Consider the following 223,972-nt stretch of genomic DNA (forward strand, 5'->3'; position numbering starts at 1 on the left):
AAAAATGTCTGGCTTCTCTACTGTTCTCAGTGAAGTGAGCATCTACTTAGCACCACAAAATTGCAGCTGACTATGCCAAGCAATTACTTTTCCTGTACTGTAATGTCAAATTTAAAATTTATGTAATATTAATTATTTGATTTAATTAGTATTAATATAATTTTAATAGCAAAATTATAAGAATAATTACATTCTTTGGGATGAGATTTCAGATTAATTCCTGAATCCCAGATGTTTTGTTTTGAGATGGTGCTATCTGGCTTTGGCCTCAGTTTTAACCCAATATTGATCTTAGCATTTGCCCCAGTGTGCATTCCAGGCAACGTAAAAGGCCACTGGCACACACTGCTCAGCACCAGCCTGTCCATTCGCCCATCTTCCTGCAGAGTGCTTTGTGGCTGTCTTCTTTTCCTAACAATTAAACCACCATTTATTTAACCCAACCCCTAATGATAGACTTTGAGGGTATTTTCAGTTTTTTGTTACAAACAGTGTTGCAAAGACTATCCTTGTATATGTACAACTATAATGGCAGAATGAATTCCTAAAAATAGAATTACTCAATGAGTACACACATTTAAAATTTTATAGATTATCCAATTTATTGCACCTCACTTAGCACCTTCTGGTTTTATCTGTCTCTCTTTTTTAGATGTAGTTCTCCAGTTTTAGTGGTTGGGCTCAGTCTGGGGGAAAGAGAATCAATCAAGGTGATTTCATTGTGCCTCCATCGCCAAGGCACTCTCTCCCTTCCTCCCCACCATGGTCCTGGTCCCCCAGCTACCTGGTCAGACCCCTATGAGGGTCCCACCACACCTGTTCAACTTTTGCCATCAAAGCTTGCCCGCTCAGTGTCATAGGTTTCCTGGGTCCCTGTTTTCCTAACTGGATAAGCAGAATCCAGCTTCGGTGTGATTGGTTGACACTGCATTATAATTAAGGGTTTCAAAGCCTAACCTCAAAGAAGTCAATGAGGCTGGGACTTTTAGGAACTCTTCCTGGCGGGTGAGACAGAGATTTTGAGCAGAGGGATTCCCAAAACCCTCTGTGTCAAAGCTGCCTGGGACACTATGACCCTCCTTTCTTCTACCCCTTTCCTTATTTCAGGCGTTGGGAAAAGGTCTGATGCTCTGGAATTTCTCCGTGGCTCCCACCTGACCCTCCACTGGGCAAGGAGCAGGGTCCCTCCTGCTGCTTAGGGCATCTTTTCCAATTTAGAAAGTTCCTTTGTTCTCTTAATCTTCATTTTAATGTCTGTATAGGACCATGGTCCGTCCCTAGGCCATGATTTTTACTTGATTTGTGGGAGGGGCTTGGGACAAGCAAGCATGGGGAAGCCAAGATTTCCATCTCAACCACAGAGAAAGACACTCAAATGAACGAGTCCTGTCAAGTTCTTTACTCCCGAATCTCTGAAACAGCCCCACACCCACACCAGTCTTCCTCTCATCAGACGAGCAACGTTAGGCTGGTCTTTACAGGAGGATGGCCACTGATTGGTTGCACCTGCCATAGGGTGGCCTGGCATGAAGGCCTGTGCCTAAAGCCCAGAGGGAAATCGGCTAAACCAATCAGATTGGCTTCTGTGGGATTCGGGCTGGAGAATGAAAAGATTGGTTGGTAGCAATAGAAGAAAGGAGCAGACAGAGATGGACAGGCAGAGGCGGGGTGGGGCAAGGATGGCTGCCCCTTCTCCTGGCTCCAGATGGCTGAGATAACTAGGATTCTCATAACTGGAGGAGCACGCTCCCTGGTGCACCTCGTGGGTGTGGCTCGGAACTTTCTCTCCTGGCCTGTTCTCTTCCACCTCCCGCTTCTCCCAAGTACCCTGCTGAGGAGATTCTACACCCACAGGGTGTAAGACTGACTTGATCTATGGCCTTTACCTTTAAATTCCCTTTTAGAGAAAAGAGGAGTTTGAGACGGTCGTGTCTGACGCCTGGGCCCCATCCAGGAACAGTCTATGTGCCGAGGTAAACCCACTTCCTGAGTGTGGCATCTCCCCGCTCCCAGGAGCACACCCAGTGCTCAGTCAGCACCCGGCATCCATCGCTAGTTCTTTTATGTGAGGTAGAGTGGTGGCTATTAGTAGTAGTAGTATTACCTTTTTTTTTTTTAAACTACATACTTTCTGAAAGATTTTTGAAAAATTTAGTTACACCCTTACAATTTTTACGTTGATATCTAGAATTTTTCATCATAGCTTGAAGAGCTGCAAAGGATGTAATTTCTGGCATATTGCAAATACTGACATTTAAAGATAAAACTGTTCTTTTAAATATAACTAATAGCATCTAACAAACAGAGCATTTTTAAAAAATATAGAAGAGCTCTACTTTCACAACTGGAAAATTTACATTGTTCCTTTTTCCCTTCGAACATGTATGTTATATGTTCCCACAGAGTTTCATCCTAACGTAATATATTTTTAAACGTGAAAGTCTTTTATTGTTCGCACTATCATACTTCTCTGCAACTAAAATATACATGTGAATTGAAATGTTACTTTAAAAAATTTTTATAAGTTAAAAAATTATTTGGGATCAAGATATCATGATTATTATTAACATCAAACATAGAGATACTTGAATTTTGACAATTATTAAATGTAAAGTTATATTTTAGAGAGCAGCAGTTTAGAATAAATGTGATTTATCACTAGAATGAGAAAGATTAACAGCAGAGAGACAGAGAGAGTGAGAGTATTAGGACTTAACATCAATGATTAGTGTCAAGTGCGTTATTTACAGAAGAATCTACAATATACTGGTAGAGTGTGGACATTGAAATCTATGGTAGGAATTTAAAACGATAGAGAAGCTGGCAGTTATGACAAAGAGGCTTGTACCCAAGTAAAAGATGAGTATGGTTTTATGGTATTTGGTAACCTTTTGACAAAATTTAATAAAAACAATAAAACTTTTCTAAGAAAGAATAGGAGAAAATCTTCATGAGCTTGGGGTAGGCAAGGATTTTATATGACACCCAAAGCACAATCTAGAGAAGAAAATATTGATAAATCATACTTCATCAAAATAAAAAACTTCTCTTTGAAAGACCCTGTTAAAAGAGTTAAAATATAATTCATTGGGCTGGAAATTCCCTGGTGGTCCAGTGGTTAGGATGCCATGCTTTCACTGCCAATGGCCCGGGTTCGATCCCTGGTCGAGAAACTAAGACCCACAGCCGTGCGGCGCAGCCAAACTAAAAAAAAGGCGGGTGATCCACTGGTGAGGAGAAAATACTGGCAAACCCAGATATATGAAGGACTATCAAGATGCAGCAATAAGAAAACAGAGAACAACATAAATGGGCAAAATGTTTGAAGAGACCCTTCACCAGGGAAGATTTATGAATGCCAAATAAACATGTGGAAAGATGCCATTTGCCATTAGAAAAACATGAATTAAAACCACAATGAGGTACCATAGCACACTATTAAAATGTCTAAAACTCAAAACGCTGATCATATGAAGTGTGGTGAAGATGTGGAATAAGTGGAACTCTCCTACATGCTGGTAGAATGTCAAATGGAACAACCACTTTGGAAAATAGTTCGCAGCTTCTTAAATAAACGTACATTTACTATATAATCCAGTCATTCCACTCATAAGTATTTGCACAAGAGAAAAGAAAGTATACGCCCACACAAGAACTAAGACACAAATGTTCACAGCACTTTTATTTGTAAGGGCCCCAAACGGGACACAGTCTAAATATCCATGACCAGGTGAGTGGTAAACAAATTGTGGTGTATTCCTACAATGGATATACTCAGCAATAAGAAGGAGCAAAATGGTGATGCATGGAGCAACATGAATGAGTATCAAAATAATTATGCCAGGGCTTCCCTGGTGGCTCAGTGGTTGAGAATCTGCTTGCCAATGCAGGGGACACAGGTTCGAGCCCTGGTTTGGGAGGATCCCACATGCCGCGGAGCAACTAGGCCCGTGAGCCACAGCTACTGAGCCTGCACCTCTGGAGCCTGTGCTCTGCAACAAGAGAGGCCGCGATAGTGAGAGGCCCGCGCACCGTGATGAAGAGTGGCCCCCGCTCGCCGCAACTAGAGAAAGCCCTCGCACAGAAACGAAGACCCAACACAGCCATAAATAAATGAATTAATCAAAAAAATAATAATAATTATGCCAAGTGAAAGGAGCCAGACAAAAAGAAAGAATATCTACTGTATTGTTCCATTTATATACAATTCTAGAAAATGAAAACATCTATAATGGCAGAAGGCAGATCAGTGATTGCCTAGGGATGGGGTATGGTGACGGGGAGGTGGAGCGAGGGATGCTAAAGGGGTGATAAGTTCACTTATCTTGATGGTGGTTGTGGTTTCATGAGTATGTACATGTGTCACAAAGCTTATATTGTATACTTTAAATACCTGAGGCTAACTGCATGTCAATGCTACCTCAATAAAGTTTAAAAGTGTGAATAAATGCCTAAGAAAATCTAAAATATTAGCTTAGCTCTTACAATGTTTCCTTTACTTGAAGGTGTACTATTCAGCTGTCTGAAGTGCACAGGGAAATCCCTTCCTACCCCGATTTGAAAGGTTCTCGATTTTGCCCACACGGAGGGCTGGGTGAAAAAGAACACTCTCAAAGCTCTTCCTCCAGCTGAGAGTGGGGAAGAGGCAGAGAGGATGAACTTCCAAAGCAGTGTGCTTCACTGCAATCTTGAACATTCTAAGACAGATACAGTTAGATAAGGCTGCAGTCGTGACATGCACAGGTCACATGGGAGAAATAGGGTCCTGACACCTTTACTGTCTCACTGTTGCTTTGCTTTCTTGGAACTCTCCCTCTGGAGTTTGGTGATCTCTGACAGAAGTTGGGGGATGGAAAAGGTGAGGTTATTACACAACAATTGTCATCCTTCCTGCTCTCCCGTTCTATACTACATCTGAATTCTCTGCATCTCAACAGGAGTCAAAGCACCCCACTTGAATGCCACATTGTCTGTAACAGGAATATGTGTAAGAAAGCGACAGATGTGAAGCCCTACCCTAGGTTCATGATAACTTGTCACAGGAGGTGTTGCAGACACATATTTTTTTCTTCCATTTTTATTGAGATATGACTGACATACAGCACATATAAATTTAAGGTGTACAGCATAATGACTGAATTATATCACGAAATAATTATCACAATAAGTTTAGTGACCATCCATCATCTCATATGGATACAACATTAAAGAAATAGAAAAAATTTTTTTCTTGCAATGAGAACTCAGGATTTACTCTTAACTTTCCTATATAACATGCAGCCGTATTAATTATACTGATCATGTTGTACATCACATCCCTAGTACTGACTTATCTTATAACTGGAAGCTTGTACCTTTTGACCACCTCATCAAGTACCTCTTCCTCCCTGCCCCCCACCTCTGGTAGCCACAAATCTGATCTCTCTTCCTGAGTTTGTTTGCTTTTGAAGCATAATTGACCTTCAACATCATGTTGAATCAACATAGTGATTCGATCTTTCTACACATTACAAAACGATCACCCTGATAAGTCTAGTTCCCATCTGTCACCATACAAAGATATTATTACATAGTTATTGACTATATATTCCCCACACTGTACACTTCATACCCGTGACATTTATTTTGTAATTGGAAGTTTGTACCTCTTAGTCTCCCTCACCTATTTCTCTCCTCTGCTCTCCCCTCCCCTCTGGCAAACACCTTTTTGTTCTCTCTCTGACTCTGTTTCTGTGTGGCATAATACCCTCTAGGTCCATCCATGTTGTTGCAAATGGCAAGATTTCATTATTTTTTCATGGCTGAATAATATTCCGTTATATATATATGTTGGACAGATGTATTTTTAATTATCCTTCCTCCTCCCCCCCTTTTCTGGCAGTGGGAAGGCTTTTACACCCCAGGACCTCCATAGTAATATTGCTAATTTTGAGAGATATACCTTTTATTTGTAAAGTGAGAAAAGGACAAATCTGAAAGGGGAGGTGGGACAGCAGAACCCAGCCCTGACCTCGAGTCAGAAGGCGCTGTCTCAGATGGATTGAGGAAAGGCTTGGTTTCCTTAAGTCTATCATGCTGTGAACCTCTTGTACTCACGCGCCCTGGTCTGAAGGCTCCTGACACTAAGGGATTGTCAGTAATCGGGGCCCTTGCACTCTTTCTTTAATCAATAGAGATTGGTAAGGGGCCAGATGAGAATTCCATACAAGGCTTTATTGGGGCTGAAGCTGCAGCACGAGGCAGCAAAAACAGGTAACAGGTGCCCTTGCTCACTCTGGGAGAGGAGCTGCTTGGGTCCTTAATGGGGGTAACAACAGGGGTGGTTCTGTGGGCTGGGCAGGAAGCATAGCTTAGGTGGTCCGCCCGCCCTCTTGGTGGTGCTGCGTGCAGGGATCATGCACAGGGTACCCTGCTTTTGCTCTTGGCACCTCAGAAATTGCACTTAGTGTGTGGTCTTTTTGTATCTTGTTCATAATTGCCCCAGCTGCTGCCTGAGTGCAGTTACTTTTAGTCCCTTATAGTTTCTTTGTATTCCATTGCTCGAAGAGATGTTTGTCCAGGTGCAAGCACTCCGGTAAAGTGTGGCAGGTCCCAGCCCATCCATGACGATCCTGGACTTTTGACTTCTAGACCCACCATTTACCAGCTGTGATATGTGAGGTGGGAGCAGTGACACTTACCTTGCAGGACTGTTGTGAAAAGTAAAATGATTCTAGAACAGGGCCTTGTACAAAGCCCGGCAGTACAAATACATTGCCCTTGGGAAAGCTCCTTCACTCGTGTGTGTGTGTGTGTGTGTGTGTGTGTGTGTGTGTGTGTGTGTGTGTGTGTGTGAGACACAGCTTTATCCAGGACCTACTGCCTCCTGGTGGGGGCCCAGAGCTCTGAAGCCACAGCCTGGGCTCAAATACAACCCCTGGCTCACCGCCTATGTTTTTTCTTCTTGTGCAAAATGAAGCTAATAATAGAACCTACTCTGGGTTTGCTGTGAGGGCTGAAGCATGGAAAGTGCTTACAACAGTATCAGACACTTAGCAAGCACCCAAAATTGTTACCGTTGTTACTGAGCTAAGCATGGGGGTTAGGTTTGTCTCTGCAATCTGAGTCACTGGGAAGTCAAAGTAAATATATGTGGACTGAAAAAAATGCACAACCTAAAAGTTGAGAATTATGGTTTATTTGGCGAAATTTCCGGAAACTTCACCTGGAAGTCCGCCTCTCAGATAGCTCTGAGGGACTGCTCCAAAGAAGTAAGAGGGGAGCCAGGATATATAGTTTTGCAACAAAAACCACAGTCGGAACATCAAAGATTACCATTAATTAAAGAAAACCAGACATCTCAAGTTAATGAATTTTGTGCTTTTCTATGTATGAGAAGATGCAAGAGTCTGGGCTCATTGAAATCATTCCTTTGATATGCACCTTAACTATCTGGGCCAGAATTCCGTTTTTCTCCATCCTGAATTCCCTCAAGGTGCACAGTCTGGGGCAGCTGCAGTGGATGCTTGATGCCCACAACATCCTTTGTTTACTGATATGGCAGGCGAATATGGAAATATGGAAAATATGGGCTTGAGCTTCATAAAAATTGTTTTGTTGACAAAATTCCAAAATACGCCCTAGCTTCCTTTGGGGAACAAATGATACCAGTCCAGTAAATTACCCATGAAACAGCTCTGAAAGACACCACTTGTGAAAGAAAACAAAGTCTCCCATATAAGGGCCTTTCCATCTCCATTTATCTGAACCTGAGAATTTCCCTCCTTCCCTCCATCCCTTCTGTACGATCAGGACACCCAAGATGGCTGTTCTCTTGCTCTCCCTACATCTCCTGCTCTACCAGCGCCTACTTCACCTACACCCTACTCACATGACTGACCTTCCTACATACTTGCCCCTGGGCCCAGCTAATGGCTGTTCTAATCTTTAGATCAGAACGTCTCCACCTGATAGCTTATCAAAGGGGCAGTGAGGGGGCATGCTCCTCTGCTGGTTTCCCAGGTAACCAATGAGCCCACCTGAAGTCAATTCCCCTTCAACTAGTAATCTCCCACTGCCTGGGGAAAATAGCCTGCCGCCAGGTCCTGCCTGCTGTCTGCCACACACCGTGGGGTGTTGCTCCAGGACCTTGCTTCAGACATGTAAGTTCCCCCAACCATTAAACCACCAACGTCTCTGTTGCTGACTCTGAGCTCTTTCTTTGGTCTTGAAGCTGGGCAAGTACAGCTTGGGTTTGTAGGCCTGCGGGGTGCAGCCCATCTTCCTGCATTGCCTCCTTTCTGCCTCTTACTTGCTGGAATTCAGAATTGATCAGGCTCTTAAAGATCATCAAGTCCAGTGTTTGTTTGTTTTTTAATTAATTTATTGGCTGCGTTGGGTCTTTGTTGCTGCACATAGGCTTTTTCTAGTTGAGGCGAGCGGGGGCTTCTCATTGCAGTGGCTTCTTTTTGCGGAGCATGGGCTCCAGGCGCGCGGGCTTCAGTAGTTGTGGCTCACAGGCTCCAGAGCGCAGGCTCAGTAGCTGTGGTGCACAGGCTTAGTTGCTCCACTGCATGTGGGATCTTCCCGGACCAGGGCTCGAATCCGTGTCCCCTGCATTGTCAGGCGGATTCTTAACCACTGTGCCACCAGGGAAGCCAGGTCCAGTGATTTTTTTTTTTTTTTTTTTTTTTTTGCGGTACGCGGGCCTCTCACTGTTGTGGCCTCTCCCGTTGCAGAGCACAGGCTCCGGACGCTCAGGCTCAGCGGCCATGGCTCACGGGCCCAGCCGCTCTGCGGCATGTGGGATCTTCCCGGACCGGGGCACGAACCCGTGTCCCCTGCATCGGCAGGCGGACTCTCAACCACTGCGCCACCAGAGAAGCCCCCAGTGTTTTAATGGAAGAAAAAACTAATAGGTTGTAATAGGGCCCATGCCAAGCTGTGTGGTTTATGAGACGTGAAGTAAAGAACAAGAAGGAGGAGCGGCCAGTATGATCCGCCCTCCTGTCACCTCTCCTTGTTATTTTTTCCACCTGAGCAGAATCCCTGAAATTATCAATAACTCATTTTCTGGTGGAACCTAATGGAACTTGTGACACAATGAGAAATAGACGTTTGGTCTCTGCCCCCACTTCCTGGCACACAGATCCCCAAACCCTTGAGCTCTCTGAAGGACATGTCTTTTGTATGGTAATGGTGGCTAGGGGCTGGGGGCTCTTGGGTAGCCTCTGGATGGGGGCTGGTTGCCAGGGGAACCAACCAGGTGATTAGAGGGTTGGCACTTCAGCCCCAACCTCCAACCTCCTGGGAGGGTAGAGGGACCGGAGATTGAGTTAATCACTAAGGGCTAATGATATAATCGGTTGTGCCTGTAGTGAAGCCTCCATAAACAACTCTAACTGAAGGGCTTTGAGGAGCCAAGCTTCTGGGTTGGTGAACACGGGGAGGTGCTGGGAGGATGGCGTGCCTGGAGAGGTCATGGCAGCTCTATGCCCTTTTTCCCCATACCCTGGCCCATTCATCTCTTCCATTGGCTGTTTCTGAGTTGTATCCTTTTATAACAAAGTGGTAACCTAGTATAGAAACTGTGTTCCTGAGTTCTGTGAGCCATTCTAGCAAATTATCAACCTCAAGGAGGGCATCATGGGAACCCCTCATTTTCCTTTTTTATTGAACTATAGTTGATTTACAATATTGTGTTAGTTTCAGGTGTGCAGCAAAGTGATTCAGTTTTATTTATATATATATTATATAATATTTTATATCTATATATAATCTTTTTCAGATTATTTTCCATTATAGGTTATTACAAGGTATTGAATATAGTTCCTTGTGCTATACAGGAAATCCTTGCTGTTTAGCTATTTTATAGATAGTGTATCTGTCAATCCCAAACTCCTAATCTACCCCTGCCCCCCCTTCCCCTTTGGTAACCAGTTTGTTTTTTATGTCTGTGAGTCTGTTTCTGTTTTGTAAATAAGTTCATTGTATTATTTTTTAGATTCCACATATAAGTGTTATCATATAATATTTATCTTTCTCTGATTACTTCACTTATTAGGATGATAATCTTTACGTCCATCCATGATGCTGCAAATGGCAATATTTCATTCTTTTTTACGGCTCAATGATATTCCATTATGTATGTGCGTGTGTACACACACACACACACACACACACACCACATCTTAAACCAATCATTTGTTGATGGACATTAAGGTTGTTTCCATGTCTTGGTTATTGTAAATAGTGCTGTTATGAACATTGGGGTGCATGTAGCTTTTCAAGTAAGAGTTTTAATTTTTTCCAGATATATGCCCAGGAGTGGGATTGCTGAATCTTATGGTAACTCTATTTGTAGTTTCTTTTTAAGGAAACTCCATACTGTTTTCCATAGTGGCTGCACTGATTTCTACTAACAGTGTAGGAGGGTTCCCATATCTCTACATCTTTTCCAGCATTTATCATTTGTAGACTTTTTGATGATGGCCATTCTGACCGGTGTGAGTCGATACCTCATGGCAGTTTTTATTTGTGTTTCTCTAATAATTAGCGATATTGAGCATCTTTTCATGTGCCTCTTGGCCATCTGTATGTCTTCTTTGGAGAAATGTCTATTTAGGTCTTCTGCCCATTATTTGATTAAGGAACCGTGATTTATAGCCTTTCACTGGTCAGAAGCAGAGGTGACAACTCAGACTTGCAATTGGAGTCTAAAGAGGAGGGAGGAGAGGGGTACTCGGTGGGACTGAGCCCTTAACCTGTGGGGTCTACCCTGTTCCAAGCAGTTAGTATCAGCAGTGAGTTCAACTGTTGGTGTCTGCTGAGAATTGGAGAATTGCTTGGTGTGGAGAAACCCACATATTTGGGGTCAGAAGTGAGTACTGAGTGTAGAGAAGAAACAGGTTTTTCCATTGAGGCTGGATAAATAATTAAATTAATATGGGGATACTTTTTAGGAGCTAAAAGTCTTCATACCTGAGCCGAGTAATTCTCCTTCTACATATCTTTTCTAAGAAAATAATCAGAGAGTAGAAGGAGGATAAATATACAATGTATTCTGCAGAAACAGCCTTAATGTCCAACAATAAAATTAAATACTTCAAATTATAAAAGTTTCCCTTGTCATGGGAAAATGTCCGTGATATGTTAAGGATATAAAACAAAAATACAGTTTTGATCTGTTCTATACTAAAAACATTTATAGCAAGATGTAAAGAAAGCATTATAGTTTTCTGTATTTCAAAAATGAAGACTTTGGAAACTTCAAGAAGAGAACAGGACTATTTGATAACTAGTCCAGGAAGGTTAAGAAAAACTTTCCTCCAAAAGGTTAACGGATGTTCATGATTCCAAGTTTTTCCAAGAATGGGCTCCCCACTACTTAACCTGGGATGTGCTTGCTTTGAAACTACAAAAATAAGTGCTTTCACATTTTTGTGATGACTCTGGACCTACCTTCAGAGCTTTTGCTGCTTGTTCTTTTGTTTTAAATGCCACAAAGGCAAACCCCTTTGGATCGCCAGTAGACTTATAATGTGGTGTGCTTATATAAACATTGCCACGTTTCCCAAATACTGTCTCAATCCAGCTGTGATCAACATTTTTGGGTATTAACTTCTATGATAAATTAGAAAGTTATTAACCCTTACATATATAATACTATCGCCTTACTCAGAAGGTCAATACGTTTTTAACTTGAATATTAATGTTTTTAAAATGAAGACTTTGGGAGGGATGTAAGAGGGAAGAAAAGGAAGAAGGCCAATAACGCTTATCAGGCAACCAGAATGTGCCAGGTCTGTTAGGTTCGTCACTTTATCCCATCATCACAAAATGTATAAGTATCCCCCTCCTTTATTTTAGCTCTATTTTTTAATGGATGAGAACACAGGATCTCCAGAAGTGCTGAAAGAATTCCCAGGTCTCAGGGCTTGTCGGTGGAGGAGCAGGATTTGGCCCAGCCTGTCCTGCTCCCGAACTCATGTGTTTTTTCCCACCACATCTCGCTGCCCAAATGCTCAAGGAGCTTTGGCTCCATTCCTACTGCCATTTGGAGTTTGATTAAAAACAAAATGCGGTCCACGTCATCACAAGTGCTTTCAATACACATTTATTGCAAAACCACAGCACAGTAACTATAATGTCAACATAACCGTATTTCCAAACTGAGCAGGAAATCACCATTCTCATGTGCACTCTCCCAAGAAGCGGGGGCTGACACGGAGGCTCCGTACTGTGAATAATGACTAGAAGCCCCATTCTGAACTAGGAGTTCTAAACCATTAAACATTTAATTACCACTTTGGCAAAGCAATGCACATTACCATTTCTAAAATGTAACAGCACAGAGATTTTAAATGCATCTTTATTTTTCAGAATCTTCAGTATTCACAATGTGTAAAATGAAGCAGAGTTTTAAATAAAAAGCTATGCCAAAACACATTTCCTTAAAAAGACCCGATGGAAAGGAAGGAAAACCGCATATGAATAATATTTATCAGTGCTTACAGTTGACATTAACTGTAGTTTGAAAAGAATAAAAATACTCAAGACTTCAACATTTCCTTACAAAAGTATACTTGGCCATAAAATAAAAATCTATAAAACCCCAAATATTACAAAAGTAAAATGCAAAAAAAAATCTTTTTATTAAAATGTAATATAATATTTACATGGTAAGAATTATTTAAAAATGCACAGAACACTCAGAAGTTGTGATGAGCGTCGGAGGGGAATTTATCACACACACTCATGTTTTGACAGTTGCATAGACCCACCAGGTCACAGAGCTGGGCCAGCAGATATGCACATCCCCTGGCATCAAGGCTCAGTGTGGGCAGATTTTAAGCCCCCTCCCTGCACCTGTCTGTTTTTGCACCATGTCTCCTGCTGGGAGAAGAATGTCTGCCCAGGTACATGGGGTGTCGCAGGAGGAGGAGCACCTGCTGTCAGTGAGCCTGTATGTCACCTGGATCTTAGTGTTGCTATTTAAAAGCCAGGTTCTGGAGCTGGGAGGAATCTCAAGAGATCATCTGGTCTATTCTTAGTCCTCTGGGACGGTCCTGGACCGTTCCCTTATTTACAGCCCCAGAGGCAGGGAAGCTGCTGCAGCCTGCTGGAGTACTCTTTCACTCTGGCAGTCAGAACTTCTTGTGCTCAACTGCAGCAGTTTCAGCTAAAAAGCATCCCCAGAGCGGACCGGATCCCAACAGGCAGGGACTCTGTTCTTCTGCAGACTGAAAAGGAGTGAGGGGCTTCAGTGTAGCCGGGGACTGGGAGGAGGGGACAGGGAGGGCATGAATTGCAATGAGACTCACCGCCAAGGGGAGGCCCAAGGCTGAGGGAAGGGCCGTCTCCGGGAAACCCAGGGAATGCGAGAGCCTGTATGGCACACTAGGACCCCAGTGTGGATCACGGCGGCCATGGGACTATTGCAGGCTCCCGCGTCAGCAGCTGCCTCTGCTCTGCTTCTGCAGCCATCCTGCCTCTACTTCCTTCCACCTGATCCCCCGGCCTCTGCTTGCTTTCCGGCTCTGTCATGTGGTGCAGAGCCATGAAAGCCAGAGAACTATAAATGGAGTAAAATCAGACCAACACACTGTGGCTTGAGATCAGAGGGAGAACAAGAAAGCTCTTGGGCTTTCAGATAGTGATTTTGGTTGCAAGAACTTTCCGGTTTGCTTCTAGGAGTGTGACTGAGAGGGTGAAGGCAGATGGAAAAGTCTGAATGGAGTAAGACATGGTGACTTGACTTGGCTCTAGAATCCACTTGGACTGCCCAAGATTTCTTTGCATCCAAGAATTGGTATGAAAAGAAATGACTCGGGCAGAGTGTATGAAATGCAATAGGGTACTGAAGGCGTAAGAGGCGGCGGATGTCTAGATTCCCACTGCTTTCGTGGAGCAGAACGGGAACCTCCGCTCCGCCAGACAGGGCTTCCGCGAGGGCGGTTCCCAGATGGCTGGCTCCCCTTCTAGTGTCTCCACCCGCACTGGGGTGTGAGGTCCCCATCTCCAAGCTCTATGACAGTTCCTCTGCCCTGCTTTGTTGTCTCCCCATTTTTGGACCACCTCTCTCCTGCCTCCATTCTTTAAAAGCAAGAACTTCTAAGTGCAGAGCGGGGGTGGCTCTGGAACAGACGACAGGGTAGGTTGTAGAATCTCCATCCCTCGAGAGCTGAAAAAGCAGTTGGCCAGACACAGCACAGGCGGGATGTGCTCGGAGGCGGGAGGCTGGGCCAGATGACTCTGAGAACAAGCCAGTTTTGGGGTTCTGTTTTCCAGAATCTGCTTCCACCACAACTCCCTGCCTCCAAACCTCCTTCTCCACTTTCACTCAGCAGACATATCAACAGACGCCTGTAGCCTGGCTTCTCTCTCGCTGACTCCTTCAGTGGGGTCTCCATGCTTACATGGCCCCAGCTCCCACTTGCTAGAAGGCTTTTCCCTCTGCCTAATCCCATGTCTGGACACTAGCAGATCTAAACTCTTTGGAAGCTTGTTAGCTTTCCCTAAAACTTTTCCACTTCTTTTCAAGCCATCAAAACAGATTTCTCTGCCTGACACTTCAAAAGCCGTCCAGACGCATTTTTTACTCTATGAAGGTTACATGTAACTATAAAAACGGATTAGGGACAAGCATGGATTTCTAACGGCCCAAGAAAGCAGGGTTTAGAGCGTATTTTTCCAGAGTACGATCCCATAGACAGTCATAGAAATAAGCTACAAAGCTTCCAACAGCTTTTGGGGGTGTTGCTAGGTTTGAATTACAGTTGTTATGAATGGACTCATCAGAATATGAATCTCTCTGAGGGCCAGGATGCTGTCTTCTTTGTTTCTGCATCTTCAGAGCCTAGCCCTGTGCTCAGCATGCAGCCGGAGCCCGAAATATACTGGTTGAATTATGAGATCCAGCTTCCTCCATCCCAGCTCTCCTCTCTTTTTAAAAAAATATGATCTGCCTCTCTCAGCATTTAATAGTGGTTAGGATGAAATCCCTGCCTGGCTTTATTTTAGAATGTTCTATTATATTCGAATTGTATTATAAAGTACTCAGAAGCAAAAAGATCACAGTCTGCTATAAGATAAAAGAAGCAATTTTGTAAGAAAAAATTTAAAGTTTAAAAAAACATGAAATAAATTTCAGGACCTAGATAACAAAGAATTTACTGGTAAAGGAATACTGATAAAAGAGTGAATAGGTAAGGGAATCAGTAGCTGGTTCATTAGAGTAGCCTTTCGCCCAATTAGATGGAAGGACAATTATAGGCAACAGAATGCAGCATGGAGTTGCCAGTGCCTGGGGATCTATATTAACCTTGAGTAAAAAAGACAACAAACGTGAAGGGGCTTCTGTGTTCTGAGGTAAGAGGGTGAAATGTCAGGGCTAAGCTCTCAATCAATGTCTTTTTCCCTGAAAAGGACAAGGGTAACTGCGTTTCTATGGGACACGGAATGAGGATTCTGGGGCGCAGACTAAAAGGACAGTGGGGTCATGGAGGGGGACAGCTCCACTGGAGACATTTACGTCATTTACTGATTTTCTCCTCAATAAGTTATTGATCAGGAAGAGCAGTGTAATGTGAATTAGTGAGTTCAGGGAAGGACTGAGAGAAAAGGACCACCCCAGCACAGCCCTCCATTTTAGCAGGATTCCAGCGGGCAGCCCCGTTCTGCCTATAGCAGGAGGGGTGGGATCAGGCACCTGCCCTGACTTCTTCCAGGCCCGCTCCTCCGAGTTACAGACCTTCCTTGACCTTATATGCATGTAAGTCAAGGAAGCGATTTTGTTTGGGACTTGTAGGTGCAATCTAGTAGGACGGGGGCAGAATTTTCCTAATACTTAATTTTCATAAGCCTCCAAAAGATTTATTTCCGGTGAAGAGGGAAGTAAATTTGGAGGTGGGGACACTGGCAGTAAATAAACCCATCTGCAGAACTAAAACCTGCCCTTTTGAGCATCTTTAGGTTTCTGCAAAGGCTCCCATAGAGTCTCCTGCCCCCCTTCTCTCTCTGATGGTCTGATGTCCCAAGTTCTATCACTAGAAACCCTTTCTGTTGGTGTTTAGTCTTTGTTCTCTGTTAAAATTCAAATTCCTTTCAGAAAGGAAATGCACAAGGCCTTATGTGTATCTTGGTGTGTTTGTAATTAAGTCTTGTCTTCAGAGGAAGCTGGAGGTGCCAACAATCTTCCCAACTTCCTAAAGGAATAGTAACCCACTCCCCAGCCAAGAAGGCTTGGGATTCCTCATGTGAAAATTGATTCAGTGCTCCCAGACAGATACAGGTTCTGCCTATGGTGGAAATTCCAATGGAACAGAATACCTTCCCTTGAAATCAGTTATGGTTAATGATGGTACAAGAAAAAAAAATTGGGTTCCTGCTATGCATAATTATTTGGGAAACTCTCATTATTCCTTTTTCTAGCTAGTTCAGGAGAGTATTTGTTTTTTTTTTTTTAATCTGTCTAAAATGTCCTGAAGGGTAGAAACAGCTTTTGTTTTTCTGATTCTCCTTCACAGGCACACACTGCACACATGTAATTACTCTGTATATAGAATGAATAAAAGTGTGAATGAAGGAATAGTGGATATGTTGGTGGCCTGAGAGTTTCCATAACTGCCTGGCACCTATAATGCATGACTAATGGGGCCTTCCTTGTAGAAGCTCCTTGCTTGTTTGAAAGATAATGTGTAACTGGAAGGACCAGTGGAAAGGTATTGCACTTGTGTTGTTTTCTACTTTCTGTCTGGTGTGTGACCAAATAAGTGTATATTAGATGCTATAAAACTCTTCAGCAAAAAGGAACATCCACTTGACCCTTCTATTTTAGAGGAAGTCAGGGTCCAGAGAGAACAGGTGACTTTTCCAAAGCCCCAAGGTGCTCAGCAGCTGCCCTGGAGAGAGAAACTGAAACCCAGGCCTCCTGACTCTCAGGCTGGACTTTTGGTTCATTTCTCTGACAGCTTTTGTGCCCATGTTATAATTTCAGTGAAGCCTTGTTTCCTAACACCTGGGTACAGATCAGACATGACCTACTAAACCTCTGTTCTCACTCTATAAAAGATATATGCACAGCTCTACTGGCAGAATCTGGCCATTAGAGACAACACTGTCGCAGAGCAACTTACAATTCTTCGGTGCTGTAACTCTAGAAATAGCAGTTCGGTGGTGTAACTCTAGAAATATCAGTTCAAGGATCAGCTTTACCATCTGATCCAACAGTTTGATTTCTACAGGTGTCAAGTCGCTGCTGACTCACGATGAATCAAACCAAACCAAAGGATGGGTTTCTGGTTTGTCCTGACTCCAGTGAGCAAATGCAGTACTCTGACCTGGCTCCCAGGATGCTATCTCAACAGCAGATGACAGATTTTCTCGTATCACATTTGATAAATTTAATAAATGCTGCATTTCATATATAAGGTCCTTTGGGGAAATAAACAGTACCTATAGCTTATCTTCTAGCACAGGCAATGAAGAAGCCATTTCTTCTTGTTGCTGAATGTGTGCGTGGTGGAAGAGTCTGTGTGTTCACGTGTAGGGACTCACAGGAGGAGGGCTACTGCACAAACAGGTGCATGTACATCAGTCATTTCCTAATATTTAAATAGAATGGACCTGAATTTCTGAACTGGAAGAGACCTTAGGGAACATCTTTGTTCACTCCTTCATTTTAGAATTGTGGGTAAATGAGGAATGAAGGGACTTGGTCAGGGTCAAACAGCTGAAGGCACCAGGCCTGGCCACGAGCTGGGCCCTGGGGCTCCTGGGCTAGGGCTCTTTTTCTGTCCTCTCTAGTCTAGTTCATGAAGAAATTGGCCAGCTCTCTTCAATAATATGGGCAACTCAGACAATGTGGGTTTCACACAGCTTGCTTCCAAGCACAGTCAGAAATAAATAGGAAGATACAACCAGAAAGGGGAAAGCCTGATGGGAAAGATGGCAGGAAAGAAAGAAGTGACCAAACAAATGTAAGTTCTTGTCCTACTACAGTTCATCAATTTTACTGGTAGCTTGAAAGTTAGAACAGCTAAGGAAGGTGACCAGGAAAATAGTTAAGGATTACCAGAGTCTTCATTAGCTATTATTTTTTTTAAAAAAATGGGATGGCATAGGGCTCCCCTGGTGGCGCAGTGGCTGAGAGTCTGCCTGCCGATGCAGGGGACGCGAGTTCGTGCCCCGGTCCGGGAAGATCCCACATGCCGCGGAGCGGCTAGGCCCGTGAGCCATGGCCGCTGAGCCTGCGCGTCTGGAGCCTGTGCTCCGCAACGGGAGAGGCCACAACAGTGAGAGGTCCGTGTACCGCAAAAAAAAAAAAAAAAAAAAAAAGGGATGGCATAAGCTGTCTTTCTCGACTTTCTGCTTTCTACAGTATGGCATGCCTCTGCTGAGATGGACAGCCAAGAAAACCCTGTCAGGAAAATCCGTTTGGATTTTGGGGGTAGATCATTCATTTTCTTCTCTCACGGGGCATGGGCCTTAGTTGGCAGCATTAAAAACTGTCTATATTTCCAATAAGAAAACCAATATTGCATATTGAAGTTCACCTTTAAACTTCAGAATATGATAGAGCTTGATGGTACATAACCAGGTCTGTAAAATGTCTCCATTAACCACTGCTACGTTTGATACAGATTTGTCTTGGAGAAAAATAAGGAGCTCAGAAACTCCTGCCCAAGTGTTCATGCCAACATGGTCTTAAGAAATAGTTCCTGAGATCACTTGATTTTAAATCCTCTCTGTTTTTATACTTGATGTAGGTAAATGCATAGAAAATTTTCTGAAAGGATGCATAGGGATTATCTCTGAAAAGGAGAATGGATCAACCAGCATATGTTTGGAGGTAGACTTCACTTTATATTTCTGTACTGGTATTTTATAATGGGTATACACTCACGTGTTTTAATTTTCAAAATTTTGAAAGAAATTTTACTTAAATTACTTCTGGTTAACACACTGATCACTTATGGAATGAATGCTGGTGTAGGAGTCGAGTGATCTGCTAAACTGAGCTGTCATTTAACCTGAAATCTTCTCTATTTACTTATTTGTAAAATGGGGTGTTGGATTAAATCCTCATCTCTGATTCTACAATTCTTTCAGGTAAATGGGAAGAAAGCCAATCTGAACTAGAGGAAGTCTAAATTAAATTGTAGTTTAAAAAAGCATCATTTTCTATCATTAAGGTAAATCAAAAGTGCCTCCAAGTCATTCTTGCCATTTTGATCAAGACTGCAGAAGCCTCGCTTGTAAACTGGAAGAGCCTGGTGGAACCCCCAGAGTGCTGTGCTGTAGGGCTGATCTTCTGGCATCCCTTCTGGAGCCCCAAGCCTCGCAATGTACCAAACGTAGCATGTTTAGAGCTAAAATGGTTTGATGTGTTTTTAGCATTTTTCCAAGGTTGCTGAAATGAATTTCATGTTTTATTTCATTTTTTAGCTGTTTTTAAAAAATTAATTCTCCCCTGTTGAATGAACAGAACAGCTAGGGTGGGGCAGCTTTTTGCTCTCTTTTTGAGTGTTGGCTGAGATGGAAGGCTATTGTCTGAGGCCTACCAGGTTCCGAGACACGAGAAAGACTACACAAGGCAAGTTAGTCCACATTCTAAAAGTACAACAAATAGGGACTTCCCCGGTGGTCCACTGGTTAAGATTCCGCACTTCCAACGTGCAGGGGGCGCGGGTTTGATCCCTGGTCGGGGAACTAAGATCCCGCATGCCGCCTGGCCAATAAATAAATAAATAAATAAACAAACAAAGAAACAAAAGGCATTAAAAAAAATAAAAGTACAAGAAATAATAACACAAGAAACTTGTTAGAGACTTTTGTAATTCCCTTCCCATTTCAGGGGAATATTCTAACTTATACGACTTGGCTGTGAGAATAACTGTTAAATCTTTCTGGAGTGCCTGGATTTGTTTATGTTCTGCTCATGCTAGCATCCTATTCATGAGAGGGCAGCCTGGGTGTATGGCTTTACTACTAGGCAGGAAGGAGACTGTGTTTTCGGCCCTGGAGCTTAGGGAGGGGTTGAGGGTAAAGAAGCCTATGCCAGGAAGTCAGCTCAAGGAAGCGGAGACCAGGATGGAACAGAGGGCAGATTCATGCAAGTGTTCAGAAAGCTGAGGTACAGGGCAGTGAGGACAAGCGAAGAACCTCAGGAAACTTCAGGTGAAACAAGGGGCTGATGTTTCAGTCCTGACCAAGAGCAAACTAAAATTATTTATAAAAAGAGAAGTGGTTCAGGGGAGAGATTTAGGGCATGTCATTGCCTGTACTCTCTGCCCACAGCCTCTATCATTCCCATCCCCTGGACAGAGGTGACACCCTCAAGAGTCTCTTAAGGGCCTTGGTATTAGTTCCTAGAGGTCATCTCCTAAGTTTGAGGTTCCAACTGAACCGGGAAGACACCTGAAAGGACATGAGTGCTCAGGATGGCCAAGATGTCTGCTTACTGAGCAGACACTCACCACTATTGAGCACAGACTACCCAATGGATGCTGTTAAAAGAGCACCTAAAACTTTCCCTGTCAAGTTTTGTCCTTCCGGGAAGGTCCAACACTCTCCCCCGTCAGTATTGTTTTTATTTCCCAACAGATTAGCAAACTGTTGACAGTATGGAAATAAGCTTTATCTCGCTCTTTTCTATATGATTATAATCATACAAGTTAAAGTGGAATTCTATTTTTCCTACATTTATGAAATAGGTCTGATGAAATTTCCTCATAGTTTTCTATATATTTCTTTTTTAATAGGACACTTTCTTCATGTCACAGCTTTTGCACTTGCTTGATAATATGGTATAATCACAGTAATTCCTGTACTTATTGTTTCTGGGACAAATGTGGAATTAATGTGATTTTTAACATTAAGTTAAAACATCTACTACGCACTTGATCTTGAGTTTAAAGTGAAGCTTGTACTTATGCAAACAGCAAGATGAATGCCTAGATTTTAGTAAAAATAGTTAAAAAAAAAAAAAGAGTAGATGAGAATTTAATCTCAATTTAAAATCTCTTCACTTGAATCCCTCATTAGAAAGGCAAGCTGTAAACATTCTCAATAATTAAACATGAACGTATGATCTATGATAAAACATGGCCCTTAGGCCATATATGCTTAAATATACAAAATGGTGCTTGACTCCCTCTTGTTATTTTATGAGCTCTACCCTCCAGTGAAATGCATTTGTGTATGTAATTATCTGTTCTATATCTCCACCAGGGACCATATTAAGAAATGCTTCTTCCCATAACTGTGAAATATTCACTGATAAGCCACAGGGAACTTACACTATAACATGTCCTTACCAATTAATAATGCTGTTGACTTGGTTTATGAGGACTGAATTATTCATCAGAAACTTTTCAGATCGCGTCACTCACTGCAAGCTAAGACTTAGAGATGTTAGAGCACCAACGGGATAGCGATGAAGAAAAAAAGACAGATTTTACTTAGAAATCAAGCAATCACCTAATTTTAACAGTATCTTACTCTTAAGCCCCATCGTTTTTGAACATGAAAGAGTATTCACAAACACCCCAAAATGTCCAAATTAAGCTGCAATTCTCTGAGGTAGAGAAAAAAAGACTGCTTTGGGAGTCAGAAGATGTGGGTTTTTAGTTAATTTTACTTTTGTCATTAACTAGGATTGTGACCTTTGGCAAGATCCTTTACCTCTCTGGGGCTGTTCCTATAAATTCTAAAATGAGTGCTTGGACTAGTAGAGGGTTAAGATTTTTTTCAATTATAAAATTCATTAGGACTCTTTAATGTTTGTTTATAGAGTGCAAAGATTATGGCTGGTCTTTTGATGCATGTGAGAAATACAAAAGTAAAAAAAAAATTTATGACATATACAGGTAGGTAAATAATGTGTAATCCTCCCCCTCCCCCTAGAAGATTTTGGTTCTCTTTCTATCAGGTTTGGTACATGAAATCTTGATCATTTAAAACAGCTGCAGCTTGTGATTAGAACAATTATCTGCTGGAGGGGTTAAGCGGATGTAAGTGAGACAAATGGACACCTCTCATCTCAACTCATCTCATCTCACATATGCTAAAAACACTGGTTGGTGCCTGGTACAACACAAGAATTTAAAATCACTACCCATTTGGTCTGTCTTTGAACTAATCAGTCATTTAGGTAATATTTTTTAATGTTATTTTCACTATGTGTTAAAAGTAGAATTAACCATAATTAAAATGCTCTGTATGAGAAGTCTTATAGCAAAATTTTATATAGGAGTGTCCTCAAACACAACAGTTCTGACTAAAACCAAATGCATCATAATTCTTCCCTCACCTTTCTAGACTCATTCTAAACAGGAAGGGGTGGTGGTTATTTTAGCACCTGGGTCATGGACTATTGATACCTGGACTGGCTGGCTTTCAATTATCCTTAAGAATTCTGCTTTGCTTTCCTTTTATTTTTATTTGAGAAGAACGACAGAGTTAACAGGAACTAAGCCTAGCTTTCACAGGTTTTCTTCTTCTCTTTAGCAAGTTCCTCAGTTCTTTCAGTTCTGGCTGCTAAGTTATTAGCAGGGTGGTTCTAAAGGGGGATGGTCTAAAGGTGACTGAAGACAGATGTTAAATTTGAGGGTTTTCTTACTTTCCAGGTTGCACAATTTCGGATCTTAGAAGGCCAGACGGTAATAGCATCCTCCTCTAGGACCGAGGTTAGTAAAAGCATAGCCTTCAACTTACCAAGGGGGAAAGGAGGGGTATCTGGGACTGTGTGTGATGGTGTGTGCGAATGTGGTGGAGATGAGTCAATTAAGTGCTGACCAGGTCCCCTTAACCATACTTCACCACCTTGGCTAATAGAAGGAGCTGCCTTACACTCTGCTGTCCAGAAGAAGACAAATAAAATATATATTTAGCTGACAATGAAGATACAATTTCAAGTGAGTAAGAAAGGAGAGAGGGGGTTGGAGGAAGCTGAGAACAATGAAGATAAAACATCATTCTTCACTTTTTGAGAAAGTGTTTGATTTTCCAGCATGAGGGGAATTATGTAAATCTGAATAGTGGTACTATCATAACCCCACCAGAGCATACTTTATGTCATAGTGAAATACACGTCTGAGAGCTGTCCAGTGGGTATTATTTTTGAAAAAGCTGTCAGAAGGAAGGCAGGTATCGGCAAGATACTGCCCTCTCAAATATACACTCTATATAGAACTGAATATTTTATAACCTGAATTGCGATACAAGAAAGTAATTCAGAAATCACTCAACAGATCTGAAAGTTTCAATGCTATAAATTGTTATTTTCAAACAAGGGTCATTTAATAAAATGCAACCTTGGTAAGCAACAGCTGGTGCTGGATTTTCCATCCCATGCCACCACATATATATCTGCCCGAAGACACAGGATGTTCTATGGGATCTGTCATTTCACTTTTAACAAAGTGCTAAATCGGAACAAAATTACATTTTTCATACAGCATTTAATGCGACTGTATTAAACATTTAGTCACATTTAATATAATCATTTAAGAGCCTAGCAGATGAAATTGTATTTCACAGAAACAAGGATAAGTTAAGATCGAGACACAAAGTATGTGCTCTGCGGTCACTGGAAAGCACTTCATCACCATAATTAAGGTGGCCAAAGGTTTCCGAGCTAATTAGAAATAAGGAGTCATATAAGAAATGGCTTTATTAGAAAAAAATGTAGTGTACAGGTGGCTAATATCTATCATTGATACACCTCTTGGCTATTTTATAATTAAAATCTGATATAGGGTTTAAACTTCTTTAGAAGTTAGTGGCATTTCTTCCTTTTCTGATATGTGGCTTAGGGAAGGAGTTATCTTCATGTAATAGACACCCTTCATTTCTTTTCATAGTTACAATTAATCAGTAGTTTAGCACTGGCACAAAACATAGAGGGAATTACCTAGGTAGTGCTTTCTGTGTAAGACATCACACTTCTAACCCCAGACTCAGGCACACGTATGCCATTGATACAGTTTTTAAATACACTATTATCACTCAAGTTCCACATTATTATTACCTAGCAGTAATTAAATTAATGTGATCATCTGTAACCTAACAAAACCTCTGAATGAAGTTTCTCTCTTCTCCTTTTTTTTTTTTCCTGTTAGATGTGCAATTCCAAGCAAATGTGCAGTATGCAGTATTGATTTCCAGTCTCTTTTTAAACACTCCTTCAAGTCTGTGCTATTAAACTGAGACAACCACATCAAGATAGAGTCTGTCATAGGATTCCCTGAAGCACAGAATAAGGAGGAGACTGAGCAAACACGACCCGGGAAGGCACCAGTTGAACCAAGACAACTCTGTAAGACAAAAACATGCAGTTGTAAGCATTCATGTGTCACCAGCAGAACACCACCTGTATGCTGGGAGCAACCTGCTTTGCATTCAAAAGCACTTATAATAAATGTGCCCTGGGAGGCCTGAAAACCGGCTTTCAATAAACAGTGACAAATGTGGAGTCTAAGTGATGCATGTAATATGTTACAGGGCTTTCCTGTGGAATATTTTTAATCAGTATTGTTAATGACTTTTCATCAATTTAACCCAACTTGACTTTGGTGGCCAAAAAAAAAAAAATCTATTACTTCAAAGAAAGAAAAATCAATCAATCACCTTTAAATGTTAGTTTGTTTTTAAAGTGCCCCCTATCACCATCACTCTTGTCCTTGTTTAGAAATATCTGATGGATTAGAAAGACAAACAACCAAATCACCTGAATTTTGAGATAACACTTTTAAATTTTTTGGGAAAGAAAGAAATATCTAATTCTCAGCAAAAAATCAAGTAGTAATCACTGTAAAACAGAGTAGAAAATACATACATATACATATATATATATATAAAATAAGTAAAATGTAAAAAATGAATCCTAAATTCTACTCTCAGAGAAACTACTGTGAATACTTTGGTTTCTTTCTAGTCTTTTTTTCCTACTAACATAACGGTTATGTATGATGCCAATTACCAGAAGATTTACAGGAATCATCTAAACAGGCAATTCAAATAATGTTGTTTTTTAATTTAATGGAATTGAGAACTTGCTTCTTCAAAAATGCTCATTCACGAATTCAGGACTCTCCAACAGGCCAATCCTGGGCCTCTTGCTACCCAAACACACATGCTTGCCCTGCCGACTGTGCTGTCTCTAGCTGCTTCCTCTGGCTCCGGGGGCCTTGGAGCCAGGCATCTGTTCAGCTTCCTTCTATCCCAACCCCCTCTGTCAGACGTGAGGCTTCCAGGCAGAAGTAAGCAGCTTCTTGGCATAAAGGGGCTGGCGGGGGGGGGGGGGGGGGGGCGGGGTGGCGGATAACGTCTCTAGTTTAATATCCATTTAGCAATTTCAATGAAAAAATAAAAACACAACAAAAAATGAAGGAAACAGGTTCCCTGGTACATTTTTACCTTTGGGCACTGCTATAAGTTTATATTTTCCCTCTGTGCTTCTACAGAATGCTAATACTGCCTTAATCTTCAAAAATCATCCTAAAGATTTCTATGATGCTGCTTTAGATTAATCCATAATTCATATGGCTAAAAGAGCAATTTATGCTCAGGAATGGAAATCAGAAAACCAACCAGTAAGAAAAGGTGCTGAAGTACGTTTTTTTCCTATAATATGTTCGCAAAAGCAGCCTCCCTAACCTCTCAATTTCTACATGTTCAAAGTCAGACATGCTATTCTATAGCACAGAACAAAGAAGTATATTTCAATGGTATTTTCATGCAAAGCTGTTTTCTGTCCTTTACTTGGACTGACTAGAATCTAAACACTCAGAAATGCTGTGATCTCTGGGATGTTGTCTTTATTCTAATATTCCCTGAAATGACACACCAAGCATTTTCTGCTTTTATATTAACCATAAAGCCTCTGGATTTCTGATGATAATTTTAACAAGCAAAAAGAAGCAGTGAAAAAATACGAAAAGAAAAAGTAGTAAAATAGAGATAACAGCGTACTGTTTATACTAAAACTGAGCGTCTTTTACTGTAAGGTCGCATTTTAAGCAATATAAGAAAGTATGGCACTTGAAGTCTACAACAAAGGTGTTTCCTAAACTTTAGAGACCATTTCACAGGGAGCTAGAGCAACACACATGCAGCAACAATCAACTTGTCCTAGCTCTCCTTAAACCTAGAAATCAGTCAAATATTGCCAAAGCAGACCTTTATTTCATCAGAATTGTAAAACGATTCCTTCTACCTGGGTTCAGATGAAATCTCTAAAAATAACTCAAAATTGCTCTTTAGTGTCATGGTTTGTTGGTTGGTTGTTTTTCACTATTGTGCCTCTCTCTGAGAAGTCAAATCCACCCTTCACTAAGTTCACCTGGCTTAACCAGCTACCAGTGTTCTTTGAAATTTTTGCCTTTTTAGAGGGAAAAAGGTCAGGGATGGAAATCTCTGCATGTCCCCACTGAAAACCATTCACATAAACCACACCTAAGGGGCTCTAATGTGCAGGAAATGGCTTGCTTAAAAGTTCAGTCTGGGGGCTTCCCTGGTGGCGCAGTGGTTGAGAGTCTGCCTGCCGATGCAGGGGACACGGGTTCGTGCCCCGGTCTGGGAAGATCCCACATGCCGCGGAGCGGCTGGGCCCGTGAGCCATGGCCGCTGAGCCTGCGCGGCCGGAGCCTGTGCTCCGCAACGGGAGAAGCCGCAACAGTGAGAGGCCCGCGTACCGCACAAAAAAAAAAAAAAAGTTCAGTCTGTCTTGGCAGAGCAAAGTTGGCTGTGGTCCTTTGGAGCCCAGTGCCATGACGTAATTAAACCAACAGAGTCCTTACCCATCGAAATTTTCTTTTGTATCTTTTAAAGTGAGCACAGCTTTCCAACATTCGTTCCCTTTGCCTTTCACTAGAGGAACTATAAATCCATACCGCAAGCCCCCGTGACTTGCCTCTACATTTCTGCTGGCTCTCTGCCATCTCCTGTGCTGCAGCCTGAGGACTCTGCCAATTTCCAGTGAGGTGGGTGCTATAGTTTACTCAGAGCTCTGCACCAAATGGTGAGGCTCTGCTGGGGCTGAACTAATTAGGATGAAGTACCATTCTACTTTTCACCTCATCTCTCCCTGCAGTGATGTCACACTTTTGGCTTCAAGTACTTGTCTGGTTCCAGACACTATCTTCCAGAACCAACCTTCTAGTTTCTTTGGTGATTCAACCAAAATTATGGTAATTTAACAAAATTGTCTCCATTCTCTCTCAAGAGAAGCCAGCTGACACCACAATTTCACAGTGTGATGCCCTGCTCCCTTCCCTCCAGGTTAATTATCCGATAGCTCTGACCAGCACATTGCATTATTTTACTTCTTAGATAGAAAATTACTTCTCACTAGTCCACATCTGTTGAACCTGTTCTCCTGGTAACCACTAGACAATACCTCCCTCCTCAGCACACAATGCAGCCTCAAATTCCTGGTTGGCTACTTCAAAATGAAAGGACTGAGGTAAAACCTTTAATGTTTTTAGCCAAAGCTTGCTGCAAACCTTCTAGAAAAACAAGAACAACCAAAAATAACAGCCAATACAAACTACAAAACAAGCTACAAACTGTAAAACAGAACATTAGAATACATTTCAGAGCATATAAAGCATACAACAGCATTTCCAAATTGATTTTGTATGTGAAGTTATTAGAATAAAACATCACTGTGCTGTCTGAAATACTCGCTGAGATTCACAAAGCAAACATTATAGGAAGCAACTCCGTTTTGTAAATATGCTTATATTAAGGAGCAAGTAACTTTTTTTCAAAGTGCCCTTAAAAAACCCAAGTCAGAAAAACTCCAAGAAATCTTTGACATGGTCCAGGTTCCCAAAGCAGAGTCAACACAGGACATGGGAAACTCTGTGACCCAGGGCTCTAAATAGGCCAGTGGCGTTGGTATAGAAGCCTGTATGACATTCGCCATCAATGATGGCAATGGCCATAATCAACAAGCAACTCACCAGTGGAGCCTATCTTGCCAGGCAAGGCACTCTAATGTGGTCATTTTCGGGTTAGTCTGTACAGCCCTGAAAAGCCATATCTGATGTAGTCATCTACCAGATAGCACATGGTGGGAAACCAAAAACTCTGGTCAGGAAGTTTAGTACTTCCTTGAGAAGTGACCTAAAAAACCGCTATCTGGGGCTTCCCTGGTGGCGCAGTGGTTGAGAGTCCACCTGCCAATGCAGAGGACACGGGTTCGTGCCCTGGTCCGGGAGGATCTCACATGCCGCGGAGCGGCTAGGCCCGTGAGACACGGCCACTGAGCCTGCGCATCCGGAGCCTGTGCTCCGGCAATGGGAGAGGGCACAACAGTGAGAGGCCCGCGTACCGCGCAAAAAAAAAAAAAAAAAAAAAAAGCCTATTTTTATGATGATTAAAAATCAAGCCCTCCAATCATGTCACTAATAGTTGAATTCTGACACATAACTAACTTCTGGGTGAGTTTTTCAAGTTTAAAATGACTGAATTATGACATTCAAACACTGGCTCTAATGGAAGGGAATTCATTATATAAAATGTTTAGCAGACTGGGCTGCGGAACTAAAAATTTAGGAAATAATTTTATACAGTTTCCAGATTTGTAATTTAGGTATCATCATACCTCAGCTATAAGGCATGTGGACTTTTGCTGTGGGACTTTTGGGGCGAGATCAACTAATTATAAGTGAAAGAATCTCAACAGAGTTTTCATAGTTCTAGGAACTTTTTAGCCTTAGAGAGTTGTGGGGTGTGTTTGTGTGTATTCATTATACGCACTGACAAATAAGCACATAAAAGCATCTCTTTAAAATAGAAGCCTAGATGTTTAAATTCCTATCATCCCCAGCTAATTATCCAGAAGGAAACAAAACATTTGTTGAGTGCCAGCTGTGCCCTGGTCTAAGCTCTTTTACATTCATCTTCTCATTAACTCTAAAATGTCAAAACACACTGAGGTTCTTTTTGTCCTGAAAACCATCCTGTTCGATTAAGATTAATTTTTATTTAAAGTTTTATTTTTCACAATACTCACGGAGTTTAGGCAGAAACCTTTAACATCTACATAGATATGTATAAGAACATAAGATCAGAAACCAACCGAGAAGGGGGAAGCTTTCTCCCCCCAGCTAGATAAATCCTTGATTGTATCAGTGAGATAGAAATTAGCAGAAATGGTGCTGTTTCTTCCACTGCCTGTGCCAAAGAACCAAAAATGTCTGCTTGTATCTGGTCACTATAAATCTGCAAAATGAGGAGTGAGCACTGGCTGATGTACAGACACCAGTCTCTGTTGAACAAACTAGAAGCTGCACACTCAAGACCCAGGAGAGTGATAGAGACACTGCTTGCTGGGCACAATGGTAGGAGTGCACTGGGCTCCTCCACAGTCAGACAGCACAGGGGTAGTTCCTGCTTTAAACTGACCAATAAATACATGTTTGTTATATTCTATAGACCACGTGCAAGAGGTCTATTAGGGGATAACATGATCTGGCATCTACTGTTGTTGTTTTTAAATGCTGGGAAGACAAAACAATTTCCATCCAACAGGAGAAACCATGCTCAGACGGGCTGCAAGGACCATTCAGCCCACCTGTGTCCATGAGGTGGAAAACCGTTTCTACAACTCTAAGGGCAACAGCCATCTCTGATACTTTACCAGGCAAAAAAAGAGAGGTACTGAGCCGCCTAGTTTCAACTATGACACAGCTGAAGTGGGTTAAAGCTGATAATGTAATAACTGTTAGGTGATTCTGTTTAGAAAACTAATGGAAGGCAAAGACCCTATACCTGGTGATGGCATTTTCCCTAATGGAAACACGTTTCCAGGAGGACAGTGAAGAGTGGTCTGACTTTATTAATATCACTTGCCTTCGAAAATGTCACTCTCTTTCATAGGATAAACCAAACGTATATCAGGTTTAGCAAAGTTGAAACCTTCTTTACCTGTATTACTGATGGACAGAAATGATCTAGTTTGTTGTTAATTATATTACGAAATTAATATATCATTTGGACGCTCTTTGCTGTTAGGTGAAAGTGCTATGTCAAAAGCTGTCCAAAACCCAGGGAGATTCTGTTTCATCAGCTTTGAATATTTCAAAAATTTTTTTTCCAGTCAAGGAGGTTATCATGGCTACTATTGCAATTATAAGCCTGTCAGAATTCCTAGAAACAATTAGGTCTCTTGGAGTGTCACATTTTAGAGCATTTCTTACATTTAAGTCTTATAAATTAGATTCTTCCATGTACAAATTATCCAAATTTACTGTATCTGATGAGTAGTTAAGAAAACAGCAACCAGAAAAAAAAAGTAGTAATATTCAATTATTTAAGACAAGGAAATAAAATGGGATATAAACCTAGTAGAAATTAATTAAAGATTTATATTTAAGACTCACGAGTATAAAATTTAAAAAGTCTAGATGTATAAAATAAGTATAAATCCTTATTTTAACATGCAAAAAAGAAGTCTAGATAATTGTGCCCCAATTTTCTAAAATAGTGAGACAGAATTTGGACCACGGAAAAGAGAATATCAGAGAAAACCAAACAACTGCAAAACAGAGCCACTACAAACCCGCAGACCTCAACACCAGTGGGGCCTGCCTTCAATATGCCCAGCGAGCTTGCCAGCTGTCCCTGCAGCGTCTCCGCCCACCCCCTCAAAAGCTATTTTAAAGTTTCATTCTCTCCTTAAGCCCCTTCTCCACTACCTTCCCACCAACTCTTCAGAGATGAACTGGCTTCTAAGCCGAAAGTTGGTGCCATCAAGAAGGAGCTCCGTCAACAATGTGCTCAGCACAGGCCTCTGCTTCTATGCCACACACACTGCCTTATCTCCACCTCCTTTCGTCCAAGGCTAACTCCTCCACTTGGGTTCAGGAACCCAACCCTTCTTCCTCTGTAAGGACGACCCCCTTCTTTAAAGGTGTACCCCTGGGTTCTAACTGCAACCTTCTGTTCACTCTATACCTGCACTGACCAATTTGGTAGCCACATGTAGCAATTTAAATGTAAACAAATGAATCAAAATGAAATAAAATGAAAAATCCAGTTCCCTAGCTGCCTTAGCTTCATGGGCTAGTGGCTACTGTGCTGGACAGCATAGATAAAGAGCACCTCTGTTATCATAAAATGTTCCATTGGACAGAGCTGTCCTATACAGGCGATCCACTCTTTGGGTGATCTCTCATTCATCTGCAAAGCTTTAAACTACATATATACGGCTGACCTTAATTTCTACCTAATGTTAAGACAATAGAGTTGAAGTATTTCTTTTAAAAGCAAGACATCAGTGGTTCTCAATGAGAACCAGCATATTAGAATCAGCTGGTTGGCTTTTAAAAGGAGAAATGCTGCCACACCCCACCCCAAGTTAATTAAATCAGAAACTTTGGGGGGGGGCGGGCAGTGAGGATGCATTCCATCAGGCTGGATGCCTTTCAAGAAAAGCAACAGAAGATATTTTCTTTTCTTCGCATGTGAAAGCTCAAAGTAATTTGCCTTAGTGGGAATTCTCCATATAAATTCCCTATACATCAGTGCCACAAACCTCTCTCCTAACACATTTAGATAGTAAATAAAAAGTCAAATTTCTTACCTGTGTGATAAAATGTGAGAAAAAACAAAAGTACTCCCATGAACATATTACTTAAAAAAGTGACAACTCCACAAGTAATTCCTTCTGGAACTGGGTAGACAGTTTCCACAAAAAGCTCAAAAAATATAGGTATACTGCTATTCAGGAACACTCCCAGGAGAATACAGGAGGCATACAATGTCACTAAAATAAAAACACAAACATTTTAGTTTCAGAAGAGCAGCAGTGAGTCACATCAGATGGATATGCTGGGTGTTGTCTTTCATGAGTATCAACTCTGGAATTGCATCTCTTCTCAGTGGTAGTTGAAGAACTTCCACAAAGCGTCACACATCTGTCAGCTCCTCACACAGGTTTTGTGGAGTAGATAGGAAAAGGTTCTCTTGCTGGATGAGTACCAGTTTATTTGCTTTATCTTTCTGGTGGATTACTCCAAACCACAGCAACAATTTTTACCACTATAATTGAAAGGTTTCTTTCCCCTGAGTCACACTCCTGGCATACTGAGGGACAAGTAAAATATAGCAAATTAACACAAAATCTAGACTCATTCTTTAATTTTAAAGAGAAGTTAAAAATCTAAGAAAAAAATGTAAGAAACATTAAGTGTAACTAAAAATTACATATCTTAAGACTGGTTAATAACAGCCCTCAAGCATAAAATAAAAATTATCTGCTATGTAATTCCTGGAGAAACACTTAAAATAGAAATAGTCCTCAATTTTAGAATGAGTTTCATGTCAAGAGTTTTTTTTAAAAAAAATACATGACTTTTTTGGAACAGAGAAAATAATTTCACCTAGAAGTGTATCATTAATAGTGGCTAGGATCCCAGATTAGCCAATAAATAGCCTATTAACCCAATCTATAGTGAAATCTTTGAATAAGCACACTATTCTTATCCTTAGAAGAATGTTTAGAGAAATGCACCCCACTCCAAATAATTTTATTAATGCTGTTTGTATACAAACCTTCAATAATTTTAATGTGAAGGTGAAAACAGAATCAATGAGGAAAAAATGATATCCTATTTAGAAACCTAAAATATCTCCCCTTAGACTAGTAAGTATATCATGCCCACTGATGATAATGTGTAGCAATTATTCTAACCTTAAAGTTACCAGGAAAATATTTTTAATAAAAATATTTGTTAAGTAAAAAAATTTCTGTGCAGGAACTGCAGAAAGTGAGGGAATTACCCTAAATCTGTTATGTATTATTCATAGAACATATCAAATTACCAGAATTTACCACACCCGATTGCAATCATTAACAATCCCTAACATTGTTGAAGAGGTAAAAACGAAAACTGTATCTACTGTTTTCTAACAGCATTTCTCTAATTAATCTCAACTCACACTTCCCCCTCCAATTACACTAGCCTTTCAGGATTACAAAATATTTAACACATCCTAGTACCACAAATAGCTGGTGATTACTTTGAGTTTCTTTGATTAGAAGACACATGGAAATAGAGAACAAAAGGATGATGGTGAATAAAGAACGCATTGCTGGCTAAAGCAGTGACCAGGCTATTCATAGGATTAAATGAGAAGCATCTGATGGATATAAACACATGTAAAACATGAAGCACTTTTCAAGAGTTTCTTAAAAACAAAACAAAACCCCACACCTCATGCTCACTGTATATTTGCTGGACATAGATCACGCAAATCAATCAACACTTCTTATACATGACTCATAAGTGGTACATTAGGAAATCTAGGGATGGAATATCACTGGTAGCTTTATAGAGTATTCTATCTACAAAACACTTTATACTAATTTATGGTCAGTCACGGTAACCAGAGCAGAGACCACTACTGACTCCAAAACAGATGAGCCTAGAAGTTTAAGATGAAAAAACACTGAATATAGCACAGAGAACTATATTCAGTATCTTATGATAAACCATAATGGAACAGAAGATTAAAAACAAGAATATATATATATGTAACTGAATCACTTTGCTGTACAGCAGAAATTAACAATGTAAATCAACTATACTCCAATTAAAATTATTATTAATAAAAGTTATTAATTAATTTTAAGAAGAACTTATTAGTCATTATACACCCAGCGTTCATCCCAAAACACACTAGGTTTTTAAAGCTAATAAAATAAAGAGAAACACTTTAAAACAAACGCTATATAAGCGAAAAAGGCACAGAAAAGTGTGCTAAGAGATACAAACACACACACACACACACGCACATATACACCTGTTTGTAAATGTATAGAGTTCTCTGGGAAAACTCAAGAAACTGACATTCAAGGCTGCCTCTAGAGAGGGAAATTGGGGGCCATGGGACGGTAGACATTTTTCATTGTATACCCTTTTCCTACTTTTTGAATTTAGTTTTTACTATGTGCATATCTTGCCTACTTAACAAAATAAAAAAAGAGAAATGTCATTGTAAACTAATGAATTGGCAGCTAATCCAACTCTACTTCATGCAGGTTTGTTAGCTCCCTGACTCAGAAATGGTTATCCCTGGGCGAGCTGCCCCACACACCAGATATCTACACCCAGAAGCCATATAACCCAGCCTTGGTCCAGGATCCTTGACAGAAATATTCCCACCTTATTTATTAGAATTCCTATTATATGTAGGATAAGTGGGCTGAGACTGCTGATATAACTTCAGAGGCCAGAAATTACAAAACCAAGCATTTTCATTCAATTCTCTCATTCTCAGTGTTTGCTTCTTGTATTATTATAAAAATGATGACCACAAGGTTGTTTTACACTGGCTGGATATATATGCTGAAATCACTTGTTACTGTAGAAACTAAAGAATCAAACTAATTTACACGTAGGGGACTGGTTCAAGATGGTGGAGTAGAAGGACGTGCTCTCACTCCCTCTTGGGAGAACACCAGAATCACAACTAACTGCTGAACAGTCATCGACAGGAAGACACTGGAACTCACCAAAAAAGATACCCCACATCCAAAGACAAAGGAGAAGCCACAATGAGATGGTAGGAGGGGTGCAATCACAGTAAAATCAAATCCCATAACTGGTGGGTGGGTGACTCACAGACTGGAGAACACTTATACCACAGAAGTCCATCCACTGGAGTGAAGGTTCTGAGCCCTACGTCAGGCTTCTGAACCTGGGGGTCCGGCAACGGGAGGAGGAATTCCTGGAGAATCAGACTTTGAAGGCTAGCGGGATTTGACTGCAGGACTTTGACAGGACTGGGGAAAACAGAGACTCCATTCCTGGAGGGCACACACAAAGTAGTGTGTGCATGGGGACCCAGGGGAAGGAGCAGTGACCCCAGGGGAGACTGAACCAGACCTACCTGCTAGTGTTGGAGGGTCTCCTGTAGAGGTGGGGGGGGGTGGCTCTGTCTTGCTGTGAGGACAAGGACACTGGCAGCAGAAGTTCTGGGAAGTACTCCTTGGCGTGAGCCCTCCCAGAGTCCTCCATTGGCCCCATCAAAGAGCCCAGGGAGGCTCCAGTGTTGGGTTGCCTCAGGCCAAACAACCAAGAGGGAGGGAACCCAGCCCCACCCATCAGCAGTCAAGTGGATTAAAGTTTTACTGAGCTCTGCCCACCAGAGCAACACCCAGCTCTACCCACCACCAGTCCCTCCCATCAGTAAACTTGCACAAGCCTCTTAGATAGCCTCACCACCAGAAGGCAGACAGCAGAAGCAAGAACTACAATCCTGCAGCCTGTGGAACAAAACCCACATTCACAGAAAGACAGACAAGATGAAAAGGCAGAGGGCTATGTACCAGATGAAGGAACAAGAGAAAAACAACTAAATGAAGCGGAGGTAGGAAACCTTCCAGAAAAAGAATTCAGAATAATGATAGTGAACATGATCTAACACCTCGGGAAAAGAATGGAGGCAAAGATCGAGAAGATGTAAGAAATGTTTAACAAAGACCTAAAAGAATTAAAGAACAAACAAACAGGTGAACAATACAATAACTGAAATGAAAATTACACTAGAAGGATTAAACAGAATAACTGAGACAGAAGAACGGATAAGTGACCTGGAAGACAGCATGGTGGAATTCACTGCTGTGGAGCAGAATAAAGAAAAAGGAATGAAAAGAAATGAAGACAGCCTAAGAGACCTCTGGGACAACATTAAATGCAACAACATTCGCATTTAGGGGTCCCAGAAGGAGAAGAGAGAGAGAAAGGACCCGAGAAAATATTTGAAGAGATTATAGTCAAAATTTCCCTAACATGGGAAAGGAAATAGCCACCCAAATCCAGCAAGTGCAGAGAGTCCCATACAGGACAAACCCAAGGAGAAACACGCCAAGACACATAGTAATCAAATTGGCAAAAATTAAAGACAAAGATCAATTATTGAAAACAACAAGGGAAAAATGACAAATAACATACAAGGGAACTCCCATAAGGTTAACAGCTGATTTCTCAGCAGAAACTCTACAAGCCAGAAGGGGGTGGCATGATATACTTAAAGTGATGAAAGGGAAGAACCTACAACCAAGATTACTCTACCCAGCAAGGATCTCATTCAGATTCGATGGAGAAATCAAAAGCTTTACAGACAAGCAAAAGCTAAGAGACTTCAGCACCACCAAACCAGCTCTACAACAAATGCTAAAGGAACTTCTCTAAGTGGGAAACACAAGAGAAGAAAAGGACCTACTAAAACAAACCCAAAACAATTAAGAAAATGGTAATAGGAACATACATATTGACAATTACCTTAAACGTGAATGGGATTAAATGCTCCAACCAAAAGACACAGGCTTGCTGAATGGATACAAAAACAAGACCCATATATATGCTGCCTACAAGAGACCCACTTCAGACCTAGGGACACATACAGACTGAAAGTGAGGAGATCAAAAAAGATATTCCATGCAAATGGAAATCAAAAGAAAGCTGGAGTAGCAATACTCATATCAGAAAAAATAGACTTTAAAATAAAGAATGTTACAAGAGACAAGGAAGAAACTCCATAATGATCAAGGGATCAATCCAAGAAGAAGATATAACTATTATAAATATATATGCACCCAACATAGGAGCACCTCAATACATAAGGCAACTGCTAACAGCTATAAAAGAGGAAATCAACAATAACACAATAATAGTGGGGAACTTTAACACCTCACTTACACCAATGGACAGATCATCCAAACAGAAAATTAATAAGGAAACACAAACTTTAAATGACACAATAGAACACATAGATTTAATTGATATTTATAGGACATTCCATCCAAAAACAGCAGATTACACTTTCTTCTCAAGTGCACACGGAACATTCTCCAAGATAGATCACATCTTGGGTCACAAATCAAGCCTCAGTAAATTTAAGAAAATTGAAAGCATATCAAGCATCTTTTCTGACCACGACGCTATAATATTAGAAATGAATTACAGGGAAAAAAACATAAAAAACACAAACACATGGAGGCTAAACAATACGTTACTAAATAGCCAAGAGATCACTGGAGAAATCAAAGAGGAAATCAAAGAATACCTAGAGACAAATGACAATGAAAACACGACGATCCAAAATCTATGGGATGCAGCAAAACCAGTTCTAAGAGGGAAGTTTATAGCTATACTCAAGAAACAACAAGAAAAATCTTAAATAAACAATCTAACCTTACACCAAAAGGAACTAGAGAAAGAAGAGCAAACAAAACCCATAGTTAGCAGAAGAAAAGAAATCATAAAGATCAGAGCAGAAATAAATGAAACAGAAACAAAGAAAACAATAGCAAAGATCAATAAAACTAAAAACTGGTTCTTTGAATAGATAAACAAAATTGATAAACCATGAGCCAGACTTATCAAGAAAAAGAGGGAGAGGACTCAAATCAATAAAATTAGAAATGAAAAAGGAGGAGTTACAACAGACACCACAGAAATACAAAGCATCCTAAGAGACTACTACAAACAACTCTATGCCAATAAAATGGACAACCTGGAAGAAATGGACAAATTCTTTTTTTTTTTTTCTTTGTGGTATGCGGGACTCTCACTGTTGTGGCCTCTCCCGTTGCGGAGCACAGGCTCCGGACGCGCAGGCTCAGCAGCCATGGCTCACGGGCCTAGCCGCTCCACGGCATGTGGGATCTTCTCAACCCGGGGCACGAACCCATGTCCCTTGCACCAGCAGGCAGACTCTCAACCACTGCACCACCAGGGAAGCCCTGGACAAATTCTTAGAAAGGTATAACCTTACAATACTGAACAAGGAAGAAAGAGAAACTATGAACAGACCAATCACAAGTAATGAAATTGCAACTGTGATTAAAAATCTTCCATCAAACAAAAGTCCAGGACAAGATGGCTTCACAGGTGAATTCTATCAAACATTTAGACAGGAGCTAACACCCATCCTTCTCAAACTCTTCCAAAAAAATTGCAGAGGAAGGAACACTCCCAAACTCATTCTATCAGGCCACCATCACCCTGATAACAAAACCAGACAAAGATACTACAAAAAAAGAAAATGACACACCAATATCACTGATGAATATAGATGCAAAAATCCTCAACAAAATACTAGCAAACAGAATCCAAAAACACATTAAAAGGATCACACATCATGATCAAGTGGGATTTATCCCAGGGATGCAAAGATTCTTCAATATATACAAATCAATCAATGTGATACACCATATTAACAGATTGAAGAATAAAAACCATATGATCATCTCAACAGATGCAGAAAAAGCTTTTGACAAAATTCAACACCCTTTTATGATAAAAACTCTCCAGAAAGTGGGCATAGAGGGAACCTACCTCAACATAATGAAGGCCATATATGACAAACCCACAGCAAACATCATTCTCAATGGCGAAAAACTGAAAGCATTTCCTCTAAGATCAGGAACAAGACAAGGATGTCCACTCTCACCATTATTGTTCAACATAGTTTTGGAAGTCCTAGCCATGGCAATCAGAGAAGAAAAAGAAATAAAAGGGATACAAATTGGAAAAGAAGAAGTAAAACTGTCACTGTTTGCAGATGACATGATACTATACATAGAGAATCCTAAAGATGCCACCAGGAAACTACTAGAGCTAATCAATGAATTTGGTAAAGTTGCAGGATACAAAATTAATGCACAGAAGTCTCTTGCATTCCTATACACTAATGATGAAAACTCTGAAAGAGAGATTAAGGAAACACTCCCATTTACCATAACAACAAAAAGAATAAAATACCTAGGAATAAACCTACCTAGGGAGACAAAAGACCTGTATACAGAAAACTCTAAGATACTGATGAAAGAAATCAAAGATGATACCAACAGATGGAGAGATATACCATGTTCTTGGATTGGAAGAATCAATATTGTGAAAATGACTCTACTACCCAAAGCAATCTACAGATTCAATGCAATCCCTATCAAATTACCAATGGCATTTTTTACAGAACTAGAACAACAAATCTTAAAATTTGAATGGAGACACAAAAGACCCCAAATAGCCAAAACAGTCTTGAGGGAAAAAGCAGAGCTGGAGGAATCAGACTCCCTGACTTCAGACTATACTACAAAGCTTCAGTAATCAAGAAAATATGGTACTGGCAGAAAAACAGAAATATAGATCAATGGAACAAGATAGAAAGCCCAGAGATAAACCCACACACCTATGGTCAACTAATCTATGACAAGGGAGGCAAGGATATACAATGGAGGAAAGAGAGTCTCTTCAATAAGTGGTGCTGGGAAAACTGGACAGCTACATGTAAAAGAATGAAATTCTTGGGCTTCCCTGGTGGTGCAGTGGGACGCGGGTTCGTGCCCTGGTCTGGGAAGATCCCACAGGCCGTGGAGCGGCTGGGCCTGTGAGCCATGGCCACTGAGCCTGCACGTCCGGAGCCTGTGCTCCGCAGCAGGAGAGGTCACAACAGTGCGAGGCCCGCATACCGCAAAAAAAAAAAAAAAAAGACACATGCACCCCAATGTTCACTGCAGCACTATTTACAATAGCCAGGTCATGGAAGCAACCTAAATGCCCATTGACAGACGAATGGATAAAGAAGGTGTGGTACATATATACAATGGAATATTACTGAGCCATAAAAAGGAACGAAACTGGGTCATTTGTAGAGTCGTGGATGGATCTACAAACTGTCACACAGAGTGAAGTAAGCTGGAAAAAGAAAAACAAATATCATATATTAACGCATATATGTGGAACCTAGAAAAATGGTAGAGATGAACCAGTTTGCAGGGCAGAAATTGAGACACAGATGTAGAGAACAAACATACGGACACCAAGGGGGGAAAGCAGTGGGGGTGGGGTGGGGGTGGTGGTGTGATGAATTGAGAGATTGGGATTGACATGTATACACTGAAGTGTATAAAATGGATGACTAATAAGGACCTGCTGTATAAAAAAAATAAATTAAAAAAAATTTACACAGGAAAGGGTTAAATTAAGATCTTCATAATCAGAATGGGGGAAAGGTAGCTGTGTCAGGATTGATTTAATATTTTCCCCAGTGTTCTGGGACATGCATAAAGTAAAACCTGATTATTATGTGTCTGAATTTGACTTCTATTTGAATTTTCAGTTAAGAGTCTGATACAGTATCTTTACACACTGGTTTGGCAGATCCAGTGGGTGAATGTCATCTATTAAAAGTCAGGCAGACAAGATAATTTCCTGCTCATCAGAGAAGTTCAATACATGATCATTAAATATTTCCATGACTTTCCATAGTACTGGTACTAAAATTAAAATAAACTGCCTTTCAATAAAAGTCAAGGTAAGGGCTTCCCTGGTGGTGCAGTGGTTGAGAGTCCGCCTGCCGATGCAGGGGACACGGGTTCGTGCCCCGGTCCGGGAAGATCCCACATGCCGCGGAGCGGCTGGGCCCGTGAGCCATGGCCGCTGAGCCTGCGCGTCCGGAGCCTGTGCTCCGCAATGGGAGAGGCCACAACAGTGAGAGGCCCGCCTACCGCCAAAAAAAAAAAAAAAAAAAGTCAAGGTAAATTAGCAGAACAAACACAATGCTGACACAGATTTTTTTTTCAAAGAAGTTGATAAAATTTCATAGGCTCATAATTTCAATTGCAAAAAACAAAGTCCTCTGTAGCACAAAATACAGTAACAAAGGCTGTATTTCAAGAATATGACTTGGATCATAACCTTGAAAGAACTCTTCTCTCCACCCCTGCTTCCAGTGACAAACCAAATTACTAAACTTTAGGGAAGTAAAACTATGTATGAATACATTTTTATTAATCAAATTATTCAAACCTTAGGTGATCAGTAGTTATAAAACAAATCACAAAATTTCAGTGAAGATGTATTGCCACTCAGCACTGACTTAAATTTATATAATTTTTTAAACAATTTTTAAAACTGCTTTTAAAAATATTATCATACTTGACTATCCTATCAACTCTTTGAGGCAGGTAAAGTAAGATGAAGTGCCTGAAATTCTGAAAGTCAAAATGACTTATATAGAAACAATGTAAATTACCAGTGCTAATAACAATAGTATAATTAAGGCCTACAGAATCTAGCGTGCTTTCCACCAAGCCACTGTATCAGATTGAAAAAAAATTCTTCTTTTATAATATTTCTTTTATTCAATGGTATTGACACAAAAGGAATGCTTCTCAAATCTGTATTCCACACAGAAGCTGGAAGTGACTGCTCATAAGACAGATGACAGAATAAAAAACAGAGCACCAAAAGGTTACAGACAAAAAAGATGAAATTTAGTCATGATAAATGTAAAATGGGTCCAAAAATTATTGCTTAGGTATATAATAAGGAAAATTTAGCTTAAGCCTTTCTTCAAAACCATTAAAAAAAAAAAGCATTTATCAAGTGCCTCTTATATGAAAGCAGCTACGCTGGAACAGTAAATAGGACACTCTATCCTCAAATCATTCCTAATCTAAAACCTCAAATCATTCCTAATCTAAAGGAATATGATGGACACCTATGGGCTCAGCAGCCATTTATATGCACAGTGTAAAGATAATTATACTTTATTCTCTTTAAAAGAAACCAAAAAAAGCTATGAGAAGCCACGGCCTCCTAGCATTAGGTGCCAAGTGCAGCAGGGAAAGTGTGCCAAATTCTAGTAATACTGTTTAAGGAGGAGCCTGACAAGCTATGGTAGGTTTAGAAGACTGACTATGCTTGTTTGTGGTGTGGAATCTATGTCTGATGAGGAAAGGTTATGAGAATTGGGGGATGTTTAGATTAGTGGCTAAGTCCAGGTATGACTGACATATTCAAATGTTCTGAGGTCTGTCAACAGAAGAGGGAGGTGGCCGACTTGCTCTGTGGGAGTTGTGTTGCTCCAAAAAGTAATAGCTTGATAGGAGGAAGAATTTCCCAGGACCCAGAGCTGATTAACAAGGGAGGTTTTCATTCAAGTTGTGGTCATATGAACATACATCTGGATTGTAATGGAAGAGACTCATTTATTGAGTAAGTTATATCAGATGATGACTAAGGTTCATTTAAGTAGATCAATAACAAATTTAGATACATGTAAGTAAAGAGCTTAACTAGGATATTAAAAACAAAAACCTAAAAGGTGCTTCTTAGTGGGTAAGAATAATAGCAATTTTTTTTACAGTTTTATTAAGAAGCATTATAAATATGAAATAAGGATTATAAAATAACAATACATTTTTATCATAAATTATTTTAATGATTAGAATCAAGAAATTTCCCTAAATAGTAGGTTTATAACATTAATACACTTTATTAGATAAATTTTTATTATTGTGCACACTGACTGAATTTTTATTTCATGATAAAAGTTAAGAAAGTTAACTGGGGATTATTAGATTAGACATTTATTAAAAATATTTATAAAAACTAAATTAAACTTGATATTGCAAGTGAAAATACTCCTTTTGGAAATAAAGACATACACGTAAAGGCAAACAGTAAACATTCAAAAGTTTGCCAACTACAGAGTTTTTCATATGTTTTGGGCATGTTGAATATATAGAATACATATGTATGTATATACACATACACTGATATACATTTCTATATCATTGAGCTGTGCCTTTCTTCTCAGCCTCACATTTTCTTCCTAAAAATGATTACTGTGGCCTTCATGGTCCATCACTAATTAAAATACGCAGTACGGGAGTTCGCTGATGGTCCAGTGTGAAGAGTCTGCCTTCCCATGCAGCGGACGCGGGTTCGATCCCTGATCGGGGAACTGGGATCCCACATGCTGCAGGTAAACTAATCCCGCGTGCCGGAACTAGTGAGCTCGTGTGCCTCAACTAGAGAAGAGAAAACCCGCATGCCACAACTGGAGAAAAGTCTGCGCACCTCAATAAAAGATCCCGCGTGCCACCACTAAGACCTGACGCAGCCATAACAATAAATAAATAAATAAATAAAATAAAGTAAAATAAAATATGCAGTAATGAAACTGGGGTTCCAAAAGAGAAGGGGGCATATTTTGCTGCAATATTCATTAATGGTGATGGTTTTCTTTCCACGTGTTATTACCTTGTGGGTATCCCTTATTTAGTCCCTTTGGTGGCAAAGTTTAGTCCTATAAAGACTGACAGTTATGTTTAGAGTCCCTTATGACTGGAAGGCACAGTTATTATCTTGCAGAAATGAAGCACAACTAATAATTCTTTGAAACAGTGGGCCCAGAGTAGAGATTGGTTGGGAAATCAGATATCCTAAGTAGTATAGGTTTATCAGTAACCTTGAAGCTCCCAAAGAATGACATATGGTTCTGCAGAAGGCAATGTACTATTAACTCATGGAACACTGACTGATCACCTGGTCAAACCCTCTACCTTCAAGAAACACAAATTCTACTTGAAGACTTATTTCTCTTCTTGAAAATCTCCATGGATAAACATTACATGATCTCAGTAAGAAGCGTTTATCTGAGCATTTCACAAATCCATCCTCGTCTTTTAATCCATGTTCTATTTCTGCCTCTTAATCAGTCATGAACACGAGTAATTCACTTTTAGTTCATAAAACTGAAAATAATAATTCACTCCTTAGCCTTCTTTCTTTAAAGTTTAAAATCCCTAATTTCCTTAATAATGTGCATTTCTTTAATCATGCTCATCCTTTTCTGAATTTTCTCATTTCTCCCCATTTTTGGGCAAGTGTATGTTTTTATTTCTTTGCATGCTATTAAAATGGGACATAATTATCTTAACAAAGGCAAAATGCATGAAAATATATTAAGAGGATTACTCTCTAGCCTATACATGTCACATGCCTTTCAATACAACCAAATATATTTCCTTTCTTCAATTATCACTTAAAGCCAGCTTGTAGTCGGCTATCACCCTCAAGGAGCTTCTATCTAGCTAATCACCTCCCCTTATTCTCCCCACCCATTATCTGTTTCCGACATCACCATCATGGCATCTTAGTAACTTGCATTCGATGAAGAACCTCCCCCAAAGCATCTTCTGTTAAACAGTCAAATTACACTGTTTCAGCAAACTCAACACCAAAGTGCTAACATTTTTCAAAATGTCATTTTCAAAGTATTCATCTATTCAGTGAAAAAATGACATGTGAATTGTGGCTAGCACGGCTAGACATCTAGTTCTCAGATAAGGTGAAAAATGTATTTTCATAATTTTGTTTACAGCATAAGCTTCAAGATTTTGAGACTCATATTACCTAGTCATGAGTTTACTTACTGCTCTATTATAGCTAATTCAATTAATGAAGATATAATACAATATTAAATATTGAGTTTCCCTAAAGAAATAATAAAAGCATACCACTGAGAGCCTCCAAGAGGATGTATGTAAGCAAGTACATATACCAAAATAGTACACCTTTAGACAGAATGGAATGATCCAGCTTTTCTTCTATAGAGATGGCAACAGTAATATCAAGATCAGTGGACTACAGAAAGATTGCATTAGAAGGTTCTAGCAGTAGTAGCACTTATAACACAAGGGTTGAACAAAATTAATAGCTTTTAATTTATTATGTCAACAGTTATAATTAATGTGTATATTTTCAAACACTTTTCATGTAAATTCTTCTGATTTATAAAAAGTAATAATAGAAACACTAAGTTTGCTAGAAACTGGAAAAAGACATTTTCCTGATTAAAAAAAGAATGACTCTGGTAAAAAAAGAAACATGAATTTGCCATTACTGACTTTAAATATCAGCCTAAAGGTCTAGATGTGTCTATAATTAGATTTTGTAGTAAGTTCCCTTTCATGAAACCTTTTTTACTTAAAAGGAATTAGGTCAGATTTTTACAAAGGCAGTAAGAGTATCTATGACAGATTTATTCAAATTCCCCATTGTTCCATTAAAATATGCCCTTTTGCCTTCTTACAGCTAGTGCTGAATAACAGAGTGGCTAAGCTTCCTGACTATTATTGGCAATAAGTCATATCTATTGAGATTCAAAATAGAGACAAAATATACTTCATTCATTCATTCATTATTCAGGGCTTATGCTAGGTACTGGTGTGGGAGTTGGGGGTCAGAATTTAAAAGGCAAAAGTGCATGCTCCAAATTTTCAGACTGGTAGGGAGATAAGACATATACTCAAGTAACTATTAAGTGGTATCAGGAAAGAGAAAAAGAATACTATGATAATTCAGAGAAGGTATGTGAACAAATTTAGTCCTTAACCCAGTGTATTTGTAAGTTAAAAATGCATCTTTGTAGAGCAGAAACTAATAGAACAATATAAAGCAATTATACTCCAATAAAGGTATTACAAAAACGTGCCTTTCAGGAGTTTCTAAGTGACATTAATAAACAGACTTACATTCGAAAACAGTAGAATTTATAAATTCAATGGTTAAGATGTCTACCTCAAACTCAACCTCCCAATTCTAGCCTTGATTTAATTTAGAATTCTGCTTTCCTTTCTGTCCAACATAATTATTTTTAAGGACAGAATGGGAAAACAGTCTTGACTGGGGTCAATTACATCAATTTTCTTTAAAGATTTAAAAAGACACATAGTTTTCACAATAAATGCTGGAGAGGGTGTGGAGAAAAGGGAACCCTCTTGCACTGTTGGTGGGAATGTAAATTGATACAGCCACTATGGAGAACAGTATGGAGGTTCCTAAAAAACCAAAAATAGAACTACCATACGACCCAGCAATCCCACTACTGGGCATATACCCTGAGAAAACCATAATTCAAAAGGAGTCATGGACCACAACGTTCATTGCAGCTCTATTTACAATAGACAGGACATGGAAGCAACCTAAGTGTTCATCGACAGGTGCATGGATAAAGAAGATGTGGCACATATGTACAATGGAATATTACTCAGCCATAAAAAGAAATGAAATTGAGTTATTTGTAGTGAGGTGGATGGACCTAGATAGAGTCTGTCATACAGAGTGAAGTAAGTCAGAAAGAGAAAAACAAATACCATATGCTAACACATATATATGGAATCTAAAAAAAAAAAAAAGGTTCTGAAGAACCTAGGGGCAGGACAGGAATAAAGACGCAGATGTAGAGAATGGACTTGAGGACACGGGAAGCGGGAAGGGTAAGCTGGGACGAAGTGAGAGAGTGGCATGGACTTATATATACTACCAAACGTAAAATAGATAGCTAGTGGGAAGCAGCCGCATAGCACAGGTATATCAGCTCAGTGCTTTGTGACCACCTACAAGGGTGGGAGGGAGACACAAGAGGGAGGAGATATGAGGATATGTGTATATGTATAGCTGATTCACTTTGTTATAAAGCAGAAAGTAACACACCATTGTAAAGCAATTATATTCCAATAAAGATGTTAAAAAATAAAATAAAAAGATGCATAGTTTTCAAATATATATATGTTTTCTGATTATAAAAGTAAAACAAATTCAGTGTTACAAATCCAGACAAAAAAGGAGGTAAGGGGCTTCCCTGGTGGCGCAGTGGTTGAGAGTCCGCCTGCCGATGCAGGGGATGCGGGTTTGTGCCCCGGTCCGGGAAGATCCCACATGCTGCGGAGCAGCTGGGCCCGTGAGCCATGGCCGCTGAGCCTGTGCATCCGGAGCCTGTGCTCCGCAACGGGAGAGGCCGCAACAGTGAGAGGCCCGCGTACCGCCACAAAAAAAAAAAAAAAAGGAGGTAAAAAACTAAATCTCCTCCATCCAGAGATAAAACTGTTAATTTTATCAGGTTAAATAGAAAATACATGAAATTTAATGAACGTATTATCTTATAATGAATATTCTGCACTTAATTCAAGGGAACAAATCTGTTCATCATGTACTCACGACTATATTCTTGTGAAATCTAACATATGCATACATGTCATACAGTATCACAAAAAAAATTTGAGTGTAATGCTATGAACAAACAGAGTTGTAAACTAAAACTGTTCCACTAGAATGTTGTACAGCTGCTAAAGTTGAAACTATACCAGAATAATAAAAAATTCTGGCTCAGGACACTCAACAAAATTGCTCAAAACCCTAATGAAGGAATGTTAGTATATTAAAAGTGCAAAGTATCCAAAGAAAGATTACTCTGGACAACTGGGATTTATAGGCAAAGCAATAAACACTGAAAAGAGGGAATCCCAGCAGGACGGTACAGAGCAGAGGTTTCCAAACCTTCCTTCTCAGCACCCTTTGTATCTCAGTAATTTTTTAGCGGTGCCTTGAGGCCAAAGGAAATAGCTAACAATTCTGTTAATTACATGGTTAGGTCCAAACAATTTAATAAATATATATATGTCCTAGCAATTTAGTGGCCATTAAAAAATACTCATATATTGAAAGAAATAGATTTTTACTTCATTCTTAAACAACCACAATTACTTACTAATGGGATGTGTACATCTGACAGGCACTACACAAATTCTCAAATCTTGTAATCAGAATGGCACTGCCACTCTCATTTCCTGTTCCACACTTATTACTGTGCGGAATGATGTCCCCTCCTTCCCGCAAAAGATATTCATGTGTGAATTCCTGGAAACTGTGAATATGTTTCCATACACGGCAAAAAGGATTAAGGCTGCAGATGGAATTAAGGTTGCTAATCAGCTGATTTTAAGATTGGGAGACTATCCTGGATTACCTGGGAAGACCCCACGTAATCACAAGGATCCTTAAAAGTAGAAGAAGGAGGCAGAATATGAAGTTCAGAGGAAGATGTTACCTTGGAAGGAAGGAACAATGCAATATGAGATGCAATATGAGAAGGACTTGACCTGCTGTTGCCAGCTTTACAGATGGATGAAGGGAGCCACGAGCCACGGAACGTGGACAGCCTCTAGAAGTTAGAGAAGGCAAGGAAACAAATTCTTCCCTAGTGTCTGCCCACATTTTGATTTTAGCCTCGGGAGACTCGAGTTGGACTTCTAACTTACAGAAATATACGATAATAAATTGGTGGTTTTTTAAGCCACTATGTTTGTGGTAGCTTATTAACAGCAGCCATAGAAAGACTAATATAGACCCCCAAATGATACTAATAACAATTAAAAACAACTGCAGCTATAAATGTTTCAGGTCAATTAGATGAGCTAATAATAAGTAAACTGCCTATATTATACTCCTTGGCTAGCCTCACCAAGAAAAAAAGAGAGCAGACTCAAATAAATAAAATGAGAAATGAAAGAGATGATACAACTGATACCACAGAAACACAAAGGACAAGAGACTACTATGATATAATTATATGCCAACAAAATAGACAACCTAGAAGAAATGTATAAATTTCTAGAAATATACAACCTACAAAGCCTGAATTGCAATGAAATAGAAAACTTGTACAGATCAGTTACTAGGAGGAGATTGGATCAGTAATCAAAAACCTCTCAACAAAGAAAGGTCCATGACCAAAAGCCTCCACTGGTGAATTCTACCAAACTTTCAGAGGTGAACTAATACCAATCCTTTTCAAACTCTTCCAGAAAACAGAAGAGGGGGAAACTTCCAAATACATTTTACAAGGCCAGCATTATCCTGATACCAAAACCAGATAAGGATGCCACAAAAAAAGAAAATTACAGGCCAATATCCCTGATGAATACAGATGCAAAAATCCTTAACAAAATAGCAAACCAAATTCAACAATACATTAAAAGGATCATATACCACGATCAAGTGAGATTTATTCCAGGGACTCAAGGCTGGTTCAACATCTGCAAATCAGTCAATGTGATACACCACATTAACAAAATGAAGGAATAAAAATCATGTGATCATCCCAATAGACAGAAAAAAAGCATTTGACAAAATTCAACATCCATTTATGATAAAAATGCTCAACACAGCAGGTAAAAAGGGAATGTATCTCAACGTAATAAAGGCCATACATGACAAGATTACAGTTAACATTATACTCAATGGTAAAAAGCTGAAAGCTTTTCCTCTAAGATCAGGAACAAGACAAGGATAATCACTCTCCCCACTTTTATTCAACGTGATATTCGGAAGTCCTAGTCACAGCAATTGGGCAAGAAAAAAAAAGGTATCTAAACTGGGAAGAAGCAAAACTGACACTATGCAGATGACATATTATATACAGAAAATCCTAAAGACTCCATCAAAAACTGTTGGGGGCTTCCCTGGTGGAGCAGTGGTTGAGAATCTGCCTGCTAATGCAGGGGACACAGGTTCGAGCCCTGGTCTGGGAGGATCCCACATGCCGCGGAGCAACTAGGCCCGTGAGCCACAACTACTGAGCCTGCGCGTCTGGAGCCTGTGCTCCGCAATAAGAGAGGCCGCGATAGTCAGAGGCCCGCGCACTGCAATGAAGAGTGGCCTCCGCTTGCCACAACTAGAGAAAGCCCTCGCACAGAAACGAAGACCCAACACAGCAAAAATAAATAAATTAATTAATAAAACAAAGGACTAGTCTTTAAAAAAAAAAGTTTAAAGGCCATTTGTTATCCTTTAAAAAGAAAAACTTGGAACTAATAAATTCAGTAAAATTGTAGGCTACAAAATCAACAGAAAAAGCTTGCATTTCTCTACACTAGTAATGAACTATCTGAAAGAGAAATGAAGAAAAAATCCCATTTACAATTATATCAAAATAATAAAATACCTAGGAATAAAATTAACCAAGGAGGTGAAAGATCTGTATATTGAAAACTTAAAGACATTAATTAAAGAAACTGAAGAAGACAAAAATAAATGGAAAGATATTCTGTGCTCATAGATTGGAAGAATTACTATTGTTAAAATGTCCATACTACCCAAAGCAATCCCTATCAAAATTCCAATGGCATTTTTCACAGAAATAGAACAAACAATCCCCAAATTTGTGTGGAACCACAAAAGACCCTGGATAGCTAAAGCAACCTTGAGAAAGAAGAACAAAGCTGGAGGCATCACATGCCCTGATTTCAAACAATATTACAAAGCTATAGTAATTAATATAGTATAGTATTGGCATAAAAACTGAGACATAGATCAATGGAACAGAACAGAGAGCCCAGAAATAAACCTACACACTTATGGTCAATTAATTTACAACAAAAAAGCCAGGACTATGCAATGGGGAAAGGACAGACTCTTCAATAAATGATATTAGGAAAACTGGACAACCACATGCAAAAGAATGAACTTGGACCACTATCTTACACCATATGCAAAAATTAACACAAAATTGATCAGAGACTTGAATGTAAGACCTGAAACCATAAAACTCCTAGAATAAAATATAGGCAGTAAGTTCCTTGACATAGGTCTTGGCAATAATTTTTTGAATCTGACACCAAAAGCGAAAGAACAAAAGTGAAAATGAACAACTGGGACTACATCAAACTAAAGAGCTTCTGCACAGCAAAGGAAACCATCAACAAATGAAAACGCAACCTACTGAATGGGAGAAAATTGCAAACCATATATCTGATAAGGGGTTAATATCCAAAATATACAAAGAACTCATACAATTCAGTACCAAAAAGCAAACAATGCAATTAAAAAATGGGCAGAAGATCTGAATACTCATTTTTCCAAAGAAGACATACAGATGGCCAACAGACACATAAAAGAAGTTCAATATCATTAATCATCAGGGAAACACAAATCAAAATCACAACGAGATATTACCTCACACCTGTCAGAATGGCTATTATCAATAAGACAAGAAATAACAAGTGTTGGCATGGATGTGGAGAAAAGGGAACCCCTCCTACACTGTTGGTGGGAATGTAAATTGATACAGCCACTATGGAAAACAGTACGAAGGTTCCTCAAAAGACTAAAAATAGAGCTACCATATGATCCAGCAATTCCATTTCTTATCTGAAGGAATTGAAATCACTATCTCAAAAAGATATCTACACACCCCCCTTGTTCACTGCAGCATTATTTACAATAGCAAAGATATGGAAACAACCTAAGTGTCCATCAATGGATGAATGGATAAAGAAATTGTGGAATATATATGCAATAGAATATTACTCAGCCATAAAGAATGAAATCTTGCTATTTGTGACATGTTTAGATCTTGAGGATATTATGCTAAGTGAAGTAAGTCAGACAGAGAAAGACAAATATTGTATGATCTCTCTTATATATGGAATCAAAAACAAACACACAAAAAAACCCAACAAACCAAGCTCACAGAAACAGAGAACAGACTGGTGGTTGCAAGAAGTGGGTGGGGCGGTAGGAGAAATGGTGAACTGTTTGGTTTTTGTTTTTAGCTTAAATAAACTGAATAAAATTTTTTTAAAAAGGCTAAATAGAAAATAAACCTATAGGTGCTCATTCAAAGAATTTTACTGGTGTGTACTTGAAACATCATAGCTTTTTGCCTCTGTTCATGTTCATTTTCCTTCCTGTTTAACAATCATGTAATGGCTATAAACCAGATAAAAAATACTTGTATTATGCTCTGATATGATTTTTAAAAGAATATAAGCTTTTCCATGCTATATAAGCTTAGGCTAAAGATTATACATTTCCATATGCAAAATCCAATGGAAATGTTTTTAGTTATTTCTTGAGCTCTTTTTAGATGGGATGATGGTCTGATGGCTAGACAAGGGAGACCTTTTTGTATATTTAACAATTACTTATGGAGAAAGTCCTACTGTCAGTGTGTATATACTTCTATAAACTGAAACTATTTATTCAAAGTTCAAAACAGTCTGTGTTCACCTGTGGTTAAAGGCAGGTGTGTGATGCTGTTCAAACAGGTCAGGGTGAACCACGTGGATGACAGTGTAGCCCCAGAAAACAGGAGGAGAAGAATTAGTTTCAGCATACCCCTGATAAAATCTGCAAACCTGAAAAGAAACAATGTTCTATTAATGCTAGCTGGATTTTTAAAATACCATTTACATCAATGACACGTTTTCATTAAACAATAATTTCCTGAAAAAATTTCAATGCTTTTAAATGCAAGTTTTTTGATTTTTTTAAACCAATACATTTTATGTGTTTGTGTGTGTGTGATAAATGTTGCTTCGTGATAAATGCGCTCTTTTTTCTCTTACAAAACACATAAAATGTGATCTCTGTTCTGGATCTGTAAGTTACAGGACGGATTCTGAGTTTTAAATTGCCACTTTACTTTCTTTATATATTTTTCTATAATTTCCAAACATCCTATAACGAGCACATATTGTCCTAGTTTTAGAAAACAGGCTAACTTGTTGATGTAAACTTGCAAAGATGGCTCTCCCAAAATTCAAACTCGCCTAGAGAACCAAGACAAATGGTTACACCAGAGCCTTTGGGGTCCTATACAATCTGGTCTCTGCCTCCACTTTCCCTTTGTCTTATTATTCTCCAGCTGCACAGCCCTGTTTCTGTTTCTCCTATATGCTAAGGTTGTTTCCCACTGCAACGGTAGCTTCTGCACCTGTCCTGGAATGCTGGTACCCCCAGATCCTCATATGACTTACTCCTGCTTATTGTTCAGGTCATTTGGGTCTCAGTTCAGGCAGGCTCTCCATGCTTGTGGAGGAAGCCCTCCCCATCCCAACTCCACACTCTATTTTCTCTATAGCATTTAACTCTATTGGAATTTCTCGTTTTTGCATTTATTGTTTGTCTTCCCTATCAGACTATAAGCTTTGTAAGAGCAAAAACCTAGCTCTAGAATAGTGAATTTATTCTACAAAATTTGTGTATAATGTTTCACAGCATTTTAAGTTCTCAAAAATCCTGCTTTGTCTTGAATTAACATGAAACTCCTGGTTGAGATGCTTATCGTTTAGTAATGACCAAAAAGTTTTCCATTTGCCAACTGTTTTTCCTCATCTACTGATGAACCGTTGATTATATAAGCACAATCCTCTTGCTGTGCCTGTACACAGCTTACTCTGTCCTTCAGAATTGTTCCTATTGTAGAAAAACTGATCCCATCCCAAATACAACATATACCATGTTTTCTCTGTTTTTTAAATTGATTTTAATTTCTACTGTAATTATATGACTTGCAATACTATCTTTCATTTTGCACTTATTTAATGTGATGTGGCTAATCATGTTTGTGAAGTGTTATCTAGACTAAAACGACTTCCTATGAGAGCTGATGCCACCTTTTGGTGGGAAAAATGGATGCACCTTTGCCTAGTGACTTTGGTTAGCTCTCTGTTATGAAAGTTCACAAACAGAAAATTCTTATGTACTCTGAAAAAGGTTCCACAGCTTGATGGAAATGCCCCTCAAGAAAATCCAAATGCTTTGTTATAATTCCATGCTCACCACTTTTCTGATTTATATTTTGCTATGCTGCATGAACTTACTTGTCAGATGGGCAGATGGCCAGGTATGAGAGAATAAAACAGTTTTCTGGTACAATCAGAATTGAGTGAAGTTGAACAGTGAGTAAGTTTTCCAGGGCCTGATCACACAAGAATAAACTGACTACTCTGGTCTACCAATTTTAGATACCTAGTCCTTTCAAATGGGCTTATACCATCAAAGTGTACAGTTAGGACAAAAGTATTACATTTAGTAGTAACCTTTAGTAATATAATCACCAAAAAAACCACCCAAAGCACTCATATCTATAAGGAGATTCTGTTCTAGGGATCCCAAAAAGGCTGTTTTGAATATAATCTAAAAATTGATTTTAGGCTTAGGAGATACCTACAATTGATTTTGGATCCCAGAGTAAGGGCAGTACTTTTTAGAACTGCCATTTCAACAATTTAAAAACAGAAACGTCCTCATTCTAACTTTTCCATATAGTTAAAATTAAGGGTTTGTAGAACAAAATGAAGAGAAAGGAGCATTTGAGATGTCATTTCTGATACATAATGTGTCCCTCTTTGACCTATGTGGTGCTCAGAAAAGGATTTGGTAAATGATGACTTGCTATCATTGGCTTGGAGATTTAATTAGAAAAATTAGATATGGTTCTTATCAAATGTGATAGGTCAATGTATTCTAGTATCAGTGTAGTGATTTCCTACAAATAGCTATGCTCCTATTCTTTAGCTTTTCGATTTTATCCTCATATTTTTCTAACTTATAAAAACCTCAGATAAAGTGATTTAGAAATTACAGTGACAATTTACTCTTTCATTAGCCCAGAAACACTAGGCAAACTGTAAGGTTTAGATATAATATTATCCTGTGTCAACTGTGTTTAAATATTTAGATAGCAAGGTGCTTCACATATCTTATTTGATCTCCCCAAACATGTAATTAGATTCTCCCAATTCCTGCTAAAGTTGACTGTCCAATTTTGTTTTTGATTAAACAGGGTAAAATGATTTGGAAAGTGAAAGAATATTATCTCACTGGAAACACCAAGAGTAGTTTTATAGGCAGTTACCTACATGAGTGACATTTTCATTCTTTTCTTTTTTCAGAATAAATGAGGCTTTTTCCTTCTTCTGTCTCATTCTAAAAATGTATTGTCATAATGGTTAAGATCAGAGAGAGTTTGATGAAACTCTAAGTCTTTATGGACATTTTTCGTCAAAGTGTGGTAACTATAGAGTCATACCTGCCAAAAGTGACCAGAAATAAATATCTGCTAATCAGGATACTGACTTTTCATGGAAAGTTCTAGAGATGCTCTTATGAATGATTCCTTTCAATTCTCTTCTAATCTCAAAAACTATCAATTTGCCTTTATTATTGTATACTCTTCCCCATTTGTAGATGTTGCTCTCTAATAATATGGAGAAAGTCAGCTTAATTATACTGGAAATACATCTCTAGTCTCCAAAAACATTTTAGGATGGACTACTCCTGTGAAGGTTTCTTGTAGCAGCAAATTCTATCTACTGCATGTGAATTTTCTTACAGCCTGAACAAGTGCCCTTATCTGACTTTTGCCTGTTTTACTTTTCCTTCAATTTTAATGTTTATCTAGGGGAGTGGAGTCTCCCTTTGGGCTTTTTTTGGTTCTGCCCACTAACATGTTTAAAGTAAAATATTCTCACCTTGCCATAGCTATTCCAACAACACAGCCTCCAACTATGGACCAAAATCCAATCCAGCCAGCATCTACCTGTTAAGAAAGTGGAAGACATATTTAATACAAGATTATCATATTGAAGTTTAGAAGGCATGGAAAACAATCCTCTATAATCAGTATGTTAATAGCTAAATGGCAGCAAATCTAGGAAACACTATTTAAGAAAATGAATCAGATGAAAGGATTCATGTGTGACTAATTAATACAAACTTACCTAAATAAATACATCATTGATTAACTTTTTATTGGAATATTTAAATCAACAAAATACTCAGTGTCACAAACAGATATTTTTCAAATGTGTTCTACATGCCAGGCATTGTACCAGGAACTCTTAAGAAAACAGGCAAAGGAGAAAAGATGGTCACTGACCTAAAAAGCTTAAATACAGCCAAGATACAGGAAACTACTAGGCAATAATTAAGTGCTAAAATGTCTGGCACAAGTAAAAATGTATTAAGAGAAACACAGAAGAGTATGGGAAAGAGAGGGTTGGGGGGCGGGGAGAGAGAGAATATGGGTGCAGCACCTGGTGAAACTAGACAGAGAAAGAATTTGAGCTGGATTTCAAATGGATAGCTCGCTCCACTCTTGAAGAAAACATTTCCAGCCCTGCCATTTACTAGCTTTGTGACTTTGGGCAAATTATGTCGTCTTACCTATAAAATGGACTAAATGAGAGAATCTGCATATAGAACTTCGATCATCAGTCGACATACAGGAAGTGCTCAATAAAGGTTAGAGCTGTTATGCTTACTTGATGATGTTTCTCTATCATCTAATGTCTTGTCTCTTTCCTACCTGCATGGACAAACTTATTCAGAGCAATCTACAAATGCTGCCCATATTTCCTAATCACTCATGTATCTCTCTTTTTTTTATTATTCAAACAGAAAGTCACAAAAATTATAATCATCCTCATCAGTTCACTCAGTCCCATGTAATTAATTTTTTTTTCATCTTGATCTTTTGTTAGCACTTTTATGAATTCATCAGTTTTCCATTAGAGTTCTGAAAATGCTTATTCATTCAGTTCAGCAGTATAGTCAGTGACCAGAAACCTGTACTTGTCAGAGTCTTTTTCTTTAACTCTTACTATGACTTGGCTTCTATCTCAACTACACCCCAAGTCTCAGTTTCCTCATTAGTAGAATGGGGATAGTAAGGATTTTTCTGAGAATTAAATAAGTTAATAAATGCAAAGTGCTGAAGACCTGTTAGCTGTCACTGACATTCCGTGTGTCCCTAACAATATCGGTGCATTCTGTCTCCTCTTTCCCCTTCCCCCAGCCATCACACTTGCTTACTATCTTATTTCTTACTTCTGGACTCCTGTAATAGCAATATTTTTGCCCACTATTGCCAGAATAATTATCCCAATCATTCCACTCCCCTGGTCAGAAACAGTTACTGGCTTTCCTTGCAGTTATAGGGCAAAGTCCTAACTTGACCTGGCACTTGAGAGCTGCCCAAACTAAATTCTACCTTTTATTATTTTTCTACTCATATTTTTCATTACAGCTGTGATAGAGCTTGTCAGCTGTCCACCAAGATATGTTATATCTTATTCTACCAGGGTACTTAGTTAGATTACATGTCCTAGCCCCTACTCAGCTACATGTGACCACATGACTAAGTTCTCATTAATGGAAGGGGAAAAAGTGAGGTGTGCCACCTCTAGGCTAGAACCTGGAAGACAGCTATATACCCCCTCCATGCTTTCTTTCCCTTTCTGCCAGCTGGAATCTGGATGGTAATCCCACTGCACCCATGCATATAATGACAAGGTCCTAGGAGACAGAAGACCTGCAAAGTGGAAGCAACCTAGGTCTTAAATCAGTGTGAGGAAAAGAGTAGTCCCAACTGTGAACAACTGTCCTAGATTATTATGCAAACTGTCCTAGATTGCTATATGAATGAGAAACGAATTTCTTCTTAAGTCTCAGAATTTGGGGATTCTTAGTCTACTCTAAGTAATACAACAACTTTATACAAATCTTCTTGCTCTACCAGTGTCTGGTTGCAGAAGCAAAGATAAATGCTCTCTGGAGAAAGATAACACCAGAAACTTAAATTATCTCTACATTTTTTTCATACTACTGGCATGAAGGGCAAGAGAATTCTCTGTTCTTCAGAATGCCCCTCTCCTTGCATTTAGCATCCATTAATACTATGGATTAAGGTCCATTAATACTATGAGACCCCCACAAACATTCTCATCTAACCCCTAGGTCAGTGGGGTCCTGCATTAGGTGAAAAACCACTGTGTATCTGACTGTACTAGCCCTGGTCCTTTCAGGCCATTTTGTGCTTTTCTCCTTCCCCTGTTCATGACATTTGCTTTAGTTAATAACATTCTACCCAACAATTAATTAAATTTTTTCTTTGCTTGAATTTAATTAATTAATTGGGGGGAGCAGCACCTTCATTTGTCCACCAACACAGAAGCTCTGCTTTTAATTTTTAATTCCATTTTATTTAATACCTGGTATGATTCACGGTCTCTGTATCTCTCAGAGTTTGTACAAAGAGACATACTTGGAAGGGCTTCTCAGGGTTTATAACATGAATCATAAGATGTGTAAAATCAGCATCATCTAAATGGGTGCTACACTTTCCTTCTTGAAACTGAGCATGCTTGGAATACCTGCCATCCAGAAAAATAGGTTAGGAAACTAAAAGAAGGCTTTCTTCTTATAGTAAAGGTACACTAGGTAATTTGGATTAATATTCTGGTTGAAAAAGCAGAAAATCTGGGGTGGAAAATCTATCTGAAGGCGGCAGAGAACCAAGAAGGTAATCCAGAATTCTGGAACCATGATATAGGATGAGAAGGAAGCCCAGAGGAGCAAGCCTGATATGGGGGGACACTTTTCCTCAGGGGTATGTCTGCTGATTTCAGAAAAGGTAGCTAAGGGGCTAAAAAGTTACTGACAGCCTCATGGATCTAGGAAGAAAAAAATACGAGTTCGAGGCCTGCTCTAAGGTGGTTGGCCTTGTAGAAAACCCCAGACTTTAGCTGGGAACTCTGAGAGTTATACCTAAGAGCAGTGTAAATTAGAAATGGAACTGTGGAAGGAAGGGAGGGAGGGAGGGAGGGAGGAAGGAAGGAAGGAAGGGAGGGAGGGAGGAAGGGAGGGAGGAAGGAAGGAAGAAATGGAACTGTATTGTGAGGGACTAAAACCCAGCTTTAAATGATCTCAATTCTTGAAACTAGATTAAGTATCCCTAGACTCCTAAGAAAAAACATAAGTTCTTTCTGGAGGAAAAGAACATCATTTGAAGCTTAAATTATCTCTACAACTTTTAATATACTATGTTGAGCACTCAGTCAAAAATAACTGAACACATAAGGAAATAAGAAAACATGAATGAATATCACAAATATAAAGAGACACACAGGGATCCAGATAAAGGGGTTAGGAGATACAGACTTTAAATAACTATTTTTAATAGTTCAAAAAAATAAAATACAAGATCAAGCATTTCCACAGAAATTTGGAAGCTATGAAAAAGCATCAAATAAAAATTTTATAACTTAAGAATATAATAATTGAAATTAATAACTCACAGATGAGTTTAACAGCATATTAGATAGAGCTGAAAACTGAAATAGTGAGTTGGAAGAGAGGCTAGGTAAAATATCCAGTTTGAAGCAGAGAAAGGCAGAAGGATAGAAAATTCAGAACAGAGAGTAAGAGACATAGGACAGACAGTGTGAAAATATAACATATACGGTTAGAGTTACTGAAGGAGAGAGAAATAGAGAAAACGGAGCATGAGCTTCAAAGGGATATTGGCTAAGAATTTTCTGAAACTGGTGAGAGACATCAAGCCACAGATTCAAGAAGTCCTACAAACCTCAAGCAGAATAAATGTATTTTTTTTCCATTTTGAATTACTTTTTATTTATTTTTATTTTTCAAACTGAAGTATAGCTGATTTACAGTATTATATGAGTTTCAGGTATACAGCATAGTGATTCAGTATTTTTACAGATTATATTCCACTAAAAGTTATTACAAAATAATGGCTCTAATTCCCTGTGCTATAAAATATATCCTTGTTGCTTATCTATTTTATACATAGTAGTTTGCATTTCTTAGTCCCATACCCCTAATTTGGCCTCTCTCCACTTCCCTCTTCCTTTTGGTAACCACTAGTTTGTTTTCTATATCTGTGAGTCTGTTTCTGTTTTGTATATACATTCATTTGTATTATTTTTTAGATTCCACATATAAGTGGTATCATACAGTATTTGTCTTTGTCTGACTTATTTCACTAAGCATAATATTCTCTAGGTCTATCCATGTTGCTGCAAATGGCAGAATTTCATTTTCTTTTATGGCTGAGTAATATCCCATTGTGTGTATATATATATATATCACATCTTCTTTATCCATTCAGCATAAAATTTTAAAAACTTGCCACCTAGTTAAGCTGCTGAAACCAAAGACAAAGAGACAAAGAGAAAATCTTAAATGCAGCAAGCTTTTAAATTTGAGAGCTGACTTCTTGGTTGAAACAATGGAGGCCAGAAGAAGATGGTATTTTCAAATAAACAAAAGAAAATAAATGCTAACCAAGAATTCTATATGCAATACAAAATAATCTTTAAAAGCAAAGGTCAAATGAAGACATTTTCAGACCAAAGTAAAAAAACAAACCCCAAACAAGAGAATTTGTTGTAAGCTGACCTACACAAAATACACACACGCACATGCACACACACACAGACACCACACACACACTGACTCTCTCTCTCTCTCTCTCTCTCTCTCAAGGATGCTCTTTAGACAGAAGAAAAATGATCACAGATGGAAGACTGAAGATTAAGGAAAGAATGAAGAGCAACAAAATGGAAATATGAGAGTGAATCTAAATGAATATTGACTATAAAATAACAATAAAAATGTGTCTTGGGCAGTTTAAAATATATGACAATAATAGCACAAAGTATGGTAGAGGCTTAAATGGAGTGAAAGGGTTCTAAGGACCTTGGACAGTCCTGGAAGAGGTAAAAGTTCTAATTTATAATAGATGTTAATAAGTGAAGTGTACATTCTGTACTTTCTAGGGTAACCACCAAATAGTAAAAGAGACTATAACTACCAAGCTAATAAAGGGGGAAAAAAGAGTAGTAAAAAATCCTTAATCCAGAAGAAGGTAAGAAGGAAGAGAAAAAGGATAGACTGGACTGGAAAAAAATAAAAACCAATAGTAAGGTGGTAGATCTAGACTCAAATTTATCAATAATTACATTAACTGCAAATGGACTAAATATTCCAATTAAAACACAAAGATTATCAGACTGAATTAAAGAAAAAATGATATCCTACTTATAAGAGGTATACCTAAAGAAAGTTTGAAAGTAAAAAAATGCAAAAAGATATACCATGCCAACACAAATGAAGAGAAAGCTGGTGCAACTAATAGGCTTTAAGGCAAAAAAGCATTACCAGAAAAAAAAGAAAAACTTCCTACGGATGAAAGGTTCAATTCATTAGTCGATACTACAATTCTAGATTTATACGCACCTAATTACACAGTCTTAAAATATATAAAGAAAATATTGACAGAAATAAAAGGGAGAAATAGACAAATTTAAAATAATTGTGTAGGATCTTAACACACCTCTCTCAGTAACTGATAGAACAAGCTGACAAAAATGAGTAAGGGATAGAAGATACGAAACACACAATTAACAGAATTGATCTAGTTGACATATATAAAACACTACACTCAAGAATTATAGAAAATAGTTCACCAAAAATTGGGTCAACAAATTTGAAAATACTGAAATCATAGTACATCCTTATGACCACATTTATGCAATTTAGCTAGGACTTAAGAAAAAAAGAACTAGAGGATCTTCCACAGTTTGTAGATTAAGAAATGTCCTTCTAAATAACTCTGGAAACTAGAAAATATCTTAAATTCAATAATAATGAAAATCCAGAATGTATGGAATGCAGCTAAATCTGTGTTTAAAAGGACATAAATAGCCTTAAAGTGCATGTATTAGGGAAGAAAAGCTAAAAATCAAGGATGTAAGCATTCATATTAAAAAGTTAGAAAAATGAAAGCGAAGTGACATCACTCAAGAAAACAGACTAGAAAAAAAGTAAGATAAAATCAAAAACTGATGAAATAAAAAATAAACTTTCATTAAAGAGCTACTGTTGAAATTATTCAAGGGAAAATATGAGAAAGAAGATACAGAAAATCAATATCTGGAATGATACAATGACTTACCTTGGAGACATAATAATATCATACAATGAAGAACTTAATACCATAAATTTGAAAACTGAGATGGAGTGGACAAATTCTAGAAAGGTATAATTTCTTAAACTGACACAATAATAAGTAGAAAATCTGAATAATTTTATAACTATTAAAGAAACTGAATTCATATCACAAAGAAAACTAGATGGCTTCATCAGCGAATTCGACCAAATATTTAGGGAAAAACAAAAGCCCCAAACCACTAAACTTACACAAACTCTTCCAATAATAGAAAAAGAGGAAACACTTCAGAAGTTGCTTTATGAGACTAGCAAAACCTTGACACTAAAATTGAAATGGCAGTAAAGATGCTCAACATCACTAATTATTAGAGAAATGCAAATCAAAACTACAATGAGGTATCACCTCACACCGGTCAGAATGGCCATTATCAAAAAATCTAGAAACAATAAATGCTGGAGAGGGTGTGGAGAAAAGGGAACACTCCTGCACTGTTTGCGGGAACGTAAACTGATACAGCCACTATGGAGAACAGTATGGAGGTTCCTTAAAAAACTAAAAGTAGAACTACCATATGACCCAGCAATCCCACTACTGAGCATATATCCAGAGAAAACCATAATTCAAAAAGAGTCATGTACCACAATGTTCATTGCAGCACTATTGACAACAGCCAGGACATGGAAGCAACCTAAATGTCCACTGACAGATGAATGAATAAAGAAGATGTGGCACATATATACAATGGAAAATTACTCAGCCATAAAAAGAAACAAAATTGAGTTATTTGTAGTGAGATGGATGGACCTATAGTCTGTCATACAGAGTGAATTAAGTCTGAAAGAGAAAAACAAATACTGTATGCTAACACATATATATGGAAATCTAAAAAAAAGAAAAGGTACTGATGAACCTAGTGGCAGGGCAGGAATAAAGATGCAGACATACAGAATGGACTTGAGGACACGGGGAGGGGGAGGCAGAGGGGGAGAGGGAAGCTGGGGCGAAGTGAGAGTAGCATCGACATATATACACTACCGGATGTAAAACAGATAGCTAGTGGGAAGCAGCAGCATAGCACAGGGAGATCAGCCCAGTGCTTTGCAATGACTTAGAGAGGTGGGATAGGGAGGGTGGGAGGGAGGCTCAAGAGGGAGGGGATATGGGGATATATGTATGTAATGGGGATATATGTATGTATATGGCTGATTCACTTTGTTGTACAACAGAAACTAACGACAGTATTGTGAAGCAATTATACTTCAATAAAGATTTTAAAAAATTGAAATGGCAGGACAAGATAAAAAAAATGATAGACTAATCTCATTCATGAACCTAACTGCAAAAAATCCTAAACAAAATGTAAGCAAACTGAATTCAGTGATATATAAAAAGTATAATAAATCACTGACAAAATGCATTTAGTACAGGAATGCAAGGTAGTTTAACATTTTATAATCAACAAATGTAATTCACCAAATTAGCAGTTTAAAAGAGAAAAACATATGATCATCTCAATGTTGAATTTTATTAAATGTATTTTTCTCCATCTATTTGTTATTAGTAACAACCGATATGAGATGTATGCAGAGAGGCCAAAGTATCTATGGATAAATAAGTGAGTTTAATAAGGTTGCTGGATATAAGACAAGCTGTAGTTCAATCACTTTCAAAAACCAAGTATACTTCCTACATGCCAACCAACAGAAAATAGGATCTTTTTTTTTTTTTTTTTGCGGTACGCGGGCCTCTCACTGTCGTGGCCCCTCCCGTTGCGGAGCACAGGCTCCGGACGCGCAGGCTCAGCGGCCATGGCTCACGGGCCCAGCCGCTCCGCGGCATGTGGGATCTTCCCAGACCGGGGCACGAACCCGCGTCCCCTGCATCGGCAGGCGGCCTCTCAACCACTGCGCCACCAGGGAAGCCCAGAAAATAGGATTTTTAAAGTTACCAATTACAATAGCTTCAGAAAGCATCAAATACCTGGGAATAAATCTAACAAATAAATAGACGGTGTTTTTGCAGAAAAGAGATTTAGAGAGACGTTAGGACCTAAGTAAATGAAGAGAGATATAATAGTAATGATTTGGAAGACGAACTATTACAAAAAAAGTTAATTCTTGAACTGATCTATAGGTTCATAAAATTCTAATCTAAATCCCAATGAGGGGAGTATTTATTCTGCTAAACACCAAAACTTATTCTAACACTAGAATACTTAAGACAATTTGGTGCTGGCACAGAGATAGACAAATAAACTAGATGAGAAAAAGAATTTAGAAACATCCATGCACATAAGGGCACTTCATTATGACAAAGATGACACTAGAGAGCAATGGGGAAAGAACAATCTTTTCAAAAATTGATATGAGGTTAATGGAGAACTATGTGGGAAAAAAGAAACTTAACCCTTACAACAAGCACAAAATTCAATTCTAGGTTTAAATGTGACAGGAATAACAATAAAGTTTCTAGAACAGCACCGTTCAATAGAACTTCCTGTGATGATGGAAATGTTCTATGTCAACACTGTCCGTTATGGTACCCATAAGTGGCAAGTGGCTACTGAGCACCTGAAAAGTGGCCAATGCCAATGAGGAAGTGACTTTTTAATTTTAATTTCCTTTCAACTAATTTAAACTTCAAATTAAATAGCCATATGTGACTAGTGGCTACTGTACTGGATAACAGAGTTCTGCAAGATAACAGAGGGGAATATATTTATGAACTTGGAGCAAGAAAAGATTTCTCTCACTCTCTCTTTTGCATTATAGGCTCTGACTGCTAAATCCAATATCTAGACTATCTCTAAATTGGTTTCTATTGACTACTTTTTTCTTTTAAAAATATGAACCATATTTTCCTGTTTCTTTGTATGTCTAAGTTTTAAAAAACTGTATACTATATGCTGTGGGTGATACAATATCGAGATTCTGGATAATTTTATCTTTCTATAAAATAGTTCATTTTTGTGTAGTAGGCCATTCAATTACCTTGAACTTGTGTAAGCTTGATTTTGTGCTTTACTAGGGAGGAATATTAGAAACCAAGTTGTTTCCCAAGCTCCTTTCACCTGGCAGGACTCAATCTCCAAATTATCCCCTCTGCAAATTTTTGTCAGGGCTTGGTTTTAGGCTTTGTTCATGGTGGGTCTAAGTAGAATAGGCCTTACTCTACCTAGGGTATGGTCCTTGATTGTAAAGTTTGTCCTTTCTGGTGTCTCAGCAGAAGCCTAAGATATTAACAAGGTGTTAATGAGGTCATACCACTCTGGCTGGGCCAGAACTTCAAGGGTCCTGCACTGCCTGCCCTCTACTATATTTGTTCTGCTTTCCACCCCACAACAGTCTCTCTAATAAGTCTCTGGTAGCTTTGCCCTTTACATGTGCAGTCCATTCTGCAGCCAGGACTTGCTGGGGAGCGCCCTTTCACACAGCTCTCTTCTTTATAAATCAGTAAGAAAAAGGTAACCCAGTAGTGGGCAAGAAACTTGAACAGGTATGTCACAAAAAAGGATGTCACTTAAAAAGATGTCATGGAAGTCACCACAATGGCACACAACTGCACAGTCATCAGCACGTCTAAATTTAAAAAGATTAACACTGCCAAGTGCTGGTAACGATGTGCAACAAGGAGAAATTTCATGTACTGCTGGTCGGACTATAAACTAATACAACTACTTTAGGGAAATTTGGCATCATCTATCAAAGCAGGCATACCCTATAACTAGCGATTCCATTCCTAGATAAATATTCAACAGAAATGTATAGAGAGGTGCATCAAGAAACATATATGAGAATATCCATACAGCACTGTTTATGACAGCCCAAATGCAGACATTCCAAATGTTCATCAAAAGCAGATTGGACAAATTGTTGTTTATTCATACAATGGAATATCAATCAGTGTGCTGGATTTCTTCCATTTGACCTTCCAAATCTTTCTACCCCTTTCTACCATGCTATTTGGAAGCAAGGAGAGGGAATGGATGTCATAAGCGTATAGATAAAATGGGTTTTTTTGGTTTTGTTTTGTTTTGTTTTGCAGTACGCGGGCCTCTCACTGCTGTGGCCTCTCCCGTTGCGGAGCACAGACTCCGGACGCGCAGGCTCAGCGGCCATGGCTCACGGGCCCAGCCGCTCCGCGGCATGTGGGATCTTCCCGGACCGGGGCACGAACCCGTGTCCCCTGCATCGGCTGGCAGACTCTCAAGCACTGAGCCACCAGGGAAGCCCTAAAACGGTTATTTTTAAGGAAATGAGATACTTGAGGCTAAAGAGAAAGTGAGGGATTAGATGTAGGCATAGCCATATATTTAATGACGAGATCTTCATCTTTATAAACCAAGAATCAAGGATTCTAAGATTTTCCTTCTTTATTTTTCTGTTTATTAGCATAAGTAATCATACCCAAATAAATGTGAAATTCATGGTGGTTAACAAAATCCAGGAAGAAAATCAATATTATTTATAACTATTTCGTAAGGATCTTCCTTTTGCAGCAGTGACACAGGATAACGTTTTACCTAGGCCTTGAAGCTAAAAGTAAGAACAAGTAGACAGTATTTATAATTTTAGTGAACTAAAAATACCTACAAGATATAAAGAAATAAAATGCTTACTTGGCTGACATGCACTGGTGTTAAAATTAAGTCCAGAACTCCAGACCAGCCAGCAAATACACCAAGTGGTATGGCATATGCTAAAGCAATCATCAAAAATCTCAAATTGCTGTAAAAGAGGAGTAAAAGAAAACATTATTACAAATTCAAAATCTAGAGTTTAAACTCTTACTCATAGAAAAAAGTAAGTCATTTTGAAATTAGAACACCAGAATCAGAAATAGAAAATATTTGTCAGTTTGTTAATAAATTCCTTAAATTTTTTATATTTATAAGAATAATCTTTTTGTTCATATAGTTTAAAAATTTCAATGTTTATTATACAGATGAATTACTAACATTATTTCCTAGAATGAGTAGGCAGATTCACTTTTTTTTTTAAAAAGCTCCTATTTGAAAGGATAAATTACTGTTTCTTCTGATGAACAAGGTGGAGGGAAAAAAAGATTAAAGGTGAATGGTTAAACAAACTGTGTACATCCATACCATGGAATACTACTGAGCAGTAAAAAGGAATAACTACCAGTACACAAAACAACCTGGATGACTCTCTGGAGAATTATTGTGGGTGAAAAAAGCTAACTCCAAAATTTTCTTTACTGTATGACTCAATTTATATAACGTTCTTGAAGTGACATTATAGTAACGGGAAAGAGATTAGTGGTTGCCAGGGGTTAAAGGAGTAGAGTGGGAAGGAAGTAGGTGTGGCTATAAAAGGGCAACAGGAGGGAGCCGTGTGACGGAAATGTTCCATATCTTTACTATATCAATGTCAATTTTCTGGTTGTGATATTGCACTGTAGTTTTCTAAGATGGTATCATTAGAGGAAACTGGGTAAAGGGTCCATGTTATTTCTTCGTATTATTCTTTACAACTGCATGTGAATCTATAATTATCTCAAAATAAAGTTTAATTTAAAAATGTAATAAAAATTAGATACCGTTAACAATTTTTTAAAAAATGTGAACTATAAAGGATCTAGGCATAAACGAGGAAGACCCAAGACCTCTATGGGTGGGAGAGGGTGAAGCACATAAGGGCACAGAAGATGATTTAAATAAATGGAGACAGAGTCTATGCTGTCAATTCACCCCAAACGAATTCATGATTCAACTCAATCACAATTAAAATTCCAGTTGAATTGTTTTTAGAAACTTATCAAATTTGCTCCAAAGTTCATATGGGAAAATAAAAGTCCTCAGAACACTAACTCATCCTTTAAAAATACAAAAAAGGAAGCCCTTGTCCTGACAGATATTAAGACAAACTGCACATCCAGAGTAATAAAATTAGTATGGTATTGGCTCAAGAACAAAGAGAGCAACGAAGGAAAAAAGAGAGCTAAGACACAGAAACTCAATCTACAATAAAGGCGGCACTACAAAAATCAAAGGGCTAAGGATTGTTTAGTGAATGGTACTAGTTTACTTTATGGAGGGAAAAATGAAAACCCTGTATCATTAGTTAACACCATACACTAAGGTGGATTCTAGGTGGGATGAAAACGTAAATGTGAAAGAAAAAACCAGAAAGTTGATAAATAAGGAATTCATTGACAAAATTAGTAGACAGATAGCAAATAGAAATTTGACTTTTAAAAATCAACAGCGAACTTATATCTAGAATATGTAAATCATTAAGAAAAAGAAACTACCACTGAGAAACTGGCAGAAGAGGAATTTACAGTAGATGGAAACCTAAATGGCAAACAACCACATGAGTCTCAAATTTATCAATAACCAGAAAATGCAAATTAAACAAAAGATATATTTCTTTATACCCATTAGACTAGTGAAAATTAGAAAGATGGATAATGCCAAGTTTGGTAAGCATATAGGGAAATGGGCACTGTGGATGGAAGTATAGACAAGTGCAGGCATTTTTTTTAGAGCAATTTGGCAATACTTGGCAAATTAAGCTTAAAGTAGCTTATGACCCAGCAATCTTGTGGGGTCTGTTTTCCAAAGAATTCTTAGGTCTATGGTGATGTGCAGGATGTCACTGCAGTGTTATCTGTGGTGACAATGAGTTGGAGGCAATCTGAGTACACAATGGAAGTGGGTATACAAAACGCAATGGTTTCATACCATGGAGTACAAAGAACTAGGTGTACACATAGCACAGGGACACATCTTGAAAACAGAGCACTAATGTCACAAAATGAAAGCTATCCAGGTATCATGTGCCTCCTGATGGAAGAAAGTAGCATCACCCATGAAGTGGTCTTGTAAAATCAAAACCAAAACCAAAACCTGAATCAGAACATAGCTCTAGCTAACAATTTATAGGAAATACAAAGGGCAGAGGAACTTGGCAAAGTACTACAAAGAGGCAATCGACAAAATCCAGATCTTGGAGACAAGAGAGCTGGTTCCTCAACAAATAAATTACAAGGGAAAGAGAGAGATGGAAAGGAAACCTACAAATTATAAGGCATTTGAGCCAACTGCAATGCGTGGACCTAATCTAGATCCTGATTCAAACAAATTGTTAAAAAAAAACCCAAAACTTATGACATTTATGAGACAGTTGGAAATTGAAACACTGATTTGACAGTAGCAAACTACTGCTAAGACGTTTTTAGTGTGACAGTGGTACCATATTTATGTTAAAAAGAGTCCCTATCTTTTTAACATATACAAATTGAAATGTTTATGGGTGAAATGATTTGTCATTTGGGATTTGCTTCATAATACAGGAAGGGGAGAAGTGGGTACAGTACAAATGAAACAATATCGGTCATAAATTGGTAACTGTTGATATTGGGTTATGGGGATACAGATGTTATACTACTCTACCCTTGTACTTCCAAAATGAAAAGTAATTTAAAAAACCACGTAGTGTTTAGTGAAAAAACGTCAAAACCGAATGAGATACATGATGTGCCATCATTTAGATAAATTAAACAGACAGGCACATACAAAATAACACACATGTCGCAGAGCACAAAGAGATACACGTCAAATGCGTTTGAGAGGTATCCTAGGTAGGGAGAAGGGAATGGGAGTGAGAAATATAAATAAAAGAATGAATGAATAAACGTGTTCATGTATCCTGTTCATGTATCCTGAAGTAAGGAACACGTTCAACTCAGCTCTCCACTCTTGAAGTCTAAAAGGCAAAGACAACCACCACCATCATCAAACATTAAACTGATACATAAAGGGAGAAAAATGTTTACATTAGGTTACACAGGTTAAACGCACGTTAAGTGATGGGAATCATATGGACAGTAAATAAATAATTGTGGTGGAACCTTTGGAGCATAACCACTGATTTTTTTTTTCTGCCTAGACAATGGAATTAGCATCTAGAGAAGCAGTTATTCTGATTAATCCAGGAAGTAATGATATCAGGAGTTCTTTGAAGGACCAGGGAAAATTACACAGGTAGGTTAGGGGAATGGAGCGTGGCAGGCCCAAAGAAGTCCCCTGGAAAGCCCAAAGTAGAAGCAGGCAATCCTGCACAGTAAACGAATGAATGTGGGAAGAGACAAAGGAATGTTAGGCATTAGTGTAAAGGGTTTTTAATAGAGAAGAAAGATCTTATACTCTATAGTTTGAACAGAGAATAAAGATCTTGACTCTAGGGTAATTAGAAGCAAACACAGGGTATATTGTGGTCAAAGGGATCATTTTAAGTTGTTTTTTCCTTGTCAGAACAATCTTTTACATAACTCCTTACCTTAAAACCCTACAGTTACTCCTCATTTCCCACAGAATAGTCCAAAATTATTAGTATGGCGTAATCTGACCCTAACCTACCTCTCTAGCCTTACCTATTGCTCTCTAACCTCTAGCTCTGCATGGAGAAAAATTTAGTTAAATAGCATCTTAAAAAAAAAAAGTATCATTTTAACTCTCATCTTACAAACATGTTCTACTGATCACAATTCAATAGAACTAATATGATTTTCTTGCCTATTATGTGGAAGGCAATTTACTAGCTGCTACAGAGATGTTGTTTTCAAAAACTTTTTACTGTACTCCAGAATGAGAAATATTCTACCTACCAATATTCAGTACATAAATACTGAAACAAAAGTATCACAAAAATATGTATCATTACTATAGGAGATGCAATAATATTTTCGATTCTTTTTTATTCCATTCTACTTTTTTTAATCAAAAAAAGGTGGTCAACCCTCTAAATTGGTTGGCTATGAATCAAAGTTTGAAAAACAATGTTACATAGCTATGCTGTCTAACATGGTAGCCACTAGTCAAATGTGGCTAGTGAGCACTTGAAATGTGACTAGTGCAAGTAAAGAACTAATTTTTAATTTTACTTCATTTTAATTAATTAAAATCCAATTTAAAAACAGAAACAGTGAAAAGTATTTTTCCATTAAACACAACTTTATTGTTTTGGCAGAAGAACATTTCACTTTAACTGCTGCATTGGGTAAGATATTACTGTAGTGTGCACGTGGTAGCATATGTTGTTTCTAGTATTATAACCCGTCACTGATCTTCTTGGTGTCAATGAACTAACTCAGTTCTAATTATTTTTTACACACTGATATAACATTGTAATTTGCTTATGAATATTTTATGCAGGAAGAAAACTACGAGATGAAGTATGACGCAAATTTCACAATAAATGGTAGATGCAACTTATTGCAGCAGAGTAAAATTGATGTCTGTTATGGAAAAAAATTTTTAGGATAATTAAGTGGATAATATTAAGGGACATGTTCAACAATTACACAATAAATTTTATAAGAAGTTTCTTCTTAAAGTCAAAAAAGAATCAAGAAGATTAGTTGTCTGAAATCTAAATTAAATGTTCAACAAACATTTTTAAACAATTTTTAACAGATCTGAGCTTATACTTTTGGTCAGCTATAAAATGGTTTGGATTCCTGCACAAGAAGAAAAAGATTTTTAGATGGAGAGATGGTAAAATAAATTGTTCTTTTAGCTATGGAAGTTTTGTTTAAAATTATGAAGAGAAAAAAATGTATTCTATGGAAGTGAAAGATCTTCAATTAAGCCCCAAACAATTGCCTGTAGAATATAAGACCTTTCAAATAATATCAAAGATGTATTGATTCAAAATTTGAAAAACTGCAGGTAGTTATTTTTAACTTTAGATAAATAGTGTAATATGGGAGACACTGCTCAATGAAAACTGTTTTAATTGTAAATTTAATGAAATCTAAATGCAGACCATTTAGATTTCTAATGCAAATTTAGCACCTAAATTGAGATGTGCTGTAAGTATAAAATACACACTGGATTTAAAAGATTTTCTATGCATAAAAAAATGTAAAGTATCTCATTAATAATTCTGAATAGTGATTACATGTTGAAATAATACTTGAGATATATTGAGTTAAATAAAATATGCTATTAAAATTAATTTTACCTGTTTCTTTCTACTTTTTTTAAATAAGGCTACTAGAAGATTTAAAATTACACATGTGGCTCCCATTATATTCCTATCAGACATTATTAATATATAGGATACAAAGACAGTTCTTGACCACAAGGAACTTACCATCTGGTGGGAGAAGAAGACTGGAAAAGAAAGAACTAACTAGGGAGAGTTGTTGATGAATCAATAAAAACTCATCACAACTAACTGGAGAAAAAAATCCAAAATGTAAGTTCTAGTGGCCCAATTACAAATCATAATCATTAGAAATGGTCTATATATCCAAAGAATCAAATTCAGTACTGGGCCTTCAAGTATTTGAAGCCTTCAAGTGTAGAATTTAATCGAATTTAAGTTGTACCAATAAAATAAAGTAAAATTAGAAATTAAGTTTCTCAAAATATGATCCCACTGGAGGTTCAAGATGATTTTAGGTGATATGTAAATAAACATTATTTATTTTATTCACTTTGTATTAAATAGCACTTGTTTATTTTAATGTGTATCAAGAAACACATAATTAATAAAAATAATTTGCATATTAGGAAAAATATAATAAACACATAAAACACATGATTTCACAGATACTATTATATGATGTTTCCTTATAAAAGAAACTTATTTAAACAAAAGGTTTGATTTTTTAAATATGGGTGGTATATAGAGAAGGCAAAAACTATAGAGGTTTTTGCTTTGGGCAATTTTTTTATTTTTTTTGTTTCTATTTTATTTTATTTAATTTTTAAACATCTTTATTGGAGTATAATTGCTTTACAATGCTGTGTTAGTTTCTGCTGTATAACAAAGTGAATCAGCTATACATATACATATATCCCCATATCTCCTCCTTCTTGCATCTCCCTCCCACCCTCCCTATCCCACCCCTCTACGGGGACACAAAGCACCAAGCTGATCTCCCTGTGCTATGCAGCTGCTTCCCACTAGCTATCTATTTTACATTTGGTACTGTATATATGTTAGTGCCACTCTCTCACTTCATCCTAGCTTATCCTTCCCCCTCCCGGTGTCCTCAAGTCCATTCTCTACATCTGCATCTTTATTCCTGTCCTGGGCAATTTTTAAAGATAGATTTCTGATAAGAAATCTCTCTAAAATATTTAACCAATATTTTATCAGTTATTTACAACCTGATTAGTAGGTTGTTGAAAAACTACTATCTTAAATTATCTTAGAGAAATGTGGAATTATCTTTAAGGTGCTAGTCAAAACCAGTAAGTGAGTTTAAGTATATTTACCTTAATAATCTACAAAAGCTCCGCCGATAACTCAGCCGCTGGCTAGCTGCAGCAACACTGGGAGGAAGAGGAGGTCGTGGTGGGAAATAAGCTAGAGTTGCAGAAAATAGTAAGCAGACAACTCCAAACTCTGAAAAAAAAAAAGTAAAATGTTAATCAGACAACACAAAAAGTTCAGTATCTCAAGTATCTATCTAACAAATATTTATTGCGCATCATTGAAGCTTTAGATATATAAAGATAAGCAAAATATAGTACTTGCCTAGCCAAAATAGCTCAGTATTGTGAGAAAGACTGATACATAAAAATGTAACTTTTAGCAGGTAAGAAGTCATAAGGAAATAAGTATGGTAGACTTATGGTATAGTACACTACACAGAAAGAGGACTGAGGCAGTAAACAAATGTTACTCTGGAGGAAACACATTAAAAACCAACAGTACTATCTATAACAGAGATCTTTAAACAGGTCTAGGATGACTGTCTAATAAGCATGGTCCTAAGAAGTAAAGAATATAATAGAAAACTGCTAAGAACAGAATAGGAGAAGGTTTGTTTGACCAATGACAGGATATTCTGATGCACTGTGTAGGACAGACTCAATTTATAGGCTACATGGGAAATCGGAACAAAACAGGAAAGCATCCAAAAAAGAAAGAAAGAAACCAGGAGACAGCAAAATTTAACAAACACAAGACTAGCTAATGTAGGCTCTTAAACACTCAGAAGTAAAATGAACATCTGAACAATCTTAGTTTGGCACCATTACAGAAGGAAAGGTTCCTAGGAGTCCTGATCATTCCCTCCAGAGTTCTGGCACATGGAAACTCCAGCTTTTAACTGTGCCCAATTTAGTAGAAAAGCATGACTCTAGTAGAAAAGTCAGGAAGCCTTGGAGTATAGACGTATCCATGCCATTAATTAACTTATAAATTGAATGAATCCCTTACTCTTTCTGGGCCAATAAAGGAAACAGATTAAGTGATTTCTAGAGATCCTTTCAGTAGGATAATTCTAATTCTAGGGCTATATTCTTAGCAAAAGGTACAATATTTCTATAAGACACTTAACCACAGATAATGTCTCTATTCTTTGACAATCTGAGGAACAACAAGAAGTAAATGAATTGCTTTCATTTACAGTCCTTTTAATTATTCGTAACAATGAATGAGCATCTTCCATATGCTTATTGGCCATTTGTATTTCTTCTGTGATTGCCTTGTTTGTATTCTTTGCCCATCTTACTACTGGCATTTTTGTAAACAGCTTCACTGAGATATAATTCGTGTGACATATAATTCACACATTAAAGTGCATAATTCAATGAATTTTACAACCATCACCACAATTAAAAAATTTTTTCATCATCCCCCAAAGAAACTCTGTATCCATTACTCCACAAATTTCCTAGCCCAGGCAACCATTAATCTGCTTTCAATCTCTATGGATTTGAGTACTATGGACATTTCTAATAAATGGAATCATATAATACGTAGTCTTTTGTGACTGGCTTCTTTAACTTAATGTTTTCAAGATTCACCCATGTTGGAGCAATACTTTATTCTTTGCCAAATAATATTCCACTGAATGGATATACCACATTTTTAAATACACTTAGTTAACAGACATTTAGATTGTTTCTACTTTGGGGCTATTATGAATAATGCTACTACAAATATTTGCATGCAAATTTCTGCATGGATGTATGTTTTCATCTCACTTAGGCATATACCTGGAAATGGAATTGGTGGGTCATATGGTAATCTATGTTTAACATTTTGAGGAACTGCCAACCTGTTTCCAAAGAGGCTGTATCATTTTATATTACTACCGGCAAAGTACGAGGGTTCCGATTTCTCCAGTTTCTCATCAACACTTGTTATCTTCCATTTTATTGATTATAGTCACCCTACTGGGTTGAAGTTTAACTCATTATGGTTTTGATTTACATTACCCTAATGAATAATGACAATGAGCAACTTTTCATGTGCTTCTTGGCCATTTGTGTATCTTCTTTGGAGAAATCTCTAATAGAGTCCTTTGCCCATCTTTTAATTGAATTGTTTGTCTTTTTGTTGTTGAATTGTAAGAATTTAAAAAAATATTCTGGATACAAGTTCCTTATCAGATATATGATTTGCAATTATTTTCTCCCATTCTATGGGTTGTCTTTTCACTTTGTTGATGGTGTATTTTGAAGCACAAGATTTTAATTTTAATGAAATCCTAGTTTTCTATTTTTCTTTTGCCATTTGTGCCATTTATCCTTTATAAAACGGCTTCGCCTAACCCAAGGTCATGAAGGTTTACTCCTATGTTTTCTTCTAAGAGTTTATATAGTTTTAGTTCTCACATTTAGGTTTATGACCTATTTTGAATTAATTTTTATGTATGGGGTAAGGAAGGGATTCAAATTGATTCTTTTGCATGTGCATATCCAGTTATTCCAATACCACTTGTTGAAAAGCCTATTCTTTCCCCATTGAATTGTCTTGTCACTGTTGTCAAAAGTCAATTGACTATAAATGTAATGGTTTATTTTTTGGAATCTCACTTTTGTTGATTTATATGTCTATCATTATGCCAGTACCATGCTGTCTTGATCAGTGTAGCTTTGTAGTAAGCTTTGAAACTGGAAATTGTGAGTTCTCCAACTTTGTTCCTTTTTAAGGTTGTTTTGGCTATCCTGAGTCCCTTGCATTTCCATACAGATTTTAAGATCAGCTTGCCAATTTCTGCAACAAAGGCAGCTGAATATTAATTGAGATTGCACTGAATTTGTAGATAAATGTGGGGAGTATTATCACCTTCATAATATTAAAACTTCTAATACATGAACAGGATGTCTTTCCATTTCTTTAGGTCTTCTTAGTTTCTTTCAATAGTGCTCTATAGTCTTCAGAGTGCAAGTTTTACACTTATATTGTTAATTTTATTCCTAAATATTTTATTCTTTTTGAGGCTATTGCAAATGCACTGTTTTCCTAATTACATGTTTGGATTGTTCACTGCAAATGTGTAGAAATACAGTTGATTTTTATATATTAATCTTGCACCCTAAAACTTGTTTTTTTAGATCTAATAGTTTTATTCTAGCTTACAGAGGATTTTCTATATTCAAGATCACGTCATTTTCAAGAGATAGCTTTACATCCTTCTTTCTGATATAGATGCCTTTTACTTATTTTTCTTACTCAGTCATCCTGGTTAGAATCTCCAGCACAATGTTAAGTAGACATGGCAAGAGTGGACACCCTTGTCTTGTTCCTGATCTCAGAAGGGGATGCATTCAGTCTTTGACCATTAAATATGATATTATCTATGGGTTTCTTGTAGATGCCGTAATATTATTAGGTTGAGGGAGCTCCTGTCTATTTCTAATCTGTTGGGTGCTTTTATCTTGAAATGGTACTGGATTTCCCAAATGCTTTTGTTTTTCATCTGTTAAGATGATCACATAGTTTTTCTCCTTCATTCTATTGATTTAACATATTACATTAGCTGAAGTTTGAACGTTAAACCAAATTGCATTCCAGGAATAAATCCCATTTGCTGGTGGTGTATAATCCTTATTATTTTACTGGATTTGGTTTGCTAGTATTTTGTTGAGAACCTGTGGGCCTATATATATTGGTCAAAAGTTTACTTACGACGTCTTTGTCTGAAATAATTTTAGTTTAAGAGTCATTAATCTCTTAAGATCATGATTCTAAGCAAAATATTTTTTAATGGAATGAAGGGTCATGGGACATTATCTCAGGGAGGCAAACTGGAAAATACAAAAGCACTGAAGCAATAGCTGGAAGCTTTGAGTAGGGGTTTCTGCTTGACTGCATGGGAACCATAAGGCAGAGGATGCAGAGCATTAATACATGCCTAATAATGCCTAAAATCCAGTCATTTAAAAGATATAATGATTTCTTAAGCTTTCAATAAAAAGAATGGTATAACAAATTTATATATAAAATTTATATATATTTATTTATATAAATTATAAATATATATATATTTATAAATTTTAATTTAAATAAAATTTATGTTTTACCTACTTTCAGTTTTATTTACTTAGTTACTTTTACATTTCAACTTCTTTCTTTAAAAGGAGTGAGCTGTCGAGCAGAAGTAAGAAGAACTACAATCCTGCAGCCTGTGGAACAAAAACCACATTCACAGAAAGATAGACAAGATGAAAAGGCAGAGGGCTATGTACCAGATGAAGGAACAAGATAAAACCCCAGAAAAACAACTAAATGAAGTGGAGATAGGCAACCTTCCAGAAAAAGATTTCAGAATGATAGTGAAGATGATCCAGGACCTCGGAAAAAGAATGGAAGCAAAGATCGAGAAGATGCAAGGAATGTTTAACAAAGACCTAGAAGAATTACAGAACAAGCACCTAAAAGAATTAAAGAACAAACAAACAGAGATGAACAATAGAACAACTGAAATGAAAACTATACAAGGAATCAACAGCAGAATAACTGACGCAGAAGAACGGATAAGTGACCTGGAAGAGAGCATGGTGGAATTCACTGCTGCAGAACAGAATAAAGAAAAAAGAATGAAAAGAAATGAAGACAACCTAAGAGACCTCTGGGACAACGTTAAATACAACAACATTTGCATTATAGGGGTCCCAGAAGGAGAAGAGAGAGAGAAAGGACCTGAGAAAATATTTGAAGAGATTATAGTCGAAAACTTCGCTAACATGGGAAAAGAAATAGCCACTCAAGTCCAGGAAGCGCAGAGAGCCCCAACAGGATAAACCCAAGGAGATACACACCGAGACACACAGTAATCAAATTGGCAAAAGTTAAAGACAAAGAAAAATTATTGAAAGCAGCAAGGGAAAAATGACAAATTACAAGGGAACTCCCATAAGGTTAACAGCTGATTTCTCAGCAGAAACTCTACAAACCAGAAGAGAGTGGCATAATATACTTAAAGTGATGAAAGGGAAGAACCAACAACCAAGATTACTCTACCCAGCAAGGATCTCATTCAGATTCGATGGAGAAATCAAAAGCTTTACAGACAAGCAAAAGCTAAGAGACTTCAGCACCACCAAACCAGCTCTACAACAAATGCTAAAGGAACTGCTCTAAGTGGGAAACACAAGAGGAGAAAAGGACCTACTAAAACAAACCCAAAACAATTAAGAAAATGGTAACAGGAACATACATATCGATAATTACCTTAAACGTGAATGGATTAGATGCTCCAACCAAAAGACACAGGCTTGCTGAATGGATACAAAAACAAGACCCATATATACGCTGCCTACAAGAGACCCACTTCAGACCTAGGGACATATACAGACTGAAAGTGAGGGGATGGAAAAAGATATTCCATGCAACTGGAAATCAAAAGAAAGCTGGAGTAGCAATACTCATATCAGATAAAATAGACTTAAAAAAAAGAATGTTACAAGAGACAAGGAAGGACACTGCATAATGATCAAGGGATCAATCCAAGAAGAAGATATAACAATTATAAATATATATGCACCCAACATAGGAGCACCTCAATACATAAGGCAACTGCTAACAGCTATAAAAGAGGAAACTGACAGAAACACAATAATAGTGGGGGACTTTAACACCTCACTAACACCAATGGACAGATCATCCAAACAGAAAAATTAATAAGGAAACACAAGCTTTAAATGACACAATAGGCCATGTAGATTTAATTGACATTTATAGGACATTCCATCCAAAAACAGCAGATTACACTTTCTTCTTAAGTGCGCATGGAACATTCTCCAGGATAGATCACATCTTGGGTCACAAATCAAGCCTCAGTAAACTTAAGAAAATTGAAATCATATCAAGCATCTTTTCTGACCACAACACTATGATATTAGAAATGAATTACAGGGGAAAAAACGTAAAAAACACAAAACACATGGATGTTAAACAATACATTACTAAATAACCAAGAGATCACTGAAGAAATCAAAGAGGAAATCAAAAAATACCTAGAGACAAATGACAATGAAAACACGACGATCCAAAACCTATGGGATGCAGCAAAAGCAGTTCTAAGAGGGAAGTTTATAGCTATACAAGTCTACCTCAAGAGACAAGAAAAATCTCAAATAATCTCACATTACACCTAGAGGAACTAGAGAAAGAAGAACGAACAAAACCCAAAGTTAGCAGAAGGAAAGAAATCATAAAGATCAGAGCAGAAATAAATGAAATAGAAACAAAGAAAACAATAGCAAAGATCAATAAAACTAAATGCTGGTTCTTTGAGAAGATAAACAAAATTGATAAACCTTTAGCCAGACTCATCAAGAAAAAGAGGGAGAGGACTCAAATCAATAAAATTAGAAGTGAAGAAGGAGAAGTTACAACAGACACCACAGAAATACAAAGCATCCTAAGAGACTACTATGCCAATAAACTCTATGCCAATAAAATGGACAACCTGGAAGAAATGGACAAATTCTTAGAATGGTATAACCTTCCAATACTGAACAAGGAAGAAACAGAAACTATGAACAGACCAATCACAAGTAATGAAATTGCAACTGTGATTAAAAATCTTCCAACAAACAAAAGTCCAGGACCAGATGGCTTCACAGGTGAATTCTATCAAACATTTAGAGAAGAGCTAACACCCATCCTTCTCAAATTCTTCCAAAAAATTGCACAGGAAGGAACATTCCCAAACTAATTCTATGAGGCCACCATCACCCTGATACCAAAACCAGACAAAGATACTACAAAAAAAGAAAATGACACACCAGTATCACTGATGAATATAGATGCAAAAATTCTCAACAAAATACTAGCAAACAGAATCCAACAACACATTAAAAGGATCATACACCATGATCAAGTGGGATTTATCCCAGGGATGCAAGGATTCTTCAATATAAGCAAATCAGTGTGATACACCATATTAACAAATTGAAGAATAAAAACCATATTATCATTTCAATAGATGCAGAAAAAGCTTTTGACAAAATTCAACACCCATTTATGATAAAAACTCTCCAGAGGGCTTCCCTGGTGGCGCAGTGGTTGAGAGTCCGCCTGCCGATGCAGGGGACACAGGTTCGTGCCCCGGTCTGGGAAGATCCCACATGTCGCGGAGCGGCTGGGCCTGTGAGCCATGGCCGCTGAGCCTGCGCGTCCAGAGCCTGTGCTCCGCAACGGGAGAGGCCACAACAGTGAGAGGTCCGCGTACCGCAAAAAAAAAAAAAAAAAAAAAAAACTGTCCAGAAAGTGGGCACAGAGGGAACCTACTTCAACATAGTAAAGGCCATATATGACAAACCCACAGCAAACATCATTCTCAATGGTGAAAAACTGAAAGCATTTCCTTTAATATCAGGAACAAGACAAGGATGTCCACTCTCACCACTATTATTCAACATTGTTTTGGAAGTCCTAGCCATGGCAATCAGAGAAGAAAAAGAAATAAAAGGAATACAAATTGGAAAAGAAGAAGTCAAACTGTCACTGTTTGCAGATGACATGATAGTATACACAGAGAATCCTAAAGATGCCACCAGAAAACTACTAGGGCCAATCAATGAATATGGTAAAGTTGCAGGATACAAAATTAATGCACAGAAATCTCTTGCATTCCTATACACTAATGATGAAAAATCTGAAAGAGAAATTAAGGAAACACTGCCATTTACCACTGCAACAAAAAGAATAAAATACCTAGGAATAAACCTACCTAGGGAGACAAAAGACCTGTATGCAGAAAACTATAAGACACTGATGAAAGAAATTAAAGGTGATACAAACAGTTGGAGAGATATACCATGTTCTTGGATTGGAAGAATCAATATTGTGAAAATGACTACACTACACAAAGCAATCTACAGATTCAATGCAATCCTTGTCAAATTACCAATGGCATTTTTTACAGAACTAGAAAAACAAATCTTAAAATTTGTATGGAAACACAAAAGACCCCGAATAGCCAAAGCAGTCTTGAGGGAAAGATACGGAGCTGGAGGAATCAGACTCCCTGACTTCAGACTATATTACAAGGCTACAGTAATCAAGACAATATGTTACTGGCACAAAAACAGAAACATAGATCAATGGAACAAGATAGAAAGCCCAGAGATAAACCCACGCACCTATGGCCACCTAATCTATGACAAAGGAGGCAAGGATATACAATGGAGAAAAGACAGCCTCTTCAATAAGTGGTGCTGGGAAAACTGGACAGCTACAGGTAAAAGAATGAAATTAGAACACTCCCTAACACCATACACAAAAATAAACTCAAAATGGATTAAAGACCTAAATGTAAGACTAGAAACTATAAAACTCTTAAAGCAAAACATAGGAAGAACACTCTTTGACATAACTCACAGCAACATCTTTTTTGATCCAACTCCTAGAGTAATAGAAATAAAAACAAAAATAAACAAATGGGACCTAATGAAACTTAAAAGCTTTTGCACAGCAAAGGAAACCATAAACAAGACGAAAAGACAACCCTCAGAATGGGAGAAAATATTTGCAAACGAATCAATGGACAAAGGATTAATCTCCAAAATTTATAAACAGCTCATGCAGCTCAATAGTGAAAAAACAAACAACCCAATCCAAAAATGGGCAGAAGATCTAAATAGACATTTCTCCAAAGAAGACATACAGATGGCCAAGGAGCACATGAAAAGCTGCTCAACATCGCTAATTATTAGAGAAATGCAAATCAAAACTACAATGAGGTATCACCTCACACAGATTAGAATAGGCATCATCAGAAAATCTACAAACAACAAATTCTGGAGTGGATGTGGGGAAAAGGAACCCTCTTGCACAGTTGGTGGGAATGTAAATTGATACAGCCACTATGGAGAACAGGATGGAGGTTCCTTAAAAACTAAAAATAGTTTTTAGACCATATGACCCAGCAATCCTACTACTGGGCATATACCCAAATAAAACCATAATTCAAAAAGACACATGCACCCCAATGTTCCCTGCAGCACTAGTTACAATAGCCAGGTCATGGAAGCAACCTAAATGCCCATCGACAGACGAATGGATTAAGAAGATGTGGTACATATATACAATGGAATATTACTCAGCCATAAAAAGGAACGAAATTGGGTCATTTGTTGAGATGTGGATGGATCTAGAGACTGTCATACAGAGTGAAGTAAGTCAGAAAGAGAAGAACAAATATCATATATTAACGCATATATGTGGAACCTAGAAAAATGGTACAGATGAACCGGTTTGCAGGGCAGAAATAGAGACACAGAAGTAGAGAACAAACGTATGGACACCAAGCGGGGTAAGCGGTGGCACGGGGGGTGGGTGTGATGAATTGCGATATTGGGATTGACATGTATACACTGATGTGTATAAAATGGATGACTAATAAGAACCTGCTGTATAAAAAAATAAATGAAATTAAATTTTTTAAAAAAGTCATGCCTTTTCCTATATAATAAAGTGGGAGACTGAAGAGTAATGTAAGCAGAAAATACCAAATTTCCTGTGCATTCTGCAATAACATTGGGTCCCCAAAATAAAACAAAATAAAAGAAAAGGAGTGAGCTGTATACAGGGGGTTAAATGCTTTATTTACTGCCACCACCTCTAATTTCACTTTTCTTCCCTCCAAATCCTACTGGGTTGGCCAAAATATTCGTTTGGGTTTCTCCATGTTCCAGAAAAACCCAAATGAACTTTTTGGCCAGGCCAATGTTTTGAAATGTAAATTCCATTATAGAACTCTCTAGTGTAAAATTCTCCAGAGTGTGGCCTTTGCCTACAACATGATGAACTTCAAACCCTTTACTTCTGCTTAGAAGGCTTGTGTGGTATGGCTTACCTCTCTGGCTTCATCTATCACCACTCTCACCAGATCTAAGCTACTCTGGGTTTTCAGTTGCTTGAATGCAGCAGGCTCTCCCTGCCATTACTGGGCTTCTCCTCCATGGTTCTCTCTGTCTTTCTAATGTATTCTTCCTTCTGCCCATTATAGTTAGGTAACTCTCATCCATCAGGTTCCAACTTAGATGGTGCAACTCCAGGAAGCTCTACTTGACCACCAAAATCTGGTTAGGTGCTTCTCCTCTGAGCTCTCAAAGCAACTGTAGATCTTTGGTTATAGCCCTTACCACCCTGTTTTACAACTGTTTGTCTGTATCCTTTGGGACACTGTAAGTTCTGTCTGGTCAGGAACCATGTTTACTTCAGTGCCTAGCACACTGACAGATACATAGGAGTTCAAAATATATTTGTTAAATTAATAAGTAAATACATGAACTAATATGAAGTACATCATAATCTGGTCCTTTATCTTTCCAGTCTCATTTTCTGCCACTTGCTACCTACACCCAAACACATATTTACACCACTCTAGTCACAGCAAATTACGTGCAGTTCCCTGGACATACTGAGCTCTCTCATACCTTCTCTGCCTTCTCACTTGCTGTTCCTTCTATAAGGAACCTTAATCCACTTGAACATTCAGTCAAGCCTTCCCTGACTCCTCAACTTCTCCCCAAAGCCAAGTCAATTAGGCCTTCTAAGCTCTGTATATCCTTATTTGTATTATAATGATCTCATCAGTGATCTTACCAAATCCCAGTGCTTAGCAAGGTCCTTGATATATAGTAAACACTTATAAAAAGTTTTCTGAATGCAGAAGTAAATAATAAACAGGCACATGGGGAGAGAGGAGATATATATATATATATATATATATATATATTTTTTTTTTTTTTTTTTTTTTGCGGTACGCAGGCCTCTCATTGTTGTGGCCTCTCCCGTTGCGGAGCACAGGCTCCGGATGCGCAGGCTCAGCGGCCATGGCTCACGGGCCCAGCCGCTCTGCGGCATGTGGGATCCTCCCGGACCGGGGCACGAACCCGCATCCCCTGCATCGGCAGGCGGACTCTCAACCACTGCGCCACCAGGGAAGCCCCAGAGGGGATATATTTAAGGAGATCTAAGAGTGGACTAGGGTTTGACTAGAAATAAAGAGAAAGGACCCAGGAGAATATTTTGAAAAGATCAATGTCCCTTATGAATAGACTAAACATACAGAGGGTAGGAAATGAAAAAGATAAATCATGGGTGATACAGGTTTATAAGGTTAGAGAACACGGCCAATGACAGGGAAACTGCAAGGGAGAAAATGGGCTTAACACCTACCAACAGATGCTTAACAAATATTTATCGTGGATCATGATGTGCAGCTTTTTATACTGGTATCTAGAAAATACACCACAGTGCTTAACTGTATGGACAGGAAGAGCAAAGTTAAGAAATAACCTTACATGTAGCAATAATACATTTTAAACTTAATAACTTCCAAGAAAGGGTCAGTTTTAAATAGGCATCTCCATATTACATGAAAGGAAAGCACATGTATGAATATGTATGGATTAGTCCTCTACTTCATAAGAAGTGATCTGGTATACAAAAAGTAGAGTGAAGATGATGGGGATAAAAGACAAAACATAACAGGAAGAAAATAAACTTCAAAATACCTGCATATAATACAGTCTCTATGCGATCTTTAATGTGGGCCCTGCTATTCTCTGAAGCAAGAAGAGGCGCCGTCCCATTGGGAGCTGGAACAACAAGTGGTCCAACTAAAAATGCACATGCTCCCCCAAGATAACTGAGCATTGATGCAATAGCTGTGGCAGTGGCCCGCTCGTCTGCAGAGAACCACGTTGTGGAGAGGAATGGAGCTGCGTTCATTACAGTCGGACCTGCCAATCCATTTAACAGCTGTCCTGCATGGATTAGTCTGCAATCAAACAAATTAAAAGGCTGTGAGGTAGCTGAGACAGGAATCTTCTAGACAAAGAGAAGTTAGCCACACTGCAGTTAACTATGGCAATAAGAATACATATCTGTAAAGACTACGACACACCTGAAATGCAAAGTATGGTGACTCTCTGTGAGGGAGATAAAATACAGCAATAGTCACCCCTTATTCATTTCACAAATATTTACCAAAGCCTCTGATTTGTGTCACATTCCAAACTAAATACTTCCAATAACTTGTTTCATTTGTTATCACAACACTATGTGGAAGCTATTATTATCCCCATTTATTGAGATATGAAAGCTTTGGCTTGGAAAGATAAAGAAACTTGCCCAAGTGCTAACAGGCAAGCTAAGATTTAGACCCAGGTTTGACTCCCAAATCCATACTCTATTAGACTGCCACTCACAGAGACCTAGTAAGTGCCGCCAGCCCTACAAATAACACAGTTCGCTGAGCTCAACATTTCACACCTACTCTGTGCCAGGTGATGGAAATACAAAAAAGAAAGTAATCATTACAGAATCTTCTAATGGAAGAGGAATCAGAGGATCTAGTCTGCACCTAACTAGTTGAATGGCCCTGGGTAATATGTCTTTGTAGGATTCCATCCCTTCTCCTCTAAAATGATGAGATTAGTTTAAATTGAATATTCATGCCTCGAGCATTTGTTAGGTTAAGGTACTATAATCACAGATCACTAGGTCCCTTCCAGTCCCAATCCTCTGATCATGACTTTAATTGTAAGGGTTAGTGAAAAGTAGTTTCTTGCTTCCATTCCAGTTGTTCTCCTGCTCATCCTTCCTCACTATTCTATTCAGTGCTCTATCCTGTTCCCTGCTGAACACGGAACGTGAAAACCCTTTTCCCACATTTCTTCCTCCACCCCCAAAATATACATTCACATTCAAGAGTAGCCTTGAAGGAGAAAAGAAGCCAGAAGTCCAAAAAGCACAGACAAGAATGTGGAACCTAGAAAAATGGTACAGATGAACCGGTTTGCAGGGCAGAAATAGAGACACAGAAGTAGAGAACAAACGTATGGACACCAAGGGGGTAAGCGGTGGCAGACAAGAATGGGAAGTGAGTCAACCTCTTCTACCTTGGAGGTAGAGGAAAGGGAAGGAACAGTGTATGTGACATACACATGATACTAACTACTTTTTCTTTCTGTTCCTTTTGCTTTTCACCATGTGGGTGCCAAATCCTCTTTTTAACAAGTACCACCTTAAGCTACTTAGAAAAAGTTTTTCAAATGTACAAGGAAATAATAAACAGGCATGTGAGGAGAGGTAGGGCCCTAATGTAGAAGCATAAGTGAGTGGGAAGTGAAATATGTGAATTATATCTGCTCAAATCTTTGTGTATGTTGGAAAAGTTATTCGAAGGCAAAATGGCTTCAAGCATCATTAATATTACTAAATTAAGAAAACGAAAGACAATTAAAATCTTTCTTGCATAAGGGGGAAGTATTTTCTAGATGACAAACACAATGAAACTGCTTATAAACCAAATACCTCCTCCAAATGCCAGAGGGTCCCCAGCTGTCACACAGAAATTTCATCATAGAAGTATTCTTGAAACACTGTCATTAAGTGGTTTTAATCATGACTCGTGATGGTACAATAATCAAACGACACATGACGGCTCATAAAGGTAACTGCTTTGACATTTAACACCTTTAATGAGGTATTCCTGAAAGACTCATCTCATCTAGAAGGAGAAGGGTTGGAATGAGTAAGATTTATTATGCCTCAAAATGTTAAGCGTAGAAGGAGAACATGGAAGAAACGACCTATTAAAAAAAAAAAAAACCTCGATAAAACAGTATGAATCCTGAAAACTAAGGTATAAAACTCATGTCATTGCCATGGCTTAACTCTTTGCTACTTCTCAGTGAAATCACGAATAGACTATTTTCCAAGGAGCAAACATAAGTCATAGAACACGTGAGCTTGAGATAAGGTAAGGACCATCCAAGTCCAGTTTACTCAATTCTCAGATCAGAATATTTCTCACTATAACATGTATACCTGCTAACGTAAGTATCCAGAGCACGTATAGTACTAGGGACATTACAGATGGCTACTAAGTCTAAAAGGTCACCGAACTTGGAAGGCCAATCTAAAACATGAATTATCAAAGTGAAAAATCATAGGGAAAAACAAGCTGTTTTGGCGTTTCAAAATTATTCTAATTTAAATAAGTAAGTGCTTTTTTGCATTAAAGTCATCATAAATAAATGCACTCCTCATAAATGAGCTCAGTAGGAGAACTGGGACCTACAGGATTTTGAGTTACCCTCTGAATTCATGGGAAACCTGGCAGGGAAATCCAGTGCCTGCTCTTCCCAGAATCTTTAAATTTTCCAGATCTTAGTTCTGCTCCTTCTTGCACCTATATCTTAGAGTCCCTCAGGGCCTGACACTTACTAAGTGGTTATAAGCACTGCCGTCTGGTAACCATGGCATAACACCAATCTGTAATATAAAGATTTTCATGTTTGCCTGACACTGGTTTCCGTCACCTACCATTAACTTACCCTATTTTTCATCTTGTTTATGTTCTCCTTTGCTGTACAAAAGCTTTTAAGTTTCATTAGGTCCCATTTTTTATTTTTGATTTTATTTCCATTTCTCTAGGAGGTGGGTCATAAAGGATCTTGCTGTGATTTATGTCATAGAGTGTTCTGCCTGTGTTTTCCTCTAAGAGTTTGATAGTGTCTGGCCTTACATTTAGGTCTTTAATCCATTTTGAGTTTATTTTTGTGTATGGTGTTAGGGAGTGTTCTAATTTCATTCTTTTACATGTAGCTGTCCAGTTTTCCCAGCACCACTTATTAAAGAGGCTGTCTTTTCTCCATTGTATATTCTTGCCTCCTTTATCAAAAATAAGGTGACCATAGGTGCGTGGGTTTATCTCTGGGCTTTCTATCCTGTTCCATTGATCTATATTTCTGTTTTTGTGCCAGTACCATACTGTCTTGATTACTGTAGATTTGTAGTATAGTCTGAATGGGAGAAAATATTTGCAAGTGAAGCAACTGACAAAGGATTAATCTCCAAAATTTACAAGCAGCTCAATATCAAAAAAAACAAACAACCCAATCCAAAAATGGGCAGAAGACCTAAACAGACATTTCTCCAAAGAAGATATACAGATTGCCAACAAACACATGAAAGGATGCTCAACATTACTAATCATTAGAGAAATGCAAATCAAAACTACAATGAGGTATCACCTCACAGCAGTCAGAATGGCCATCATCAAAATATCTACAAACCCTGGAGAGGGTGTGGAGAAAAGGGAACCCTCTTGCACTGTTGGTGGGAATGTAAATTGATACAGCCACTATGGAGAACAGTATGGAGGTTCCTTAAAAAACTAAAAGTAGAACTACCAAAAAAAAAAAATTAAAAAAAAAAAAAAAGAACTACCATACGACCCAGCAATCCCACTACTGGGCATATACCCTGAGAAAACCATAATTCAAAAAGAGTCATGTACCACAGCGTTTATTGCAGCTCTAGTGACAACAGCCAGGAGATGGAAGCAACCTAAGTGTCCATCAACAGATGAATGGATAAAGAAGATGTGGCACATATATCCAATGGAATATTACTCAGCCATAAAAAGAAACGAAACTGAGTTATTTGTAGTGAGGTGGATGGACCTAGAGTCTGTCATACAGAGTGAAGTAAGTCAGCAAGAAAAAAACAAATACCGTATGCTAACACATATATATGGAATCTAAAAAAAAAAAAATGGTTCTGAAGAACCTAGGGGCAGGACAGGTATAAAGACGCAGACGTAGAGAATGGACTTGAGGACACAGGGAGGGGGAAGGGTAAGCTGGGACAAAGTGAGAGAGTGGCATGGACACATATACACCACCAAATGTAAAATAGATAGCTAGTGGGAAGCAGCCCACTAGCATAGGGAGATCAGCTCGGTGCTTTGTGACCGCCTGGATGGGTGGGATAGGGAGGGTGGGAGGGAGGGAGACGCAAGAGGGAGGAGATATGGGAACATATGTATAACTGATTCACTTTGTTATAAAGCAGAAACTAACACACCATTGTAAAGCAATTATACTCCAATAAAGATGTTAAAAAAAAATAAAAATCCTTGGGGAAAAAAAAACTTACCCTATTTTATGAAATTAACTTGTTTGTAAAAATACATTTAAAAATAATTCAGTTATATATATAAAATCTTGTTTTCCCATTTAATAGTAATGCATAGAGGTTTTTTTTTTTTTCCTGGAAAAGTACTGGCCCTAAGACATAATAAAATCATACAAACATTACCGTAAATTCTTTAAAATGACAATTAAGGAGAGGAAATAATTATAAATAGTTCAATACAAGTTGTATTATTTAATTCATTTAACAAAGAGGTACTGAGTATTCACTGTGTATTGGGTAGGCACTGTGATAGCCATGGGTACATGGGAATATAAAATTAAAAAGCTAAAGCTTTTTAAGTAGAGTAGTTGAAGAGTAACCTACCAGTACTCTATCAGGAATATAAAGAAAAATAAGGCAGTAATTAGGCCTAAGCTTGTGGGGCCTGGGACAAGAGTACTAGTAGAGGTCCCTGCACACCCTCCTTCTCCTCTGACCTCTGGTTCTGATCTATAACATCAGGGGCTTCACATACATGCACATGAACCTTAAGGTCCAACTCCATCCAAGCTCCATCTATCCCCTTCCAAACACCTGCCCCTTAGCTACCCCTTGGGCCTAGGGAGCACATCCCAGGGATGCAGTTCACTCTTGGAAGAACAGATCTGGGAAAGAGGTATGTTGCAGGGATTGCTGGGGTCTTGTGTAGCTTGAAAGTGGTGATGGGCAGGGCAGACACATCTCTTCGGCTCTACAGACTCCTCACCCCATAAGGAATGGCAAAACTGAAGGAAAACCAGAGTGGAACACTCTTAGGCATGGAGTCCAGGACAAGGACCTGGTGGCACTACTGGCAACAACAGTGAGGTACAGAGAAGGGATGGTTTGGAGGGCTGTTAAGGTGGTATAATAGATATAGTTCAGTGAATGACTGGATATAAAGGGGGGTACCCATAACTGTAGAAATGTCCAATAAGTGGTTGACTACAGGTTGCAAGCTAAGGAAAGAGGTCTGAGATGAGAGATACACATTGGGTTTGGGGAACAAACTCTGGAGAATACCATCATTTAAATAGTCAGGGGAAGAGGAGTCTAGAAAGACAATTGAGAAGGAGTAATTATAGAGGCAGAAAAAAAATAAAACAGGAAAAACTGGTGTCATAGGAACTAAGGAGAGAAGGGTTTAGAGAAGATGAAAGTGAGGTACCAATAATTTCAGATCAAACAGAAAGAGGGTTTAACTGAAATGTAACCACTGGATTCGGCAACAAGGAGGTCTTGCATGATCTGAGCAGAAGCAGTTTCAGGAGACTGCTGAGGATGGAAGTTGGATACATGAGAAAATGGAAATTTACAATTAGACTATTCATTCTAATTGTTAAAAACAGATGCCAGAACAAAAATTAGGTATATGAACTTGACAGTATGAAAAGGAAAAACACCCAGCTTACATGAACAGTCTGAACTTAAAAGTCTCTCTGCCTTCATATGCTGAAAGATAAATGCAACTTGTTGTGATTGTCCTAATGCTTTTGAAGCACTCCTGAAGGAAGCTGGCTTTCAGAAACTCATACCGATTGATCTGGGCTGACTGTTAAAAACAACATGGACATATATACACTACCAAACGTAAAACAGACAGCTAGTGGGAAGCCGCTGCATAGCACAGGGAGATCAGCTCGGTGCTTTGTGACGACCTGGATGGGTGGGATAGGGAGGGTGGGAGCGAGGGAGACGCAAGAGGGAGGAGATATGGGAACATATGTATAACTGATTCACTTTGTTATAAAGCAGAAACTAACACACCATTGTAAAGCAATTATACTCCAATAAGGATGTAAAAATAAAAAAAAACAAAAAACAACAACACAGAACAACAAAAGAGGTGTGATTCACAACCTTCCGTTTAGTGAAGTAGATCACATAACTTAACGTTAATTTTTCTGTCATGATTACATGCTTCAGTTTTGTTTTGCAAGTAGCAGTTAAGTTCCTTGTGGGTAAGGACCACGGTTTCTAAACTCCCCAGAGTGCCTCCCAGGGTGCGAAGGCAGTGTGGATGCTCTCCAGGATCCAAGTACAGGGAAGTGGGGTCACCGAAATACACAACTAACCTGTGTTGTACAAACCTCACAAAGTTCCACCACATACATCACATCAGTTCCACTTGTAAATTTTAAAAAGCTTCTATTCAGCAATACAAAAAACAAGGTGATTAATATTTGGGAAACAAAACTTTTAGAAAAAGAAAATGAGAGTGGTTAGAGCGAGGCCAAGGCTTTAGCACTGTCTCCAGCACAGTGCACCCGGGGAGGGCAGGCAGAAGTTAGCAGCGTGAGGACGTAGTTTTGTCTCCTGGGCAAAAAGCTCTGTAGCAGAAAGGGAGCTCTCTGGAAGCTGACTAGTTAATTCAAGGGGTCTAACTCTTGCTTCCTTGCCTGAAACTTCATGCCTGATGAAGATGGGTATACTCGTATATTCACAGTTAGGAGACTGCAGGTGTCCTGACCTTCGCAGGTCAAGCCCTGACAGACGTGCCAAGGCGCAGGGGTACTGCTCTCCTTCATCCCAGTCTCCTCTCACTGGTCCCTTAATTGACTCCCTCTCCTTGTCTCCCCCTCCCCACCCAATTTCCTTTTCTTCCCTTCTCCCTTGGGTCTTTTTTCTTTGTCCCTTTTTTTTCTCCTTACGTAGCTTCTGCCTACTTCTGAGGCCTAGTTTACACTGTCCCCACAGGCCAGGTGGAAAATAGGGGAATTTCCCTTGTGGGCTGAGAAGAAGATTAGATCAGAGCTTTGGGAGTTTTTCCAGCATCAGCAGAACCAGATGGTAGAGACTAGGAAGTGGGAGCGGCCCACCAGTGTCGGTACTGCTGAGGCTGGCTGGCCCACGGCAGGCATGAGGACACCTAGCATGGCCTGGCCACATCTGCCACGGCCCTGGGCACCTCAGCCCTCAATTGCTGCCCCTGCCCATGGAGAGGCCAAGGCTCAGGGGCACGCAGTGTGGCATTTCTGCACAGCTGCATTCCTTTTCTTATTATTCAATATACTATAGCTTTTCAAACAAATGCCAATAGCTAAAGTTCAAACTGAAGACCTGTAAGTTCATGTGTTTTCATGTACTTGACATTTTAGCTTGTATTTAATGATATTCTGGTATCCCAACCTTTTGCTTCCTGACATTCTGGAACAAATACCCATGATTCTTAAATTATTTTCTACTTAAAATAATACTATATTTTAGAATTTGAATTTTTATAGTTGGAAGAAACTTCAAACCTCAGCTAGATAACCCACCCTCTTGATTTTATAGGAAAACCGAGTTCCAGAAAAGCTAATAATACATTTAAAATCACACTTATTTTATAACTTATTTATAACTTTCTTTTCTTCAAAAATTATTTGTGAGGGGAGTTTCAAAGTCATATAACTAGCTAATGGCTAAGCCAGGACTAGAAATCAAAATTAAATGTGATTTCACCAGTCCACAAATTTTTTTTTTTTTTTTTTGCAGTATGCGGGCCTCTCACTGTTGTGGCCTCTCCCGCTGCGGAGCACAGGCTCCAGACACACAGGTCCAGCGGCTATGGCTCACGGGCCCAGCCGCTCTGCAGCCCGTGTGATCCTCCCGGACCGGGGCACGAACCCATGTCCCCTGTATCGGCAGGCGGACTCTCAACCACTGAGCCACCAGGGAAGCCCCCTTTTTTTTAAGTTTAATTTTTTTTAATACAGCAGGTTCTTATTAGCTATTTATTTATTTATTTATTTATTTATTTATTTATTTATGGCTGCATTGGGTCTTTGTTGCTGCACATGGGCTTTCTCTAGTTGTGGTGAGTAGGCGTTACTCTTTGTGGCGGTGCATGGGCTGGCATATTTTTATTCTATGCAGAGATGTACTTTATAAACCTTTATTATGACTAGCACTGGGGATAACATTAGCGAGTTGGCTTTTTAGAAACTGAGCAGGTATTTCCTCAGTGTAAATCCAGCATTCTTAACTTAAATTCTATGTATTTTTAATGAGAAATGATTTAGAATAAGAATACTTATCTCTAACACTCAATATGCCAATGGTTCACAAGCTTTCTCCCAATTCCCCATTCCTAATCATCCTGCATGAGAATAAACTCATGTGTTACAGGATTTCCTGGATATTGAAAATGGTCTAAAGTGCTAGAAGTAGTTTTCCTTTATTTAGCCCAAAAAGGCAATAAAAAGGGTCAGAGATGCTATGAATTAATTACAGGAAAAAGGAAGTTAGGAAGGGAGAAACAGACTGAAATGGTGAAAAGGAATGAGCTTTCTAAAGATTTTTACCATAGCCTCAGTTTTCTTTTATGAAAATCTATTTCCCTTTTGTACCCTTTAATAATTTTGGCCAATTATGATCCAATTAAAAATATCTACTGCATATCTACTATGGTCAAGGCACCTACAGCAGACACTAAAAGGAATATAAAGATAAGAACTACAGTCTTGGCCTAAAGAAGCTTATAATAATAACATATCAAGTACAGTTACAGAAAGTTCATTAAAAAACACAGTGAAAAGAATATTGGGTTAGATATCAAAAGACTCAGCTTCTAGACTTATCTAAATTTATTAACTGTATAATCTTTGGTGAATCACTTATTCTCTTTCATTTCAATTTCCCCAAACGTACTTTATCTCACAGGATTTTTATTAAGGCCAAATACGATAATCTCTCAGCAAAGCTCGGGAGAAAAATGGACTTAGTCCTGGTCTGAGAGAGACCTACCTCCCCCCCATTTTGTCTCATAACGTTTTTTTTGTCTCATAACTTTTATTTTGTCCTCTTAGTTTAAAAGTATTTTATATATATACTCGTAGTAGAAAAGAAGTGCATAGAGAAGAAAAAGTTCATAAATTCAATGATTCAGTAACTCATATAACCATTCCTAATATTTTGATTTTTCAGTCTTTTTTTCTTTCAGTTTTTTTTTCCAATGCATCTCTCAATCAAGACAGGCACAGGTAATCATAGATATCAAATTGAATATACAGTTTTATGCACTAAATCATTTTAACTTTATAGTGTATAATAAGCATTTCTCATTTCATTCTTTATATCATAATTGTTAATAGCTCCACTGATAGTCTATCATACAGATGTACAAAAACTCATTTAACATTTTCCTAATGTTTGTTACTTATTTGTTAATATTAATAATGGTGTTGTGATAACCTTTGTATAAAAATATTTGCCATTTCCAAATTATTTCCTTAGGGTCGATAAGTCAGAGGGTATGAACATTTTAGATCTTATGAAATATACTCCAAAGTTGTATTTCAGAAGAGCCTGTAGCAATTTACAGTCCCATCAGTAGTGGTCAACAGTGCCTGCCTCACCAAGCATTGAATACCACTATTTAAAAAATACTCACCTAAAAATAAAGAAAAAAATTTAAAAAAAATGTTTAATAGAGAAATAAAAATTACACACATACACACAAAATTGGTGTGTTAGTTTTCTATTGCTGTTATAACAAATTACCACAAACTTAGTGGCTTTAAGACAACACTCATTTATTCTCTTACATTTCTGTAAATCAGAAGTCCAACATGGGTCTCACTGAGCTAAACTCAAGGTGTGGCATGGCTATGTTCCTTCCTGGAGGCTCTAGAGAAGGATATGCTTCCTCGTCTTTCCCAGCTTCTAGCAGCCACCTGCATTCCTTGGCTCCTGGCCCCCCTCTTCTGTCTTCAAAGCCAGCAACAGTGGTTTGAGTCCTTCTCACACTGCATCTCTCTGACTTCCTCTTCTGTCTCTCCTTTTAGGACTTTTGTGATTACATTGGGCCCACCTGGATAACGCAGGATAATCTCCCTATTTTAGGGTCAGATGATTAGCAAACTTAATTCCACCTACTATCGTAGTTCTCTTTTGCCATGTAACAGAACACATTCACGGGTTCCGGGTATTAGAACATGGACATCTTTGGGGGATGGGGGTATTATTCTGTCTGTCACACTTGGTAAGGCCAAAAGGGATCTCCTTGTTTTTTTTGTGTGTGTGTGGTTTTTTGCGGTACACGGTCCTCTCACTGCTGTGGTCTCTCCCGTTGCGGAGCACAGGCTCCGGACACGCAGGCTCAGCGGCCATGGCTCAGGGGCCCAACCGCTCTGCAGCATGTGGGATCTTCCCGGACCGGGGCATGAACCCATATCCCCTGCATCAGCAGGCAGACTCTCAAACACTGCACCACCAGGGAAGTCCAGGGATCTCCTTGTTTTAATTTGCATTTCTTTTTTTGACTACTGGTCTTTTTTCCCATTGGTATATTACAATTTTTCTTATTTTCAATGAGTGCTTAATATATTTATTTGTATTATTTACCTGTTCTTGCCCTTATTTTGACAAATATTTTCTCCTGTTGGTCAATTTTGTTTTAAGCTTAACAATTTGTACACTCAACAGTTTGTAAGTGGTCAGATCAATTTTTCTCTTTATAATTTTCCTGTTTTTCATGCTTTAGAAAAAAATTCCTATGTAGAGATCAGATAAATATTCCTATATATTGTTTTCCAACTAAATATTTAACCATTTAATTCATCTGAATTTATTTTGATGCATGGTATAAAAAGAGGATATAAACTGACCTTTTCCCCCTAAACAGCCAGTTTGCCTGTGGTAGAGACAATAAACTATCCCCCAGTGTCCATTCTCTCTATTTTCCTTTTAATTACAGAGCACCCCAAGTCTGTGCTGGGGTGAGCTACAGTCTGCATTTCCAAGCTCCCCCTGCAGTGAGGTGGGGTCTTGTTACCAAGTTTGGGCCAATGTGATGAGAGTGGGAGGATTTCAAGGTCACCTCCTTGAGGATAAAATGCTCTCCCTGGTCTCCCTCTCCCTCCTCCTGTGGGATGAAATGTTACTACAGTGTGGATAAATCCACTCTGGACTGTCCTGCCAAGGCATCTCCCTAGGGAAGCAACAAGATAGAGGGAACTTAGGTTCCTTTGTAGAACAGAGGTGCCTAGGCCCTGGCCCACCTGCCAACTCTGGACTATCACATAAGAAAGAAATACTATCTTGTTTCAGCCATTATATTTTGAGACTCCTCACTATAACAGCTTAACTGTTCCCTGATGGAGAAATTAGCTCCAGAATTAGAATTCTGCATTCAGAAAGGCATAACATATTTGGCACTGATTTAGTGGTTAGGCTGCAGGCTGAAAAGGCAGGTGACTTGTGAGATGCAGCAAAACCACTGCTTGTGATTACCTGGAACTGGCTGGAAAAAAATCAGAACACTACTCTGTTTCCTGCCCCTTGCCGCTTTTAGGATGGCACTACAAGAGAGATGGAGCCAGGCAAGTGGTAGCTGGTTTGCAAGCACAGACGGAAGGGACAAGAGCTCTGCTAAGGGGGTTTCTCTCTGCCCAAGGCCTACTATCCAAATTTAATGAGAATCCAGGAATTTGAAGCCTCAGGTTGCTTCTGTATCCTAAAATGGCAGGAAATAACATCCTTCAGAGCCTGTCTAGCAGCAAAGATCAAATTAAAGGTGTTATTTTCCTACCCAGTCCTTTTATCAGATGGCATCCTGGCAGCCACCACGAAATTGAGGGAAAAGGGATGAGTTGAGCACAGAAGGAGTAAAGGAAAGGAGATTCAGCAGGTGTAAGAAACACAGCCATAAGTAAAAATCTTTGGATGTGGCTAACTTTACATGAACCCACTGGATGTAAATAGAGAAGCCTACTAAATGTTTGAGGGAAGTGTATCACCAAAGACACCGCAAAACGGTTCTATGAAGCTTTAAGATGCTTGATTCCTAAAGTAATCCTGAGGTCCCCAAATCAGTATCAGGCAGAAAGTGAAACACCACAGCTGTGTAGCCCCTAAGAATGGCATAGCCTCCAACTTCAGGTGTATTCACTAAGAAGAATGGACCAAAAAAGAGCCTTCCCAAGGACAAAGCCAAAACCACAAAGAACAATCAAAGGGGTCACTCCCAGAGAACCACCAAGAACTGATAGAAGCCAGAGACTCTGGATTTTGAGTTGGACACAATAACTGGACTGGACTGTGGGTCTTATCCTTTGAGGAAAGATGAATATGTTTTTTGCATGGGAAGAGGGGGTACCTGGATACATGGAGACATTTGATAGCAGAGACTACTAACTGTGTCCTTACATCCATTCTCCCTTTCTTTTGTTACAGCATCCATGCATTTTTTGTTGTTATTTCTTAAAATTACTTTCAAACCAACTTTGTTACCTGGGACAGAGAACAAATCCTCCCACTTCTACAAAAAGAAATCAAATGTGACATTCCATGGCAAAAATGAGACTTCCACAATCTTCCTAACAGGAAGTACTTGTTTCTAGCTGAGATTTCCTACCCAGAGGAGTACTGCTTAATTTAGTGCCAATTTAGTGCCTTGTACCATTATTTCTGTTTATGCTGTGATAGCTATATCTTTTTTTTTTTTAAGCATCCTTGCATTTTAACTGGGGGCATGGCTGCTGAGCTACATTTTCAGCTCCTCTTGCGGATACGTGTGGCCATGTACTAAGTCTGTACCAATGGGATGTGAGTAGAATTGATACATACAGCTTCCTAGTCATCACCTAAAGACGTAGTCACTTGCCCTGCATGTCCTATTTCCCCTTCCTGTGGGCTACAATGAAAGCACTGATGATGAGCCAGCTTTGACCACTTGGACAAGGATATCACCCCAGGGGATGTTAGAACAACAGAAAAGGAACTTGGGTCCCTGGAACAGAGCTCTCTACATGCCTGGAGCAGCCCACTATCTTTTAGACTGTTTCTTGGTAGAAAAATAAACTTCTATTTATTGAGCTTGTGTATTTTTTTATCTCTTTACACAGCTTAGCCTATGCTTTACAAATACAGACTGTCAATAAATGCTGACTGCCGAGTTATGAATTTAAATAATGAAATCTGAAATCTGCAAACCAACATTTGTTAAGAATGTCTATTATGTTCATTTTCCCATTCTCTTTTCAGAAGTGCTTATATTTTTATATTATTTTATAAGTTAGATATCATATTTGCAACACATATTTTTCCTAGTTTGTATTTTATGATTTCTTTTAGAAACATGAGGGTTCAAATGTTTATGTAGTCAAATCTACAAATGCTTCCCTTACGATTTCTTTCACTGTCTTTATACTTGGAAAAGCAATCTCTTTAGGGATAAGATTAATTTTCCCTTACACTGTTTCATTTTAACTATGAAGCTCATCAATCCATCAGGAATATATTTTAATGCACGCTGTATGGTTAAGTATCCACATTTCTTTTTCTAATACGTAACCAATTTGCCCAAACACATAATAGATAGATCTATTTAATAAAATATGCTTTATTTAGTAACCCTACTGATTTATGTGTTTATTATTATATGTTAAATTATTACCAATGTCTACTTCTGGCCTATTTTGTTCCTGTAATCATTCTGTTGCAGATAAAATAATCTTTTACTTGTTTGTGCCTTTCCATATTAATAGGAAAAAAAATCTATGGCAAATCTTTATTCAGAAGAAAAGAATAAACAGACATTTGCAACAGACTTTGAATATATTCTCCATAACTTTCAACTCAGTTTACTCTGAAAATCCTATCAACATTTGTGATTATGATTATGTACAGTAAGGAGAGACAGGGTTATAAATCAGGGAGGGGGTCTCAGGGGATTTCTGGATTTCTAACCTGGGTGATGGGTACATAGCTGTCTTTTTCATGATTATTTCACTAACCTGTACATAAATGTTTTATGTACTCTTCTATATGTATATTTAACAACAAAAAAAGTAAATTTAAAAATTCATATATGATATTATAGGTCCTTAGAAGAAATGTCTCAGAAATAATCACATTCCAAAGACAATCAAAAGGGAAAAAAAGTATCTTCCAAAACTCTAAAGATCACTTTACGTATCTTCTATTGGCTTTTTCCCCTGTTAAATGCTTATTATGAGGAGTTAATCTCCTACCAATCTTTCTTATCTGAATCCCAGCTGACCATCATGGAGAAATATATTCATGAAATCTGACCTCTGGAGTTTTAAGAGTCAAATTGCAAATAAAACTATTAAATAGAATCTGCTTTAAAATAAGACATTAAAAATATTATGTGATTATACTGTAGGATGGGCAAGCACAATGCAGTTACTAGTTAAAGTGAGGATGCTACGCACCTAGGGCAGTCAGGTTGTCAAACTTAAAATGAGTATAAAATTAACTAAAGGAACTTGTTAAGACTAAATGAGTAGGACTGGGGTGGGGCCCAGGGATCTGTATTTTTAATAAGCAGCTTATCTGTGGACCATACTTTTAGAACACACTGATCAGAATCCTATGTGTTTTACAGAGAAGAGTCTTCGTTCTTAAATCTACCAATTGTTCATTTTTATATCAAAGGGTTTATATTTCTATACTGGGGAAATTTACATATAACCCTTCCTTGCCTTTCCTTCTCTTATTCTCATTATTGAAGATCTGATGTGTTCATTTTAGTTTCTCTTAACTAGTGTTTTCAGTCCAAAAGGTGATATATTCACATGGTAAAAATATTCTCAAGCAGAGAACAGAGTATAAAACAAAAAGTAAATCTCCTTTCCACCCCAGACTTCCAGGTTCCCAGGCTTCCTCCTCAGAAACAACCAATGGTAATGGTTTCTTTCAGAAACAGTCCTTACCAAATACATCCCTCCCACTTTTTTCTAAGTAGGAATATATTAAACATAACATTAAAAACTTTGTCTTTTATAAAACTCAATGATGTATCTTGGAGATATTTCCAAATCAGCATTTATAGAACTTTCACCTCCTTTTCACAGCTACATACTATTCCACTATATACTTCACCATCACTAGTCCTTGGTGGAAGACGTTTGGGTTGCATCCAGCCTTTTGCTATTACAGGCAAAGCCACACAAATGTGATTTTCCTTACAAACTGGTAGAGCTTTATATGTGGGCTAATTTCTAGAATGACAAGTATTGGGTTAAAGGACATGTGCATTTTGAATTTGATAAATACTGCAAAAATGCCCTCTAAATAGGATGCCCCAAATTGCTTGCACATCAGCAATGCCTATTTTTCCCTATACCCCGGGCAACACAGCACATCATCATACTTTTTCATCTTTGCCAATAAACAACATATTATTGCTCTTTTAATTTTCATTTCTTTATTTTTGTAAATGGTTTGCCTCTTTTTTTAAAAAAAATTATTTATTTATTTATTTTGGGCTGCGTTGGGTCTTCGTTGCTGTGTGCAGGCTTTTCTCTAGTTGCGGCGCACAGGCTTCTCGCTGTGGTGGCTTCTCTTGTTGCACAGCACCGGCTCTAGGTGCGCGGGCTTCAGTAGTTGCAGCTCGCGGGCTCTAGAGTGCAGGCTCTAGAGCGCAGGCTCAGTAGTTGTGGCGCATGGGCTTAGTGGCTCCGTGGCATGTGGGATCTTCCTGGACCAGGGCTCGAACCCGTGTCCCCTGCGTTGGCAGGCGGATTCTTAACCACTGTGCCACCAGGGAAGCCCTCATTTCTTTAATTATGATGAAGTGGTTGCGCATCTTAAGATTTGTATTTCAATTTCTGTAATTACTTGCTCATATCTATTACCCATTTTCCTACTGACTTGCTATTTTTCTTATTGATTTAACAGAGTTCTTTTCAACTAAGGAAATTATCCATTTGTCTTATTGTTGCAAACATTTCACAGTTTTTAACTTGCCTTTTGACTTTGTTTTATAGTGTATTTAATCATGCAGATATTCTACATTTTTATGTAGTCAAAAGTATTAAGCTTTTCTATGGCTTCTGGGATTTGTGTCTTAGTTGGAAGGTCTTCCCCATTTTAAGATTATTAAAAATGAGTCTCATTTTCTAATACTTCTATGGTTCATTTTTTATATTTAAATACTTGATCCAATTGGAATTTACTTAAGTGGTAAGGCAGAGATTTAGGGCTCTTCATTTTTTTTTTCAGATAGCTGAGCAATTATCATAAAACCATTTACTAAACAATTCGTCTTTTCTAGTATGGTCATTTTAAATGTAATATTGCCAGCTACAAAGCATTTCACAATGGAGTGTATTTCTAGAAAATCTGTGTTTACTAGAACCATACTATTTAACTATCTAACGCATGTTAGTAATCTATTGTTAATATTAATGAAAATTACACTGTATTGAAACATAATGTTATGAGAATCACTGGATACACCCTATGATTAAAAGCAGATATGACCTACTATAAGTTCACCTTCTAGAAGTTTGTAAATTGTTTACTGGGCATGCTATATCGTATTTCACACTATAAAGTAATGCCATCTGGTGCGATAGAGCAATGCCACCTGTAATGTTTTTGGTATGATTTGCTTCCCAAGCATAGAAAACATGCTTTATAGTTCATTATTCTAAGTTCTTTATTTATTTGTGATGTTAATAAAAGTGGCAAAATAATTTTTCTTGAATTTTCATTGGTACTCTGCAGATGAAAGAAATATTGATACTATGAAGAGGTAGACCACGGTTAGGAAGGTGGTAATAATAGGTGTATTGAGGAAAGGGCTTGTCAGAAAGCTGCTACTCTCATGTCTTTAAGACTCATAGAAGATAAAATACAGGAAGTAAAGGGTGCAGGGACACTCTTCAGAAGGCTGGGTCAGAAGCTCAAAAAGCTCCAAGTGGAACAGGGCACAGAAAAAGATCGCTAAATACTTGTTTCAGTGCTAGCCAAATGCCTACTAAAGGTCTCTATCCCCTCCTCTTCAGTGTCATGGAGACTGAAGCTTAAAAGTGGTGATCTATTGAAACTACTAGTGAAAATACGCATTCAAATTGCAGCATTTTCATTTTAATAGCTGCATATGCATTGTTAATAATACTGCTCTAAAGAAATAATGTATGGACATAAAGTGAAGTCTCATTTCAAGGGGATAATATCCTAACATTCCTTATAGGTGAAGGCACAAAGACAGAAAATTCAACTTCTACTTTCTTTTTATGAAAGGTTCAATCTCTCATAATTTTTTTTTTTTTTTTTTTGCGGTACACGGGCCTCTCACTGTTGTGGCCTCTCCCGTTGCGGAGCACAGGCTCCGGACACGCAGGCTCAGCGGCCATGGCTCACAGGCCCAGCCGCTCCGCGGCATATGGGATCCTCCCGGACCAGGGCACAAACCCGCGTCCCCTGCATCGGCAGGCGGACTCTCAACCACTGCACCACCAGGGAAGCCCTCTTGTAACTCTTTATTTTATTTCTCTTTCTTTCCTTTCCTATCTTTGCTTACATTTCTTTATGAGCTCTATTTTTCATACCATTTTCTCTACCAACAGAGTCAACTCTTTATTATTCCTATAATTTTGTATCTGAAAAGAATATGAAGGGATATAAGATTAGAGAGAAGCAATAGAATGGATGGCACAAACAGAAGAAAAACTAACAAAAATATCAGTAGGCATTTTTAAAGAACTCATTGTTGAATTTAAGCTTACACTGAAATCTGTACTTAAAGACTGTAGATGCTTTAAAAAAACTGGATATTTGAAAAATTAAGAACATCTCAAACACAATGAAACTCATCTGTTAAAACCTCACTCAGAAGGATAGGAAATGAAGACCAATGTTCCACAGGAACCCAAATGATTCTGCTATCTGCCTTTTAAAATATGAAACACATGTACTCTAAATTTTCTGGAAAGATAACGTATTTTGAAAATTTGAAAAAGAACAGCATTTATTTTGAAGTGAAAAATTCTGTTCCAAATGAAAGCCAACATCTTATACCTAAAATCCATTCCTTCCTCCTCCTGTGCCCCATGTCTCTGTTAATGGAATCAACAATTTCAGAGTCTCCAGAGTGCAACCTCAATCATATCACCTCTGATACCTTTCTCTCATGTTCTCTCTCGCATCTGTGCTATCCTTTCCATTCCTACAACTTCCCAGGGCAAGGGAGTAATTCTGGACTCCTCACTTTCTCTTATTCCCTTTATTCAATCCACTGGCAAATCCTTCAAAATATAATCAGAATTTGACCACTTCTCACCACCACCACGGCCATAACTATGGCTCAAGCCACCATCATCTCTCACCTGGTTTATTTTACTGGTTCCCTACCTGGTCTCCTCACTCTTGCCCTAGACCTTCAACATCAGTCTATTCTCAAAAAAGCAGCCTGTGACCATCGTCCTCCTCAGCTCAAAGCTGCTAGTGATTTCCTAGCTCAGAAAAAAGTGAAGTCCTTATGAGGTCTTTTTTTTTTTTTTTTTTTTGCGGTACGCAGGCCTCTCACTGTTGTGGCCTCTCCTGTTGCGGAGCACAGGCTCCCGACGCGCAGGCTCAACGGCCATGGCTCACAGGCCCAGCTGCTCCGCGGCATGTGGGATCTTCCCGGACCGGGGCACGAACCCGTGTCCCCTGCATCAGCAGGCGGACTCTCAACCACTGCGCCACCAGGGAAGCCCCCTTACGAGGTCTTGAAGAACCTGGTCTCACACTCCCGCCACCACCCATAACTGCGCTAGTCTAATTTCCTACCACTCTTCCCATGAAGTCTCTGGTTCAGCGGCTCCAGCCCCACCAGCCTCCCTGCCAGGTGTGCTCTTCCCTTCCCACCCTTTATACTTGCTCTTCTCTCTGCCTGAAATGCTTGTCCCTTACATAATGCATTGTCCATTCATTCCTTCAAGCTTTCTCCCCAAAACGTATCTTCCCAGTAAGAGTTTTTTTGCCCATTCTTTCTGAAATTTCACCATCCTTCCACTGACATTTCAAATCCTTCTTTCCTATTTTATTTTTCTTTCCATAGCACATACTATATCTTTAACTTATTTATCTAGTTTATTGCCAGTCTCCCCAACTGGAATGTAAACTCCACGAGGTACAGATTTTTCTATTGTGTTTTCTGCTATATTCCCCATGTGCAGAAGAGAGCTTGGCACACAGGAGGAGCTCAGTGAATTTTGTCGAATAAATGAACTAATAAATGAATAACGAAATAAAGCAAAACAATGACTCCAGCTTGGGCTCTCACTGCATCTTTTCAGGCCTCCTGCTGGCACTCTCAACCCTCTGTAATCAATCCTACAGACTTCAAATCAATAGTTTACCTCATATACATCTGATCCTATTGCTGCTCAGATTAAGAACCTAAGTGGCTCCCAACTGTCCAGTGAGAAACTACAGTTCTACAGGATGGCATCAATATCCTTCACATTCAAGATACCCTTTTCTAAACTCATCTCTTTATATTCCATTCTTATGTCTTATTCTCTACACCAGTGTCTCCCAAACGTGAGTAATTTATGCTCCTTTTTAAGGGGAAAAATTTTCTCAATGGCTCTTAAGGTCAAATCCAAGGATCCCAGTTAGATAAACACTAGGAAACTGACATCCTGGTTAATAAAAATGTCTTTTAATTACAGATTATTATTGGTTAAAAAATCTTTTAATATTATAACCAAAAGGAAAACAAAAATTTTTAAATCTTCATATACCCTGCAGCCCCTGAGAATAAATCCATGGATCCCAGGTACAGAAATGCTGCTGTACAGAAATGAAGCTACCTACCCCATCCTGGAAGAGGCCTGTGCTTACCTGCCTCTGTGCCTTTGTTTCTATTGTTCCTCTACGCTGGAATATCATTCCCCTAACTATAGTTATCAAAATTCTACGTATCCTTCAATGCTTACTTTAATTATCACCTTCTTCATGAGCCCTTCCTTTTGATATCCTCAGCCAAAACTTATCTTAGTCTCTTGGGGCAATTTTATAAATCTTCTATGGCATTAACTACATTATTCTTCCTTATGTTATACTATTATTTTCCCATGGTTATAGCTCCCAGATAGTGTGAAGATGAACTTGTTCTCTATTTATTTACAGAACAACGAGTATAGTGTCTTCCATATGACAACTAATAAATGCCCACTGAATTAATCACGTCAGGAAAAAAAATGCTACTATAAATATGACCCTCTACTGATCTAAAAAATGGAACTGTTTACTAACAGCTTATAACTAAACATATATAATATACTCATAACGAAAGAGAAAAATGTGGAGAAAAATTTTAAGTTATTTATATGATTTACCTTCTTTTAAGCACTAAGTCTGATATAGGTATGCATCTTAGACCAGTTCCCAAAACCATAAGGAAAGATGTCAGAAGCACAGTTATCCGAAGACCTGAAAGGAAACAAAAATATCTGGATTATTTTCTATTTTCTTTTCAAGTAAGTCAATGTTAAGAACAAAGATTTTTTACTCAGTCATACTGGTATTATATTCTAATAAAGCTTTACTCTATAACTCCCAATATGGGGGAAAAAAAACTCTCATGCTGAAAATGAAATGATTCTAACTTTAATAGAAAACTTGAATGATCACATCGAGGATAGAGGAAAAAGTTCTATTAGCTCCGGTTTTTCAAAATGAATGGCTAGAATGCTTTGTTCAGATATAACAATAAAAAATATAGAAAATAATTTTAAAAGACAAGGTATTTTAGTTTTATATCTCAAATATAAAATTTCTAATTTTCGAATGCAAGCTGTTAATAAAAAAATTCTAAACTGCCCCTGAAAAGTTTTTTAAGATGATAGAATGCTTTAAATTTTCTCAAAAAATGACAAGTGGTCAATTACTTCTTTTATCTTATAATGAGAACAAGTTTGTTATAGGGTCTTAGGAGATGGTCCATTAGAACCCTCTGATTATTAATACAATAATAGTCTTTTAATTTTTCTTGATTCATTGGATGGCTTTCAACTTATAGAATGATGCTGTTAAAAAAAAAAAGCATGGTTTAGGGTTTTAGATAATGCGGATCAGATAGCTTTTCCCTTTGTATTCCAAATACAATCAATTATTTTGAAAATATGCACCAATGGTCGGTTACATGGATAACAGGGCAAAAGAGAATATAAAATATAAAAACAAGGTAACCACATGTAAAATAGCTAGCTAGTGGGAAGCAGCCACATGGCACAGGGAGATCAGCTTCGTGCTTTGTGTCCACCTAGCGGGGTGGGATAGGGAGGGTGGAGGGAGACGCAAGAGGGAGGGGATATGGGGATGTATGTATATGTACAGCTGATTCACTTTGTTATAAAGCAGAAACTAACACACCATTGTAAAGCAATTATACTCCAATAACGATGTTTTAAAAAATTAAAAATAGAATGTGAAAAAAAACTAAGGTAACCAAAACTAGACACAATAGTCTATCTATGGCAGAATAATATAACAGGACTACATCTTCTTACTGTTGGAATGCTGCATTTTTCTATTACTAAATCAATGCTGCCTTACTGCTTGTAGCAGTCACAGAGGTGGCTTACACTGAGTATGTGGCAAAGGTGGCAACATTTCTTACAATTTTTCCCAAACTCAGCACCTCCTTGAAACCATTTCACAGTGAATAGACTTAAACTATTTAATGCAAATTTTCTTTTTTTTTTTTCAGATCTTTCTTTTTTTTGGCAAGGGGAGACGGTTAAATGTTTGGTTTTCAAAGGGCTTCTCTGCTTGAAGGAAATTGGAAGTCAACAAAACTATAATTATGCAGATTAAACACAGCAAGAAAAATAAACTTGAGATTCAGATCAGATTCAGATTCAGATTCAGATTCACACACGCTACATTGAGGGTAATTTGTGATATGAACTGAGCTTTATATGATCTGAATATGATTAATATAATTTGGCAGAAGTAATCCGGTAGAAAACTGTGCTTCTCAGGAACAAGTAATGTATACATACTGCTCATTTACTGTGTCTACTAACAGAACACAGATTTTAAAACCACATTATAGCCACAGGAAATAGAGTGTAATTAATAAAAAGAACATTCATGGTCATAAATATCCTAAACTTGCAAAATGCTGCTCTTGTAAGGTTATACTGGGTGCCCTATGAGATAAAATTTTATAGATTTGGGACTATAAGGCTTACATTCAAGATGATGTTTATTTTTTTCTAATATTTGGTTTGTAATTAAGGTAAACAGCCACCAAGTGGGCAGTGGGACCCTGTTTATGGCCCTACGGTCCAAATAACTAGGTTTCCTACTACAACTGCTGAAAGCTAGCACACTTTTTTACTCAATTATGACTTTTATCAAACATATGACAATATAACAGCTAATATAAACTTTTAAGAATAAAGAAGTTGTGAAAAGCTGATTATTATAAAGCAACCTTGCAGGTACAACTTGTGGCTTGCTTACTTTTAATTGTTGCCAAGTATTACTTAATCCACCTCAGCTGCTGCTCAGTTTTGAATAGAATGCTTTCTTGATCTCATTTGGATCTTGATAAAGCAGGGCTCTGCAGTTCCATGTAATCAAAAAGATAACAACTGACTTTGGGAAGGAGAGGTATAAGGACCCCAGGAAAATATGCTTATGAGACATCTAGGACCTTCATATAAATAGATCCCAAGTGATTACAGTACTAGGATGTGAGTGCAAAAACCATCTGATGAAAGGTACGGGAATAATTTCAGAAAACCAAACATGATTGAAAATAAAAATGAATTCTACTCAAATATGGCATCCAGACTCTGCAGGAAGCCCCCTTCCAATGGATGAGATAACTCCTTATGCCAGGAACCTATTGGGTACAGGAAGAGAGTCTCCACAATCGGTGCCTAAAAACATGATGGCAAAAAAAAAAAAAAAACCAAAAGTAAAAAAACACCCCACCACACAAACTATGTGTAGTAGATACACGGAAATGAGTTTGATCTGCTAAAACCACCCTCCCCAGGCCCCACACTTCCATCAGCTGGAGTGAAGCTCTGCTTGCGCCTGGCAAGACCACCTGTCCCTACCCTCAACAGCTACAGCCTGGCCTCGCCACCCCGATCTGCCTTGGACACCAGGAGGACTAACCACATCATGCCTGCTTTTCCTGTTCACACTGGTCACAAGAGACCCAAGATTCACAGGTCATCCTCATCCCAACAGGGCTTCATGCATACCCAAATCCGACCTCATCTCTGCCAGCGCCTCAACTCCCCAGATCTTTCCACTGTGACTCCTGGAGCGCTCAGAATCAGCGGATCAGTAGAATCCCTATATTTTCAAGCTCTTCACCGTCTTCACCTTTTTACTACTCTGAAACCTCTTCCCTGAGGACAGTGCTTCCCCAGCCCCTTCCAGATCATTGTTACTCCCTCCCCCCTAAAGCTCCCAGGTTTCTCTCGATGCTTTGATTTCCTCTGGTTTAAGAACTATGATTACGAGGTGCCTTGCTGTAGTGTTAGGCACGCTGAGATTTGCTTGGTGTGGTTTTTTTCTTCATGCTGTTTCCTCAAACTGGATTCTTGAATTTCTTAGATTTCTGGGTTTATGGATATCATCAAATGTGGAAATTTTTCTGCCATTATTTCTTCAATTTTTCCTCCCCATTTTATCTCAATCCATGCCCTCTCCCTTTACCAATCTCTTCTCATCTGGGACTCTAATATGTATATTAGGTCACTTAAAACTGTCCTGCTCCCTGATACCTGTGGTTTTTTGGGTTTTATTTCCTGTGTTCCACTTCGGATAGTATTTATTACTACATCTTCAAGTTTGCTAATCTTTTCTTCTACAATGTCTAATCTGCTCTTAAATCCTGTCCAGTGTATTTTTTTGGTCTCAGACACAGATTACATTTTCATCTCCAGAAATTTAATGTTGGACTTTTTATGTCTTCCATGTCTTTCCTTAACATGCTTTGTTCTGTCTTCTTGAATATATGTAGTATATTTATTCACAGTAGCTGCTTCGATGTCCCTGTCTATTAATTCTATCATCTGTAATATTTCTTGATCTGTTCTACTGATTGCTTTTTCTCCTCTTTATGTGTTGTATTTTCCTCCTTCTTTGCACGTTTGGTAATTTCTGATTTAGATGTCAGGAATTCTGAATTTTGTTGGGTGATGGATTTTTTTTTTCAACTCCTTTAAATATTTTTGAACAATGTTCTGGGATACAGTTATTTTTAATCTGTTCAAGCAGTACTTTTAAGCTTTATTAGGTGGAACCAGAGAAGCCTTTAGTTTAGAGCTCTGTTTGTCTTTACTGCCGAGGCAACACCCTTCTGAGTATTCAACCAAACTTCCTGTGTATTATGAGGTTTTCCCATTCTGGCTATTGGGAATGTGAACAATTCCCAGCCTTATGTGAACTGCGAGAATTTTTCTGCCTGTTCCTTTTTCGTAGTCCTTTTCTCAGACTTAAGTAGTTTCTTCATGTGTAACTGCTAATCAGTGCCCAGCTGAAGACTCAAGAGGAACTCCCTGCAGATCTAGAACTCTCTCTCTGTGAACCCTTTTCCTCTCTGTTACTCTACCCTAAGAATTCTAGCTATGGTGGCCTCTTAAGACTTCTCAACTGTCTCCTCGACTTGGGAAAACTGTGGGGCTCTGTTTGAACTACAGATCTCTGTGAGAAGTAATCGTAAGGATCACTGACCTCTACCTTTTGTCCAATGTCTGAAAACCACTGTTTCGTATACTTTGATTTTGTTTTCTGTTTTTAGTTGTTTAAGATGGAAGGATAAATCCAGTTCCTGTTAATCCATCATGGCCAGAACAGCCTTTGATCCAATTCTATCTGACTGTCATACTCACCACTCCCTGCTGCAGTTGTCTGCAGACCACCACATACCTGCCTCCACGTCATTCGCCCTCATGGCTTGAAACTGTTTTGGCTCGTTACTACTCCTGAGGACACTACTTCTTTCATGAATCTGGTGATTTCAATACCAGATATGATCCTTTCAATATCCTGCCCTCTCAGTCCCCTGACTTGTTATTCCACAATCATGCCCTCTACCCTACCTCGGCTGTCCACTCTCTTTGTTATACTCTGACCTTATCTTTACCCTAATTGCGTCCACGACATAATCCCAATTTCAAGCGTCCCATTCTTCAACCATGACCTCCTCTCCTTCCCACTCATTCCTTCTAGTACTCTAAATTCTTCATCCATTGGGAATGATAATTTTGGAGGCTACTACTTTTTCTTATCTACCTCAGGTGTTTCCTTTTCTTTTTTACCCAGCTTAGATCCCGTAGTCCACTGTTATATCACTCTCTACATAATCCTCTACTCCTGGCCTGCACGTTCTTAGTCCTACACACCTGGCAAACCGCAACTCTGGTGATCTCTCTCTCTGCCAACTCTGCCCATGCCTGTGCTTGCCCAACAGAACAGGCTGGAGGAAAACAAACGGCCATGCTGATTGGTCTCACTTGAAATTAATGCCCAGTCACTTAAAGCAGGCCCTCTGAGCTGCCCGACAATCCCACTACAATTTTCTAGTCCGTGTGTTCTCTCCTTTCCTAGGAACTAGTACTACAACTTATCCTGTCTCCTCAATCTTCCAAGAATTGTTCTCCTATCCTCGCTGTCAGGTGGTAATTCTGCTTTCTATTTTCTGAGAACTGTAAACAAAGATAACTCCCACGAGCTCCTACTACCCACCACGTGCATCCATATCTATACACTCTACCTTTTCTTCTGTTGCTACTGAAGAATTAGCTGTCGACACTTCTATCTAAGGCCAACCTGTCTACTTGTACTCTGGAGGACTGCATCCCATTTTGCTTAGTCAAGGGCATGGCTACAGCAGTTCTTCCCCTTCCCTCCAGCACTGTCAATTTCTCCTTTTCTACTGGATCCATTAGGATATTGCATTCCAGAGATATGCTTTAGTATCTCTTATCTTTTTTTTCTCTTTTTTTTTCTTTCTCTCTTATCTTTAAAAATACTTTCTCAGTAGCCACATTCCCCCTGGCTACTCCCTCATTTCTCTGCTGCCCCTTAAAGTGTGTTTGACATAATGTCTACACTCATGAACTCACCCCCACCACTCCAGTGAGACTATTCTTTTAAAGGATACCAAAGATTTCCATGTTGCTAAACCCGGCTCTACTCTCAGTCCTCACTAGCTGGTTCGTCCTTATCTTCCCAAGCTCTGAATGCTGCAATGCCCCTGGGCTCAGTCTTCTGAAGCAAGATCCCTCTCCACAGGTGATGTCACTCAGCTCCAAGACTCTAAATACCATTATAGGTTGACAAATCCCAAATCTATTGCTCAGGGAATAAACTGACAGTTTAGCTTGTCGTATATCTAACAGGAATTTCAGATTCCTGATCTGCATGCCGTCTACCCCCAAATGCTCCTTCCACAATCTTCTACATCTCAGTAAACTGCAGCTTGGTTCTCCCAATTACTAATGCTAAAGAAGTTGAGAAACATCTTAAATCTTCCCCTTTTCTCACACTCCACCTCTGCCTATCCATCAACAATACTCAAATCCTTCACTACTATCACCCCAGTTGGAAGTCAGCATCAGCCCCATCTGAGCTGTTCCAACAGCCTCCCAACCGGTCTCCCCGCTCTGGCTCTTGTTCTCAAGACAATAGCAGAGTCGTCATTTTATTCTTCTGCTCAAACCTTCCAGTGGAGTGAGCCCTCCTCACTCCTACAGGCCAGAGGCCCTGCATGATTTCAGCCTCTCACCACCTCTCTGGCCTCACCTTCTACTGTGGTTTCCCTTATGGCTCAACTCAGCCACAGAAGCCTCATTGCTCTTTCTCGAATATGCCAAACAAGTTTAAGACCTTTGTCTTTGTCCAAAACAGCCCTGTCCAGAATTGACAAGGTAGGTTTCCTTTTCCCCTCAGGTCTCTGCTCAAACACACATTATCAGTAAGTCCTTCCCTGACAGTCTAGAAGAGAGTATCACCCAATCACATCCCCTTTCTCTCTTGCCTTGTTTCATTTTTCTCTAAAACATTTATCACCATCTGGATCTCCTCACTAGAATGTAGGCTCCATGAGGACTATCTCCCTAGAGCTTGGCACAAATTTAGGTGTTATCTCCTTGTTGAAATTTTCTTCACTAAGCTTCTAGGGCACACTCACTTTTGGTCTCCTATTATCTCACTAGGTAGTCCCCTTTTATCTCCTTGCTGGAAAATGAAAAGGACTGAGAGGGTACAAAACCGATTTCAGAAAGATACCTGGTCTTCTACTAAGTTGGGTGGATCCATGGCAGTAGGAAGACCAGACCTATCCTCTAGGGAGAAAGATACTTTAGTACCCAGGGATACCAGGAACTTACTTTTATGTATGCAAAGAGGACATAGGCAGCAGGACAGCCAACATATGGAAGGAAACTGGCTTTCTCCTACTGAAAAGGAAACCACTTCCTAAGTGAGAGAATTTTAAATTTATTTTTTGTTGCTCTAACCAACAGAAAACATAAAATAGAATTCACCATATAGTCACAGAAACTCTGAAAGAACTCCTAAAGTAACTTATTTTATAAAGAGAATAGGTAGTCCCTAATTTATCTGGCCATGGATAGTAGATATAATTATAATAAAAAGGACAAAATTAACATTTTTGTACCATAAAAACAAGGCTGGCTAAATTTAGGGAATAATATTGAAAAATGCTCCTGATAAAAAGTTAATAAAAAGAAACAATAAAATAGCATTTCCCCTTAAGTTATCCAACCTTGTAAGGAATGACAGAGGAACTGTCACAGATTGAAGGAGATTAACAAGAAATAACAACTAAATGCAATTTGGGACCCTCGACTGAATCTTGGAACAGGAAAAAAAAAAGACACTAGTGGAAAAACTGGTGAAATCCAAATAAAGTCTAAATTTAGTTTAAAAACAAACAAATCCAAACAAAGAAAACCTCCATTCAGTACAAGAAACCCTTCCTCAGCATCTAGCACATATCTCTGCCTAAGTACTTGCTCTACCTGGAAGTTCCACACCTTCCAGGGCTGGACACTTTCATTGTTAGAAGGTTCTTCCCAGTACAAGAAACCCTTCCTCAGCATCTAGCACATATCTCTGCCTAAGTACTTGCTCTACCTGGAAGTTCCACACCTTCCAGGGCTGGACACTTTCATTGTTAGAAGGTTCTTCCCTGTATCCCTTTGAGTTACAGCCCTTTGTGACTTCACTCAGTTTAGTTCTTCCTTCTAGAACTATGCACATTAAGCCTAATTCCTCATTTACTTGGTCTTCACATATTTATATTCTGCCTCAAGTTTCTTGAGGCAGATTCCTCATCCAATTCCCTTCATCTGACACATTATGGATTTTTACATCCTTTACATTCTTGTCACACAACTTTTAAAGCTCTCCAGTTTGCCCATGGCCTTCTAAAAATTAACGCTCAGAACTGAACACTAGAATAGAGCATTTCAAACTATTTCTCTTGTTTTAGATACTACACTTCTGTGCCTAAAACTGTCCTGCACTTTTTAGCAGCTACATCACATTGATCATGAATCATTTACCCATACTTGTGTGGTGTAATTCAATGCCTAATCATTCAATCCTATGAACTTTTTTTCTCCTCACAGAATCATACTGGCAAGTGGTAACGTGAGATGTCTGTCCAAAGTATTCTCTATGAAAAGAGAGTCTTCATTCATCTGCAAGCTTCATCTGAGAGTTAAAAATCTCAACTGACACTTGCACCTAGTCACATACACCACTTTAAAGCTGCTGTGCACCATTTTCCAGAACCATTTGCCAGAAACCAAAGCGTCAGATCCGAGTTCCCCAACAGCTCTTCCTGGGCTTGAGTCATCTATTATGCAAAGCCAGCTCATTACTTCCCTGTATCTGAGCATCATCAGTCTATTTTCTGACCTTTCACCCTCAAAATCCCCAAATCCCTTTGAAGTCAAAGCATCAGTCATTTTTGTCCGGTGTAAAAAACACACATAGCACGTGCACGGGGATGCTCTGATGTCCAAATATGCAAAAACTTGAACATTTAGAGCTCGCTTAATCCCTGCTGTTGCATAATTGGCCTTGATGAAAACATTGTATCTACAAAGAAGCCTTCCCTCATTTGTCGCTTTGGGGACAGAGTGTTCCTAGTCAGGAATGGGATGCCAGCAACATTCGGTCACCTCACACAACCCCTAAAACGAAGCCGAGGGAGGCGGCTCCCTAGGGGTGACATCAACGGCCGGCGCTCCCGGTACCCCCTCACCTCTCTTGTCCAGGAGCCACATGAACGCGAAGCAGGGCATGAAGCCGATGGGCCCCCAGAGCACGAGGAGCGCTATGTCCCAGCTAGAGAAGCCGTAGGCCTGGCGCGCCGAGTTCTGGATGGGGCCCCAGGTGTTCCAGACCAGGCCCTGCACGAACCCCAGCAGCGAAAAGAGCAGCAGCACGAGCCAGCGGCGCCCGTACACCCTCCCGGGACTCGGGGCTGCCGCGGGCAGCGCCGCCGCCGCCGCCGCCTCCTCCCCCCTGCTTCTCCAAGCAGCCCCCGGCGCAGGCCCGAGCCCGGGTCCCAGCAGCGGTTGCCGCTCCTCCTCGCTGCTCCAGCCCGAGCCCATTACGACGCGCGGCCCGCGGGGTCACTGCCCAGCGCGGATACTGTCAGAGAAGGTGGAGGCCGAGGTTGCCTTGGTCGCCCTCGGCCTCGCGGCCGCGTTGCTGCGCCTGCGCCGCGCGAGCCGGCCCCGGTCCGGGAGGCGGGGCAGGTGCGACGGGCGAGGAGGGGGCTGGGATGCGGAGCCGGGCTAGCGTCTCGCCGGGCGGTGGAGAGAAAACCTCGGCGAAAGAGGGAGTGGAGCCGGTGTCCCAGAGCGGGGATCGGGAGGAATTGGGAAGGCAGGGAGGAGCGCCGCTGAGCCCCAGGAAAAGGAAACTCCCGGAGGGGCTGTAGTACAGGAGGCTGGGCTAGGAACCCGGGATTGCTGGGGGAAGTGTACATGTTTACGTCCTGTGCCTAATAAACAACTCGGAGATCTCCAGTCACTTAAGCCATATATTGCTTGCTTCTATATTGGGTTTATTTTCATTTCTGTTGGGTTTATAACTTCATAAATTAGAGAGGGAGATAGGATAAGATTTAGGCGTAGTAGGGAACCCAGAGGATTGCCGCATGAAAATCATTTGTTTTTTATGTACAGTAAGTACAGCCCTGTTAAATCAGCCATTTTTTGTGTGCTTTACATAGCCAATGAGGAAATTTAAAACGAGTCAATTTCATTCATGTATATATACGATATAGATCTCTTTCTACTATTTTGCCTGTTATTAACAGAAGAGCAATAAATATATTTTGATTAAAGCTGAAAGATTTTTGCCCCCAAATGACCTAGATTCATCTCCAGTTATTATGATTTTGACTACACAAAGAGTAAACGAGAAGAGTGGAGGTTGTCGATCTCTTGACCAAGCAACCGGTTATTTTGATATACAAATCCAAAAGCCTGACTGCTGTCGGTTAGTGTCCTTGAAAACCTAAGTCAAGCGATTTGGCTTGTTTTGGTCGGGAAATGAGTCACAGGCAACTCAATTAAAGAACATGCGCCTGAGGTTCACATTGCCCGGTAGCCACGAAAGCCAGGTGGATCATTTTGCTGCCAGAAGGGCAAGAGTCGGGAACAGAAGGGGAAGAGAAGCGTGAGCTCTCCTGATATCCAAGCGACTGCAGAGTAAGCAAACGCCGAGCCACTTTCCACTGCTCCAAGCCCCACAAAAAGCAAACCATTCCCTAAAACCCCAATACTGTTGGGAGGAAGAAAGCGCCAAGGCGAAAAGGAAGGACTTGAGGAAAACCAGAAAAGAAGCCAAGAAAAGTCTACACCGGAAGACGATTACGGTCTGGGGAAAGTAAAAAACACCACAACCGCGACCACGTGCTTACATTTCCACCACTCAAGAATCAAAATAAACCGCGTGGCCACGCCCAGTGCCCGTCACATGACTTTCACGCGCGTGCCGCTTCCGGAAGAGCCCGGTAGCAGCCGCTGCGACTCTTGCCTGTGCTGCGGCTTCAGACCCCGGGTTTTGGCCTCTTTCTGACCCGGCTCCCGCTCCACTTCACTTTTGGTTTCGGGTGGAGCCCGTGTAGTGATCTCCATGGCAGCAGACTCCGGGGCGTTCACTAATGAGGACTCTGAATCTGGAGAGGAAGAAGGTAGGTGCTAGGCAGAACTCAGACCGTGAGTACAACGCTGTGCCAGCTGACTCTTGGCACCTCTCATGTGGCCGTTTGTCCCTTCGGCCCTGCAGTAAGCTATGAGGAAAACTGTTTGCTTTCTACTGAACGTGTCTTTTTTCAAATTGTAGCACCCAGATTTTTGATCATCGTATAGGTCCAGTATCCCCCCATCCTGCCAGTGCTGTTTCACACATGAGGGTGTTGTGACTGTTACAGTAGATTGAACCACCCTTGAGATAAGTGGAGATATCTGGGACTTTTGTGAACAGGAGTATGATTTCAGTGGAATCCTGCTTTAGAGAACGGATGAAGTTTGAAGGCCGGTGAGCCTGAGATCCCTGTTAGCATTTATTGAATGATTGCTCCGTGCCTGGCACTGTTCTGGGTACTGCCGTGGGATCCAGAGACTTTTGATTACATATAACAATGCCTTTTCCCGGTTGAGTAGAGGGGCCTGGAAAGGAAAAAGAATGACCAATGCCTGGTAACGTGAATACTATTAGTGCACACTGAAAAAGTCCTGGGCAAATTGATGACATTATAAAATGAAAATGGTCAACCTCTTGAGTATTCACTCTGTATGGGCCTGAGATCCTTCTGATCCTCTGTTTCTATAGTAACACTACTTTCTTTCCCCAATGGCAATTCCCCAAACTCTTTATATCCTCTCTTCATCTCTTCCTCACTTCCAGCTGATGACTTTGCTCGTCAGGTCAACTCTGCATCTAATCTGTCTACTTTTTTCCTCCTTCTCTATCACACCTTTGTCCACATCATCCACATTTCTCACCTAAACCACTACTGTATCTTCGGGCCATGTGTCCCCGTTTCCTTTCTTGTGCCTCTCCAATCCCTTCTCCATTCAGTGGCGAAAAGTGACACTCTCTTACTCAAAATTCTTCAGTGAAATCCATTGCACTAAGAACTTAGGTTAAAATCCAAACTCCTAACCACGACCTACAAAAATCCTTGGTCTGGGTTCTGCTGATGTCTCCAGGAGCATCTCTTGTCACTCATCACCCCCTCTGCTCTTACCTGCTTTTAATATAACTGACTTCTTAGTCTTTAGATTTTAAGGTATGTCACCACCTGAGACCTTACCAGATTAACCTATCTAAAATAGTCATCGTAGTTTTCCCCTGACCCTTACCCTAGATGTTTTATAATACGGCATCCTGCTTCCTTCATTTCACTTATCACAATCTGTAATTACTTGTTTATTATCGTTTCTTCCCTTAGACCTTAAGTACCTTGAGGGAAGAACATATATCTGTGTCATTCACAGCGTTTGCCCAAGCAGCAAATACAATGTCAGGCTCCTAGGGGGCACTTAATACATATTTGTTGAGTGAATGAATAAGAGAACCCCGTGCCAAGTCCAGAGGCAGTAGGAGAAAGAGCATGGCATAGTCCAGGAACTGAAAGAAGTTGGTGTAAGGAATGTAAGAGACAGGGATCCTGAAGGATCCTTATACCAAGTTAAGGAGTCTGACAGTGTGAAGCCTTTGAGGAGCTTTAGGTGGGGGAGTAATGGGGGAGTAACACAATAAGATTTGGTTTTAGGAAGATCACTGCGGCTGAAGGGTGGAGGATAGCTTGGAGGGAGAAAGACTGAAGGACAAGGTACTTAAACCCCCTTAGCCACAGCATCCTCCTCTCTAATGTGCATAACTATTGTGAAAATTAAAGATACTTGTAGATCATCTAGCATAAATGTCTGGCAGGAATTACATATTCAATAATGGTAACTATCTTTATTGTTAATAAAAAGTGCTGGCATTGGTGACTGACTGATGTTGAAACTGAGAGAAAAGAAATTGGAAATATCTCTGAAATTTTTCAGCCTGAGAAAACTACATGTAAATTAGGAACCTGAAGAAGAAGGAGGTGGTTGGGAGCACTGTTGAGTTTTAATGTGAATGCGTAACATTTAGGTTTGGGAGGATGATGCAAAAGAAGATGTTAAGCATGTAGCCAGGGAAGAGGAGGTTTTTATTCTTTATTCAAATACCATAAATTCACCCTTTTAAAATGTTTTTTAGTATGTTCACAAAGTTGTGCAGCCATCACTACTATAATTCCAGAGCATTTTCATCACACCAAAAAGAAACCTGGTTCGCATTAGCAGTCACTCCCCATTCATCCTCTCTCCATCCCCTGGCAATCACTAATCTACTCTGTCTCTATGAATTTGCCTGTTCTGGGCATTTCATGTGAATGGAATCATACAATATGTGGCTTTTTGTGTCTGGCTTCTTTCACACAGCATCATGTTTTCAAGGTTCATCTATGTTGTAACATGTACCAGTACTTCATTACTTTCTGTGGCTGAATAATATTCTGTAGTATGGATATGCCATATTTTGTGTATCCATTCATCAGTGGGCATTGGGTTTCCACTTTGGGGCTGCTATGAAGAACGCTGCTCTGGACATTTGTTTACAAGTTTCTGTAGGAACATATGTATTCAGCTTCTCTTGGGCATATATCTAAGAGTGGAATTGTTGGGCTATGTGGTAATTCCATATTTAACTTTTTGAGGAAACTGGTGATCCTTAATCTTGAAGTCCTAAGGAGAACTGATGAAAGTATGGATTTGCTCCCCTGAACAGTATAGCATGTGTACACATTTTTGCAGGTGACTTCAAATTTTTGTATTAAAGGATTCTCCAAATCCTATCTGTGGAACTTTCAACCCTATTTTAAACTGTCATGCTCCCCAGAAAAACCACTTTGGGGTGACTGCTCATTACCATTACAAAGTAAGTTAAATGGGCAAAATCCTACTGGAAGAGAAGACTTTGCTTTAAATTAGATAAGGCTTATGTGAATAAAGGGTAAGAAAAATACATACATCAAATAAATGCATGTGAAAGTTTCACTATGTTTAGTATAGTAACGAATATTGTGGGGGTCATAGAAAAGTTAATTTTTGAGCAAACTTATTACCACTCCATTATCAAAAAATATTTGAATGTACACTATGAACAGGAGACTCTTTTGTACAGTGAGGTGAAAGACAGTTCTTGCTCTAAAATACCCTATAAATATACTTTGGGGGAAAAGAACACAGATTAAAAGACTTGTAGTATAATACATATTTGCACGGCAGGAGGCAGTTAGATGGGTTGTAAATATTACACACATTACATGCTTTGGGTGTGAGAGGAGAAAGAACGAATACAAATTGGATTGGTCTGTGCTTCTGCGAGTAATTTGAAGGTTTGGTGTACAGTCCTCACTCTGCACGCAGCCTCAGGTCCCACAGGCCCACTCTAAAGGACTTGAGCGCTCAAGAGTTCTGGTATTCTCAGGGGTCCTGGAACCGGTCCCCCTCGGATGCTGAGGGACAACTGTAGTTTGAATATGGAAATGAATGGAAGAAGTTGTTTCTGGCAAGGAGAGGCCAGGAGTGGAAGTGAGTGGAGAAAAGCCCAAGGCACATAGAGGGCAGAGGGTGGGGAAAAAAGCGAGGAGACAGACTGGTGCTACTGGAGTGGAATGTGCAGGGTACACAGCTGAAAGGAGGAAGATTATGTCCTTGGAGACCAAAGAGGAGCAGGGTGAACCAGAACGTTGAAGTGAAGAAGGAAGTCGTGGGTTTCACTTTTCTCAGAAGAACAGGGTAAGGCACCACCCTGAGTGAGGGAGTGGAGAGAGGTATTGGGGATTTGAGAGTGAAGAAAAGCTTTGTCAAGTTGCTGTTGAGACAGGGATGATTAGGAGTCAATTAGTGGCGAATAGTGTGATCGGGAGCTGGAGAGGGAACCAGTGGAGGTGAGCATGAAATCGTGGAACTGATCCCTTTGTTTTGAGACTGCTGTGAGCATGCTCAATAGTTCATTTTACAAAGGTGGAGAAAACAAATGGTTAATCTTATAAAGTTTTATGCATTGTTAAAAATGAGCTGTGAATTCAGAAAACATTTATTTGGTGTTAGTTTATGCCAAGCCCTATGCTAAGCTCTATGGATATCAAAGTAATGGGTTTGCTTCCAAGGATGTGATTTTTTTTTTAACTGAAGTATAATTGACATACAATATATTATTTTCACGTATATTTCATGTATATTACATAGTGATTTGACATTTGTGTGCATTATGAAATGATCACCACAATAAGACTAGTAACCATCTGCCCCATACAAAGTTATTGCAATATTATTGACCATGTTCCTTATGCTGTATATTATATCGTTGTCATGGCTTATTTATTTCATAACTGGAGGTTTGTACCTCTTAATCTCTCCTTCACCTTTTTTCCCCCACTCACACCTTCCTCCCTTCTGGCAAAACCACCTGTTTGTGCTGTGTCTATGAGTCTGTTTTTGTTTTGTTTGCTTGTTTGTTTGTTTTGATTCCACATTAAGTAAAATCATATGGTATTTATCTTTCTCTGTCTGACTTGGCATAATACCCGATAGATCCATCCATGTTGTTGCAAATAGCAAAATTTCTCTTTTTTTTTATGGCTGAATAAAATTCCATTGTATGTATATGTACCACAAGGATGTGTTATTTTTTTTGTCTGAAGTAACAGCTTGGAAATTATTAAAAACAAACATAAGTAAGCAGAGCACAGAGGATTTGGGGGACAGTGAAAGTACTTCGTAGGATATTGTAGTGGTGGATATATGTCATTATACTTTTCAAATCCATAGACTGCACAACACCAAGCGTAAACCCTAAGATACACTGTGGACATTGGATGATTATGATGTGCCAGTTTAGGTTCATCTTTGGTGAAAAATGTACCATTCTGGTGAGTAATGTTGATAATGCAGAGGCCATGTATGTATGAGGGGAGGGGGTATATGGGAACTTTCTGTACTTCCCCTAATTTTGTTTTAAACCCAAAACTACTCTTAAAAAAATGGACTTAAACAAACATGAAACTACTTACTGTTAAGAATCAACTCGAGGGGCTTCCCTGGTGGCGCAGTGGATGAGAGTCCGCCTGCCGATGCAGGGGACACGGGTTCGTGCCCCGGTCCGCGAAGATCCCACATGCCGCGGAGCAGCTGGGCCCGTGAGCCATGGCTGCTCAGCCTGCGCGTCCGGAGCCTGTGCTCCGCAGCGGGAGAGGCCACAGCAGTGAGAGGCCCACGTACCGCAAAAAAAAAAAAAAAAAAAAGAATCAACTCGAATTCTGAATGTGAGATGTTACTTCTAGGATCATACATTGGTTGAAGCGTTTCAGTGAAATTAAAAATCAATACTTTGAATCTGTCTTTCAGACTGAGACTGTATTTGTTTCCATTGGGCTCTGATAGTTTAAAATTTTTTTCTGATTAATTTTTTTAATTGAAGTATAGTTGATATATTATATTAGTTTCAGGTGTGCAACATGATTCAGCATTTTAACAGATTATACTCCATTAAAAGTTATTACAAGATAGAGGTTCCCTGGTGGCTCAGCGGTTAAGAATCCACCTGCCAATGCAGAGGACAGGGGTTCGAGCCCTGGTCCAGGACGATCCCACATTCTGCAGAGCAACTAAGCCCGTGCGCCACAACTACCGAGCCTGCATTCTAGAGCCCGCAAGCCAGAACTGCTGAGCCCACGTGCCACAACTACTGAAGCCCACGCCCCTAGAGCCGTACTCCGCAACAAGAGAAGCCACCGCAGTGAGAAGCCCGTGCACCCCAATGAAGAGTAGTTCCCACTCACCGCAAGTAGAGAAAGCCTGCGCGCAGCAATGAAGACACAATGCAGCCAAAAAGTAAATAAAATAAATAATTTTTTTTAAAATAAATAAATTTTTTAAGTCAAAAATAAATTAAATAAATAAATTTTTTAAATAAATAATTTTTTTTAAATTTTTCAGTAATTACTGAACAGAACTGTTCAGTATTTTTTAAATTGTGACCAAAAAAACCCATAAAATTTATCATCTAACCATTTTTAAGAGTACTGTTCAGTAGTAAGTGTATTCATATTAATGTGAAACAGATCTCCAGATACTTTTTGTCTTGCACATCTGAAACTCTGTACCTAGGAAATAACTCCCCTTTTCTCTCTCTCCTCAGCCCAAGGTAATTGCCATTCTACTTTCTGTTTGAATTTGACTATTTTAGTATCTCATGTAAGTAGAATAATACCATATTTGTCTTTCTGCAGCTGGCTTTTTACACGTAGCAAAATGTTCTCAAGTTTCATCCATGTTGTAGCATGTGACAGTATTTCCATCCATTTAAAGGCTGAATAATATTCCACTGCCTGTATAAACATTGTGTTTATCCCTTCATCTGTCAATGGATGTTTGGGTTGCTTCCACCTTTTAGCTATGATGAGTAGTGCTACTATGAATGTCAGTGTCCACATACCTCTTCCAGACTCTTCTGTTGAATATTTTTGATGAAAAGAGATGAAATACCCAGTTTATTCTGAATTATGGAAAATTTACTTAGTGGAGGCTGAAGAAATGGAAACATTTTGGTAGAAATTTTGAAGGTACTTTGAAGCATTTTTAAGAGCTCCAGTCTTTGAGGCACCAATCTTTCGAGTATTAACTTCACTTAAAATATAGATTTACTTATCTTGCTTTAGGTTTAGGAACTTACAAGCACTGTGAGTCATTTTCTGGTTCATAAATGGATTAAAGTGAGGAGGAGAAGACAATTTTCTGGGTTAACTGGGCAAGAGTTACAAGTGTAAGAAGATGGGAAGAAGAGGATGGTAAATGTCCAGCATGTAACTGTCTCCGGTCCCCAGCCTGAACCTGGTTGGGTGTTCACTACCACACCGAGCATTGGTATTGGCAAGGTCATGTCAACACAGCCTCAACACTTTGTGGTTTCTTCGTCAGCACCACCTTCTAGATCTTGAAATTCAAAGGGTTTATGACAGTTCATCAGCAGCAGAATTTTCTCAGTTCATATTGACATTTTAAAATAGTGACTATAAAATTAAAATCATCTTTGGTGTAAGTTTTACCATTCGGTCTTCAGTCTGAACACAGTCATTTTGTTAAGTAGTACTTGCATAATTCCATCAGCGTTTTTCTGACCTGGTCTAAATGTTCATTATTTTTTACGCTGATATCTACCATTCCAGATGGTAGATGACCCTTGTGTGTATATACAGTAGTCATCAGATTGATGAAGGCCATCATAGGCTTACCTGTATATATTTAGAAATAAATTAGCTCCCAATGCTAGGACCCAATTTTTTGTTCATACTGTATCACTGTGGTGAGTCTCTGCATTGTAACTTGAGGCTTACTCTGATGTCACCTTCTGAAAATTTTTTAATAAAATATAAAACTATTAAATTTAAAATTAATAATTATTAAAATTATACCTGACATGAGAAGCGAGTTAATTTCAATTTCAGGATCTTTGTCTTTGTTGTATTCTATCAATATTAGGAGCGTATTCTGGAAACTTGATATTTCTTGTCTTAAATTCTAAATCTCAGATACAAATCCAAGCCAGATGTTAATTGACTGAAGCCAGATTGCTAGCAAATTCAGAGAAATTAGGTTTCAAATTATCTTGTCCTTTGCACTAATTAAAGAAAAAATTAACTGAGAAAAAAGTAAATTGCTTTTTGATGGTGTTTCACCATCTCCAAAGAATTGTTACCAAAGCTGTAATCAATCATCTGAATAACATGCTACATTTAGAGGGAGAAGAGACTATTGCGCGACACCTAGATCACTAATCATTTTTTCCAGCAGTTTCTGTTAGAAATTGCTACTTGCTGCAAGTTTAGACCTAAATACATTTATTCTTTAAAGGCTTTTGAGGTTGCTTCAGAATTTTTATAGCTCTTTGCAAATATCCCTGGCATGGAATGATTGGGTGCATCCCTAGGCTATTTAATTAATACAGTATAGACTGTATTCTTCTTTAAAGAAAATTGTAACACTTCAATTTGTTAATAGCCCAGTTCATTGTTGATTAAACGATCAGAACCCAGATTACTTTTATCTCACAACCAGCTGATTGTTTTATTTCACTGATAGACCTGAAATTCTTCAAATATGCTAATTTCCTATTATGGTGAGCATCGTACTGATCTACTCTGCATATGCTTTATAGCACTTTTCATTCATTTAGCAAATGTTTGAGCATTTAATATATTCCAATCACTGGGCCTGGTACTTTCTCAGCAAACTTTAGTTTTTAGAGTCTCCTATTAAATAACCTTTGGGATGTTTGGCATTTTTTGATCAGATCATTAAATACTTTTTTAGAAAATTTAATGTTATGTTAGAGGAAAAAATATTTATTTACTTCTTTGAAGCTCCTCTGTCAAAACACTACTCGTGTTACTAATGCCCGCGTACTTAGGTGTACAGATATGAGAACTGTTTTGAAAACATTCAAAGCCGTGTGATCTATTGGCTCTGATTTAAGATAAGCAGCATAAATAAATCGTCACCCCCAAAGGACTGGTGCTTCTGTTTTTCTCTGCCTTTTAAAGTTCTAGAAGCAAAATGTTCAAAGCTTGAACATTTTACAAACGTAGAACTGAAAGAATGTTACAGTGAGTCACACCAGCCATGATTCATCCAGCCTAAGCCACAGAGCACTCTCTAGGGAGAATATGGTTGTCCTTGAAAACCATAGCCTCAGAAGGCAAGGTGCTATACCAGTTATGAACTAATAACAGAGTCCTGACTATGAGTTAATGTGTTTATATGAAAGCGTTCAGGGGATACAATTTTGCTGGCTTTGGTTCCGGGGCACAAAGATGGACATCTTTGCATTCTTCCAGCCGGTGTTTGCAATTTCCTGGGCCTTTCTTTTATCTGTTGAGATGGTTAAACATGATGTCTGTTTTCCAGGCAGGATATAGGAGAGGAGGATAAAGGGGAAAGGCTGACTCAGCAACTTCCAGATATATATCTGGCCACTCCTATCTGCAAAGGAATCTGGGAAATGTAATTTTTCAGCCGCTCCCATTGCCCAAAGTTCTGTTAGTGAGGAAGAAGAAAGCAGTAGTGGGTAAGGTAGGCAACTAGCAATCTCTACTGTAGATATTAACTACTCCCCCCACCACACATACAAACATGTGCACAAACCAGAACATTCCTCTCTCCCCAACAGCACATGTGGATTTATTATCTATGGATCCATCTAAAGCTTCCCTGCACCAGCTTATCTTTTCGGGTTATACTGTCTCTCTGTTTTTAGTGCTAGTGTAAGTCCTACAGTTTTAATTCTCTGGAAGCAGGATTATGCAGTAGGAGGAGCATTGGACTTGGAATCAGGGAACCTGACCTATAGTCCTATCATCACTGGTGTTTTGACCTTTGACATCTGAACTTCCATTTCTTCATTTGGATAATGGAAATAAAATACCTTCTGTACCTGTGTTTTACAGGCTTCTTAGAGGATCCAACGAGCACTTTTATTTTAATGTATATAAAAGTGTGTGGCAAATAGTAGAGCCTTATACAAGTAAATATATGGTATTGTTATGATGATGATGATGAAAACCAAACTCTCATCTTCCTAACAGAAGGAGATGTCACTCCTAACCTTTCTCTCGTGGCAAGTCACAAAGTCTGGAAACCTCAGTCTTCCTTACAGCTGCATCTGCCTCCTACCCCACATCTCTTCAGTCGTAATAGTCTTTGACGTTGTTCTCCTAGGATTTCTCCATCTCTACCATCTCTGCCTTCCTCACTGCCACCCTTTGTTGTTCAGGGCCTTATTACCACTCCTCTCACTTAGCTGTTGCAATAACTCTCTGAGTCAGTTCCAGTCCCTACAGCTCCACACATTGCTACAGAGCCCTCATTTTTATTGTTAATGAATTGAATGTACCAGGGGACTGTACTATGGGAGAAATATTTAGTAAATTATTTTTCTACTTTTGAGACATTTGGTTGTTTGTATTTTCGGGTTTTTTATTATAGTAATAGATATTTTATGCATATGTGTGTACATATATATACTATAAATGAATATGTATGTGGCTTATGATTATTTTGTTAAAAGCAAATTCCTCTAACATGAGTTATTAGGTTAATGGGTGGTTCTTTGAGACTTTTGCTTCATTTTCCCAGTTGTTTCCCAAAGGGTAGTACTAATTTATATGTCACAAGCAACAGGTATTATCATGAATGAATTGTAGCTTTTCATGGTCTAGCAAAACTTTAAAAATATATAATAAAAAATGTGGCTTGTCCATTTTCATACACAGGGAATCCAGGCACTCCAAGTCCAGGAAGACTTGGTACATTGCAATCTAGGTACCCCTGTGCTTACATTTATAGGCTGGCATGGGTTAAGACCTTTTTTAAACAATTCCTGGTTACAGCCTGTTTTCTTTAACAGGGCTCTTCAGTAGGTAAAGGTCACTTAAAGATAAACTTGGGCCTTCTTTTACATAGAGACCTAAGAGTGCCTTCTGTCTTCCCTACTCCACGTAGCCCCACCTCTGGCACCTGCCCATCCCCTGAAGCAGCCACACTGATGTCCTCACATGAGAGCCCTGACTGCCCAGAAGGGGCCACAGTGTTCTTAGATGTCAGCTCCTGAGGGCTTAGAGCCTGCTCGCTTTCACCACTGGTTTGGGAGAGGTTTCTGGGTTTTGTCCTTGTCTGAGAAAGGAGGGCCAAACTGACCTAAATTTTCATTTTCTTTAAAAACAAGTCTCACATTCAGACAACTACAAATTACTCAGGTTCCTCGATGAGTCCTTCTCCATCCCTCCTCCTTTTGTCAGAAAGTTTAGAAGAAGGTTGGTTGAAGGGGAAATTTGGATTATTCATGAGCTTTTCGTAATTTTTTGAGTAAGTGTAATTACAGATTAGGTAACTGAAATAGAGGGGTTAGCTGATTGTACTAGAGAATCATAAATTCATGTTTTGGGGATCAGAGTATGAAGCATTTTTCAACTTTCCCCCCAAACTTTCATCTTGAGATGTCTTTAAAGAGAAACTTATTGTTCTTTAATTTTTTTTTAATATATATTTTTATAAATTTATTTATTTATTTTTGGCTGCGTTGGGTCTTCGTTGCTGCGCGCAGGCTCTCTCTAGTTGCACCTAGAGGGGGTTACTCATCGTTCTGGTGCACGGGCTTCTCACCACGGTGGCTTCTCTTGTTTCAGAGCTCGGGCTTTAGGTGCGCAGGCTCAGTAGTTGTGGCGCACTACTGTGGGCTTAGTTGCTCCGTGGCATGTGGAATCTTCCCAGGCCAGGGCCCGAACCTGTACCCTCTGCATTGGCAGGCGGATTCTTAACCACTGCGCCACCAGGGAAGTCCCCACTTGTTCTTTTATTTAACAAATATTAATCTTTACCCTCCTATCCCGGATTAACATTCTATGATTGAAATTTATTGAAGTCCTCAGTAAGTCACAGTGTTAGTTTGTGCATATTCCCTTGTACAGTTTATAGATGCAGTCAGAATCAAGGATTAACACTGATATCCACCCTAGCACATATTTTATCTTTTTAAATCTTGCAATAAAATAATCCCCTCTCCCGCTCCCCATCCACTGCTGTGTGAATGCGGTAGTCTTTTTGGCATGAACATGTGCTATATCAAGTAGAATTGTTGCTGAGTCCAGCAACACTAGTTGTTCAAGAGTAGGTTCCATCAGCATTTCTTACATAATTCTCTATTTAGGAAATAATATTGTCAAAAAATTGCATCTTTTAAATGTACATAAATACTTGGAAAGCCTTTTTAAAAAAAACATTTTTGACATTGAAGATTGTAAATATTTTCCAACATTTACAATTTAATATTTGAGAAAAATCGTTGAAGAATTATGGCTGTTTGAGGCCAAATATTTATGTAAAGAGTAATAAATGAAGTGCAATTACACCGAAGGATTTGCCATAATAGAAATGATATTAGCTATTTATTCTTCATATTATATGAAATAACTTTTTAGTTATTTATTTCTCTCCCTAGGTAAACATGTCAAACCTTTTACACCAGAGAAAGCGAAAGAAATTATAATGTCTTTACAACAACCTGCAATCTTCTGTAACATGGTTTTTGATTGGCCAGCCCAACACTGGACTGCAAAACATCTTTCTGAGGTCCTTCAGGGCAAGCAGATACGATTCAGGATGGGAACGAAACGCACAGATACAGGTAGGACTACAAGGAATCATCATCATAATGTCTCTTCAGTAGCATTCCCACATTCTCAACCGTGGTTTCTTTATCTCTAGAGAATCCTTTATTTGAATCCTCTTTTGGACCATTTTCAGATAGGAAAACTTCATTAGAAATTTTAAAAGGACAGTTTAAGATAATTTTTTTAGACTAAACAACCTATAATTTATAACCCCACATAAAATGTATTTGTTCATGTATCATGGTTCATTGATCATAGTAGACACTTAATAAATATTTGTTAATGTGCTATTATTTATGTGATTGAAAGAGACCAGTACTAATCTAACAATCCTTTCTACTTTTGACTCATGTGCAATGTTTCCTTTTATTTGTCGCCTCACTCACTATTTATAGTGCTCAGTCTGGGTGTAATTTTACCTCTCTGCTTTATCAGCTGCCTGACCTCTATTGCATTACATAAATGTGAAACATATGTGAAGCTGTTTTTTTCATCCTCTTAAGCAGTCTGATTTTGCCAGCTCCCTCTTCATCCCTGAAGACTTGTAACAGCTTGATTTTTTGCCTTAAGCCAGATAAAGCAATTACTGTTAATCTAAAGACAGTTAGTTTATAGGAAAGAAACAATTTACATTAGAAACTGTTTCTAATCTAAAGAAGTCCATGACCACTGTCTGGCTTCAGAATATGTGTTTAACTTCTATTTAAATATGGGTAAATTTGATAGTCTAGAAATTCATAGTGTCTTAAGCATTGCTGTGAAGTGGCTCTAAGAATATCTATTAATAACTTAGAAGGAACTAGAAAATTACCCAGTTTCTCTTCCAGCTTCTCCAGGCTTTGTTTTCTCATGTTGATCTTCTAGTATATCTCATATAATTATTGGGTTTTTGGTATCTGGAACCCCTTTGTACTCCAGTGACAGGTAGAGCAGGATTAATAGACCCGAAACTCTTTGGCATCTCATTCTAGTCACAGACCAAAATGTTTATTGTATTTTTAAATTAAATGCTAGACCAGCAGCAGCTATGTAAAAATCAGCTTGTGCTCTTTTCTTCTTGATTTTATTTAGTCAGATAAATTTTCCACTCATTGAAGTGTCTGTTAAACAATAATTTGAAGAAAAATAGAAATTGTAATTTTTTTCACCTCCTGGTTAGACTCCAAATACAATACTGTTACTAACAGCTATTGAGAACTATTGTGTCAGGCACTGTTCTGAGGGCTTTATGCACATTAACTCTCTTAATCTTCTTCAAACCGACTTGGAGTGGTACTATTATTATCCTGTTTTATAGCGGAGATACAGTAATTTGACATTTTAAAGTTAGTACTGCAGCATAGAAGAAAAAGGGAAGTAGAAAGTCTCTGCAATTGAGAGAAACTGCTCTGAGTTCTTACTAAAGATAATTTGTTCTTTTTTAAAATTCAGACGATATTCACATAAAATTCACCATTTGAAAGTATACAATTCAGTGGTTTTAGCATCTTCACAATGTTGTGCAACCACAACCACTATCTAATTCCAGAACATTTTCGTCACACTGAAAAATCTGGTTCCCATTAGCAGTCACTCCCCATTCACCCCCTTCTCCAGCCCCTGGCAATCACTAATCTACTTTCAGTTTTTATAGATTGCCTATTCTGGATATATATAAATGGAATCATACAGTTGTGGCCTTTTGTGTCTAGCTTTTGTCACGAATCATGTTTTCAAGATTTACCCATGTTTTAGCATGTGTCTATATTTTCTTTTTATTGCTGAATAATATTCCATCATATGGATAAACAAAATGTTTATCCACTCATCAGTTGATGGACGTTTGGGTTATTTCCACATTTTGGTTATTATGAATAATGCTACTGTGAACATTTAGATACACGTTTTTGTGTGGACATATGGTTTCACTTCTCTTGGGTTAAACCTAGAAGTGTAATTGCCGAGTCATGCAGCAACTATGGTTAACCTTTTGAGGAACTGCCAAACTGTTGCCCAAAACAGCTGAACCATTTCACATTCCCACCCCAACGTGTGAGGGATCCAGTTTCTCTACATCTTTGCCGATACTTATTCCATTTTTTATTCTAGCCATCCTAGTGGGTGTGAAGTATTATCTCATTATAGTTTTGATGCATTTCCCGAATGACTAATGTTGTCAAGCATCTTTTTATGGGCTTATTGACCATTTGCATATCTAATTTGGAGAAATGTCTATTCAAATCCTTTGCTTGTTTTCTAATTGAGATTTTTTTGTTTTTATGTGTGTTTTTTTGTGTGTTTTTTTGCCTTTTTGTTGTTGAGTGGTAAAAGAGATCTTCATATATTCTGGATACTAACTCTTATCAGATATATGATGAGCAAATATTTTCTCCCATTATGTGGGTTGTCTTAATAATTTGTTCTTTTTAAAGTTATTTCTTTGAGTATAAATACAGTACTTCCACAAGCAGTGTAGGGTAGTGATGTAAGAGAGCTGACTCAAGTCAGCTTGCATGGGTTCAAAGTTTGGCTTACTCTGTGACTTTGAGCAAGTCACTTAACTTTTCTGTATCTTAGAAATGTTTTCAAGATTAGATGGGTTCATATTCATTAAACATTTAGAACAGTGCCTAGCACATAGTAAATGCTCAAAAAATATTATTTAAAAATAGAAATAATTTCAAAAATTAAAATATACCTTCTCATTTTAGAGAACACTGGAAAAATGGGAAGACCCAAAGAAATTTAAAAACACTTAGTCTTATTACCAAGAGGCAATCACTAATTACATTACCAAGAGGCAATCACTAATTACATATGTCCATGCAGGCCTTTCTGTATTTTAAAAATAAAATTGTGTTAATTTGAACAGCCTGCGTTTTCTCTTTTTTTTACTTAACATATTCTGAGCAGCTTCTCTTGACATTAAATATGACTTTTAAATGGCTACCTAATATTCCATTGTATGGTAGTACCATAATTTATCTTTAAAATTCTCCTAGATTGCTTAGCAGTTTTAAATTTATAAATAAGACTGTACTGAACATGTTTGAAAATAAATCTTGTGCAAGTTTCTGATTGTTTCCCTAGGATAGATTCCTAGGAGAATGACTGGGTCAAAGGGTGTGAACATTATCACCAGGAGCAGTACTATCCAAGAAGCTTCTTATGCCAGAAAGCTCTGAGTCATTCAGATGGCCTCTCTAAGTGGTGTCTGGTGACTTGGTGACTTACACCTGAAGTATCCAGCATCCACCTGCTTCTCTGTCCGAGGCCATCCTCCAGTTGGGGTTACCCTGCTCTCTCACCTCCGTGGTTGGAGTAGCCTCGTCCTTAGTCCCTGTGCACTCCCTGCCCTCCCGCCTCAGCCATTCTTCATACTGAAACCAGAGACAGTTTGTTTTGTTTTGTTTTGTTTTGTTTTTGCGGTACGTGGGCCTCTCACTGTTGTGGCCTCTCCCGCTGCGGAGCGCAGGCTCAGCGGCCATGGCTCACAGGCCCAGCCGCTCCGCGGCATGTGGGATCCTCCCGGACCAGGGCACGAACCCGTGTCCCCTGCATCGGCAGGCGGACTCTCAACCACTGCGCCACCAGGGAAGCCCTCCCTTACCTCTTTAGAACAGTTCCTCAGAGCATCTGAGAGGCCATCTCCCAGATTATAGTCCTCGGTAAGATACCCGAATAAAACATAACCTGCAACTTTTAGGTCATGTGTTTTTCTTTTTTTCTTTCCGTCAACAGGATTTTAAATGAAAATTCACGAAGTGCTATAAATTATGTAATTTGAAAAGAATCTGCCTTGTGACAATACTGTATCTTACTACACAAGAATGTGTAATCTTCACTTACCTAGTTTGTTTTACCTCAGTAAAAAGATTTGGGGGAAAAAAAAAGATTTGGAGTTTTCATATAAGTCTACAAATTTCTTAAAATATTATAAAATTTTTGTAGCTGTCAGGAAATATTTTTGCCTCTTTTGTTTTTCAAACTGTGATTGATATACAAATAAAAGCCATTTATTTTTTGCATGTTTATTTTTTATGCAGCCAGTTAATAGTGTACCTAGTGTTTTAGTTTATTCTTGTGGGCTTTTTAGTAAGACAGGCATATGATCTTAGAAGCAATGATAACTTTGTTTCCTTTCTATTGAGCATGTTTATTTCTGTTTTAGGTCTTGGTTAGAATTTTTCTAGAATGCTTGAAATAATAGTATTAATAACTAGCATATTTGACTGTAATGTGTCTCTTAGTTTATTTTAGGAAGCAGATAATGACGTCACAGTAGCTCTTTGAAACATTTTGGATCAGATTCATTTGCCAACATATATTCTCAGTGACAACACTATACCTCAGCTGGCAGTGATCTGGCAAGCAGATGTAGAAATAATCCTAAACATTTGTTGATAGGGAGTGGAGTAACAAGCAAAAGTCATAGTCGGTACCCACATTCCAAGTGTTTCTTGATTGTGAAGTGATGAAGTCTAACAAAATGGAGAAATGTTTGTTTCACTGCTGTGCAAAAAAATATTTTAGGACTTCCTTTTATGAGAGTCAAAAGCAAACTCAATTTATACACTATTTCCAAATCCTAAACTCAGTTGAGCTTCCTCTTACCTAACATTTTGACAGTAAGTAGGATGAAAGTTGCAGCTGCCTAGGCTACTTTAATGTTAAACGAAAGAAGAATAATAATCAAGTTAGAAAGGAGTAATTCCATTGCATAGAATAAACTAAGAAAAACAACTGTACTACACAGAAAGAAATTGTCATGATAACAGAATGAAAACAGTGCCTTTGGTGCCATTATTACCAGGAACGGGTGAAAAGATTCTATTTTGAAATCACTATGTAAATGAAAAAGTCTGTCATTTTCATTCATTCCATTCATTGTAATTTTCCCCTGACAGTAACAGTTCTCACGTGTCGTTTTTTGCATTTTTAGATTTTCATTCTTTTAAGTACAGAACTTGCTGTGATAGAAAATGAAGTCTTCTGATGAGGGTGCAGTACGGATGTGCCTGTGAAAACTGGTCATAACTGAAAAGTCCTCAGTCTACCCTAGGGGCAGGTGGCTCAAGCAATGGCTTTAGTATTCCGTTGGATCAGTTGGATTGAATTCTGTGAAGTGAAAACTTACAGGACAGTAGAATGTGTTCAGGCTCACATTGGAGCTTACTGAAATGATTTAGAAATGATTCCATCACCAAGCAGCTTTCTTGCTACATGGGTTTTTGTTTGTTAAAAAACCGTGTATTCCAATGCTGTTATGCTAAATTCTTGATGATGATGTTGATAATATTAAGAGCTTTTATATATTGATGGGTCAGTGTGTGCCAGCCACTATTCTAAATGCTTCTCAAAAATTTTCAAGTTTAAATAGTTCTTAAATCTGCAGGGTTTTATCTTTTAGATAAATGTAGCCTAGTAAAGTTTTCCTGCTTCTTAAAGTCAGGTGACAAGTTGATGAAGTAAATGAAATAAGGGTGACACACACCCTCCCCTCCATTATTTCTCTGCCATTATACGGTTTTAGGATAAAGAGAGGAGGGAGAAACGTGATTGGGATAATCCTAAACAGTTTGAGCAGAAATGGATGGAAAAGATGTTTGAATATCCTTTTCTTCCTACTACCAATTCAGCTAACTTTTAAAGTGCCCCAAGTAAATATATGAATGAATAATAAAAAGTACTAATAATAGTGTCTAACTTTTACTGAGCATCTGCTATGTGTCTAGCATTGTGCTGACTGATTTACATGTGCTAGATCTACATCTCCTCTTGAAAGGATTTCATGTTTTCCAAAATAGATCATAATCAGGTTTCTTGAATATTAACATCCCAATGTACATTTAAAGTATTCAGCTAATTGCAAAAAAAAATCTCATTTCATCACTATTTAGGAGAATAATTCTTATATAAATGAGTTCTACCCATAATAACAAACCACTATGGACAGACAGTAGACTTTTCTTCAAGCTTTCCTGATCAGCCCTCATCTCCAGTGGTCTTTGCCTTTTCCTAGGTGTCTATGGCACAAAATTTGGGATCTAGTTATATGATGCCTCAAATTCCCTATTATTCTGGTTGAAGTTTTCTTTTTATCTAAATATAGTCTAAACTCAAGAGTATTATCTATTTCTTTTATGTTCCTGCAAGCCTGAGCCCAATGCTAGTTACAAATTAGGTACTTAATAAATGATTCTGAAATAAATGGGCTAATGAATAATTGAACAGACTTTAAATAGCTGTTGTCTACTTAATGATTGAGGAGCTCTGTATGATAAATGTGCAGTATAAAGTTGAAAATTTTCAAAAGACAGTTTTTTGTTGTTGCCTTTTTTTTATTTGAAGAAGTAGTTCTCAAACATTTTGGTCTCAGGATTCCTTTAGACTTAAAAACGATTGAGTACCCCAGTGAGTGAGCTTTTTTGTCAATGTGGGTTATATCTAGTGATACTTAGCATTATTAGAAATTAAAACCAAGATGTGTCTACTTGAAGAAAAATGCTCAGTGTAAGAGCTGTGAGTTTAAGTTTTATTCAGGGTCTTAAAGGACTACGGCACAGGAGATAGCCTCTCAGGAGCTCTGAGAAAACTTCTCCGAAGGGTAGGGAAGAAGCCTGTATGCATATGATTTTTGGCTAGGGAACGTGTGCAGTCAAGCAGACATCTTGGTAAAAGATTACTGCTAGTCACAAATAACAAATATCTACAGCTAATGATTTTAGTGCTTCTCTTTAGGAAGATGCAAGAATCTGGGGTCATTGAAGTTCTTCCCGAGATATACATCTCACTAAGAGGCTTGCTTGTCCAAAGCACAGAACACGCTGTTATGGTCTTAATTTCCTCTGTCTGAAGCACAGAGTGCTTCATCCTGTTATGTCTTAATTTCCTCTGAGAGTGCACTGGCTGGTCAGTGACTGCAGTGGGTTATGACTTAATCCTTGTAGAACTGTTTGGTGAGCAACGCTCTTTGTTCCTCTTTATTTACGGACATTTAAAACTATAAGAACATAAGCACATAGTCCACTAGCTGTCGGAGCAGTGACGTCAACACAATTTGTGTAGCCCGTGGAAAACACCGTACTTTTGTGAGAGAATAAGTGTGAAAAGGGCAAATACTGTCGTAGTATTATTATGAAAATAGTTTAGACCTCACAGACCCCTGAAAAGGTCTTCGAGAAGTGATAAACTAAAGTATTCCACTGGATTACTGCATCAGGCTATAGAAAGGGTAGTTTGTTTTTTTTTTTTTGAAAGGGTAGTCTTTAATCTTAAGGTTAAAATTGTGTTTTTTACTTTTAAATTTAATCAAGAGTATTGTTAAGTGTTGTAAATGGTTCTAATTATTTAGCAAGTACATAATTAATTTCTAATTAATGTTAAATAATAGTTAATACTTCCTGGTTGAAATTATCCTCATTTAAGAAAACAAGAATATTTGGAAACTGTGTTCAATGTACATTTAAAGTTGGGTTCTCTTACATTGCAGCTCCTCAGTTTGAAACCACATGTAGTTACGTAGAAGCTACACTTGAAGAGTTTCTGACCTGGAACTGTGACCGATCTAGTATTTCTGGACCATTTAGAGACTATGATCATTCCAAATTCTGGGCTTATGCTGACTATAAATATTTTGTCAGTTTATTTGAAGACAAGACAGATATTTTCCAGGTAAGTCAGTACATTTCTTTTAATCATAGTGTAACTTGTTCTTGAGAAAAGATCACAAATGAGAATCTCCTTGGTACTTTTTTTCCTCACTGTCTTTTTCTCTGAAAAGTAGTCACCGTGAGTCTTGACTATCCTATTTACTCAAGCCCAGGGATTTGCTCAAAGGAAGTATAATGTTTGGCCTACAAAGATGAGCAGCCTTCTTATTTTCCTAGTCACCAGACTTCCTGCACACTCTCTCCTTTGCCTTTAAACAGCACCTGAGCTGATTTGGAGTATATCAGAAACATAGACTGTGTGTCCAACTTCCTTTCCTCCTGACCTACATCTAAGTCCTTGTTCTGTCAGTGAGGCAGATGGAGGTACAAAGCTGATTACATGAAGAAGCATTCAAGCATTCCTAGAATCCTAGAAGCCTTCCGGGCTGCTGCTGCCGTCTCTCTCTGCTCTGGGGTGTTTAGTACAGGTTTATGGCCCGAAGCAGAGAGTGCTGGGCTCCCAGTGTTTGACTGTAGAAGTCCTGCAGAAGGATGGGGGTGCTTGCAGAAGTAAGAACGTGGACGTTCTCTGCCACGCGCTGACATAACTGACGGCAGTTTGCAGACTACCATATCCTCTTTTCAAAGTGTTTTCTACCTCAAACTGCCAGTTCAGTTTGTGGGGTGATTTTGGAAACTCCCTGCTCTGGTTTCTGTGTGTCTTAGGCATCGGCCAGCAATGGGAGTAGTCCCAGAAAGCTGTTTGAATGACTCTGCCTTGCCCAGCGTCAGGTCAAGGTTCTAGAGTCCTTCATCCTGCCCCTACAGGATATATTTTGCCATCACAGGAGGCTGTTCACCCACCTGCTCTTCTCCTGCCTCTCATGCAGGCTGATTGTCCTTGGACTCTTGAGTCATTTTCCATTCAGCTTATATTTTTTCTTTTTCACTTTGAGTGAAGGTTTGGATGCTGGTGCTTTCATAGTTATAATATTATCATACAGCTATCAATACTTTGTATCTTTCCTTTATTAAATTTTTTAATGTTTTACTTAAATTTTGGTTTTTTTAAAAAAAAAAAGGAAAAACACATCACTTGCCCCATAATTGTTAGTTGAGGATACTTTTTTTTTCTCACAACAGTAAAAGAAATGCATTGGTTTTGAAAACATTCAGTAGATGTTTTCTGAATCCAAAGTCTATACCAAATCTATTATTTACTCATTTTTAAATGATAACTTTGAGGTAATTTTTTTAATAACCTTAATTGTGATTACTCTATGGATCTTTAATCCTAGACCTTTTAGATATCATAGTTAACTTTTAGAGTATCTTATTAATATTTCTCATACCCTAACCAACCCTGTATATTAGACTAGTAGTTTATTACTCCATATTTCAGGTAAAACACTGTAATAGTAATATTTATCAAGTACTCATATTTGGTGCTTTTCTAAGTGCTTTTCCTTTATAATCCCCACAGTAACCCTATGATTTAATAATTATCCCTATTTTAAGAAAAATGAGGGCTTCCCTGGTGGCACAGTGGTTAAGAATCCGCCTGCCAATGCATGGGACGCGGGTTTGAGCCCTGGTCTGGGAAGATCCCACATGCCACGGAGCAACTAAGCCCGTGCGCCACAACTACTGAGCCTGTGCTCTAGAGCCCTCAAGCCACAACGAGCCACAACTACTGAAGACCGTGTGCCTAGAGCCCGTGCTCCGCAACAAGCGAAGCCACCGCAATGAGAAGCCCATGCACTGCAACGAAGAGTAACCCCTGCTCGCAGCAACTAGAGAAAGCCTGCGGGCAGCAAAAAGACCCAACGCAGCCATATAAACAAACAAACAAATAAATAAATTTATAAAAAAAAAGAAAAGTGAGGCACCAAGAGATTAAGTTAAACCTTTTCTGAAATTATACAACTAAGAAAAGAATAAACTAAGCAGTCTGCCTCCACAAGCTTTAACTACTGCACTATATGCCTGCAGGGGGTCTGGATACGTTCAGTCCTGTGAGGACTACCCAGCTGGGATGAAGGACTTCTGTCTGTGCTGGATCTAGGCTCACTCTGCCTTGGGTGAATCTCTAATCTGACCCCATCAGTTGTTCTGTTTCAGCCCAGGCATGGAAGCACTGTGCAGAAACGTGTCCTATTTATTAAGTGTGGGTATAAAAGGCAGCCTTTTGGTAATGTGCTGGAATTCTAATTGAGCCCTTATAAAATATGATATTTTTAGTTAATGAGTTTTCTTCAGCTCACATTACGGTGATTAATTCTCTAGATTAGAACAGGCAAATCTGCTATGAACAACCAAGTCCATTAAGATTATATCATTTTTTTATCTCAAGGTTTTCTGAGCATGAAGTGATCTTACATCAAAGGTGCCTAAGTTGTTTTACTTTTACCACTATAATTCATTCAGTCACTAAATCTTACTACTTATTGTTTCAAGCCTTCTTCCGTCTGTCATAAAACGGTGGGTAGTTAAACATTAAAACTGATAATTTTTTAAATGTTTATTTAGAATAAACTCATTGTATGTGAATTTAAGTGACATTTTTATGAAAGTAATTATATTCCAAATTTCTTTTTAATGTTATGAGAGTAGTGGCATTGTTTTACATAGTTGGCTCTTTAGTGTCTGGCTTAATAGAAGACAGCTTGTTTCTTCTGTCTGCTTCATTTAGTCTTGCGATTTTTGGTTTGTTTTAAGTATATGAAAAATATCTTGCTTTACACACATGTGCAGCTGAAAAAGAGAGGAGCATTTTGGCAACCTTTTTAGATAATTGTGGATTTTTTTGATATTCCACCAAATTTGGGTTGTTTCTACCACTAATGAGTAGTCTCTTAAACGTTCGTTTGTTGCAATCAAGAATCGGAACCCATGGGCTTCCCTGGTGGTGCAGTGGTTGAGAGTCCGCCTGCCGATGCAGGGGACACGGGTTCGTGCCCTGGTCCGGGAAGATCCCACATGCCGTGGAGCGGCTGGGCCCGTGAGCCATGGCCACTGAGCCTGCGTGTCTGGAGCCTGTGCTCCGCAACGGGAGAGGCCACAACAGTGAGAGGCCCGCGTACCCCTGCCAAAAAAAAGAAAAAAAAAAAAAAAGAATCTGAATCCGTGATCAATGAACCCTTCCTAGTCTTTCAGTAAAATCCGTTGGTCTATCTTGCATGGAATGGATCTTTTGTAATACTTTTCATTGGCCATTTGGGAAATACTGGTTTCCAAAGCTATATAGATCTTCGAAATGTTGATGCATCTTTGTATACTTTATTATAAAAAAAGTGACATTTGTTAATAGCATCACCATTCTCATCAGAAAAGTCTTCTAAGTTTTAGGAAGCTTTCTAGCTGATGAGTTTCAAGATACAAGTTTCCAAGATAATTTTTATTCTATTCAAAATATTTTCTTGTGATTTCCCTTGCGATATTTTTTCATTGACTTATGGTTTACTTAGAAGTATAATGTTTAGTTTGCACATATTTGGGGATTTTCGAGCTGTCTTTCTGTTATTGATTTCTAATTCTATTGTGTTCAGAGAACATACTTTGTATGATTTCAGTTCTTTTAAATTTATTGTTTTATAGCCCAGAATATAGTCAATCTTGATAGCTTGGGCACTTGAAAATAATGTGTATTCTGCTGTTTTTGTCTTTTATAAATGTCAATTAAGTTGATTGTTCATGTCCCCTGTATCCCTACTGATTTTATGTACACTTGTTTTACCCATTATATAGAGACAGGTATTAAAATTTCTCAACTATAATTGCATATTTATTTCTTTTTCAGTTTAGGTTAGTCCGTTTTTGTTTTGCAGCTAGTAACAGTTTAGGGTCGTACACATTTAGGATTATTATGTCCTCTTAACGGATTGATACTTTATCAAGATGTGATGATCCTCTCTTTCCTGAGTTCTTTCTTGTTCTGATGTCTACTTTGTCCAAAGTCTGCTTTGTTTAGTTTGCCTTTGGTTAGTGTTAGCATGAAGAAGGAGTACTTGCTATATGCTTCCATTTATATAAAATTGTAGAACTTGCAAACAAATGTATAGTGACAGAAAATAGATCAGTGGTTATGTAAGAATGAGGGGGTAGAGAGAGGTTACAAAAGGTTATGGGAAAACTTTTGGACATGATCAAAATGTCATCTTGATTGTAGTGATGGTTTCTCAGGTGTATACGTATGTAAAAAATTCATCAAATTGTACACTTTAAATATACACTGTTTATTGTACATCAGTTATGCCTCATAAGGCTGTTAAAAAAAAAAAAAAAGAATGCAATGCTATTAGTACACTTTGGTTCCACAGCTTGACAACAGCAGTTTTATTCACCATTGTTTTTGTGCCATCAGTGCAAATGTCAACACAGTGAAATAGGAAAATAACATCTTAGTAGTATTATGAAAATAGTTTCAGCCTCACAGATCCTCTGGAAGGGTCTCACAGACCCCCCCCCCCAAGAGGTCTGTGGACCACTTCGAGAACCTCTGGTCTACATCATCCGTTCTGAAATTACTCTCCTCTAGTTCTGACTCCTCCTCTAATTATTTCCAAAACAGTTTCTTATGAAAATATTTAAATATGTTAATTATATTCACAGACATTTCATGCCTTTAAATTGTGTAAGGATAATAGCATTTAAGACTCTCCCCAGTATGACTGACATGACCTGTCTCCTCTGCATGTGTCCCTGAGTAGTCTCCTTGCAGAGTGCTGGACCACCGTGTTCTCTCGTCTTCTGGCCTTTGCTCATGCTCTTCTCAATTTCTGCCTATTAAAATTCAACTTCTTAGGGCCCGGCTCAGATTGATCCGTGGCTATGAAGCCTTCTCAACCACTCGTACTTACATCCATCCATTCCTTGCCTTCATTCCTGTATGTTTTATTTGGATTGTTATTTAAATGGCGCGTGACATAGAATGCCTATGACTTGTTTCTCTAACAGCATTGTAAGCTCTTTGGGAACAGGGACTATGTTGTATAATTTTTTATTCCCCCAAACTGCTAACATAGTGCTGAATCCATAATGGGTATTTCAATGATTACATAAGTGTATTTTTTTTCCCCTAGTCTTACCATTTCTTGTTTTGCTATTTGGTCTTTAGGGGCCCTTCAGAGGGTGTTTTAACTTAAACTCCACCTTCATTCACCCTTGTCCAGTTTTCTGTGGCTTCTAGTTAATCAATTGTAGCATTTTTCAATCTTGACAAGAAATTCTTGGCTCTCTTCAGCCTTCTAACGAGTTTTATAAGTTTTTACTTACAGCTTCTACTTAAATTCATTCAGTGATAAATATGTAATATTTATATATACTGATAAATACACTGGTAAATATAGTGGTATTATTGGAAAATATCCTGTAGCCTTAAAGTTGGCCAAAAATTATGATTTTGACACTTAACTGACTTTCATATATGACAAATGAAATTGGCCTCGTTTAGCTATACATCATATCATTGACTGATCTAAGTAAAGCATCTATTTGGAACATTTTATTCTCTACTTTGTGAGGAAGGTAGGGAATTTGTGACAGTACCATAAAATTTCTTTATCTCTGACTCATTAGGTAAGAATGACAGGTGTTACATTTTATCATCGTCTATAAGTATCATCGTAATTGAAGCTATTAAGAATCAACATATAGCAAAAGGGATTTGCCCCAAGAACATTTCCCAGGTAGATGCCATTTTATGTTGTGATTCAGATTGACTGCTGAGAGTCAGGGGCCTTGTTAAGTCACCAGGACACAGAATCTCAAAATGCAGCACATGGAAGATTAGTTCTAGCCTGTCCTGGGCTTTATAACATAGTTATGAGAGTATGTTGAAATTGAGCCAGGTGGTGTAGTGATGTTTAAAGGGGTTTGATGGCCCATGATGCTTTCTGATGAGGCAAATTGGAATGTAAGAATTTGGGTATTTATCCAAGCCTATCTGTGGGTAGAGTTAACTCTTTTCTGTTTGTTACCTGAGGTAATTTTTTCAAGGGGAAAAGGGCCTTAAGTACTTGCTAATTTATAATGTTCATTTAAGGGGCTGTTTGAAGTATTTATCCTTTATAAGTTTTACATAGTAATTATAGTTAATTATACTGTTTTAAAGTTCCATTTTTGTTTGGGGTTTTTTTTCTTTTTTTATTCAGATGTAAGTTCATTATAGTATTATGTATATTCAGTTTTCCTATGTGTGTGATCTAGGCATGGAGAATAAATAGAATGAGACAACTTTTAACGTGATAGATAGACTCCAATTAACCATGACCACAAGTCACCCAAACAGCCCGGTAAAAGAACAAATAGTTTTGAATTGGGGTATTCTCAGAGCCTAGAGCTTATACTAGCTCACACCAAATCTAGGCTCTGAGAACACTCCAACTCAAAATATACCATTTTTTAGTGGTAAACAAATTAAGAATGAATTATTTTCTGGTAATGGTAGGCTTTAAAAAAAGCCACTATTCTGTATTATTACCAGTTTTTCTTAAGTTCTTTGGTTAAAACAGTAAAATTGGGCTTCCCTGGTGGCGCAGTGGTTAAGAGTCCACCTGCCAATGCAGGGGACATGGGTTTGAGCCCTGATCTGGGAAGATCCCACATGCCACGGAGCAACTAAGCCCGTGCGTCACACCTGCTGAGCCTGTGCTTTAGAGTCTGTGAACCACAACTACTGAGCCCACGTGCCACAACTACTGAAACCCGCATGCCTAGAACCCATGCTCTGAAACAAGAGAAGCCTCTGCAATGAGAAGCCCGTGTACCTCAAGGCAGAGCACCCCCATTCGCCCCAACTAGAGAAAGCCTGCGTATAGCAACGAAGATCCAATGCAGCCAAAAATAAATTTTTTAAAAAACCTGTAAAATTATGGAAGATTTGGTTGCTTGTACAGCATTTTTTAAATGGTGTTTGAGTCTGCAACAATTATTTAACTTGTTAATTGGAACAGGTTTAGGAGCGACTTAGTTTCAGCATAAAATTAGATCTAGTCACCTAGATCAGTAACTCAGCAATTTTTGAACATTCGTTGTGCTGTGTTAGGTACCAAGGATGCCAACTTGAATAAAAGACTTGGCTCCCGTGGGAGTTTAAAGTTGAATGTGGAGCCAAGCCTTAAGACAGAAAAGTGTAAAATGTGCTATTAGACTTTAGTACTTTTTCTGACACTATTTTGTCATTTAAATGATTGCAATAGTTTTAGAATATTATATATAATCAAGAAGATTGAAGCATATACATTTTCTTGAACTTTTAAAATTACAACCAGATTTTTAGATTCTCTTATTTAAAATGTTGGAGACAATTTTATTAAGCAATTTTTAAAACTCATCCTCATTGCTGTTATGTGTACTTAAAGGAATCCAGTTTCAAAATATTGGGATAACAGAACGTAGATCGGTGGTTGCTTGGGACTGAGAGTAGAGGCAGGCAGATTGAAAGCACAGGAGTAAGAGGGAACTTTTTGGGGTAGTAGAAGTATTCCATATTTTGATCATGGTGGTGATTATTCCAGTATATACATTTGTCAAAACTTGCTGAACTGTAGTCTAAAATGGGTATGTTTTATTGTATATAAATTTTACCTCAATGAAATTAATTTAAAAAGAAAACTAGGCAGTGGAAAATATACTGTTTCTAAATATTTCCTTATGTTGGTATTTAAGCAGTTTCTCCCCAACTAACTCTTATCTTCACAGGTAGCACAAAAGTGCGTTGTCATCCTTTATGTCCTTGTTTTTTTATTGGGAAATATGATCACTCTATGTACACAAGAAATAAAACCATTATTATTTATAAATTACATATTATGTTCAGGACATCATGACAAGGCAGAACCATCCAGAGGAAAGAGGAGAATAAAGTATCTGTACTACTTTTGTGTTATAAAGCAAGTTCATTTTCTTTGGCCAGCCAGTTTTCAACTATGAGTAAATGATGAATTTTGCTTATAACTCTCATTCTGTACAGAAGCTGTGCCACATTTGGTCTTGAAACACTGTAGTTTGTTATTTCCATCCCTCTTAGGTGTCTCTCTTTTTTTTTAATAGTTTTTAAAAAATTAATTTGGTTGCGCTGGGTCTTAGTTGCAGCAGGCGAGCTCCTTAGTTGTGGCAGGCTGTCTCCTTAGTTGCAGCTCGAGAGCTCCTTAGTTGTGGCTCGCTGGCTCTTAGTTGTAGCATGCAAACTCTTAGCTGTGGCATGCATGTGGGATCTAGTTCCCTGACCAGGGATTGAACCTGGGCCCCCTGCGTTGAGAGCGTGGAGTCTTAATCACTGCGCCACTAAGGAAGTCCCTCTCTTAGGTGTCTTTAAACTGCAGATAAATTTCCCAGAATATATCTGGGAAGAGGCCAGGAATTGGGGCTGATAGGAAACCATTGTGGTTGGTTGTGGGGGAGGATGAAAAAGCAGGGCTGAATTCCTGGTTAATTCCTTTAAGTACTGGGGTAACATGTGATATTGTCTTCTAGAATTACCCCTAACCACTAGAGTATCTAATGGACTACTAAATTATAGTACTGCAGCCCTACATTAGCACTTCCATAATAACTGTGGTCTTATTTTTTAATTAAAGAGTTGATTATCAAGACCTTTTGGTTCTTTCTACTCTTTTGCTGTTTTTTGTAATTTTCATTGCTTGTGTTCTACACATTTTATTTGTATATCAATTGTTTGGACTCAGAACTTTTTTTTTTTTCCTGGAGGAACAATGCAGATCTTGGCGGTTAGTTCTCCAGGCTAGCCTGGGGAAGCCTACTGTATTTATAATATGCTCAAAGAATAGTACCATGAAACTCTCCCTACTTTCACCCCGAAGTGTCTACAGACGTATTTCTTCAAGGATATCTTTCTCTGCTATAGGGTTTAGGACTGGCATAACTGCAAACCCAAGATAAAGGCTCTGACAGAATGAGATTATTGGGGAAAGACAAGGTTCCATGGGTTAACCTCCTGAATCAATTTGGGTTAGGCTTAGTTGCTTGTAACAGAAATCCCAGAATGGAAGTTGCCTAACTAAACGCATAATGGTGAATTTTTTCCTCACCTAAGGAAAGTTTGGAGGTACACTGGCCGGAGCTGGAATGGAGGCTTTGTCATCCCAAAGAACCCAGGTTCTTCCTGTCTTTCTACTCTGTCTTTAGCATGTGGCTTTCATCCTCAAAGCCATCTTGTATTCCAAGAGAGCCATCACACTGTATTTCAGAAAGGAGGAAGGAAGGACAAACGTGTACTCCCGGCTCTCTGCCTCTCTTTTAAGGAACTGTCCCAGAAGTCCCATCCAACAACTTTTGCTTAATGGTTAGAATTTAGTTTCATGGCCCCACTGAACTGCAAGGCAGGCTGGAAAACAGATGTCTCTTAGCTGGGCACGTTATCTGTCTGAATAAAGTTGGGAATGAGATATTAAGAAAAGTAGGCAGTTTATGGCGCACTCTGTTCATGGAAGGACATGAAAAATTGAAGGAAGATTTACAATTTCTACAAAAAGTACAGTTATTCCAGGGCCTCTGCAGGCAGCAAGTATAGGGACCAGAGAGAATTGCAGCATTAAAGGGAGGGTTCCCAGAATGAGTCTGTACAGCCATCCTTAGTGCATAGGTAAGAATGCCCTTGTCAGCTGGGGAGAGAGGATTTTGAAGCCAGAGGGATTTCTTAGGCAGCCATAGGGCTGGCAGTTTCAAGGGGGGGCCCCTGTGGCCAGATCCCTGGGGCAGGATGATTGATGGTCATTTTATTTAGTGGTTAAGTTGATAGGTTAGCAATCTGCTATACGTCTCACTGAAGAGAGGAAGGGAAAAGCACAAAGTTCATATCTCTCGATTAAGTACTAATGCATTAGTACTTATTGAGGGATCAAGACAGAGAAAGACAAAAGCAAATATCAAGCATTCTTGACCTCTTAATTTATTGTACAGTTGTGTAATCATGATAGAATTGCCTTCTGGCATATTAGGGAGGGGGTAATTGATTTGTTTATGTTGTTATTTCAAGTTGGTGTCTTCAAATGGATTTTAGAGTTCTTGATAATAGAGATGTTTATGCCTTACACTTTTTGAGGCTCCATCCCCTATTAGCATATCACATATATTATCAGTCAGTAGTTTTTGATTCTAATAGTTGTGCTATAGCAGTGATTCTCAACTCTCCCAGATCTTGCACTCCCTTTAAACAGTTTGTAGATAATACGATTACCTACACATGTAATTCTTTTAAATTGTTAAAATACCTTACCCATAATATAAAGGAGAATTTTCGAGGAAGTAATTTATAATAACATATATTTTGATGTGTTAATGCTCAATAACTACGCTAGAAGACATAACAACATAGTCAAGTCCAGGTGTGTGATTAAGTGGACCTCCAAAGCCAACATATAATGATTTTGAATGGATAGTCCATTTATTCCAGAAACCAGGCCCAACCTTGATGCACGCTGTGGTCTGGGATGCGCCTCCTCTGATGTTGCAGACCCTGGGGGAGCTCGCTGAGTTCTCTGTGAGGTTGTCGCAGGTGGCTGTTGTCAGCCACTGTGTGTTGGGAGAATTGTTTAGACTTGGGCACGGGCCTGGGATGACCAAGGAGCTCCAGGACCATACCCACCAGACCTGTATTTTCCCAAGAAAAAAATTCCAAAGGCAAAGCAGAGTAATAAGTCTTCCAGCTGATTAAAAAACATGAAGCCAAAGCTGAGAGTAGATGAATGCAGAAACTAGATTCAAGCTCTGTTGTGTGCTGTGGACTCTGCCAGTTGCTGGGGTCTGTGAGGTGAATATATGTTCAAAAGACAGAAAATAACTGTAAAATGTGCATGATTGTATATTCACTCTACAAACACCTGTTTTTCAACTACTGTGCTAGGGCTAGAGAGTCACAGCCTTGGTCTCCTCTCCTCAGGGAGCTCATATTCTATAGTGAAATCAGACAAGTGAGTCTAACCGATTGTCCTAACTGTTATGAAGTAAACAAAAATGGGCCAAAATCAGTACAGCAGAGGGACTTCTAAAAGGGTAAGTTGGGAAGCCTTCTCTAAGGAGGTGATATTTATCCTGATTCCTAAAAAATGAGAAGCTAGCCAAGTGAATGGAGGGTCAAGAGCTTTCTAAGCAGAGTTCAAAGCCCTTGAATGTGAGAAGACTTTGCCTTTTTGGAAAAAAAGAGAGAAAGCCATTGTGATTGAAGCCTGGCCAGTGAGACTGAGAGGATTAGAGGTGTCAGAGAGGTGAGAGGGGCCTGGTCATACAGGCCCATGATAGAGGGCATTTGGATCTAATTCTAAGTGCAGAGCAAAGGGGGGACAGGACTTAATATTTTAAGATCACTCTTTGCTGCTTTGAGGAGAATGGGTCAGACAGGCAAAGAATCAAAGTTCTTTGGGAGAGAGAGACCAAAAGAGAGAATGACCAGGTTGCATGCGGCAGGGGAGGAAGGGGTTGCGGTGGGGAGTGTGGAAGGGTTCAAGAACATGAAACTTACATTGGGTCTTGAAAGAGAAATGTGAATTGGGGTGTGGGAAGGGCAGCGAGGAGACCAGCCAGGCAGAGGGAACAGCAGAAGCAAAGGCAGGGAGGTGTGTAGCCCATGCTGGGAGAGCAGTAGAGAGGTAATGTAGCAATAGTCTCATACCAGAACCTGCAACCCCTTTACTGTTCTGAAATGCAGTTTGCAGGTGATATAATTACTTCCACAAATAATTTTTAAAAACTATTAAACTACCCCAGCTATAAAATATAGGAGAATTTAAGCAGAAGTATTTGATTTAATGTGTAAATATTCAAGCATCTCTATACTAGAAGATATAATGAATTAATCAGATGCTTGTACCTACCTACAAGGAAAAGGTTCAGTTTTGAAGAGTTAAGATAAAATTCCATAGAATATTTCCAATATTTTATATTTAACATTTTGAAATGAGGCTAAATGAGTATGTTTGTATCTATACACATAGAGTCACCCTGATGAGACAGTACAAGCACAGACTGATATTGGTGTATACATTGCTAAATCAAATATCATATGAGTTTCAATGCTGCTGGTGACTTAATTTTTCAAAACGGTGAACAACTCTTGATGAAGCTGCAGGAACACAAAGTACAGGCCTCCCTCGACTTACTTAGTAATTGTGTTTCTAGAAAATTCAGTATGTGTTAAAACCGTGCAAAAGTCCTTTGAGGATATATGAAATTAAGAGTCAGAGCTCTGGGGCTTGCCTGGTGGTGCAGTGGTTGAGAGTCCGCCTGCCGATGCAGGGGACACGGGTTCGTGCCCCAGTCCGGGAAGATCCCATGGCCGCTGAGCCTGCGCATCCGGAGCCTGTGCTCTGCAACGGGAGAGACCCGCATACCGCAGAAAAAAAAAAAAAAAGAGTCAGAGCTCTAATCTCAGGTAACTAAAATCAGATTTTTCAGTGTTATGAAAATTGTGCAAGATACAAAACTTCTGTTGTTTTGTTGAGCTGGATCCCTGACCCCCATCCACTGAGTACCAAGGCACCCCCCTCCTATTTATTATGACAACCAAAAATGTCTCCATGTTTTTTAACAAAAGGACAGAACTGTCCCTCAGTTTCCACACCTGTACAGTAGCTATAACTACCTTCAATCTCATAAGGATTAAATGAGATGATACAAAGAAAATGTTAGTATCAGGGCCTGTCCCACCATATGGATTCAATAACCTGATAGTTAGTAGCTGAAAATATATGTTTAGCAGTTGAAAATATAGATTTAGTCGTAAATAGAAGAGAAGCTAGGACTGGAGATGAAGGTTTAGGAGTCATGTATGTAGGTTCATTTAAACATTGCAAAGCACCAGGCAGAAACTTAACATTCAATTTAAGAGGGATAAAAGTAGGGTCCCATGGCCTTCTCCTAAACTCTGTAACATCAAGGATGAAGAGATATGGCTAGGCAACAGTTTATAAGAAAAAGGCAGTTAAGCCTAGATTAGCCATGGTATAATTCAGCTGCTTTTTTTAAAAAAAAAAAAAGCACTGTCTGACAGTGTATTAATAGTGTAATGTCCAGATCATGGAATGTTGAGACCCATACGCAAGGAACTACATAGGCTGTGTCTGGCGTTCATTCTGAGAGCCAGACTTTAAGAGGGCTGTTGACAAAGGTAGTCAAGAGGAGAGAAACTGGAAGGAATATTTAATGCTACTGAGTCTAGATATTTGAAAAAAATGATAAAGGAGAAGACATGACCATTTTTCAGATAATTTAAAGACAACAGTTTTTGGCAGAAGAGAACATAAACCTGTTGTTTGTGGAAAACAAATCTAGGACCTTCTTCTGGAAGTTACAAGAAAGCAAATATTGATTTTGTAGTAAGCAATCAACCAGACGCTTGCTCTTTTCAGGGATGATGTAGAATAGAATTCCATGGATAGAGACGATTTCTAAAGACTTTTTCAACTTTTGAAGTGGATGTGGGAATAGACTCCAGGATGGATCACCCCGCCAGTCACCTGTGTTAGTTTCACCGATGTGGCTGCCTAACAGGGTCACTTGTTTCTAGCAAGACCCAACGCAGATTCCTCCTGGGCCTGCACTCATTTCAGAGATTTGACTACCTGTAAATAGCTGAACTCAATTGGCAAGAAATCCCAACTCTCAAGAGCCTGTGGGGAAAGAAAGCCAAAATAGGTAACACTCGGTGCTATCTATTTTCTGACAAATTTACTTTGACTTTCTCTCTGCCACTTGCCCCCAAACCCTTCACCCTCTGGTTTTCTCAGCCAGTTTGCAGCTGAAGTTTAGGTCACCCTGATCTAATCATTCCAAAATAATTTTTCCTTTTTTAGTCATTACTGTGTTAGGTAAGAGGTCAGGGAAGCCTCACGTCAGTTTTTCATATAGTCACCCCCCGACCTAGTAGAAAAACTTTCCTTCTGTGAGTCTTTCTGAAGTAGTGCTCTAGAACAGTTTCTCACCTGGGGTTGGTCCACCGACTCCCTCAAAGTGTATGTGAAACTGTGTGTGTGTATGTATGTGTGTGTGTGTGTGTGTGTGTGCGCGCGTGCGCGCGCTCACGTGTGCGTGTGCGTTCATTTCTCTGAGGAGAGGGATATCAGCATTCATTTGACTCCCAAAGGGGTGTATCTGTAAGAAGATTAAGAGTCACTTAAACCAGCCTCTTCTTAGGTAAGACAGATCCCCATTTTTTGTTTTTATATTGCGTGTCTTTCATCTACCTTTAGTTAAATTCCAAACTGAGGTGTGGTGAATTGTTCAACAAGGACCAGGTTCATGGGAAGCCTCCCTAAGCTCCCTGCTTGGACTGGGAGCCCTTCTTCTGTGATCATAGAGCACTCTCTGCTCACTGCTGTGAGAGCACTTTCTGCATTATATTGGAAGGGTCCATTTATGGGACTATCTTCCATTATGAGATTTGAAGGGAGGGCCTGTGTTGTATTAATTTTCATATTCCAAACATTCAGCATCATACCAGGTATGTAATAGATGCTCAGAAATGTTCTTGACCTGAACCATTTACCCATAATAAGCCAACAGATTCTTCTTTCCCTCCCAAGCAGCCAAGGTTTTAAGCACTTAACCTGAGCCAGGTATTATATTAGGCACTGGGAAAACAGAGGTAAGCTCCCTTCATGGAGCATATGGGCTATATCCAGAGGGGACGTGATTTTTGCCACGCCCTGGAGCTGCTGCATTTGAGCCATATGCATTTACGATAGTGCTGACCTTGCAAAAACTCCCCTTTTTATAACAGATATTAGTTATATGCGCATATTCTATTTTTACCACTCAAAACAAAAATGAAAAAGCTTTTTCTAGTCGTCCTTAAAACCATCCATTAAAAATGTCTCTCCAAAATCCTCTTTCTCTTTGAGTAGTGTTAATGCTTTGCCTCCAGAAAGAGAATAGTTTGAAGATATTGAGTAGTGTCAGCATTTAGGACCATGTTCTGCACATAGAGGTGTTTTTTGTTTTGTTTTTTAAAATTCAAAAGGAAAAATTCATGATTCAAAACACATAAAATAAAAAATAAAGCAAAACTTTCCTGCCTGGTTCACTAGTGTGTTCTTTTTCTTTTTCAGCTTATACATATCTTAAGTTCCATGGATTTGAGTTTATGTCAAACTACGTTCATAGTTTTCTAACTTTTATTTAAAAGCAGGAACACCCTTTCTTCAAACCTAAATAAAATCAAGCAGAGCAGTTTGCTGAAAGAAAGAGCCTTTGCTGCTATCCCCAGTGCCCTAAGGGGATGCCAGGGAGCCTGGTTTGAGAACTACTGGACCAGATGGTATTTAATGGATCAGTAGTTGACTTGGGTAGGATCTGTCCACAGAACTAGACATAAGGAGTGCCAAGTTGAAAGCACTGTGCTGTCTCTTTTTCAAGTTCTTTACACTTAAAGAGTTAATGACCTTGAGGAGCATAGCAAAAGTATTTCAAAAGATATGCTGTGTCTCCCCCACCTGGAGACTCCAGTTTAGTAGGTATGAACTACTATAGATGCTCCAGCATCTATAATTTTAAATAACTCCACTAACCTAGGAGAAGCCTTCTTTCATGTGGTCTTTGAAAGTGCAAAAAGTTAGTACATTACTTAGGCCTCAAAATATCTGCACTGCTTAGAGGGAATGTGCCTTTTTGGATTCCTGAGTTAAGCTTCAGAGATTTAAAAAAATACTATTTCCATTGCAGTCACTGTTCCTGCTGCCTGAGCCACTTCCCCCATATATCTGCATAACTGTGTCTAGTGTTTATTGTCAGTCTCCAACCTCTGAAATGTAAGCTTCATTTGGGTGGGCGTTTTTGTCTATTTTGTGCATTGATTCATCACATGCTCTAGAAGAGTGCCAGGCATGTTATAGGCAGACAGTAAATATTTGTTGAATAACTACTATTAGTGGGGTTATTCAGATATGTTATTGGTTAAAAAGACTTCTTGAATTGCTCTGGAAACCTGACCTCTTCCATCTATAGCAATTTCTGTAAGAGAGTGTTCCAAGTGCCCAAAACCAGATGTGTAAGTGAAAATGGGTAACACTCCTATACAACAGAGTTGGTTGGTTCTTGATGGACTGTGACTTTATTTTCAAAACAGGATGTGATGTGGTCTGACTTTGGGTTTCCTGGAAGAAATGGACAGGAAAGTACATTGTGGATCGGCTCCATGGGGGCCCATACACCCTGTCATCTGGACACCTATGGTTGCAACCTAGTATTCCAGGTACAAGGAAGGTAATGCACATGTGCATGCACATGCGTGAGGGAGAGAGAAAGAGAGAGAGAGAGAGAGAGAGAGTGTGTGTGTGTGTGTGTGTGTGTGTGTGTGTGTGTGTCTTTGTCTTTGTGTGTTGCACAGGAAGAGGAATGGGTGTCGGGTAGAGGGCAGGACTCCCTGCTCCATCCTGTCAGCCTGCCTCATGACCGGCGCAGATCTCTTAACCTCTGGTTCAGTCTCCTCCTTTGTGAGATAAGGGGAACAATATAGACGGTGGTGTCTGTGTTGTGTCTCTCAGCCACGGTCAGGATTACTGTCAGCAAGCTGATCCTAGAACTCTAGGAGTACACTCCCTGTTCAGCCAGACAGTTGTCTGCTTAGCTCTATAACGTACGAGTCTGCGTTAGTAGCTGTAGAGTGTAGGGGGTGGGACTTGCTCTCTTGTTTTAGGAGAGCAGTGGGAGAACGATGACGGCTCGTGCCCGCAGGCTTCAGCGGTGCGGCATGAGATTGCCTCGTCCGTGCACGCGTGCTGGCTTTTCAGGAGCAGGAGAACGCTGTGACTGCTCATGTGCACCAGCCCCAGCCAGGGGCCAGGGATGTGTTGCAGCCTCCCACACTCACAGACTTTAGCTAGGGAGCAGGAGAATGCCGGGACCGTTTGTGCCCACCTGCCAGCTCCAGGGCTGGGGAAGTGCTCTGGTCACTGGAGCTCTCTGGCTTCAGCATTGTGGCAGGGTAGAGCCACAGTTGCTCGCCCCTGCATCCGAGCTTGCCCACCTGTGCCCGCAGGTTAGGTGAGGAGCACAACAATGGCGTCTGCCAGTGCTTCCATCCTGGGGGAGCATTTCCATCATTTCCCACCCCTTCGGTGGATACTGTCAGATTCTAAATGACTTTCCTTCACGTGTAGTCTCAACACTTTTCAAACTGCTGTTATTTTGCTAGGGTTTGGGGCAAGTGAGATATACGTGAACCCTTTACGAGGGGAGTCTCAGTTTCATGTAGCACTTGGGGACACTTGGACACCTGTCCTGTTGGTTTCCTAAGCCAGCTGTTACGGGGGCTCATCTCTGTGGTATAGATCCCAGGGGCCGGGGCTCCTGATGTGGGGTGCCAGCCCCTAACTTCCCGGGAGAAGCCTTGTCTGGTGAGGTCCCTTCCTGTTGTGTGCCACCGCGCGGGGGCTGGGGCTTTTGGCGGGAGCGTCTCTCTGCCTCTCCTGCTCATCTCAATGTAGTTAGTCCTTTTTATTCTTCATTGTGGAGCACGTGTTCAGCTAGTTCTCAGGTTCTTTTCAGAGGGAACTGGTCTATATGCACATGTGTATTTTTTGTGTCTGTGGGAGGAGGTAAGTTCAGGGTCTTCCTCTGCTACCGTCTTTGAACTGCTCCCCCCACGTGTGAAGTACTTTGAAAACTATAAAACTGTATGAGATAGTTCCTCCTGGATTCCTCAGGTCTTTATTAAGCAGCCTAGAACGTCTGGGTACATTATTAATGCACTATGGTTACAGCAGTGAATCAAGTGTGCCTGGTCCCTGCCCTTATAGAGTTAATAGTCTGAACCTTAAACTTCGTTAGAGAGGGCATCATTTTAAGTAGCTGCTTTCCGTGTGTTCTGAGTGGAGAAATAAGCCAAAGAAATTCAGTTGGGAAAACATTACCAAAAAATACGTGGGTTCTTTCTGTGATATAAAATTAATATAGCTTTACTTTAACTTTGTCGTAGACCATATTTTCTGGCCTCATATAGCTCTGGAGTAATAAAATAACTAACTATTCAGGAAATATTTATTGAGTATCCTGCCGTGCAGATACCATGTGTTACAGTAGGAACAGAGGTGAACAAGTAAGACACCTCTCTGCCCTAAGAGAGTGTATGTACAGTTAGAGTGCAGGGAAGCCCACGGATTGCTGTGATATATCTAGGCAGAATGAACATGCCCTTGAGGAAGGTTTCATAGAGCCATGCAACTGAAAAGGAGAAGAGAAAATGTTCCTGTTGGAAAGATTAGGGAAGATTTCAGAGGGGAGTTGCCATTTGGGATGGGTTTCAAAGGGTGGGTGAATGTTCAAAAGACACAGGTGGGAGGAGCAAAGGGACCAGCATGAGCAGAGCCCCAGGAAAGCGTGGGGTATATAGAGGCCCCAGTGAGTTGTCTGTGTAAGTTGTGCATTAGAGACAGAGGATTAGTAGGAAAGGCAGGGTGGAGCCTGAGGGTCTTAATGCCCAGGCAAATACTGCTTATTCTCTGTTCTTTCAGCATCAGAACCAAGAGGTTTTAGAGCCAGGGATGACATGATGATTGACTACCTTTTATGATTAAGAACACAAGGATGCAAATATATTACATTTTAAACTTAGCAAAGCAAATTGTATGGGATGGTTATCATCATGGCTGTTCCTTTGGGAAACACAGCTATAGTGCAGGGGTCTGGAGATGTGTGACCTAGTACTGGGTCCACCACTAACACAAGCCCAGTGAATGACACTGAGCAAACCCTGACTCCCTCTTCCACTTCTTTGAATGTAAGATTAGACTGATGATCTCTTAAGGATCCTTCCAGCTCTAACGTTCTGAACATCCTAAATGCCAAAAATTCTCCCAAACTAGTCATAGTCATAGGTCTAGTGGGAGGGAGCAGCTTTATCATCTTTAAGGCAAAATAAGACTTTATATTTCCTAGTTTGAGAAGAGCAGTCAGCTCTTTTGAAAGGACATGTTTTGAAAAGACATGATAGCCCCTCTGTAACTGTCAGGGGTCACTAGAGGGCTTTAGGGCTTGTCTCAGAACTAGGTTCTTTTCCCTCTCTCTTTGCTTCCCCATCTGTATATTTCTGTCTGTCTGTGTCTCTTCCTTTTTCACACTTCTCCCTCCTTTGCTTCAGATGTCCTCGCTCTGTTGGCTCAGAGTGTTGGTGTGTCTAGTGTTTTGTGAGTTAAGGTTTATCACTTCCAGTTTTCAAAAAATTTTAAAGTGACTGAAACATTTTACAGTTTTCTTTTTGAAAATTCCTATATTATACTACTTTTTAGTTGTGTGGCATTATTCGTGCATTTCTCTTCCTTAATGGGTCAACTTAACAAATGTTTAGGTTAAGGAATTTACAACCCCAATAGGGAGAAGTCTGGAAACGATTTGGTGGGTAGTTACTCTGGATGAATGGTTGCTCTGCATAAGAGAGGAATCCAGAGATTTCAACGGGTAGAGATTATTCTGGGGAGCTCTAGACTCAAGGATGGAAACAGTTTATGAGGAGGCTGACTTTGATTTGAGATAAGAAAGAATGATCTTACAAAGGAGCGCCTGTCCCTGCAAAGAGGCTGCTCAGGGCATCATGAGATACCCACTAGTTGCTGCCCTTCCTTTACCAGGTGTCTGCAGAGGAGATTCCAGCCCTGAGTGAGAGATGGGCCAGGTGACCCCTGCGGTTCCTGTGTTCCTTTATGGATTGAATGAAAATGAGTGAAATTGAGCACTTAGCTGCTGCCTTCTTACATGTTTTGTCTCAAGTTTAGAGTACTAACTTGTATCTTATTTTTTTAACTAGGAAAAGATGGCATCTCTTTCCTCCTGAAGATACTCCTTTCCTTTATCCAACTAGAATCCCTTATGAGGAATCTAGCGTGTTCAGTAAAATCAATGTTGTCAATCCTGATTTAAAACGTTTTCCTCAATTTTGGAAGGCTCGAAGACATATGGTTACCCTGAGCCCCGGACAGGTAATGGGAGCTTTAAAACATTGGTGACCTGTCAGTGGACACCCCAGCTATAACTTCTTTCAAGTCTTTATGCCACGTGCCTCCCTATCAATACAAATGACAATGGTTCCTTCCCTGCTGCTCTGCTATTGGAATGTAGCTTCCCCAGCTATAGGCTTCACACACAATCCCTGCTTCACAGGTCATGGGAGGGAGATGGGAGGAGGGAACACAGCTCCTCCTGCTGGTGAAGAGGAGAATGGCCTGTGGAGGAAGATCCAAAAACTCAGGTTTTTTTGTGTGTGTGTTTTGTTTTTGCGGTACGCAGGCCTCTCACTGTTGTGGCCTCTCCCGTTGCAGAGCACAGGCTCCGGACGCGCAGGCTCAGCAGCCATGGCTCACGGGCCCAGCCGCTCCGCGGCATGTGGGATTTTCCCGGACTGGGGCACGAACCCGTGTCCCCTGCATCGGCAGGCAGACTCTCAACCACTGTGCCACCAGGGAAGCCCAAAACTCAGTTATTTTTATTCAGGTTAAGAGAAGGTGTCAAGGCATGAGTACTTGAACATTTCTGGAACATTTATTCACAATTAATATCTGTTCAACCACGATAAAATCCAGACACACAAACACAGGTTCGAATGCATCCAGTTAGTGGGCCAACAAAGGCAGAATGAACTAAGAACGGTTTAGGGTTTTTTGTTTGTTTGTTTTAATTGAAGTATAGTTGATTTACAATATTGTGTTAGTTTTTGGTGTACAGCAAAGTGATTCAATTATATATATTTTTTCAGATTATTTTCCATTATAATTTATTGCAAGATATTGAATAGAGTTCCCTGTGCTATATCGTAAATCCTTGTAGCTTATCTATTTTATGTATATTACTCTGTGTCTGTTAATCCCCCACTTCTAAGTTACCCCTTTCCGCATAACCAAACATGATAATTGTAAGTTTGTTTTCTATGTCTGTGAGTCTGTTTCTGTTCTGTATATAAATTCATTTGTATCATGTTTTAGATTCCACATATAAGTGATGCCATATAATATTTGTTGAGAATGATTTGCTTTTAAGCAAGAATGGATGTTACTTTTGTAACTGACTGTCTCTGAAACATTTCCAAAGGTTTAGTACTTAGTGCTGCTAACCAGTGGGGAATAGCACCTTTACAACACTGGCATTTGCTGTCTGATATTTTAGTAACATTTGCAAGGTTTTCTTAAGTCTCTTTTTTTTTTTTTTTTGCGGTATGCGGGCCTCTCCCGTTGCGGAGCACAGGCTCTGGACGCGCAGGCTCAGCGGCCATGGCTCACAGGCCCAGCTGCTCCGCGGCATGTGGAATCCTCACGAACTGGGGCACAAACCTGTGTCCCCTGCATCGGCAGGCGGACTCTCAACCACTGCACCACCAGGGAGGCCCTCTTAGTCTCTTAAGGAGACTTTATTCCTTTGATTATCCCTCTGACCTGCGTGTGTTCCTTCTTTTGCTCCCTCCTCACTGGCTCTTCCTGCTTCCTTTACACTCGAGTGCTCTAGCTCAAACGATTTCACTAAGTTTCCGCAACCCATCAGCAGTCATTCCCCATTCACCTATCCCCCCCAGCCCTTGACAACCACTTTTCTGTTTTCTTTCTGTATAGATTTACCTATTCTGGACATTTCACATAAGTGCAGTTGTGCAGTCTGTGGACTTCCGTGTCCGGCTTTTTTCACGTCGCATAATTATCCTCAAGGTTCATCCAGGCTGTAGAATGTTATCAGCACTTCATTCTTTTTTATGGCTGAATATATTCCATTATGTGGATATACATTTTATTTACCCATTAAACAGCTGATAGATATTTGGGTTGTTTCCACCTTTTGGTTATTATGAATAATGCTGTTATAAACATTTGAGTACAAGTTTTTGTATGAGCATATATTTTCAGTTCTCTTGGGTATATACGTAAGGGTGGAATTGCTGAGTCATATGATAACTCTGTGTTTTTTAACTTTTGGGGAAATTGCCAAACTGTTTTCCACAGCAGCTGCACCATTTTACATTCCCACCAGCAATCTATGAGGGTTCTATCTTCACATCCTCACCAACACTTGTTATTTTCCTTTATTATTATTATATTACTACAACTATAGCCATTCTAGTGGGTGTGAAGTGGCTGCTAATTCTTTTTTTCTTCTATTTTAATAGCCAAATTTGAATGAGTATTTCTGTCTATTGTATCAGTCTTCCTTACATCATGCTGTTTCCTGAATCCACCATAAACTGGCTCTCTCTCTTACCACTTGACTTGAAAGTATACTCTATGATAGGACATTAATGACCTCCTAATGACTAAACCCAGTGGCTGAAGTGGACGTTTTTAGTCCACTTCACTTCACTTTAGTTCTCTTAAAAGGAGGTCTCTTCCCATCTCCACCTTGTCCATAGCAGGTGCCACCATTTTCCTAAATCTGAAGCCCGGAAGCTTCAGATCATCTCCATCTGCTGTACTCAGCCTTCCACAGACTCTTGTAATGACTCTGGATAAATACAGTCCTTCTTGATTCTGCCCATTGCTTTTGTTTGCTATATCTTCCTATTTAAATCTTAACATTTAATTTAATAATTGGACCATTGCAAGAATCTCCTGTCCTTCCCAGACTCTCCCACAATGTCACTGTTTTAACCATCCCCCTACTCAGAACTTCTCAGCAACTCAAAATGCCTACAGGATAAAATTGAGATTCTTTATTCTGAACTCAGGGCCCTCCACTGGCCCTAACCTGATCCCCCACTTTATTCCCCTTTACTCCTTCTGCAGTAGTAAGACTGGCCTACTTGCTGTCCCTCGACAGTCCCACCTCCCTTGCCCACTTCTCCGTCCTGGCATGTCCTCATTCTCTCTTAGTCCTGGTTCAAATCACACTTTCTCCATCCAGGTTGCCCCTAACCTCCCTAGAAGCATGCCTGCTTCTCCCACCTCTGAAGGTCTCTAGCACCAGTGTCCCCTCCTCTGATTTACCACTTACATAATTTATAAATTATATAAGTGGTAAAAAGTGATTTACCACTTTTCTATATATTATTTTTTCATTGGCTAGATTTTAGACTTTGAGAAGGCTGAAACTATGTCCTATGTGTTTACTTCTGCCCTTTCTCAGAACTCATACAACTATTATGTGATGGAAAGGAGGAAAAGTTGCAATCTCAGAATCCTTTACTAAGATTTGGATGCAGACAGAGAAGGTCCAGGATAAAGGAGAGTAGAGACTGGAGAAGCTAGTAATATCCTTTGTAGAACACGCAACTTGTTAATTTAAGAAAAGGAATAAAAGGATTGTGGGTTTTTTTTCTTGTTTCCCTTTCCTATTACAATCTTAGTATAAATTCATTTGAGTTTGTTTTTTTTCCTTAGCAGCTTCATTTAAGATCTGATTCTGACATGAAAATAAAATGTTCTGTTCTTGTGCTAACCATTTTTTGTTTGGTTTTCAGGTTCTGTTTGTCCCCAGACACTGGTGGCATTATGTGGAATCCATTGATCCTGTCACTGTCAGTATAAACTCATGGATTGAGCTGGTATTTTTTTTTTCTAATAAATGTAATCTCCCTGCTTTTAAGATATACAGTGTCTGTCTATAGAACTTGGTGATTAATTTTCACCAACACTGCAGTGTTACTTTGTTTTACTGTTCCATAATTTATGTATTCTGTGCTGTTGATGAATAGTGAGGTTGGAAATAGGATTTTTGTGACACACCATTCTCTTTCTTTTAAGGGCACAAAATGGGCCCTGATGTTGGTGTGCCAGGTCTTCTCCCTTGACCGGTGTTGTTAGGAGAATCATGTTGGGCCTGGCTGGACCTGCCACGTGTGTCCCACGTTGCCAGTCCCATCCCCCACCATCTGGGCTGGAAATACTTGCTTCTTGGTTCAGTGTCCTCATTAATAATTGCAGAATTCTCAGTCCTGACTTACACATTTTCTCAGAGCAGTCTTTCAGTGCTAGGTGTTATCATTTTATTTCTCCCAAAGGCTTTTCCCCTCCAATATGCTGTGCTTAATCCTGGTTGCCTGCTCTACTTGACGATTAGAATGGCTACTCTTATGGCCCAAGTCTGTCTCTTCCACCTGAGGTGTCATTGCATCTTTGTATGCTTTAACCAGAGGCTTTGACTGCACCTGTGCCCTCGTTAACCTGAGGCCTCGAATGCATCTCTGCTCTCCTGTACCCAAAACCTTGATTGCATCTCTCTCCTCTCTTTGGCTGCTGCACCCTCCTCTCACTCAGACTTTTCTTATCCTTAGATAATGGGAAGGGCTTTGGCACAGGGGGAGCATACGGAATATTGTAACAGGAAGCTCTATTGTATGGCTTAGAAGAGTCGTAACCCTTGGGTGAGAAGTATAATGGGAGATCAATGGACTTACAGTTAGAAATGCTGCTTAACTGATTGCCTTGCTTGGTATTCCCCTTTCTGCTCCAGTGTTCAGAATGTCCCTCTGAAAAGAAGTTGGTCAATTATAGTACTTAAGTCATTTATTTTCTTTTTCTCAGAGATCACATTTTTATGTTGCCTGTAATCCAATGTCTGGAATCCTTTAATGATATGTATTTGTCTAGTTTTCCAGTTGTTTATCATAGGAAAGTAGTTAAGTTACTGTTACTCTATCACAGCCAGAGGTGGACATCTCAGTTGAATCATTTTTGTGCCCATTATCTGAAATATGTTATTAATGTTTACATTTTTTTAAGATAAGATTTCTTTGTCTCTAAGGGTAGTCAACATACTATTCTTTACTGCATGGTCTTATACATATTAAATAAAAAATACTAGGTGCAGCACAGAAGGAGAGCCACTGCAGGCCAGCTTCTCCAACTCTGAAGGCACTCCAGGGATTGGAAACCATGAAATCCAAACATCAAAGTGAATGGCTTAATTTGCTATACCTCAACTCATCTTCAAGTGTTAATTAAAATTATCCACAGAAAACTGAATCAAAATTAAAATTAAACACATATATAGAGAAGCAAGAAGAGCGACAGTCCTGCAGCCTGTGGAATGAAAACTACATTCACAGAAAGACAAAATGAAAAGGCAGAGGGCTATGTACCAGATGAAGGAACAAGATAAAACCCCAGAAAAACAACTAAGTGAAGTGGAGATAGGCAACCTTCCAGAAAAAGAATTCAGAATAATGATAGTGAAGATGATCCAGCACCTTGGAAAAAGAATGGAAGCAAAGATTGAGACGATGCAAGAAATGTTTAACAAGGACCTAGAAGAATTAAAGAACAAACAAACAGAGATGAACAATACAATAACTGAAATGAAAAATACACTAGAAGGAATCAATAGCAGAATAGCTGAGGCAGAAGAACAGATAAGTGACCTGGAAGACAGAATGGTGGAATTCACAGTGGGGAACAGAATAAAGAAAAAAAGAATGAAAAGAAATGAAGACAGCCTAAGAGACCTCTGGGACAACATTAAACACAACAACATTCGCATTATAGGGGTCCCAGAAGGCGAAGAGAGAGAGAAAGGACCCGAGAAAATATTTGAAGAGATTATAGTCAAAAACTTCCCTAACATGGGAAAGGAAATAGCCACTCAAATCCAGGAAGTGCAGAGAGTCCCAGGCAGGATAAACCAAAGGAGAAACACATAATAATCAAATTGGCAAATATTAAAGACAAAGAAAAATTACTGAAAGCAGCAAGGGAAAATTGACAAATAACATACAAGGGAACTCCCATAAGGTTAACAGCTGATTTCTCAGCAGAAACTTTACAAGCCAGAAGGGAGTGGCACAATATATTTAAAGTGATGAAAGGAAAGAAGCTACAACCATATTGTAGATTATTCTACCCAGCAAGGATCTCATTCAGAGATCCTCGGAGAAAGCAAAAGCTTTGCAGACAAGCAAAAGCTAAGAGAATTCAGCACCACCAAACCAGCTCTACAACAAATGCTAAAGGAACTTCTCTAAGTGGGAAACACAAGAGAAGAAAAGAACCTATAAAAACAAACCCAAAACAATTAAGAAAATGGTAATAGGAACATACATATTGATAACTACCTTAAACGTGAATGGATTAAATGCTCCAACCAAAAGACACAGGCTGGCTGAATGGATACAAAAGCAAGACCCGTGTATATGCTGTCTACAAGAGACCCACTTCAGATCTAGGGACACATACAGACTGAAAGTGAGGGGATGGAAAAAGATATTCCATTCGAATGGAAATCAAAACAAAGCTTGAGTAGCAATATTCATATCAGATAAAATAGACTTTAAAGTAAAGAATGTTACAAGAGACAAGGAAGGACACTCCATAATGATCAAGTGGTCAATCCAAGAAGAAGACATAACAATTATATATGCACCCAACGTAGGAGCACCTCAATACATAGGGCAAATGCTAACAGCTATAAAAGAGGAAATGGACAGTAACACAATAATAGTGGAGGACTTTAACACCTCACTTACACCAATGGACAGATCATCCAGACAGAAAATTAATAAGGAAACAAAAGCTTTAAATGACACAACAGACTAGATAGATTTAATTGATATTTATAGGACATTCCATCCGAAAACAGCAGATTACACTTTCTTCTCAAGTGCACACGGAACATTCTCCAAGATAGATCACATCTTGGGTCACAAATCAAGCCTCAGTAAATTTAAGAAAATTGAAATCATATCAAGCATCTTTATGATCACAGCGCTATGAGATTAGAAATAAATTACAGGGAAAAATACGTAAAAAACACAAACACATGGAGGCTAAACAATACATTACTAAATAACCAAGAGATCACTGAAGAAATCAGAAAATACCTAGAGACAAATGACAATGAAAACACGACAGTCCAAAACCTATGGGATGCAGCAAAAGCAGTTCTAAGAGGGAAGTTTATAGCAATACAATCCTACATCAAGAAGCAAGAAAAATCTCAAATAAACAATCTAACCTTAAAGAACTAGAGAAAGAACTACAAACAAAACCCGAAGTTAGTACAAGGGAAGAAATCGTAAAGATCAGAGCAGAAATAAATGAAATAGAAACAAAGAAAACAATAGCAAAGATCAATAAAACTAAAAGCTGGTACTTTGAGAAGAAAAACAAAATTGACAAATCTTTAGCCAGAGTCATCAAGAAAAAGGAGAGGACTCAAATCAATAAAATTAGAAATGAAAAAGGGGAAGTTACAACGGACACCGCAGAAATACAGAGCATCCTAAGAGACTACTACAAGCAACTCTATGCCAATAATATGGACAACCTGGAAGAAATGGACAAATTCGTAGAAAGGTGTAACCTTCCAAGAGTGAACCAGGAAGAAATAGAAACTATGAACAGACCAATCACAAGTAATGAAATTGCAACTGTGCTTGAAAATCTTCCAACAAACAAAAGTCCAGGACCAGATGGCTTCACAGGTGAATTCTATCAAACATTTAGAGAAGAGCTAACACCCATCCTTCTCAAACTCTTCCAAAAAATTGCAGAGGAAGGAACTCTCCCAAACTCATTCTATGAGGCCACCATCACCCTGATACCAAAACCAGACAAAGATACTACAAAAAAAGAAAATTACAGGGCTTCCCTAGTGGCGCAGTGGTTGAGAGTCGGCCTGCCGATGAAGGGGACATGGGTTCGTGCCCCGGTCCAGGAAGATCCCACATGCCGCGGAGCAGCTAGGCCCGTGAGCCATGGCCCCTGAGCCTGCGTGTCTGGAGCCTGTGCTCCGCAACGGGAGAGGCCACAACAGTGAGAGGCCCACGTACCGCAAAAAACAAAAGTACTAGCAAACAGAATCCAGCAACACATTAAAAGGACCATGATCAAGTGGGATTTATCCCAGGGATGCAAGGATTCTTCAGTATACACAAATCAATCAATGTGATACACCATATTAACAGATTGAAGAATAAAAACCATATGATCATCTCAACAGATGCAGAAAAAGCTTTTGACAAAATGCAACACCCATTTATGAAAAAAACTCTCCAGAAAGTGGGCATAGAGGGAACCTACCTCAACATAATAAAGGCCATATACGACAAACCCACAGCAAATATCATTCTCAATGGTGAAAAACTGAAAGCATTTCCTCTAAGATCAGGAACAAGACAAGGATGTCCACTCTCACCACTGTTATTCAACATAGTTTTGGAAGTCCTAGCCACGGCAATCAGAGAAGAAAAAGAAATAAAAGGAATACAAATTGGAAAAGAAGAATTCAAGCTGTCACTTTGCAGATGACATGATACTATACATAGAGAATCCTAAAGATGCCACCAGAAAACTACTAGAGCTGATCAATGAATTTGGTAAAATTGCAGGATACAAAATTAATGCACAGAAATCTCTTGCATTCCTATACACTAACAATGAAAGATCAGAAAGAGAAATTAATGAAACAATCCCATTCACCATTGCAACAAAAAGAATAAAATACCTAGGAATAAACCTACCTAAGGAGGTAAAAGACCTGTACTCAGAAAACTGTAAGACACTGATGAAAGAAATCAAAGATGACACAAACAGATGGAGAGATACACCATGTTCTTGGATTAGAAGAATCAATATTGTGAAAATGACTATACTACACAAAGCAATCTACAGATTCAATGCGGACCAATACTGGTCCACGGCCTATTAGTAACCAGGCCGCACAGCAGAAGGTGAGCAGCGGGCAAGTGAGCAAAACTTCATCTGCCGCTCCCCATTGATCCCCATCGCTTGCATTACCGCCTGAACCATTGCTCATGTTACTGCCTGAACCAATCCACCCCCCACATCCCGTGGAAAAACTGTCTTCCGTGAAACCGGTCCTTGTGCCAAAAAGGTTGGGGACCACTGCTCTACGGGGAGTATTCCTTTGTATGTAATACTCTTTTTTTTTTTAACTTTAAACATGTCAGAGAATGGAAAATATTGGGAAAAAACCCACAAGGTGGTTCATACTTAAGGTCTATGTCTTATAGATAGGATACACACTTAAATTTGGTTGGTGAAATATTCTAAAACTCTTCTAGATGGCAGAGGAGAGTGAATACATAAAAATTGTGGTCTGCCAACAACATATTCCTTCAGGAACAAATCTTATGTTAATGAAAGAACAGAACACACAATTAAGAGACCCTACTCTGTTTTAAGCAATGAGACACAGAGACAAATGAAAAAATGTGTCTTTTTTTAACCTTGATTTAGGAGGAGGACCACCAAGCCCGGGTAGAAGAGGCAATCACCCGCATGCTTGTGTGTGCCCTGAAAACTGCAGAGAATCCACATGATACGAGAGCTTGGTTAAACCCAACTGAGGTAGGTCCCTTCTGGTTTTCATCATGGCAGTTAGTATCCTGTGATAAACCAATCCCGGCTGGAACATTTGTTTTCCAATTTATGTAAGTGCCTATAACCATTTTAAAGAGTTTTTCTTTTTCCTTAGGTTGAGGAAACATCCCATGAAGTCAATTGTCTCTACTTAAATGGAGCCGTTTCTGCTTTTTTTGATCATTATGGAACATCTAAGGTAGTAGAAACCCAAGCGCTGAGCACAGACGGAGAGTACGTGATAAAGGAAGAATTAAATGTGCACAACCACGTGGAGGTAACACAAACTAGTAGCCACAGCTTAACCTTGGGAACAGTAAAACAGGAGGCAGCAAGTCCCTTTGGTCCTGATCTGGTTCCTGTGATACCAGGTTCCCAAGAACCACCCTCAGAAAGAGGAGGCATGTTTGAAAGTGATGGTGAAGACTTTGTTGGCAAAAATGGAAAACGCTTTGGAAAATTGCATTGTACCAAGAGACAACGAATGATGAGTGAAAGTGAGAATGCAGTTGTGGAACAAATGGCTTCAAATAGTACTGTGGCCCCTTCCCAAACATTCATTTCTACAGATGACTTGCTGGATTGCTTGGTGAATCCACAGGTAACCAGGATAGTGGCACAACTTTTGATTCAAGGAAGAAGTTTGCGACTCTAATAGAAAATAACTTTTTCAGTAATACTTTAAGAATATTTTTAAAATAATATAGTTTTAAAATAAAAGATGAAATGGCAAAAGGGCAATTTGCATATGCTTATAAATGTCCTGTTCTCACCTAATTAACATTTTAGTCTCTTGCCACCTTCTTGCATACACATTGCTCTTTGGACAGCCTGGCTCTTTGTCATTGGTAGGCCTCTTTCTTCAGTGCCTTTGCCTTTCCTTTCCTATCTCATCAGCCTATCTCAAATGTAAGCCCCTAGTGTTCTCACCAAGAAATAGTGTCTCCATCAGCAGGGGTCACCTGCTGCTTGTTTTTGTAAATAAGGTTGCATTGGAACACAGCCATGCCATTCATTTACATATTGTCTGTGGTGGCTTTAGGGTTACGGTGGCAGAGTTGAGTGGTGACAGAGGCAGTATGGCTTGAAAAGCTGAAAATACTTTAAAAGTTTGCTAACTCCTGATCTAATGCATCCATTGGGTGAATTCTAGCTTTTTGGGAGGTAGGGGTGCAGTTGTTAATTTCAGTAGTTATCATGGATTCTTTGTCATAAGATGGTGTGGGAAGATTTATGATTGTTTTAAGTTCTTGATCTCTTAATTCAAATGCAGGTTGAAGTCTAGCCTTGATCTGAAGTGATCACATTTCTCAAATCCGTAGAATTCTCACTGGTTAACCCCTGTAATCCAGAGCAGAATACCAATCAGGAGAAAAGTAGGTGGGGGCCCAATAAGAGGCCTCCTTGTGTAAGGAACTGGGACATCTAGGAACACCAGCCTTGGAATAAAAAGGACCAAATGCTACTGACTCCTGAAACTAACTAAAAGCTTGGCTTAGTGAACTTGATCCCACTCTCATTACATTTGCAGTATGTGGGGTAATTATTATCATTACCGTCTAAGTAAGAATTTAAAAATTATAAAAACATATTGAACTCAGTAACCATTCAAAACAGAAAAGATACACAAAGTCACCTTTTAAGAAGAATTGACTACTGGCCCCATCCTTCTCAGGTCAAACTGATGGTATCAGTAAATCCCAAGAGAGTACGTACTTTCTGGGAGAAAGGAGGAAGGGAAATGAACATGCCCAGGAAAAGAAGGGTCTGAAAAAAGACCCTTCTGTAGCACTTACCACCATCTGACTACTATATATTTGCCTATTTATTTGATTACTGTCTCCCCCAACGAGAATGTCACTGCATGAAGGTTTGGACTTTGTTTTGATTATTGTATATTTGCAGAGTCTTTATCAGTGCCCAGCATGTGGTAGGTGCTGCTTAAATATTTGAGTGGATTTTTTAAAAAGGAGACCTTGTTGGCCGATACTCCTTCAGAAACACTGGGGCAGAGGATGTTGTGGCTAAAGGTGAGATGTCTGTTACCTGTAGTAGGTATATCCCTATTGCAGAAATAGACATTTGTCTTCAGCTATATATTTTTTTTACACCTGCCCTCACTGAGAGCTCCCCCATACCCTCCTTCACACAGAATTCCCTCCCCCGCTCCCTCCCAGATATTTTATTATATTTGCTACTACTTGGACCAGTGTTTTTCAAGTTGTAGATTGTGACCCATTAACAAGTCATAAAATCAATTTAGTGGGTGAGACCAGCATTTTTTTTTAATGGAGCAGGATATGTGATTTCAGTTAATTCAATAGTAAATATAAGTATTATTTTGTGAAACTGTCCAGGAAAAATTTCTTTCAGAGTAAATATACTTCATAAATCTTTTCAGTTATATCTGTGTGTGTACTGGGCCTGATATAAAATGTATTTCTTAGTGTATGTTAGGGTCAGAAAGGTTTGAAAGCTGTTCTGAGGGCAAAGTATTGATTTCAGTTAGAGGTAGTAGTTTCTGGCATGCAGAGACCTGGGTAGAGAGTTAAGACATTGATATGAATGCATTCGAAATGTAAATGGGTTTTGGGAGATAATTTCCTAATTTTGTAGAGATAGAGATTATGACACGGCAAGAGATCCTGGCTATCTGCAACTGGGGAGTGTGGGAAGGAGAAAAGACAGTCAAAGGGAGAGATGGTCAGCCACCAAGTAGGGTCCCATTTCATCCTGCATTTCTCAGAAGAGCCTGCCCGAATGAGTGAACTCAATTATTAAATAACTATTAATACGTTGACCCTCCAGGGGTTAGAGGGATTGAAGTGTTACCCCTAAAGTTACAGTATCCACGTATAAGCAGGGTGATCTATCCGGAAGGCAAAGTAGCTAGGGCCCCTGAGCTTTTAGGGTCTACAGAAATGTTTTAGTTTCTTTAAAAATTAAAAAAAGAATATAACCTAGTTTCGATTACCTTCATGTTTATACCAATGCAGTAGCGAAGTATCACGTTTAATACTTTTCATGGAGTAAGGGGCCTACAAAGGCAAAATTGCCTGGGGCCCATGAAAGTCCTAAGCAGCTCTGGGTATCAGGGATATCAGAATCATTTGAGGGGCTTGCTGAAGATGCAGATGTCTGGGTACCACTCTAGAGCTATAGAATTCGCCTCCTTTGGGATGGGCCAGATTTTGCAGTCTCAGCAAGCACCTGAAGTGCTTCAAATAGCAAAGAAGTTTAAGAATCTCTGGCCCTGGAGTAGACCACCAAGACCTAACACAGGCTCAAAGTGGGCGTGTTTTAGCAGGGGCTACTTCTTGGGGTCAATCCGCCCTTCAGATTTACTGAACTAAAGCTGTACTGTGCCCTTCCTGTAATTTTCAGCTGAATGCTATTGATACTGTGAGGATACCTTGATGCTGTCATGTTTAGTTGTGGTCTTTTATCAGCAGTGGCCTGTGTTTATCATCAAGTTCTCCTGCATTTGCCCTAAAGGATAAAGATGTTTAACCACCAAATAACATTTTCCAAGCATTTTATTCAAACAGGAGGAAATATTTATTTTAAAAATTTTTTATTGAAGTATAGTTGATGTATATTATATGTTGCATGTGTACAGTACAGTGATCCACAATTTTTAAAGGTTGTACTCCATTTACAGTTATTATAAAATATTGGCCATGTTCCCTGTGTTGTATGACATATGTCTTTAGACTGAGGGTAACTATAACATCTACAGACTGAATCATCATACTTGGTGCAATACACCCTGATATTCAGCCTTGCCTAAGTTAACCAAACCACTGGAGAACAAGAACAAATTAGAGAGCACGTCTCTCCTTTTTTATTTCTTACATTCATTGTCAAGCCCAAGTTCAGATGCCAGTGGCTGGGAAGCTACTCCTAAGCAATAAGAAGTCTTTGCCAATCCACTTAAAAAACAGCAACAGCAAGAAAAATTTCAAGACATCTGTATTTAATGAAGCAGCAACTATGGCCCCCTCAACCTCCTTTTCTTGAAGTGCAGGCATTGCTCCCTGGGGCCTTTATCCTCCTGGTGACCCCTAGCATCCAAGTTCATCATCTGTCCTGGCTCCCCATGGGCATAGCTCTGGCCTCTTGGCCTATAGAACTTCAAATAAAGAGACTCTACAATGAAAACCAAAGCCAGAAGGGACAAGGCCAAGGAAATATGAGGATAATTCACAGATTGTCTGAGATATTCCTGAATCAGTAACATTAATCTAGAAGCCATGTTCTATAGTGGGAAGAGCAAGGGGCTTGATGACACAGAGACCCAGATTCAGTTGCTGGCTCTGAGGCCTGTTACCCAGGCGACTTAAGGCAAGGAAGCTTCTTGTGTTCTGAGCATCAGTTTCCTCAGCTTTAAAACGGGGGTATAATTCTTACCTCACAAGAGTGTTTGGGGGAAGAAAATAAATACTGTTATGTGAAAGCACCTCTTATAGTACCTGGTTAATGGAGGCACTCAGTAAACAGTTTTAGAATCTGAAATTTACCTGAGGAAGTTAAAAAAGAAACTTTCCATTACTATCCTATAGCTACTGAGTTAGCAAATTAGTAATATGACTGCTTAATTCCTTTGGTTTATTTATGCACAAGGCTTTAAAGTCATCAGAAGCTAGGCTGCCAAGGAAAATGTGCTATTTAATACCCTTAGATTCATTTAATCTTAACATAGTAGAAGGGCTTCATACTGAAAATATAGCAGGCATTATCCCTTTTTTCCACTGGGCAGAACTAAGACCATGAATAAAAGTTATAAAAAGGCAGATTTGGGTTCAACTTTAGAAAGAACCAATTGGAATCAGGGCTGCTGCACTGCACAACTCCATGGGATACAGCTCACCTAGTCCCCAAGCTAGACCACAGCCCCCCGGACTGTGCAGGACGTGGCTGCATTGCAGTCCCAGAGCCCTGACCAGAGCTGTCCCACATGTCCATAGGCTGCTTTGTGAAAAAGCTCCCTGCCATGGAATCTCATCGATTTGAGGCAAAGTGACAATAAGTCAAGGGTGTTGAAGAGATGGTTCCCACTTTGGTTAGGAGTCTGACAGGGCTTCTTCATTCTTAAGTGGTTTATGAAACACTTATGCAGCATCTATTGTACATCAGGCACAGACCTCAGCGCAGGGATAAAGAAAATTAGACGCCAGGGATAAAGAAAATTAGACGCCATCCCTGCACCCAGGGAAGACAGCAGCCCCACCCACTTAGTAATACTGTGCTCCCCACAGCAGTATGGAGTCCTGACATGATACCAGCTGTCTCTCAGTGGCAGCTGAAGTTATATCACTGTGTCCTCTGCCTTTAAGATTAATGTTATTCTTACATGTGGAATCTAGAAAAATGGTACAGATGAACCTATTTTCAGGGCAGGAATAGAGATGAAGACGTAAAGAACGGATGTGTGGACGTGGAGGGGGACGTGGGGGTGGGATGAACTGGGAGATTGGGATTGACATGTATACATTACCAGTGTAAAATAGATGGCTAGTGGGTATCTGCTGTATAGCACAGGGAGCTCAGCTCAGTGCTCTGTGGTGACCTAGATGGGTGGGGTGGCGGGGGGGGGGGGGATCCAAGAGGGAGGGGATGTATGTATACACATAGCTGATTCACTTGGTTGTATAGCAGAGACGAACACAACATTGTAAAGCAACTATACCCCAATTTAAAAAGAAAGACAGATTAATGTTATACTCTCCTTCCTGGAAATAAACACCTGTACGTCTACAGATGTGATATCCATGGTTGAGGACACACAGCTGTAACTCTAAGTTATCCAATTAAATTCTCAAATTCTCAAGAGAGGTTCATTCCAGTTTTGAAAGAGAGGCTGGAGAATGTCTGATTTCAGTGACAAGGGTCCTCTGATCTTAGAAAAAGCTGTTAAGAGAAAAAAAACCTACAGCTTGCTTTACAGTTAGCTATGTATAGATGAATATCTTCTGCAAAGGATACCAAAATGTTAATATCTAAAAGTAATGAGGTACTCTGGGTAAGCCTGGTAGTCATAAAATACCACAAATAAATTTGGATTTTGCACACAATCTGTGACAGTGTCATATGAGTCAGTAGGATTTTGGGGGTCCCTTAGAGGAGGCACAATTAATGACTTGTTTCCAACTGTGTAGGATCCAGTGAGTACTCGCACATAATACATACGCTTCTTCCCATTTGCGTCCGGTCTGGAGTATATATCACTGGCAGAATAATGGGCACTGACAGCGAAATAGGTTCCCTTTCCGTATGCCGTAGCTGTGAAGAGAAAAACAAAACATCTTTAAGGATTTCAATTTAGTCTATAATTTGACATGTTGACCCAATATGTCAAATAATGTTAAAATAATGTTCAGTTCTCTCTAAAGCTTCTTTTAAATTTTTTGTGTGTTTTTTATTCTTTTTTTTTTTTTTTTGGTTATGTTGGGTCTTCGTTGCTGCGTGCAGGCTTCCTCTAGTTGAGGCGAGCGGGGGCTACTCTTCGTTGTGGTGCGCGGGCTTCTCATTGCAGTGGCTTCTCTTGTTGCGGAGCATGGGCTCTAGGCACACAGGCTTCAGTAGTTGTGGCACGTGGGCTCTAGAGCGCAGGCTCAGTAGTTGTGGCGCACGGGCTTAGTTGCTCTGTGGCATGTGGGATCTTCCTGGACCAGGGCTTGAACCCGTGTCCCCTGCATTGGCAGGCGGATTCTTAACCACTGTGCCACCAGGGAAGTCCCTGGTTTTTTATCCTTAAAAATCATTCCCCCACCCTGAAGGGCCAGTCAGTCCCTTCGGGATGAAATATAGTGAGTCTAACCTAAAACTTTGGCTGTAACATGGCCCCCAACAATGAGAGAACACACCACCATCCATACTGTCCCCAGCCAGCTTGGGTTCTCATGGCTGACACCTCATTTGAAGCAGCCAGATTACTTGCGTCCTTACCATTCTTTCCAGCATAACTGCGGTTAAAGCCTTTTCCGTTCACAAGTGTCACTGAGTCGGCATCTGTCCCATGGAAGAGCAGCTTCTCATTTATTAATTGGCCATTTTTGGCGTCCATGTTGTTTTTCTTTGTCTGGTAGTGTTTCCAGAGCTCTGGATTTTGGATCCTCTCAATCTGCAAATCAATAAGGAAAAATTTGCTGTCAGTGCCAAGAGCCCTTGGCAAGATACAACAGATGAAACACGACCATTATTTCTCATAAGTATATACAAATTACAAAAAACAGCAAATTCAATGCCAGATGGCAAATTTCTACATTCAGAAGTCTTTTTAGATCCAGAGTTTCACAGAAACAGGCCTTGGTAAGAACGTTAATTTAATTTTAAACATCTTTTATGTACCACATGAGAGCAGACAATGTTTAGGATCTTAAGTCCTCATTATTTGAACTTGGCTGACCAAAGCCTCTTCAACTCCTAACTGCTCCTGTTGCCATCTACCTCACTATGTCACTTTGTCTCTCTCCTCCAGTGAGAGAGTATTCTAATAGTGGGAGAAGCACTAGTGTCTAGGCAAGAAGGAAGTTAATTAGTGAAAATTCATCTCTGGTCCAGTTGGAAGAGTGGGGCATGAATCCTGGTGGGAGGGGATCTGGTTATAGACCAAAGTGGCCATGCTTTGACCATACTCTTTGGCCTCCAGGGCTGTGGTGGAAACTCCTTGGGTCTTGGGTTGCAGATCAGTTTCTACACTCCCCTAATCACCAGGTGATGGCAGTTTCATAAGGTTGACTTGGGAAAGAGTGAAGGGTGGGTAAGGGAGGCAAGGACCCTCATGGACAGGCACAAGGTGAAGGTTCCATGTGGTCAGAATCTTCCAGTCCAGGGAACTCTCGAGTCTGACACTATTATTACCTGCCTTTATTGGGTTCTTCTTTTTTTTTTTTTTTTCAGTTTTGGGTTTCCCGTTTTTAATTAAGATACAATTAATACACCATAATACAATTAAGTTTGCAGGCTTCTCTGGTGGCACAGTGGTTAAGAATCCACCTGCCAATTCAGGGGATGTGGGTTCGAGCCCTGGTCAGGGAAGATCCCACATGCCGCATGCACCACAACTACTGAGCCTGCGCTCTAGAGCCCACGAGCCACAACTACCGAGCCCTTGTGCCACAACTATTGAAGCCCGGGCACCTAGAGCCCGTGCTCCGCAACAGGAGAAGCCACCACAATGAGAAGCCCATGCACCGCAACAAAGAGTAGCCCCCGCTTGCCACAACTAGAGAAAGCCCACGTGCAGCAACGAAGACCCAGTGCAGCCAAAAATAAATAAAATTAATTAAAAAAAAAGATACAGTTTGCCCTCTAGTTCCAAGTCTCAGCATTATCATGTATTTTGTTGATCCAATTTATAATCTTAAATTTTATTTTTCCTTTTACCTACAACTGAGTTTCTAATCTTCAAACTACTTCCAATTTATTTCTATTTACTTTAAATCTTATTTATTTTACTCATTTTTAAAAGCCTTAAAATTTTATTCACACCGAGTTTTGAAACCATTCTTAATTTCTTAGTCCTTTTATTCTTGTTTCTCACCCTTTTTTAGTGTATATGCTGAAGTGAGCACAAACCCTTTTAAAATTTAATAACCACACAAAGAAAATTATTTCAAGTAATTTTGAACACAGTAATCTGAGTCTGTATTCCTAGTAGGATAAATTCTAAGCTTTACTTAGTAGGCTTATTTTAGCAGCAGGCTCTGGCTATAATAGACTACTTGTATCAGACCAAACTTCTTGCCAACAACTACTAGAAGAGCTAGTGGGAAAAAAAGTCTGTTTGAAGGCAACAAGGATTTGAGCCAAGTTCCTGGAGAGAAGGGAAGTGCAGAGTAAAACAAATTCAGAAGATAACAGAGTAACTTCTTCAAAGTGCTTAAAGAAAATGACTACCAATTCAGAATTTTGTACCCAGCAAAAATATCCTTCAAAGAATGAGGGTGAAATAAATTTTCAGACAAACTGAGAGAATTCATCACTACCAGACCTGCACTAGAAGAAATACTAAAGCCAGAGGAAAATGACCCCAGATGAGGCACAGAAATACAAGAAGGACTGAAAAGTAGTGGGATGAAAGGGTAAATATGTATATAAAATTATATATATATTATATATACACACACACACATATCTGAGTCACTTTGCTGTATACCAGAAACTAACACTGTATTGTAAATCAACAATAGTTCAATAAAAGTAAATAAATAAATAAAGCTTCTTTGATGCCTCACCTACAAAATATATTCTTGCAAAAAATATTCATCTGAATTTACCCAAGCCTTTCAACCTAACTCCAAGCTTACCATAAATAAAGCGGATAGAGGAATAAATTAAATGACACCATGGGCAATCAGACAAATCTAGAATCTGTAAAACTGCTTGGATTCTTAAAAAATCTAGGTGAGACAGAGCCAGAATGTGGAACATTCTACAATACAACTAGCTTAAACTCTTCTAAAATTTCAATGTCATGAAATATAATGTTTAAAAATGCAGGAGTACTGTTCTATATCAGAAGAGATGAAGGAGACACAATGACAAAATGCAATGTGTGAGTCCAGATTGGGGGCAGGGATTGGGAGGAAGTTATAAGAAAGCTGTTAAGAGCAACAGGGGTGATTTGAATATTGACCTTCTATTGGATATTATTATAAAGGATAATGATATTTGTGTTATTTAAGAGAATGTTTCTATTCTTAGGATACATATGCTATAATATTTAGGAGTGTCATGATATCTGCAACTTACTTTCAATTGTTTCAGGAAAAACAGAGTGAGGGGAAAAAAAGCAAATGTTACAGAATTGTTGAATCTAGGTGGAAGTTCATGGGTGTTAAAAAATCGTCGTCACAAGACATGACAGTCATGAAGGATGACAGACCACCCATTTCTCATGTTAGCGCTTTTGCACTACTAGACACCTCCAGAGAGGTGCCTTAAGTACAGCCTAGCTCTGCTTTTACTGGTGTCATAGACTGGGATTTCACATAAGATTTTATTTGAAAAAAGGGTTCCACTACAAAAGGGTAGTGAAGTCATTTCTCTGGTGAAGGTCTGCCAACACATGGTAAGACTCCAGGGCCCAGTGCAGACATTTCTGGTCAACTGGGTGGTCCTGCTCAATTTGGACTTGACATCTCTTCACAGTGTGCCAGTCAGCCACTCCCAGAGGACTGTAATTGGTATCTTTAATGAAACTTATTGTCTCAGAACCAGACCATGAAAGAGCTGCGTACTTGAATTACATTTTCTTGGTACCACATATAATTGTTTTGCTCAACATACAGGGATCTATCTACTTGGCAAGGTTATTTATTCTTCCAGTTTTATTAAGATATAGTTTACGTTCATATAGCACTGTATAAGTTTAAGATGTACAGCATAGTGGTTTGACTTACATATATCATGAAAAGATCATCGTAAGTCCAGTGAACATCCGTCATCTCATATAGATAGAAAATTAAAGAAATTTTTTCCTTGTGATGAGAACTCCCAGGATCCACTCTCCCAACAACTTTCACACATAATATAGTGTATGAAAGCACTGTTGATTATATTTATCATGTTGTACATTACATCCCCAGGACTCATTTATCTTATAACTGCAAGTTTGTACCTTTTGCCTACCTTTCACCCAGTTCCCTCTCCCTATACCCCCTGTCTCTGGTAACCACAAATCTGATCTCTTTTTCTATGAGTTTGTTTATTTTTGAAGTATAACTGACCTACAACACTGCTAGTTCCTGTTACACAGCATAGCGATTCAATACCTCCATATATTTCAAAATGATCACCAAGATAAGCCCAGCCATGATCAGTCACCATACAAAGATATGATACAATTATTGACTATATTACCCACACTGCACATTTCATACCTGTGACTCAGCAATCTCTCTAACCTATTCCTCTCCTTCCTACATTGAGGGATTAAAAACAAATGGTATAAAATTTGATACTGAATTTACTGTGAGGATGATTCTGAAGATGTTCTCTAGTACTTATTCACAGGAGAACTCTTTCAGGAGTCAGTCTCAGTATTGTGAAAAACTGTTGAGTCTCCTGATCAAATGCTTTGCTCTTTGATTTATGGACATTATGAATCTTATAGCTGAGTGTTTACTTCTTTACTTTGTCTACTAGGCAGATCAAGGACAAATTTGAGGGCCTCCTCTAGTAACTATCTAGGACGTCATGTTATGTATTTTTGTGAACTAACAATACCTCTGTAATTAATTTCCCTGCCCTACTTTTCTTTTTGTCCATATTTATGTTATCTGAAGGTATATCTTTGTAGTATGCTTCAAATCTTTTTTGAATTATTATGTAATAATAATAATATATGTATTATTAAGTACATGAATAAACAGAGTGGTGGCAGTACAAATAGGGAATAAGAGAAAATTTGCAAAGAAAGACAATGCAGGCCTTACTGGCAGACTTGTTATTACAGATGAAGGGAAGGTACTCAAAGATCTCTAGCTTTACTCAGAAAGTGGTGGAACCAAAGACAGAAAGCAGGAAGGAAGGGGAAATGATGAGATGAGTTAGATTTTAGGGAAATTGATTTAGCAGACAGATATTCAAGTGGAGACTTTTTTAGGCCACTTGGGAACTCAAGTTCTAGAACTTGAGTCAAAGATCCAGGTCGGTGATGTTGATTTGAGAGCTATCAACACTGAAATAATAGCTGCAGCCAAGAAGAGTAAAAACATTCCCTGGTGAACTGCAGAGACAGAATACCAAAATATAAATCCTGTGGCTTACCTAGGATTAGGGGTTTAGAGGAAGAACAGATGCCAGTGAAAATGAAAGGAACATTAGTTAAAGAAGGAGAAGAAAGCATCAAAATAATACTGTCCTAGAAGTCAAGGGAGAAAAATAATTTCAAAAAGGAAACTTTCTAAATTAATGTTTAAAAGCAGAAGATGCCAAAATAAGGGAAATGAGCAGGGAAAGGACCGCTGGATTATCAAGGAAGCAAGGACTGTTGATCTGTGAATAGTGGAGCAGAAGCACATAATCCTGATCTGATTTGCTAGTTATCAACTCCAATTTTGCTAGTGATCAACTCCAACTTTGGAGCCATATCTAGAAGTTATTATTAGCTTGCTTCACAAAGTAAACATATATCTTTATTATTCTAATATATTACAATCTAATATATTGTAATAACTGACACAAGAATTTCAATGTCTCAGTAATCATAGTGACATGAGTAGAATCTAGAATTTAAAAACTAATTGCCTAAAATATTTCTAATTCTGGGTAAAAATGTGATAGGAAGTGAATGAAAATGTATTTATTCCAGGACGATGATACCTCTATCTCCACCGTGTAGAAACTCCATGTCAGCGGAAGGCTTACCTTCTCTATGATGAGGTGTGCACAGGTCTCATTAAACTTGCTTGCCACAGTTTTGTATTCTGAATTATCAGGCTGTAGCTCAACCACACGGACTTTCTGCTGCTTCATATCACTCCAGTATAAGGGGATCTCAACTGCAAAGTAGACATTTGAAAACTCCCTCGCACCTAGAAAGGCTCATCCGCATAGTCCACATTCCTGGTATGCTTTGAAAAACTGAGTATCATTTGTGCTCTTGTTTTACAATCTCCTAATTCAAGGTGTTCAAGAAGCCCCTTATCTTTCTAGAAGAATGTTTTCAAAATGTGGACCACAGATAACCCGCCTCAGAACCAACTATAACACTTGCTTAAAAAAAAACTCACAGGGCTTCCCTGGTGGCGCAGTGGTTGAGAGTCCGCCTGCCGACGCAGGGGACGCGGGTTCGTGCCCCGGTCCAGGAAGATCCCACATGCCGCGGAGCGGATGGGCCCATGCGCCATGGCCGCTGAGCCTGCGCGTCCGGAGCCTGTGCTCCACAACGGGGGAGGCCACAGCAGTGAAAGCCCCGTGTACCACAAAAAAAAAAAAAAAAAAATTCACAGATCTACCGAATCAAAATCTCTGAGGGTGGAACCTGGGTACCTGCATCTTAACAAGTTTGATCATGCTCAGATTTGAGAACTATCGGTGTAATGTAACTCAGCTGCATATTCTGTTCAGTCTCTAATCTGTCATAATTTAATAATTTTACATATAATATAAATGATTTCCCTACAATGTTTTCAATAAATAGTCATTAATGTTTTGCTTACAAATGCATGGCTTTTTGCCAGAACTCACCACAACCACCAGGCCTTCCACATCTATTCTTTCATTATTCTTCACAGCATCCTTAACAGTTGGATGGGTGGGAGGTTTTGCTACATGGCAGGTTGTGGTGGCAGCTCTGTCTCCCCGTCTGCTAAACAGAATACTGTATTTGACTTGTCATTTCCCCAGGGTTGCTCAGAGTCTGAGGAATTCGTTCACATTGATCTCTCAATGTACTGAAAGCCAATTCAGTAGTTTTCAGTGGGGGATTTATGTGGTTCAAAGGCAGGAATAGCTGACTACACAAGACAAGTATTCCCTTCTCAGGAATCTTGAAGACTGCTTCCTGATGTGTGTGTCAAAGAATCTTATCCTCGGGGCAGAGGAGCCAGTGACTTCTGGGAGAAGATCCTTCAGGCTCCCCATCCACTCTGGGTCATCAGTCACAGACACAGAGTGCCCACTCTCTGACTAGGCTGTCTTCAGTCTTTTGTTCTAGAAAGGCTTGGGCTTCTTTACAGCCCATGGCTTTCCCTTTCCTGACAGAAGCAGCCATTACCTCCCCAGCAAAACTGGCTCCGGGAAGCTTGTAAACTGTAGAGATGAGAACAAATGCAACATTTGACTATTGTTACCATTAAGATAATAATGATCAGCTGTTGGGTACACCCTGTGCTGTATTTTCGTGGCCAAAGTGTAAGCTCCTTCAGCTGAGACCAAGTTTTCTATTTTCTTCCATAAGGGTACTTGGATTTTATCTACTTGAACAACATTTTGATGTATGTACAACACACATCACAGGCATAAAGTAATGGACAACAAGCATGATAGTTTGATTCACCTTCAGATTTTGTATGGCGCCGAACAGGTAAACTCTTTCCCTTTGCATCTGTAGCAGTGTATGTTTTCAAGTCCACTGTGTAGCTCTGATGATTAATTTTAACATCAATTGTCTTTCTCTTTTGTTTCTTTGCATCCTCCAGTTGCATATTGGTAATTTTGTCAAAACTATGAAAATTTTTATCGTCCTTATATTGCCATTCCACAAAATCACTGGTACGATCTGCCAGGTATTCCTGTTCTTTGGACAATCTAACTCTCTTGATCATGTCCTCAATTGCATTTCTAACCTGTACCACATCTTTGGTAATTCCAGAAACCTCAATCAAAGGTCTTTCACGGTCCAAGGAAATGGAAATATTTAACTTCTTCTGAAGCTCATTCAATTCCTGGTATTCCTTTACATCAAAGTTTTTGATACATTCATCTTCACTGGTGTAGGGACACTGTTCCTTTTGAATGAGATCCTGTATCCAGAAGAGGACGTTTTCTACACTTTTTACATTTTCACCACACACCTGAAATATTGCTGATTCTGTTTTCTTTTCTAAAACCAAAGGAGTCTGTTTTGGGGGAGATTTACTTGAGAAGCCCAAGAATGCTAAAAAAGAAAAGAAAGGAAGATTAGCTCTTTCTTTCTTTCCTTCTTCCTTCCTCCCTCCCTCTTCCCTCCCTCCCTCCTCCCTCCCTCCCTCCTTCCTCTCTTCCTCTCTCTCTTTCTTTGTCACCATGCTGTACATTACAACCCTAGGACTTGTTTGTCTTATAACTGGATGCTTTTACCCTTTTGACCAACTTCACCCATTTCACCCAACTCCCACACCCCCTGCACCCACCGGCAATCACCAATCTGTCCTTTGTATAAGTGCTATCATACAGTATTTGTCTTTCTCTGTCTTATTTCATTGAGCATAATGCCCTCAAGGTCCACACATGTTGTTGCATGTAGCAGGATTTCCTTCTTTTTTATGCCTGAGTAATATTCCATATACACCACATCTTCTTTATAATTCATCTTTCAATGTTTCCATGTTGTGGCTACTGAAAATAATGCTGCAGTGAACATGGATTCCAGAGAATGATTTCATTTCCTTCAGATAAATACCCAGAAGTGGAATTGCTGGATCCTATGGTAGTTCTATTTCTAGACTTTTGAGGAATCTCCATGCTGTTTTCCACAGTAGCTGCACCAATTTACATTCCCACCAACAGTGCATGAGGGTTCCCTTTTCTCCACATCCTCACCAACACTTGTTATTTCTTGTCTTTTTTTTTTTTTTTAAATCATTTATTTTCCCCTATGTTTTCTTCTAGGAGTTTTATGGTCAGGTCTTAACATTTGAGTTTTTAATACTTTTTTTTTTGGCTGTGACATGTGGTATGTGGGATTTTAGTTCCCTGACCAGGGATCAAACCCATGCCCCCTGCAGTGGAAGCATGGAGTCTTAACCACTGGACCACAAGGGAAGTCCCTTGTCTTTTTTTTAAATATTTTATTTATTTATTTGGTTGCACTGGGTCTTAGTTGCAGCAGGCGGGCTCCTTAGTTGCAGCTCACCTGCTCCTTAGTTGTGGCATGTGAGCTCTTAGTTGTGGCGTGCATGTGGGATCTAGTTCCCTGACCAGGGACCAAACCTGGGCCCCCTGCATTGAGAGCACGGAGTCTTAACCACTGTGCCACCAGGGAAGTCCCTCCCTTGTCTTTTTGATAATAGCTGTTCTATCATGTGAGGTGATCACTCATGATTTTGATTTCCATTTCCCTGATGATTAATGATGTTGAGCACCTTTTCATGTACCTATTGGCCAGTTGTATATCTTTTTGGAAAAATGTCTATTCAGATACTGTATTTTAAAATCAAATTGTTTGGGGTTTTTTCTATTGTTGTATGAGTTCTTTATATATTTTGGATTTAACCCCTTATCAGATATACGATTTGCAAATATTTTCTCCCATTCAGTGGGTTCTCTTTTCATTTTGTTTATGATGTCCTTTGCTGTGTAGAAGATTTTCAGTTTGATGTAGTCCCACTTATTCATTTTGCTTTTGTAATTTTAGTGTCAAATCTAAAAAATCATTGCTAAGACCAGTGTTGAGGAGCTTACCCATATGTTTTCTTGTAGGAGTTTTATGGTTTCAAGTCTGTTTGTTCTACCTCAGAAGTGCCACTGGAATTTTGATAGGGATAGCATTGAATCTGTAGATTGCTTTAAGTAGTATGGATATTTTAACAATATTAATCCTTCCAATCCATGAGCATGAACTATCTTTCCATTTATTTGTATCTTCTTCAGTTTCTTTCATCAATGTTGTATATTTTCATGATACAGGTCTTTCACCTCCTTGGTTAAATTTATTCCTGGGTATTTTATTCTTTTTGATGCAATTATAAATGGGATTGTTTTCTTAATATCTCTGTGACAGTTCACTAAAGATTAGCTATTTCAAGTCAGAGAAAGACAAATACTGTATGACCTCACTGATATGCAAAATCTGAAAAAAAAAAACTCATAGAGATCAGATTTATGGTTACTAGGAGTAACCATAAATTACTCCTAGTAAAGCGGGGTGAGGGTGGGAGGAGATTGGAGAAAGGCGGTCAAAAGATACAAACTTCCAGTTACAAGATAAATAAGTACTAGGGATGTAATGTACAGAATGATGATTGTAATATTGTGATTTATAAGAAAAAATAGGGCTTCCTTGGTGGCGCAGTGGTTGAGAGTCCGCCTGCTGATGCAGGGGACACGGGTTCGTGCCCCGGTCTGGGAAGATCCCACATGCTGCGGAGCGGCTGGACCAGTGAGGCATGGCTGCTGAGCCTGCGCGTCCGGAGCCTGTGCTCCGCAACGGGAGAGGCCACAACGCTGAGAGGCCCGCATACTGCAAAAAAAATATATATATATATATGAAAAAATATATTTGGTCAGAATGACCAAATATTTTTCCGATATATACAGTATTTGGCTTGTGCTTGGTATCTGAAGCAGAAGGCAGTCTTGGGCACTGAGCCCTTTACCTGTGGAATCTGATTCCATCTCTGGGTAGATGATGTCAGAATTGAGTTGAATCCTCAGACACCCTGCTGGCGTCTGAGAATTGCTTGTAGGCACAGGGAAGTCTCCATACACATTGGAACTGGGTCCAGAAACCTTCTTTAATGACTGTAGTTAACACTACTATATGATAGATATGAAAGTTGTTAAGAGAGTTCTTGTCACAAGGAAAAAATTCTTTTCTTTTTATTGTATCTGTGTGACATGATGGATGCTAACTAAACTTATTGTGGTATTCGTTTCACAATATATGTAAGGCAAACCATTATGCTGTATACCTCAAACTTATACAGTGATGTATGTCAACTCTATCTCCATAAAGCTGGAAAAAAGCTAATAAACTACCAGAAAAAAAAATAGCTATTTCTCATGTGACATCAATATTAGGAACATGTATTTCATAAAAATGAACAACTCACATGTCATTTTAGACATCATAGACTGCTGGGGAGAAGACTGAGATCCTTCTCTTTTTTTCATGATGGCACAAAACACATCCAGTACTTGAGGCAGAAAGATAACAACTTTAACTTTTTTCATAGACTGAACCAATCCTTTCTGAATAAAGTCTTCAATGGCATCAATTATGGCTGCTGCAACCTTATCTGGGTCTTGGTTGGCACTTCCTAGAAAGGCAAATAATAAAAATGATTGGGAAAAAAAAGATCCAACTGGATTTGAAAAAGAAGACCCAACTGGAGAAGGCTGAGGAATAAATTAGGGATTCTGATTCTCAGAATAAATTCCCACTCCTCAACTCTTTCATCACCATGGACTTTTCTAAAATGCATCAGCAGACACCCTTGAAGTCCTAGATGTAATGGGGAGTTTTTGTTCCAGGATGTCGGGAACAGCCCAACAATGAACAAAGGGCCCAGAAACATAACTTGGTGTCTGATATCTTATTTGCTCTATTCAGCTGATCCCAGCTCACTATGTTCCTCTGTGTTACAGAGCACAGTTAACCTTTCTTGGCTCACTGGTGTCCTCAAAAGATCCACAAAACGCAAAAGATGCTAATGTATGTTGAAATGTCATGCTCTTTAAAGAGAACAGGTCTTCCCTGGTGGTACAGTTGGTTAAGAATCCGCCTGCCAATGCAGGGGACACAGGTTCGAGCCCTGGTCCAGGAAGATCCCACATGCTGTGGAGCAACTAAGCCCATGTGCCACAACTACTGAGCCTATGCTCTAGAGCTCGCGTGCCACAACTACTGAAGCCCGTGCCCTAGAGCCCATGCTCCGTAACAAGAGAAGCCACCGCAATGAGAAGCCTATGCACCGCAACAAAGAGTAGCCCCCACTTGCTGCAACTAGAGAAAGCCCATACACGGCAACGACGACCCAACGCAGGCAAAAAGTAAATAAATAAAAGAGAGCTAATTATAAATAAATTAATTAACTTAAAAAATAAAGAGAACAGCATTATTTTTGGTTCAGTCATTTCTTGACTATTACGTATATATCCTTATTCTCTCAGATGTCTTTGGGGACCTGATTTAAACCGCGCTCATTTCGTAAGACACCTAGAGCCATAAGCTATTTGTTATAATCTATAATTCTTTGCATACAAGTTATCCATGAGCCTCCAGAAGTTTTTCGTCCCACGGTCACTGTGATTTTAGCTGACCTGCAGGGTTCAAGGTTGCCACCTGAGCAAGGTCTTTTCCTATTTTAAGCATGCTCCACATCTTGTTTCTCAAGCCTACTGGCTAGGTAAGATCATGAAAAGTTCCTTGAAAAGGCTCACGAAAAGCCATGGAAGCAGTTCCAGGTGAATAGCAGCTGTCACATTGCGGGGTGGGGAGTGGGCAATGTGAAAGTCCTCTGGCCAACTTGGTGTGATAGACGAAGGGCCTACTTGGGTTATCCCTGTTGACCGTGCCCACTATTACTGCAGAAAGGAGAGCAGACCTCTGTGGCTTGGCTATGGGGACAACTGTAGGAATGTAGACAATCCCCATATAAAACTAACCTAGAAGGTTTGTGCAGGTTGTTTTTTTTTTAATTAGATGATCAGGGAAAGAGGGAGATTCTCCATTGCAATGTTGTAGTTATTCCATGCTATCTGGAAGAATTTAAATGGGAATGTTCAGATATATTCATTCACTCTCAATAACCTAAGCACTTGGGACACAGAGGATGTGATATGTGGGGATGAACAGGTGTTCAACAGGTGAAGTATGGACACCTGAGGGAAAGGCTACACCAGACAGAACTGTGTAAGAAGTGTGATACGTTGAACCTGGCGTGTTCAGGAGAACAGGTTTGTTTTTGAGAAAGATAAACGGGGGAGGTAGGGGGGTAGGTGGAGGAGGCACTGGAGCAGGGAGCCAGGTCTAAACGGGAGAATTTAAATAAAGGTTTAGGCAAAAGACAAGAGCTGAACAAAGAGACGAGGCCAGAATGAAGAGCTGGCTGTAGGGATTGAGGAGATATTTAGAAAGTAAAGTCAGCAGGACCAAGTGGCCAACTGGCTTTATACTTGCCCCTTTGTTCCCCGTCTTTTGCCACCCACAGCCTTCATGTGTATTTCTTAAGTCCTGTTGCACTGCAGTTGTTTATTGACATGTCTGTGTCTCACAGAAGGCCAGGTGCCCCTTGTGGACACCAGGTGCCCCTTTTCTTAGTCATCTTTCTATCCCTGCTGCCTCAGCTCAGTGTCCGGCACATAGCAGACACTCAGTAAATATTTAATCAAACTAATTAATAAACTAATGCACATAGGCGTGATGAAGAAGGTAGAGTCAAGGATTCTAGATAGAAAGTGATGTTTTTAACATGCTCAGGGATATAAGAGGAAGGGCAGGTGTGGGGGAGAAGACAATGAACTGGAGTTTGGAGTTTGCTTTGAGCTTGAAGTACTTGCAGGTACCAGTGAGCACCCATTCTCTCCCCTCAAGCCTGTGAGGAACAGTGAGAGGGCTTCCTTTACTGCCAGCAACTGTCTCAATCACAGTCTCAATTCAACTCATAATCCCTACTAAGGGAGAAAGCTCCCCATCTGTTAGTCTAAGGGCCTGCTCAGGTGGTGACAGAGACAGGTAAAGAAGATGAGGAAGGAGAATTTGCTAACCTTGATTTACTTGTGCAGACCAGCAATGCAACCAGGTCAGTGGAAAAAACAACAGGTTTGCAGTAAGCCAGAAGTAATTATACAAAACTAAAACTGCCTCATTTCCTTATTTCTTCTTTGACTCCACCCAGGGACTCCCTTGGGAAGGTCTGTGCCACCCTTAGGCTGCCTGCTTTCTTGGTACAAATAAAGTTAAGATGGAAACACAAGACAAGAGCTCAGAGGAAAAAGCAGATGGAGATAGAGACTGGGGAATCATTAGTGGGTGTCCATAGAAAATGATAGATGATAGATAGATAGAGGATACATAGATGATAGACAGACAGATAATACATTGGCTAATCTGCTAGGATTGAATGATACTACAAGGGAAATGAAAGCATAAAGGGAATATAAATTATACTTTCAGAAACAGAGAGCTAAGGAGACATAACATTCTATGTGGGAACATTAAGAGGAATGAAAAATAAGAGAAATCAAAGTATGGGAAAGAGAATTAGAAGAAGGTCCAGAAAGTGACAAAGATGGTTAGGTTTATTAAGGCTAAACTTTTGGAGGGCCTAGAATGCCAGTGTGAGACACTCAAACTTAGGTTCCTGAGCAGTGGAATGGTTAATCCAGTGCTGAGCCTTCTCTTTCTGGGACCAGTCAGCTCCATTCCACTTCAAGCCTGAGAGTATTTGCCTCCCCTGAGCAGCTCTCTTAAAGGAGACCAAGCAGGAATCCCTGATTAATGCACATGACTCAGGTTGCTGGGGAAAGAGCTCAAAGAGCATCACCTTACAAATGATAAGCCCAAAGCACCATCCTTGTAAATGAAGACTCATACAATCATTATGTAGTTTAAGGAAAATAAGAAACTTCCAAGAGGCAGGCAAGCTGAAAGGAGGAAGGTGGAGAGTTTCTGACCCATTAGAACCCACTGGATTCTGGCAACTGAGAGGTCGCAATGCCCCACGGCCAGCCCACTGTCAAGGAGGTAAGAGAAGATAGACAGCCATGCTGTCTGAGAGTCGGCCATGGGGAGGTGGAAGTCCATGCACTGATGTTTCCATGGAGAGGGGATGGAGGGGAAGTCAAAGACTAAATAATGGGGGATGTGTAGAGGATGGAAAAGAGAAAGGAGCTCATGAAAGCAATGAGAGATGGACTTTCTTTCCTTTCCCCTCCCTTCCTCTCCCTTCCCTTCCATATTAGAAAGCAAATGTCTACTATCCCAATACTCTCTTCAGTTTTCTTCAGTTTTCTCTTTTTTACTTAAACTTTCCACAGACTTTGCTCCTTCCCTCGGGGGCTGCCCTGGCTTGAGGAAGCTGCCCTGATGTAGACTCAGCAATAAGTACATTAGCCATCAGCACCAATTCCAAGGGAAACTGGTCACCTTGGGATTTAGCCTTGACAGCCAGAGGCTACAAACCTGTCCCGATGGCTGGGAGGCAAACGGATGAGTAATTCCGCTTTTCACACTCTTGCAAAACACAGGAAACCGATCTCTTGACATTATTTCCACCAATGACGTGAATAATATTCTTGCACTTCAATAATCCACCTTTGGTAATTATATAATCTCTGTGGCCCCCTTGAGCTGGGAAACACAAGACAAAAAGATGCAAAATTAGATGCTGAACCCACTCTTTTTAATACATCTTTATTGGACTATAATTGCTTCACAATGCTGTGTTAGTTTCTGTTGTACAACAAAGTGAATCAGCCATATACATACATATATCGCCATATCCCCTCCCTCTTGAACCTCCCTCACACACTCCCTATCCCACCCTTCTAGGTGGTCACAAAGTACCAAGCTGATCTCCCTGTGCTATGCTGCTGCTTCCCACTAGCTATCTATTTTACATTTGGTAGTGTATATATGTCCATGCCACTCTCTCACTTGGTCCCAGCTTCCCTCTCCCCCTCCCCGTGTCCTCAAGTCCATTCTCTATGTCTGCATCTTTATTCCTGCTCCGCCACTAGGTTCATCAGTACCTCTTTTTTTCTTTTTAGATTCCATATATATGCATTAGCATATGGTATTTGTTTTTCTCTTTCTGCCTTACTTCACTCTGTATGACAGACTCTAGGTCCATCCACCTCACTACAAATAACTCAATTACGTTTCTTTTTATGGCTGAGTAATATTCCATTGTATGTATGTGCCACATCTTCTTTATCCATTCATCTATCAATGGACATTTAGATTGCTTCCACGTCCGGGCTATTGTAAATAGTGCTGCAATGAACATTGTGGTACATGTCTCTTTTTTAATTATGTTTTCCTCAGGGTCTATGCCCAGTAGTGGGATTGCTGGGTCATATGTAGTTCTATTTTTAGTTTTTTAAGGAACCTCCATACTGTTCCCCATAGTGGCTGTATCAATTTACATTCCCACCAACAGTGCGAGAGGGTTCCCTTTTCTCCACACCCTCTCCAGCATTTATTGTTTGTAGATTTGGGGTTGATGGCCATTCTGACCGGTGTGAGGTGATACCTCATTGTAGTTTTGGTTTGCATTTCTCTCATAATTAGTGATGTTGAGCATCTTTTCATGTGCCTCTTGGCCATCTGCATGTCTTCTTTGGTGAAATGTCGATTTAGTCTTTGAACCCACTCTTTGATTGTTTAAAAAACAAAATGTCTGAATTGGCAGATAAAGCATTTTATGTGAATAAGAAACTCCTGAAATACTACCTTTGATGAATCTTTCTCGCTTCTCTTTTTAACTGTGAGATGACTTTTCACTTCTAATTCTCTACAACTGGAATTCTTTAGTAAAAGGTATGATTTTAAGATCAATATGTTGTCTCCCCAATCCCAGGACTTTCCTCATCCTCCGTAGCTTCCCCTATTCAGTCTTCACTTAAAACTTAGAACCAAAAAGATAGCATTGTGCCTTACCTTGATCAGAACATTCCATTTCCACACTTTTCCCGGCATGTTCTAAAATTGCTTTCGAGACCCCTGCATGAGAAAAGCAAGATGTTTACACACATGAATAAAAAAAATTACAGGACATCTGGATCAGAATGATTGCCTAATTATCTAAATGCTTTCCCCATCATCAAAGGAACCCTATAACTTGGGTATTTCTGATAACAAAGGAGAAAAACTCATAAAAGAGCTGTTCCCGATTATGAGAAACAATGTCAAAATAATTTTCAAATGATGAATTAATAGCAATAAGCCAAAGTTGTAGAAACCAGTTTGGCTATAGCAACTCCTTCACAGGCTCTACTGTGACTATTACACTAGTCAAAATTCCGTAAGTCAAGTACCTGCTTTGAGATTAAATGTCTTTGATGTTGAATTTACAATCACATCTGCCTCTTCTTTGGTGATATCTCCAGAGGCTACCTGGAAAATGATGGGCCCAATCTTCATTTCATGCACTCCTGAATCAGGGTTAGAAATAGTCCCATATAAACCTGACAAGAAAAAAAAAATAGACTCAGTAACAAGTCGACAACAGCAAGAATGACTTAGGTCTCATGGTTCTCACCTGTGCCCCTCTCATCTCTCCCTCTCTCTCTCCCTCTCTCTCTCTCTTTCTCTCTCTCTCTCTCTGTCTCTCTCTCTGTGATCTCTGGCATTTAACCTGGCCCTGGCCTTGAGCCCCTGATGGTCTGTTTCTGGAAAAGGATTATAAAATATAATACATATCAAACATGGCCTTCTGCTGCTGGCTGAGGTGAATTAGCCCACTTGAGCCTTTCTTTCCCACTGACTACAAGTAAAAACATGGGACAAATACAAAAAGCCACTCTGAGAACTGAGACATGCACAACAGCAGGCAGACTGGGGAAAGGAGTCAAAACTTGAAGGAGGGCTTCCCTGGTGGCGCAGTGGTTGAGAGTCCGCCTGCCGATGCAGGGGACACGGGTTTGTGCCCCGGTCTGGGAAGATCCCACATGCCGCGGAGTGGCTGCACCCGTGAGCCATGGCCGCTGAGCCTGCGCGTCCAGAGCCTGTGCTCCGCAACGGGAGAGGCCACAACAGTGAGAGGCCCGCGTACCGCAAAAAAAAAAAGGAAGGAGCAGCCTGTGCTGCTTCCCATTTTGTTTTGTTTTGAAATTTTTCCTCTTTTCTCTCCCAGCTTTGACCCAAGCATGGCCCTAGTTACAGAACTACACAATGAGAACAGGCAGCAAAACTCTCAGAGAATCTCTGTCTTTGCGGCCAGAGGACTGGGAATATGGGTCCCTGTGAGCTGAAGAGTATGGCAGAGAAGCCTCATTATTTTCCATATTTTTCCTTTTTAAATCCAGGCCCTGTACCAAGGTGCCCCGGTTGCAGAACTCCACAGTGGCACCGCAGGGAGCTAAAACTCTGAAAGACATTCTGTATTTCTGTCCAGAAGAATCAGGAAAAAGGGCCTTGTGGTCTGAAAGGTGTATATGTGGTGTATGGGAAATCCCTGTGTTTTTGTTTATTTGGTCCCCTCCCCTCAACCCTCACCCCCTCTGCTTTGCCCAAGGGCACCCCTGATCACGCAGAATAATGAGGCAACAGAACAGGCAGCTTCAACTCTGAGAGAACCTTGTGCTTCTGGCCAGAAGACCTGGAAAATGGGCTTTTGCAAGTCAGAGAATGTAAGGGGAACGCTGGAGTGGTGACCCCCTGTTCTGTTTAAGACTGGAGTCAACCCTGAGCTCACCCCAGGGCTGTGCACGTGGGGCAGACCCAAGCTGCACAGCAAAGGCCTTGAGAATGGAATTGACCTTGGAACCACTGCCCACACAGAAAGTGAGGCAGAACTTGTAGAATGACATTAACTGATTGGCTACCTGCTCAAACAAACAAACAAAACAAGCACCATTTTCCAGAGGATTTTAACAGGACCCAAGTCTTACAACACGATGTTTAAAATGCCCATTCTATAATCCAAAATTGCTTGTCATGCAAAGAACCAGGAAAATGTGACCAATTCTCAAGGATAAAGACACTCAATATAGATGCTAATCCCAAGATGATTCAGATGTTGGAATGATCAGACAAAGACTTCAAAGCATCTACTATAACTACGCTCCCTGAGGTCGAAGTAAACACACTTGAATGTATGGAAATGATTTGGAATGAATGGAAAAATAGGGGTCTCTGCAGAGAAATATAAACTATAAAATAAGAATCAAATGGACATTTCAGAACTTAAAAATACAATATTTGAAATCGAAAATTCACTGGATTAGCTCAATAGTATAGTAGACAGAGAAAAGAATCAGTGAATTTGGAGGTAGATTAATAAATATTATCCAATCTGAAGAACAAAGAGAAAAAAGACTGGAAAAAAAAAAAAAAAAAAAGAACAGACCCTCAGAGACATTATCAGAAGGCTTACCATTCATGTTATTGGAGCACCAGAAGGAGAGGCGAGAGAGACCAGTACAGAAAAACATATCTGAAGAGATGACTGAAAAATCCCCAGATCTGAAGACATACATACTCAGATTTAACAAGCTTCAGCAAACTCCAAATAGGATAAATTCAAATATAAGTAGCTTTGACAGAGGAGAAGCATTTGGTTGGTATCATCTCTTTAAATGTGTCTATTTCTGAAAACACTTATCACATCATCCTTAGAAAATAGTAGCCTCATCATCACCACTTAAAGACCCATTGTACAGATTATATAATCTGGCCTGCCTACTCTTTCACCCCAGATCACATAAACATGGCCAGTGTCTTGCATGCTCAGGTGTGTAGAGTATAATTTATTATCTTCTTTATCACAAATTGTTTTTTTCATAAAAATTATCCTATCATTTTTCACTTAACACTGAATACTTATTTAGCAACTAAAAATAATTTCTCTATTTAAAAGCTTTATTGAACCTTGTGTATCTTCAGCCTTGGGAACTTGGTCACTGATGAAATTTCCATTAGCCCTTCTGGCAAATTCATCTGAGAATGCCTAGAAATACAAAGACAGTTTTAATCACTACAATTCTCTGTAGATGAATGAATTTGATTCATCAGACCTTCTGATCCTACATGCACAAATATTTAGGAGAGAACAATTCTCAGAGTATCATGTATTTTCATTATAGATTTTTACGTTATGAAAAATTCATAAATTCTATTTCTGTAAATACAAACTATGAAAACTATCAAAGATGTGAACAAAAATATAACTACAATACTATTTGTAATTGAGAAAAAAATAAACAGTTTAAAAATCCAACAGGGAAATGGTTAAATAAATTTTAGTATGTCCATATGTTGGAGTATTTATCAGCCATTAAAAATTATGTTTTCAAAGAATAGTTAATGGAATAGGGAAATGCTTATTTCATACTATTAAATGAAAAAAGAATGATACTAAATTACATTATATAATACCACGTTTAAAAGTCCACATATATAAAAGAAGACTAAGATGAAATACAACTAAAAGAATTTATGCATTTTTTTATTGTTTAAAGTTTCTACAATGAACATGTATTACTTTCATAATCAGTAAAAGTAAATACTTTGTTGTTGTTAAAACTACAGTGTTAAGAGAAAGACAATCACAAGGACCCAAACACTTCAGTTTTTAACTTCTTATTTGTACCAGGAGAGAAACAGCTAGGGGAGTAGTGTTTTTGGAGCAAGAGGCTGGAATTCCATTTCTTTGCCTGGTTAGTGACACCCCAAAATCATCACTTTCTTCCTCCTTGTAAACAAGCAACAGGAAATTTTGTTGGAAAAAAAACAAGTAACATCTTGGCTAAAAGGCTGATACAATAATGGGAGAAGGACCAGGAGAGACTACAGAGCCAGGGTTCTCCAGGCACCAGGCACGTGATCTACAGGTGTAAAGGTGGACAGGTGTAAAGCTGGACTGGTTTGACTCTGGAGAACTAGAGAGGAGCTGCCATTTGGCCACAGCGAACTGTTCAGGCAGAAATCCATGTCCAAGGTGCCAGAACTTTTGAATTTTTAGGTCCGAGTGGACATCTGGAGTTTTATGTGACAAGTTTGATTCTTAAATGCCAGCAACTGATTCAAATTTTTTAAAAATAGCCCAAATAAAGCACATCTAAAGGCTATGTTCCGACCATAGGCTGCTGGTGCAACCTCTGTTACAGTCTCCACCTATAAATATTTCAATAAGTTTTGCTGATTTTTGTGAAAATATGACCAAAGCTTAACTGTCTTTAAAAGTCTTAAGAGAAAAATTGTCACAGCCACGTATGGAGAATCAGTACTATTTCCGATGGCAATAAAGATGTCTGTATAGACTAATCCCTTTACAAAATACTTGCAGAATTTGAATCTTTAGGAAAGATAACAAAGGCTGACGATGCACAGAAAGAGTGAGATTCGAGGGTTCAGATCCATGTCACAGGACTCACTTCCCTACAATGAACTCAGCCATTCATTCAAAAACTCTCAGCACTTCATGTCTCTAGTTCATTTTATGTGTATAAATCTTAGCTCCCAAAGTAATTATGATTTATAGGAGGGAGAGTACATGCAACATACCCATTCTGTAATCCACATCACTTTGTACAACGCAAGTCATAGGGAGGTTGTTCACAAAGCATTTATTGACTAGAAATGACTGTAGTTATGCAGGCCAACTAAATGGACCACATATTTTGCCCAGGTGGTTTAGCTGTCTGATTAGAATTTAGATTTGTTTGCTTCCAAAGTATTTAAAGGTAGTGTCTAGATCCAGAAAAAAAATTAAGTATGACCTAAAAATTCAGTTAGTCCAATGATCTATGGACATCTCTTGGGTTGCTAGCCTTAATCTGTTTAATTCTTGCATTATCATGGAACTTTTCAAACAATTAATATCATCTACTCTCCTGGACTCTAAGGACTTGCAGGGCAGGAATAATGGCCTCATATTAAATGCCTCTTGTTCCCCCATAATGCTGAGTCCAGAGGCTTACTCACAGCTGGTGTTCAGCAAACGTGAGCTGGTTGATGGACTCTCTGTGACCAAAGATGGTTCTGGTATTTCTGGTCTCAACCGTCTTACTCCTATGGGGATGTGCTGAGCCTTCAGTTGTATCTTATTCTGACATTCTCCTATTTGTAGGACCACAACTGAGCTTTTATATTATGTATTAAAATTTCTATGTTCATATGGAAGGAAATTCTATAGATTAGAAGAGGCTTAAGGGATATGTCAACTCCATTGCAATATTTGGGCCTTATTTGGATTCTGATTGAAACCAACAAGCTATAAAAACAAAATAAAATACTTATGAAACAGTTGGAAATGTGAACACTGACATGATAATTGATGAAATAAAGGAATGACTGCCAATTTCTTTTAGGTGTGAAATAGTATTGTACTTAGATTACTTTTGAAAAAGAATCCTAATGTCTAAAACAAATACTGAATTGTTTATGGGTAAAAGGTATATATGGGATCTGCTTCAAAAACAGTATGGGAGGAAGGGAAATAAATGGAGATAGAGATGAAACATACTGGGCATAGGTTGATAACTATGAAGCTGAAGGATGGGTACAAGGGATTTCATTATACTATTTGGTTTACTTTTGCATATGTTTCAAATTTTTCTTAATAAGAAGTCAAATTTTTTTCTATATCCAAAAATGTGCTTGAAATTTGCCGTGCTGCAACTAGTCCACACTACTCTTTTACTTTCCTGTATGAAAATACATGAAAGAAACAACCTATCAGACCAAGAAGATACTTGAACACGTTAGGGCTCAGTTGCCAAAATAACGAGTAATGAGAAAGACTGTACCTGAATATTTCCATGATCACTTGGGTGCAACAGAAAGCAAACCTCTTGTAAAGTTGTGGGTTGATTCCTGCTACTGAATTTGAACACTTCTGAGGTGATTAATTCAGCAAAAATGTTTTTAGGAAACCCCAGATTTCCTGTTCCTATTGCTGGAAATGCAATTGAGTTTAAGGACAAACTCTCAGTGATTTCCAAACATTCTCTGATTATGTTTTCCATGATCTGAAAAGCACAAAGCACATTCTTATACATTTTGCCTGGAAATCAGAGTTTGAACAAAAAGAACAAGAATTTAGCAACTCTGTGATCTCTCTCTACTCCTTTTTCCTTTCAACAAAAGGCAGGTTAAGGGCAGTCAGAAGGGGAAAGGAAAACAGAGGAGTAAAAAAGGAAAAGTAAAGAAGAATGTGTGAGACCCTCCAAAAAGATTCAAACTCACTCAGCAATGAAGGAAAGAAGCAAAGCAGCTACTGTTCTGTTCCTTCAGTCTCTTCCACTCTTCATGCCCTCACTTTTCCTTCCTCACTAAAGAGTGCTATCTTCAATAATTCTTCCCCGAGTCCCAGCAATGGTTGACAACTGTAATCAATTTCTATTATTAACTGGTCCTTGGGAGAAGTCAGCTACAGCTGAAAGAAATGGCTATGAGAATGTGCTGTTATTACAGAACAGACACAGCCAGGGTTCAAGCTACATTCTACTGAAAGGAGAGTCCAAAGGGCTACTTAATTTCCTGGAGAATTTAAAACCAGGTCCCACCTTGCGTGAAGATGTGCTGTCATTTGTCCAGTCCGGAGCCACCACGTGAAGCACACGGTGGCAGTGCAGATTGCAACCACTGGTTTGGATAACTGTGCCGACCCCAACAGCCACCACTTGTCCAGCTGTCTTCAGCTCCTCCTGGAGCTTTTGTCCCGCTTTTTCCAAGAGGGCCTTGGAAAGGGGCCCTCTATTGAGCTCAAGATCCGACGAAATGGAGTTGACAACCACATCGGTCTTAAAGACAAAACCAACAATTTGTTTCAAATTGTAAGAAAAAGCATTCATCAAGGATTACTGTATTTGAGCCCCCGGGCTTGGCACAATGGGGGACAACTAAGATGATTAAGTTTTCAGAGATTGAAATACCACCCCAAAAGAGAGTGTTATTAGATACTTATTTAAATAACACTCTAGGACAAAAGAGAGCTGTCAAAGAGCAATACATAAATGGTATGGGATCACCAAAGGAGTCCAGAGGAAGTGCCTTCAGAGGCTAGTAAAGACACTATGAGCGATGTGGTGTCTGAGAAGTGGGAATAGTTGCAGCAGGCAGAGATGGGGAAGGGGCAACAGCATGGACAGAAGCATGGCAGGTTGTGAGCGGCAAGGAGATCAGTTTGACCTGATAGAGAGCTTCTGCAGCAAAATGGTGCCAGCCAGGCTAGAAATGTTACTCTGAGCACAGACTACAGAAGGCCTCGAGTGCCAAGCCAACTGGACTTCCCAGCAGCAGTGAAGAGCCATGGGAGCTTTTTCAGCAGGACAGTTAATGTGAGCAGATTAATCAGGCTTGACTAAGACACCAAGAGAAGACAGGAGAGGGACTGTGACCAAGTGATTGTCAAAGCTGCCCCACGTGGGTCACTGAGGAGTAATGCAGAGCAGGTCTTGGCTTCAGAGGGCACACACCTATGGAAGTGAAAGGCACGGAAGGAATGTCTTACTACTCAGCGTTCAAGGTGAATGAGGATTGGAACTCAATCCAATTACTGACCCTTGGCCAAAAGAGATTTTTGTTTATTTGCTTGTTCTTTTCAATGAGAAACAAAATTATTTTTAATATTTTGAAATAGAGCAATGCACATTCCAACCCTAGCTCCATCAGTTGTTAAATGTGGGATTTGGGCAAATTATTTAACCCCTCTAAATCTCATTCCTTCATCTGTGAAATGAGAATAATAATAATCCTGGAATCTGCCTCATGGCACTGAATAAGAAGATGCATGTCAAGCACTTAGTAGAGTGCCTGGCTCATAGTAAACAGTGTTAGCTATTATTCTTGTAATTATGATTTAAGCTTACTGTAAGTAGAGATGTAATTTTTTACAATCTCTTTCCATATTTTAAACAAAATGAAAAATATTTTAAACCAAGTAACAACTTGAACAAAACAGGAGGATGACCCACAGGATGGGAGAAAATATTTGCAAATCATGTATCTGTTAAAGGACCTGTATCCAGAATATATAAAGAACTCTTAAAATTCAATAATAAAAAGGTAACTCAATTTTAAAGTAAGCAAAGGATGTGAATAGACTTTTCTCCAAATAAATATGCAAATGGCCTTCCCTAAGCATCCCTGCCCCAGGACTGCCCATATTCGCCCAGCTCAGAAAGTTAACACCTGGCACAGCAGGGGGCTTCCAGGACTGTTTGGATTAGTTAGAACCTGTGTTGAAAAGGTTGCTAAGTACCTTTTTAAAGTATTTTTAAATACTTTAAATGCTAAGTATTTTTAAAAAACATGTCACCCCCTGGCAGAGCTATAAGAATTGTCCCCACATAATACCCAGACCTTCCCCAGGTCACTTTCTACCTTCCTCCCTACATTTTGTTAATGGTGTTGGGAGCTGATGGTCCCTCAAACTCAGAACCCTCTGGTTCAGTTCCGCTGATAAGATTACTGTCTTCCGTCCCCGTGTTATGCTCTAATTTTTCTGCATCTGCTATCAGTGAATGTGACAGGAAATTAACCTTAGATTTGCCAAAATATGACAGGTGTAAGAGCACTGCAAAAGCATAGAGAGCCTCGTAAATGTTAGGTATTATTGTGGATTTTCACACTTACTGGAAACTAGTGATCGGAACATGCTATCAGCTCCCCCGGGTAATTGGCCAATCTCAATTAGTGAATGCCTTGGTGAAGTAGCCCAATTTTCTAAGGAAACCTGTTTCAAGGCAGGGATGGAGGGCATGGGATTCTCCCCTTGATCTTAATCTCCCTTGAGCAACAGGCTAACTGGAGTCCCAGCACGCTGGTGGGTGTTCTGAAAACAGGGGCACTCACTGTAGCACTCTGCACATCTCCTTCCACCAACAGGATCCTCAGGCCTTCTGGGGACACCAGACTTGCTCCTTTTCCATGATCTTTTCTCAAGTTGGGCTGGACTGCTGCTGGTAAACTGGGCAGGGAAGTAACATCAGGCAGGGTGTCTTTAAATATAATTTTTGCACTTTCAGCAAAGGCCTCAACAGTCTTCTCAGCTATATCCACAAGGTAAACCTCTTTCAAGCTGCATCCATCCTGTTTACACTGGAACCATTCCTTGATCGCCAAAATAATGGTCTGCACACACTGGGGTAGGGGAAAGCCGAAGGCTCTGGAACTAATAGCAGGGATGGCTATGGATTGGTACTTGTGTTTTACAGCCAAATGGAGACTTTCTTTTACAACAGTCTTTAACTGCCACACACATTTCTGGGCATCATCACTCTTCCACTGGGGCCCTACTGCGTGGATCACGTGGTGGTACGGGAGCTTTCCTGCTTTCGAGATGACGGCACAGGCAGGTAAGATCCTGGCCTGTCTTGTCTTCATTATCCGGTCACAGTCTTCTTGGAGCTCAGGGCCAGCTGCTTTTAAAAGAGCAGCCGCCAAGCCCCCCTTGAGCTTGAGTTCCTCGTTGGCCGTGTTTACCACCACCTCGACGGGGAACTGGGTCAAGTCTCCTTGCTGCACAATCAGCGAGACTCCAGGGGCTAAATCTGTCTGAAACAAGCACCTCTGCCCACCACCCTTCTGTAGTTCAATAAAACAACCAAATAACCTTCTGACCTCACTTTTATAATACCGTGCTTTATCCTGGAAGAACTGACTGGCTCCTGGCTTATCAATATGGAAGCTTTTAACGCAGACCAAATCCCAGGCTTGCGTGACAATGTTCTTTCCCTCCAGGACTTTGGTCTTTGGGCCAGTTAGTAAAATGCCTTTTCGCTTGTTCTCAGGATTAAAAATTACCTGAACATTCATCTTCTTTATCTTTTGCCACAGTAGCTTTTCTGCCCTTAAGTAATCAATAACTAAGGAAGGCTTTACTTCAATCAATTTCTCTATTTTTGTGTGTTTTTCCAGGAAGTCAAAAAGCAAGTCATAGATTTCATTTACTTCTCTCACACAGCCTGTGATGATGACCTGGGCTGTGGTTGCTGAAGTTACCTCATGGATTATTACAGTCTTTGAGGAGGAATTGTGTTTCTTATGCAAATTGCAAATGAGCCATTTCCATTTCTTACTGTTAAGAACTTCCCTGTCTTCAATGTCAATGCACTTATATTTTAAGGCTCTGACCATTTGCTTTGCAGCTTCTAACAGGACTTCAGAAAAAGCACCAGTTAAGAGAACAGTTGTGCCCTCTAACTCATAAACTGCAAGAATGTTCTGTGCTATAAAGAGAGACTTAGAGAATTCTGCACAGTCAACCTGTTGCAGAAACTGAAAAACCTCTGGGCAAACATGAATGTTTCTCTGAGCCATGGTGTATACCTTTTCCTGGATTTCACACTTTACTTTATACACATCTGCAGGGAGTCCTTTGAAGTACATGTGTTGAGAGGCTTCATCATAAAAAATCTCCACCTCTGGGCACTCCGTGTGGAGATACTCCAGTACACCGCTGTGCAACAGAAGTGAATACCTTGCTGGAGAAATGGCCAGTTTTTGCTTCAGACTTTGCTCTTCTCTTCTCATTTCTAGAATGGTGCTTTCTATTAAGTCCTTGATCTGTGGCTCAATGTTCTGTACATCCTCTGATTTCCCCACTAAGGTTGCAATTCCTGTTAGTGCATCAAACTCAATCAAAATCCTATCATCTTCTAAATTGTCTTTTATGATGTCCCATACTTTTGAATCCACTTTAAATGAGGTCACTGTATACTTAGACCGGATACCAGAGAATACTGTAGAAGCATCTTGTTGCCAGGTCTTGATTCTTGGTCTTCCTTGACTGACTAAGGTAGCTGCAGGTCTGATGATCACTTCACTGCCAAGCTGGCACAATGTTAGCTCACAGTGACAATGTCTCATTTCATCATTTATCTTGTCAATCAGGTGATTCTTCTTCTGCAAGAACTTCCATAAGGAAAGATCCAGTGATTCTCTGAATGGCGCTGGAAGCTTGATCAGAGGCTTCTCCTGTCCATACAGGGCTGTGCCCAAAGAAGTATAGTACGGGAACACAGAGAGCGGCATATTATTGAGGTCAAGTTTCTTGGTCATGATGGTGTCTAACACTTAAAGGAAAGAAATTAAGTAATCTCAGTGTAATATGTTTCAGATGAAAAAACAAGCAAACAAGCTTTCCTATTCTAGAGAAAAAAAAATCCTAATGTTTGTAGAACTTTGATGTTACATGCTATTAAAAAGCAGCACTACTCCCAGAGTGCTCAAATATAAACTGATACGTATTAACACTGCACAGGGATTCCTTATTTCATGGAATAATTACTTTCCAGCCAAGAACACTCTATGTTGAAATTCTGTTAAATAAATTCTATTTTTCTGTTTTTCTGATAACACTGATATATCACCACCAGGTTAAGAAAGACAGAAGAGGGACTTCTCTGGTGGCGCAGTGGTTGAGAATCCGCCTGCCAATGCAGGGGACACGGGTTTGAGCCCCGGTCCGGGAAGATCCCACAGGCAGCAGAGCAACTAAGCCCGTGCGCTACAACTACTGAGCCTGCGCTCTAGAGCCCGCGAGCCACACTACTGATCCCTTGTGCAACAACTACTGAAGCCCACGCACCTAGAGCCCACGCTCCACAACAAGAGAAGCCACCGCAATGAGAAGACTGCGCACGGCAACGAAGAGTAGCCCCTGCTCGCTGCAACTAGAGAAAGCCCATGTGCAGCAACAAAGACCTGATGCAGCCAAAAATAAATAAATAAATAAATTTATTTAGACATTTCTCCAAAGAAGATATACAAATTGCCAACAAACGCATGAAAGAATGCTCAACATCGTTAATCATTAGAGAAATGCAAATCAAAACTACAATGAGGTATCATCTCACACCGGTCAGAATGGCCATCATCAAAAAATCTACAAACAGTAAATGCTGGAGAGGGTGTGGAGAAAAGGGAACACTCTTGCACTGCTGGTGGGAATGTGAATTGGTACAGCCACTATGGAGAACAGTATGGAGGTTCCTTAAGAAACTACAAATAGAACTACCATATGACCCACCAATCCCACTACTGGGCATATACCCTGAGAAAACCATGATTCAAAAAGAGTCATGTACCAAAATGTTCATTGCAGCTCTATTTACAATAGCCCGGAGATGGAAACAACCTAAGTGCCCATCATCGGATGAATGGATAAAGAAGATGTGGCACATATATACAATGGAATATTACTCAGCCATAAAAAGAAACGAAACTGAGTTATTTGTAGTGAGGTGGATGGACCCAGAGTCTGTCATACAGAGTGAAGTAAGTCAGAAAGAGAAAGACAAATACCGTATGTTAACACATATATATGGAATCTAAGAAAAAAAAATGTCATGAAGAACCTAGGGGTAAGACGAGAATAAAGACACAGGCCTACTAGAGAACGGACTTGAGGATATGGGGAGGGGGAAGGGTAAACTGTGACAAAGTGAGAGAGTGGCATGGACATATATACACTACCAAACGTAAAATAGATAGCTAGTGGGAAGCAGCCGCATAGCACAGGGAGATCAGCTCGGTGCTTTGTGACCACCTAGAGGGGTGGGATAGGGAGGGTCGGGGGGAGGGAGACGCAAGAGGGAAGAGATATGGGGATATATGTATATGTATAACTGATTCACTTTGTTATAAAGCAGAAACTAACACACCACTGTAAAGCAATTATACTCCAATAAAGATGTTAAAAATAAATAAATAAATAAGTAAAATAAAAAATAAAAAAATAGTGGTGAAATGCAAAAAACAAAAAAAAAAAAAAAAAGAGAGAGAAGAGTTTGGTCACCAGCAAGGGGATAATGTTTGCTCCAGTGTGAAGAATACTTTCCAGCTCAAAGCAAAGCTAATCTAAGAATCATGTTATTTATTTCTTCTTGTACAGTTGCACAGTTTTAGATTTCATAGATGACTTAGATTCTGTTAATACTTCTGAGAGGAGGAGCATAATAATAATTATAACAGCTTACTACGTGTCAGACAATATTCTAAGTGGTTTACATATATTTAATGCTCACAACAAACCTCTGAGGTAGAGACACGATTATTATCATCCCTTTTTACAATTGATAGAACTGAAGCTAGGAAATGTTAGGTAACTCGAATAGGGTCACACAGACTGTAAAGATCTGAGCTAAGATTCAAGCCAGTGTCTGTCTAACCCCAAAGCCCATGCTCTTGCCCCTGTTCCAAGGGTTCCAAACAAAGAGCATCCTCACAGTCATCAGAGAGCCCAGCCCCAGAGACTCTGATTCAATAAGTCCTGTACATATCTTGTCCCTGCTCTAATCCCCTTTCTGCCACATTTACTATGACAGTCCCTGTGTGTGTGTAGGGGTACTCTTCTCCCCCAAACCCCTCCTCACTTTGTGTTAGTTATTAGACAGCTACAAGGGGTCTAAGCAGGAAGGGAATTAGAATGAACTCCAGTAACAACTTGGATTAAAACAGCATCTTGTGAAAAGATGTTAAAAATAACTTCACCTTGTGCACGATTGGCTCCTAGGCCTGGAGCCAGACCTAATGAAAAAAAAGTGGCCTTCAGAGGCCCAGACTCATGGCTTCAACTTCCCACCATGGCCTGGAACAGATTCTGAGTACCAGTGAGTACCACCATGTGCCAAGCACTCTGCAGGTACAATTTAATTTGATCCTCACAACATTCCTCTGAGGTAAGTAGTAATGTGAGCCCTCTATTACAGACGGAAAACAGAGGCTTTGGTGGGTTAAAGTAACTTCCCCAAGATCACAAAGCTAGTAAGCACCAAAGCCAGGCATCTGGACTCAGGTCTGTCTGACCCAAGAACCATCACAGATATCACCTCAAAGTGGCTTAAGCTCTCCATCCTGTTTTCCTCCTCTGTTAAAAAAAAAAAAAAAAAAAAAAAACTATATAACTGTGCAGGTTCTTAGGAGGATTCAGTGATGAGATACCATGGCAGAAAACACAGCAAAAGATCTCATGTAGGGACTTCCCTGGTGGTCTAGTGGATAGGACACTGCACTCCCAATGCTCCCTGGCCAGGGAACTAGATCCCACATGCGTGCCGCAACTAAGAGTTCGCATGCCGCTACTCAAGATCCCGAATGACGCAACTAAGACCCAGCACAGCCAAATAAATAAATAAATAAAATATTTTTTTAAAAAAAGTTCTCATGTACAACAAGCATTCGATAAGAGTTCCCTTCCTTAAGATTTTGTGAATTGGATTCTGTGAAGTTGAACAAAATAATTTCAGAGTAAACTGCCTAACTTATTCCTCTCAAATGATCTATATAAAGTACAATATTGCTAAATAAATTCTGTTTTTAATTCAGCTTTATCTACAGTTTGCCTCATTATTAACTCATTGTAAGTGGTGAAATATCCTACAAGAAAAATTAATGTTATAGATGTACAGGAGATTGGGGGAAAGTGGAGAAGTTAAGAGCACAGATTATGGGGCCAGACTACCCAGGTTCAAATCCTGGCTCTGTCACTTACTAGCTGTGTAACCTTGGTCAAGTTATTGGCCCTTCCGGTGCCTCAGTTTCTTCATTTGTAAAACAGGGATTACAATAATAGCAACGCCCATAAAGCAGTGTCTGAGAATGCACTTGGTAGCACCCTGCAGAGCTGTGCAAGTGTAAGTCATATTCATAAGAAGACACAGCCAGAGAGAGAAAGGGAAAATCAGACACAGTGTATCTCAGACACAGAGAACAGGGAATGAGTGAGTTTTGAGGAGAAGGTGTGGTCAACATAGTCAGATGGTGCAAAGAGGTCAGGGCAAAGAGCAACTTTTGAGAGTGCCCTACGAGTGTGGCTCTAGCATAAAATAAACCTGAATAAAATAGCTCCTATCATTATTCATACACATGTAACATAGACATTCTGAGGACACACCCAACTGCCCCATGCCCTCAAGATGATCGAAAGCCCCATAGTTGTCAACTCCCATCATAAGCTGGGAGGTTAACTTCTAGAGTAACAGTTCTATGTAGCTCTCCCCCTGGGCCCAAGGTAAATTTCCCTGAGAGAGATTTAAAGAACACGCAACAGAAGCTCATCTTTCATCCCTCTGCCCAAGGAACGCTAGGTCTCTCATTCCATTTTAATCCAAACCATACCTTCACCACAATTTCCCCAACTCATAACAGCTGAAAGGAGGTTCCTCCAAGTACCCCTATGAAACAGTTTACTTTAAGTGAGTGGCATTCCACATGATCCTATCTCATCCTCCCTCAGTTGATCCCAAGCACAACGTTCCTTCTTTCCCTAAGAAGTCCGGCTCCCTAATTCCTACTCCTCAGCCTTGACCTCTGAACATCAGTGGAATCTCCAAGCTGACCTTGCACATGCCTCAGAGAACTGGCAATCTATGTCTACGAATCCCTCAGAAACATTTCCCTAAGGTTCAGCTGGGCAAGGTTTTCACAGGGTCATTGCAAAGAACAATCCAGCAGGCGTCCACTGATCATGTGAAACCACCCCTATTAGTTTCTGAATGATGACACTGACAAGTGAAGCAGGAAGTGAAGATACTTTATAGGAACTGTGTGTTTCTGAGTATTTCTTTACCTAATCTTGTTGAAGTTAACTTGAGAATTTCTACCAAATGTATAGCTAAAACAGAGATCACTTCTTTAAATACGGTATCTCAAAGACTCTAAGAATTATATATTTTTCAGTCTGTCACAAGTACAGACCCATGAGAGAATCTCCTCATATCTTTCAAAAACTTGATATTACTTCTCTAAAGTTTTGAATCACGGGATTCACTTAGCATGATATACCAGACGTACGGGATTGCTACTTGGATTTCCAAAAATATATATGGAGGGACTTCCCTGGTGGTCCAGTGGTTAAGAATCTGCCTTCCAGTGCAGGGGACATGGGTTCGATCTCTGGTCGGGGAACTAAGATCCCACATGCCACAGGGCAACTAAGCCCACGTGCTGCAACTACTGAGCACACGAGCCACAACTAGAGAGCCTGTGTGCCGCAACTACAGAGCCCACACACTCTGGAGCCCACTCATCACAACTAGAGAGAAGCCCGCATGCCTCAACTACTGAGCCAGCGCACCACAACAAAGGTCCCGTGTGCCGCAACTAAGACCCGACACAGCCCAAAATAAAATAAATGAATAAATAAATTTTAAAAACAAAAAAAACAAAAATATATACAGATAAAAATAAAATACATCAGAATTCAACTGTTAACTGTTAAGATCTATTAAAATGGTTTTAATTATGCTAGGTAAGGTTTACAAAATTAGGCTAATAGGTATTACCTTTTCTGTCGAAAAATTCAATCAGTGCTGAACTCTCGTCAGGAAAACATTCAATGCTGGCCACTCTTCCCCCTCCGTTACGAGGATTTTCAAATAAACATTTCAAATCATGGTCATCAACACCAGGTGGCAGGTTTTCAACTCGGACTGTTTTTGTCACTTCCAGAAGTCTTGCAGAAAGCTGAAGTTCTTTCACTGAATGGTGCTTGACACATTCATCAACAAATTTCAGGGCATCTACAAACCATAATCAATTAATCAATCAATCAAAAATTATGATTATATCTTTATATTATATAGAAGAAACTGAATATTAATTGAGATAAAGGAGGGAGGCTAAGCACCCAATTTTTAAATGCAAGATTTTAATTCCCACATGAGAATCTACATGCCTAAAGCTTCCAGTCTCTGAACAGCAATGCACATAGGAACGTGTTACCTGGACTGCTGACACTGAGTCGTGTGCCTGCCTCTAGTCACAGCCCCTTCCACCCCTCCTTGACATCACCACCTGAATGCACTCTCTACAATACAAATCTCCTCATTTCACTCCTTCCTCGGCTCCCCATTACCTGCAGGCATGAGTTCAAGCTCCTTGGCTAGGCTTACAATGCCCTTGGCTATCTGACTTCAAACTAATTTCTAAATGTCACCTCTTGTTATTACCGACCATTCATTTTATTTTCCACACTGCCACAAAACCCAGTGATTATTTTGAAAACTACATTCTCTTTTGCCTTTGTATATACAATTTCCTCTGTCTAAAGCGCCCTTCTCCAATTTTTTTACCCTGGTCCTGTTCCTCCTTCCAGACTCAGCCCAATTATCTCTTTCAAATTAATAAATATTGACGGTGAGCCCATGATGTAACAGGCTCCGGGCTAGGATCCGGGGATAGAGGGGATGGATATAACAGCTCCTTGAAAGTTCACCATCCAGGAGGGAGGAAGTCTTGAAAGCAAACAAATGGCCTATTTGGGGATCAAATGAGGTGGGAAGATTAATACTGGGAATCAGACAAGGATTCCCAGAGTAAGTAGTCACTGATCTGAGTTTTGAAGGATGAAGAAGAGTTTACCGGGTATTTAAGGGGAGGAAACATTTCAGGCAGAGGGACCAGCAGGGGTGTGTAGCAACACAGCACATCTGAGACCTGATAGCCTGGTACTGCTGGAGTATAAACTTCAAAGAAAAACCAAGCCACCATTCTTGTGTCCTCTTTCCTCCCATTCCCCACAGCCTGCTGTTCACAGATGAGGGAAGCAGCTTCTCCTCTTGCATCTTCATTGTTCACTTATGAATGGATTTCCTCCCTGCTCCACACAAGTTCCTCAAGAGCAGGAACCAAAAAATTCATCTATGTACCTACAGCAACACAAGTACCTGGCACGTAGTAGGTATCAAGATTTTTGATCAATGAACAAAAGCAAGTCAACTTAGTTTTACCTTTATAAGAAATAATCATAAATTTGGATAATAGCTCCCTTTATTGAGTCCTTATCATGTCTCAGGTACTATGTTAAGAGCTTTTCAAACTCCATCTTATTTGATCCTCACAGAAACTGTATTAGGTAAGTATTATTGTCCCCATTTTATAGATGAGGAAAGTAAAGCACACAGAGGGTAGTAACGTGGTCAACCTCAGATAATTAGTTAAATGGTGGAACTAGAATTTTGACTTCATGACCTGTGCTGGTTGATTAAGATCAACCATTCCACTGCCATGGCCGTGGAATGGTGAGGGCTTGGATTTGGAAAATTTCCTTGACTTCCAGAGATGGCTCTTCCAATCTCAGAAACTGTCCACAGACTCCTCACATAGACCTTAAAGAGCACTCACTTTCTGCGTCACATGCACTTACTCATCCCTGCATATGTGACAACCATGAAAGTATTTCCGTAAAATGTTACAAAAAACCCAAACGAACTTTTTAGCCAACCCCACTAAGGAAATATATGGTAAAGGGGTAAGAGAACAAGCTCTATAGAGGTGGGCTGCTTCAGTTCAAATCCAGTTCTTCCAGTTATTAGCATCTCTGTCTCTGATTATCATCTCTGTGTCTCTGTCTCCTCAACTGTAAGATGAGGAATAATAATAATCTCAAAAGGTTGTTGAAAGGAACAAATAAATTAATACATGGAACAAACTTAGCATAGTACCTGACTTATAGTAACACTATATGAGTATTTGCTGTTATTATTACTCTCCAATAAGTCCAGTTTAGTAACACAGATCAATATTTACTCCTCCCAATGAGATAACACATGGGAAAACATTGAGTCCTTTGCTTGGAATCTCTTTAATAACCTGACTTTAGATTTCTGTTTCGGTGTGTTATTTCTGTCTTTCTGTCTGTCTGTCTCTCTCTCTCACGCACACACAAACTCATACAATAAAGTTTGACTTATTAAACATATCAGAGGGACTTCCCTGGTGGTGCAGTGGTTAAGAGTCTGCCTGCCAATGCAGGGGACACGGGTTCGAGCCCTGGTCCAGGAAGATCCCACGTGCGGCGGAGCAACTAAGCCCGTACACCACAACTACTGAACCTGCACTCTAGAGACTGCAAGCCACAACTACCGAGCCCTGTGCCACAACTACTGAAGCCTGCGCGCCTAGAGCCCATGCTCTGCAACAAGAGAAGCCACCACAATGAGAAGACCACGCACAGCAACAAAGAGTAGCCCCCGCTCGCCGCAGCTAGAGAAATCCTGCGCACAGCAACAAAGACCCAACGCAGCCAAATATAAATAAATAAAATGAATAAACTTATTTAAAAAAATCAGAATTTGGTTTCAGAACGAATTTGCTTCTCTTTCAAAATAAGAAAGCATCTATATTAACTTGGAGTCCTCTCTTACTAGCTATTAGAAAGAGTGAAGCTTTCAGAAACGTTCCGTAATTTAGGTGTCCCAAATCCCAAAGTGTAGTGCAAAGTAGGCTAACAAATGGAGCATCTTTTGATCTTACCAGTATATTTTTGAAAGGTAACTACAGCAACACTAAAATCTTGTATTAATTCCACTTTAAAGTCATCATTGGTCAGGCCACTTATGTTCTCCACTAAGAAGATTAGCATCATATCAGTCACATTTGCCTTCAGATTTTCAAATGCAACCAAAGAGGAAATATTTTCACATTCTTTTGGGGCGTCTTCCTTTTTTTCTGATCTTCTGTTGAAAGAGATATTTGCATCTAGTTCTTCTGATGCATCTGATTTTAGGGAGACAAAAAGGGTACAAGATGTTATATTTATGTACCATGTTCTTAGCAAAGTAAATTATCATAAGCTAATTACACTGCCCTGTTCCCTTCCTGGTCTCTTGGCTAACTCAAATAAAACATATCTTAGGGGACTTCCCTGGTGATCCAGTGACTAAGAATCCCCCTTCCAATGCAGGGGACATGGGTTCAATCCCTGGGCAGGGAAATAAGATCCCACATGCCGCAGGGGCCGCAACTAGAGTGAAGACCCAACGCAGCCAAATAAAAAAATATATTTTTTAAAAAAAACAGATCTTAGAGGACTTTTAGCTTAATATAATTAAAATAAAAAATAGTACTTAATTGTCTATTAATATGATGATGATTATGTTCAATTTTATTACACTCTTTTCTGCCTTGTTTCTCTAAGGAACCTGCCTTGTTTTTCATAGCACTTGACATATATTTCTATCACAGCACCAAATTACAGTTATTGAACCAAGCTACTCCAGAGCAAGGGACATATTTATTCATCTTTGTATGGATGGCATATGGTATATAGTTGAGGCTCAATAAATGTTTGAATTGGAGAATTACTGCTTAGGTCACTGGAGAAGAGCAAGACTATCCCATGCCCATATTTGGGCATCACCTAACACATTATGCTCTGAAAAGCAATAATTTCCTATCACTGGAGAGAAAAAGGATACTTACGGTGAATGACTAAGGAATGCACATGGAAGATAAAATGGCCCAGAGAATTATGGGTATACCTCAAACTTACAGAATAGCAACCACCCAAGCCAGCTTGTTCTGCTTCATCGTTGGCCATAAGTGAGTTACATATACAGTTGACCCTTGAACAACACGGGGAATAGGAGCATCAACCCCCTGCACGGCCAAGTAACGGCGTGTAACTTTGACTTCTCAAAACCTTAACTACTAATAACCCACTGTTGACCAGAAGCCTTACTGATAACATGAACAGTACAGTCGATTAACACATATTTTTGTATGTTATATGTACATCTACATATATTTTATGCATTCATGACATAGCTAATTTTTTCTTAATTTGTTCAATATTTCTACGCTATGCAGTTCATCTGTGAGTTTTTTCAAATTTCCAGAAATTTTTCAAATATATTTATTGAAAAAAATCCACGTATAAGTGGAGCCACGCAGTTCAAAGCCGTGTTGTTCAAGGGTTAACTGTATACAGGAGGTCAGTCTCACTCTGATTGTGCAATGAAGCATAATGAGTATGTTATGATCTTTAGACATTCTGTGAGCAACTATCCAATTAGCACCCTTATGTTCAAGGCACTGGTTGTGTGGAGATGGGTGCATACAAAAAATGCTAGAAAAGGAAATTACCAGTTTTCTAATGGATGTATACAAAAATAAATAAATAAATAAATAAGAAATGGAACTGACATTTGTAAATGTTTATCATGGCAGAGTAAAATGCTATGTGCTCACCAAATCCATTTTGTTTTCTTCCTAGGCAACATTTCCCAGACTTCCTACAGTTGAGTTCCTACAGTAGAGTTCATGTGGCTAATGGAATATGGGTGGATCTGGTGAATTCCATTTTCCAGACCTGGCCAATCAAATCTCCTTTATGTGAATCTCCTTCTCCCTTGCAGTGACCTTGAAGGCCACATATCACAGATAACGGTGTCAAAAAGATGGAAGGAGCCTGGATTCCTGAATAGTTGTGTGAAGCAGTCTAGACTCCCCCCACCACCCTAGCTGCCGACTACACTGAACTGTGATCTGGGGGGCTTGTTTGTTACAGCAGTTAGATGACCCTGACAAAAACTCCTGTTACGTGCTGGATGTGACATCACACAAACACACACTCATGCCAAATAAAAAATAGCTTAAGGATTCGATAACAACATAAATTAGCATTCAGTGAGACAGGCATGACAAACCGGAACGACTACCGGAGTCGGGGTGAGCTATATGAGCTCGACCCTTGACTCTGCCACTCTTTAGCCACGTGACCTTGGGCACATCTCTTAATTACAAAATGAGATGATTGGACTTAAGTGAATGGAAAGAGCCTTTCCACCAATATAGTTTATAACCCCATGACTATGAGAAGCTTCATCACGAGAGTGGCTTGGTTGACTGCCAAATAAAGTCAACTTGATTGTGTCAACGATCAAGCCAAGAATCCAAACCAGGGAGATGAAGGAACTGGGCTGGCCTGGAGTGGCTTCAGAGAAGAGGAAGAACCTGAGTAGATCCTGAAGACTATCCTAGAATTTAGGTAGAGAAAAGTGGAGTAGAATGTATTGTGAGCAACAGAAGTATAGGCAGAGTGCCGAGACTACACCAAAACCATTTAGGAAATGGTGGCAATTTGACAAATGAAGCTTAAGGAGCACTTGTGCAGAGGTGTAAGAAATGAGGCCACGTATGTGATATCATATGGTATTTGTCTTTCTATGTGGAATCTAAAATACGACACAAATGAACATATCTACAAAACAGAAACAGACTCACAGACATAGAGAACAGATTGGTGGTTGGCAAGGGGGAGGAGGGGTAAGGGAAGGAAGGATTGCGAGTTTGGGATTAGCAGATGCAAACTATTATATATAGGGTGGATAAACAACAAGGTCCTACTGTATAGCTACTAGGTTGCTGGCTGTTTCCTACAGCAGATGGGACGAGAAGAGCTGCCGCTGGTCTGGAGAGCTACACCACATCCTGCACCCAGCGCTCAGAAAGCAACACTAACTGACTTAGCCACACACAGCACCCACTGTCACATCATGTCCTTGCTTCACAATGGCTGGATGGGCACAGGTAGACTCTGAAGGTCAGTTCATCCACCTCCCGGGTACCTCTTTATCCTCCCATCAATTGCAAGGTGTCTCCCAGCCCCCACAGAGAGAGCTGTTCCCATCCTTCTGACCTGAACCCTTAGGGCTCAAGAGGCAACCCTTGCACAACTGGCTAGGAGGATGGAGATGATGCAGCCCAAAGCATCTCTCAGCTAACAAACCTTGCCTTGTGAAGTCAAGAAGAGAAGGATGACCTCCGCAACACATAGTGTTTAATATTGAAAGCAAAACTGCCTGGTGGATGAAAAGTTACCTGATTCTTTGACACGTTCTTTGGTCTTGGATTCCTGAAACCCAAACAATAAAGTAGCATTAATAAATTACTAATAATCTCTTTACATTAAGAAAGTGTCCCTAGGACCAGACTGGAGATGTAGGGTCTACAGAAATTATAACTAAAAGCACAGGCAATGATGCTGTTTAATATATAGCACACAAATCACCTGTAAAAACGAGTCACAAATAAAAGAAACCCCAAAGGAGCACCAAGTGTCTGAGGTAAGACCTAAGTCAGAGAAATAATTTAGCTCATGTTCGTTTTCCCATTTAACATCTATTGAGTGTGTACTATTAACAAGCACTAGGCCATGTGCTTTCCTAAGGCTGTCTCATTTAATCCTCACAACAACCCAATAATCCAAAGAGGTCAGTACTATTACTATCCCATTTTACACTTGAGGAAATACTTAGTACATTACAGTATAGATCGCTGGCCCCTCTAAACCATGTGAAAATGAAACCAATATAGCAAGTACCTGGGACAAACAGACCCAAGATTTTACATCTCAAACCACCATTATGGTAACCCCCCAATCTTGAATTTTCAAAAGCGTCAAAAATCAAACAAAAAGTGCTTCTTCTTCCATTATTTCATACCTACCCTATCACCACTCTCACTCCCTCCACATCTCTAAGTTGCTTTCCTCACCCCAGTTTGAGTTGTACTTCTCATTCCACTGTATTTCCTCATCGTGGTTCCCATCCCACACACCTTGGGAGAACACCCTACTTCCCTTGTAATCACCCCTTTCCTTACCATTGTTGGAATTTTCCCCTCCTGGACTTCATCCGTGGCTCTGGGCAACTGGACAGTTAACTTGAATGTTCCTTTTCCTGGCCATACTAACTCGTGGTTCTCTCTCGCCAGAACTTGCTGCCGAACTGAAATTTTTTTTAAAAAAGGCAACTGTTAAAGCAATCTTTGTTCACAAAATTATTCTGTGATTTCTGTAGGCTTCATCATCATCAGTCAACGGCTTGGTCAGTTTCTCAAGAGAGGCTATGTGTGGTGAAAAGGGGGAAGTTTAGCAAGCAGACACAGATTTGAATTCTATCTTTAAACTTACTTTTTTAACCCTGAGCATGTTCCTTAATAAGCCTTACTTACAAAATCTCAGTCTTCTTGTCTATTAATTGATGAAGACTGTCTTGTGTGGGTGTTAACATGGATTAGATTCAAGAAACATTATAAAGAACTTAGTACAGTATGTGATGCCCAGTAGGCACTCAGAAAGGTAACATTATTTATTCTACAGTGAAAGGAAATAATTAAAGCATCCCTCACTGTGAGCCAGGGATGCTAGGACATGACATTATGAAAGCCACGTTTTAGGAAAGTGACTCAGGTGAACATAAGCAGAATAGCGAGGAGCCTCATTAAAAAGGTATTTCAATCAATTCTTTAATCTGTGATGATAAGATGGGAGAGATTCTTACCAAAAAAAAAAAAAAATTAACACATATTTGACAGCTGGGCTGTAGTGGAAGAAAAAAATGAACAGTGGACATGAGTCCAAAGACCTGGATTCAAATTCCAACTCTGCCACCAACTAGCTGTGTCATTGAGAAAATATCTTAACTTCTTGCGTCTCAGTTTCCATACGTGAAGCAGTGTCTGTGAATGAATTTTGTGACACCCATAAGAGCTGTGTAACTGTAAGTTATTGTACAATTATAAGAAGGAGCAGTCAGAGAGAGAAAAGGAAAAGCGGTGTATCTGAGACAGTGGAGAACAGGGAATGAGTGAGTTTACAGGAGGAGGCCTGGCCAACGTAGTCAGGCGGTATGAAGAGGTCAGGGCAAAGGAGAACCCTGGAGAGTGCCCTGCATTCACAGGTGTGGCTCTGCTATGGATGTTGGGCTACTATGTTGTATTCTGATATGGTTGCCTGCTGAGGCTGAAGATACAGGTAGAATCTTTCATCAAAAGGGACTTGAGGCCTTCCCTGGTGGCGCAGTGGTTGGGAGTCCACCTGCTGATGCAGGGGACACGGGTTCGTGCCCTGGTCCGGGAAGATCCCACATGCTGTGGAGCCGCTGGGCCCGTGAGCCATGGCTGAGCCTGCGCGTCCGGAGCCTGTGCTCCGCAGTGGGAGAGGCCACAACAGTGAGAGGCCCACGTACCGCAAAAGAAAAAAAGAAAAAAAAAGAGGGACTTGAATAGCTTTCCCACCTCAACCATCCATGCAGAGGATGAGGGAGGTAATGACTTAATTGGATGCCACCTCAAAAACAGGCCTCAAAAACAGTATGAGAAGGAATGCCAGACTCTTAATTTCATTCTTTGTGAGCAGGGTGGGTGTTTTTGCATGGACTCCTGATAAGCTGTCCTAAGCTGGAGTGAAGACTAAGGACTGGATAGGACCCCTGAGCCCAGAGAGCAGGCTAAGTTTTATAAGCCAAGCTATCTAGAGTCATGGACCTCTGTGTTACATTCCTTTTATTATTCCCTATACTTTGGTAGAGTCCTGTCCAGGTATCTACATGTGCCAGCGTGTTCTGAGATTGTGTGTAATATGTATGGGCACAACTATTTTAAGAGAGCAAGTGGTAGCAGTAACAGCAAGTGATCCGCAACAAGGAGAAAGTGAATCTGGGAGGAAGAAGAGCTGAAATGCTGCCATCTAAACACCCTTACCCATGTGGACAGGCTCTCTTCTGCACCAATCTCAGACCATCCATATTTAATTTAAGGAGAAGCTGACAATAATCAGGAGCAAAATTATGACCAGAAAAGATGATAAATGTACACATCTGAAACAGGATTTAAAATCGTTTTTTTATATAAATTTTTTTTGATTTATTTTTGGCTGAGTTGGATCTTCGTTGCTGCACGCGGGCTTTCTCTAGTTGCAGCAAGCGGGAGCTACTCTTCGTTGCGGTGCGCACGTTTCTCATTGCAGTGGCTTCTCTTGTTGCGGAGCATGGGCTCTAGGCGCGCGGGCTTCAGTAGTTGTGGATCGCAGGCTCCAGAGCTCAGGCTCCGTAGTTGTGGCGCACGGGCTTAGTTGCTCCGCGGCATGTGGGATCTTCCCGGACCAGGGCTTGAACCCGTGTCCCCTGCATTGGCAGGCAGATTCTTAACCACTGCGCCACCAGGGAAGCCCGGGATTTAAAATCTGACAAGGCAATTTACACTCGACTTTTCGGAAATTCAGCCAATTATACAGAAGTACACAGCTTCCAAGTAGTTTCTGTTTGCTATCCACTCATTTCTACAGAGGAGTGCTTTGGGGCTCATTCTTATTATGTGAATGATAAGAATCAAGTTGTGTTACACTATAGGCCTGCACCTGTTGCGGCCACTTCCTTCCCTGGAGGGCAGAGGGTGTTCCTGTGGAAGAAGACCTTTGCCCGAGGGACAGTGCTGGGGTAGGTAATATGATGTTAGCAAACTCCTGACCACTTGCTTCTGAGAAAGCCATTCCTCTGGGAGGAAACCAAAACTGAACAGGGACTTTCCACGCCTAAGAACTTTGACCATACAAAGAGCTGCACTAAGCTGTGAGTGTGGCTGGGTGGGTACTACTCCAAGAAGGGCATTAGAGCAGTCTAGAGGTGGGTGAAGGGAGAAGCAGGCTGGGAGATGGGAAGGAAGAAACCTCGCAGGGAGACTGAAATCACTTCTGCTTTGAGGACTAGAACAGAATGATGTTATCACCACACAATTATATTTTTGCTGTTTGTATTTTTACGAGGTTTGTATTTTCTACAATTATTTCCCTTTTTGTTCATTCAGGGTCATCAACAAACAACAGGGATTCTCAGACTTTAGCGAATCAGTGTCACCTGGGGTGCGGTTAAACATGCAGATTCCCACCCACCCCACACTCAGGGTACCTGAGTCTCTAGGACAGAGCTGGGAATGTGCCTGTTTAACCTGTTGTGATTTGGATGCAGGGGGTCTGTTGCCGCAATGTGAGGACTACTCTTGAGGATAATGGGATTTTAAAGAAGAAAGAAGTGTCCCTAAGGGCCAGGTCCATGGTGATGTTGATAATCGGAATCAAAATGGTAAAATCCTTTGAGGAAAAGTGAAGCCCCGGGGAAATGGCTTACATTGCACAGATGCCCTTTTGAGCACTGCTTGGTGAAATTAACCCTTGGAAAACTTTTTGACATTGTTCTAAGGGCTCTGAGCCAGGCAGGTCTCCTGACCCCTGCCCACCTCGCTTCCTTCACACGGGTCTGTGCACCCCTCTCTTCTCTGGGTTTCATTCTTTCCTTTCTGCATCCCTGCCCTAGAGCATTCCAATTGCTCTGATGGCCTCGTAAGCCTCCTTGCTTCTCCTCTGACCCAAATGCTTCTCCAAATCCAGCAAGAGGAAGGCAGGGTCAGTGGTTGTCCACATCCTTGCCTTTGAGATCCTGATGGAAAAAACTGTGCACTGGGAGAACAGCAGGTCATGTGCTTCCCAGTGCAGACCTGGTAGGTGTCTCGAGCAAGCAGATAACTGGTGGGTACTTGTCCTCCCGCTTCCCTAATAGCAACAGCATGAGGAGAGGTTAACTCAGCTGCTCAATTGCCTATGGGGAGGGAACTTCCCCCTCAAAGTTCAAAACTCCTAACCCTCAATCAACTCAGAATGCCACCCCTGCTCCCAGCCTGAGGACCACCCTGAAACCGACTGGAGAGGTTCCAGCAGACCCTCGACGAAGATACGGTGCACTGATCAACAGTACCTGCCTCTCCCCTCCAATAAGTCTCTATATTTACATGCAGACAATGAGATTCTAGGCAGTGCTTCTGCCCCTCTCCCAAGTGATCCCAGAATCACTGGGAATCTCCACCATGGGGAAATCCCTGTGACTCCTCACATTGCTTAGCTCCCTCCATCCTTCCCCATCTAAAAAATAAGAGAAAGCACAGGGGCTCTCCCTCTCTCTCTCCCAAGCGGAGCATCCTGTAGAATCAGTTGCCAAATCCAGACGGTACGCAAACATGCATCTTCCATCCCCATGCTGACTTTCCTTGTTCAAGGGCTCACTGGTCCTCACTTGGACATTGCATGACACTCTTCAAAGGTCTGATGTCCATGGTCTCTCCCAACAGAAATCACTGTACTTATCTGCAACCAAACTTATCTCCCAAAAGTATATTTGGACATGGCTCTCCCCTGCCTCCCTGTGGGGGAAAGTTCATACTCCTTAGCACGTCATGCAAGGTCCTCTTTTATCTCAACCCAATATTCTATTAGCCTTAATTTCCACCCCACTTCTTTTTAAAAAGGAAGTTTAATAAAAGAAGGCCTAAGATTTTTTAAAATACAAGCACCCCCTTTGTAATCTTATAAAATTTCCCAGATCCCACCTGTTCTTTTTAGAGCCAGTCTCCAGACCTCGCTTGTGCACAGAGATAAGGAAAGGGCTCATTCCTCAAACCAAAGCTGCCCAAGGGCGCCCAGCACTTCCCTGGAGATGCCTTTGCTCTCCCGTCCCCAGCACTGCAGCCAGCTCCCATCTGAAGAGCCCTCCCCAGTATCTCGCCTATCAAGAACTGAATTCACCCTCAGGAGTCAGTTTAGATGTGACTTTCCTGGAAACCTTCTCTTCCCTTCAAATTGTGTTCCCATAAAACCTCTGGAGTTCCAGAACTGCGGCTTTCATAGGAGGAAGACAAAAATTGCAATGGCATTGCAGCTCTGCCCCTAACACACGATGCCACTACACGATGTAGCCTCGTAAAATGAGGTGGGTGCACCAGCTCTCAGGCAGCTCCCTTCAGTCACACGGTGCTAATGTTTATTTAAACCACCTGGGAGGTCTGCCACCAGCTCCGGGAGCGCCTGGAAGCGCCGCGCACGCAGCGTCCCCGACGTGCCTTGTCTATTCTGCGCGCCCCACGCTCTTTCCTACACCTGCTGCCGGAGCCGGACGAAATCTCCCGCCCCGCGCCCCAGCCCCAAGTTTCCCTGGAAGGAGAGCCCCCGCTGTCCCCTCTCCCCCGCACCCCTTGCCCCACTCACCGTCGTCGAGGTAGAAGAGCACAAGGAAACGAGGCGGGCTCCCCGGCGCCTGGCGGACCTCACACTCCCCGCCTCCTGATCTCTTCTGGCTCTGGAAGTACATCTGCAACTTGGTGCTCAAGTTCTTCGGGGGGTGGGAACCCCAGGACCCTTCGACCAGCAGCGGGAAGGAGCCAGGCGCAGCCATCCTCCTCTCCGCTGGTCTGGCTCCGACTGCAGGCCCCTCCCAGATCCCGGTGGTTAAACATCTTTCGCTTTCGTTTCCCAGAACACTCCTCCCACCCTTAGTTCCTGCTTTTGGAACTTCCCCAGCTGCCCCAAGCTGGGACTAGAAACTACCGTCCTCCCGACGCCTCCTCCCCAATTCTTCACCTTCATCTCTGGACCACGGCAGAAGGTGGTATCGCCTTCGTGGCCTCCCTGCATCTCTATACGCGGGACCCTAAGCTTAGGGCACTCTCTGCCACTCACCCAAGCCACAGGTGAAATCAGCAACTCTGGTCACTAGACCTTGCGGAAACACGAAGAAAGCTTAATTTTTGCCGCAGGCCGCCATTTTACAAACTCTGATTCTTTAGAATGTCTGGGGCCCATTTTCAGTCTTCTTTCGACAGTCACCTAATTATCAGAATTTTACCTTGCTTCCCTCCTGACCTGTTAATATTCTGTGTCTAGAGATGTGGGGGAGACAGTACATTCACAGCTGTCTTTTTATGGAATACTGGCTAGGTGCCACGCACGCTGAATGGATTCAACCAACAGACACCGTCTGTGCCCTCCCTGCGCTCATGAAGCTGTGGGGATGCAGAGCAGTTAGGACACAGTGGAATAAGTGCTTTTGGAAGGAATATGCAGGTGTTCCTGGAACAAATTAGGAGGGGCTCCTAGCCCAGGTGTGGGAGCTCAGGGAGGGTTTATGGGGAGGCAACATGGAACCTGAAGCCAAGGGTGATTGGAGATAACCTTGGCGGGTGGGGAAGAGGGGAGTTCCGTGTGATTTACTTGTATGGGATCCCTTGAGCTGCTGGGCGGTAGCCAGAATAGAGGCAGGAGGCCAGCCAAGTGGCTACTGTAGTGTCGCAGGGGAGAGATGAGGGTGACTGAGACCAGGGTACTGATCTAGGAGAACAGAGAATGGGTGGGGTTCCGAATTGATATTGGACTTGCGGAAGGATGTGGAAAGCGAGAGCAGACACTCAAGCGTGATTCCATGGTCATCCATGCATGGCCTGAGCAGCTGGCTAGATAAAGTGGCATCTACCCGATGGGAGCACTAAAGTGGGAGAGACGCTAGGAATGTGTGTATCCTTGACCATAGTAAGGGAATGTTTCAAGTGAGAAGGAGGGATCATCATTCAAATCAAATACAACCAATACATCAGGTGAGAGAAATGTCTCTTGGACTCAGAGGACCTGGCAAGCGCTGTCTTCTGGTGAGGAGGGAGTAGAGGGCGGTGTACAGAGATCTGAAAGGAAGGGAAGGGAGGCAGCAAGCGCTGTCAGCTCTTTCCAGAAGTGTGACTGTGAAAGGGAAGAAGTTAGGTAGCAGCTTCTGGGGTTATAGAATCGGGGAGGTGTTGTTATTTTTGGTTTTTGGCTTTTAAAATATGTTTAAGCTGGAAGAAGCTTAGAAATGTTTAAATAGTGTTAGAAAAGTAAAAGGAAGGTTGAGGACACAGGTTGTGGGAGAATGTGGGAGGGGATCCTGGGGGCATTGGCCCAAGGAAGGGACACTTTTCCCACTGCACCAGGAAGGAGGAGCTGGAGTACAGAAGTAGGTGATTTTGAATGACTGCCGATGGGAAGGTCTGTAAGTTCTCTCCTGATAGATTCTGTTTTCTCTGTGAAGAAGGTGATGAGGCCTCTTAGGCACTGCCAAAATTAGAGCTGCTTCTCCCTGCAGGGCTGGACCTTATGTATTATCTCTTAATCACAATGAAACAAAATTTCAGGAAGAAGAGAACCAGAGATGGGCCAAAGAGAGGTTACAGGACTTTAATTTCTGATGCATAATAATGCTAAACAATATTCAGCTATTTTCTCCTACCTGCAGCTTTCTTCCTGCAGGTGGCGCTCATCATCCAGTCCAAACCACCCTGGGCCCCTGCAGGGGGAAATGGGGAAGATACAGAACGGCCAGCCAGGGCTCTCAGCCACAGTGGTGACTGTTTCTCTTCAGGGCATTGTCACCCTTTACCTTCAAACCACAACTAAAATCAGCACTCTCCTTTAACCAGTTTGGGAGTCCAGAACTGGGCAAACAGTTATCTTTTTCCTCACACCATCGTTTTACAAAAATAAAATCAGAAATAAACTATAGTAGAAGTTGTGGCAGGCCATTTCTGGATTGCTTTCAAGGATTTATTTAATTATTAGCAGTGTATTTTGTCACACATGGGCTGCTCATTATTCCTGGGTTGACTGGGAAGAATCTATCAGAGGATCAGGATGTCAGGTCTTGAAAGCCAAGGGAAAAAAAAAATATTCTAGAAGGAGCAAATTGCTAACCATCATTAGCCCCTGAAGTACTTTGTCTTCTCTCCTCAGTCGTTTTGACCCTTTTCATTTGTTGAACCCATACCCTCCCCCCTCCCCCAGTGTGCTTATCCTCTCTCAATTCTCTGTCTCCATAGGGTGTTTGCCTCCTGAAACTCACTTCCTTCCAAGGAAGCAAGCATCCTCTCAGGGCCTGGGGGAGAGCAGATTCCAGCAGAGAGGCGGCCATGTTTACGTGGCTGTTCCCTGTTTGTCTTTCCACCAAAAAGTCCGGGCTGATCTTAATAGAACAACCCACATCCGCATTTGGGGGCTGAACTTCCCTTTCTCTGCTTCATCTAAATTTCCCCTTTCAGCCTCTCTACAGACTTCTATAACCTAGCATCAGACTCCTTTCAAGTTCTCCACAAGCCAGCATCAGGCCCCCCATTTCTCCCGCTGAAGTATATATTGGGGAAGGGGTTGGCTTTCCCATCTGTCCTGAATCAGTGAGTTGTGAGCACCTCATGCCGAACTCTTTGCCTCACTTTGCTCCTGCAACTGCTGGCCTGGTCCCCCAAAACAGAATGTGACCTCAGAAGTGAGGCAAGCTCCCCTGCCCGTTACCACTCCAAGTTCAGTCCTCAGATGGAGTCACCTGATGGACACGCACCAGTTTGTGGACTTATTCCCTGTGCTCCAATCCCTTTTAGGAGTTTCATCTTCTTCACTCTTCCACAAGGAATGTCTCTGATGCCCCCACTCTCTAGTATGGTAATCCCTAATGGTATATTTTCCCAAATAAGAGTCATTTAGGGGCTTCCCTGGTGGCGTAGTGGTTAAGAATCCGCCTGCCAACTTAGGGGACACGCGTTTGACCCCTGGCCCGGGAAGATCCCACATGCTGCAGAGCAACTAAGCCCGTGAGCCACAACTACTGAGCCCACATGCCACAACTACTGAAGCCCGTGTGCCTAAAGCCCATGCTGTGCAACAAGAGAAGCCACAACAATGAGAAGCCCGCATACCACAACGAAGAGTAGCCTCCATTTGCCTCAACTAGAGAAAGCTCATGCGCAGCAACGAAGACCCAACGGAGCCAAAAATAAAAACAAATAAATAAATGAATTTATTTTTTAAAAAATAAGGGGTGTTTCCAAGTGAAAAAAGGTCATTGAGGTTCATTAATACTATAGTTGCTGGGAAGTGGAGGGAGACTTCTGCAGAAGAGTCCAGAGCCGACTTGATCTTTCCAAGTTCATGTGATGGGAAGAGTAAAGCAGAGTAAAGATCCTTCTTGGCCATTCAGTAGGTACTGAATCAGACAGACATGCACGTGTCTCAAGACAGGCATTAACTATCAGAGAGAGTACAACCTAGATCATACTAAAAAAGAAAAGCATACAATATTTTATTCCTACACCATATCATGCATGATCCCCAGTGATGTGCTGTTAAATATTGAACAACTTGCTCTCTGGGAAAAAAAAAAAGTTTACATTTATGTGTACGTTATTATAAATTTTACTGACATAAAGGTTGTATAGCACATAGTTTACAAATAATAATAAAATGTATAATATTCTTTATTGTAAATTTCAGATAGTTGATTCTCACTGAATGTTTCAAAGATGTTTGCCCAACTCTCATATTTGTACCCAATCTATGGTTGCAATTGATGAATGAGGGTAGTTCTGATATAAACGTTGGTCGTTGGTCGATACTTTTGTCTACACTAAAAAGGGAGATGAAGATGAAACAATGAAGACGTGTCAGAATTTGTTATTTGTCAATGCCATGGGCTCCTTCTTTGCTGAATGGGATAATAGTTTTCAACTACCAGAAGAATAATTCCTTTACAAGGTTATGGCTACAGACATGACATACTTTTAAATTCAGTCTGCCTTATTAACATATTCTCCATTACTTTCTTAAGTCTTCATCAACAAAACAATAAATTAAGCCCTGATTTGTAGTGTTTTTCAATTCTATGGTGTAAATATTCTCACCATGGCTGATTTTAAGCTCCCAGTGTGATAGCACTGAATGCAGAGTTGGGAAGAGATGAACAGTAGCATACCATTGTATAATACTTCTCCCATACAGTAGACACAAATAACTCAAGAGTACAGATAATAGTAAAGTGTAGTGAAATAATTAGAAAGTGATGAATCTTTTAAAAATATAATCCATTTTATTATAAGTTTATACAATGTAATTCTAAATAATGGTTTTTAATAACTGGCTCACAAAATTTTTGAAAATTGAAGAATCAGTTCTGGTGAGCCAGTATGACTTGTACCTCCAGCACAAAACCGTACTACTCTTTTCACATCAGAGGTAGTATTATCAGATAGAGCAGCTGGTATGCTCTCGCCCCTCCCAGCTCCTCCCACACACACCTTAGTACAAGTGTTATACTAATATTCTCCTAGTCAAATAGGCTTTAAAGCTGATTGCTTCCTTTCATTCCTATGGACAATTAGTCACCAAGACATTCATTAATCTGTTCATTACTTTTGAGAATTCTACCCTGGAAGAAATAAAAGGGTAATGAACATCATGAAACAAGGACAAATGTAGTTTAAAATGTTAAAGTGTAATAATTAATACAACAAACTTATGAGAAAATTAATATTACCTCCATTTTACTAAGAGGAAACTGGGGCACAAAAAAGGTTAAATATCTTGCCCCAATGTCACACAACTAGTTATAAGCTGGGATACAAACCCAGGCAACCTTACCCTAGAGCTCAACATTACGATACCCTTGCACAGTGACGTTCTGCTCAGATCCCTTCTACAGGGTAATAAACCCACTCCCCAGCTGCTGGTCATATCAGCTGTTGACAGTTCACAGCAGGATCTCTCACTCGCCTTACCTTTGCTTCATCTTTCCCATCAACAGTTTCCTCATGGCAGAGAATACTTATATCTCCTACATTTGAGTCCAGTTCTACCCACAGGCTAGGTTAACCATATCATACTTATGTGGCCCAAACAGCAAAGCTGTGGTAGTGAGGGTGTAGGGAAATGGGGTCTCTCATGTGGTGGGTGATTTGTTAATTTCCCCTTGTAATTTTGCCACTTTTTTCTTATCTGCTTTTGCTTAATTTAAGGCTATATTGGTTCAAGAGTTTTATATCATCCAAGTGAATTGTTTCTTTTTGTCATTAGTGAGTGCTGTTCTTTCTCCTTTATTGATTCTCATTGTCTTAAAGTCCATTTTGTCTTATATTAAAACCACTTTAATTTGGTTAGTCCTTGCTAAGTGTTACAGATATCTTGAGTAGGTTGGCCGCTTACTCAAAGGCAGTCCCTCCTTCCTTGTTAGGAGCAAAGTGCTGAGGTAAAGGAAGTGCCCCTTCAGACACACACTTGACTCTCGGTTCCCTTCTCATGGAATTGGTTTAGGTACGACCTGTGATCCAGTTCTAGGCAAAGAGATACAAAGGGAGTCTGCCATCCATTCCTTATGTAGAGACACTTAACAAGAAATCTCTGTTCCCTCCTTTTTTGGGGATGTTATCCGGTGGGATATGCTGATGAGAGATACTGCAGCCAGAAACACTGAGAATGGCAAATTGAAGAGAGAGAAAGAGCCCAGGTCCTTGAGGGCATAATCGAGGTACAGAATCAGCTCTAAAACCACCTACCTCCAGATTTCTTATTGAGTCAGTAAACGTCCTTGTTGTTGAAGCCCCCTTTAGTTTTATATTCAGTTGCCTACAGCTGAAAACATCAGCCAGTCTTGGGGGAGGCAGTTCTCTGCAGGCTCAGATGAACTTCCAGTGAGGGATGAAGCTGTGACCTGTCAGCAGCAGATGTTTCGAGCAACTGAGAGAAACGCTAGTCATTCCTGAAATGAGGATACAAGAGGAGACACCCTTGTATCCTCTTCAAGGTATTAAGAGTTAGGGTAATATGATGGTTAAGGTCTGGGTCAGACAGACTTGGGTTCAAGAGTTACTCTGGATTTTACCAGCTATGTGACCTTGGGCAAATTAATCAAAATCTATAAATCTTGGTTTTCTCAACTTTAAAAAATAAGTTTAATAGTACTCGCCAGGAAAAGTTTTTTTCAGGATTATATAAGACAAAAAGATAAGTATATAAAGAGTATCATGTACTGTCTGACTTCACGTGTTTCAATTATGCTGTTTTTTTCCTCTACTCTTTCTCTATTTTTGATTGCATTGTTTTCTGCTTTTATCTCTACGGTTGTCTTTCTTTGGTTTGTTTTGGGTTTAACTTGCTCTTCTTTTTCTAGTTTCTTAAGATAGAAATTTGTACCATTGACTTGGGACCTTTCTCTCTTTTTTGTAAGCATTAATGTTATAATTTTTCCACTAAGTACTGCTTGAGCGGCATCCCATCCTTTGTTTGAGGGGGAAGGTAGGGAGAGGGTGATGAGGAGTGATGAGGTGAAGGCTTCCTTCTGGGGCTCCTTAGAAAATGCAGAGGAGGGAATCCCCCGGTGGTCCAGTGGTTGGGAGTCGGCGCTTTCGCCGCAGGGGCCCATGTTCGATCCCTGGTCAGGGAATTAAGATCGCGCAAGCTGCAAGACATGGCCAAAAGAAAGAAAGAAAAGAAGAAGAAGAAGATGCTGCACTGGAAATCTTGGTTACCAGCTCTTGCTCCCAGATCATATCAGTTCTGTGGAAATGGCTAATAGCGGATTTTAGCCCTTAAAATCTATCTTTTGTCTTCTATATAAACCACAAAGTTTGCATTCACTTAACTTTATGAGTAAATATGACTACTTCTGGCTTTAATTAAGGAAAAATTGTAATTGAGAACTACAATTTACAGGTGTAGACCATCAGGGAGAAAAATATGATTTAATTACATGTACGACAATGACATTGTGTTGGGGGTCCCTATACCACCCCTTGGCTTCAGTAATTCTCTAGGACTCAAAAGATTCAGAGTACAGAAACACTCAACAGTTGCAATTCATTATAGTGAAAGGATACAAAGCAAAGTTAGCAGTGGGGAACAGAGCACGAGGAGACTCTGGAGGAGAGATGGTCTTCTCCCAGTGGGGTCACATAAGACGCACTGAATTCCTCAAGCACTGAACTGTGACCATGCATGTGAAATGTCTACTAGGGGGCCTATTACAGACTCAGTGCCCAAGGTTTTTATTTGGGGCTGATCATGCAGGCAGCCTCTACCTAGCACATACCAAAATTCCCGACTCCTTAAAGGAAAGCAGGTATTCAGCACAAATCCCGCTGTTTGTACAGACAGGCACTCTGTGAGCCACTCTTTTTATCAGTTAGGGAATTGGGAGACCCCTCCGCAAATCAAAGATCAGACGTCAGCCAGGATCAACCTTACAAGCAGGCCTTTCTAAGGATAACTGTGTTAATTAACTCTTTCTGCATAAGCATGTTCCTGTCAAATCAATTGGATTAAACCACATTCTTCAAAGCAGTAACTTGAAATATAATGTGGTCACCTGGAATTACAAGCTTTTTATAACTAAATAAGCCATAGGGTACAGGAAAAGTGACTTTTAACAATGCACTATCCAAATCTGTTTTTATTAAATCCTGTGTCTTTACTAATTTTACTTTAAAAATTTTCC

At 39.7% G+C, this 223,972-nt stretch overlaps 3 protein-coding genes across 6 annotated transcripts; 1 reads left to right on the plus strand and 2 right to left on the minus strand.

The window, feature by feature from the left end:
• Positions 1-16,426: 16,426 nt before the first annotated feature.
• Positions 16,427-113,961, minus strand: SLC49A4 (solute carrier family 49 member 4). Its single transcript, XM_067738710.1, has 9 exons — positions 113,377-113,961; positions 104,441-104,534; positions 83,924-84,189; positions 72,431-72,560; positions 65,795-65,903; positions 54,890-54,957; positions 51,642-51,769; positions 31,574-31,756; positions 16,427-24,296 (listed from the first exon to the last, which is right to left on the minus strand). Exons 1-9 carry the CDS (start codon positions 113,726-113,728, stop codon positions 24,181-24,183), a joined length of 1,446 nt encoding a protein of 481 aa, XP_067594811.1. The 5' UTR covers positions 113,729-113,961; the 3' UTR covers positions 16,427-24,180.
• A 680-nt stretch (positions 113,962-114,641) lies between these two features.
• HSPBAP1 (HSPB1 associated protein 1) lies at positions 114,642-165,007 on the plus strand. Of its 3 annotated transcripts, XM_067738707.1 has the most exons (8): positions 114,645-115,320; positions 127,227-127,412; positions 134,870-135,051; positions 151,108-151,244; positions 154,783-154,954; positions 158,410-158,493; positions 164,144-164,254; positions 164,382-165,007. In XM_067738707.1, the coding sequence occupies exons 1-8, from the start codon at positions 115,263-115,265 to the stop codon at positions 164,919-164,921; spliced, it is 1,470 nt and encodes a 489-aa protein (XP_067594808.1). In that variant the 5' UTR covers positions 114,645-115,262; the 3' UTR covers positions 164,922-165,007. The 3 variants fall into 3 exon arrangements, with proteins under 3 accessions (XP_067594809.1, XP_067594808.1, XP_067594810.1); XM_067738708.1 differs by lacking the exon at positions 158,410-158,493 and having other exon boundaries at positions 114,642-115,320; XM_067738709.1 differs by lacking the exons at positions 151,108-151,244; positions 154,783-154,954 and having other exon boundaries at positions 114,647-115,320.
• A 2,816-nt stretch (positions 165,008-167,823) lies between these two features.
• PARP14 (poly(ADP-ribose) polymerase family member 14) lies at positions 167,824-216,127 on the minus strand. Of its 2 annotated transcripts, XM_067738705.1 has the most exons (18): positions 215,905-216,127; positions 210,696-210,820; positions 209,913-209,946; positions 206,565-206,807; positions 203,594-203,830; positions 196,161-198,382; positions 193,871-194,107; positions 193,112-193,333; positions 190,233-190,311; positions 187,679-187,828; positions 187,302-187,364; positions 185,823-185,990; positions 181,750-181,956; positions 178,275-178,874; positions 176,642-176,775; positions 171,215-171,389; positions 170,456-170,548; positions 167,824-170,176 (listed from the first exon to the last, which is right to left on the minus strand). In XM_067738705.1, the coding sequence occupies exons 1-18, from the start codon at positions 216,089-216,091 to the stop codon at positions 170,085-170,087; spliced, it is 5,268 nt and encodes a 1,755-aa protein (XP_067594806.1). In that variant the 5' UTR covers positions 216,092-216,127; the 3' UTR covers positions 167,824-170,084. The 2 variants fall into 2 exon arrangements, with proteins under 2 accessions (XP_067594806.1, XP_067594805.1); XM_067738704.1 differs by having other exon boundaries at positions 167,824-170,548.
• Positions 216,128-223,972: the final 7,845 nt, after the last annotated feature.

This window comes from Pseudorca crassidens, chromosome 5, assembly GCF_039906515.1.
Source record: "Pseudorca crassidens isolate mPseCra1 chromosome 5, mPseCra1.hap1, whole genome shotgun sequence".
Taxonomy (NCBI): domain Eukaryota; kingdom Metazoa; phylum Chordata; class Mammalia; order Artiodactyla; family Delphinidae; genus Pseudorca; species Pseudorca crassidens.

What these genes read in the sequence shown, in the direction of transcription:
- SLC49A4 (XM_067738710.1), bottom strand. Translation starts at nt 113,728, where the DNA reads ATGGGCTCGGGCTGGAGCAGCGAGGAGGAGCGGCAACCGCTGCTGGGA. An exon ending in GTGGCTCCTGGACAAGAGAG is followed by an intron (nt 104,535 to 113,376) that starts GTGAGGGGGTAC and finishes GTTTCCTTTCAG; the next exon opens with GTCTTCGGATAACTGTGCTT. An exon ending in AGAGACTGTATTATATGCAG is followed by an intron (nt 72,561 to 83,923) that starts GTATTTTGAAGT and finishes TTTTTTTTTCAG; the next exon opens with AGTTTGGAGTTGTCTGCTTA.
- HSPBAP1 (XM_067738707.1), top strand. Translation starts at nt 115,263, where the DNA reads ATGGCAGCAGACTCCGGGGCGTTCACTAATGAGGACTCTGAATCTGGA. An exon ending in ACAAGACAGATATTTTCCAG is followed by an intron (nt 135,052 to 151,107) that starts GTAAGTCAGTAC and finishes TTTTCAAAACAG; the next exon opens with GATGTGATGTGGTCTGACTT. An exon ending in GTATTCCAGGTACAAGGAAG is followed by an intron (nt 151,245 to 154,782) that starts GTAATGCACATG and finishes TTTTTTAACTAG; the next exon opens with GAAAAGATGGCATCTCTTTC.
- PARP14 (XM_067738704.1), bottom strand. Translation starts at nt 216,091, where the DNA reads ATGGCTGCGCCTGGCTCCTTCCCGCTGCTGGTCGAAGGGTCCTGGGGT. An exon ending in GCGCCATACAAAATCTGAAG is followed by an intron (nt 176,776 to 178,274) that starts GTGAATCAAACT and finishes TCTACTTTGCAG; the next exon opens with TTGAGATCCCCTTATACTGG. An exon ending in CACACCTCATCATAGAGAAG is followed by an intron (nt 171,390 to 176,641) that starts GTAAGCCTTCCG and finishes ATTGATTTGCAG; the next exon opens with ATTGAGAGGATCCAAAATCC.